The following is a 288,358-nucleotide window of genomic DNA, read 5'->3' as shown; positions in this document are numbered from 1 at the left end:
ACGAATTAGAGAAATTAAATTGTTCATCACTTTAGTAATCAAGTATATGAATGTGACGTAAAATTAAAAATGTAACTTCTTTTAAAAGTGGAAAAACATTTCATTTAACACATCATTCCACACTGTTTATATCCTGATCATCTTACAAATTAACTTTGGACTTACTTAAAACATCATGTCATATCGCTCATTTTAAACCATGATTTAACAAAAATATAATTGTAGATGAAAAAAAGGTGGTTCTTTTTTATCTTGAACTTCTCAGTAATTTCAAAGGCTCCGTATCTCATGTTTATTAAGAAAGGCATAGAAACTAAAATACGAAGTTTGACATTTTATTCCTACTTCTTATTTTATATTTTTAAAACCTAGAATTAAAAAATACATATAACACTTTACACATTTTAAATACTGGGGATTTAGAGACGGATTTGAAAATGGAAGTTCGAAGCTCGTGTCTCATTCGCCTCCGTAAACATCAAGCCCTGTTATGCATTGACAAAAATGAGAAAAATCCATTATCTCCTAAAGAGATAAAATCGCATTTTGTAAACTTTTATGTCCTGGAGAGTCCTAAGTTATCATATTCATTCTTCTATTTGCAAAATTGTATAGAAGTCATTTATAAAATAACTTGAGACCTTTGTTGGGACTTAAAATTTTGACATTCCTAACTCTCTTGCTTAGAAGCAAAAATGTTTTGGGGCTGAAGAAGCGGGACCTATGTCAGGCGTCATGAAAATTAATAGAGATGATAATGGAATTAATATCAGTCCTTAATGTCAAGCAATACAAAAAAAAAATATATATCCTTTTTCTTCCCGGAAAAAAAATTTACTTTTGAAGAAAAGAGTATTACGTCGGATGCCTTTGAAAGTAAAATTTTATATAAAATCTGTATCAATTTAAGAGGTTTCCTCGTTAGTTTTACATTTCATGCTGGAATGTAACAGTCGTTGCACCTGAAATAGTACCCATTTGAAATTAGTTGCAGAACTTTCCTATGATGAAACAACTTCTCCTGAAGTTCAATCAAACTGTTATGAAATATATTCACTACTAACTTTAAAGAGTATAAGCAATTTTTTAAATTTAAAAATAATCTCTCCTAAATTATAAAAATTAGAATGCAGATAGAAGGAATTACTTTGTATCGTTATAGTTTGTAGATTAAAAGGGAATTAAAAAGTGAAACTTCTCCGTTAAATTTATGTTAATATTCCTTTTTTTGTCAGCGCCAGTAAAGGTAATTTAATCCTTATCCGATAAAAAAACAATTAAGAGAATATCTCTGAAGTCTTGTGCGTAAGGAGCTTGTATTACAGAACCAAGATCCAGATAAAAAACAAAGCATATATTTAAAGTACAAAATAATAAGAAAACATAAAGAACAGATGTAAAAACTATAGTCACGATTTTCATACGTATTTTTTTAATGATTAATAAATTCTCCGGAGAAGCGTTAGCAACACTGAAATAGATACTATCATTACGTAACGCAAGAAATATAAAAAATTATCTTTTATTGGCATTGGCAAAAATCTTTTTTAAAAGTTTGCTAATAATTACAACATAGGTTATCACATTAACCATTAACTCCTTGCTTTCTAATGGTACAGAAATTGCTTATACAAAGACATTACTTTGGCCACAGTAGCATAGTAACTCGTTTCGTCAATAAAAAAATAATTAAATTCTGTTAAGAAATAAAATAAAGAGGTGTAATTTTACAAAATTTCCTTTTATATTATTCATTTTATTTCATGTTACCACTTTATTTTTATGTCAAAAATGTTTTCAAGAGAGATTTTCAGAGATTTTTAGACCTTTTACTTCATATCATTTTACGCTACTATGCTGTTATCATTCACGCTATTTGGAAGTGTGTAATTACTTGAGACATTATACCTTTAATATATCTTCTACGCAGTTTCTTAAAGTTCCGGTTTTTAGGTTGTTCATATTCTTCAGTTTTTATTTTTCAGATTTAACCGCTCCATAATCGCTTAATAAACTTAGCAATTTGAAAGCAATAAATGCACTTCTTAATGCAGTTAGTCCAATAATCTGGCATGTTTGGGGGTCTAGCGATTACAGATTATCGATCAGAAATTGTATATTGCAGCAAAATGATTTTTGTTCGAGTCATTGAACATGGTTATTGAATTTTAGTTCACTTGAAATGCGTAATTTACAGATACCATGCTTTCTTTAAAATTACGAAGCTTTCGATACGAAAACAAACAACTTTCTTTTGCCAAATTAATTTCTTGATGAAACTGTTTAGCTTTTTGTTATTTTAATAAGTTCTGTTATAGGGCTCCTTTCCCATCTCTATGCATTGAATCATTTACAAAATAACTATCCAAACTGCCGAACTTAGTTTCTTTATCTCCCGAATCCTCCCTTTTTAAAAGAAATACTGTCGAGTATTGTTATTTTAAGTAGCAAACTGAAGAAATTTTGTAGTTTGTCTTTCTACTTTTTGATAATAAATAATGTAAGAGCTAATACCACATCATTCCATTACAATACTCCCATTCTCATCATTTTCTAGTCGATTTATATTGCACACCCCTAATTTTTGATGAGGCCATCTTAAATTCGCGTATTAACAAAAGGTACCAAAATTATTAATGTTTTCAAGTTGTATACTGCGTAAAAATTACTCAAGTCATAAGTTTCTATTTTATTCCGTTAACAATATATTTATCAAAATTTGAAAATGATTGAAGTAAAAAAAAGAAAGCAAACACACAAGCATGAAATTTTTAACAAGAAAACTAATCGAAGATGTCAAAATGATGCAAAACAGCTTCAACACTTATAGAATGAAATGCTAATAGATCTTGCGATCTTTTACAGCAAGAATATCGGTGAAATGGGTGATATATGTACTTTTACTGTGATATAAATTTTATTTTATTTTTGATAATAAAGCTATTTGCTGTAATTTAAAATGTATTTAATTTGTAATATGTCGAAATGATAATTTTTATGAATATTTGCATCATAACTTCTAAAAGATGTTTCTTAAGCAAGGTATTACGAACTTTATTAGAGAATTGTTTGACAGACATTCATTTATCACAGAGTTCCCATTGGAGTCTGTAATGGAACCTTGAGAGGTTGATGAAATTCTATAGGAGGGCAGAGATGATGAAAAGGTCAATTTGGGGTCGGATAGCCAAACATGCACCGGCAATTCATAAGCACATAATCAAGCTCCCATTTAGTGAGGAAAAAAATCATATAAAGTATACATAAGACAAAATTTGCACTAAAATTATTTAATACATTTTAAAAATAAGTACACTTTTTTAAAAAAAATATATACATTTTTTATGCAACGTAAGTGCAATATGAAAAAGTAAAACACAAGAGCACAAGAAAACACAATCGTAAAAATACAAAGAACGCAAGAGTGGTAAACAAGAAACAGACTGAATATTTTTAAACAAGGTGATTTAAAAATTAAATAAAACAATTGTATTCCAAATATGAAAAAAAAAATCGCATCACTACATCAAGCGTAGCCCTCACATTAATTGAAATCGAACTTTTACGCAATTAGAATCTATGATTTTGTTTCTCTTATATTTATAAAGCTAAAAATAATAATACAAGACATAATTAAACATATATTTAGTAAGCCGTTTTTTCAAACCTTATGTTCATAGTCTTAATCTAAGTATTATTATCTAATTGTTATTGTTATGATTATTTATCTAAGTTATTTATGTGCAATTATTTATCATCATATTATTATAATATTGTATATTATAGAGAAAAATCTAAAAGTCTCAATGAAGAAAATCATTTCTTTAAAAGGGTAATTATTTTGCATTTTATTGCCCCAATTTATTGCTTTCATTCGTGACGAAAACCTTTCAAGGCATTCGTTTTATAACAAATGACTGACAACAAACGATACAAATCGAGAATGTTGGAAACATTGGTAGCGTTATTATTAATAATCAACAACTGAATTTTAACAAGCTAAATAATCAATTAAAATTATATCTGTTTTATATCTCCTATTATTTTTTATAAAAAACGGCTGATAACAAACAATACAAATCGAGAATGCTGGAAATATCAGTAGCGTTATCACAAATAATAAACAACTAAATTTTAACAAGCAATCAACTAAAATGATGTTTGTTTCATTTCTCCTTTATTTAAAAAAATTAAACGCTATATTACGACCATCCGAAAACTTAAAGCTCCCGATAATACAGATAATGCCAAAGGGACGAAACATTGCCAACTATGGTTCATACAGCTTGCAGCTGTATCCGTCCGGGAACCGTCGACTCAACAACGGGGAAGCACTGTCATAGTAATTGATGAGGTTTTTTTATATACATATAATAAGTTTAAGGCCACGTCATGTAATTAAAGGGGGGTGACCAAGCTTTACAGAATTCCCCAGTACTTATGGTACCATTTGGCCTGAATATTAATTATCCGTTTATATCGTACACCAGTCGTCAATTTTGGATCAAATGAGATCATTTTTGGCAGGATCGAAGTATTTTACAACTGCCAGTAGAAATAACTATATAAACAATAAGAGTGACTAACATTCCTTATAGTTTCGTAAAAATTCAGGTTGGTAAAAGTTGGTCCTCCGACTGGTAAGAGTTTTACTACTTACTAACTTGGGAAGTGATTCACTCACGAGGAAATGTCAAGAATTAAAGAAATTTTTCTCATGTGTCTTTCGTGATGTAGTAGTGAGTATATCCAGCTAGTAAAATGGAAGATCTTGGCTCATTTCCAGGTGAGTACACAGCTGATTTTTAAAATTAAAAAAAGTTAAAACTTTTTGTTCGTAGTCATTGAAGCTGCGCTTTAGCGACCAAGGTCAAATACTACCCGTTTTCAGAGATACTATCATGTCACATGGCATGAGTTCTAAAATTTGTCTTTTAAGTTAAATCTGTGCATTACTAAATCAAACTTTGATTTAAAACAAATGATTTAAAAACAATATATGCCCTGATTAATAATTTATTGTTTGGTTTAAATTTTTTAATAATATCTCTAATTGATGCAATTCAAAATGCATCTAATTTTCTGATTCGTTTTACATCTAACCTGATAAATTTTATAAACATATGCTCTAGTTCTGTAATTAATAAAATATATTTTAACCGTATATATATTATGTACCTTAGTGAAGAATAATCGTTTTAGCTCCACCTGAAAGATACTTCCTCCCTTCTTACCGCGCGTCTTCGTGGTGAAATTGGAAAGCAAGCCCGGCTATCTGAGCCCGGCTGTATAAAATCCGGAGTTCGAATTCCGACGAGGCTAGTGCGCATTTTTTCATAGTTACCTCACCGAAATAAAATTCTTAAAAGTCTCTACATATCTAGCAACAAATGTTTTACTAAACCACGAAGGAAATGCTTCTTTTTTTTTTTTTTTTTTTTTTTCATTTTGTAAAGTATTTTCTCCCTCCTTCCAGCAAATCTTCGTGGTGTCACGGTAGCATACTCAGCGTTTACTACAATTTATACTCATATGTTTACTACAAGTAATGTAGGTATAGTTTCACTGCATTTCAATCTAGAGAAAACTAGACCCATGAACCTCGCTTAGACGACGCGACGTTATAGCTCCTGATTCACCCCACACCACCAAGCCTGACACCTCCTGCGGGCGCTAGGACTTCTAACCAAGTCTCCGGGTATTTTTTAAATTTTGAATAATATTTACATTGAAAATAAACATTTACATTTCCCAGATGACGCCTTCTTACATTCTTACATTCTTTGGAAACATTTCCAGTATGTTTGTAATACAAAATTTCTGATAACAGGTAAGTAGTAAAATTTAAAATTGTGTATAACATAATAAATATAAACAACATTCTAATATAAGAACAGTTAAACATAATAGTATTTTGAAGAGAAAGTTACCAGTAATATAAATTTTAAAAATAGGCTATATTGTCTTTAGAAGTCTTGTAAAAAAAATATAGTTCCTTACTTCTATAGTTCATACATAGATAATTGATTCTTAAAATAAAATAAATAATTTGATATAATAAAGTTTATTCATTTAATAGTTCACTTATAAGCAAAATGTTAAATGTTTCATCAAATGATGTTTAGTTAGTTTCAAAGATGTTTAACGCAACAAAATTAACATAGGTTACAAATATAAATTATTTATCATATGTTATGTAAAATTTACTTCATAGTATAAAATAGATAAATTTAAATTATTACGTAATTATACATGAACTTCATAATAGATTATGTTCTTCATAGTAATTCAATCATATTAGATTAAATATCTGTCATAGTATTCCATTTATAGTAGTTTTCATGGCATTTTAGTGAAATTAGTTTCTTTACTATAGTTCTTCATAATGTTTTATTTATAATAGTTCATTATAATATACTGAGATAATCTCTTACATGGATTTGTACTTATTTTATTTATTAGGATATAAAATATATTTATTTGCATAAAGATCTTCTCTTATAGATGATATATAGTTTTTTCTCTTATAGATGATGTGTAGATGATATATAGTATAGTATTTTCTATTTTCGTTTTCAAACGCTTATTTTTTACTTCCTTGTACGAAGTAAAAAGGAAGTATTGTAATCGCGAAAAGTTTCAGGCAGCATATTTCAACGAAAATATCCATTTTGACCGCTTCTGAATGCAATTTAACGATATATTTGTGTGATATCTGTACGTAAGGACAGAATAAAATACTCTTTTTCTCCAAAAAAATTATAAAATTGCTTTAAAATGAATTCTGAAGAGAATTTTTCGTGGCGTCTGTACGAACGTCTGAACGTATGTATGCGAGACGCATAACTCAAAAAAGTTTACCCCCAGAACGTTGAAATTTTGTATATAGGACTGTTATAACATGTAGATGTGCACCTCGTATTTTGGCTGCAATCGGCCGCACCAAAGTATATAAATATATTTATATATATATCCACTCTGTTACCCGGCTCAGTGATCTCAGTGTCTTTACTCTTGTATGTTTGTAAATTGTACATTTTATGCTTTAAAAATGATTGAATTATGTTGTTCTTATCTTCCAGTCGAGGTTTTTATGCCTTTAGTAAATCTGTATGCAATTTTTTAGAATTATCAATAATTTTAAAGTTGTTTAAGTGCCGCGTGCCTAATAATTTTTCTGATGGCGGCCATTGCTTGTTTACATTTGAAACAGCAGAGTAGTGGATTTGTTGCCAATCGAGAGAAACGTAGCTTAGCAACAACAAAGATAACGCCTTAATATATTATTGCGAATTAAATCATGCTTAATCCTTTCTGGAATTTTTTCGAGGAAATAAGTGTTTAAGATTTACTTCGTAATTTTTAATACAGATATTTTGAGTTTTTATGCATTTTTGCCTTGTCGTGAAATGAGAACTGAATTAATTGAATGAGAAATACTCAATCGTCTGTGAAAAACGGTTTCTTTTATGTTTTGTTTACTTAATTTCTTTTATACATCGTTCTAGCTTGATTATAGTATTTGAATAGAACATATGGCAACGATTAGATAATTCTTTAAATGATATAAATGTTGTACATTCTGAGTTATAATATGAACGAAATATAATACTGTTAAGTGAACCTAGCGCCAGAGTGTCGCTATGGTAAACAAATAAAGTGAATTTTAGAGAATGCATTTATTTTATTGTGGTTTATGCACTGTCGGCGAAGTAGGTTTAATTCAATCCAATAAGTTTAAACGAAATGCAAGAAAAAATGCGTATAGTTTAATATTTCGTACAAGGAAGTCATGTGGTGTACACATCAGATTTTTTTTAATTGCAAATCTGAGAAAGGCTTTGGTATTTAAAGTAGGAAATTTCATATAGGTGGATATCGTTAACGAACATTTAACAATATAATGATTAGGCTCACCTTTATCCCCCCCCATACACACTAATCAGCGTTTGAGATGTTTCTGCTTAAGAAGTATGTGGGGAATGGGCCGTGACCTGTAAGAAAGCAATTTATGCAGTGATCCTCCTCCTGGATTCCGGATAATTCAAACCTGGATAAAACGATACGATAGCCACCGTTTTATCCCTTATTATTTAATTTTTGTATGGCTAACTGCTGTGTCGATCATATGGGCCCATTCTTTTTCAAAAAAGCTTTGACAAACAATTTAAAGATATCCAATTCCATACGAAAATGAGGTGAAAAAATTTTCCTCGTTTGACCACTGAGACATAACAAAACCAAATAAAACAGTGTTTCAATCAATCTCAGCGTGTCCACTGAGATTTCCCTACGATTTTTTTCTCCCTCTCGCCAGCGTATATCCCAGGGAAGGGTGGTAATGTTTTCGGTACAAAAATTCGACAGTGAGTTTTCGGTGAATAAATGCAAATTAAGGTCAAGGTCCCCACAACATATTTTTACAATCATATCTGTCTGTCTGCGTGTGTATTTGTGTGCGACTTTTTTTTTTTTTTTTTTTTCGTCCACGATTACTCTTATATCAAACTTCCAAAAATTTCTCTTTTCCGTTATTAAGCTTCCTGCTTTCATAAAAGAGTTGATTAGATTTTGGGTAAAATTGGGCAACCAGAAGTGATACTTTACATAAAGCCCATATCAGTTCTTAAAGGACAACCGTAAGTGGTACTTCACTTGAAGCCCACAATAGGTTTTATAAGAAAAGTTTTAAATATAATGTAAAACTTTTCTGTTTTAGTATATAAGATTTTTATATCAACCGGAACAACATATTAGATTTTGATCAAAACTTGTAGAGACATTAAGATTTTTTTGGAAGCAAGCAAGATGAAAAATTAGCAAACGCCTTCGCCAGGAATCGAACGACGGACCTCTGGAATACCGGTCCAGCGTGCAGAGCCACTACACCACGAAGGCACGCTAGGAAGGAGGGAAAAATATCTTATAAACTGATAAAAAAGAAGATCTGAAATTATTTTCCTGAAAAAATATGTATGATATAATACAAAACTTCTCATTTTTGGTATTTAAAACTAGCATATGCATATAAAATCATGAAAGATTTTGATTATATTCACTCGTGCTCAAAAAATAAGCAACAAACGCTAAAAAAGACGCGAACGTAGAAAGGGGAATTAAAGCGTCTAATTTACACATGAGGTAGAGGTTGCATTGCCCAATGCAAATTTGGCAACTAAAATTAGCATCATAAAACGCAATCCCGCAGTCACACCACAACGCCATGAAAAGGAGCATCAAAACTGGTGTAGAAGACGTGGGTCTAGACTCCGGAGGATTACCACAACGGCAGATGATCGCTTCCTGTTGCTATGTGCAAGTCGCCTTAGATCACTAACAACACGAGAGCTAGCTCCGCATCTTTCTGCTGCTGCAGGATGGCCTAAATCCGTCAAGCTGTGACGCGTCGACTGAAGGTAAACTGTACGCTCGACAATCTGTGGTTTGTGTTGCTTTGTCCCCATCGCATGCCAGAGTGTAGTTTAATTAAGCCCGTGAACATCGCAGTTGGATACCACAGCAATGGGGCACGTACTTTACGATGAGTACTTTACGGATGAGTCTCGATTCAACATCCAGAACGATTCCTGAAGGGTAATGATATGGGAAGAGGCAGGGACACGCTATCGGGCAGCAAACATCGTCAAAAGAAACCTTTACAGAGGAGGAGGCTTTCTTGTATGGGTTGAAATAGAAAAAGCTACAACAGCCTCTATGATAATTCTTGATGGTTCCATCACAGCCGTCTGATATCAGGACGAAATTCTACACCCTCTTGTGCGTCTCTTTATCGCTGTAATGGTTATCGATACGATATTATTGGACGATAACGCGCCCCCGGCATTGAACTCCAGCAGCATAGGTCACCTGCTATCTCACCTGACCTAAATCCTATACAGCATTTGTGGGATGTGTTGAGATGACAGATAGCAGTTCGCAGCATAACGTCAGACACCCTCCAAGAACTTCGACATGCATTACTACAGGAATGGGCGCTACTGTCACAACAAACGATTAACGACACTATAACCAGCTTGCCTCGCCGTTGTCAAGCATGTACTTAAGTTAGAGAGTATTATACCCGTTATTAGCGTGATATTTCCATTACACATTTTTCAGATCCATTTGGTCTTTCGCGATGTGATGGTTGTACTACGTATGTTTTTGTACGTCTTTGCTTTATTATTTGCTATGTGGACTAATCACACCAACTTCTTGGATCGATTTCATGCATATCCATTAAATAGTTTTGTTTTATTCCGTGTTTTGCTTTGTTCCTCATTTTTTAAACAGGAGTATGTATGATAAGCCGGAATACTTGGAACTCTTAATAGATTATCGTGGGAAAACATAGAGTTAGTATAATAAGAATTTAATTTAAAATAATGCAGTGCATAATAAGGCTCTTCTGTTATATATCGAAGTGATATTTATTTCTATCAACATATAAAAGAGAGAGGTTTCTAAAACAACGTTTTATTAGCTGAATTTCAAAACTTTTGTAATGCAGGCATGGTACCAAAAATTGCATCTGTTATTCTATAGCACTTTTACTTTTACGCTGCAGAAGACTGCTGACCCTACGGCTATAAAAAATTGCCTCACAGCATTATTGTCCTCCTTGCAGAAGCGATCTAATGCTGCTGCAACCCTCCGCAGAAAAGCCGGCAGAACAGATTGCTACAGACATATGAAGAATAAGAAGTTCACAAGGCTATTTACAGCAATGCATAAATCCTTGGAGGCTTACACGGTCTTGTCCTAATCACCGACTAAGTGAGATCACTGATGGTCCTGTGTTCAGATAGAGATTAAATTTAGGACTTAACAAGAACAGTTACAATATTACAATCTAAGATGCATGAGGCTGCATTACAGATATATGATTTAACATTTAGAATACTTATCATATATTATACAACTTTCAGGCTAACTTCACAGAGCGCTATTGAACAAGATTTAGAATTACTTGCTCTGTTGAATGAAGCAATTATGATTTTAGAATTGAACAAGGTAATAATCATAATACAAATGAAGCAAAGATCGAATTCCGTTTTTACAATAAGCAGCAAAACGAAACAAGGATTATACATAGATGCAATGTATATATAAATGCAGTACAATTGAACACACACAAAAAACAGCATGTATGCAGGTACTATTGAAGGAGGTGTTCATACTGCTAATGAAACTTTGTGTAATGAGGCCTACTGTTGTGCTTCTGCTTTGCAAAGTGTCATTACATAGTATTACAACTCATAACGACTTAGGTTGTTCTGAGAAAAAGGTGTGCATAGCTATTGGTTAATTTCTGATCGAGCAAGATGCCAAGTGCTAGGTTGCCCTGTTGTGTCCACTTACAGCTGAGTTCTTTGTTGCACAGTACATAGTAAGTTTTCTCAGCTTTACTCTGGCTATGATGTTCTTAAATAAAACTTAAATAAAATTTTCCACCCCATTGGGGTTGATTATGACGAGGCACAACAGCAAATATGAAATTCGAAAACACCTTTTTTTTTTTTTTTACTGACACCGGAACGCATAGTAGGCAGTATTCAGCTGTAAATCCAATAACTAACGAGCATTATTTACTACTAAAATATATCTGGGATATACGCGTAAATCAAATTATATTTAAATCTGATGCTATTATAAAAATAGCATAGTAGGAAATTAAATTATGGCATTTGTTCAAAATTATTCATTTTAAATTTATCATAAACACTTAACTTTATTTAATTAAAAACCACTTAAATTATATGTTATTCAACCTCCCAATAAAATATGATTTTTAATAAAAATAAATAAAGGGGCAAACCTTTGATTACATTGTAGAATCTCTCACAGTGTAATTCTGAGTTTAAGCGAATAATCACTTGAGTTCGTGTGACAGGAAACAAGAAGATAGAAGGGTAAACTAACCCTTTATTATTCCAACTAAAGTTTAACAAACTCCGTCTTGGAGTGTACAATAAAATCGACACTCGGGCTTTGAACTTCAAAGACTAAGAATACTACTAAACTAATCTAAAATAAAGAGGTATAGCCGAAGCTATCAAGATTCTAACCGAGTTGGCGCCTTAACGTTAATAGACTGCGAAGCTATCAAGGGCCTAAAGTACGGCCGAGCGTAATAATAGCTTACGAGAGAGTAGCCTAAAAAGGTGGGACACGTGCAGAGAAAAGAGAATACCTGGTATCTCTCTCACTAAGACCGAAGAACTTTGCGGTTAAATACCGCTCTTCCTCATTATGTATTCAGACGTGATTCTAAAACTACGTTCTGGCCGGAAGTGGTAAGTTGAAGTTAAGAATCGAATGGAAAGGAACTTTAACTTAAAATTTAACTGCTAATAAAATTTAAATAATTCTTACAACATTGAAATAAATTTTAAAAAAACAAACAGTTTTTACACATGACCAGTTCTGTCTAATAAAATATAATCAAAAATTTTTATTACAGATCTTTCTGTTTTATTGGAATAACAACTTAGAAAGTTTTGATTAATGATCAACCGGAAGTGATACTTAAAGCTTGTTGCTGCTTTAAACATGGAACTGGCTGGAGGTCCTGTGCTGGCCACATCAGATTTTTTAATATTATTATGGAAAGTGTTCTCTATGATGTTCGTATGACGAATTATAATATTATATTTTAACTAACTTATGATAAAAACTTTTACTTCAACAGTAGTGCTCTTTCTGCTTGAAAATGTTAAGAATACCATGCTCTTAAAAATGTTCATTTCTCAAAACATAATGAATGATGCAGCACTTTTATCGTGTGGTCTAGGTTATACATAATGCCCATCAGCTTCATAGAGAAGACGGAGCAATGTAATTATCTGAAAAGACGCGTAACAGTTAACGTACGAGTTATGCATCAAAATGAGTAACATTTAGATAAGTAACACTGCTATTGTCTAACGATTCCCAGCCACAAAGTCAAATTTAGGCATCTTTTGCTGAAATAAACTTCTGAAAATAAACTGGTTGCGTTTTATTGTAACAGTTGCATATTTACTTAAAATATAAATATAGTTTTTGAAGTTAAATTACATCATGTTAGTAATAATATTATATCGTTTCAAACATAGTGCAATTATATTATATAGTTGTATACGGGTAGCTGCAGTTGGTATGTTTGCCGGAAAATTATTTGGAATGTTAATTATTTGGACTCGGATTCGAATCTCGATCAAGGCTGTGGTACCTTTGTCAGTAAATAAAAATCTCCACCCCACACTTTGGAAGAGGAAGGCATTCTGGGAAATTTTTCGTAAGTCGAAGAAGCAATTATGATTACTTTAACATGAGGAAACATTTTGAAGTTTTTTTCGGTGTAGGTGGGGTTAGAACATCAGAAGAAATAACACATAAATTCCAAAACAACTTTAGAAAGCAATAAGGATGTGATAAATTTGCATCTCAAATAAGTGAGAATACAGTATGCAGTGTTATTATACCTTTCAAATTTGGGAAGCAGCGATCATAGTATTTGAAGCCTTGGAATGTGGCGATGGCAGGTTAAGCTAAGTTGTCGGAGACTGGGTAGTGAGAGGTACAGAAGAGTATCGAAGAAAGAGAATCAATCATCTTCTGCATCCTTTAGGTCTACAGTTTCTCTCTTTGTTTTTAATGTCTTGAAAGTGGAGGTTCATAGTACCTTGGCTGCTGCAAGTTGAATGCGGTTTGACTGCTTCGATTGATATCGTTTTATTTACTATATAATTCCTTGAAAGTAATCAAACCGTCTTGTAAAATGCTTTAAGCCTGCGGGAAATTTCATGATTAAATTCACACAACGTCAATCGCTGCACAAAGCATTAAATGTTTCCTCCCCCCCCCCAATTAATGAAAGTGATATTATTTCCCTTACATTATTTCACGCCCATAATATAAGTGAAAATTCTTTCCAGAATGTTTTTCGTAAACAGAAAAAGACATTAAATTTGTAAAATATGATAGGTTTAGGTATAGGAGATGCAATTCCATCTTTATTTCCATGAAGTGCTTATTAAAAACATGGGAGGATTTATATGCGTAATGTGCACCTAAAAATCCCTTTCCAACAGAGAAGAATATTTTTAAAATTTGATAATAGCAAGACTAGAATAAATAATAATTCGTGTTAGCCTAATTAATAGAACACCGTTGAACATTAGGATTCAGTTTCTAGGTCTTTAACTTATGGCAAATGCATGAAGCATATACGAATACGTTGAATGCTCCTCTGAATTGATCGCTTACCCTTGCCTCAAATATGTGCATATTTATTGGTTTTTTCGAATAGAGCAGTATTTTTTCACAAGTGGTTTTCGAAAACCGAATATATAGTATAAAATCTTGCGAAACTCCACTTTTGTTTTAGGAATAATGCTGTAGGGTTTATATTTATTTTAACTAACATTTATTTTAAGTTTAAACTATCTTTCCTGTCAAGCCTTACTTTCCCCTGGAACTACCAATGCCAGAAAATGTAAATTTGAGTAGAACGCGCAAGCATTCAAATTATCAGCGGAAGTATTCTGATTTAAATAGAAGGAAACAAGTTCGGTGTGAGAGATTCTCTTACTTAGCGAGCGCGGAGGTAGTTAGCGAGAATTGAAGAACCCCGCGTTGCGGCCTATATGCTTGGCGGGAAGTAGTGGTCATCGTTCCAGTGAGCTTCAAGTCTGGTGAATTAGCAGCGGTATTGTAAAACGCGGTGAGTTAGTTATTTTAGAGAGCCTCGTAGTTAGAATCTTGTCTTTATTTTCTTTTCAGGTTATTATTTTTATTTGACTGCCAAGTTGGCACCGTCTGTAAGCGTCAAGAGAACGCAATTGTAATTTATTACGTTGAATAAAAAGGGACTTAAACCCTTCACAAGCTTCTATCTTTTATACAAGTTTTCACAGTCACCTCTTGGTTGCGTGCAAGTTGGAGGCGAGCAACGTTATAATGCAATGGATGATTTATCGATATTTCAATACGTCAAGAAAACTACTAACTCCTTTCATAGTGCCATTTTAGTTTAGATTAATCCCTTCGGAGGGGAAAAACAAATTTCTTATCGATTTCTAACGATATTTATATGCATCTATAAAACTTGTAATCGATTTTCCTTCCGAAGAATGTATTGCTGTGCTCCTTGGAAATGTTATTTATTATTCTTATAATAATTTCTAACACTTTAGGTACTATTCGTGCCACTGCACAAACTGAAAAAGTTGCATTTTTTTTTTTTTTGAGAAAAAACTGTTGAATTTTGATTTCTCAAGCGGTCACTGTATGGGCTGATTGTAGTTTATTATTGTTTTTAAAGTAAAACCATTAGAATTAGGCTTTCCGTATTTCGAATGCAGTGACTGCCAAGTTGGCAGACAGAATTTCAGAACACAAAAGGGCATTATTTTTATTATGACATCCGAAGAATGACAGCAAAAGACTTTTATGATATTTTTATTTCATCCACCTCTTTTCCTGTTAATTTTGTTACAATTTTTGGCAAATAAAAAATTTTATTTAAAAAAAGGACAAATTAAAAACATTTTTGTGTGTTGCTTTCACTTTATTTTTTAAATTAGAAAGAATGATATAACTTCTCCTTTTATTTCTATTAAATAAGCAAAGTACATCCTCATATATTCATCGTAAGTTAAAATACAGATAAATACAGTCGTGCGCAAAATGAAGAGAATTTGCTCATTGTGTCAAACAGGTGGAAAACTAATGGAAAAATTTTAGTCAAATTTTATATGACTATAACATTTATAACAGAGAAAGAGATGAACCATTCAAAATTTCTTTTATGTACGCATGATTATCAGTGAAGTTCATAGTGTATGGATGTGCAAAATCCATGGGCGTTTTCGTGGTTCTTGACGTGTGTAACGTGTATACAAGAAAATTTCCCCTAGAAAGTCCTCCATGAAGGCATCCCCCCATAGGAAGATAGCTTTTGAGGCTTTGCCATAATGACATAGAGCAAACCAAACAAAAACCTTTGTATCGTCAAAAGTGTTGAGTAGCCCCAGTTGTTTACTGAATATTGTACGAAAGCGAAAAATATTATGGTTTTCTAAATACTCCTCATAATGTACACAGCTTAAAAATACATTACGTCTAAAGCATATTTAAGACCTTGAACTTAATTGTCAGATGACAAGAATGCTAATGTAAACAATTTCATTCTTTTTCAGATCTATTTCATTCTTTTCTACTAAAGCTCGAGATAGCTGACAGATGGGACTAAACTACTGACAGGCATGCCAGGTAACATGACGACGCCGAAAATATACATATATTCTTGCATTAAAAACGCACAATAGTTTATGTACTAAAAATATATATGTATATCTTCAGAAACATCTCCGTAGGCATAGACTCTTCAGGAAGATGGATCAGTTTTGATTATACTTTTTGTTTCCTCCTTTAATTGCGCAAAGCCTCAAGGGCTCTGCCTAAGAGGAGGGATGCCTTCGTGGAAGACTTTTTAAGCGAAACTAGCTCGTATACACTTTACACATGGGAAAAACCACGAAAACGCCAATGCAGCCAGCCCGTTGGCGAGATTCAAACCTCAGACTGAACTACCAGTGTTCAGCGACTTTACCGCTCGGGCGCTGGTGGGCCAGGGCTGAGTTCGAAATGAATTAGCACTGTCCACCTCTTTTAGCTACGCGGCGCTTGTTATATAACAAAGGAGAAATTTAGGAAGTGCTAATTATGCGAAACGAATAATTTCGAGATGAAATGAACCTCTAACAGGCGGTTCCACCGGCTTCATTCGGCCTCAAAGCAATTTCACATAGCCAGCGAATACATTTTAATTATGCATTTACTGTTAATACTGTGCTTTTAGTTTTAGAGACATAGAAATATGGACTGAGTTAATGTGTTCACCTGTTTCTGAAGGAAAAAGAGACAGAATGAATAGGTTCACTCTTTGTTACGGTATTGCACACAGCGTATGCTTGTTGTTTACCAGTGCACGTGACTGGGGTATGACGGAAGAACCTTCCACGTAGGTACATTCAGTAAATTTAATTCGCCAACACATAGTTAGTGGCGCTTGTTCCCCCACCCCCTTATTGAGTTAATATCACTATTATATACTTTCATTCACTAAGCTGTAGCTGCTCAGTTCATGTGGATTTGGTTTGGTTTATTTAATTACGGCAAAGCACGCTAGGTCTATCTGCCTAGGGGGAGGGATGCCTTCGTGGAGGACTTTCTAAGAGAAACTGGCTCGTATACACGTTACACATGGGGAAAACCACGAAAACGCCCACGCAGCAAGCCCGTTCGCGGGATTCGAACCTCGGACCGAACTAACAGTGTTCAGCGACTTTACCGCTCGGCCGCTGGTGGGCCAGTTCATGTGGATATATAGATTTTACATAGATGAACTAATGTGTATCTTACAAAACCAGTTTGTTAAGCTTATATCGATACCTGTCATTTAGAACTGTGCCTAACTTTTGAGTATTGTTTATGAACAAAAATTCTTCTTGTTGAATTTAAGTTGTAAATAAAATTATTACAGTTATAATGTTAATATTATTATTTTACATAAATAGTTATTTTGTGTTTTAGACCTTTAATGTCGCTTCTCCTTTCCGCTTGCCTACCAGAACGCAAATTTAGTTTGAGGAGCATTTATGCCTAGGTTGTCGGACTGTAAGACAAAGCGTGTTTCTGCCTCTTGAGGCCCGTTACCAGGTTTCGCTAACTCAGATAAGACTGCATTTTCAACTCTGCATTACAGTTGCCGAAATTTAAATTGTTACGCCGGTGAGAAGTTTGAGCCAAATTCGCATTAATTCAATTGGATTTCAAACTTAGTTTTAAATCTGGGATTTGACTCTTACTTAAAGTTTGCACATTTTCAGTTTATTTTCATAAACGATGCGTAAGCAATACGAACCAGTGTATCTGCGGTAGCACGGGAATTCCCGAACACTACCTGACGAACTGTCCACTGACATCCATCCACCAACCTCAGATTTCCGGACGATACAGACGACAGAATCCCGTACCAAAGCATAAACATCATCATCAAACAAAAGGCACTCATCACAATAATCAAGGCTATCTTGGATATCCTGGCAGCACACGGGCTGGATCCGTATGATGTGACTTAATAGTTCCTTTCGCGCAGTCGCACAATGCATTCCCATAGCAATTTGCGATTTTTTTTTACAACGCTCTTACTATCACTTCTGTGCATTCCTTGCCAAACCACAGTTTGAAACGGATTCTAGTAGAGCGGGGAGCATGAGACTACATATATCTTTAACTGTCAAATATGACAACAGAGTACTGGTGTCCTCGTCTTCCGTTACTTTAAGTAACCTCGCCACAAGTTGTGGCTTAGCTTGTCAAGCTTGAGTCGTGCATTTATGATGAAGTTCTGATTTAATAAAAAGGTTGTTTCAAATCTTTTCAAGACTCTGTTGTTAACTTCAGACTAAGCGATAATTCATATTCAGACAAAGCGATAATTCATATTCAGACTAAGCGATAATTCACATATATATACACAAAGTTTGGATTTAGTTTATGCTATCAAAGAACACCCACATGCCGCCCAGACTCTGACTGCCGCAGCGATTTTCCCGGGTTTGAATCCCGGAAAAAGCATGGTTGTAGCTGTCCATCCCCTCACAGGAGGAAGCGGTGGCCACCTATTAAGTGTTGTCATAATGAAATGGCCACCACTTTCGGTTTAATGACTATTAAATAAAGCGCCTTGCCATTTAAAAAGAAGAGGAACACCCGAGGGTTATCTACGTAAGTGAAAGGATGCCTTCGTGGAGGAAGTTTCAAGGGAAACTGGCTCGTATCCACGTTACACATTCGGAAAATCGCAGCCATCCCATCCGCCTGGAATCGAAACCAGATCAAACTTCCAGTATTCGACGACTTTACCGTTCGGACGCTGAAAGATCTTTATTTGTACTTGTCAAAATATAAATACCCTCAGTTACGAATATTTGCAACGAAAATAATCGCTTTGTTTGGATTTACACGTGAAAAATATTTTTCGCACATTAAAATTAATGAGTCGTTATCAAGGGACAAGTTGTAGTAAGAAATAAAGAAGTTCACAATTATATTCCTACAAACATGTGAAATTTTTTTTCCATATATGCAGATAAGAATTTAATAAATAAAAGAAAGACAATAAGCTGCCATTATTTATTCTCATGTTTTGTCTTACATGGAATGTTTTCTATAAAAAGGTAGGAATCTTTTTTAATTTGTTTAGTTCTAGTTTAAGTAAGTTATTTTGTGGTTGATTGAGCATATTAGAATTATTTAAAATAAATGTCAGTCTCAAAATTTAATATTTAGCTGTCAATGCATTTTAATTACACAGGATAACCAGCAAACATTTCTTGCAGAATCATTAGATTTGAGATAGAAAATAAATATATATTTGTACATTTTCTTTGAATTATTATTATTGCTGTTTATATTAGTTTTGATAAATATTTATTTAGTAAATAAAATTCTTAATTTAGTTAAAAAATTTTCAATAAAAAATTCTGTCCCGTCAGCTGCTTTCAGATCATGCATTCAGCACGCATACAGTCTGAGTCTGAGACCACTGTTTTAAAGAATATTGTAGCACAGCAAACGAAAACAAATCCTCAGATAAGATAAAGGCATAGCAATAAACAAAAATTATGCTTAAATTATCGTTAACATTTTTATTATTATTCTCCACTATCATCACATTCAAATGCGCATGTAAGATTCTACAACATCTTCATTCCGTGAGTTGAGTTTAGGAAAAAAAGAAAATATTTACTTTTCTTTTCTACAAAAGAAATGTCAGCAAAGAAGAAAGTCAGTTTAAGCTGCTAATTGGCATGCGCTCATTGCTTCAGATATGCTAATTTACCAACCACCTCAATCGGCAGTGTCAACAGATTAATGAAGACTTTCTAATATCTTTACACAGTTTTTCAAACTAAGAATAAAGGCTTTTCCAAATTGAATTTTTAGAATTCTAGCAAAAGAATGGGCTTAAAATCTTGAAATCTGCCTGGAAAACATTTGTCTGAGAATGCTTCCATAATTAATTCTTAGACTATGTTTTGAAAATTTCAGTTTTCCATTGTTAGCATATTTGTTAGCATACACGTTACTTTCTGAGAAGACTAAATATATAACTTTTATTGCCTAATCCAGCATAACAATTGTGGAAGATATACAAATTTCATCCCCCCATAAATTCTTTTCGCAAGATTGCAAACTTCTTGCCTTTCTTCAAGACTAATAAACCCCCGATTCTCTAAAGAATGGAATAAGCGAACACGTGAATCTCGCTACGATGAGAATTGCATGGGAATGAGAATGGGAGAATTTTTTTTTTTTTTTTTTTTTTTTTTTTTTAAATTTCCAATAGCGGGTACTAATCATTATAGGCGTTGGTCACTAATAAGGCCGAAAGTTGTGGTCACTTTATTATGGGGGCACCTAATAGGTGAGTCACAGTTGCCTCCTGTGAAGGGAGAGGCAATTTACATCCATGCCTTTTCTGGGGTTTGAACCCAGGCTTTTTGGTACGGCAGTCAGAATCACTAACCACTTTCCCGACTGGGCGGCAGAATGGGCAAATTAAAAAGTAGAGAATAAATTCAACTTCAAATCTGTACAAACAGTTTGAGACTTGGCGATAAGATTAAACGAAATTAAATAATAACTAAAATATGCTTAATAAAGATTAATCGAAGGTTGATCAGTTGTTTTATTATACAACAAAGCTCAAACTTCGCGCAACAATTAGTAGTAAAGTTAACAAAATACACTGATGAGCCAAAACATTTCGAGTACCTATTCAATAACGCATTGCGCGACCCTTGGCTTGCAAAACTGTTATAACTCGCCTTGTCATGGATGCCACAAGTTCTTGGTAGATGGCTGGAAATAGGTTGCACCAAAGGTCTACGCAGCGGTCATGCAAAGTCGAGATATTCCGACATGATGGTGCTTGAGCTCTGAGATGTCGCTCTATGAAATCATCGTAAGTATGCTCTATCGGGTTAAGATCCGGCGAGTTAGGTGGCCAAGATATTAAATGGAATTCATCCTTATGCTCCTCGAACCACTCCAACACAGTTCGAGCCTTGTGGCATGGAACATTGTCCTGCTGGAAGATTCCATTTCCAGTAGGGAAAACAAACGCCATATAAGAATGCAACTGATCCGCAGTTATGTTTAGACAGTCAGCAGCTTACATGGTCTGTTCTAGCACAACTAAGTGTCCCACAGCTGCCCATGAGAACGTCTCCCAAGGCATAATACTAGCCTGTGTGTGACCTGCTGTACAGGAAAGGAGCAACTGTATGCCTGGAAGACGGTGTACCCTGACACGATCATTGACGTGATGAATGAGAAATTGTGATTCATCCGACTACACGCTACCGTCTTCCACGCTTGGTCAACAGAGGCACACAAGTGAGACGTCTGCTACACAGCCCCATATCCAACACTGTCCGCTGAACTGTGTATTCCGAAACACTTGCACTTAGACATAATTGTATTGGGCTGTCAGGTGAGCGCCGATTTTTTTGTCTGGAGCCGATTTTGCCAAGCGAAACAGTTTCCGACGTCCTTTTTCTTTGATGACGCGCCGACATCCAACACCTTGGCGTCTACTGCTGGTTTCACCTTCATTTATACATTTTGCATAAATATTAACAATGGCAGATCATGAACAACCTACCAGTTATGTAGTTTTGGAGATACTCATTCCGAGACTTCGGGCCATTACTATCTGCCCTCTATCAAATTCGGTTAGATTAGCAGCCTTTACTATCACTCACAAAAGTAAGTGAATGAATAATTCCTTAAATTTTCCATCAGCAGTTAAATACCATTCTCACTTAATCACATGCTTTCCACGGCATCCAGACGAGTTCGGATGATGTCATCCGAAAAGTGTGGAGATGGTCATGATGTTTTGGTTCGTCATTGTAAATCAACTGATGAAATTAATCAAAAACTTCACTGTATACAATGTTCCGCGTAAAAACATTATTAAATTTTAATAATAATGCCTAAAACATAATAATAAATTGCACCAGGTGCTAAACAGTGCACTTCCATCTAATGCAATAAATGCGCCGTATACATAAAAGGAAAAATTTGGCCGCCTTTTTACCGTTGTGGGAAGACAAGGGGGAAAAGATTTTTGCACTTGACCTTGTAAGATCAGCTCAGTGCGTTCATGCTACGCACTTCTTTTCTCTCTTTGCTTTTTCTAATACAAGATTCGGCTTTTTGGTGTGGTAAACGTAAAAAATCAACTGTGCTGTTGGATTTGAATCCGCAAATATTTTAATTTTTATTTCGATGTGTTGTACTCCAAGATTACGCTTTGGAAAATGGCATAATTTCTCACATTCTCCTCCATTTAAAGAAGGCACGATATTCATTCGACCAAATTCAGGTTGTGAAGAATGAAGGTCCAGCAAATTTTTAGTTCGTTTCGATGCTGATGTTTCGATGTCCAAGCGTTTCGATGCTGTAAACGTGAAAATTCAGCTCTATCGGCGCATAGATTCGGAACACTTCATAATTTCTCTAGCCGCTCAGATGTTATAGTGGTTACTGAGGCTGACTGCTATACTGATGGGTCCGGGTTCAAATCTTCGAGAAGGTAGAGATGTTTGTAAGTGTAGAGTATCTGGGTAGCAAGGAAGAACTCAAAATACATTGCGAGCCGAAAGTACTCTCAGGTGGTTGATGATGAGGGCAGAGGGGCGTGCGACTCTCGGATCAGTCCCCGGGTGCTGTCGTTCAAAATTAGGGCGAAGTTTAGCAATTAGCAAGGCCTGGCGACAGCTAATATACCTTTGAGAATACACAGCTGCCAGCCAGTACCTGTAGGTATTTCTCTTTAAATATAAATTTCAAATCATGAAAATAACGCGATGATATGAAAATAACGCGTTTGAGATGTAAAATAAGATTGCTGCCCAAATTATAGAAGATACATTTTTTATTCTTTCCGATATTTTTAGGCTCACCAGCGCTGTGTGGTAAAATTGCTGAACACTAGTAGTTCGGTCCAAGGTTCGAATCCCGCAAATAGGCTGTCTGCATGATCGTTTCCGTGAGTTTTCTTATGTGCAACGTGTAAACGAGCCAGCTTCTCTTAGAAAGTCCTCCTTGAAGGCATTCCTCATGTTAGGCAGATAACCCACAAGTGCTTTGCCATAATCAAAGAAACCAAAACCATACTTTTTCCTATAGTTACGTCTTTGCGGTTGATGGTGTTCCTACTAATTATAGTCATCAGATTATATTTTTTGATTGCCACATTACAGCATAGTGTGTTCATATTTATCATACAATTATATGGCCCACCAGCGGCAAAGCAGTAAAATCGCTGAACGCTGGTAGTTCCGACCTGAGTTCGATTCCACGCGAACGGGCTGGCTGCATGGGCGTTTTCGTAGTTTTCCCCATGTGTAACGTGGATATGAGCCACTTTCCATTAGAAAAGACCTCCACGAAGGTATCTTTCCCCTTAGGCAGATAGCTCTAATGTGCTTTGCCGTAATTAGTTAAACCGAAATACAATTATAAGCATCTCAAATATTATGTATATTAATATACGTATTTATATTATGTATTTTGTATGTATATGTATTATTCTTGCTTTCAAGACCCAAAGGACAAAATGATACGCATATATGAATAACCTAATTTATTTTCACAGAATGGGACTGTGCGTCTTTGAAACATAAATCATTATAAATAATTTATTACTTGTATAAAGCTTTTGTGAGCTTTGAAAATCCTTTGAAATCCAAAGCTTTGAAATCCTTGCTTTGAAATCCAAAGCATAACCTACTTTCTTTAATTTTAAGAAATGAAAACAAAAATGTAAAGAAAGTAAAAATAGTACACTTTAAATAACGTTTTGTCATGTTTGAATATTCAATACAAAATGCACCTTCTTCCTTCTGAAAATATTATTAAATATTTAACAAAATTTGAAGAAAATTATAAAGCAAAACTCAGGAAAACATTATTTTAAGTGAAGTGATCTTGAAGAGCTCGAATAAGCATCAAGGTAATGAAGCGAAAAATTTTATACAAAAGTATATATACTAGAGTAGTTCTGAGAATAAGAATACTGAGAAGCTACAGGCAGAAAGATAAGAGTGGTAATTTAAAGGAAAAGTACAATAGTATAAAAAAGATTCAAATTCTGTTTAAAAATACTCCTTTGTTCCGAAAGTTCGCTGAAAAGTCACGTCACATGCATTAAACTTATAGTAACTGAATTCAGTTGACACAAGGCATTAGTGCCTTTTCTGGTAAAGATATGTATGAAAAGATATCACCCAAGACAACTAGTTCGTGTGGTTGTTAAAACAAAATTGAAGCATCTTTAAATCATTCAGTAAAATTACAGTTTTAATGAAAAAAAAATATGGCACAACAAATCTTTTGCTGGATTTCTCATCCTCTAATCCCGCCATTTTCTCTCATCAACATGGTTCTCCAGACGTCAACGTTTCAATACAAGCTATTCAAAATAATAAGATGGCCTATCGATGACAGATATCAATATAGAAATCCCCTAGTCCTTTCAGGAATGTCAGGAGAGCTGAAGTACGCTTATGAATGCCGGTGAATGGTACTTCCAAGGTAATAAGGGAATAATGATTTACGTTTTTAACAAAGCTGCCCTATGAGCATTTTTCTAATTTATTACTCCAAATAAAGTTCCCTATAAGCATTTTCTTTTACGCTTTTAATGCCCTATAAGCATTCCATTCATAAGGTTTGGAACACAGAAATATATTATCTCATTGTCCTTTGCACACCATTTCTAGCTGAACAGATAAGATATCAGAATTAAGCCCAAATTTTTCTGACTACATTATTTGCAATTATAACCTCAATTCTGTCATTCTTTTTGAGATAAAGCATATTTTATTACGTCACTTTAAACCTCTAACTGAAAGCATACATTCAAATCTAAAAATTTAGCGAAGTACTGCAGCATTTTGACGTGCTTCAACATGACCTAAAACAGGTATTTTTTTTTCTGCACTGTACCTCTCTTAACTCTGTTTAATACACTACGGTCAGAAATTAAATTTAAATACACTCATGTCCATAAATTAAGGATAATTCGGAGTCACGCGGAAATCGAACTCTAAAATAAATATATCACCTTTAAAATCACTACACACATCTTCAAGAATCATATGCAAATTTCAGGAAGTAACCAGATGACACCGATGGTACGTCACAATGACGAGAGTGTAGGAGAGTGATATATAAAGAATACAGGCAAAGAAGTAAAATTGTTCGCAGGCCCTTTATAAGCATTTCAGTGCAATAACCGAATAGTTATGACGCGAAAAAAGGACGCATTTGGATGATTTTTTACGTGGTAGAATTATCGGCCGTCTGGAATGTGAGCGTACCCAACTGGAAGTATCAGACGAACTTGGAGTTGCCCAGAGTGTCATCTCCAGGCTTTGGAAACGATTCCAAGATGATGGTAATGTGAGTAGACGTTACAGCATAAGTCGCCGCAGAGTTACAACGCCGAATGAGGACCGGTATTTGGCAGTTACTGCCAAAAGAAACAGGCGGAGCACGGCCTCAGACCTGTCTCGTCAGCTCTCTTCAGCCACTGGTACGACAATCTCAAAGCAGACCGTGTACAGACGCTTAGGGCAGATTGGTCTATATGCTCGTAGACCTGTCAGATGCGTTCCACTTACTGCAACTCACTGTCGCCTGCGGTTAGCCTGGAGTAGAGAGCATGCATTGTGGACACCGCAACAGTGGGCTTGTGTGATGTTTTCCGATGAGTCCAGATTTAGCTTGCAGTCTGATTCTCGCCGGACTTTCATGTTCAGAGCTCCAGGTACCCGTTACCACCAAGAAAACATCATTGAACGACACCGTTACGGTGGTGCATGAGTGTTCGTTTGGGGTGGAATTATTCTGGGTTCCAGAACTGACCTGCATGTTCAAATTGGAACCATGACAAGCCGAATCTATCGGGACGTCATTATGGAACAACATGTACGTTTGTTTCGGGGTACCATGGGCGCACAATTTGGGTTTATGGATGACAACGGCCGTCCTCACCGTGCAAACATCGCAAGCGAATGCCTTCAATCGGAGGATATCACCCGTATGGACTGGCCAGCATTCTCACCGGACTTGAATCCAGTAAAGCACGTGTGGGACATGCTTGGCCGACGAGTTGCAGCCCGTCAACCTCCTCCTACATGTCTACCGGAACTTCGGAGAGCATTGCTTTTTGAGTGGTGTAATATCCCCCAAGATCAGATCGATAATTTGATACTCAGCATACCTAGGCGTTGTACGGACTGTATTGCATCGTCTGGGAGACATACAATGTATTAACAATCATACCAACCATGTAATATTGGTTTTTTGTAAATAGGGTTTTTTTGTAATTTGCTCCAGAGAGAAAAAATCGCTAATTTTTTTAATAATATCAAACATATAGCATCTTTTTTTGCTCTTTACCTTTTGTTTAATAAATGAGCTTTACAAATGAGTCAAATTTGTTTTGCTTCTAACTCTTCCTTTGCCTGATTTTGCATTATCCTTAATTTATGGACATGAGTGTAAATGAATAAAAAGTAAACTATGAAGAGTTTCTCTGGGGGGAAAAAACTAAATCTGAGCATTTTTTGGAGAAAGTGACTAATTCTCAACTGAAAACGTTTCCAGAATTATCTACTTGTTGCTAAAGCATATACATTAAGCTTATACCTCAGCTAACCGTAAAATGAACTATCTATATAAATTCTTTCTTTCAATGAAGACTAGATACATAAATTGACATTTAATTTCCAACAGAATAGTGGTCACTAATCACTTCGAATATTCTTTAAGCAGGAAGATTAAAGAATACTGAATCAACCTGAAACTGAAGTAACCATATTTATGAATATCTCTTAAAGTAACCCAACGGCTCTACGTTTCTGGTCAGCTCCAATTTATAGGAACGTATTTCTATAACAATTCCAGGAAACAAGAAAAATTATAATAAAATCAGCGCAAGAAAGATGAAGAATCGTGAAATTTTGAAAAGTCTATTACTTGGCTTTATCTGCTGTGCTTAAAGCTGACTAAAGCTCTCTCCACTTCTTTTGGAACTTCGATATCAAGATTGAGGATTTGACAGAAGAATATACTCCAGAGAACTTTATACAGAAAAGCCAATTTTCTGCCACACTCATTCCACTCATCCCATCTTACAACGCATTTTGTCTAAATTTGTTCAGGTTCAAACAACATCAGACGTGAATTCAAGATCGTGGCTTAGGTGCTTCATTAATGAATTAATAATTTGGCTTCAAATCTGATTCTCGACACATAGTCATTTGGAAAGACCTAGAGAACCCACAATTTCCTGCCTAATGACCTATCCTTTACTGATGTTTAAGGCCCGTAACCTTCCTTCTACGTATTTTAACGTTCTATGCCATGACTACTGCAATAAGGATGGATTCATGAGATAGAACAGTTATACAGACGTAAATCACTTTACGTATATTTGTAGAAAACCAAACTATCTTAAATGTTAAAGTCTGGCTTCGTAAAGATAGCAAGGCGGCTTATCGCCTCGTTCTAAATCTTCCAATAAAGTGACACTAACTCAACATAAGGTTTAAACAAACCTTTTAATCAGATCATCAGCTTATCAACACATACAGCATGTGTAATAAAACAAGGGTCCACCACTTGCGGGATCAACAGAACTGAAATGTTAAAGTTGTGCGACTGTAAGTTTTGACACAGGTCCTCGACGCTTGAGAAAAATACAGCGGTACTTTTGTGGCAGCCTTCAGTCATATGTGTTGCTTCAATAGGACAATGCTCGGCCACACATATGAACGGTGTCACAGAAATGCCTCCGCCACATTAGCGCCCTTCCCTGGCCTGCCCACTCCCCAGATCGAGCATATCTGCAATCGCTTGGGAGCCAAGTTTGTAACCTATCGAACTGGAGGTGCGCTTACAGCAACTGCGGAATGAGATGATGTAGGACACCGTATGCCTCAATGCCTGCTAGTATCGCTTCCTGTATTCACGCTAGAAGTAGCTCAAGTGGGTATCACAATCTCCGTTCATTTTTAAGTTTCCAGGTAATAAATTATCTTTTTACTTTGTAATTACTTATTTATGATAACGTTGCATTTAGGTATGTTTTTGTACGATTATAAAATTATAAAAATTTGTACGATTCTCACAACTCTTCTTTGGTGCGCAAATTATACGGCAATCTGAAAGTTTTCTCTCACAAAGTCTTTTACGAAGGCATTTTTATTGCGTACTTAAAAGATTTGTATTTTATTGCGCACTTAAAACAACTAATCACATAAAGAGTAAAAAATATAAATGCTTATTCTAAATCTTATCTAAAACGAATCTTCCCTTCTGTGTCACTATTATGAAACTACATTACAAATTATTCAAGCAACAGATCTTCACACGACGTGAGATCTGTCATAAACTACAGGTGGTGTGCAATAAAAAAGTTAACATATGCTGTTTCATTTTACTTTTCAACTCAACACAAATACAACCTAGCTCGGTCATGACAAACCTAAAGGAACCCACAATATTTTCTTGAAATAAGCATTTACTTGTTGTACCCGTCATGAGTTAATTGTTAATTGACTATGTGTAAATTAAAACCAAAAACGTTTTGCCGTTAAGTTATGATCTCATCCCCATCAAATTCTGCATATAGCATACAGTATACCTTCCCTTTTCTGAAAATAATTTTAATATATCCTATTTTCAATATAATTTAAAACGAACTTTAGCTTAACGACATCACATGAGAGTTTACAAGTAAATACCAACGTTTCTTCTTTTACAATTATCCGAGCGGAAGTATTTGAGCAGCATTTAACAAAGAATGGTCATTCTTTTTATTCTCCTTCCCACAGAGAAGGCTCTTTATTCACGAGATTTTGTTAGTGACATATGATGTGTCATTCAAATAATACCATAAGCAATCGTTCTAGAGATATCCAAGAGCTTTTCTATTAATATGACATTAAATCAAAATAATGTCCACTATAGAATCACAATGGAAACAGAAGCATATGATACAAGGAATGATGATTTATAAAACTGCACATCTAACACAGTGCTATGGAATTGAAATAAATGGCTAGTATTAGGCATTTTACTATCTGTTGACATACAAGTGATCACGTGAATTAATCTGAAGCATTTGAAGAAGTGAATAATCTCTGCATGGAAGTTCGCAGGGAGTGTATTGAATTACTCGCTTCTGAATTTTTTCTTTACAGAAGTCGTTTTGAAGATTTATTGCTTCATTCTCCCTTCCCACCACGTGTCAAAATGTCATTCTACTGCTCAAGTGTTTTATTTATATGCTATTTAAATTTAAGCAGTATATTTCAAATAATATGCTAAGCTTCAAATTGAACTGCAGTGTACTTTTAAGGGACATATTATGACGATATAATTAAATTAAATATTTATTATGTTTAATGGAAACCTGCATTAACATTATGTTTATTGTTATACTTAATTAATGTAAGTTAGGAAATGTATGTGTTGATTTTCGCTGCACACATATCACGCCAAAATTTAGCCTTTGAGGCAAGTGATTCCAACCACTTCATTCGCTTTTTTTGGGCGGGGGGGATGTTATGGACTCTGAAATTCACCTTTAGGAGGGACTTTCCCATCAGTTGAGAATTGCTGATACAGATTGGATGAACATTCTACAGAAACTTTGCATTTTTATGCTTGTAAACATAACGGGCCTTAAAAAAATAGTTCTTTTCTTACTTAACATAACGCTTTCCCCTTCTTTTCTCTGTTTTGCTATTAGTCTATGAATACCTCTTCCGAAATACTTCCTAATTATGTTAATATTTGGTGTATGAATATTTACTTCAGACATCGTTGTGTTTATACCCATTTTTCGGTTGTAAGCGGTTCTAAACAAAAATTACCTGAAAATCTTAACTCTGAGCTCAGTATTAACTTACTTAATTCGTTCTGAGATTTAACATTTGCATAAAACAATTCTCTTATAGTTAACGATGCATTCTAAATTAACATGATAAACGTTTTTAAAGCAGTTTATTCCTTTATTCATAATTTAGTATGTTTCTTTAATATGTTTAAGCTTAGAGAAGAATTTTATTTTTCGGCTAGTAACATATTTTTCAATTTCTGTGTCTGTACATAACCATGAATCTTGGAAAGACCAATTGAAAGGCTAAACTGAAAAACGGATTATTTTGTTACCAACCCATTCTGATTGAGAAAGCCCCAGATGTTGGGATCTGAGGGTATTATAACCATCTTTTCGTTACACTCAGTCTCTCGAGTGAATTTTTTTGGATCGAGAGATCGAAGCGAAACAATATTTTTGATGTAATGTGAGAATACTAAGCAGAGAATCTCATAAATAAATAGCTCATTTTTCATTTTAATGTAAAGATATAAATTGGATATTTTCAAGATACTGGTAAATTGGGTATACAAGGGCAATTTCTGCAAGCTTCTGTTAAATGCCCCATACACTGAGTGTGATCAAGAGTTTTATTACCATCTAAAGCAGGAACTGCATCTGTAAAATTTATGTAATTCAGAGGACGAAGTTCTCTGTCTCATATGCTCAACGGGCATTTATTTCACATCACTTCTTTTAATAATTTTTCTGGTTATCAAGCAGCAACTAAGAAAACACTGCCTATGAAATACAAATGAATGAATTTATGTAACAGAACTATTTAGGACCTTTCAAAATTTTCACTTTAACTTCCTTAACGAAGACATATACAGCTAAATACACTGATTGACCAAAATGCGAGTAACACTCTTTGACCAAAATGCGAGTAGCATTCTTTGGTAAAGTATCGGTGCACCTTTAGCTTTGATCACAAACGATATTCTGGGGATTAAAAAGGTGCTGATATCTTTCCTGAAGAATATTAATCTATGTTAGCATAGTGGGAGCTCTAATTTCGTTCAATCTGGCTAGCCGCGCTTCCAAGCTTTAAAGTGGTCTTTCCATTTCATTTCACAAATGCCGAATAGGACTCAGATATCCATGAAAACAATTTGAACTCCGAATTATGCTATTCAAACCAGTTTGAGATCAATCTTGTATGGGGACAAGGAGTATTTTCTTATTGAAAATAACTACTTATATTGCGGAACATTGCAGCCATAAAAACAGAATATGATTGGCAAAGATACTGAGGTAAGTTGTGGTGCTTAGTGCTGCTTACAGGCGTATCAAAGAACCCACTGTATGTTAAAAAGCATTTTCATGTTAAAAACAATCCATTTTCATCTTGAAAGCAATCACAGAAATCTGACTACAAGACAATTTATTAAAACATTTCTCGGATTCATACTTCAGTTTACAAGCTATTGCCTCTTCTGTCAATAAATTTCGCTTGCTTTGTCCTTAAAGATCCTGATTCAAACTTAATTACATTATTCATCAATGTGATTCAATTTTAATGAAGTTCAGATAATATTCAAATATCCTATTAAGGGGCACTTATATTATGCCAGAAAAAGAGAGACATTTACACTCAAGAGCCAAAACATAATGACCACCTGTCAATAATGAGTTGGGTCCCCTTTGGCGCGCAACACAGCTTCAACCCGCCTTGGCATGGATGCCACAAGTCCTTGATAGATGGCCGGAGACAGATTGTACCAGATGTTGTAGCAACGGTCCCGCAAATCCGAGATATTGCGAATTGGTGGTCTTTGACCTCTGAGCTGCCGTTCCATGACATCCCAAATGTGTTCTATCGGATTGAGATCCGGTGAGTTAGGCGGCCAGGACATTAACTGCAAATCAGCATTATGTTCCTGGAACCACTTCAACACAATCGTAGCCTTGTGACACTGGGCGTTGTCCTGTTGGAACATTCCATTTCCAGCTGGAAAAACAGAGGCCATGTAAGGGTGCAGCTGGCCCGCAATGATGTTCAGATTCCCTGTAGCATTCATGGTGTCCTCTACCACAACCACAGGTCCCAGAGACGCCCAAGAGAACGTCCCCCAGAGCCTAATACCGCCACCACCGGCCTGTGTATGACCTACTGTGCATTGAGGGAGCAACTGTTCGCCTGGAAGACGGCGTATCCTGACACGGCTATCGGCGTGATGAATGACAAACCGTGATTCATCTGACCAGGCAACTCTCTCCCACTACCAGTCGCCATGTTCCCGGGCCCAGCGCAGGCGCAGTTGGCGATGACGCTTGGTCAGCAAAGGCACGCCAATGGGACGTTTGCTGCCTAGCCCCATATCCAACAGTGTCCGCTGAACAGTGTGCTCCGATACTTTTCTACTTGGCCCTGCATTGTATTCGGCTGTCAGCTGAGCCACTGTCTGGCTCCGGTTTTGCTTCACCATGCGAGATAGTCTCCGACGACCTTTTTCTTTGAAAGCGTGTGGACGTCCAACACCATGTCGTCTACTGCTGGTTTCACAGTCATTCATCCGCTTTTCATACGTACTAACAACTGTAGATCGCGAACAACCCACGAGTCGTGCAGTTTCAGAAATACTTGTTCCGAGCCTTCGAGCCATTACAACGTGCCCTCTATCAAAGTCGCTTAGATCCGCAGGCTTTCCCATCACACACAGAAATAAGTGAAAGAATGATTCTTCAGACTCTCCACCAGCAGTTAAATACCACTTTCACCTTCCACGTCATCCAGGCGCGTTCATCGCAAAATGTAGGGCTGGTCATAATGTTTTGGCTCTTGAGTGTATTTCTATGATAAAAAAAAAGGTCGTAAAAACGCTTGTAGGTCAATTCTGCTTGAAAGTTAAAACATAATTGTCCAGTCACCTTCATAGGAACATCCATCGCAACACATACACTTGCTTCAGCGCTTCCGACATTTCTAGAAGTATTAGATGCCTGTTTTGTTATTTATCATAAACTGACCGTTTCATTGTTTTGAACAGATTCAATTTCTAAAAACCTTGATCGCGTAGAATAATGACGATAGGAAGGAACAGTGGGACTTGAGGATCAGAAATCTGGCAAATAAAGTGTTGTGACATGATAGGGTTTTGTTTCTAACCAAAGGAAGCCAAACTTCTTTACTCAAAATGCTACACTGCGTTGACTAATCGGAAAAGGCTTCAGTTCCATTTTAATTACAACACGATCTTCGCTATCCCAGAATAATGTGAATTCATACATTTCTTCTACAGATAGTATACTAACGCCCTCTAATAGCCAAATTAAAATACTGCAACTTCCACGCACGTGAAATTGCTTTTCTTTTGAACAGAGGATATAAATCTATCATGGCTGATCATTATTGGTCCTTTAACCACACTTTCAAATTTAGTTCTGGTAAAGATAAGTCTTCATCAGTTACTCAATTAGCTTTCCTTTTAAATCTATCATATTGATCTAAATCCGTCAACTTTAGTGAGAAGCTTGATCTTATAGTTTCTTAGACATTTTCTTTATTCAGTAGATGGCACTAAGAGTGCTGCTATCTTTTATTCTTAATTAGTATTTTTTTCCTCCTGTTCACGCGACCCATTCAAGTGGTACAGAATATTTATGCTCCAGTGTCAAGCTCCTATAATATGCATAATTCCTCCCCCTTTATAGAACCAAAATAAAGGTTAAATTTTGCCTGGTTTTAAGTTCCGAATTAACGTGTTTCTCTTTCATCTACCATATATTATTTGGAACTGGTGTTCAAAATATTAAATGATATGCATAATTTTCCCCTTTTTCTGTGAGCCTTTTTCCCATCCCCCTTACCTTCACTATCAGCCTAAGAGATGAAATTTGCCTGGTGTTAAATTTCAAATTCACATTTTCCTCTTGCAAGTACCACATATTATCTGGCACCGGTGTTCAAAATATTAAGGACAAAGGCTTAGCCATAATGTTACATATCTAGTTCGAAATACTTTCGTGTACTTATCGTTTGTAAAACATCCATTACGCAACCCGTATCACTAAATTGTAGTATTTAAACGGATAGGAATAGTTTGTACATTATTATAACACACGCAAGCAGCGAACAGTGCGAAGCTTTAACTGAAATATTTGCTGGACTTTTGCCAAACTGCGTTTGTTTAACTAGTTAATACGTCTGCTGTGGTTGTGTCAGACAAGATGAAAAGCACTAAGACCAACATTTTGAAAATGCCATTTGCTAGCAGCCGTCCGTACTGCCATTTGTTTTAGAAGAAAGATAAAAGAATAAGATAATCAAAGGAAATCTCCAAGCGTTCAGTGAAAAATTAAAAAAGAAGATGCAGGGGGCAGATTCATTTTCGATTCCTCCTCCGAATACTCCAGAATTAATTAAAAAGTGAATCCACGTTTTCTGAAAGCAGAAAGGAGAATTTCATTCTCAGTTATGAGTCACCACACAGCATTTTTTCCTCAGACTTTTATGCTCCCTTTAAAAAGGAATTCAAGGAAGAAATGAAGAAAATGTGTATTTAAGACGTTCTAGAAGACATTTCTATTGCAAACGACTAAGTAAATAATTTAAGTACGACTTTCCGTCAAACATTTCTTGAAATATATAGTTAACTAATATTAATTTAATAACTTATTTATTTTATTTATTGATTTTACTACTGTATTTTTCAGTTTTAAGAGTCCCTTTTTACCTTCATATAAGTGCCGCTAAAAAGTGAATCGATGGCATCTGAACTGTCAGATTTTTCCTCATTACCAATAATTCCGAAAATAATATTTTTCCAAATAAGTAATTTAAATGGAAATTCTGTTGACGTTAATGAAAGTCGATTATTAAAAAGTATTGTTGTATTATTTTAGAATTTTATTTCGTTTATTTTCTTAGAGTCAAAGTCTGTTTCTGAAGGTGACATTGAAAATGAAGAGTGCATCTAGCTATCGAAAGGAATCAGAATTAAAGAAATATAATGTGAAATATAGTAAATGTAAAAGGCACTAATTAACTTATTAAGCTTCTTAAGATTACCATAAGGTGAGTGAGTCTATAGGTTGTTGATAAACTTAAAGACTGTATAGAGGGTTTGTAGTGTAATAATTTTTAATAAAATGCACAAGAATCCGGAATCAGCACAATCATTTAAAAGTAAGGAAATACGGGTAGAACTTATATGCAGTGTGCCGAAAAGGCACTAGGCTGAATTTTAGGCTGAACTAACTACAACCCTGAACTTGTAGAGGCACTATAAAATTTTTCCGAAGCCAGGAATCATGAAGAATTTCCTCCCCGGGATTCGAACTCCGTATCTCCCGACTGCTAGCTGGTAGTGCTTCCAGTGTAACAAGAATTTAAGTCAGTTTCCCTCAGAAAGTCCTTCCCTATGGCAATCCTCCACTTAGGTAGGTAGCCTTCGTGTGCTTTGTTATATTCAAATAGTCATCTTCTTCGTCCAGTACGCTTACTTTTATACTGTTTTTTATAATTAAGTGATTTGCATTGATTCAGAATTATTTTCGTGAATAGGTGTTCATATTCGGAAGCTACTACATTCTAGCCACTGTACAAGTTCTTTAAGTTTGCGGATAACCTTTCGATTCCTCCTGTATATACATATCAGAATCATTTCGAATGACTTGTTATTTTCATAGGTGAAGAAACGTTAGTCAGTAATGTATTCACCGTCATACACTACACCATTTTCCCATCTGGAAACCTGGTTGTAGATACCATTTTTGAAAAACTTGAATTTCTTAAAAAACCTGCTTACTGATCGACAAAGTGTTGGACAACATTAGATATTGTGAAATTTCTATCATCAGTTAGGCAGTGTTGCATTGTTTGAAACTAACGGTATTCAGATGGTGTTATGTTTGTTCTATAAGACTGATAACGCAGAAGGTTCCAACCAATTTTCTGAGATTTTTTATTGCACGCTTTGTGAAGAATAAAGCCGTATATTATCAGGGAGTAGCAAGATTCTTTTTCTGTTTGCTGCCGACGGCAGGTTTGTTGCAATTTTTGCATGCACGCAAGTGAAATGAGCATAATAGAATTAGAGCAAAACACAATACACAATTTGATGGGTTAATAGTGAATAACACCTCCGTATTCCCAACAAATGCATCAAAATGCTTCCCCCCACACACAGAATTCATGCCTTACTACGCTTACTAGAGTATAACCGACTGATAATAATTGTTGCTTACATCTAAAACGCTCATTAAAACAGCTAACTAGCATGCAGAAAATTTAATAGTAAGCTGCTATTATACTCCCACATACTGCCGCTCTAGGACAAAGCACTAATTGATGGATTGTATTTCTATTGGGATTCTTACAAATGCATCATCATATTTAATCTCTTTTCGATTCTACCTCTGGGAAATAAGTTACTGCAATATGGAAACTGAACTTTGATAGAGGGTACTGTATGCTCATAATTTGTTATGCCCATTTGCAGTCAGCATAGGTTCAATGCACAGAAATATGTTGTTATTATTATATTTATTACTGTTCATTTTACTTACTAAGTTGCAAGCTATTTTCTCTCTCTTTACTACATGCCTCCGTAATGTAACCGGAAACACACCCGGCTAGCTGTCAGGAGTTTCGAAGTTCGAATCTTGACGAGGCTATTGCACGTTTTTCATGTTTCTTGCTTCGACAAACCCAATGACTCTATAAAGTTACGAATACGATACTTAATGTTATACATAGCGAAAAGCGTGCAAATGCAACACTATATATATTGGTCCTCGCTGTAAGCAATTCAGCTTAAGAAAGCGCAAAAATTTATACCAGTCACATAATGTCATAATGTAAGTGTTTCAGAGATCTTTTAAAGAAAGCATTCGGCGATCATGAGTATACTTTGCGTAGCTTTTTTTTATTGCTGAGCAGATCAGAACTGCAAGGAATGCGTCAGGATATGATAGATTTGATAGCTATTTGATTAACGACAATGAGTGACAAAGTTCAGTATTACAGGATGGAAGAAGAGCCATTATTTTATTTATTTCGCAATTCATTTGCTTGAATTTTAAGAGCTACAACTTGAAAGCTAATAAATTTGTCTCTGGGACCTTGTTGTGATGTGCAATCGTCAAGGGACGTTTAAAAATATAATACAGTGAAACCTTGGTTCACGAACTTAATTCGTTCCTGAAGATAGTTCATCAACTGAAATATTCGTAAACCGAAACAGTTTTCCCCATTTTCTCCAAAGAAATTACTGGAAAATGAATTAATCTGTTCCCGGATCCTAAATGATTGCTCAGAAAATATTATTTTGAATGTAAATTCGTAATGCAGAATTGATGGAATTCATTAAATCTAACGCATAGACAATATTAACATATGCACAATATTTAACACGATACTAAACATAAATAATTATAAAACTTGACTTAAATTTTATCATATCTCTGCGAAGAAAAGTTGATGGCATGTCACTGCTTGAAAGGGAAATCTCATTCCCTAAGAGTATCAGATAAACTATGCTCTTTCGTTCTTTTTTTTTTTTTTTTCTCCTCTTAACATTGCTCGCCTCTATTTCAGAATCGCGAGGCCCTTTTCCCATTAAAAATTGGTTCAGTGTGATTTGTTTCTACGTTTTAAAACATTCTTAAAGGAAGACGTGGCATTGCTACTGCAAACATTTATATTACGGCTTACTACTGTGTTATTAGGCTGAAAATGTTCTATATGAACCTTTGCATTTTATCTTATTTTGCACAAATTCCGTAGATCAAATAACCAGGAATATCCTCCTTTCTGTCGTCTTCTGAAGATACTTTCCTCCAGTGCATTGACTGTATTTAGAAGTATCATTTGTTGGCGGCTTACTTGTTTTATTTCGATATATTATTCGTCAACCAAGATATTTTTCGTTTAGAAAATGTGTTCTTGATCTAACGCTCCACTGTAATTTATATCTCCTTTCTCCCCGCATATGCAGTTATCATTTAGGGAGAGATTTCGTTTATAAAAATATGTTGGGAAAGGACCATGCCCAGTCAAGTATTCACTTAGGAAGTAATTATTTCTCCACCTGAATCTTTTTTTTTTTTTTTTTTTTACTTGTGGCCAAAATTCGCGGAGTCTTTTACCTTGAGGAACATTATCAAATCAGTTTACCACTGTTTATTCTTATTTCCTTCATATGGTGAATGAACTATGATCTTGACATTTTATTAGACATGAAATACGTCTAATAAAATATTCACAGAACAACCCCTTTACATCATCATAATTTTCTTATCCAAGGATTATTTTGGTACCTAGAACACAAAAGCAAAACAAATGGCAATGTGTTACAGTTTCTGCATTTCGGATAACGACACAAAATACCAATTTTCTAGCTTTATTTGTCTCATTCAAGGACTAGTTAATATCTACAGGATAATATAATAGGAAGTCTGATGCTCTTGCGATTTCGTTTAGTGTCTGCTAGGGATTTTCTTTAGCTAGAAAATATACTTCATCAATATGTGACGGTTTTCAAGCTTGAAGAGTCGAGTAAAAAAAAAAAAAAAAAAAAAAACTGCCTGCCACTTCGAAATTTCAGAATCCTCCTCTGACATGTCATCACATCCATTACTTTCCGACACACCTCGTTAAAACACTATCTTTTGCAGTCTTTGTCGCTTTTCTATTACAGAGTTTGTATGATATGTAATACATATATTGCATCTGGTTGACCATTTGTCTTTTGCTTACAACTGATTCAAAGAACAAATTAATGCCAAAAAACAACAAAACTATAATAGCGTGAACTGACAGTGACCCTCCATTGATGGCTATGAACTTCGGTTCTCTTAATGATAAAATGCTAACAAAATTCCTAAATTTCATTTTTTTCTCGATTTGAAAATTAATTTAATCTGAGTATTGAATTTATTACTTTTTCCCCTTCGCTTCCTGGTTTTATGATTCAGAATTTTATATGTTTGCATTTATTGCTTCAATGAAATTCTTACGACCCATTTTTTTTTTTCGATGTTTTAATTTACAGTTTGCTGCATTAAGAATTTCTGAGCTTTCGAACTAAGACGACTAGAGAGTTTCATTATATTTATTGTTAAAACTCTGCTTTGTGTTTTACTTTTATCTGCTTTGCATTCTGTTTCTGGCTTGCACTGCTTTATGGTTTAAGTTTTAGCATTTTTTAAAGGTTGTAAGAAACCAGTTATCGTAGCACACCATTTTGAATTTTAAATTTTTAATTTAGCGTTAAGTACGCATATATATAAAAGAATTCACAACTCTTTTTCACACTTCAGAAGGCATCTTTCATAATCAAGAAGCCGAAAGACTAGCGCAGTCGAAATTTTCACATTAGGATGCATAAAGGAAATACCCGAACAGCATCAAAGATACTTGAAACCCTGCGCCTCATGAATGAATATTAATGCTCAGTTGTTTGAACTAAATGACCAGCCCCCAAACGACGTTTTATGTTTCGCAGCACTGTTGAATCATTTTTAGATACCAGTGCAGGGCATGACTGATTATGATCTTTCAAGTCACTTAAAGCAACATAGTACAGTCTTAACTTCCCATATCGTCTTTTCCTCGAATACATTCTCCTTCTGATGCCTTAAATGTTCAGAGGTAGAGATTCAAAACTAGAGGTAGGACAATTTCGTAAATATATATTTTAGCTTTTTATATGGTCCCCGTGCAACAAAAAATCCAATGAATGTCGTTGTTGTCTTGTCCATGAATTTCATGGAAGAATGGTTGCCAGAGCATCAAGGAGGTTGGACTTCTACTTCCAGCCCAATTTTGAGGTTTTGAGGAAAAGCACCTCGGGGAAAGGTCCGAAGGCCTCCCTCTCCTCACCCCTATTACCAAACCAAACGAGAGGACTTTCGGCTCGCCATATATTTAGAGTGTCCCCATGCCGCAAAGACACTATTCATTTACAAACATCCATGCCTTCTCCGGGATTCGAATAAGGGGCCTTCCGTCCCGCAGTAGGCTCCTATAACCATTATACCGTCTGGGCGGCAATCCAATTAATAAAATGTTCATTTCAATAATGAGCACTTTACTAATTGGATATTTTGCTTTCTTTAATAAGTTTGTAAGGTTTGTTTTAATTAATATGTTATATTAAAATTTTCCCCTTACTTCTACTCTTTCACCTACTTCATAGTCGGATAAATGTGGGCAGCCCATTCGCCTGGATTCGAACTCCTGGTATTCAACGTGTTAATCATTTGAATGATATGCCATTCAGAATTAAGCTCAAACAAAAAGATTTAAATCACTATGGACCACATATTAACATTTCCCCATACCTGGAAAGCTCTGGTGATGTGGTGGCATTTGAAATTTAAAGATCATATTTTTAAATTCTTTCTTGTTCTTATTTCAAAACATTCTCTCAAATTATTTTCTGTTACATTTCAAGCTCTCCCGATCGTAACCCGGCAAGTTAAGACTTACTTTATCTTTAATTGAATCAAAAATTTCTTTCAAGTGCAAACTTACGGGAATTGCGCCCACGGATATTGTGTATGGTGATTTATGATTAATAAAACCAAAACTGATGAAAAACCGTAATCGACATATTCCGTAATCAAACCAAAATTCTGCAAGAATGATAGGCGCCACAAAAAGTTAGTCAATTGAAAATGGTAAAAGCACATGACGGCTATCTGCCAAAGGAAAGGAATGTTTTTGTGGATGACCTTTCTAGGGAAAACTGGCTCGCGTTTACGTTACACATGGGAAAAACCAACCATGCAGCCAGCCGAACCACCTGGGATCAAACCCGAGCCGAGTTCCCAATATTCACTACTTAGTACTCTAAGTCAAAAAAATGGGTACTAGATCATAATGTATCACGCCTTTTTAACCCTTCTCTTTAGTTTTATTCACTTCTGTCCTCCTTACTCCCCTTTTTTTTTTTTTTTTTAATCGTAAAAGAAACACAGATTTTTCATGTTCCCTTTCGGGGGGGGGGAGGACAGATATGCATATCTCACATTTTTAATTATACATTCTGGTCATAAAAGAAGCACTCCCTAAAAAAATACTTCACAACATTATTCATGGCAATTAATGGACAAAATATGATGACAGATAAAATAAATCGCACCTAACTTGCGCTTCAAGACCTCACGCAATTTTCCACTCGTCTTATCTAAAGCGGCTCTGAAAACACATTTTCCTTTCATATCATGACGTACAGAAGCGTACTAGGTATACAAAGTGAAACACAATATTTGCTTCTTGATGTATTTTTACATTCACAACCCGAAGGAATTAGAAAATAAATAAGCAAGGCAGAATCATTCTTCTACTCGTAGTGCTACGGACACTTCCAACCCGACTGTACAGTATGAGGGTTTCTGGAGTGATTATATTTATTTTCTTACGAAACAACTAGACGAGATAAATGATGCATTAAGTATTTTTAAACACCTTCGGTTGCTGAATTGTAGATTTAATTCACGACTCCAACCGAATCAAATCGATTCTTTTTGTTGTTGCATAAATTATTAACTTAAGCACTAATGATTTAATTGAATTCTTCCCAAATGGAGGTTGTTGAGATTGTTCACTGGGTAGTACAAAACTGCTGAATATACAAAAACAATCAAACAAATATACAGAGTGAGTAAAAAAAACAATCCCTTAAGATTTCATATAATTATTAGTTACTGGAATATTTTGTTCAGAGCTCAGTTAACTCAAAATATTTTCAGAATAATCAAAATATTCTTTTTAAAAAATCTCTAAATCTGACCAGTGCAACTAGAGGGCAATGACATCGAAAGCACTGTTTGTCCGCAACACAGAAGCTGGTGCGTTCTAGAGCTTGACAAAAACAAGTGCTGTGATCTGTAAGCAGGTTTCTCAATGGTAGTCTCCTAAACCGAAGACTAGGACGAGCTGACCAACAGCCATGATGCCCTTTAACTGAAATGCTCGCTCGACAACGACAATTCATGTCGTTGTTGCTTGCTTGCTGTGGCATTAATGCACATTCTCGAAGTACATTATCGGAACTCCTAGAACTCCTATACTTCATGGGATACTGCAACCTGAAATCAGTCTTCTTGACGTATTCCACACATGCTCCATCAGATTAGGTACCTTGAAGACCAAAGGCCCATATCACACATGTATTAGTTTCATACCAACAACTGTTTCGGACAATTTTTCTGCCTGGTTTACTACTGAAAGAAAGAAGGGCGATTTTTTCCTTCCTTTCGAAGAAAATCACAAGTTGTTCATTTCCAACAAATCAGCTATCAGCTTGTTTGTAATAGAGAACCAGTTGCCCCTTTACATGTTAACCCCAAAGTGATCTGTGGTGATAAAGCAAAAAAAATTGTTCCAAACAATTGTTCTTTCGAAGCAAACGGATGTGTGATATCAGCCTAAGAATTATTTTACTCTCCATGTACCTCTGAACTTAAGCTCCATGCAATCATGCGTTATCGACCATAAATATCGCGTCAGTACTCACCGTAGAAGTAAATGGGCGAAAGACAGAGGCAAAACTTTGTTGTACTTTTTAATAAACCACAAGACAAAAAAATAAACAAATAAAGAGAGAGAGAGAGAGATCTGTGTGGCACGCGTTTTCTGGTCACAATTGGCATATCGCTCCTTTTGTAATGGCTTCTGTCTCCGATATAAGTACTTCTTTATATCAAAAGCCTTCGATTATCATTCTAAAGGTTAAATCGAAATTCAAGAGTTAAGATTATTCAGTTTTAATGAATGACCTTGGTTCCATCTCACATTTTCATGGAGCCAGTTTAACACTAGATTGCCCAAGGAAGTCATTTTGACTGCTTTTTAATTTCAATTAGAAAAACAATTATGTATATAATGACACAATTTCTTAGAATTTTGTGACCTTTTTTTACAACACGTAAATGCGTTTATTAATTATTGTAGTTAACCCCCTCCCTTCTTTCATTTCCGGTATATGTATAGGTAAAATTTGGGAAATTTTAAATAATCAAATGACTCTTATTATTGAACTGAGTAAATTTTTTTATATGACCAGTTCGGATCTGTATTGAAATAAGTTTTAATTTTTTTTTCGATTACCGTCACATGATAACATACAAGTACGTGATAAATTGTTGATTTGGGCGTATACTTGATAAGTTGCAGTGTCTCAATAAGCTAAATTAGTACTTGTTATTCGAATCTCAGTGAACACGTTGTTCTGAAACTTGTCGAGCCATATACAAGCTGTGGAAGAAATATCACAACCGATAACGTTTTCACTAGCATGTCACTCGCGATAAAATTGTTGGCCAAAAAACAACTCTAGTTGGAACTATTAGAGGAAACAAAAGAGAACTACCCCAAATCAGCCAAACAAACGAAGGGTAACATGCCTCGTTTTTCCACTCTGCTTATATAAATCAGAGAATTGTGTTCTTACAATATATAAAAGCAAACCAAATAAAAGAGTAGCTATTCTAAGTTCTAAGCATAAATTTGTGAAAATGAATAAAAGTAATAAAAGAATGTTACCGGAATCTATTCAATTTTATAACGACACAAAATTTGGAGTTGATATGACGGATCAAATGGCCAGAAAATATACAGTTAAAGCTAGCTCTCTTAGATAACCCCTCCAAATATTTTTCAATATTTTAGATTTGGTTGCTATAAATGCTTGAATCCTTTACAAAGAAACGACAGGAATACAAATAAAACGAAAAGAGTTCTTGCTTCAATTAGCAGAACAGCTTTCCACCGAATACAGAGCTGCAAGACAGAAAAAGTCATCAGAACATGAAGACCCACAAAGATCAACTGCAACATTATCAAATGCAACCCATTCTAACAAACGCAAAATTTGTCAAGTACGACTTTGCCGCACTTGACAAATGAAATGAATGTGAAAAATGATAAAAGTATGTTTGCGGAAGATGTACACATAAAAAGATTTCCATTTTCATTTGCAAAAAATGTGCAAATAATAATGCATAAATTATTTTTTTCCCAAGTGAAGTAATTTTTTTATTGTTAATATTTACTAATAACCTGTTATATAACTGTAAATAATATAAAATATTAAAAACTAATTTTAAATAAATTTCTTTACACATTAGTTATTCTTTCACAATGCAGTCATTTTGACTGCTTTTGAGCAATATAGGTATATACTAAGTTTCAGTCTTTCTAGTATTAATTGGGGTTTAATACGGAAAGGTGCAGATGCCAACAGTTCACTCTCATGAAGCGTAAGAGAATGAGTTTGTAGAGATACAGTGAATCCTTTCTGTACATCATTAATACTTTGTGGACACGGCAAAATCGCATTCCGCAAGGTTTCCGTTCGTATAGGAAAAATGTGTTAGGTATAATTCAGATTAAGAAAGTATGCATGATTTAAACAAACCTAAATATAGAATTAAAGGGAAAAACCAAAACAAATGTTAATTGAAAGGGGTTTTATTACTGCTTCAAAAGTACGCGATAAGATTTTTAAAAAGCTGTTGATTTTTTGCTTGGGACCGCTTTCAAAGTTTCGCAGTAAAGAGCGCAATGTTTCTCATGAAGTGTCCGCTGCTTTCTTCATTTTAGTAAATCTTCATTGCAAAGTTAGACAGTTCCTGTGCCTTTTTGAATAATTCGTTTAACTTTCTTGTAAACTACAGGCGCTTTATCTTCTCCATTATTACTGCTTTCACTGTCTGCTGGCGTTACAGCATCATCCACTTCTTCATTCATCATTTCTCAATTATTTCTTTGCCTTCTCTTTCTTCCATATCTGAAAATTCTTCGCCGCCAATTGCTTCTGCAATCTGTACGATTTCTTTGACTTCATTTTCAGTCGAAGATTGTTATAACTTTTAGCCAAAGCTGATGCCAGAGAGCATGCAGTGTTGATGAATGAACGTTAAACAGCGTATAAATGAAATTCTAACGTTGGGCACATTAAATGGAAACAATTAAGATAACAGAAGTTACTTATTAGCAGCAGGGGCTTACTGTATAGCCTTCCTGTACTAGCGGAGAAATCTGAAGCAGCTGTTATGTTATTACTATTTACTATGGCGTCTCGCCCTTTAGCACAAAAAGCAATCATCTACCACTGAAGTAATCCCAGGGTTCAAACTCCAGATCTTCCAGAGATGGTCTGGCCACTTTGTTAATTATTTCACAGTCATCATATGGCGTTATGAAGAATTTAAGCTCTACTGCAACACCAGATTATTTTGCATTAGCTTACTCGATTCCTATACGTTCCAACTCAATTCATGCAGTCAAAAATATTTCAAATAGTTTACCCCTTTTTTTTTCACTCATTTTTTGTAAATTCTAATTTTACATTTCTCCAAACATACTCAGATTGCAATTGAAAGTAAAGTATTTATTTTTGAATAGCATTTTATGCATTTGTACATTTAAAATTAAAGCTGAAATCTAGGCCAAACATGTAAATTTTAGGCGTTAATTCCAAATAACAGATTTGATATGATTACCTTTATATTTGTTAATCTTCTGAGAAGCAAAATATGAGCGTAGTCAAAGTCCGAAGATTGATAAAATTTTAGAATTTATCTATATATTGCACTGCTGGCCACCCAAATTGCAACACCAAAAAAGACAAGAGATATCACAACAAAATTTATTTAGTAGATAACATGTTGACCAAGTATCATATGATTAAATTTATAGAATTCTGTGAAGTGTGGTTCCTTCCAGGATCAGTAACCAGAGTTGCCGCCATTGTTGGAGATCACCGCTGAAACACGCCTCCGCATTGATTCAAAGAGACTTTGGATGTGTTCTTAAGGTACATCAGAGCAGTTTCTACACATTGCTAAAGTTGATCTGGTGTGGCAGCTTGGAATGTAATCTGGGTCAATCGTTCAGCAACATTGGACCACATGTTTTCTATCGGCGAAAGATCCGGAGAGCGTGCAGGCCAGGGAAGCAGTTCAATCTGGCGATTGACGAAGAACCCTTGGACAATGCGTGCCACGTGTGGTCGCGCATTGTCCTGTTGAAATATGACTGTGGGCAAGCCCTGAAGGTAAAGAAAAACTACTGGCTCCAACACCTCGGAGATGTAGCGCTGGCTGTTTAAAGTACCGGCAATGCGTATTAGAGGAGTGCAAGAGTGATATCTAATACCGCCCCATACCATATCCGGTGCAGGACCAGTGTGGTGGTGCATAGCGCAGCTGTTCAGCATCCTCTCTCCACGGTGTCTCGAATCCGACCATCGTGGTGTTGCAGACAGAAGCGTGACTCGTCAGTAAAGACAATTTCATTCCATTCTGCCGCCCACATCCTTCTTTCATCGCACCATTGGCGGCGGAGACGTCTGTGGTTCTGCGTCAAGGGTAGACGAAGCAATGGACGTCTTGCGGACAGACCACTCTGCTGTAAACGGCGTCGAATGGTACGCGCAGACACTGGATGATGCGTTACAGACTGCATGTGCTGTGCTATGGTTCGTGATGTGACTGAGCGATCCGTCACTGCCATGCGCACAGTGTTCCTGTCATCACGTGAAGTGGTGCACTGAGGTGGATGCGATCGAACACGTCGGTCCGTCGTACCCTCCTGCATCCAACGGTCACATACCCGCATTACAGTTGTTTGGTTTCGTCCAACACGACTACCGATTTCCTTGAAAGATAATCCACACTCTCGGTAGGCCACTATCCTTCCTCTGTCGAACTCGGATGCTTGATCAAACGATGATCGCTGTTTACTACGAGGCATAATTGATTTTTTTTTTTTTTTTTTTTAAAGAACCATAAGAAAAACACAATTGCTGAACTTGAAATCGTCGAAAACTCCAAGCCTTAAATAGCGCTTTGAAGTGGCGCTAAAGACGCGCGTGATGTTCGTCTGCACTGAAATTCTAATCATTTGCATATCTCACCTCCTCTAATGCATGTTGTAAATTTCATGTTATTTGCACGTTTCCTTCAGGGTGTTGCATTTACGGTGGCTATTTGCACGTTTCCTTCAGGGTGTTGCATTTACAGCTGTGTATTTATTACATTTAGCACCATCGTAAAATACAAGATCACTGTGCCTAGAAAAACATTTCTATTTTGAGCTTTAAATATATAGGGTCTGGCTTTCTTAGGTAGCATACATTTAGACCAGAATTGAACTGGTGAATTTTCACTGTATTATTATTAATAACACAGAGAGAGGGAAAGGGTTTAAAGGACCCTTTATTGATCCAAATCAACACCAACTCGTGCTTACAGAAGCCAAAAGCTTTGGCTTTAAATTAAAGATAATGAATGAACTAAATGAAATTAATTTAAATATGTAGTTTAATGTTAAATATGTAGGCTTTGCAGTTTTAAGTAGCGTGCAAGATGGCTCTGAGAGAAAGCGGCGTAACAAGCCTTATGAAAGGAACCACTCAACGCCGCAGAATATTGATAGCTAGAGAATCAGATTTAGTAACGTGGTTTCAAGCAGGCAGAACATGCTCTGATTTGATCCCTCCAAAACCTTCACCTAAATAGCATATCGTGCGAGCTAGAAATTTACATTCTGGGAGGGAAATGGGAACAAGGCTGATAGAAAAAGAAATGAACATAAAACAAGGGTTAGAAACTTAAATGATACTTTATAAGTAAAAGATGCAATTAAAATTAGATAAATTATCAGGATTTACGAATCAACCCCTATAAAAATAATTGCATGCACTATTTTACAAGAAAGGCAGTAAATTAAAGAAACAAAAGTATATTTAAAAAAATGCCTGTAAAATTATCATTCAAATTATATTTAAATAGACTTTGATTATAAATATGTTATATTATATATGTTATTTAGATATGGCAACCCACACGAAGGTTATCTCCGAAAGGGAGATTTGCGGAAGACTTGAAGACTTTTTACGGAAAACTGTCTAGTATTCACATTACACATGGGGCAAACCAACCGTGCCGCCAGCCCATTCGCCTAGGATCAAAAACGGGTGGAGCTACCAGGTTTCAGCGTTTTATCAGTTCCAGCACTAGTGGCGTTTGATTATAAACACGTACTACGCTAAAAACAGAAAAAGAAAGAGCATTTTACCCATTCAACAAATTATATTTTTATTAGTTAAATAAAAACTACTGATCCTTATATTTATTTACGTTTACAACAGCTCATATAACCTTTTCACCAGCAACACCACTTATCAAAGTCAAACCTTTTAACACAACTTGAAAGCAGGATAATTTATTGTGAACATTAAAAAAGACTTAAATTAAGAGGATCACACTAAAGTCAGTTTCATTTAAAGTTTTTACCAATCCACATCAGTAGATTTAAATAATTGCCACCATCCTTTAGTAAATGCTCAAAGTTTAAATATATTGCCACATATTTCGAAATTTCATTATTTGATAGTGATAAATATTAGCATATACTGCTAAATCTTACACCCATGAATTCAGAAAAGGGTAGCTACAGTTTTTTTTATTTCTGAAAATATTAGTCCTAGCTGTATATTTCTAAATACAGATAGCTCAAAATTACAAAATTTTATGAAAACAGTTTTGACACAATTGGAAAAGCACACTAAATATAAATTGTTTGTAACAAATGGAGTACACAAATGTACATTGTACAAGTATACAAATGGAGATACCATTACTGTAGTACACAGGGATAGATTGAATAAGTTCATACAGAAAACATCAAATGCTATAGAAGACTTACCTCAGAATAGAATTATCCCTCATGCCCCCCCCCCGCAGCAATGAATTTTAATTGGACTTTGGTTTTTATTTTGCTGTGAACGTCAGTGTTTCAGAGTAAATTAATTGTTATTTCGGTTTATGGAATTTATTGCTAAGTATTTGAAATCTGAAGCTATTTCTCTTACTTAATTTATCCTTTTATTATTAATAAAAAGATAAATAACTTATACTAAAAAAAATTGTAATTTATCCTTTTATTACTAATGTATTAGGTTTCAGATCTTAAACGTTTTATGCATACTTCAGAATTTTTTATCGATATTCATATGGTCATTTTTGCATACAGTTAACAATACAAAAAATAAGCAAAATTAACAAAAATCTTGCCTTTTATTCAACACTATTTTCATAATTGATAACAAGATTTTTTCCAAGAAAATAAATACTAGTCATTGTGTCCAAGATTGATTATCGAAGGCAAGTGAGTGTTTTCATGACTTTGCCTAACATAAACTATTTTCTCCTAAATTGTCCTCCAGGCAGTATAAAAATTGATGCCCTATAGGACAACTCCTTCCAGTGCTAATGGATAATTTTCCAGTTTTTATAAAATCTTTTAACTTCAATTCTGAACGCCTTTACTCTATTTCTCATTCATCTTTCTGTAATGGTCTTTGTCGCTTTTGTTTAATGAGTGCAATAACATAACAGGGAAAATGGACTTACTTGACTACAGATGCTTCGCGAAGTCAACATAAATTACTGCTACCTCAAAGTTGTTTATTTCCCTTTCCTTGTCAAAATAAACAAATTCCTATGGCAGATATTCCTTTTCATGTAAACTTTTCATTATGATTAATTTTGTGTAAACACTGACATTCAAGTAATATTAAACATTTTAATGGAATCTGCATTCCAGAGAATGAGTTCATCTGAAAACAGTATACTCGACTGGCCATACAATATTATACAAGGATATACTTTTTATACATAATATGTACACAGCACAAAGCGGGAAAACAAAACAAAAAAAAAAAGTAGTTTTGTATCTCCCGTTCTACTGGGCCCACTAACGAAATTCAAATTGCGTTTTTCATGTCTCGAAAGCGCGAATTATTATATATATTAGATTTATATATAGCACTGTTTTAATGTAGGTATTTTGACACAAAGTCGGACTTTTTCTGAAATGACATGCTGTAACAGTATTTTATAAGACTGTAATGTATTTTGCAGTAATTGACAAAATAACAGATAATCTTCTTAGTAAAACATAAATTTTAGTTTTAGTTTACGGAGATAGATAATTTGAATACAGTCTTTTAGTTACAAATTTTTCATGCCTCTCCTAGCTGGTAAAACTTCAGAATTATAATTTTAAACAATTTATTACGTTACTGAGCAACGGTTACATCATACAAATATGGTGTTGCCACTTCAATAATAAATACAGTTACTTGTTAAATAACAAGATATTACAACGTCTCCCCCTCCAGATAAACTTTAATTTATATTTTTATAAATTAAAGTTTACAATTTTTTTTTTCAAAACAACAGAACATCAACACAATATATAATTGAAATGCTACATATAATATAATAATATACAGTACGGAAGAGAGAACAAAATATTTTTTTTATCTATATATAGGAAAATAAATTATTTAGTCAGGCCAGGGAGTACGACTTAATGCGTCTACATGCTTATGGGTTTTACCACTTCGATGAACGACTCTGTAATTGTAGGGTTGTAGTACTAGTGCCCATCTCATAAGTCGTGGATTTAGACTCGCATTATATTTGAGCCAAACTAGGGGATTATGATCGGTCATGATGAGGAATTTAGTATGCCCGTCTAAATAACAGTGAAGTTTCTTTACAGCAAATATTATGGCGGCGCATTCCTTTACTGTGGTAGAGTACTTTTTTTCAGTTTCTGTAAATGTCTTACTGAGGTATAGTACCGGATGTTCATTGTCTCGTTAATCTCTTTGAGCTAAAATGACACCCATACCAGAGTTTGAAGCATCAGTTTGCAAAATAAACTTCTTATTGAAATCCTGCGCATGTAAGTACAGGTCTTTGAGACAGTTTCTCCTTTAGCTCTTCAAATGCTTTTGTGCACTCTCTGTCCAATTTATTTTCACTTTCTTTAAATTTCCTTTCAAAGCTTCGGTTAAAGGTGCTGCTATAGATGAGAACATGGGAATGTAATGATTATAATATCCCGCTAATACTAAAAATGCTCTGACTTGATTTTTTGTGGATGGCACTGGAAAATCAAGAATAGCTTTTACTTTCACTTCACTTTGCATTCTTATTTCACCTAAAATATGTCCTAGATATTTTACTCTATCTTGAGCAAATTTACATTTTATAGGTTTAATAGTTAAACCAGCGTCCTTTATTTTTGTCAAAACGGCTTTCAGGTGACTTAGATGTTCTTCCCAGGTGTTTGAAAAGATTGCCACCACATCTAAATATGGAACAGCAAAGTTTTCACGACCGTGAAGGATTCGGCCATCATTTTACTAAATGAAAATGGTGCATTTTTTAGTCCGAAAGGCATCCGTAGAGGTCTAAATGTGCCAAAACTTGTAAAAAAGTGGCTAATTTTTTAGCATTAGGTGTTAAAGGTATTTGCCAGTGTCCCTTTTGTTAAATCCAAAAGTTATATATTTTGCGCCTGCTACCGTTTCTACTCGTTGCTCGATGTTAGGCAAAGGGAAGAACTGTGTTTTAGTCAACTTATTCAATTTTCTATAGTCGATACAAGGTCTTGGATCCCTCCCTGCTACTTCCACTAAAACTATAGAAGTGTAATCTGAATCTCCCATTTCAATTATTTTATGCTGAAGCGTATTATCAATTTCTGTGCTTAATATATCCGTTTGTCTAGGAGACATTCTGTATGGTTTACAGTGGATTGGGGTGTTTTCTGTCAATTAAATATCATGCGTTATTAAATGAATTTTTCCAGGCTTATTAGAAAAGATTTTTTAAAACTTCAGCAGCATATCATGCAATTCTTGAATCTGTTGTTCATTTAGCTTATCATTTAAGGAACTGTTTTGTTTAATGTCCTCAAAAGCGAACAATGTTGGTTCAGAGTCAATTGTTGGGAAATTTTCCTCCATATCATCAATTTCAGACTGATCTTCTGTAATCATAAGGTTAACCGATTCTGCTCGCCTATGATAAGGTTTTAGCATGTTAACATGGTAGACTTGATTAAAGTCTTTTTTTCCTTCGAAACTCACAACATAATTAGTTACGGATAATTTCTTCTCAACCTTCCCATTCAACTGCTAGTCTGTTTGGTTTATTCGTTGATACAACTAATACTAAATCTCCTTCAGAGAATTCTCTTTTGATAGCTTTAGGATCGTACCACACTTTTCTTTTGGTTTGCATTTCCAGTATTTTATCTGCAGCCAGCTCTTTGCATCTTTTTAACAGATTTATCAATTGAAAACCGTATTCAACAACATTATTTCCTTCGTCATCAGGATTCATCCATTGTTCATATAATATTGTTACAGATTCTCTAAGATTTCGGCCATATACTAATTCTGCAGGTGTAAATCCCGTACTCTCGTGCGTTATTGTTCTCAAAGCAAATAGAGCTGCGGGAACTTGCTTCTCCCACTCAGGGGCTGCTTCGATACATAAGACTTTTAAAATTGGTTTGATTGTTTGGTGAAATCTTTCAACAGGGTTGCTTTGCGGATGGTGTACTGAGCTTCTAGTTGCTTTTATTTCAAATTTTTCTACAAATTCAATGGCTAGATTGCTCATAAAGGAGGTACCTTGATCAGTTTGTATTTCTTTCGGGAAAACCATTCTACTAAATATTTGTAAAATGGCTTCAATTACTGACGTTGTGCCAATATTAGGAACAGGTACAGCATCCGGATATTTTGAAGCTAAACAAATAGCTGTAGTTAAATATCTATTGCCATTTGGTGTTATTGGTAAAGGACCGCATGCTTCAAAGTTAATTTTTGAAAATACTTCTGCAATAATTGGTACTAAAGTCAAAGGTGCTTTGGCTTTATCATTAGATTTTCGCACTCTTTTACATGGATCGCAAGTTTTAACATACTCTTCTATTTCTTTATAGCAATTAGGCCAGTAAAAGTATCTTGTTAATCTATCTTTATTTTTGACGACGCCTAAATGTCCAGATGTGCTATCATGACATAATGAATTTATTTGATCTCTATATTTTTCAGGAATAACAAGTAATTCCCTTTCATTTCCATGTTTATCTAATTTCTTTTTCACCAACAACCCGTTCCCCTTTATTTTGAAATCATTTGTCTTGCTGAAATTTTCATTTTTAGCTTCGCTAAGCAATGAGGCTAGATCTCTGATGAGATTCAGTTAATTCCTTAGAATTAACATTAATCACTTTCTTAATTTCCTTGTCTTCCTCATCAGCTTGCGGTAAAATATCTTCGTCAGTCTCAATAAACGTCAGTTCTAGTTTCTTCATTTCGGTTTCTCTACTTCGATCTTCATAAGATTTTTTTACTTGAGATCGTGTAAAAACCGCATTTATTTTTTCTAAATTTAAGCATGATTTATCTTTGAACAATTGGGCAGTTTTGTTACCCAATACATATCTGCCGGGAATCATTTGTAACAACAGCTGCCTTTGTCTTTATATGACCAAGTTCGCAATTAATTTCAACTTTCGCTAACGGTAGACACACTAAATGGTCATTTAAAAGAATATTGTACCCATACATGTTCTTCAGTCATTTTTACGTTATCTATGTATTTTCGAGAAATAACATCAACAGTGGCTCCTGTGTCTCGAAGAATAGGCATTTCATACCCATTAACTAAACCGTTAATTGTATATGTCTCTAACAAATCATCATTCGAAGATACGCAATTTACCTTTTCATTTGGTTTTAAGCGAGGGCACTGAGGCTTAAAATGTTCGTATGACCCACACTCGAAACAACGTGGTCGATATCTTTTGTCATATAAATTTTCTTGGTTTTTGTTTTGGAACTGATTCCTTTGTCGATGATCTTTCTGGTATTTTAAATCATCCCATCTATCAGAATGCTTAAAATGAGGCGGATGCTCTATTTTTTTTTTTTCACAAAATTATCATAACGAGGTTTAAATGATCCTTTGTTCATTTTCTCAGTCTGATTGGCAGAAAATTTCGGTTTTATTGTTTTTCTCACATCTTCAAAATCTCCAATTTTTTTAACCATTTCAGTAGGTGAAATGATGGTAGTCCATTCATCCATAAAATGTTCTTTGAAATCAGAAGAAGTACACTTTTTAATTTGATCAACCAGCATGAGATCTTTTAGTTCTTCAAAAGTTTTAATGTTTAATCCGTTAAGCCATCCTTCTAAATAATTCTTTAATTTATAGTAAAAATCATACCAAGTACTTTCAGTATATTTTTGGTGTTTATTAAATAATTGTCGAAATTTTTCTACGCTCAATTTAAATCTTTGTAACAGTAAAGTTTTTACATATTCATACTTTTTCGCGTCCTCTTCTGGTTCTCTAGCAATAAGCTGAACAATACCAGGAGGCAGCAATGAAATAAGTTGAGTCACTTGATTTTCAGCAGATATATTCATAATTTTAGCTTGACGCTCAAATAACACCAGAAACAAACTTATTTAATCTTCTTTAGGGTTGAAGCGTGGCATGACATGAATTCTGATTTTTAAAGGCTGCTCAGGTAACTGCGTAGTTTTTCCGGCTGTGCTCTTGCAGCCATAGCTTCCAAATGAAGTTTCTCTAACTCAAACGCTCTTTCGCGTTCCTTTTCTCTTTCTTCTCTTTTGCATTCTTCCTTTCTTTTTCTTTCTTCTCTAATTGCAGCCAGTAGTTCTCGAGTAAATTCCTCATTCTGGGACTTTCAGTAATCAATTTATGCAACTAAGCAATCTTAAATTCAGGTTTCACAGTTATACCTAACTCTTCTGCTAGTACTTTTAAATCCTGTTTTTTACTCCTAATTAAGAATGACATGTTGAATAAGTTACCTTTAATAAGCTTTCTTTTAAAATTGAATCTTATAAATCGTACTTGTATTAAATATATATATAAAATTTTGGCAAGACAAATTGTCAAATACAAAACTAACACTAGCCAATTGGGGAGAATTATTTAAACAACTTTGCCAGGTTGGCACAAAATAAAATAATACTACGCCGGGTTGACGTTTTAACTCACTATTCACAAGCCTCGTTGGCAATAACTATATAAACACCTATGCCAGTTAGGCAATACAATGGAATTTTACCTACGTCAATTTGACAATTTTACTATCTCCACGCCTGGTTGGCCAAAAGTAATTTTTGCCAGTTTGGCAATACAATTTTTACAATATACAATCTGTAATACGTCGGGATGACGTTACTATCTACCACACACCCGGATGGCGAGAGCTAAAAAAAGACTTTTGCCAATTTTGCAGTCTAATCAAATTATACTACGTCAGTTTGACGTTACTACTTATTTTCACGCACCTGCTTGGCAACAATTTCAAACACTCAGCTAGCAGTTCTTTTTTTTTTTTTTTATTATTTATTATTATTATTACATATAAATGCGGGATGGCTTACACATATCAATTATCAACATAAAAATTCAATATAAATAACAGTAAAGCCTAAATAATTATTTTAAAATACTTTTTAACCACAAATACCAATTATAATTTATGCCTACATTTTTAGTATGAGTTATTTTACACAAAAACTTACACTATTTAAATATAATTCTAAAATGAAATACTTAAATTCAATAAACACTTTTTTATGAAACCAAAAGTTAATCTTTCCTTTGGACATCAGCAGTATCCTGTTCTGAGATTTCTTTGCTCGAACACAAGTTATAGAAATACAGAAGATAACCTTTGAATCATCCGCTTCAAAATCTGGCTTTAAAACGGCAGACATCTGACATCCGTTTTTCCTTGAAATAACAAACTCGGCAATCGGCATTAGCAAACCTGTTATCAAAATTTCAGCAACTTCTAGGGATTAGAAGACCAGCACCATCGAAATTGATAATTGCACTCCTAATTTACAGTATCTCGGTGGAACCTCCAATTTTATACGACTGTAATGTATTTTGCAGTAACTGGCAAAATAACAGATAATCTTCTTAGTAAAACAAATTTTATTTTTAGTTTGTGGAGATAAATAATTTGAATAGTCTTTTAGTTACAAATGTTTTATGCCTCTCCTAGCTGATAAAACTTCAAAATTCTAATTTTAAACAATTTATTACAATGCTGAGCAACGGTTACATCATACAAATATGGCCTTGCCACTTCAATAATAAATATAGTTATTTGTTAAATAACAAGATAATACAACGCCAATTTTTTTTCCCATATTTCGATTCTCCGAGTCAAATTACACCAAACTCTTAAGTTTTGTAAAAATCGCAAGAGCAGTTTTTAAAAAATTAGCTCTCAAACTTTTAGCTCTTCAATGTTAATTCAATTTGGTATGTATTTATTAATATCTCTTTTTTATGAAACTTATTTTATTCCTTCTTACACAGTTCGAAATTTAGGTTTATTCCAAATAAAATTCACCCACTTTTTATGATTTATTTTTAAATAATTTTTCGAAAAACTTTTTTAATTATGACTTATAAAATTTTTACAATCATCTTAAAGTAGATGTAATTCTAAGCATACCTGCAAAAAATTATAGCTGTTTGTTCAAAACTTCCGAAGATATACGTGAATTTATGTATATTGGCGCACACTGAAATTTGGCATATTTGTTGAAAGCGATAGTAACGAAAATATGGTTTACACACTTTGTTAAAATTACTTGAAAATAGGAACGATGTATTCTTTTCCGCTCATCCTCAGTGTAAAAAGGTAGGAACGATGTCACGTTTCTTCCGCTCCTGCGCAATGGAAGGGAAAGGAAAATAGATTGCCATATATTAAGAAGTTCGCTAAATTCTTGGCTCAAACTGAAAAAAATGCGCCAAGTTACATTTTTGAATTTCTCCGTAAATTTCGCACCAAATTTTACAAAATTTAACATTAAGGTATAATTTGAGTCGTAGAATCGAAATATGAAAAAAAATGGTATGTTATTTCAGAAATAGTCCCATTTTGCGTCAAAATGCCTATATTAAAACAAAGCTATGTATAAATCTAATATATATTCTAAGTCAGGCTTTTGAGACATGGAAAACGCGATTTGAATTTCGTTAATCGGCCCAGTAGAACGGGAGATATAGAACTGCCCTTTTTGTGCTTGTGTGTGCAGTGTACATGAAGCTTACTAGATGATTCATAATATTTTGTTTCAACATTGCTCCTTGAAGAAATTAAACTTTTCAGGTTCTCTCAAATTACTTCGAGTATGGCTCCAAAATTAAGCACAAATTTAAGGCAAATATAATGGATAAGCTCAGATGAAAAACTTTGTTACTCAAACCAAATGCTCCAGTAAATTTTTTAAGTATCTGGAAAAATAAAATTAAAAAAAAAAAAAAAAAATTTTCCAACATATTGCTAACATGTTAGTCATAATTTACTACTTTAGATTTACTTTTTGTAAAATTTTTATTATTTAAACGTGGGCAAAAGAGCATGATCTTCTTATATACATTACCAGAAGGCTGAAAAATGAAAATTATTATTTAAAAAATTTAATAACACAGAAAAATATCAATACACAGTCAAAATTTTAAGAAATATATGTACATATTTTCACATTCTTGAACAGAAATTGTCAACATCTTAATTTTTAAATTATGTAACAAATCCTTGCATTATTGTGCCACTGGTTGCATTTCTTCAATTTCATGCTCATAACTTTGATTCACATGTGCAAGTAATTTTTCCTCCATACTGTATCCCATTAAATCTTTCCTAGTGATAATTCCAACAACTTGATTTCTTTCATCAATAACAACCAAATGTCGTAATCCCAAAGAACGAAATATAATGTAGGCACGATGAAGTGAAAATGACTTATTCACACAAACTGCTGATCTATTTGCATATGGGACCTAAAGAAGAAAATGCTACTGTTGTACAGAAAAAATATGATTTAAAAATATTTGAATGAGTTTTCAAGCAAAATATAGGAAGGCCATAAAATAACATTCTCTATATATGAGCCTCTAAAATCTGCATAGTTAGCAAATCAGAATGAAACCCAAGATGCAAAGAGTTGCAAGATTTGCACTTCAAACTGATGAGAATAACAACACTCAAACTCTCATGGTAATAACAACACAAAAATTTTTAAACTTTAATGCCAGTATCTGCTTTTTGGGGGGGGGGGCACTACAGTGTGACCAGCACAGACAAACACCATAAACAGCATTAGAATGGTACCTGTAGCTTGAAATAAATTGGTGTAAGATCATAGGCAAAGAGAAATGAGAACAACAAGTGGGGGAGGAGAACATTCAGTTATATGAATGCACAGAATAGAAGAGTGCCAATTACACAATACAAGTGCAGCAACAATCATGATATGATATTTAGATGCTATTTAGACATCATATACATCACACAAGAGTTAAGTTACTTGGGTTGCACAGTTAATGTGTGCGATTTTCTACACCATCTCATGGCCATGATACAAACTACATACATTCATATGGCTGCACATCGGATATAATTTTTTAATATACAGGGGTTGGGCAAAAATATGGAAACACTGAAATAAAAACATATCGCTGTAACTAAGGCAGTGTAGGAAAACCGTTGGTATTCAAAACAGCTTGCAGTCTTCTCGGAATGGATAAAGAGAGGTCTTGCAATCTTGTGCCCATTCTTCCTATAAAATGTCAGCAAGTTCAGTTAATGAAGATGGAGATCGATAGTGCTCATGCGGATTTCTCTCCAAAAACAGCCCACAAAGGTTCAATAATATTGATATCTTTTGGCTGTGGTGGCCATGGTAGATGTGAAAGCTGACTCACATGCTCAGAAAACTAGTCCTGGATGATTTGAGCTGAGTGAACATGACCTCTGCCATCTTGGAATACAGCATCACTATTTGGGAACAAATTTTAACACAGGATGGACGTGATCAACCAAACTGGTCACATAATCCTTGGCAGTAATGTGACCTTTCACAATAACGATGTGTCTCATGGAGTGCCCCATTATGGCTGCCCAAACCATAACTGAATCCTCGCCATGTTTCACTCTCAGCAGCAGTCTCCATCACATGCTTGGAAGGGCATTCGCCAAATGTAAACTTACTCAGAAGTCAGACCCAGTGTGAAGCAAGACTGAACCGACAAAATGACAGTCTTCCATTGCTCTACACTCCACATGTTATGACTTTGGTACCACTTTCTCCTCTTACAAACATTTTGATCACTGATAAGTGGCTTTTGAATTGCAGCTCATGCAGAAAAACCCTGCTTGTGCAGCTCTATATTATTTTGGAGCTGCCAGGGTTTGCGTGTGCGACATAAAGTTCAGCAGTCTGTCATTATCACTCAACACACATTTTCATCTGCACTGTGATTTAGAGAATATGGTTTTTCCAGTTTTCCTGTATCAGGTTAAAATCTTAAATATTGTGCGTCTTCAAACACCAAACACTTCAGCTACATTGGTTATGGAAGCAACCACCATCCCAGCCCCATGAATTTGCCTACATTTGAATTCACTTAGCTCCATGATGAACTCACAACTGCACAGAATACCGTCTCAGTAACAAATGGCACTTGCAGCATATTGAGGATGTTGTACAGGTGGCACTAGTGAGCAAACACATCAGCGCCACCACCAGCTTTTGCAAGAATAAGCACTTCAGTTTGAACATGCATTTTACAAGATGTTTCCATATATTTGTCCAACCCCAATACAGCTTCCTCATTTTGCCATGAGCTATATTCCAATACCATTTGATTTTTCACTATGCTGATTGTATCATGGAGCAGAAAATCGTTCTTATTACTATATACTTTGTTAATCTGTTTGTTGTAACCGCAACCATGAGAACTTGACTTTCGTTATTCATATCATTCTCAAGCATATGCCTTAAGTTTCATTTTCATTTGCTGGATTGTAATGACACTAGAGGCTAGCACACAGAAAGTTATTTTATGGCTACCTGCTTTACATAACATTTAAGTCTCTCAAAAAATTTACAAGTTTTATAAAAAAAAACATACATTTTATAAATGCATAGTTCAAAACTATCTTTCAAAGTACATGAAAGAAAAATAAAGGAAACCAAAGTAAAGATTTACAATAGGCATCAAAAATGGTAATAACTTACCATCAACTACTTTCCTCTATTCCAACCACATTCCTGTTGTAACTACGTTATTAATAGTTGGAATGTTATTTTAAGCACATACTAAGTTTTCTGTTAAAGCCAAGTCACACTAAAAACTGCATGGGCAACATTTCCTAAAAACATACTCTTCTAGAACCAACTTAAATGCAGCCTTTGCTCTGAGACCCAAAATATTGACTACAGTAATTACTCGTCTTCCAACCTAATACAGATGTTGGATCCTTCAGCACATTAATTTTTCTCACTGATGCCTAGGATTTGTGAAACAGTGAAATGGAATTTATTAGCTTTGCACAGAATTACAGAAGGCAGTACCCACTAGTAGTAAATAAGTCAGAAATATATGCCATAGTTAACTCAGAACTGGAATGGAGGTAATCAGTTCAAAATGGCACCAAACCCAGCTCAGAACTATTATAGCTTCCAGTTCCAAAAAAACCTCAAATACAGAAATTTTGTTTTCTACATATGTATAAAAAATAAGAAACCAATCACTTTATACAAAATCAATATAAATAAAGTCTATAAAAAGATTAAGAGTCTGAGACATAATATTTATTTAATAATTTTTTGGATGTGAAAATTGTATTATGCAAATATCTATATTCACAAATCATATTTTCTAGAAATGCACACTGCATAAAATAATAATAATAATAAAAAGAGAAAGACAGTTCTATATCTCCTGTTCTACTGGCCCTATTAACAAAATTCAAATTGCGTTTTTCTTATCTCGAAAGCGCGACTTAGGATATATAAAAGATTTGTATATAGCATTGTTCTCGCATAGATATTTTGACATAAAATCGCACTTTTTCTGAAATGAGATGCCAATTTTTTCCCATATTTCAAGTTTACCACTCAAATCATGCATAAATATTAAATTTTGTATAATTTGGTGAGAAATTTATGGAGAAATTACATCAAGAATAATTCACTTGGCGAACTTCTTAACATAAGGTAACCTATTTTCCTTTCCCTTTTTATACCATGCACGAGCGGATAAAATTCACCTCGTTCCTACTTTCAAATAATTTTAACAAAGTCTCTAAACCTCATTGATGTTATTATCGCTCTCAACAAATATGACGAATTTCAAAACGTGCCAGTATATAAATTCCTTCAGAAATTTTGAATAAAAAACTAATTTTTTTGCAAGTATGCTTAGAAATATATCTACCTTAAGACGATGGTAAAAATTTATAAAAATTATTTAAAAATACAAATTTTAAAAATAACACATAAAAATGGGCGAATTTTACTTGGAATAAACCTAAATTTCGAAACATGAAAAGAAGAATCAAGTAAGTTTAATAAAAAAAATGAGATATTAATAAATATATATCAAATTTAATTAACACTGAGGAGCTAAAATTTTGAGGGCTAATTTTTTAAAAACTACACGTGCGATTTTTAATAAACTTGGCAATTTGGCATAATTTCAATCGTAGAATCGAAATATGGGAAAAAATTGGCATGACATTTTAGAAAAAGTCCGATTTTGTGTCAAAATACCTATATTAGAACAATGCTGTATATAATTATAATACATATCCTAAGTCGAGCTTTCGAGACATAAAAAACACAAGTTCAATTTTTGTTAATCGGGAAATTGAACAAAAGATATAGAACTGTCCCCCCTCTTTTTGTGCAGTGTACCTATTTATAGAATAACATATTTTTATCATAGAATGTTGATTATTTTATGAAATAAACAAAGATAACTCTGTTCATCTAGATATGTACCTAAACCAGTATAGCGCTAGACAGTTAAAAACGCAGCAATACATAAGTATATTTTGGCTACATAATGATATTTTGCAACTTTCCAAACTATTAAAATCATTCTTCATTAGTTCTCACATGACTGATTTTCAGACGAAAATACTTGAAGATATAAAAATCAAAATATATACTCTTGCTGCCGATACATACTAGATATTAAAAAGCTAAACTGAACTGAAAGAAATCTAACTTTTGAATAATGTAGCCAGAACACCAAGAATTTCAAAAATCATTTTACAATGGACAAATACATTGTACTGAAATCAAGTTCACATGCATAAATATTATTAATAAAAATTTCACATCATAATCAGTATGCTGATTACTGCACAAATGTATACAGCCAAGAAGATGCCATATAAATGCATCAAACTACTAATGTGCTTTACACTCAATACACATTTTTTATCTATGCAACACAAGAAAGCATTATGAAGACTTAAAATGGTAAAATATTCGGAGGATAAATGACATGATTTTACTTACCAAATTTATGTATTTTTGAGAATATTCTTCTGAAGCCAGTTTTGTAAGCAAGTTTAAAAAACTAGGAGATCTACCAAGTTTTTCAACATCATCATCACAAAACTGAAAAATTATAAAGGAAAAATGCATCCTTAAAATAAAACTAAATTGAAAATACCAAAATAACAAGCTATAAGAGCAACAAAAAGGAACTAATTTGATATCCTAAATATTATCTCACTCCCATTTCTCATCAGAAGAAAGGCAGAAACACAGTGTTCAGTATACAACCATTTTTAAATGCTTTTAAAATGCAAAGGAAATAAGGAACATCAGAATTTTTCCCCTTACTACAAACATATGTATCGTTCAAATCACATTCACAAAAATTTATGCAGTTGTTTATTTGCACACATTTTCTACTTATTTGGTTAACTTTTGGAATATGCACAGTTTATGTCACTAACAAGGGTATAAAGCACTCTTTGTTCACTAAACACACTTTGTTTGTGCTAGACGTTTTGGTAATCAATGAGTAGGAGATTTTAATGTTTGATCATTGTTAGCTTCAAACTTCTTTATGAATACTGAATTATTACATTATTTTTTTAAAATTAAACTTGAAATATTTTCATGGTAGATTAAACTACAAAGAAAAAAGCACACTTTACATGCACAAAGAAAACCTTTTTATGTTTCCTTGCATGAACACTAGCACAATCGAATTACAAAAAAGCCCACTTCAAAACCACCTAGATTTTGCACATGAAAAATAAAAGAAAGAATAATCAAACAATTTTTTTTAAATGAGTAGTCTGCATGAATTTTTCAACTTTTAAAATACTTTTAAAAAGCTTTTTCAAACTAAAAATCATGAGGCATTGTTTATAAAATCATGTAATTTGACTTTTGTTGCCTGAAAGTTCATACTATGGAACATATAGAACTAATCATAAATAATTTTGTTTTACTACCAAAAATTATCTTATTCTCAAAAATTATCTTAGTCTCAGAATAAACACAGTACCAAAGCAAAATACACATTTATGATTAATGTAAAAAATAAATATTGTGCATGCTTTAAAGAGATATCAATGATTAAAAGGGAAAATAGCAAAATTTGTAATATACCTGATCATAATCCACACCTAATACTGGCACTGTTCCATCGGAATTAAATATATCTTCATGACACAGCAAAACACTTAGCTCAGTCCTACAATAAAAGGTTTGCAAACATATAAGGATATACACTATACATTTTAATCAGGAGGAATGTTACAAATTAACAAGCTTAAAATTAACAATTTATATATATATATGCAAACAGAAATACAGCCAGGTCTATCTACAAATGAGAAGCTGCATTATTTCTGTCTTCATGAACAATTTTCTGCAGAAAATTGGCTCATATTCATGTAAAACATGAGGAATACTACAAAAACCTCACATGCCAAAGGAATGCAAACATAGGTCATCTACCAGAGTTTTGGGGCTTTAGTCACTCAAGTTGTCCAAGCATGCACAAATTTAAGTTTTCTTCATTTATTTTCAGTGATGAGGGACACTTTAAGACATCAAATAAGCTTCAAAAATTAAAGAGTAAACCTAAAAATCCAGATGACAGGATAAGATCAAAGAACTAGTTATTCCTCTGTAACTCACAGCATTTAACATGCTTGTTATGACTAGTGAGTTAATTATTAATTTGAAAGTGAGACTAGTGAGTTAATTACTAATTTGAAAATGCTGAAAGGAAGAGTTAACAATATCTTTATTATTTAATTCATTACACATTTCTGAAATTATGTATTTGGCTCTTGAATAAATACACTGTAAACTAGGATCTCCTTAGTTTTCTTTCTTCATGTTAACCTTACACAATATACATTTTTATCAGTTAAGCACATATCAGATGAGTATCTTTATGACTTCAAGACATATCTGAAATGAAAGCAAAAGCTAAATATTATTTCTATATTCAATATTTATAGTGATTTGAAAATCATATTTAAGCAGCATTTCCTAAAATAATAACTTTACATTTCTAATTACAAATAGAAATAAGACTCAGCAATTAATAGACCTTCTGTTTAAATACACTCATTGAAAAATGCTTATACTTGCATCAGTTGTAATAAATTTGAACATAAACTTATGAAATATGTAACAAGTCACTAATTACATAGTTCTTAAAAATGCATAATACTTAAAAAAAATTGGAAGCTTGATTCTTTTAAGCACTATTTGGATATGTGTTAAATCCATGTTTATACACGTTCTTTTGCTGATTCAATGAATAGTGCTGAATAGCTTTCAAGCTATTCTGTTCTAAGTATGTTAACAGCATTTTTGAGTTCAAGAATGAACTTGCATAAATTTTAAACAGCTAACAGTATTAAATGAAGAATATTAGAAAAACATTCTGCATTTTATGACACAAATCATTTTATTTTTTTATTTTTTCCTAATGTTGCTATACATACACATACAGTATTATTATAACTGAACAGGGAACAAAAATTTTGTTGATAAATAATCTACTCATAAGCATGATTTCTAGAATAAAATTAAGCAATGACTTTCCATCAGTATATTATTACAATATATCAGTTTAATAAAGCTTCATAATGTATCAATTGAACATTGATCCCAGATATAAATAATAATCATATTCATTATCGAAAGAACTACTGTGGTATGTTCTCAAATGCAACTGACAAACTGAAAACATACAGTTCACTCTCTCAAATTCAAACAAGGCTTGGTTTGGAAAATACTGGTACTGGAAATGTTGGTACCAACAACTTGAAATTAGACTTTGGTGCCTGCTAAAAACGTTTTTCATGACAGCTGGCATAACAATTGTAATACGACAGAATCTGATCTGAAAAACATGGAGGGGTAGAATATAATTACAGATAATTTGGAAAGGGAAAAAAATATATATGTAACTCAGTCACAGTATTGTTATTATTCTTCTGATTGCATTAAGCTATGGCCATTTTCACATAGCTTTTAAGGTGGTATGATTCCATGTTGTTTAAAGCAATTTCACAGCATTTTCCTCAAATTTTCATTAATTGTCATGAACTCACCGACAGTGTAATATTTCCGGCATTTAATCACAAGATCTTCAAAAAAACTCTCTTATAGGTGCAAGTTTATCTGATTCTTTCTTGATGACGCAAGGTTCCTATGTCATCAAAACGCAAGCGTCTTGATAAAAAAAGAAAGTATTTATAGAACATAGTTTTGTGGAAAATTTCCAAGCCAGTTCCGTCTGTTGCCCGCAGATCCTGCACATTTACATTAGATGACTTCTGTCAAAAAAAATATAAAAGACCTATAAAAGTGTGAATTTCACTTAGAATTGTGTTATCAGCATCTCTCTCTCTCTTTGAATGCTGTCAGAAATAAATACAATATAAATATTTGTATAACTGATGACTTTCAGCAACATTTGTTCACTTAGTAAAAGTTCCAACGATTCATTTGGAGTCTACACATATTTTCCCTTACCGATGCTTCCAGGCAATTTAGTAATAATATTATGAGCAGAAGTTCTGACATCAGCTTTAGGTTTTATTTACCATTGGGTTTTATTGTCTTTTCCAATAAAGCAATAAATGTCATTCTCATTTTTGTTTTCAGAATGCATCTCGATTTCTGAATCAGTATCATAAGAACTAAAAAATTCATTATAACTTTCATCAGTTTCTCAAAGGAGTCTTCAACAGTTGATACATCTAATAATTTTTGCAAACGTAACATTTCTTCGTTATATTAAATTATATATGTTTGCAGCTTTTTGTGCTACCACAAATTAACTACCTTACAGCAATGTGAATAGGTGCGCTGGGTCTGAAACACCCAATCCGATTAAAACAAAACTTTGAATAAAATTTCCGGCGAAAACCTTTGGAAAGATAAAGAAAGAGGAGGGCTTTGGAGCAGACTCCACTGAACCACAACCACTTGAAAATAGGGGCATTTTCAGAAAGGTTTCTTTAATCGGGCAAGTCTATTGGGCCCAGCGCACACGCTCACGGGTTAAAAAATGTATTCACATCTTGACGATAGCACACTGTGATGAATATGTTGAAATGGCCAATTTTGATGAAAAATCATGTTTTTATTTTATTACTTTATTTGATAGAGCACATTTTTAGCTTTCCATTACTGAGTTAAGTAGATGGAAAGATATTGAAGTGAGTGTTTATATCCTGGAGAGTGTCCTGTCAAAGGGTTAGAATTCTGTCAAAAGCTAATTTTTAAAAGACAATTTTTTAAAATATATTTTCAGTATGGATGTGCGATAATAATAATTTAGGAAACATGTAATTACGTATGAATATACTGGACACATTCAGAAGGTCTGAGGGTGGGAAAATTGTGGAAAATTAACATTTTTATCGATTAGCTATAAAATTAGTATTTTGACACTGCACAGCAGATGCCAATAATTTTAAAATTATGCAGTATTCCAAAATTGCAGCAATGTTTTAGTGCTGTTCAAGGTGTAAAACACAAGATATATGGTTAGTGTCCTGTCAGCCACAACAGTTATAGTCTTCAAGAACATAGCAACCTTCGCTCATTTATGATCACAATGCAACTTATTTATGAACTTCATCACTGGGCAAAGGGGATCAGAAGAATTTAGTAAATTAGAAGACTTGACTATCTTTTGAAGTAATTGTTACTGTAATCATAATGCAATTCAGAAGAGAGAAATGACCTTGAAGGGGCTAAAGTCAGAATCAAGTGTCAAATTTTAACAAACTGTATCATACACTGCAAAATATAGGAAGAAGTCCAGAAGATGGCCAAAGATGATAGTGAACATAATTAAACAGATGTTTATGGATCTGTGTCAACAAAATTTAATACTAAAATGCTCATGTGGGAGAACGCAGAATGCAAACAAGAGTTTCAAAGTTAATCCTATGAAAACTCATTCAGTAAAACACTTTTGTTGAAGAACAAATACTAAATTAAAAGGCAGATTGTTTTATAATTCAACAGAGGTTCAATAAAATTTCTAGACATTCTTGAAATTGTTGATATTCATCCTGATGTGTACAAACTGAAAGGATAGTTCACAGCTGGATGGAGAATGAATTACTGAATCCAGACATTTACTGCCGATATAAAAACTATCAGTGACATGCATGATGAAGAGGAATGTATGTAATAAGAAGGATATATTAATCTTAAAATATTGTGAATATGTTAGCACACCTTTTAGTATAAATACTAAAAACTACTTAAAATGTCTTGTTCTCAAAAGTGATCTTTTAACATTTGAAAAATAAAAGTTCAAAATATTATTCTCATTTTTATGAAACTCTGCATGCTTTGGATTTATGTTGTCTTCTAAAGCCTGTACTAAAAGGAAGCCGGTAATATTAGTTCTTTCCTAATAATAGTAGAAGCACAAGCCCTACAGCAATAGTTCTCAACCTTTTTTGCTTCATTTACCCCTTTCACCATTGCTACATCATTACCCCTTCCTTTCCAAACTTGAAAAATACATACATAGTTATTTAAATTATTTTCTATATTTCTATATTATATTTTAAAAAAATCTCTGAACATAAAGACATATCACACATAATTTCATGTTGGCAATAATGTTGTTAATCACAGTTTGGGGAATTAAGTTCATTAAGTTGGATATTCATTGAATAATTATTTTTGAGTATGTAAAGATAAATTTGGACAAGAGTGTACTTTAATATTTAATTAGATATTTTAAATTTTACACTTTTGGATTAATTTTACTTCATTTTATAATTTTCTTAAATTTTTAGACTGACAAAAATCCTGCACATTGAAGGAAAGCTTTCATTTACCACAGCACTTTTAAATATCATAAAAGTAAACTTAACAGTTCATGCCAAATAACGAAATAAAGTAGTTAACAACTAACTGCAAATTTAAAACACTACGGCATGAGCAGATGAATGCTGAAAAACTCTTCCTATCACTTAGGTTATAATTCTTTCAACTCACTCCTGACTTCAGCAGTGTACAGATTCGTTATAAGAAACCTGTTTATGTGCACTTCCTTGTCTAATGTCTCATAATCACATTGGCCATTCAGGTTCATTCTGCAGTATGATGAATTAAAAAATGAGTAGTCAGTAGCAGAAAAATAAAAGGCTAAACATTAAAAAATTGGGAGATTCTATGATCTACTGCAGCAGGTGCAGCAAAATAGGAGCCTAAAAATTAAAAACTAGGAAATGTGAAGAAAACCTGGGAGAATTGGCAGTTATGTAACATGCCAATTCAGAACTTTGCGTTTTAGGTAAGGTTATCCACTTAAAAATAACAAAAACAGTTAACATGACCTGTTCGCAACAGAGTACAAAACAGATATGAAATTCATTCTTACACATCTATTCGTTATCTAGTACCACTGTACAACAAAGGTCCATATGGTCTTTCTGGGCTATTGGTAAGACTTTTGTAATCAAGAGTAAATTGATTTGCATTTATGTTAACGTAAAGGAAGCCATTCAACTATTATGAGAGCTTTCATGTTAAATTTCTCTTAAAAGGTCTCCAAAATTGTAAAATTATAAAATGTATTTTGCACCTAAATGAAGTTTCAGAGAAGTGTTTGACAGTTATGAGAAATTGATACTTACCTAGTAATTAAACCACAAAATGTTTCAACACCATGACTTAATTTTACAACAGGAAAACCACAATGTTTTGACTCCAACAGCAGTTTTGCTAGGGCATCAACAGCAATGACAGTTTCCAAAGTAATTACTGGACTTGACATTATATGGCACACTTCAAACAGTTCAAGATTTAAACTAAATAGATAAATAAGACAAAATTACCTTTAAATTTTAGAGTATACACTCTCTTTTGATACTTTTAACATAAAATTAAGTCTGAATAAATGAAAGCAATAATACTTTGTAGCAAAAATTAAGTTTTCATATTAAAATAAACACTTTTCTTAAAATTATAATTTAAAGTATTTTGTATCACAAAGATTTCTTAGATTTAATACAGATCTATTTATGATGCAAGAAAAATTATAATAAGAGGCCTAAAACTTAGATGTAAAGTTTTGACCATTTGGGGGGGAGAAGTAAAATTAAAACTGATGGACGTTTAAGGACAAATTTATTGATTTAAAGCAATAAGATGCATTATAATAGTTCTACAGTTATGCAATTGGTATTTATGAAACACTTGCTCTTATACCTTGTAAAAACCTTATTTTGTACTAATCAATTCTCTTTTATTTTAAGATATTTTCCTTTCTCTTCTGATTTCAGTTTCCTGCCCGAACGCAAATTTAGACTATGTATATGAAAACACATTCGGAAATAATAATTAAGTAGCAGAATTTAAGAGTTTGCAGCAGAAGAGTTAGTTAAGAGTTTATGCCACATGTTTTGCAAGTAGTTCTGTTGATGAATATTTTGTGCCAGTCACTTAATTTATATTGATATCCTAGACTCAGCTTTGCTGTGTGCAGCCAATAAAGTGAATTTAGATTAAAGTAGGAGATAGTCGTGTAGTAAAATTTAATTAATTCTGTGCATATACACAGAATGAATAATTCATTCTGAATTCCATAATTCATTCTCTGTATATACAATTTTGTGTTAAGTTACTTAGCCACAAGTGGGGGTTACATTGTTAGCACTGAGTGCATGTTCTGTTCCATTGAGTTAAAATAAAAGAGGTTGTTACAACCTTTGTCAGCAGTCATCTGTTCTTTTCAAGACATAGTGAGAATTCACTATATCATCTTCAATAGGGTCTACAATTTTTGCTCCCCAAAAGAATAAGACTCTACAACTTTAATCCCTTACACTAGTTTTCCCGTGATTTTGATAAAACCAAGACAATCATTTACATATCAGAAAACTTGCTGTCACCACTTAATAGCCAGCAGCATAGTTAGGGGAGCAACCTACCCTGGTTGGCACGCTTTTATGAGCAATATTTTTCATGTGAAATATACTATACAGGTTTGTCATTTCCACATTCAGAGCAGATACCAAGAATAGGATTTATTGGATCATATCGAAGTTGACTATAGACTATTTAAGGTGACTGTTAGTCTTAAAAGTTGCAACTTTATCATATTTAAGTTATGAAGTTGGCATAAGCTGGTATTTACGTCAAGCATGCAAGAATACCCTATGTTACTCATGAGAAAAAAAAAGTAAACCATGAAAATGCTCATGAGGCCAGCCTTCATTGGGATTTGACCCCAGGTCAAAATTCCAGGACTCAGCCATTTTATTCACTCAGTGATCAGAGAGGCAAAGAATCTTAACTTCATGAATTTTCTTATGAAACTGAATTGAAGGGAAAATTCTTTTTACACTGGAAAATTATGTAATGAAAATGGACAGATTTCAAAAGCTTCATGCTTTTACCCTGACATCCTCACTCCATCTTCCTGACTTTTTAATGAAAAATATGAAAGTTGAAATATAATCCCAATAGTATAAAGAGTTGCTCACACTGAGAGAAATATTTCATGACTTTTATTTCTGTTATTGCTTGGGAAGATTAAACAGTCAGATGGTAGAACAGTCACTTTGAATTTCTTCAGTTTATTTTAATATAGTTTCCGGAATGCAGTTCTAAATATTGTACCAATTACTGTAAATTTTCCAGATAAATACTGTATCACTTACTGTGAGAAGAGTTTTCTAAATAAACATTGGTTAAGGAGCACTATAGGCCTAAAAGCAATTAATTACCATACATTTAACAAATCATACTGCATTCTTTATGAAAGAGCAAATGAAATAATGAAACAAATGTCTGTATGATGATCATTTTGCAAGGAAAGTAAACACTTTAGAATTTTGGAATTAAATTTTACTTCGCAATAAACACAAAGTTTTTATTTATTTTCCTATATGCCATTTTGATACTTTAAAGATATTTTGGAGAGCATCAAGGAAAACAGGCAACAGATCATCCCAGGTAGCAAATGGCTATACTACTGCTTACATCTTGTAGCTTATTGGAATTTTAAGTCAAAACTTTGTGCTACAGTTTTTGAAAATGCTCGTCACTGCTGAAGATGCCAACATAAAACTTATTAAATTAAAGTTAGCTATAACAAATCTCTGCATCTCAGATGCTCACTGACGCATTGTTCAGAAAGGCAGGATGAAACTCATGTTCTGTTTGAAACAGGGGTTCTTCACCCTTTATTTGGTTCATTTGCACTTAGCAGCTGAAGAAGGTAGTTCAAAAACTATCGAAACTAACACTGCAAAATTTTTTTTTTAATTTACGCTGATTCTTAATGTTGGACTTTGTTTTTGAAATATTAAGAGTTCTGAACCAGAATCTCGCAGAACGCAGATACCAGTTAGAAAAACGAAAAGGGTGTGATTAAGAATCAGTACTTACATAATGATCAGGAGTGTGATAATCCACTTTAGCATCAAGCGAAGCCCTTGAAATAGATTAAAATCTTTGATATTAAAGAAATGTTAAACCTACTTTATGAATTCTGAAACGCTAAGAATACAATTGACATTTTCTTGGTTCTATATTGAATTGAAACTTTGAATGTGTAAGGACTAGTAATGGGGACAAAAAAATAGCTCAGTTTTATCCTACTTAAAATTCACATTGCAGAAACAATTCATGATTCAGCTTGAAATGATGTTGAACTTAGCAAGAATATCAGTGCATTCCTATTAATGAAATCTATCCTCACACTGGAAAATAAAAGAAAAATCATGAATTTCTACTGCATTAGATCAAGATGGCAGAACTGATATTTGTTCACAGCATTCCATTAAAGAACACTATTGATACTTTATGCATCAACAGTGCAAGAGAATAACAAGTGAATTTTTTGCTAACATGCCTGAATTAGAAAAATTTTGAAATTCTGCTAAAGAAATGCTGTTTTAGAAATCTTTCTCTTCTGTGTGTTGATATAAATAAATATCATGTTGAGATACAGTAGAACAATCTTAATATAAACTGTATTATTTTAAATTAAATGCTTATTTCACTAATTCCATATTTTTCCACAAAAATCTGTTAAAACTTCCAAGTAAAGTACCACTTCTGTTTTATCATATATATAGTCAAAGATCTTGTCTTCAATCATCATTGTATATGATTATGCCATTTTTAAATACCAAGTACGAGAAATTTAGTTCTGGATTATACCATAGTATATTTTTTCAGGAAAATCTGTTCAGAGCTTCAAGTATCCCTTCTTGTTTATCAATTTTAGCCAAAATCTAATATCTCATTCTTATTGATATAAACGTCCTAAATATAAAAACAGAAAAGTTTTAGATTATATTTTAATATAGTTTTTCATTAAAAACTGTTATGGGCTTCACGTAAGTACACTTCCAGTTGTCTGTTAAAAACTATTATGTGCTTAATGTAAAGTATAACTTCCATTTGTTCAATTTCGCCACAAATCTAATTGACTGCTTTATGAATGCAGGAAGTTTAAACATGGAAAAAAGAAATTTTTGGAAGTTCAATATATGAGTTACTGCAGACAAAAAAAAATCTGTTGTGGATATACTAATTCATGCTTATTCACTGAAAACTCATTAATGAATGTCAAGACCGAAAATATTACCTCCCGTATATATGTGTATAGGTTGGTGGGATGTTAAAAAAGGAACTCCTCGTAAAACATGCAGCTATGTATATATATTTTTTCATTAACATTAGTATTATAAATGCTCATTTTCTGAAGATATTTTACCTATTAGTAAAATCTGTAAACAAGTGTTCTATAAATTTCCTTTAGCATATGACACAGTTGTTTGCCTATATTAAATCTTTTTTCATATATGAAAGTTAAAATACCATGACTCTTTTTATTAACTTTTTGTAGAATCAACCAAATTAAATGTGCTTTTCAATAGAATATTTTAGAAGATACAGCAGTAAGACTGCATTAAATTCAAATTCAAAAATAACTCAAAAACAAGAAATATTTTGAAATATGCTCATCTCTCTGTTATGCAAGAGAGGCAAGCCTTCTAAATCTTATGTAGTAACATTTTACAAATTTGTTAAGTTAGATTACGATCCATGTCATATCCAGATTAAAGAAAATTAATTACATTCCAACCATAAAATAATTTTGTCAATTCTTTAAAAACTCAGTCATGACAGTCAATAAACATACAATGACACTAGAACAGGATTATTATTCAGTAAGCTACCAAAATCGAAAGTATTTCCAAAACTTGGAATTGGACATTTCCTCTTAGTTAGTTTTTATTAGAAATTAATTCTTTATTAGTAATTTTACCACTGTATACAATTTTTAAATTTTTCACTTTTCAATTAAAAACGTGTATATTGTATATTCATTAAATGAAAAAAAAAAAGCGTACATATACAGTACAAAGACTGAAATCCGGATTCGTCGGGACCTCGGCGATTCAGTTCCGGATTTGGGACATTTACGGATATTAGATCATTAGTTTAAATCTAGTTCTTTCTATCTAGAAATTATAAAATTAAAAATAAGAAATCGTGATTTATGAAATAAAGAAGCATTTATGATCTAAAGGGTATCAACATTTTCAAAAAACTGCTTAATATTTATTTTTTTACTTTATTAAACTTTTCTTTTAATGTAAGTTGTTTAAGTTGCTTTGATTTTGGGCTAATACTTTCTCTTTAATTCTGCAGACACTCATAATCTCTTGTTCAGTTACATTGCTGAAGTCCCGTAACTGCTGTCTGGAGAATTTCGACTAACTTGTCAATCAAAATTTTTTCGTTTTCAGCAACTTCTCAATCACGTTTTTCACTATTGGAACTAGAACCATACTGCAGATTTCGTTATTCATTAATTGATTGATGATTGAGAAGCATTGTCATCACAATGAAAAACTTCTTTTATATCATCTTCTCATTTATTACCGCTCCTCCACATTTCTTTACAAAACCCGTTAATTGGAAAATTTTACCTTTGTTTTGCGATATCGGAAAACCTTTAAAATTCGCGGCTATCATCATCAAATTTAGCTATCATTCAGTATACATATTTGGCTATGCATCATGAGCTAGGCGACTAACGGCAAGTTGTTCCGTTAAATTTTATCTTACTGCTATCGTGCAGAGACAATTAAGCTTGAAATGTATTACTTTATTTATTTAACTTATGTCTATTTCTTGTACATGCTTAAGGCTTATCAGAGTTCTGAATAAATAAATTTCCACATATACTTAAGCCTTATTGATGGCCGGCACTAGATATCTTACCACCTGATGCAGTTTCTGTAGGTCCTAAATTCTGCGAACCGGTGCCGCCTTACGAGCCCTGGCGCTGGTTCTAGGTTTATGTGAATAACAAATCAGTTATTCTTAATTCAAATAAGAATGAATGGAATCTTTTGACCTATAAGTATCATCAATAAAATCTATTTTTAGTATATGGAAAGATTTTTGTTGAATTTTTCTTTGTCAACATTTTTTATCGCATTTAACTTGAATCTGTAATCATCGACAAGTGTAATGTCAACATAAAAGGTTACCATACTCCTTTCTTATTCAATTACTAAAAAAAATGTTTAGGCATTGCTAAATGAGTCATTACTCAAGTTGTCATGTGTTCATAAACATGCGATGATGAAAGGAAAGTATAATAAATAATTATTCGCCAGGTCAGCGTTAGATCAACGATGTATCTATGTGGAATGTTTTGGTTTGAGATGTGTGGCAAGCAGATAGGCAGCAACAGAGCCAAATTACTGATCGTACAAATTTATGCCAAAATGATTGTTTCTTCAACAACAACGTATTTTATTTAGTGTCGAAGTGAAATTAAGAATCGCAACTCTACAGATTTTTGCGCGGAGGGGGGAATCAAATGCGCATGCATAAAGCCGAGAAAAACGTTGTTGATGGTTTTGAGGTACGGATTTTAAATCATTCCGGATAATGGACGTCCGAATTTCGGACTTTGCACTGTAATTAAAATACTTACTTTCTTTTTCCATCATACAAAATTACTGGCTCTGAATCCAAAAATGGAATGCACTTTAATTCTAGTTGAGCATGGTAAAAAGGATGTGTTACATAGTCACCAACCCACTTTGAGACCATGATAGCAATCATAATCAACAGAAGAAACTGGACATCATTTGTTAATTCAACCTGAAACAAAACAGTTGTGTATTCTATCGTAATTGTTTTTAGCACAGAAGATGCAATAAATGATATCTTCAAACTATTAAAACTTACTAAATAAAATTTTAAAGTGTAAAAATAAAAATTATTTTGCTTAACTCCCATGTCACATGAAATCATTGCATAGAACTTTCAGCTATTGACAAAATTTTTCAAAAGCAGTCAGTTCTCCTCATCAGAGGAAAGCAGGAACCGATAGCAATCAGTCAGTCAACTAAACAGCATATCACCCACCAGAAGTTGAACAGATAAGAGTGCTGAGCAACTTAGCTAAGCTTTGGCTAAGATCTCAGCAAAGAGGCTAGTAGCGTGGGCATTTTCTTGATTTCTCCATGTGTACTGAAAAAATGAGCCCATTCCCTTTGAAAGCAATTCATTAAGGTATCTCAACCCTTGGGCAGGTACTCCTAGCATTATTTAGCATGATCTAATAAATCCAAAATAGCATATCTGTATAAATAAATAATAGTTCTAGGCAAGTTTTTTTTTTTTTTCATATTTTACCTAAGAATAGATAGCTTTCATTCACATTAGTTATTTAACAGCAATACTAAAATCCTATAAAAATCAATAGAGTTTTGAATGATATAATCAAGTTGCCACTGAAAGCAAATGGTAAAATCATGCATAATCAAATTACTACAAAAGGCAAACATATTAAAATCAATCTCAGTTGAAGATCTTCTAATAAATGACAAGTAGCATTTTTAGATTTTTTCCATAAAAAAATTTAAAAAAAAAAATTATCATCAAAAGTTATGTTAAAAATCTTTAAGTATAGCAAAAGATGTGGTGAACCGATTTCTTTTGCAGATTTACAAGTTAGCTATAATTTTTTCAATATTAAAAAAAATCACTCAAGCTGAAATTTAAATAACATTTCTGCAATAATACAATCCCCAGAATATAAAGCAGAGAAAGATAAAATTGTCATTCAAGAAACAAATATATGAAATGGAACATTCATTATATTCTGCTAAGAAGCTGATGTCTAGAAGAAGCATCAGCAAAAGTAAAAACTTACTTTATTATAATGCAGTTCAAATTAAGCAACTTTCATCACAGTTTAAATATTTGAGTATGTGTACGATATTCAAAAAGTACTACATGCATCTGTGTGGATTATTAAAAAATTACAGATTTAAAAAAAATGTCTTTATTTCATAGTAAAACAAATCTGCATTTTTTGGGAGCTCTTCTCCTCCTTCCTATTTTCTGCAATTACACTTTTTACAAAAACCACACAGATGCATTTTAACTATTTTGCAAATATTTAATTTTCTAAAATCAGTTAAACAGTTTGTTATTATTTATTTAAGTCTTTCCCATTTAAAGAATGTTGAAAATGTTCTAATTTGATGAAAAAGAATCAAATTTTAAATATTTCCTCAATTTTTTTCAATATTAGCTTTTGCAACACAGTAATATCAAGCTAACTGACATTCCCCCTTTGCAAGTCCTCAAACAAGATCCCAAATTTAACCTGGGTTTCTTCTCAACATCGTAAATGCATAAATTAAAAATAACATGCACAGCTTGCTGTAGTTGTAAAAAATCATTACTTTGATGTCTTCATTGCTAAAAGATATGGATACATTTTCATGCAAAAGATTTATAAAGCAGTTTAAAAACAAATGTTAAAAAATCTACTCATTAACCATTTTCATTATTTCAATTAAAATCACAACTCTACATTACTTTATTTCAACTTTTACTTTTTTCCATCTCAAGGCATCTTCACTTTCCACATAATTTTTACATGGCACTCCCACTTCTATATTTTCGAATTCATACATATTCATTATAAAAAAACTGTATTTCAGTAGTTCCAATAAAAGAGTTTCTCAAATATTTTATTTGGTTCTGAAGCTTAATTATATTTTGCATATGCTCTCTTTTGTCTCTAGTTCTTCACAGAAACTGATAAGACCATTTAGATACTGCACAGAAAATTTTTCTTTATGTTTTTAATTAATTACAAAGAAATATTATATTAAAGGAAATTGGTTTAATTAAATACACATACAAAATACTGAAATTTGTCCACATATTTCTTACATCTTCTTTTATGTTTCTTTTTAACAATTTAAATGTGCACAAAAGAAACGTTTCTTTATTAGTATTATTATTAGTCTTGTGGCAAAATTTAATGTATGCTTTTTCTGACAAAAGACATCAAAGGCATAATGAACAAGCTGTAATTTATTTATTGTCAGAAGTATTAATCACTTTTGGAGACAATCATGTTAGGCGGTGGCCACCATCAGAAAGTTTCTTGCAGTTTAAACCCTTTCTCTTCATACATTTCCTACAGTAGCTCATTTCATTATTAATCATATGATAAATATGAATTATGTGAAACACTTTTTTGAAACTTTTCACTTGCAAAATGGTTTCTTCATCAGTAAAACTGTCATTATCACATTGCATGCTCACTGCTCATCGATGTTAATGAGATCACCATTGCTCATTCTTTCTTCATGCAAGTCCAACAATTTCTCCAGATTTGCAAAGTCGACTTGATAAAAGCCTAATTTTTGTCCAATGGCTATGATTAACATAAAACTTACAAAAATGTTCTTTCCATCCAGCTGTAATATTCATTGATGTCACTCATTTCTACGATTTTTCAACTGCATTTTATGTGAAATTTGTACCACAGCTACACTAAAGAAATTGAATTATCACTTGTGGTATCTTGAATAGTTTTTTGAAAAGTCAGTTTTAAATAATTACCTTAAAGTTGGAAAAGATCAGGGCACTAGTACATCTTCATGCTCTCGGTGCAAAAGTAGCAGTGTAAGATTAAGCACACAAGCCAGAAAATATATACTATTCAACTGTGACTTCCATAGAAATACCATCTGGGCCATATTCTACAAAATTCATTCCATATGAAATAAAAACAACTTGCAAATGATAAACCATAATTAAAAAATGTGTTAATTTAAACTGTGTGAAATGAGGGAGTTCTGCACTTCTCTTCGGATGTTTCACATTGCTCTTCGAACACTTATATTTAGAAAAAAGGTACAGCTAAAACCCAACTGATGAGGATTCCTCTATTTAACAAAAGGATCCAATGCCAGTCTCCTAATTTGAAATTTTACCTTAATATTAAATTGGTTTACCTACTTTAAATTTTAAATTGGAATGCCTCTCTTCTACATAAAGGACATTTACTAGGAAAGATTTTGGTTAAATTTGTGATATTATTTTATACTGTATCTACTTAACTAAAACATTTTCTAGCTCATGTTTCATTCAGACAATAAAAACATAAAATTTTACGATAGCAGAGCTTCATTCCAGTTGCCTTAAAAGTTTTTTTTTAAAAGATGTTAAAAAAAATGAGGTAGTGTTAAGAAAACAGTTATACTAACTTTTTTAACTGAATTTGAAATAATACTGCTATATAACTAACCATTATAACTGTAAGTGACATGGTGAGTCGTGATACTCCTCCAAAGAAAGCAGCTGCACCTATTAAAGCAAAAGCACCAGGGTCCATCCATGCCCAGTATTGATCAGAATGAATACCAAACGCTTCTACCATAACTCTACCAACAATACGCCCCACCAGACCACCAATAAACCTACAATGGAAATAAAAATAAATTATTGCTTAGCAATATATTTAGAAGTTCCAAAAGCAGTAATAGGAAGAAAATATTTTAAACAAAATATTTTAGGTTTTATTTTCTCTACATATTTGAATTTTCTTAATTAGCATTCTTTATCAGTTATTTCTTCATTTGAAATTTTAATACTGAATACACCCATGCACCAAAGAAAAAAAAAAAGGATAATAATATTCTCCCCAACAGAATTAAGACTTATATCAAATATTTTATCGGAAAACAATATGTTATAAATAAAAGTACATTTAAAGGAAAAAGTTTTTAAAAAAATTTACAAAATTGATATAAAAAACGGTTATTTATATTTACATTTTTGGAATAACAACACCACTGGAAATTGCAGTGCCAGCAGCCCAACATGCTAGAACAAAATATATAGGCAAAATGACAAACAAAGATATGAAATTAAACTCCAGATGTGTTTCCCGGGAGAAAAGATGATGAATAGCTTTTTCTCCAGTTAGAAACAATAAAGTTGCAGCTAAAAAAATAAAAACAACTTTTAACTTCTCCCAGAATTAAGAGGAAGCTTTACATCAAATTAATTATCACACAAGTTTACAAAATTATGTAATTACTAAGGCTATGTATAACATTGGTACTTTTCAGCAGTTTGTACTAATCGGCAAATGTATGCACCTATTCATCACATCAAGGATATCTGATGCACATCTGATCTTATTTGTGCAATATCAGATGTGCATAGTGCCAAACTGCACAATTCTCTGATGTGTTTATGTACAATACTCCAACAAGTCTGATGTGATTCTTTGAGCGAGTTCTTAACACACAGGGATCAGTTTTTCACACTCGTGCACAGCTTTTGCACTGTGAACATTAAACATTACATATATTACAAATTATATGAAACATCCTGTTATTATACATTCATTTTTATCATGAAACTTTTTGTATCATTAGAAATGTTGCTGTCTGGTTAGATTTCATGCTAACATTTATATTAGTGCTAAATGGTTTCCTGTTAACAGAAAAGTACCAAAACATTACTGTGATGAAGGATCATGCAAAATTTCTTCATCTGCTGGAATTTTACTTTTTTAAATATATTTAGTAGTTGCATTTTAAGTATTTTTTGCTAAACTAAGAAACTAAGTAAGAATTCTTAATGAATTTAATTTAGAAATTCATATAATAAAATATTAACATGAAACTCAAAATTCTTTATTATTTTATACAAAACAAACTTCTTTTGCCAGCATCAAGTTACTTTACATTGATGTCTTTATACAATTTTACATTCTAGTTTAGAATACTAAGAACACATCAAAAAACAAAAATTTATAATGCACTTCACACTAAAATTAATAAATTTAGCAGACGTTTTAAACATCTGGACAGAAAACTCGATTAAAAAATCAACAAATACTTTTTAAGGATGCATTTTTATTCCTTTATTATTTCAATTCAAAACAATTCAGCATTTTCAAAGACTGAAACGGAAATATCAAAGCTCTTATATAATCAGTTTGGCCAATTAAAGTATATAATGTAGACATTTGAACTATTATCTTAAAAATAGTCCTTTGAATAGTATAAATTGAATATGATTCATAGTTTGTGCAATCAGAATTAATAAAACTGGATTTTTTAATTTTTGAAAAGCATACTAAACGATTTGATTAACAAAAGGATGCCCTAGTGGTGAGCTTTTTAAGTGAAACTAGTCAATATTTATGCTATATGTAGAAAATTATTAGGAACCCCATGCAACCATTATGTTTGTATGCTACAGAACAAAGCTAGGATAAACTTGATAGGGTTGGTAGTGAACAAAGCCAGGGTATTTCACATATTTGACAGCTACTGCTGGGTGTTCCAAGAATGTACTGCATACAGCATGAAAGTATTGTGGGGATTTACCCAGCAGAGCACGTTCTCTTTTGCAGGAGTTCTCAACCTTAAGGTGGAAATTTCATAGCTTCGGGGGGTTATGCAGTCAGCATTTTATTCAGCTGTTAAGCATTTAGTTTTTTTTTTTATGAACATAAAAAAGTATTCAAGTTCAGGTATTTGTCAACATTTCTATTGTTGGAAAAGGAGACGGGGAAAATGATGAATGAGGAGAAAGGGATGAATGAGATAAACCAGGTTGAGAACCACTGCTTTGTTGCATGTAATGAAGAATGTGTGCAACATGATTATGTAGATCTAAGCCAATGAAAAGTGAGCTGTAAATATGTTATAAGCCTATAAATATTTCCCTAAAATAGTCATCATCTATCATTTTCCCATTAAAAGTGTTTACATGTATATCAAATTCAGCCTGTTAGCTTTCTATAACATTTGATATAAAATCTATTATTTTAGTGAAACCAAAACTATTTCAGGAAACAAATATCATAATAATAAGAAATTAGTATTTTAGCCTTTTTCTTAAATCTTAAAATAGCTTTAACAGAATCCGTACAAACATTTACCTTCATTATAGCTAATATTATATCCTGACCGAACTGCCGTTATGTTCTCTCTGTGAGGACAGCTATAATGCTCCACATTATGCTCTACAAGGATTTGATTACTGGTATTGCATTCTGATTTTTTACTAGCCAGTGAACAAAAGAATGTTGTGCAAGGAAACAAAGCTGGCAAGAAAACAGAGACTGTTCCCATGACGACCTAAAAATTCACATAACAACTCATGTACGAGAAACTTACCGTTCATAATAATTACAAATATCCTGAATAAAATACAAATACTAAAAATCACCCACTAGAGATTCCTATCAACATTTAAATATTATATGAATTTTAATAACAACACATTTTTTTTTCTCTGAATTCACTTCATCTTCATTCTTTTAACAAATAATGCCTTAAAACAAAATTATATTCTTTCATAAACTAAAGATGGTAAATATTGATTCTAGAACCTATAAGCAATTGTAACTATATCACAATATTATACAGTGGTAATCAACTTCTATACAAGTAAGGACTGATTAAGAAGTTTGTTCAAAGTGCTAACAGGACAACTATATTTCAGCATGATGCAATTTTTAACACTTATTTTCATCAGGAATATTTAAGGGAAAATAATATTGAAGTATTGTTTAAACAAACAATAGAAATAAGATATGTAACAGACATTCATCAAAATAAAGAAATGAATCCATGAAAGTTGAATGAAATGAAGCTTGTCTGCAAAGAATGAAAGAAATATACCTAAGATTCCTCTTGGCTTAGCTTCAATCTAACAGCCATTTGATATCTCAATCTTTAAAAGAATGAAATTTAAAGATTTTATGCAAAGTTTGGTTTTAAGTAACTATAGGTTGATGTCTAAGGGTAAAATACAATGACTGAGTTTGAATTAGACATTGCATATGGATAATGAAAATAAATTTAACCAACAGTAATTGAGAAAAGTTTTTTTAAATGATTCTCAGTGCTCTGGATGTTTCCAATTATTATTTAATAATGCAAGAAGCTGAAAATGACAACATATGAATCCACAGTGCTGGGCAGAGAAAGCAAATGCGACCAAGAAATTAAGAATTCATAAATATTTTGATTAATATAGCAAACAGTAAAGTTAATTATCTTATTTAATAATTTACATTCAATACTTAAGAGATATTAGTAGTCAGTTAACACTCAATTTTCTATTTAAAGTACTCACACCAAAAAAAAAAGTGCTAATTATGCATTGTTTAATGAGGAATTTTGAAATAGTTCAGAACATAACTTTTCATTTGTATATTCAACTAGCCAAGAAATAGCAAAAAATGTTTGAAAAATACATGCAGAAATACAAAATACTTTTTTAGCTTTTGTGTAAAGTTTTACAGATACAGTAACACCGAGATAAAATCCAACATTACACTTCCACACATTAAAAATCAAAATGCAATTTTGAATGCATTTGTCATAAAAAGGTAAATACCCTTAAAGTCTTAAAACGCAATACAAGTTAAAAACACAACTGGCACTTATTTGAAGCACCAGAGTCAATTTTAAATTAAATGCTATTAGAAATTTTCACAAAAATGAGAAAAGAATGAAATCATACATGCATCAGAAATGTGTAGCGATTAATAATAATTTTTGCTAAATCATACTACAGGTGCGGAAAACAAGCTAGCATGGAGCTTACAAGCCACCAATATTGTACACAGTACCAATAGCACATAAAGGGTTACTCACTTGAAAGTTTAAATAAAAGATAAAAAAACAATATAAATAAATAAACTGCTATAAATACCTTAAATAACATTCCATAAATTCAAAAAGGCAACAATACATGAAAATAAAAATTACCCTAAGTTTTAACTTCAATATTATAAATAAATGTTTCTGAACCAACCAACAATAACTGAATTAAACAGGATCCAGCTATGGAGTTCCATTTATCAAGAAAAGCTTTAATTAATAACAATTCTTGTTTTGATACTGTTCTTAACTGTTCTATACTGTATGTAACAACTTAACTGTTCTATACTGTATATAACATGTTATGGTCAACTTCTTAAAACTGCCCTACAGTTGCAAACATTATTTATAAACAACATAACTCAAAACAATTACCAATTTTTGTTAATTTCATTCTGCCAATTTACTGAACTTTGAAAATATCCAATCACATGTAAATGAACACCTGTAATATTATCTCATTTATCTTCAATGAAAATGTATTTCTGATAAAAATTTAATTCATAAATAATAATTAACATACACCATATATTTCCGCAGATAAGACAGCAGCTGAATCATTAAAAAAAAGCCCTAGAATCCAGGGTCATCTTATAGGTCAGATAAAAAAAAATAGATTCAAATTTGGAACTACTCTTATATGCGCCCTCAGGTCGCCGAATTTCTCGCCAAACATTTTTGGCGAGAAACTCCATGCCACCATATTACTACCTAAATTTTTTGTCTACATTTTGAATTTTAATCCTATAAAATGTCTCCAAAAACGCGGTTTTTGCACATGCAAAAACCACTTTCTGAAGACACAATTTAAGCTAAAAATCCAAAACAAAAAATTTAGATAGCGAAAACGTAAAGTTTCTAACCAAAAATATTTGACAAGAATCCATGTACACAGCGATACGTTTTAACTTCAAAAACATTTACAAATTGCACATTCTAAGCAGCGAAGGAATCTACGAATTACACACACCTCACTTCAAATAAAACAAATAAATTTCAAAATAAAACAAATCACTCATCAATGTATTGAAAGTCCTGCAATATTTTCACATTCATCATCTGAGGCAAATTAGCTTCTCAATTACATCCTCACTTTCATTGTTGACAAGCTCATCATTATGTGTCCCATTCTATACCTAGCAAGTTGATTTCTGCTTCATAATCAGTATCCCATAATAAATCCTCCTAACTGCCATCCATAGCATTAGAAATCCCTTACTTTTTGAAGGATTTTATCACTGCTTCCACTTTTCTTTTTTCCCACAATTTGACCATAAAATCAAAAAGCACATCAAGTTACACAGCTCACATAGCTCCACCTTTCGTATACGACATTTCACCACTCAATATCCAGTTATTCCATTATTCAAACATGTGACCTCTGAATGGTTTGTTCAGAGAGGCGTCTAATGGGTGTATCATTGAAAATGACACCAGGTGTAACAGCACTCTTGGTATTGTTCTGTGCTAAGGGATTTTCAGTGTTCACAGTTACATGACTACAAAACATATACCACAACAAACAGTGTTCATTTCATACAGCACTTGGTCACGTCTGCCACACATTTTCCATCCACACTTTTACACCATTCCTGCCATTTCCACACCTTTTTATGAAAATGTGCAAAAATGCCTGGTGGGAATTTCATTTTACGACCTTACGACTTATTAAAAATGAAGATGAATTTTAACTGTTCCATCTGCTACGTATGTTAATACTACCATAAACTTGGTCTTTTCATGGCCTGTACTCCTGAATTTAACAATTTTCATGGCTTTTGTTTCCACAGTTCTATTGTTTATCAAGTTGAAGGTCATCAGTGTTTCATTCATATTTCCAATATTAGATAATGGAAAGTTGTATTTTGCCTCATACCAATAACAAACTTGTGAAAAACTCATAATTTTATGGTATAGATCTTGTGGTAATTTCTGCATAATTTTTGTTTCCTGGCATATTACCAGAAAGTTTCTGTTTCTGAAATGGTTGCATCAACCAACTGTTGCTTAAATTTTTTCTCTTTTCTGGATTGGCTTGCACCCACTTCAATGCATAAGGCCTAATCAGAACATTCTTTCATTTAGATTTTTTATAGCATCTTCATACTTTTTCTAATCTCTTACCATCTTCTCTATTATATCAAAAGTCCTTGCTGCAACACAGTTCTTTGATTCTTCGACCTGTTTTATGACTTTTAACTTGAAGCTTGCTTCATATTTCCTTCCTTTTATCAGAGCCAAACTTTACAAATTTTACACTGATTAAACTTAGAATACAAATTATCTTAACACATGGCACAACCTACATGAAAACTGCTAGAGGCACATGTGAGTTCATGGTTTGGCACATGCTTCTACAGGGAGTGCTACCAGATGCAAGAAAATAACATTTGTTCCAGATGATGATTGATCTAAACTAAATTCATAGGCTACTGATAGTTTGAGGGTTGCCTTACAGAATAGATAAATACTAAAACTATAAAAATTTGAGAAAAATTTATACCTTTATCTGTGGAAATATACAGTAAATAAAAGAGCAAAAATTTCCAAGGGCTCCACGGCATACTGTAAAATTTGGCAGTTTTAATAGTTCAATTTCAAATAATTCACAAGAATTCAAACATCACACTAATAAATAATTTACTTACCAAATAATTCTTCAATAACTGTAAAACTTCAGCCAATTACAGAAGATAGTAAGTGGGAAACAAGGTTACAACAGCAGAAGAAAAATAGTGAGAGCTCAATAATCAAATTACTGCTACATGAATGTCATTTATAATAATTTTATACCAGAAGAATTACAAGAGTATCTTCAGTGATATTTCTGTACTATGCCTTCCCTGAAAGCAATGCTGTTAAGAAATAGCAGATAGAGAAAGCCAGTAAAGAAAGAGAAGACAAGTAAACGTATAATGAAAGTAGCACATGTTTAAACATGTAATGGAGAAAATGAAATAAAACAATAGCATTTATGCAAATTGAATACCAAACATTATAAAAAAATTTTAACTATATAATATGAGCCAGAGAAACAGTATTTCATCATGTACTTCCTCATTATACACCCTTTTTTCATCTGTAATTACACACATACATATGCACAAAAAGTATCTTTGGCTCCACCTGCCGAAATATAATTCACAAAGGAATACAAAACTTCATTATACAGTATAAACAAATTTACAGTAAAATCTGTACTATGACTTATTGGAGAATATCAAACACATGAACAGTAATAACAAGATTGCTATAAATGCCAAGAATAAATGGCTCAATTGCATTCATATGAAATATCTCTTTAATAAACACGGTATTTCATTTCAGCTCACTGTGCTTTACAAAAAATGGCAGTATACAACTAGCAGGCATTCAGTCCATTGTATGGTATATGCTGCCCTTAACCCCTTCGCGCCGGGTAGCGCAAACACACGCTTATCGCGGAGGCCGGCAATGTCTTACGCGAGCGTCTGTCCAGGGCCGGGGGCCTTTTTTGCTATTAAGCCTAAATCCATGAAATTTCCGATTTATTGTTTAATAATGCTCTATAGAGTATTTAAACGGCTTATGCTTTATAAATATTTTATATATACTTTAATTACCTTATTTCTTGTTTAAATGGATATTTTACACATTTTATTTCCATTACTCATCATTTTATGACTTTTAACATTATACATCTGAAAACTAAATATATTACTTAACATTCTCTTTTCGTATGAAAAATTTGAAAACAGGGATCTACACACAGTCCTACGTTACATTCCTTGCACTCGTAATAACGACATTGATGATGAGGGCATTAATTAATTAAGGATTAATGATGATGAGGACATTTCGGACATCTGTATGCCGATGTCATCATTAGATTCGCCGGATTCTTTATGATCAGAATATATCATAGTATCACTATCACTACTATCAGAATCTGTTTCAGAATCAATATCTGAAATATTTTGCATCATTTCTGCTATTTCAAGCTCTGTAAAACATTTTCGACTCTTTGACATTGCAACGGTAAAAACAGAAAGAATTCACGTCTAACAAAATTTCATTATTTTCTAAAAACTGAACTGCAAACCGAAATACCCAACGCTTTAGCGAAAATAAAACTTTTCTACTTACAATAAACAACAATAGCATTTATACAAATTGAATACCAAACATTATAAAAAAAATTTTAACTATATAATATGAGTCAGAGAAACAGTATTTCATCATGTACTTCCTCATTATACACCCTTTTTCATCTGTAATTACACACAACTACCACGTGCGAATTTAAAGAGACGTCATAAATCATGCCATTCGGAAACATTTATTTCTCCTTTTGTTTATATAATCGAAAACACGTGTATGTGAGTCATGCTTCTCTCATTTCGAGTAGAAGGTCTAATGTACATGTATCTGAAACCATATGGACATACAGTGCCATCTTGTGGCAGAAATTATAGTTTTTAAAACATTCCAGAACACTGGCACAAATACGTGACAGTCGGGCTGAACGGGAAAATGCTCTGGCACGCCTGCGTGTCGGCCGGGAAGTGAGTGTGTTTGTTGCTGGCACGTAGATGTGACAGTCGGCGCGAAGGGGTTAAGTAAGTGCTACTCAAAATTAAATACTATTTTAGAAACAACTTCACACATTTTTAAAACAAACATACTATTTCAGTTATAATAACATAATAAATATAAAGGAGTTCAGATTAACATGTTAAAATGCTGCAAACCATTATACAAAGTTTGACAAATTGGAATTAAATTCAATTATTTGTATTAAATAAATTCTAAAACTTACTAAAATATTTATACCTATATGTATGTACAAGTATTTGAAAACAGAATAATACACAACTACATATATCAATATCAAGAGTTAAAGACAACTTTTCTCACTTTTTACATGGCAAAACGAAACACTGACATTTCTATAAACTAAGAATAAGCAATATAATTTTCTACCTGGAACTGCTTGTGCTAATAAAGGCAATATTAGCACACTGAAACTGTTCTGATTTATTGTTTTCTCAAAGAATTTTTAATTCCTTACATCTTAGTTGTAATGTAAACAAGTAATTAAAGTTAAAATTAACATACATTGAAATTTATTTCCATACAGTTTATTGAACTTTCATAACATGTGTAAACAAGCATAGAAAAGTAGAATATAAAATAACATACATTAGTTTACCATTATTAACAGAGGTTCAGATATTTGGGCTGTTTTCTGGAGATATGTAGATTTTATGGAAGATAACACTTTTCTCCTTGCACGGGCAATTTTTAGGTTTAGAAAAGTAAATACTGCACCTAGCATGCCACCTAAGGCTCCAACTAAAACTGCTGGGATAACAGCTAAAATATTCAAATCAATTCGTTTCACAACCTGAAATAAAAATATCCAAAACAAAATAAATATGCAGATTAAGCTGAAATTAGTTATACCATAATGACAGTATTTCATTCATCAATGACAGTATTTCATTGAATATCATAAAGTATACATTCAATTTATTGCATACTAATAGTTTTATTACAGAAAACTACCAAATCTGCTAATTATATAATTACACAATTGAACTATCAATTTAAAATTTTAAAATTCATTATTACAAAGTGTAATAAATTTTTACAGTCTTTATGAAACTATAAAAATCTCTGCAATAAATAGAGTATGGGAAAGGTATATGTTAACATTTCCTCCCCCCCCCAATGTTTTAGTTACTTTAATGGAAGAATTCTTTCTTAATTACTGAAATATGCAAAATCAAAAAGTAACAAAATGTGCAATGAGAGCACTTTATCAATTTCAAAATAATGCATGTTCCTAACATAAAATGTTTTGAAAGATTTAAAGACTGGTAACATTAAAAAACTTTCTTAAAAAAGTTACCTCAAATAATATGTACTTCTCTGTTTTAAATAATCCAAAATTTCCTTGATAATAAAATGCAGTAAATGCAGAATTTAGAAGATCTGTTGTAAAAGTAGAAACCATACAACAGAAAAACGTCTGCCATGACAGCTTCATATTCCAAAACGAAGACACTTCCTCCATAGAGAACAGAAGACCACCAACAGGCGATCCAAATGCAGACGCAACACCAGCAGCAGCTCCAGCAGATATGAAGTTTCGCCTAGATTCAGTTTTGAAAATAAATTATAATACATTTATCAATCTCAAATAACATGAGTTTTTAGTAATTATGACAAAATAACAACTAAGTTACAACAATAAAAAAAATGAAATAAAAACTATTTCATTTGGAAGAATTAGACTTCAGTGTGTCATCTCTTGAATACATAAAAGTTTAAATATATATTTTTAAATCAACAGTTGCTTCATGTTCAGTGTTAACTACAGAACACAATACAGTGTAATTATATAACACATATCTGGATTACGAATGAGTTATTCTTCTGATCAATTGACAAAAGATTAACAGGAGGGATGTAAAGCTTGTTCACTACATTGAAAAACTCGATTAATTTAACCTTTATAAATATTTTAACCCTCTGAGTGGCACAGGATTTTAGATCCGTCATGAAGACCAGTAGTTAAACAGCATTTATTAATTTAGTTTGTATAATTACTTATTTTAGTCTACATTTTCATAAACTAAATTCATTAAGATGATATTTACATTATTAAAGAAAGTAAGAAAGTATACAAAATATCTTAAATTATAAGCTAATATACACCAAGTAACCAAACTTCTGATGACTGGAAAATCCCAGTCATAACGCTCAAAGGGTTAAAAAGTAATACGATGTAATTCTGGATGAAGATACTTTGAAAAATTTCAGAGAACTCGAAAATTTCATTAAACAGCACACCAACGCAGACAGTACAATGGTTATAAGAGCCTAACTACAATGTCAATGAGCTGAGGTTCAAGTCCCGGACAGACTGAGGCCAACCATATTTTCATGAAACAAAACCATGCCATCAGAATTGCACAAATGAGACAACATTTAATCATGGCAAAGACAGAGAAAAATTTTGATACAAACATGTTGAGTTCATAGTTCTTTAAGAAAGGTAATACATGTTTTAAGTTACACTTTAGATGTGAATAGCATTTCACCAGAATCATACAATGAATCTGATGAAATAAGGTTAAGGTTAATAATCTGATGAAGTAAAGTTACGGTTACAGAGAAAAAATTTCAAAATTTTTAATTGGCAATACCCACTTTTTCCTGTGCAAATTGATCATCAGATTGAAAAACCACAAATGGCACTGGACTGATATATGCATAGCAAAAATTGCACATTTAAAACATTTGCAAAAAGCAGCATTGCAAAGGGCCAGTGACAATACAGAGAGGAAGGAAAAAAACTTTTATTGGAATTATAAGTTTTCAATGTGTGCAAGGTTTCAATCTCCCGCAGTTTCATGGCTAGTGTACCCCCCCCAACTTGCTCGAGTGAAATCCTGTTTCTGGGGTTAATCTGAAGTCCAAGGTGTACACACCAAATTCATGAAATTTGTCAGACTTGAAAGATGCCATAAAACGTGAAGTTAGACAGATACCTCTTGCAATGTTACATTTGTTACAGTTATTAACAATATCTGGTTTACAATGTATTATTATCTGCGAAGGTGGGCACATTGAGAACTTGTAATTCCACTAAAAGATCTTTTTACTGGCTCTTTATTTTTCAACAGTCCAAGCCTTCAACAGTTGTTTGGAGAAACTTGAAAAAAGCTCCCTTTAACTGGCAGGAAGACTTCCCATTAAAACCATTGTACAATATTTATGCAAGAGGAAGGCTTGTCAGCACGCAGTATATATTATTTTGGACAATCAGTTTGACTTCTGTCATTCACCATCAATCTTCAGAATGTTTTCAGCACAGAGTAATGTGGCTCCCAAAAGCCCTAATATCAACCCACACAGATTCTTGCAAGATTAAGAAAAGATGCATCTACAGAAACTTGCAAATAGACAATAAATGCAAGTCAACATTACTGTATTCTAAACAGACTAAATAAAAAAGCATATTATCAACTTGTCAATAACAAGGGGGTCTATCTGGAAAAGGTATACAATAAATAAATAAATAAGGATTATATTATATACATTCTTACAAACTGCCTAGACATTTTTATAGTAAGTATGTTTACCTCTATTTCTTTATAATATATTGCATGATAAATAAGTATGTCCCTTTGTAGTGGTGACATTTTATGCTCCACTCTGAATCTATATATCAATTATCTTAAAACTCAAGCTAAGCAATGTGGTTAATCACGCAAAATAAATCTGCATGCCAATATTAATATGCATTTACATGAAAATAAGTGACAATAATTAATTTGTGAATTATATTCAAGCTCTAAATACATACTATGGCCCAGTGGCATAGCTAAGGTGGGGCAAGGGGGGACATCCATCTCCTGGCGCAGCATCCAAGGGGCGCCAAATTGACGATACACATTTCAGAGTGAAATGTTTTCCGTTCTTGGAACACAGAAAGAGGCGCAAAATCTTTAGGTGTCTCCGGGTACTTAAAACCTTAGCTACGCCTCTGCTATGGCCTCTGAAATTGCAACACCATGAAGAAATCTGTAAATTGACATGAAAATTGCATAAAAAGTAGAGTAGAGTAGGGCATAAAAATTATTAGCAAGTCAATGTATGTACCAATAGTCAGTGCTTGCAAGGCTATCTAGAATCAGTGTAACAGAGAAGGAAGAATTTTCCATTCTAGAATCGGGTTTCATTTTTGTTTAATTAGATATGAAGAGTATGCCTTAAGTCAAGTCAGAAGACAGAATGTACAGCAGCATATATCTGAATTCGGTTCTCAGAGAATAAGAGTATATCCATGACTATGTATTATTACACTGCCAAATTGGTGTGTATACTATACTGAAATCTAACCACTATCATGTGAACAGAAAACTGATGGCTCCAGGTTAGGCTTATTGGTTAAGGAAAAGCAACTTGTGGGTTATCTGCTTATAGGGAGGGATGCATTCCTGGAGGATGTTTTAAGGCAAATGGCCTTGCATCTCAATTACGCACTATCTAACCATAAAATCCAAACATGCAGCCAGCCCATTCACCAGGATTTGATCCCAGATCAAGCTACCAGTGTTCAGCGACTTAATAGCTCAGGCTGCTGGTTGGCAATAATAAAAAAGTGATATAGAAACTTACAGCAGCATGAACACACCAATGTTTAGAACTGCATACATGTAGGAATAGTCTATAGAGCCACATAATACATCTTTACATAGGAAATATGTGTGGCAAGCAGTGCATGCATGTATGACAAGCTATTCTTCTGAGAGTCATAGACTGTGTAGAGGGCATTCCTACTTTTAATGGCACAGAACAGGTATCTGGAGCTACAGTGATGTATCAAAAAAGGCATAAGATGCACAAATGGTCTGACTTCAGAGTAATCAAAACCTTGTTTGGTGTATATATAGAGCATTCTGACTAGACATTCTATTCTTCTATTTCACATTCTATTCTTCTGTTTGACATTATATTACACTAATATTAGGACCTGTGATTGTCCCATAACTTCAATTTACAGCCACTCTCCAGCAGGACCAAGGATCACCATAAACTGTACTCAGTCTGTCTTCATCACACAGCAGGTTACTGTTCTGTCTCGGTCAATGCATTCACCAGATTTTTCCCCCAACTCAGGACACCTGAGCTTACTCAAAACTTGAGACATAGCACCAATAATTACAACAGACTAATAATTAATTACAGCTTCATGGACTGCAACATCTCAAATTCTCATCCAAAATCGCATTAACTCTATGCCTTGAAATATAGCAAATGGTTATTTTTACTCATGGTGGCCTCATTCCCGAATGATCGTAGCATATTATATTTGTGCAATATACCTGAAATTTTACTGATTCCATCTTTATATTATAAGGAATCTTTAAAACAGTTGCATTACCTTTTGCCTATATTGATGTTGCAATTTTAATGGCCATCAGTATATATGAGTCATTTTGATACAAGTCACAACACTCATGCTCTACAACAATAAAAATTCATAAAACCCATGTCTGTTAAATTAAATTCAACACTTTCAACAGTAATTCAACAGTAATTTGACCTGCAAAATGTACCATGCATTATCAAAACTTTTAGTACTGTTGAGATTCAGTTGCAACTGTGATGAAATCTGCTGAGATATTATGCCCATTTCTACACAGAAACTTGCACAACATGCATCATCAACTATCGCCAGGATTCCACTATAGCTTTAGATGCTTTGAGACTGTAAAATAGCACACACTCAGAAGGCAATCTGTAAAGCCATTTTACACAAGATGACACCGATTGTATGAAAACTTAAAGTCTGGTTTTAATAAAGCAGTTTCTAATTTACAATTGATGCATATGATGCAGTGAATACAACCCACATTGACTTTATATCTTCACCTTGATTTTATGATTCTTTAAGGTTAGAACAGGCTTCTAGCAAGAAACATTAGCGTAGCGGAGAAAAAATTTTTTTAAGATTTCTGTATCTACGTTTTTTAAACATTCATTTCACATAGTCTTTTTTTCTTCCTACTTCTGTTATTTAAAAAAAAAAAAAAAAAAAAGTTTAGTTAATTTTCAAAGATGAGGTTTACAACAAATAAATCCAAAAAATACAATCAAAGTGTAAGGACTAAAGATTTGAAGAAATGGATATATGCACGATATACACATTCAGTCAGTTATACATAGTTAATTCAGTTATCATTCATACAGTCTAAAAAATAAAGTATATCTAAACATAAAATATATATAACTCTGTTTATATAGGTATACATTTATAACTGTTTTGATCTGAAAAGACATAAATTGTGTTCATTTTAACATACCTAAACTGAACTGATTTTAATACATAAACCACACTGATTTCAGCACATACAACTTTATTGTTATAATTCAAATATCTTAACACTTTTCTGACTCTATATAAGTAAAAGCTAATTCGATTGCTTTATTTTCAAGAGATAACAATTTCATTCAACAAAGAGAAAAAGAATGACATAATACCTATCTTCAGAATTACGAAATCGTTTGAAAAATGGCAATTTAATTCCTAAAGTAGACGACTTCAGTTGACTACAACCTGCACCAATTAATGATCTGAAATTAAGAAAAAGTCGTTCCACATGAAACATAATTTTATATTTTAAGAAAAAAACATACATTGTAAAATTCTATTACATTTCTTTATATTCTAAGATGTTTCTTCATGTTTTAATACATTTTCAAAAAAAACAAAAAAACTACTGCATAAAGCTTAGAATTCTGATTTGACAAATCTACAGAGTTAAATTGTTTTGAAATTTACTTTATCACTGAATCTATTAAAACTTTGAAAAAAAAAGAGTGTGTTAATTTTTAATCTTCTACCCTGATCACTTCAAAATCTTAATAATAACAAATTTTAGGTATGACTGTTTTGAAATAATTGCAAGATTTCAAAAGAAACATCAACAGGAATTAGCAACTTCTAGGAAAGTATGATTCTCCTTTTTCTCAAACTCAAATATAAATTCATTTCATATCCATATCTATTAAAATGCTTGTTTCATTCTGCCCTAATTACATAGAATATTGAGACAGGAAACTGATCACTCATACCAAATCTTGCATTGGTTTTCAAAGATTAGATATCTAATATTTCTCCTTACATAATGCATTTTTTCAACATACAGTTTCATTCACACAAAAATGTTATCAAATCTTAAATTATTTACACCATGAAAAATCAATTATAAAATGGCAAACTAAAACATTTCAAGTTTGTATATAATAGACGCACAGTAAAGAACCACTTATACATCTTTCATCGTGACTTTTAAAAAGGACATAGAAATCAAAATTTTAATTAAGATGTAATATTTTAATGTATGTAAGTAATGTATATAAGTATATGTCTTTAATAAGTAATATTTTAATGCTGCTACAACACAACTGCTGCTATTGGAATTTAATTTCCTCATCCAACATTTAGTTTGTTAAAATACTTATAGATATTTTCAAAAAGTTAAAATAATAAGAATTTAGAATAGATAAGATTTAACTTAAAAAATTTAAATAACCGTATCCTTTCAACTTCCATATACTACTATAGTACATACAAACTGATTTGTCAATAATGTTTATTGACTTATTAATGTGTTATAACTTAGATGTTAATTCACTATGTTTTGTGAAATAACACTTTTAATTAACAATTGTTTAGTTACATTATACAACTGCTCTTCATATTAAAAGATCAGCAGTAAAGAAAAATGTAACTAATACACAAACACACTCTATTGCCACATTATGAAAATATTTTTGAATCTTAAGTCTATTAGTTTTAGCATCAGAATTGCATATATCTAGTATAAGTATTAATGCAAGTTCATGTCTCCATTTTTAATACAATAAGTTTTTATGCACTTCATTTTCGATATTTTCTCTTTATCCACTTAAAACTTAAATTCTTCATGATCTCCTTCACTAATCAGGCTTACAAACAAAAACTTTTAAACAAAAGCTCGTACATTTCACCATGTGCCTACTGTAGGAGCATAGTGCTTAAACTGATTATGAATTACCAATATGTCGGCATAACTACAAAAGGTTGGCATAAAATTGCAATATGTTTGTTGTCATATAATTCTACTCTACAGCAGTGCAAATGTAGCACAATTTCTATTGTGGCCAACTGCTCCCTTTTTTAATATGTGTGTGTGCTTAAGTATGCGAAACCCACTTTTCTCCATACGTGAATAAAATTAAAATACTTTAGAGATTATTAACTTCTTAAATTTTATTTTATTCAGCATATGGTGCACAATATTAACAGTAATAGTGCACAAGATTCTTCTCTTTTTTAAATACAGAATTGGGTAAAAATGCACAACGAATTTACAAGAAAGAACAGAGATTTCACAGGAATATTTAATTTGCTGACATTTTGCCCATTTAACTTAGTTTATTGATTAATTCTGTCATGGTTTTGCTATATTTATCATTACTAATTAAAATTGTGTTCAGTACCTTTCTCTTGTAATTTGCTAGTTTAATTTACTCACAAATTCAGAAAAACATTCTGCAAGTGATATGAATAATTAATAATTCAACAATCATGAGATACTGACAGTAACAAAAGTTATGAGTTCAGTATCACTTTGCTTTCTTAAAGATTTAATAAAAGTTTTAAAATGCATTTTTCTGAAAAGTGCACAGCATGTTTTAATTCTGAAATACATATAAATTACAAACAGATGAATTTTTAAGCTATATTAATCTGAAAAGCTTCACAGTTAGAGGGTCAAAACACAGTTGCTTAATGTTTAAAATTTAGCATCAGAATATTTTACCCAAGATGAACCATTGGACCTTCAGGACCAACAGGCATTCCACTTGCTACTGCAAATACACATGATAAAAACTTAACTCCCAGTGTTTTCACATTAAATATATGCCGCACAATTGTACCATTCAAGTAAGCAATGATTTCAGGCAAACCAGATCCACCAGCACTTGGACGTAAAATCTGAAATGAATACATATTGCACCTACTACCTGATCATAAAGAAAATAAATATTTCACTCTGAAAGAACATTTATAACCTCATGAATACTTTAAAACTGACAGAAATTAAAATATATAGCACTATTTTTGCATTTAAAACTCTACATTTTAAGCAAAACCATACTACAGCAGAATTGTTGTCTAACATCAGGGAAGAAATTAGACCATGACATTAAAATATTCCAAAATTATTCTCAATTATTAATGGTTGGTGAAAATATGTACAGAAAAGCATTTTAAAAATTTTCAATATAAAAATTTTACTTACAACAACTGATGAAGAGCTTATAAGAACAAACAATGTGCTGATTGCTAAAACCCATAGCCATGCAAAGAAAATGTTTTCATTCTAAGGCAAAAGATAAAAATATTATACAACTGAAATCTTAACTATTTTTATCATTTATTGCCATAATAAATTTCAAAAGCTTGGCTGAAAATATGTTATTTTTGTAACAAATACTTTCTGATATTTCAAAAATGATAAAAAGTATTATATATCTCAATATTATATTCGTAATTTTTATAGTTAGACAGAAAAAGTACAAAAATTACCACTACTAGAATACATATATTATATATAATACTACAATTTTGGCAGTCAGACGGTAACTTCTTAAGTTGCGAGTCCAAAAACGAGAAACAAACGTGAATGAACAAATATGTAATAATGAGAAACATATGTGTGAATACAGATGATTCATTTAAGGAGTTCTTAGCATGGAAACATCTAATGTTACTTACTCCAAAAAGGGTGAATCAGAAACAATTGAAGAATCAAGTGTTTCAAGGCTAATGGTTAAGAAGTTAGAATATGGATGATTAACTAAACAAAAGTTTATGATTTTGACAGAACTTCAAGAAATCTACTTCATCAACTGAAGTGGTTTGAATAATTTTACGAACAGAGAATTGGGAAAGTAATTTTCCATATAAAAAATTATGCAAAATGACTGAACTTTTTGTTAGGAGAAGTTTCATGCTCTTCATGCATGTGGAATTTAATAGCTTACTTTTGCAATGGCTTACCTTTGCAATGCTTACAATGGCAAGGAACACTAGATATCTGAAGAGTTCACACCTAGAAGAGGGTATATAAGAGACAAACTATGAATTTTATTCAGGACATAATAATTGTACCTATGTAAATGGCAGGGGGTAGTTGTACTTCCTTGAAGTTGGAAAGGATTGGATTTCAGGAACCACCCAATTTTATGGGAGGAGACCTGGGTTTGATCTGGACCTTCTGAGAGTGGGTGCAGCTGCCAGGATAGTGACACTCTACCTTACAGCCTCTCCTCTCCAGTCTGACACAGACCACCTCATCCCTGCTGGTAACCAGATTCGCCTGAGCTAATCACCTGGTCAGACACCATATCTGGTGTTCGACTGGGTTGGTATTTCTGGAAACCAACATTTTATGGGAGGAGACCCTGAGTTCTATCCAGTAAACTGGCCAGAAAAATGTCTAGACAGCCTTTAACCCTGGGGCAAATAATCAGTCTTCACAGGACTAGAGCCAGCATTCATTCGGTGGTAGGTTAAGGCTTGGCAGGGACCATAGTGATATTGTCTTGCTGCCCCTTGGATGTGGGGACGATACATGGTTAGATATCATTGGTTGTTTCGGTGGTGGCAGCCTTTGGTCAGCACTTAGGGATGGACGATGTCTGACATGTAAAGCCCCCTGGGTTGGCGGAGGGGAGTGATGCCCTCTCGGATGGCCACTAGAGGTTGGGGCACACTAATAAACTATGTAAGGTGACCTTGCAGCTGCCAGGTGTGGAAGCCCCTCCTCTGTAATGTACCTATGTAAAATTCATGCAATTCAGTAACTAACTGAAGAAAAGAGTGGAATAACTGCTCAATTTATATGATCACACAGAATGGAAAATTTTTTGTTGTTACAAGCTGAAATTTTTTTAACCATTTGGTTAATAATATGGGCCAAGAAAACTTTTGTCAGTTACAATCACTCCTAAATACAGGGTGATTTATAATTAAAGTTGCGATTTGAAAACTCTCTAACTTTAAAATTACAGATCAGAATGACTTGATATTTTACCAGAACAATCCCTAAATAATGGAATTTTGTTTGGTGAAGGAAAAAAAATAGTTCCGAAAGTTTTTGATAGATGGCACTGTTGGTGTCCACATTGCTGTTGTGGATGAGTAGCCGAAAGGAAACAATAGACTAAGGGTTTACAACAATTTTATTAGCGAAAAGACAAGAATATGTATTTACAGAGAAAACAGTGATAGTGAGAAGAGAAGCTTCACAAAACAAACACCTTATGGATGATTAACGCATAAGTTGTTCGATATGCTCTCCTCCTTGTTCCGTTGCTAACTGGAAGCACAAAACTGCATGCTCCACAACAGATCGGAGGATCTCTGTGCTGATGCTATGAATATGGTGCATGATGCTTGCCTTCAGATCCACCAGATTCACAATCCGCCCATTTAAACAACATTCTTCAGGCATCCCCAAAGCTAAAAGTCCCACGGGTTTAAGTCTGGAGAGCTAGGCGGCCACACCATTTGAAAATGCTAGCTTATGATTATATCATCTCCAAAATGAGTGATCAGGAGCTGCTTCACACAAGTAGCAATGTGCAGAGGAGCTCCCTTTTGCATGAGTATTGTGTGGTCCACACATTGACGTTGCTGAAGTGCCAGAAGGACATGGTTACATTTCATAACTCAAAAGTGTTTCATAACGCTTGCCAGTAATGGCGCAGGTAACAGGGCCCGCAGGTGTGATCTCCTTGAAGAAGAATGAACCGACGACAAACACTGACGGTATTCCGCACCATACAGTGACCTTTTCAGAGTAAAGAGGTAATGGCTGCAGTGGGAATGGATTCTCAGTCACCCATATCCTGCAATTTTGGACATTTAGAGAACCTTGCAAATGCAAATGAGTTTCGTCAGATCACAGAATGTTCTAAGGTTGTTCATTATCCACTTCCATCCGGGCAAGAAACTGTAGTGCAAACAATTCACATGTTTCCAGGTCACCAGGTAGCAACTGTGGCCCATGAGGCATATTCAACATTCTACCAGTTCCCCGTGCACTGCTGATTTCTGCATCACTATTTGTTCTTGTAATGTAGTAGCCACATTTTCTACTAAGGCCGCTAAAACTGGTTTTCGTCCTTTACCTCATTTCATGTCAAATGACTCGGTCTCTTCGAATTTGTCTATCATTTTCTGCAGTTCATATGTGATTATTGTGTGTGGCTGGATTTTATGCCTTTTAACATCCAGAACTTCCTGATAGCTGTTACCACACAGTCACTATTCTCATAGAAAAGCTTCACCAGAAGAGCACTATCCTTCATCATCAGAGTCATGATGAAGCACTCAAGCAAAATGTTATGTGTGTCATCAGTGCTCTGAATTTGTATCTTAGCCATGCCTGCATTGCACATGGTATGTCTTAGTATTTGCATACCAACTGCAATGTGAACCCTGACAGCGCCATCTATTGGCATATTTTAGAAACTATTTCGTTCCTTCCCCAAACGAAATTCCATTGCCTCAGGATTATTCTATTAAAATATCAAGTCATTATGATAAGTAGTTTTTAAGTTACAGCGTTTTTAAATCACAACTTTAATTATAATCACCCTGTAGTTCAACTTCTGACCATGAGCTGACTTGGCCAAACATTCATGGATTGCATATAATAGGAAATGAAAGAATAAAATTAGCTAACTTTCATTTAGCAGAATGACAAGATTTAGCATCAGTGGGAAGCCTAAACAGATAGGTTTTAACTGCTTCCCTTACAATTTTTTTTGAAAAAAATTGCAAAAAATCATCACTTTTTTTTATTTTATTACTAAATTCAACAAAACGAAACAAATTAAAATATGTAGGTTTTAAGTTGAATTTTTAATTTTTTGAAGGTGTAAAAGCATTTATTTTTAATATTAGTTTACTATCCCGAGTTATCTCGGGCAAACGGAAAAAAGTTAAATATTAATCTTTGTATGATAGTTTTTGAAACAAGGGACAGCACAGAGTGATGCCCGACATTCTACACTGGTATCTGGTCTCTTTTCTTAGTGGCTTACCACTGGAATCTCTTTCACGGGAGCAAAGAGTACACTGTCTCGTTGGATTTGATTTTTTTCCCCCGCCTCTTCACAATTATTATCTGAAAAATCGCTTTCACTATCTTGCATCATCGCCATCATTTTATTTTTTTTCAATGCATGTGTCCTTTATACATTACTAATCCACAAGCCAACGTATACAATACAATAGGGAAACACGTGACCAGTTCCTCCAAAAGAATCGTGCAACCAACAAAATTTGGCAACTTGCCAATCAAAGCTAAATATTTCCTTTCATTTCCTCCAGACCGAATAAAAACGTGATAAAAGAAATCGTACTAACAAATTCTGCTTCGCCCGAGTTTTGTCAGGATAATAATTAACTGCAATATATACGAACCCGAGATAACTGGGGATAATCAGGCAAGCGGTTAATCAAATAGTAGTGCTGAAATCTTCTTCAAAGCCATCAGTTAAAGCAAATGTATTGTCAACGTAATAGACATAAAATAAGACGCTTTTTAAACAACATGAGAAAACATCTTTCTATTCTTAATGATCATAAAAATTTTTGTAGCTATTCCATTCTTTGCTTCGGTTAACTACAAAATTGAACACATTATGCACAAGTGGAACTTTCATGTGTTTTGCCAACAGACAAAATTCATAGATCAGTGCTTATTGAAAGTATTCCATACATAAACTCATGAGGTAGCTATAGTATTCCATTGAAACTGCAATGCTGCCAGATCATGCAATTTTTGAAAAATTTGCTACTTCAAACAAACCTGTGCTACATTTTATGATCATGCCATTTGTGAATTTTCTGCTACTCCATCATTTCCTTGTACTATGTTTTGTGACTTAACATTTTCTTTTTTTTTTTTTTTTTATATACATCACAAAATTCATACATACTAATTCAGAAGTTAAACAACAAAAAATTAATTAATTAATTAAAATAAATTGTCTTAAAATTCATACATGTTAATATAATTACTGAAATTAATTTGCAATTAAATTTTATTTATTGCAAATTAACTTCAGTTTAAATTTTATTTAATTAACAAGTTTTATTATTTATTTAAATAATTTTATTTAGGTTTATATAAAAGCAGATAATTGGCAATTCTATGACCATAGCTCATGAGTGCATATTCATCCAGTACCAGCATTAGTAGCTGGCATTTTCATGTGCTTCATTGGTTACTTTGTTTAATACTCAATTCATTCTGGCCCATGAGGTTGAATTTAGATTCACCCAAGAATATAATAGTTTTCAACCAATCAAAAGTCGAATTTGCCTGTTGTCAAGTCAGACTATATGTTTTGTAACTAAAATGGAAATTATGAGAAACATGAAAAAAAATTAGCATCCCCTTTCAAAATGCTTGGCTTAAAATGCTCATGTTTGAAAATTAGCTATAAGAAATGAAAACCAACAATATAAAAGCTTATTGCAAGTTCGGCTAATGTGAATTGAGGGAACATAAAATTGATTTGATAAAGCATAGTAATTCTAAAAGCATAAACAAAATTTTATGTTTAAAAATGGATGGGTATCTTTGCGTGTGTTCGATGCATTTATTCTATAATATATTTTTAGAATGAAAATTTTTTAGAGTAAATGATATATGCAATCTAAACAAAAAGCAGAGCCAACAATTTTAAAAACTAAGATAGAATGTGGGTTCATAATTGATATCATTATCTCATTGTATCTATGAAACTCCAAGACATCACTTTTTAATGCTTTTTACTTTGCAGAAAATTCCATAAAAAAATGCAATATTCAGTGGCTCACACTTGTATTTTTTTAATTTATTTGAATAGATCTTGTACTAAATATTGCAACACAGATTTCACAAATTTTTAAACATATTTTCCTCTGTTTTAAACTTTGTTTGTGGTAAATTAAATATTATCAAAATATTCCTTGAAATAATAATTTATTCAAAAAGCGATTATCAGTAACTCGCATAATAATTCAAACAAACCAAATTTTTGTTGAAATATTTCTTGTTATAATTTCTTGTTTTAAAAGAAAATAGATCACAAGAACTATTGTTTGCATTTGGAAATATTCACTTGTTTAGCAAAATGTGTCAACACTTCCACATCTGAAGTGAACATAGAAAGATGCTGCAAAAATTAACCAGTTCTTTTAGAAATTTAAAAGTTCATCTATTTAAAAAGCATTTGAAATATTGAAACAATCGTTGATGCAAAGCGTTTAACTATGTTTGATCTACTAAAATTAGGGAAATTGCATGGAACTGCTTAAAGTACACTGAAGCCTGGACCACATTCCAAGCTAACACCAAAGGATCGCAGATTTAGTCTTTGAAAAATCAAACAAGATTCAAAATTTAGAACTGCAAAACATCAAGCAAATTCAGAAGGGTTTGCAATAAAATGTTAACCCTTAAGCTTTTAGAAGAATCATTTAGGGCACATGAATATAATGGGAGATCAGCAAGGATACTTTTTGTCTACAAGGAAGGAAGGAAAATGTATTGCATTTGCAAAATCTACAGTAAGCAAAAGCTTTATCATACTGAAGCAATATTACATATGCAGAAAAGTGAAAATTTTATATATTTGAGTCTGATAGATGAATTAATATAAGGCAATGTTCAAATTAAGAACTGAATTTGAAAAGCCTGTTGCCTAATGTTATGCATGGGGATAGAGGCATAATGGTTTTGGAATGTTTTGCTTCCTTTGGAATAAGAAATTTAAAGTTTATAAAAAATAATATGGATTAGTATAAATATATTGATATTCTTAATCGAAACCTGAAACTTGAAGTGCAAAATACATTCAATTTCTATCAGGATAACCATCCTAAAAATATATCCCTAAATTCTTGCTTGTGGTTATATACAACTGTCCTAAAGCTGTCCAAACTTTTCCAAAATATATGCAGAGGTAAATCTATGGAGAATATATGAAACGAGTTGAAGAAAAGAATCAGGAAACATGATATTTATTCTAAAGCCCTATTAAAAGAATTCTTACATGAAGAAAATTAATTGATTCCATGCCAAAGTGCATGAAAAATGTAATTTTAGTTAAAGGATGTCCATTCAGATGTCTATTTACTGAATGTCTCATTATTTGCATGTTTTTATTAAATATAAATTGTTTATTCAAAATGTCTAAATACTTATGCAAACTCATTTTCAGAACATTTTCAATATTTTTAGGCCAAAAACATATTTAATAACTGTTTTGAAAACAAGCAGGTTTTAAAATAGATGATTAATAGTATATGTGAAAGAAAAATAAAGTCACTGCTAATATTTAGTACCTGATATTTCCAAATAAAACTGAGATGCAAGTGTCTGTGTGTTGCATACCAATATTCATTGTTATTGGTTTTAGAATTGGCTTTTATTTTGTATGTATCTATAACAATGAGGCATGTTTTAATATAGAGAAAATATTTTATAACTTCTGATAATAAAAAATGTCTAAGCATTCTAAGTTATTAAAAGTGTTTTAATACAAAACAAAATATTTAGTTCATGACTATAATATGTTTCTGTGTTCCTTCTCTTAAGGAGTTACAATATATTAATTCCCGTCCACAACAGAAATTCGTATAACTACAAAATAAGCAAGGTCAGATTTGAATTTAAACATTAAAAAAAAGATCATTAAAAAAAAGATAAAAAAAAGATCAAGTTAAGGATTTCAGCTAAGCTGAAAATTACAGAGAATAATGCTTTTCTTTTAAGTTAAAGGCTGAACATGTTGAAATAATTTCTGATGATAGATCAATTCAGTCACTATGTAATCAAAAGTCACCATTGTCAAAATTGAAAATTCAGAGATTTAATGGAGATATGAAATCCTTTTTGGGATACTGAAGTCAGTTTTCCAGAATTCATGAGGATGAAGACATACCGGCTGAAGATAGATTCCAGTGTTTGATTCAGGCAATTATTTCTGGGTCTCAAGCTGCTAGTTTAACAGAGAGCCCCAAACCCGTGGCTCAGAATGACCCCAAAGTGATTGAGTATTTGAAAAAAAGATTTGGCAGAGAATTGCTAGTATAAGTGTATGCCCATGAATTACTCACAATGGTAACGAAAAATGCCATAAGTGGTAGGAAATATATACTTTTAATTACTTTATATGATCAACCTGAATCAATTTAAAAGCTTTAGATACATTAGGAAGGTATAAAGTTTGTAGATTTCTTGTCTCTTCCTGTCGAGTCTCGTCTTCCTGAAGATGCTTTGAGAGCTTGGGAAAGATACTGAGTGTCCAACCTTCCTCATGGTAGCAATGAGGTTGCTGAAAGTGGTCAAGGATTCCTTAAGGAGCTCATACAATTTTAAATCAGGAAGTTAATAATGGGGAAATGATAAATTTGGCTTGATTATGTTTCAGAATTCAAACTAAGTTAATATTGGGGAAATGATAAATTTGGCTTGATTACATTTCAGAATTCAAACTAAGTTTAAAAAGGGAATTGATACTTCAAAATATAATATCCCTTCTGCTTCAGCTCTTATTTCATCCATGCATGAAAAGGCTAAACGTATTTTTTGTGATCGTCTACATTTCAGAAAATATTGAGGAAAGCTTCCATGAGACAAGATGAGAGAAAATCTGAAGTTATATGCAAAAGATGTTGCTTAGTTTGTCTTAAGCTATGATACATTGCAAAAATAAGTAAAAGTAACATTCGGTGCATAATATGTGGACAATAACAACACCTGTTCCTATTTTTTTTACTAGTTTGTCTTAAATCCACTAGTGGAAATTACTTCTAATACTTATGGTCAATTTTTTTAAAAAAAGTTTGTCTCAAATCCTCTAGTGGCATTCACGTCTAGTTTTTATGGCCAGTATTCACTAGTATACACAATCAATTTAAGTGTTAATCAGGTCACTATGCTAAAAGAATATATCAGAACAATCAGATCTCATAAAACAAATCCCAATAAAAAAGTCTGTAAGCTTTTAGATTTTATACTATATCCACAGAGGAGTTTTTTCCATTTATACACAAATATAAGTTTAACAGCACTTTAGCTAATGTCCCTTTGGACTAAATATATTTCAAAACAGCATATCTTTAGAATTTCCAATAGACAGGACAATAAATTTGGGCTAAAAATGAAAAAATTTCTTTGCTTATTTAAATCATCCAGTAATTTGAAATGATAGTCACTGGATCAGCTTTATTAATCTTTCAGCACTTAGAAAAATGATAAACTTTCAAGATAGTAAGCTAACATTAATGGTATGTCTATGTAGAATAAAAAAATGAAAATTTAAGTTTTCATTTTCACAAAGCAAATACTTATACACTCCACAAAAAATATGCGCTACTGCCATTTAAAATAGAAACCACAGCTCATCTTTCTTATGATAATAATAACTTAGAATAAAAAAATTAAGGATTAAAAACCATGCTCAGTGCAGGAAATGCATTACTAAAAGCATTTTGCCTAATAACTGTAGAATTTTCAATTCTACTAATGTTCACATCTTGCAGAGTTCTACCTGTCTCTTGTCAAGTATTGCATACCAGAATATAAAATATTATTGCTTTCATTTTATAAAAAAGTTATGTTCAAATCATAAAGTCATCCCTCGCAGACTACTATGCAATATGCGCTACAATTTTTCATAAATAATCTTTCTGTTTAAAAAGTATTAGACAACCTATGATGTCAGTTAATAACTGAACAAGTAACAGACTACTGGACATCAAAGAATATATTTGAGTTGATGTAGAAATTCTGTATATATAATATCTATAAGGCTGATGATATGAATAGGCATATATACTGGATATGGATCTTTATACTGCAATCAGATAAATGTATCAGATTCTAAGAAAGCAAAACTGTTCTTCAATACAAAATGTGATCAGCCTGGAAGGGTTGAGATTTGCCAATCAACTAATACTGTGATAAGAATACACAGATGACAGTCATTATTAGCTGAAACTTTGCCAGTTAATAAACCAGTACGGATATAATACACAGATGACTTCCAAACATTTTGAGACTTAAAATTAATTAAGTGAGATGTAAAGTTGCTATAAAGTACAAGAAGAAATCTATTTCACTATAACTATGCAGCATACTGTAAGCATCTGGTGTGCTTGAAGTGTCTGGGCTGATGCATCTGGTGTACTATCTCGAAATTTTACTTTGAAACTTAATCCAAGCACTGAATATTGTAATTATAAAATAACGTCAAGCTTATTTGTAGCAAAAAGTTGTTGAAATGCATTTTAATTGCATCATTTTTAATGTTTTCTGTAGCCAACAAACTAATTAAGAATGGGAGAGCTTTCTCAAATGACACGAAATGCAGCAAAACAGTGAAGAACTACATTTCTTAAAGCTATATAAAATTATCTCATCAAAATGCTAAGCATATAAACACATTTCAGACCTGCAATGAAGGGACTAATACTAATGTAAAATGCCACAAATTGCTTAGTATCAACATCAGCACATACATATATTTACACAATTATAAACTATGATAAAGCACACATACACATGTAAGAAATTTGTACATAACAGGAGACATAAAAATAGTCAATACATTACATAAAGCAATATTATACCTCTATAAATTTTCTAGCTCTTTCCCATTTTATTTCTGCAAATATATCAATGAACTGATGGAGTAAAAATCCAAGAGTACCAACAAGAAATCCAATAAGACCCATCATCACCCAGTAATCCCAATCTAACCTGAAAAGATAGTAAATATTTACTAAACCCAAATGCAATTTAGAAGTTTTTAAACTCCAAACTAGGTTACACATCAGGTTAATGTAAAGAGACAAAATAAGCAAAAAGTGTAAAATCAAGGTTATTTAGTATGCTGAAAACACACTACATATAATGTTTGATAACATTTAATTTCATCTTTCCATCTCAGTTTTTACTCTTTCTTGCAGTGATATGAACACCTAAAATGATTTTAAGAAAAACTAATATTTGTAAGCTTGTAATATGAGTAATTTCAGGCTAAAAAATATAATCCTGAAGAACAAATGCAAAAAAAGAAGTTCATAATGGTAAATGATATTTCTCATTTAAAACACATACAAAATAGACTATTAAACTATTAAATAAACATGGTTTACAAATACCAATAAATTGTTCTTTTCTCGATAAATTTTTTATACACTTTCACCACCCCCAATCTATAACTTACCAATAATACTACTAGTAAAAAATACACTATCACATTCTTCTAAAACATATATGCAATAGATAGGTGCCTGTATTATAATGGCAAATATAATCTGGGACCTACTGAGGCTACATGAATTCATGGATAACATAGAACACTGCACATAAATTATCATATTCATATAACACACATATATACAATAAGGTTTAATTTATAAAATTCACAGAGTAAGATATCATGAGAGATAAATAGAGTATACTGTATGCTACAATGTAGATTAAAAGTATATTTTCTTTGACAAGTAAAAATAAAGAATTCTAACATTTTAAAGCCTAACTCAAACTTTCATCAATGAGCTCAGCTTACATTCCCGTTACGCACTGTAGTAGGTGCAAACAAACACAGCATCCATTACAAATTTACGACTGACAGACATCACTTATATTTGAGAAGAACGAATTGCTTAATCTGTCAAAGGATTAAAAGATAATGCAGCAATGAAAAATTTTAACTGTAGAGTACCAAGTACAGTTTTATTGGATAATAAAATAATTAAAATCATGTTTTCCATACAAGTACTGCATATGCATTAAAACTTTGGTAGGTTTGGTTTGGTTATAAACAAATGTTTGTATCAAAATTGTCACGGCAAGGTAGCTCAAGGCAAATTTGGCTTGCTGTATTTCACTGTATTATAAACTACTATTGATTGGAAATAGTTTTATAATTTAGACACTTTTTCTGGTCATCAAAAATGTTTTAAAACCAATGTCAACAGTGCATCACTGAGTACAGCTACTGGGATATGATTGTTACAATGATAAAACTCTCTTGCAAAATAAATACGGGCGGGGGATGCGAGATCTTTTTCATTATAGGAAAACATGCACTAAACAATTATGTGTAGAAAGATATATGCAAAAACTTTATATTTTCCAGCTATAAAACATACTTTTGGCATCAGCTCATTCTGGCTTAGGTAAAAGTTTTCTAGCCATAAGAAATATAACCCTTTGGTTAGTTATTTCAGTAAACAAAGAACAGAATAGAGTGACAAATTTTAAAACAATTTTTTAATAATACCAACTTTGAAAACAAGAATGCTATTATAAGAGATAACAACAAAAAACTTAGTATCACAATTTTCCATAGGCAGTTTGCAACATTAGCACATATAGCTTTCTGCAGTATACTGCCCATTATTCTATAATAGAAAAATCCAAAGTGTGTTTATAAATATTAATATCAAAATACAAAATGTCTGAATAAAAATGTATAATACACTATTACTACTAATGCAAAATAAATTTATTTACAAACATTACCTTGATGGCTGCTTAGCTATCCAATCCCTATATGCCTTACTGTGAGGAGGCAAATAATCCAAACTTTCATAATGGCCTAAGACTTTTTTCTCAGCTTCTGTGTATTTATGATTTATGAAAGCACTTTCTAAATCTCTTCCCTAATCAAAAGAAATAAAACAGGATCACATGTCTAAGTTCAACTTATAGAAAAGGCAAATAAATAAATAAAGTGTGTTATGAATTTATAAATTATACTACAATACTATGCAATGAAAAGAGTAATATTTGATTTAATGTACAACAATGTTACATATGAAAAATGAATTAACAGCAAAACATTCATAGAAAATTTTTATCAATATTTAGTACTTGCACATAAGATAAAATATGTCATATGATGGACTTTAGTATTAAATATAAGCTACAGCAATGACATATAAAATCTAAAACTAATTTATTAGGAGCTTGTTTATCCAAAAATACTGGTACCATAAACTAAGAATAAAATATACCCCCATTAATTACATTAAAAAAAAGTTTGTTAATATTTAAAAAAAATTCTCTACAGTTCTGAAGTGACAGCTTGTAAAGCTTAAGATTCAGGTAATTCAATTAGGGCTAGCATGCAAGTGCTGCCAGCGTATGCTGTTTAAATTTTTCTAATAGAAGCTGACTTATTTGTCTCATACATGCAGAAAATAATAAAAACTTCATGCAGTTGATCAGCAGGAATAACCTGGGCCAAATTTTCAAAATTTTGTTGCATTAGCCACTTGACTACTTGTCAGTTTTCTAAAGCCTAATGCTGAATTAATAAAAATATTTAAAGGTTATGAGACTCGCCACAAACAAATGATATATTATTATTTTGTCACTCGTTAAGGTTGTCATAAATACCAGTGTTTAAAAAATAATGTTGAGCAAAGCAGAAAGATTTACTGTTGCAAAGTGACACAATGACCTTTCAATGGAAAATTAATGGATGAGTTTATATTTTAAAAATAGTAGTATTTAAGCAATCATATATATGAATAAATGATTACTTAAATACTGCCAGTGAATCACTGAATACAACTAATTTTTAGAAGCCTCTGAGAAAGATTCCACTGCAATGAGGAATTAAATCTTATAGTTTCTTAAAACTTATCAAATATCATTCATAAATCTGGTCTTTCTCATAACCCCCAAAAACAGCAGTCAGATCTAACAAACAGGCAGACAATTTTTCTTCAAATCACCCATCACAGAACACACCTTTTTGCCAACTAATATGAAAGCATCTGTGGCATGTGCTATTGCTCTAATCAGTTAAAACCATAGCCTTTGAATAAAGATTAATCTAGTGTCTTAGAAATTTCTGCAACATGATTATGTAGTGCTACAACTATTATAGGCTTGCCTTTCTCATCTTCAGAGAAATAAGATATAACAATTTCTCAAATGAAGCAGCCCAACACACTTTTGGGCTGTGCACATTTCGTTCATGTAACCTGAGTAGATTATTTTTGGTACTTTCCCTTTATCCATATAGTGCTTCTGTAAAGTCACCACTTGTTGATGGCTACTTTTTCACCAGTTTAACACACGAAAAAAAAAAAAATAGCCATTTTAAAAAGATGGTGGCACACTGAAAACTATGCTAAACATCCAAAATTCCAAAATGGTACCCATTATGTGCTGGCACATGTGAGATAAACTACATGTTATATTTTGGGTTGCCTACTTTGGTAACAAAGTGCTTTGTCCAGTGACTTTTCTCACCACTGGGTGGATAACGCAAAAGCACCTTTTTTTTTTTTCAGTCCCAAATCAAAAGTTCTACTTGTGTATAAATAGGATTAAGCTTGTCTATAAATAGGACACATCTGACATGAGTAATTCATGCATTAAATTTTCATCTTCTCTCATCACTTCCACAAAGCCTTTACAAAACAACAATCAGCATTTGTCTTATGCATTTAACTTTAGAATAACTGCAATCTGCAGGTGACAGAGGATGTATTGGTATGAGATTCCATACACACAATATTCAAAGTACCCATGGCAATTGATTACCTTTAAGTTGACAAGCAAGAGCTGTGCATGATGTCATTTCATACATGATTCACATTTCTTGCAGTTTGTAGCAAACAAAGATGTCCTAAAGGTTTATTTCTTCTTAAATTTTCCTCATTACAGCATTTTTATAAAACCAGTAATAGTGTATTGTGATTAAGAGTCATTGTATCGTGAATTGTATTGAGAGAGATTGTATTGTGAATAAATTGCTCTTGGAAAGTGTGCTTTGTACTTTTAATTGACTTCATAAATGTTAGAATATAATATAAATATAATGGTAGGATTAAACAAGTGAATTAAAATTTCAGTTTTAATATTTGTAAAGTATTTATGACCTACCTTTTATGTCAAACAAAGCAAATTTATAGTCAATGCAAGCAATAGAATAGATTTACAAGAATGTTAGCCAAATGGGAAATACTTTCTCATATTTGCATTCACTTTCCATTTTCCCAACTGTATAAGTTTTACAGAGGAACAGATAGTGTTACTTTCTGATAAATTATACTTATTTCAGATATAGACAATGGACAAATTACAAAAACAGTGACAATGCATAATATGTACAAAGGGGAAAAATAGCTTTGAATTAAGTTTAATGTTTCAGAAATGCTAATTAATGAATTAAAACAACAACTTATAAAGTATAACAAGCACAAAAACATAATATAATCAAGAATATAAAAGTTTGGCAGAAGTGACTATTGCATTTAAAGATATTTATACATTATCCTAATGAGCATGAAAGTTGGTGGAGATCCCAAAAAAGTTGTGCCAATAATTCCTGCATAATTCTGAAGGAACTGATGCCTCTTTGTTTAATAAACAATCAATACTTGATGCATTTTATTTTGGTGTTTTATAAAAAGGCTTTCGTCTATTTCAACTATTTTGTTAGCCCTTCCAGTTTTACTAGAAGCTCCCTCTAGAGCACTATGAATATGAATTTCCCACAGGTAATTGTTCCAGTCTATTAATGTTTTGTTGATTACATTCAGCTGATAATATCATATCCATTAATGGATATTTTTTATACTAGTATCACATTATAACTTTGAAAATAATCCACTGTTTTCTGTTCTGCAGATGGCAGATAACAAATTTTATTTTTTTAATGAAAAAATACAGCAATAATAGTTAATTTATCCTTGTTCATAAAACAAAAGCAGACTTATGAAGGATTACTTGGGGTTACATCAAAGGAGAGGGCACATCAAGCTGCTTGGCGACAGTTCTCAAGTTGATGGGATAATATGTAAGTACCCCATTTAAATATATTGCAATTAAATGCATTTAATCGTATCACTATTAAAATATTTTCAACTGCAGTTAAGTGATCTTAATTACATCTGAACACTTTACTACAATAAAATGTTTTCTTGATGACAAATAATTTCAAAAGCAACATTTTTTTAGCTACAAAAACCTGCAATGTGAAAACAATGGCGAGAACAAGTTAATTTATATCAGCAAATAATCATCTAAGATTTTCAGTGATCAAGAATGAAATAATTGTAAATTTTTCATAAGGTACTATAACTAATCAATGATAAAGTGTTTACCTCATGATAATCATTCTTGTTTATACAGTGTGTCTGTGCTTTTGTAGAGTTTTTGGTACTGTTCTGTTATCAGGGGGGGACAGGATCCGGAAATATATGTATGGATGGATGGATGTGTTCATATATACATGTACATATGTAAGCATGGATGTATATGTGTGTGTATACATATACACATACATATATGTTCATACATTTTTAATCCACTCGCGATAACAGAACAGTACCAAGTTTTTTAATTATCATATCATTATATATGTATATTCACATTATAAATATATACAGTGTAAATTTTTTTAAAAAAATCATTTTAAGAGGAAACATAAATAAATTTAAGAATTTGTCTAATTTCTAAATGCAAGAAGAAAAAAAAAAAAAATAACATGCCTTTGCAAAAAAATCATGCTTTGTACTATCATTTTCCACAGCAGGTGAACCTGAATCACCAGGAATGTTTTCAACAAACTGCAAAATTCGTTGGCTACCAGCATCAATAACTTTAGCATCAAAATTCACATCCATCTCCCTTGTTTCATCAGTGTCAGCAGCCATAATGAATATTAAATGTCTAAAAGTAAAAATTTACTTGAAATGTTTACTACTAAGATTGCACAAAAAATTTTGTGTTTTCAAAAATTAAGGAAGAATATGGCTTCATGAAACTATCAAAACAGTCAACATCTTGTTTTGTGTAAATTTAAAAAGCAGAATTTGTTTTTCAAAATAAAATTAATCCATCCCCACCCAAATACTACACTCATACAATTAATGCAAATTAATTGTAACAGCTACTAATGGTTAACATGTCAAGGCATATGGAAAACGAATCTTAACAATGTTACAGTAAACAGCTATGGATACACAAGAATAAAGAAAAGTTTAAAAAAGTGATACTGTCACATAAGACAATATATTTTAAAATTCTTTCAGAATGTATCATCTGCATAACACAAATATCTAATTCCAGAAAATTCAAGGATATGATTAAGTTCATTAGATACGAAACAACCGAAAACATCTACTTTACACATTTGCTTAATAACCACTTTGTATTAATTTAACTGCAGTTATTCTATCACTGTTGTCTGTTGCATAACAAAGCTAAAAATTTAATTTCCAAATGTAAAAAATATACCCCACCAATAACAAAAGTGCTACCTATATCAAGATTTAAAAATCTTAGAAGGGTAACCTGAAATGCAGTTAATTTTCAGAAATTAAAATCATTTTTAGCATTTTGTCATTAATTTTTTTAACAGAATACAGATTATTTAATAATAAAAAATAGAAAAAGCTTAACAATACACAAAATGGATTTTAATGAGTTTCAGTTACTGTAGGAGATATCACTCAAAAGCTATTCTCAGAAACTAGCTTTCGTAACAACCGCCTCAGTTGCCATTAGCCAATTATCAGTTCTGTGTACTTACTTACTTGAGCTTTCATATCATGAAACACAGTTATTGATTTTGAGAAGAAATTAATTACCGCTTACTTAAAATTAGTATGTCCCTTTATGGTCTGCAATAAAAATTTGTCGGTAAAAGTTTACAATTGGGTGCCTCTTGTTTTTTGGCAATCCTTTTTTGACGGCAAGATCGGCACAATTTCAAGATGGTCACTACAAAATAAGAAGTCAAAGAATTGCAGAAACGCGATGTTCACGTACACATCGATCTATTTTCACTTTAAAAAAAAAAATCAGAGAGTTGCACAAACTCCGCACTGACCCGACTTTGTTCATACTCACATAGATCTATTTTCACTTAAAAAAATCAGGAAAATGATGTTGTCACATAAGGTTAAAACAAAGTTATGGTAACCCTAACGTGATGGCACTGGAAGCTAAAAACTAAGTTAAAACTATCATGGTAACCAAAAATGTGATTTCATCGCCAAAATTGAACAAAATTTATTGTCAATCAAAGGGGCACCCAATTCTACACTAGAGCCATTTTGTCCACATAATATGTGTGTGTGTATATATATACACACACATATACAATGACATATATATGTCATTGTTGTGACTTATCTCACTTGTCTGACAGCAACATCAGCACAAGCCCATGAAAATCATCGTGAATAGGAGTGCAAGATTGCACCTGTTATTGGCAAGCACTACACAGGTGACAGTACAACTTTGCTCAGTTCTGCGCCCAATTTTGAGGCACAGCCCCCCAGGGGGCTTACTCCATGTTTAGAGTGCCCCCATGCTGCACATATATATACATATATATGTATGTACTCTTGTTACATATAAATATATATGTAATAAGAGTTTTAATTTCAATCTTATAAAATTACATACAACTCATTTGTTAATCTCTAAACTAAAAAATGCTCAAGGCTGTATATTATTAAAATTTTAAATAACTTTTTACACAGTTTATTAACTCAAATCCAGAAAATATGTGTAAAATATGAAAAACCATATTTTAATTCAGATTTAAAAAATTATAAAGAAACTGTTATTTTTCTTACTAATGTTAACTCAAAGTGCTAAATGCATTTTGAGAATGGCAAATATTCTGCTACCTAGTTTTTTTAATCAAGTATCTTTTTTCTTGCCTTGCCAATAACCAAGATAATTCAACACCTCATATTAAATGAAACAATATTTTTGACAATATTTACAACTACTGCTTTTACTAACCTTTGATTAATTAATTTCTTCAATAAATATTTTTAATGATCTAGAAAGCTTCATTAAAATGTTAATAAATAAAGTCACAACTTGCACAACAGTAGTAAAATCATGACATGGTAAGAAAAGTCTGCAACATAGCTATTTTACATAATGATTTTATTCACAGAAACACATATTCTTAGCTAAACTAAGATTTCTTTACATCTTACAAAAATATGAATGAAAGACTAACAAAAAAGTTATGTAATCTAATTTATTATGCTATAAACACTGCATAAATTTACATTTAACAGCAATATAAATTTTAAAAACTTAACATAAACACTAACGGCAATGCCAAAAAAATTCTGAAGTCAAAGAAGTTATGAATACTTAACAGACGTCTTCAGTGTTAAGAGACTGAATATTAACAGAAGGCTATTATTTTACTTTACTCAACATTATGTACTTAGTATGAGAATAATATTAAATTTACATCATTTTAAATGCATTTATATTTATTGGAGAAGTCAAAACAACAATAATCAGTGTTATATTTGTAAATTTTCCAGGACTAGTTTCGATGGTTTGACTACAGAACTATCTTCCTTAGCTACCAAAGTGAAAACATACATTGCATTTACATTTGTTTACAAACAGATCATAAATATTTGGGCTCAGCGGACGAATGATTTTGCTCAAATATCAGTTACCTGAGAAGCATTTCTAAGGATTAAAATTAAAGAAAGCGATAACACGATTGATTACAATCTAATCAAAAGCGATTTTAAAAAGTAATAATGGAGTAATTAAATTATGCAATACTTTTGCATTTAATGTTAAATGATACGGAATTCGAATTAAAATTTACTGTAAGAATACACATAAAAAACAAAGGCATGTTCTTATCAAAGAGATCATAATTACATAGGAAATAAAATATCATTTCTTGCTAAAAGCGCAGCAAACACTTGCACATAACTTCACCATCGCGTACTTTCAAAATATTTAAAACTAGAGTATTGCCACGCCCCCCTAGCCAATTCGAGTTGTTTCTATCCTGATAAACTACCTTCGTGAAAATACGAGTGCTCTCCGACGCCACAAGATATAACTTTCCAAAATTGAGAAGAGCGAAGGAAACAAAATTACTTATTATAAGGAAAAGCTAAGGAATAAGGAACGGAAATAAGGAAATAAAATTAAATATTATATTATATAAACAAAAGTTCCTCAGATATGTAGTTTTTTCGTAAAGTCTTCGGAAAGGATTGTTTTTCATGGCGTTTGGCTCCTAGTATTCGTCCAGCAGAGGTATTTTTTCTTTTTTTTTTAACGACGGGCACTAGCCATTGTTGGCTTTCGCCACTACTAAGGCCAGAAGTGGTGGTCAATTTATTATAAAACTGCCTGATAGGCGGCCACCATTACCTTCTACGAGGGAACAGACAGTTTACATCCATCAAAATCGTAAAAACAACCTTGTATTTAGCGTAAGTATATTGAAACACTCAATCGATTTTGAGGGCAGCTAAAGGTCCTTCCTCATCAGGAGAAAGAAATACCTAGAAAGAAGAAAAATAAAGGGGTAGGTGTCTTAGAAACACGTGGTCCTTATCAGCACTGCACGTGGTTATAAGCGGATTTTTAATCAGAGTTACACTGGCCGCCTACTTTTACTGAGCCAGGCTATCTGATCAAACATGTAACACAAAGAACAAGAAAATTAGCGAAGTTAAAAATAGGGAGCGAGGGGCAACTGCACCTTCACGCTCGAAATCTGAATTTCGAATAATGAAAAGTAACCATTGAACGGATTTTTATACCCTCTGGTAGTACCAAACGCGAGGAGGTAACGCCATCCATCGGCAAAAATAGTAACTGAATTAAATTGTAGAATTTTAAAGGCATTTGGAAGGACAGGATTGGACTTAAAATCATTAACTAAACATGCTAAATCTTTGTGAATATGAAAAGCCTCAAGAAAATCCAGTTCACCTATGGAAGAAGCCTTTTGGATAATTTTTGCAGACCCAAGTCAAAATTATGGTTAAATGTCCAACTATGATACGCTATTGAAGACTTGTTAATTTCACCTTTTCTGACATAAGATTCATGTTCCTTAATACGAAACTTCAACGCTCTTTTTGTTTGGCCAATACATCTTAAACCACACTGACACGATATACTATAAATTCCCCAAGAATTCAAGACAGAAACGCAATCTTTTAGAATCGAAGGGTGAATTTTATTAATAGGGGAGAAACCGACTTAAAAATTGATTTTCTGGAGAATCCGTGCAATTTTATAGCTAACAGAAGGATAAAATGGAAGCACGACAAGGTCATTAATATTATTTCTAACAGTGGAATGTCTTCTTTGATGGGAATCTGAAAATTTTTTAACGGCTTTATCAATAATCACGGGCGAAAATCCACGGTCAATCGCAACTGCTCTCAAATAATTAAGTTCATTGGTAAGCAAAGATTCAGAGGAACAAATTTTAAGCGCGCGGAATACATAATAGTAAAAAGAAGCCATTTTTTGCTTAACAGGGTGGAATGACTTGGCATGGGGTGGTAAACAAACTACAAAGGGTTTACGGTACACAGTAGTGTTAAAATCAGTTTCATTGCGGATTATAAAAATATCAAGGAAGGGGAGGGAATTGTTGGATTCAATTTCAAGAGTGAATTGGATGGCTGGATCAATTGAATTCATAATAGATAGAATCTCGGATAAATCCTCTTTATAACTCTTATATAATTTATTCAAACTGCTAGTGAGCATATGAAAGACAGGAACAAAGCAGCTTACAGATATTTTACTGTAGACCATAAATTTCATTTTCTTGAGCTAACAACAGCTTCTCATACCTAACATATAGAATAATTATAGAGCTCTAGTAAGTGGTAGAATAAAAATTGAAGAGGCACGTTTCACTGTCATCATGAATCTTACAGTGTTCATGTGGTGAAAATCTTTGACACCTTGGAATACTTCTTATGCCGTATTAAAAACAATTGAGGAAACATGGCAGCTACAAAGTGTGCATAAAAAGTAAACTTGAACTTGACAATAGTACTTATGTCAACTTGACGTTTCAAAAAATGGAAGCTGCAGTACTAAAGAAGTGCCATAACATTTTTAAAACCAAGGTTAAACTAAAGAAGTGCCATAACTAAAGAAGTGCCATAACATTTTTAAAACTAAGGTTCCATTTATATTTCAGTTGGTTTGGTTGCCATATCGATATGCTTTGATTTTGATGTCCCCCAATTATGAATGTATTTTAATTTCTTTTTTTAAATTTAGAAGTGTACAACATATGTTTGATTTAATTTCATAAAACTCTACATTATGTAGCGAAGACTTTGACAATTTATAGTACTTCAATTATAAGCCATGAGAATATAATGGTGAAGCAACACACCAGGTCATGAAAATGCATTTACGTAGCAACTTCTCCGGGCATTTTCACCAGCGTGATTGCACATTATGATCCCCCCTATATGGAATTTTAATATTTTAGCCTAGTGATGGACAGCATAGTGCAGTTTTCATTGTTTTCGGCAAAATCTCAGATTTAGCTTTCTGCACGCATAGAGTGTAATGTGGCTTGCTTTAAAGATATCATGTGCCTCTTTCTTCTTTCTGATTTTGGAATTTTGATACAGAGTTTATGCTAATCTCTGATTTTTCCTTAAATGAAAACAAATGACTGTGTACATAGAAAGAGCAAAAGCACAAAAACTTATAAGTATAAGGAGTCTTATGTAGACTATAGAGAAACAGGTGGCAATGGATGGATCATTGAAATAGATATAATGTTTCTTTCCATTGATGCAAATGAGTTAATGCAGTTACTACTGTCAAAGACCAAATGACCATATACTGTATGGATATCTAGGAACACAAAACAATTAATAAACACGTATTACAGATAATGAGTACTAATTCAGAAGTCAAACAACAAAAATCAGCGTTATATTTACAAAATTTTCACAGGACTAGTTTCGATGGTTTTACCGAACCACCATCTTCAGCTGCAAAACCGCAAATGAACAAGATGGGAAATAATGATTAGATAAGATAAGAAAGCCTGGACAAGAATAAGCAAGTGGCGCCATCTGTTGGCGAAACCAGAACTAAAACATAATTTCTCTAAAAGCCGAAGGCAAATTTGGATTGGAATTAGGATCGTTAACTAGAACAGAAAGATTTTTATGAATGTGAAATGCCTCTAGAAAATCCAGTTCTCCAATGAAAGATGTTTTTTTGAATAATTTTGGCAGCAGAAAAATTGAAAATGTGATTTTCAGACCAACAATGTTGAGCAACAGAAGACTTCTGTGTTTCCTTTTTTCTAACATATGCCTCATGTTCTTTGACGCGAAATTTTAAGGCTCTCTTAGTTTGGCCAATGTAAATTAAACCACACTGGCAAGGAATCCTACAAATACCCCAGGAATTCATATCTGGAATGGGGTCCTTGAGTATAGAAGTCGGAATTTTATTGATGGGAGAATAAACAACCCGAAAGTTAAATTTCTGCAAAATATGTGCAACTTTATAGCTAATTGATGGAAAGAAGGGAATGACAACAGAATTTTTATAATCTCCTAAAATAAGAGTGTGGCTTTTAGTGTGTTGAGATGAGAATTTTTTAACTGCTTCATTAATAATGTTGGGTGAAAAGCCCCTGTCAATACCTATTGCTTTTAAATAATTTAGTTCTTCATCAAGGGCTAGTTTGGAAGAGCAAACTTGAAGAGCACGGAAAACATAGGAATAAAATGAAGCTAACTTTTGTTTAGTCGGATGACATGATTTAAAGTGTGGTGGAAGGCAAACCGATGAAGGTTTACGGTAAACTGTAGTACTGAAGTTGGATGTGTTACGTGTGACCAGAATGTCGAGAAACGGAAGAGAATTGCAAGTCTCAAGTTCAAAAGTGAACTGAATAGCAGGATCAATAGAATTCATTGTTGAAAGAACTTTATTTAAATCATCTTTATTACTTTCAAACAGGGTAAATGTATCGTCTACGTAGCGGAACCATGCCGGGAAGTTTAAAGTTTCAAACAATTTTGATTCATAATAATGCATGTAGATATCAGCCAGGATGGGACTGAGGGGGGCTTCCCATGGCTAATCCCTCAGTTTGCTTGTAATATTTATTTTGGAAAACAAAATGTGTTTGTTTCAAACAGAGTTGAGTGAGAGAAATTAGCTCATCAATTTCGATGCAAGAGAAAGGAAATTCGTGAAGTCTGGTTTCTAGACATCTTAATGCACCCTCCACTGGGACATTGGTGAATAATGATTTTACATCAAAAGAAACCATGAATAAATTACTAGGAGAAATGTTTTTAACCTTTTTTACAAACTCTATTGAATTTTTATAGTGTAAATGTTATTGTCTAATAGAGTGGAAAATCTAGAAACTAAATATTTAGCTAATGGATACGAGGCAGTACCTAAATTTGATACAATAGGGCGGAAAGGAATACCACGTTTATGAATTTTGGGAAGAGCATATAATCTGGCACAATTCGCAACAGATGGGATAAGCGAATGTTTTTTAAGTTGCTTGAAATGATTTGCGAAGATTTGATCGCAGTTTTTATTTTGGACAAATCCGAAGGTGAAGGATCTTTAGGGATCGGATTATATGGTCCTTCGTTTAAGAGTTTAGTGACACCATCGATGTAAGTGTTCTTATCCATGACGACTATCTGGCCACCTTTGTCGGCCTTTAAAATGATAATATCCGGGTTAGAATGAATTTCGCGCATTGTAGCTCTTTCTCTCGCAGTTAGATTTGGTTTCAAAGGTTTATTATTGAATTTCACATTATGAGCGATAAGATGCCTAATCATTTCTTTCTGTGAATCTGAAACTTCACTGAACTTGAAAGCTTTTTCGATAGGAGTCAAAATCTTTGGAATCGAGGGTTTACAGGTTTGTGAGAAGTTAAAATTATATTTTAGAATTATCTCTTGTTCTTCTGAAAGACTAACATTAGAAATATTAACTATTGGCTTGATGTTTACAATGGGAAAATTTTTTGAGCTACTTGAACTGGAAGATTGTAAAAGAAGTTTTTCGAATTTAACTGCAAGGGTGTTTTTATGACGGTTAACTGCATTCTCCGTTCTAGACCAAGACTTTTGTTCAAGGGCAGTGAATTTTGGATATGATTTAGCGAGTTCCAGATGAAGCTTATAGAGTTCATGTTCAATTTTGGACAATTGTTGACGTGTATCCCTTATCACGGACCGAAGTAAAGCAAGCTTGCAATTTAACAGAATTCTTGAAACGCGACTCGAAGGTTTTTGATTAGATTTGATTTGAATAAAATTGGGGATCAATTTTTTACATTTACATTTAAGTAAAAAGTCAAGATGATTCAGGAATTTTTGCCGTTTCATGTGTTAGATAATGAGTAATTTTCTCTATAGTTCAATAAAATAAAAAAAAAACACCTTATAATGTTTGATTTACCATAACTGTGAACATTACATTCAAATTTAAGATCAGGTTAGGTTATTTGAATATGGCAAAGTACACAAGGGCTATATGCCTAAAGGGAAGGATACCTTCATTGAGAACTTCCTAAGGGAAACTATCTCATATTCGTGTTTCATGGAGAAAACCAACTATGCAGCTAGCCTATTCGAGTTAGTTCAAACCTGGGTTGAACTACCAGCGTTCAGTGGTTACAACCAGCCCACTGGTGAGGACACGTATTTAATGTGTATAAACAATATATTCCTGTCACGGAAGTGGCTCACAATAGGCAGTTGATAAAATTCAAGAATGTTGGTAGTTCAACCTAATTTCAAATCTAGCAAGTAGACTCATTGATTGCAGGAGAGTTTTTGTGGTTTTTCGCATGTGTAACATGAAAGCGAGGAATTTTTCGTATAATAAGTCTTCCACAAAGGCATTCCCCCTCTTAGGCAAATAGCTTTTCAGTCCTTTGTTATAACCTATTTAATACAGAATTAATTTGTAAGAATAATTATATTCCAACAGGAGAACGAAATTACTAGAAAGGGGAAAAAGAAGAAAATAAAGCAACGGCAAGGGAGTCGCAGAAACACGTGGTCGTTATAAGCACTGCACGTAGTCGTAACCGGATTTTGAAGTAGGCGGCTAAAGAATCTCTAAGGAGAGATTCTTTGGTGTAACTCTGATTCAAAATCCGGTTACGGGCAGAGTGGAAAGACCACTGAATAGTGGTAGGTTGCACTGCTCGAATCTGAATACCAGCGAACAGGCTGTTTGCATAAATGTGTTCGTGGTTTACCTTACGTATAACCTAAATACGAACATAGTCAGGCAGACTACGAAATTCTTCCACAGTTTTCGTCCACTTAACTTCAGATAAACATCTTATGTTGTTGCCTTGTTAAATTAAGGAAACAAATATAACACTGCGGAAGCGATCTTTCAGATCTTTTCATCCTACTGAACGGCAGGGTATTATTCTGTTCCAGGAAATATTCTCGCCATTAACTAACACTTTGAAATTTTGCATCAGTGTCTACATATTTAATTGCATTATGCAAAATATTTTCACCATTCTTTCACATTTCGCTTTCCTTGCAAAAGTTGTTGGATTTTAATTTTAGTAATTTACATTCGTTCGTTTGTTTGCTTGAGGGGACTTTTTAAATTTGGAATTTGCTGTTAATAGCGACAACGCCCAACATCACGTTACTACTAAACAAAATCGTACTATTAGAAAAGGTTTAAAGAAACGGCCGTTTTGTGATAAAATCGTAAATAAATAAAATCGTAAATAAATAAAAACAATGCAGCATTTCTCATTGAAAGAAGCGAAACAAAGGAGGCACAGATCCATTCGAAAAACTGAGAATCTGGATTGTTTCAAAATTTTAAACAGCAGATTCTGTTGAATTAGCAGTCAAATTGAATAGCTATCCAAATCCATTAAAAACTTTAGTCTGACGTCCATATTAGATAGCCTATCGATGGCTCCGAAATTTTTATGGACAGAAACGCAATTAAATATCAAAAATTGTTCCTGGATCATTGATTCAGTTCTTAACTTACTTCCAAAACGTCATAGTTCGTTTTTCCGGATAAAATTTCAGCAAGTCAGTACTTAATTTCTAAAATTAGAAATACCAGATCCCTATAGATGACCATCAGGAAAGAAGAACAAAAATAAATTAATAAGAAAACTAATAAAATAGTAAAGAAATTTTTCTTAAAATTATTAATAATTAAAATAATTAACTAGTTATAATTAAAATAATAATAGTTAACATAATAATTAACTAGCAAATAGTTAAAACAATTAATTATTTAAAATAAAATTTAATAAATGTTAAAAAGATAAATAGTAATTTAATAAATTATTAAATTAACGGTAAGTAGTTAAACAGTAAAATACTGGACTTCGTCTTATTTGGGGCTCCGACTAGAATTATAATTTCAGCCAAAAAGTAAGAAATGGCTCAGCCTGGCTTCGGCTGACTTTAAGTAATAAATGTACAATATAGTGTGTTTGAAGCATTGATAGAAACAGAGACGATTTCTTTTTCAGCACATCAATGAAAAAAAAAAAGTTAACACTGTTAAAGCGTCACTACTGAAAATACAGAAAATGCTAGAATCAGAGTATGGGAGAAATTTTAGTGAAGGATAGTATACACACAAAATCAGGAAAATCCAACACTTTCTAATCACAACCCCTGCCAATATACACTGCTCGACATTGAAAATGCAACACCAAGAAGGAGTGGTCAGAAATTTATGCAAATTTTAGAGTAGACGCATGTCACTGAGTTATGCGAATGATGTGAAATGCGCAGCTCTCCGACGCAGGTGAAGTAAGATATAAGGGAAGGAACGTACAGAATGGGCAATATTCGAGTCGTTATTTCTGCCGGATGAATTATCGACGAAAGTTGATTTTTGTCCCGGAGGATACGTGTAATAGGGGAGAATGCTATGCCGCCGTCAACGAAGCCATTTCCAGCAGATAGACAATTTTACGAGGGGTATGGTGATCGGACTGAGAAGGGCGGTTGGTCCTTACGTCAAATCGCAGCTGATACCCACATGGATGCGAACACGGTGCATCGGCTATGGCGAACGTGGTTGGAACAAGGAAAAGTGAGAAGAAGGAGGAGTGCAGGTGCAGCCAGAGTGACATCAGCACGCGTGGATCGACGCATCCGCCGACAAGCTGTGGCGGTCCCGCAAGTCACGTGTCCACGATTCTGCAGCATGTGCAAGATACCCTGGATGTACCCGTGTCTACCAGAACCATTTCCCGTCGATTGGTTAAACGTGGCCTGCACCCACGGCGTCCGGTATGAAGACTGCCATTGACCCCACAGCATAGACGCCAATGTTTAGAATGGTACCGGACTGGAGCGATGTTGATGACAGAATGGCGAAACGTCGTGTTCTCAGATGAGTCACGCTTCTGTTTATCCAGTGACAGTCGCTGCATACGTGTGTGGCGTCGACGTGGAGACAGATATAATCCGCAGTAACTGTGGAACGCCCCACCGCGCGACAACCTGGCATAATGGTTTGGGGCTCTATTGTCTACGATTCCAGGTTACCTCTAATTCGTATCCAACGATACTTGGATAATATGCTGCGGCCGGTGGCAGTCCCCAACCTTCAGGGGCTGCCTAATGCAATTTTTCAGCAGGATAACGCCCGACCACACAGTGCTCGCATCTGCCAACATGCTCTGCAAGGTATGCAGATGCTTTCCTGGCCACCATACTCTCCTGACCTGTCACCAATCGAACATGTCTGGGATGTGATTGGACGCCGTTTGCAGACTCGGCCCCTGCCTCGTTCAGAAGACGAACTGAGGCAAATGGTTGAAAGGGAATGGGAGCCATTCCTCAGGACACCATCCGCACTATTATTGACTCAATTTCTTCTGTGTTATTTTGGGCAGGAAGACAGTATGGTTGAAAAGAAAAAATTACCCGCTAATCACAAATTCATTGCACTTTCCGGAGAATTAGCCTTTCATTCATTGCACTTTCCGGAGACCTAACATACGGTCGAGGTTTTTCTTTGCTTATAAGTCTCAAACTCTTCCAATGGTTTGTTTCCAAGGGAAAGAAATGTATATATTCAAGAGTTAGAATAGATTTTTTAATCTAATTTTATTATTAAAATAAAATTTTCCCGATGAAAGAATTTTCTGCCGAAATTGTGGCTTAGTTGTATAAAAGAAACACCACAGCCCTCTTATTTAGGGCACCAGTGCGCTCCGACTAGAATTACGATTTATCTCAAAAATTAAGAAGTACCGAAACCGGATTCCGGCGCAATTTAAGCTCTATAGCAAGTGGGAAAGTTCTATTAACTTTATATTTTATCCGAGCGCTGAAATAATTTCTTGTTTCCTGTACTGAATGTTTGTAGCATTAAATCAAGCCCCGAAAGAGGAGAACCCCCTTAGATTGTAGATTTTTGTACTAATTCTATTGATTTTGAGGGTGACTCACATATTACTAGAATAATCAATAGGATAAGTCTTTGTTCTTCAGAAGTATATTCAGGAGCACTACTGCAGGTTTCACTTTTCTTAGATAATCGTTTCTTTGTAAAAGCGTACAGAAATTATTAATGTTATTTGACTCATTCTATGTATCAGCGAGAAAGAATACGTAATCTGCACCCTTTGCGTCAGTGCAAATAGCTCTATCAGCTGAGGATAAAGCATTCAGGAAGTTTTAGATTGCAGTAGTATGTGATAGGTAATACAGAAGATAAGCTGTTTTTTCGAAGAAGAAATGTGCAGCAATGACACTAAAATTATGCCATAAATTTGAAATATTTTAACGCAGCGCGGAATGCTTTCTGTTTTATTAATCGGCCTAAGTAGTTTAGGCTGCGTGGTAGGGACAGCTGCTTTTGCTTACTTTGCATTTTTCGCTGGGAATATTAATGCTGCTGCGTGGGGTATGATTTCTGGTAAGTATATATTTATTACATTATATTAATTTATATGAATGTTTCAAAGCTAAAATAACCAAACGAAGCACAATAATTGGTTTCTGTCATGCATTTTTTTTTTTTTTTTTTTTTTAGCCCAAAGGGGCTTTGTCCCTAAAGGACTATAGTTTTCGTTTTGCCATTTTTCGTTGAATCACTATAAATGTCTGGTTCACTTTTCAAGCTGTTGCCACCAAATGTTAGAGTCCTGCATTATGTTTGAAGAAATTGAATAATGAAAAATCTGCATAAATGTATGTATATTTCTCGCATTGTGATAAAATAACGGTACATAGAGCCATCGAATTTTGAATGACGTAATCCTCCTATGAAGATGGGCATGTGGAAGATCAAATTTGAAATTTGGAATTTGTTTTTATGATCGATTTTTTTTGTAAGACTTTCCTATGATGCAAAGCAATTAGCCGTCGTCTTTACTTATCAACTGCACAATCAGTTACTGTTTGCAGAGAAAATTGCCAAATTTTAATATTTCTGCATCAGATGCGATTGTGTTAAAAACACACGCTAAGAAATTGTTTAAAATTTTATATCGTGTTAATACTTGTATTAATCGTCCTTTTTAGAAGACATTCATTAAATTTAAGTATTAATCGGTATTACCAATTGAAATAAATAAACTAAAATGCTCTTTTGTATAATATGCAAAGATCGAGCAAATAAAGTTTTATTTTTATTTTTTTATTTATTTTTTCATTCGACTAATCTTTGAATATTAAGCAAATGTGAAAATAATTGCTGAACATAACAAAAATAATTTCGAGAAACACTTTTTACTTCAACCTTTCATTTGAGATAAAAAATATTTCCCAAAAATATTTCAACTTTTTATTATACACAGTACTGTTTTCCTCCTTTGAAAATACCTTTTCGTGTAGTTATTATGAAGAAAAATTGCTTTATTTACTGAGTTATTAGTGATAAGCTTTGCAGGATCAGAAAATATTGTCAGTTCAGAAAATACTTTGAGTACTGTAAATTTTTTGGTGTTTCAAATCACAATTAAGAAAGTACTTCGTATTATCAATATCAAGAAAATATTTGTGTTTAATTTTATGATTCATGCACTAATTTTTATTAGAAGAACTGAGTATTAGATTTCACATTGCTTAATTTGGCCAAAAAGTCATTTAAACCAAAGAAGATACACATGCATTTACTTCAAAGGTTTTTCAAAACTGATTTTTTTCAGAAATTCTTTTCTCGTTTCCGTCATTTAAAGCATGGAAATTGATGCAATATTAATTAGTTCCAAAAATATCCACCAATATTGTTATTATGCTTGCTGTACTGATTTGCTGCACTGTAAAAATATTTTTTTCAATGTTTCATTTACTATTGAAAGACTTCTGAACGAAATAGAGAGATACAGCCATCGAAAAAGAGGACGAGTGTATAAGCTGTGGTCACATAATGTAGGTATATCTGTGTTCCCCAAGCTAAGAAACGTTACAAGGATGAGGAGGCATAAAGATGGAGAACACATATGAAGATCAGCCTTTTAACTTCAAAAAGCGCTGCGGACATGCTTACGCAAGGATAAATTTTGTTTGCCAAATTAATCAAATTTATCTTGATGAAACTATTGGAGAAATGAAATCAAGATGAAAGTGAACCCGTCCACCAAATTGATAAAATTTATTTTCTCAAAAGAAACGCTTTACAGTTCTGTAACTATGGAAGTTCTGAACTTTAGTCGAATTAACGAAGAAAACGTTACAGCTCTGAAACACTCAATGCTTATTGGGAAAATAAGCAATCTCGAGACCGCTGAATAAGAGTATTATCATTATTATGCAAGTCAGGCAACGCTCGGTAAGATAAAATCCTTGGCAAAGGTCTCCTGGTACAAAGATGGCGACATCTTCATAAAGATAAGGTTTCAACTTGAAAAGACAAACTTCATATAGATTTTGGAATTCTTATGTCAGTGCACACTTATGCACGTATAGAACAGCTTTAGTATTGGTCGTTTTGGCGATTTTTTATTTGGCGACAAACTTCGGTCGCCAAGGTAGACCCGGTTTTGAAGATCGGAAAAAATGGCGGATTGTCAACAAATCCCGATCTAGACTAAATAACAATCCTAAAAAATAAGCTCTTAATCAGAATAAACAGTCTTTCTCTAATATTCAATATTTCTAGTACTGCTATGATAAATTCTTGAAACACTACTGTAAATGAATTTATGACAATTATTATGTTATGAGTAATGAAATTTACAAAATGTTAATATTTTTAATTACAAAATATAATGTATTAAACATTAATATTTTAAGTAGTTAGTTCATATTTATATTTTATTATATTAGTACTTAGCTAATATTTTAAATTTACAAAAGGTTAGTTTTTATGTTTATGAATAATGAAATTTACAAAAGGTTAATAAATGCATTTCAAACTAGTATATGTTACTTTAGTTTCTTAGATTCTGTTATTAAAAGAAAATAAAAAAATATTTCAAAGTGAAGGAAATCAAATTCAATTATAATGGGCAAGTTTTGTACCAGTGTTAGAAATATTTTTTATGATTAAATATTGTAAATGGTAAAAATATTAAGAAGTGTGTATTTTTTAATCCCTCAATTTATTACAAGTAATTTATGATTATAATTTAAAAGCTAAAATTAAATTATCATAATGAGAAAATTTTGTACCAATGGTAATAATACAACAATCATCGTAAATGATGATTTCTGTGAAAAATTCGAACAGTCATTGGAATCCACTAGTGGTGGAGTGATAGCCAGGCTGGCTATCACTCCACCACTAGTGGTAGTTCAGGCTGGCTATATGGGAGTTTTAGTAGTTTTCTGTAGATGTAATGTGAATCTGAGCCAGTTTCTCTTAAAAAGTACTTTATGAAGGCATCCTTCTTCTGCTAGCCAGCATATGTATTTATTTTCTATTCATGATTCTCTCTTATTTTCTTATTTCTTAATTCTAAATCTTACTTCTGAAGAGAAGAAGTGTTGCATTTATAGGTCGAAAAATATGGTCAATATGTTTGCAAAATCCTGTCAGTTTTGGAAAGCATTTAAATAAACTAAATAATTTGCATGTGATGCAAACAAAAATGCATTACACTATTTCATGTACTGAATAATTAATCAGGGAACAAAGTACTATATTGTAACGTTCCTTTATTTTGTAACCAGAATTATTTTATGCTTGGGATCTTTACTGTCAATTTCCTCCATCCGTTTTCTCACCAGAATCCAAATGAAGTTTTTATTTTGTAAAACAAACCGTGTTTTGAGGCCACATTAATAGGTTGCTAGATAAGAAAAGATTTGTAGTCTTCAGCCTTGCATTGTAATTGCTGATAGTTGAATTCCATGCCAGTTAAATTTCTAACCAACTTTGCATTAAATTGATTTGTGCAGCCTTTGGGCTACAAATTTATTTGAATTTAAATTTTACATTTGAACTTAATCGTTACAGTCAAAAGTCGTTAATTCAGACACCCATACTCCGGAATGATCTATAATCCGGACCTCAAAGCTAAAAACTTTCTGCGCATGCGCCGCGTTGACACATGCGCATAGGCGTTTACGCATGCGCGTAAGACCTTTACGACTGCGCATATGCGTGTGCGCAAGTGCAGAATACGTTTTCGCGTGCGCGTTTAATGTATAACGGACGGTATAAGCTAAAATTATCTAATTATCTATTTCAGTTAATGTTGATGATTGCGTTGTTCCTTAATCTTCGAACTAGATCCGGCTTATTACTTTTTTCAGACTGTAAGAGCAATATTATAAAAGTAAACTTGAACTTTCGATTATGTCAAATAGAATTTCCGATGCTGCAGCTCCCAAAGGATCTACAAAACGAAAGTATGTTTCGATGTCCATCAAACAAAAAGTGGAATTGCTGCAAAAAATGGATAAAGACATGAAGAAGGTGACAGAGAGGTTAGTGAAAACGAAAAAATTTCGATTGACAAGCTAGTCGGTATTCTCGGCACAGCAATTATGGGACTTGAACAGCGGAACTTTGTAACTGAACAAGAAATTATGTCTGTTTATAGAATTAAAGAGAAATTATTATCACATAAAACGAAGCGACTTAAACAACTTACATTGAAAGAAATGTTTAATAAAGTAAACAAATAAATATTAAGCTTTTTTTTGTAAATTTTGATACCCATTAGATCATAATTGTTCTTTATTTGATAAATTACGGTTACGAGATTTAAACTGATGATCTATAATCCGGAAAAATCGATAATCCGGAATCGCCGAAGTCCCGACGAGTCCGGATTAACGACTTTTGACTGTATAAGTTATCTTGTCACAAGTGGTTGACTGAGTCGTAAGCACAAAGTGTGCCTTCTGTTCTGTACATCTAAACTTTATAATAGAATAAAAGTATATCTTAACTTAATAAGAATATATCTAAACTTTATGATAATAACATTTAAAGACATTGAAATCAGTGTCTAAGTGCTTGCCATGTAGTCAAATTTTTATATATAAATTGTACTCTTATTTTTATTATAGAGTTTTTATTACAAAAAATTCAGATTTCTGTTAGATAAAATGTTTAAGTAATGTAGAAAATTTGCATAAAATTTAAAATAAAAAGTCAACTGTTATGTCAACAATAATTAATAAAGGTAATAATACTCAATGAAGGTTATTCATATACAGCTGTTAGGTTGTAAGATTTACAAAATTTTAGAACTCTAAATTGTAAGCAATATATTACATAATCTAAGCAACATTATATTTTTTATAGTCAGACAAATTATGAAAATGTTATAAAAGCAATAATGAAACCTGATTTTGGTCCTGATTTGAACCTATGAATTCATGCAATTACACATCCCTATAGTTCTAATATGAGGTAAATAAGTATTTTTAGACCATGGTAATTTTGATCTCCTTAGCAAAGGAAACACCAAGAGTTTACCTCATGCTACTGAAAATGTGTTTTTTTCCCCCTTGGGGGGTTGGAGTTTATAATAATATGCAGAGTTGACATATAAAAAAGTGTCAAGACTCATGTGATGTAATATTAAAAGCACCAGTTTTAACTATCAAAAATTTGGCTTTTTAAAAAATATTTTAAATGTTGTGCTTTCCTAACACAAAAGTAACTTTAAGAAAAACACACAATTTATCCCTCCTGCCATCAAAGCTCTGATACCTATCAAATTCGTTAAAGTTACGTGGACAGAAATGGCGGCATGTTTGAAGCTCAGTATTTAGGGTTACCAAGGTTATCATAATTTTTCATTTATCGCTCCAAAATGTCGCCAAACAAATTTCTCGCCGAAAAGGACTAATACTAAAGCTGTGCCCACGTATGATTTTCATTTAACTTGTAAATAAAAGTAGCAAACAAGGAATATGCTTGCATAAGGGTTGCTTTCTAATCCTCAACCAGGAGGACCATTCTGAAAGGCAAGCGCTTGGTACCGAAAGTTACTGTAGGATATGCTAGTGTATAGTAAAATAATCCAGTATTAAAACATCAGCGAAGTGTATTGGTTGCCATCACCACGTGTACAGAAAATTTTTAATAGGAAACGAGCTCATCTATATTATCTGATACTCATACAGGATTTAATTGATGGTGGCTCTGAAACATACATTGAATTTTATAGTTTTGATTTAAACATCTTAAATAAAATATATTCTTTTTTTTTTTTTTTTTTTTTTTTGTATGAAATCGTTTTGGACGATTAAAGAACATGCTTTGAAGGTACAGAATCATCAGTAAAAGAAATGCTAATTATTGTATTATTTTAAGAATTCACTCGCCAAATAATTCAGCAAATATAAATTTTCTTGGCCATTAAGTAAGTAATGCGATAAATAAAGGCCATTTGTTCTTGGAGCTAAATTTTATGAGGATGCACTGACTGGAGACAAATACCATGATTTTTGAGACGGTTTAGTACCTGAATTTTCTGATGGTGTTTTTCGGACAAAATTTACTCATATATGGTATACTTACGTGATAGCTATACTTTGTGAACAAAATATATTTGTGATTTTCTTGGAAATACACTTTTGTGGTAATGAGATATCATGGAATGGCTTCCTGGTTCTTCATATTTAACACTCGTAGATTTCTTCCTTTGGTCTAGAAGTTGGTTTATACGATGCACAGCCAGCAAGTACACAAAATGAAAAAAATCTCATCTATGGGAACTGTGGAGACGTAATCATTTCCAGTGTTAGTCGTATCAACAAATCTTCAAAGTTCAAGAAACCTTCTTTTTCGTCTTTACCATTCAAGTTTTTTTTGCATTTGCAAGTAGTGTAGGCATTATGAAAATGAGATATTTCTTAATATCGTATACTCTTGATTACACCCAGCTAATGCCGGAAAGAAGTAGGTCACGGATAATGGAAAAAACACGGATGATCCAACTGTCAATTCTCATGCATATTGTATGTGTTTATTCCTTAAAAAAATAAAAAAAAACTTTGTTTTTAAGAACGTTTAAATATTTGTCGAACTTCACTTTATATTATTCGAAATGCTACTTTATCATTGCATTTAAATCCCCTTTGGTCGAAGATGTCAGATAGAGCTTCAATAGAAGTCATTGCTCTCTCGGGATTATATAATTGTCAGTATCTACACTGGTTATCATAAATTAAGGAAAAATCACAAAAATCACGATTACTGAAAAAGTTACATGTAGAATTTAATGAAACTTACTCACAATGTACAACACATAGTAAGGTATCAAATAACATAAAAAGAAATTACCAGACAAATATGGTAGTATAGAAATTAGCACATGTATAAAATGAACAAATCGAAGGTGTCAGTTTGCTATAGGAAAAGTACCTTCAATATGTAATATGATCGCCTCTAGAAGCAATACAGCACATACAGCGATGTGTGATGCTTTCAATTATGCGGTCTATCAGTTCCATAGGAAGAAAGAGCCATTGCTCTTGCAAAGCAGTTGCAAGTGCAACAGGGTTCCGAGGGCGGATTGAGAGCAGCTAGACGTCTCCCTAACGCATCCCAAACGTGCTCGATAGGATTCAAGTCCGGGGATCGAGCTGGCGACTCCATGCGCATAATTGTTTCGTGTTGAAGATAATCATCTACGATGCGAGCCCTGCGTGGTCTTGCGTTGTCGTCCTGTAACAGGAAAGCATCACCTATTGCCCCGGCATATGGGCGCACATAAACATCAAGGATGTCATCTCTATAAATCTGAGCATTCACGGTTCACCTTGGAAAGACATGGAGGTCAGTGCGCCCACCCAAAGAGATGCCACCCCAAACACAGACACTGCCCCTTCAGTATGCATCTCTTTCACGGATGTTTGATGGATGATAACGGGTTCTAGGTTCTCTCCATATCAAATAACGCCTACTATCGCTTTTTAGACTAAACGTGGACTCATCCGTAAAGAGAACCGCCCTCTACTGATCAGGCGTCTAGTGGACATGTTGTCGCTCCCAGTGAAAACGGTCCCTCCTACGGCGTGACGAGAGCGGCACACAAATGGCTGGTCGCCTCACATACAGACCACCTTCGTGAAGCCTTCTACGCACAATTGGCATTGACACGAACCTTCTGGTGGCTGCAGCAAGGGAGGATCTAAGAAGAGTCGGAGTAGCGGTTCTATTCCTGCGTGCACATAATGTCAAATATCGGTCATCGGCGCTCGTCATAGCAGTTGGCCGTCTTTGGCTGAACCTCCTAGATGCCGAATCTGTGGTTTGAAATTGCCTCCAAAGTCTATGAACCACAGAAGGACTCACATTTATCCATCTGGCCACTTCTGTTTGACTTTGTCCTGCCTGTATTCTCCCAAATGTTCTCCATCGCAGTTCTGAAGGCAAATGATGCCTATAGGTCATTGTTACGAGTTGGCTATCTCAGATATCTGATGTCACTGTCAGAGTGAAATATGTGGGCTTGCTCTGAAACATGGACTTTTATGCTCCTCTCAGATGACTTATTCCGAAAGCAGCGCCACTAATTTGCATATCGCAGTTTTACTCAGCCACTCTTAACTTGGCAACATATTCAAATTTTACACTGTTTGGCTCATTTTTGAGGGAGTTATCGCTATTTTTGTGTTTTTCCTTAATTTATGATAACCAGTGTACTTCGCTTCTAATTTCATGATCACTCTCTGCCTGTTCTGTGACATTCGAAACGCTCAGTACTTGCAGAGTGTTCTTTATTCGTTATTTAGTTTCAAATTTTAAATCAATTTTTAAAAAACTAAGAAGAAAATATGCGCAAATATACGTCAGAAGAAAAAACTGAATGATCAACTAAAACAGTGCCTTCGACTATGCATATGTAGAACAAAACCTTCAAAATAATCTTTGAAACTAAACCTAAAGACCCAGTTCAGCGGTGTTCATAGCATGCTCAGCTTTGCGTGTGTTGGTTTTTGTATTCTCTCGCACACGTGTACGTACGTGGGCACCGTCAAGTACGGGTAATCCACAAACCAGATAATCCGCATCCGGATAATCGAGAATACACTCTAATAGATTTCTGGAAAATTTCTGACTTTTCCATTTTCCGATAACGAATAAGATGCTTGTATCGTTATTACTTCTACTGACATTATACATTTTATTATCCTCTGTAGACGTGCTATGAGACAGTATCGCATATTTTGATATCAAATTGAAAACTTTCTAAAATTTTGCAATTTAAAAATTCTCCTTTTGCTGCTCTGCGTTTGGTATACAAGTTATAGCATTTTCATTTTGTCATTAGGAAAGTAGCAAAGTTTTTGAACTGATATCTCATGAACTTACTTTCATCGTTAGAACACTTCAGTCGAAAATTATAAAGATGCATAAGAATCTGCGGAAAACATGTATCCTACTCTCTGACTTGGAAACCCGTTTTCTGGCGTGAAACGTGAAATATGTTAACTAATATGAAAACGTATTTCTAACAGGAAAATGTTTGTGGGCTTGACAAAATCCTGCCAGAATGGAAGAACGATATCCGAATATATCCTTTGAGCTGAAGCTCCATTTCCGTCCGCAGCTTCATGTATATCAGCGATCATATCAGCGTGCTCCACGTTCGAGTAGTGACGCACACCGCTCGAAAATCGCGTGGGGGATCATGATTTAAGCCAGAAGAACGCTTTCTTTAACTGCTCAGGGCTGTGTATTATCTCAACGCTTCTTTTCCCAAAACATATTCCATTGCTAAACCTGCTTATTTCGGTCCCTTCTACCTGCCTTTACATTTTTATTAGATATTTCTGAATCACTTTGTATATGTATATATATTTTCTAATAAATTTGTCTTTTATACATAAATTCTTTACACACTTTAATCTTAATTATTGCATTGAACAGATAAGATTTGCATATTACTGCATAATTATTTAAGATATTACATCAACTATCAGATTAATTCAATGATGTACACATTTTGAGAGCTTAGCTTATGAATATTTCTTCATACTAAGAAATTAGCCTGGGCATTTACAAATAGGGATTTATAATACTTTCTCACTGGTTTTAATAAATATAAGATTATTTTCCTAAGATTTTGGCAAATTTTAAAGAATTATGCTTCATAAACGGTAGTTGATTTAGTAACACGCCATTAAGAAGCACTTAATAAAGAGTGAACTTAAGGAAAGTACTATATGATATCGAAAATCACACATTTTTTCTTTCTTTGTACACACACGGGCCAATGAATTAGAAACCCAAGATCAATATTTTACTGGAGCACTTTTTATACGGATAACTGTTCTGATTCGTTTGAGCATCGAGTCTATATGCTTCTGGAGTGCATTTACGTCCAGAGAATACCATACATCGGCTATGCAACCTTTTAGATCTTGTAAATTAGATGGAAGAGGAGAGTGCTGTCGAATGCGTCTTTGCACCATATCCCACGCGTTTTCTATGGGGTTAAGGTCCGGGCTATGCGGTGGCCAGGGAAAATGTTGGAAGTCAGACTGGTGTTCAGCGAAACAATTTTGAACACTTCTGGTACGCTCCATAGTTGCATTGTAGAGACATTAGGTATTTTTGGAAGCAAGCAAGATTAAAAATTAGCAAACGCCTTTGCCGGGAATCGAAACACGGACCTCTGGAATACCGGCCCAGCGTGCAGAACCACTACACCACGAAGGCACACTAGGAAGGCGGGAGAAACCCCTTATATAAACCCCCTTATAAAGGGCGACTGGGGTTTTTTTTTAGGGGACACAATCGTCAAATCCTGGGTGAGAAGAATCATCATCCAACACCCTTTTAGTTCGGGCGCCTCTGTAGACACATCAGGTATTTTTATGAAGCAAGAGAGATGAAAAATTAGCAAACTGGAATCGAACCACAGATCTCTGGAATACCAGACCAGCGTGCAGAACCACTACACCACGAAGGCACGCTAGGAAGTGCGGGAGAAATACCTTATAGCATTATCGTCCATGAAGTATTCGCAGCCATCAGGGTAGAAATGCAACATTGCAGGTGCACTTGGTCTGCAAGTATATCTAGGTATCTCATGGCCGTTTGTTTACCCTCAAAGAACTCCAGGGAACCACTTCCATGCTAGCAGAACATGCCGCATATCATGATACTCCCACCAGACCCTTGTACAGTGCGAGTAACGCAAGATGGCTTCATGGCTTCATGAGATTCTCGCCAAATTCGACGTCTTCCATCAGTGGGAAATAAGGTGTAATGTGATTCATCGGACCACATTATCCATTTCCAAGCCTCAGATGTCCAGTATCTTTTTTCCCGACACCACTGCAAACTAATTCTTGCGTGTCTGGCAGAAAGGAGTGGTTTCTCTCACAGGCACTCAACTATGCATTCTTATCCTCTTAAATTCTTTGCGCATGGTTCGAACTGAAATGTGTTGGAAAGAACCTTGGTTGACGATCTGTGTCAGTTTGAAGCACAGTAGAGTTCCAGTTCTGCCGTACAATGTGCCAGAGCCGACGCTCATCATTCTCTTGAAAACCTGTGCTCGAACCGCAGTTATGCTTTCTACACTGACTACCAATAAGTATTTGGACACCTATGCAAATGACGATATCAGCGGTCCTAAGGTATTTCACGGACTCCGCCGGTATATATCGTGTAGGAAACAGCATCGGCTTTAGTCGCATGCAAGATGCCTCCCAGTTCGGAGCTCTCTGATTTCGAGAAAGGTATAATTATAGAGTATCACATATCTAGCGATTGAAGTACCCAAAATCGACAGTGGCCTATGTGTTTAAGAAGTGGAAGGTGAGCGGTGATTGTCGGAATGTGCCCCGAGTCGGCAGACCAGCGAAACTGGGAGATAGAGACCGACGAGTGCTGTCCAGAGAAATTCGGAAGAACCGCACCCAACAGATGGCCCTCATCCACGAGGAGTTTCAACAGGCATCCGGGAGTATTGTTTCAATGAATACCATCAGTAAGGAAACACATCTGCTTGGTTTTCATGGTCGTGCTGCTGCCCATAAGCCTTTGATCACAAAGTCCAACCACGCTGCTCGGTTAATGTGGTGCAAAGCACATCGAAATTGGACCGTAGTCAGTGGAAACGGATTCTTTGGAGTGACGAATCAAGGTTCACCCTTTACCGTTTGGATGACAGGGTCTGGGTCTGGCGTCAACCTGGAGAACGTCTCCTGCCAGAATGCATTGTGCCAACAGTCATGTTCGGCGGAGGTGGAATTATGGTCTGGGGGTGTTTCTCCTGGTGTGGGCTGGGACCCTTGGTCCCCATTCATGGTAAGCTCCACTCCGATGCCTACTGCACTATTTTGGATGACAATGTGCTTCCTACGTTGTGGCAGTTTTACGGGTTGGACCCCTGTTTCTTTCAGGACGACAATGCCAGTTGTCATGTTTCGCCGTTAACCAAGGCTTGGTATGGTGCCAATGGAGTTCATCGAATGGACTGGCCTGCCCAGAGTCCAGACCTGAACCCTATCGAGAACCTCTGGGACGAGTTGCATCGCCGAATTCAGGGGTGCACTACCCGTGCAAAATCGGTGAAGGAACTTCTATGTTTTCTCCAAGCCGAGTGGAAGAAATACCACTAGCTGTCATACAAAGACTTGTGGAAAGTATGCCCCGGAGGGTCCACGCTGTAATTACCTCTCGTGGAGGCTCTACCAACTATTGATTTTGAATAAAGTTAGTTTTTCTTTTCTATCGCAGGTGTCCAAATACTTATTGGTAGTCAGTGTAGAGGACTGTGGGTTTTGATTGCAACTAAAAACCTTTGATATAGCTACTTTTGAGAATCAAGTGAAATTTATTGTCTTCGAAATCGAGGCTTCTGCTAAACGGGCACCAACAATAAGTTCTTTTTCAAATGGTGAAAGATCTGTCGTTTTTTCCCATTTTACTTCATTCATCGTGAAAAGCACTCTTACACCTTACTTATACTAGCATTCTAACCACGTGCAACCCTCGTCATAAAAAAGTTGCATACTTTATCCTTAGCACGCATTCAGATGAAAATGCCAAAGGTTTCTAATTCATTGGCCAGTGTGTGTAATTGCTTCATGTTACTTGCATTCTGATTTTAAAACGAATCAAATTCAATTTCAGCTGTTTTCGCAGCCGCAACTTTACATGTTCACATGCTGAAATTGAAACGAACCCTAGAAGAATGGTATGGTCCAGAAGAACTAAGGGATATAATAGTTCTAGGGCAGGGAGCTTGCCTTGTTTCATTAGCTGCAGTAGTTACATATATTTTTCTTGCAGTCGATGCTAAAGAGGGTAATTGATTTTTTTATAATTTTTATTGGTTTTTATGCAGAAGCTATTGTTATGAATTCAAAAATTTCTTATTGATGTGACTGAACTTTTTAATGTACACGTTAGTGCCAATAAATTTCATTGTAGAGTAAATTTACTGAGGTGTGTTTTATTATATGTGTATGAAATGAAAAAGTCTTCCATTGTTAAATACCAACTTTAGTGTGTAGTAATAGGTTAGTACAAAATAAATGTTTTGATTTTGATAAAATAATCTTCAAAGATTCAACAGATTCTTGCAGTAAAAGGGAATGATGAGTAGTAAGGAATTTATCTAGGCTTGGTATGCAGCAGCATATTCTGCAGCATTTACTGTAAGCATGGCATTTGAAACATTTGAAATAATATTAAAATGCAGTGCGAGTTGCAGTATGATAAATAGGGTATAATTTCGCAAGGAATTTTTCAGTAAAATTTACAGCTCTAAAAATTTTAATATTTCAACCTATTGTGCATAAGAAGATGGAAGGGACAAAAATTAAAATTTTATTTATTTCTTGATGAGCTTCATTTGTTTAAATCAGGGATAAAACTAAAATTAAAAATAAATTAAGTTAATGCATACTTATTGATTGTTACATATGTTTTAAGACATGCTGGTAATTCATACTGAATTGAAAAGCATTTAATTTTAATTATTAAAGGCACATCTTTTGGACATAATATACACAAGCTCCTATCTGAAACTAGGTGACACTAGTACTAATTTAGAGCCAGAATTAAGGATACTTCAATTCATTTTCTGTTTCAGTTTACCAAAAAATTCGCAATACTGAATCTGGCGATTGCGCTGCCTTTTGCAATTCCCATACTTATTTAGAAGTAAGAAACTGCTTATTACGCAGGCCAGACGAAAAAACGCATTATTGTCACGGAAAATATGAAATCATTCTTCCCAAAAATAACCATAGAATAGTATTTTCCTTTAAAGTACAGATTTAATTGGGAATCAATTATTCTGTGTAATATAGTCTACCCACTCTCTATGCTGAGATGCAACAAAGATTTATAACAGCAGTATGATGCTTTGTGCTTCGAACAATATATTAGGATTTGAACTATCTCCACTTGTTCGTATACGCTACATATGTTTGTTCGTATATTTATATATATTTTGTATATATGGTTCTTCACTGGGTGTCAAAGAGAATGCTATTTTATAATTTCAGGGTGTTTTACACAGCTGATTAAACAAACCAACCACCATCATCGCGCCCATAAGGCGGCTGTTTCTTTCTTCTTGGGTTCTTATTACTAAAATATTTCGGGGGCTCACTAAGCTAATTTACTTCAGTCTGCAATTTATAATTCACTAGTAAACAACACCTGTAACATGTAGCTCCCAACTAAAATCACAGTGTATCACAATTACCTTCTAAGTTGAGCCGAATAAAAACTGTGGTCACTTCGCGTAGTAATTTTCATAATTTGTGACGATATTTTAAATTGTTAGTCAGGCTTGAAAGAACTAATCTGACAGTACATGTTTATACACGCATGGCGTAGTACAGGGAGCGGCTAACGGGCTTCCCATCATGTGGGTCTTGAGTAGATCTTGGTGGTTCACTTAGCACCACATTCACAAAGCAGTACTGGTTAGTGGGTACCCGGTCCAGGCTGGCGATGGTCGTCATGGGGGTCATCTTGTAGGGACAAGTCTGGGTAAATAGGAGCAGGAGGGTTACATACCAAGTGAGAAGACGTACCTAGTCTTGGAACCGGTTAATTCCAAAAGGTGTATATGTTCATCCATGTATTTCAAGTGCTAACACTGACGTATTGAAAATCTCATTTATGCTAATCTGGCGGCAGAAAAGTGATAGTAGCATTCACATGAGTAAGAACTGAATTTACAGGAAACTTTAAAACTTTAAAAAAAGAAAAGAAAAAAAATAAAAAGAAAGGGAAACAAAACTTCAGAACTGTAAGGCAGCCTACATGCATGAGTGTTAACTGAAGGCTGTGAAATTAACGATTACTGCCATTAATAAATAATTAGTTTCTATTATCAGTATCTACCGGTAATAAATCTATTGAAATTCACCGATAAATTTATCATATCTGTATTTACCGGTATAAAAATTTATATTATTACTAGTATATTAATACTAGTATTTAGCGATAATTCCTCACTGTTAATTCCTTTTTATCGATAAATACCGATAATAAAAGAATATTTTTGAAGAAAAACCACTGTAATAAAAATAAGATAAAATTTTCCTTTAATACAGTTTTTAGAGAAACAATAGCTAAATGACAAATAGGCACTGGGAATACGGTCCTTAGAAAATTGATAAAAAATTATTATTATTATTTGGCAGCTTAGAGCTATTTAAATTTAATATCAGATAAAAAAGTAAAAATTGCCCATTTTATGTCATTTTCAACTCTTTACATTTGGTTAAATTTCATATAAGTAAACAAACTATATTTTACAAAATTCAGAAGTCAAACAACAAAAATCTGCGTTATATTTTCAAAATTTTCACAGGACTGTGAAAATATAACGCTGATTTTTGTTGTTTGACTTCTGAATTAGTATTTATTCGGCGTGTTATTGTGTCTTAAACTGTATTTTATTTAGTTTTGAATTTTTTTGCTCAATAAACTATATCTGAAGAATTTTGGGACATTAATTTACGTCTGAAAATTATTTAATGTTACTTCGTCTAATCTGGACTAAATTTCGATAAAAAATAAACTTGCAATAGAAAGTGCTTTAGGTGAAGAAAAGCAATTTTTCATCAAAGTATTATAAACAAGTCCACTTATGTTCTTAATATGAAATGCTTTTATATAGTTTCGCACCTCTTTTGGAATAAACTGCAACTTGGGTATTAATTTTGCTCGAACGCGAAGAGAAATGTGGGAAGAAGCCCACCAGCGGCCGAGCCGTAAAGTCGCTGAACGTTGGAAGATTGGCTTGAGTTTAACTCTTAGGTGAACGGACTGGCTGCATGGTCGTTTTCCTGTTTTTCCCCATGTACTATAACGGGGATACGAGCCAGTTTCCCTTAGAAAGTCCTCCATGAAGGCACCCTTATTCTTAGACAGATAGCTCTGGAATGCTTTGCTATAGTCAAACGAACCACACTAAAAAACTACTTCAGGAAGATGTTCTTCAATTAAGCACATTCATTGAAATTTCTCTTATGAGCTAGTGACAATATCTTTGTCATTACAGCCTTGATGAAGGCGTTTCAATTTTCTGTTGTTGAATTTCATTTGTTTTGTGCGTCTCTCAATTATTTCTCTAATTAAATGATTAAAGTAGTCTTGTTATTATAATAAATAAGATATATTCTTTATTTTTAAAGATTTTTTCTCAGTTATGAAAAACTAGTAGCAAGTCTGAATAATTAGGTTGCCTTTTTTATTCCTTTCACTTTTTTTACTTTTAATATCTAATTTATCTTATCATTTTGCTCTAACAGTTCTTCTAGCATAAGTTGTAACGTAAAACCTGCTGTAAATAAATTAACATAATCGGAATCAATTATTTTCACTGCAGATTTTACAACTTGTAATGCAGATATTTCATGCAGTAAATTTACGTCCTAGTATCGATTTTCAAGCCAGTTGAGCCCTTTCTTAGAAATTATCTCAAAAAGAAGGCTCAAATACCCAGTAAATTGATCCAGCTCGGTTTTGAATTAATTGCTAATGACTTTTCCATTTCAGAATTCTTTGATAGTTACTTTTTGAATATTTGTTTTTAGTTGCGGATTTTCTGGGTATTTTAATAAGTGATTCATCATATTGATTAGCTGACACGTTTTTGTAATAATGTTACAATAGCTTTAACCAGTAATAAAAATTTAATTTTTTATATGACGATAACGAAGAAAAAGATAACGGAATCCTTTATTTTAACTACAACAATCGCATGTGACAAGCTCCCGTCTGAGTTGATACATATCCATTTTATTTCGCAAGATTCCTACTTATTAACTTTTAAAATAATGCTAATATTTAAATCTGTAAAAAGAACTGAATTTCTAGCGAGGTTTTTTAACATTAAGTTCTGCTAAAAAACTGTGTTTGGAAATGGTGGGATAATTTAAATGGGTCCTAGCAAAATATATATTTACATGAGAATATACATTTACATGAGATGAATCAGGAATTTTGCTAAAAGATATACAGTGGGTAAAAAAAGTATTTGCACACCTACATTTTTGTTTGCAATTCATAAAAAGAAGCATTAAGAAATAAAAAAATTGGTATTGCCAAATCAGAATAAGTTTAATCATCCAAAACAAAGAGAAAAATTACAATAATATAAATAACAATGCTTTTTTGTAACAAAATTAAAATATCTCGTATCAAAAAAGTATTTGCACGCCTGCATGAATACAAAAGAAATAAAATATATAAGCAAATTTAAAATAACTAATATTTAGTATGCATGCCTTTAGCATCTATTACTGCTTGTAATTTTGCTGGCATTGATTTAATTAAATTTTCTGTAACAGTAGGCTCAGTATTCGGTCACCCTTCAATAAGGGCTTGTTTAAGGGCAGATTTGCTTGAAATCTTCCTTTTTCTTATTTTTAAATCCAAAGAATTCCACAGATTTTCCAAAGGATTTAAGTCTGGTGATTGTGGTGGAGCGGCAAGTTTTCTGGGTACATTATAAAGCAACCATATACGAGTTATACCGGCAGTGTGCTTGGGATCATTGTCTTGCTGAAAATAGTACGAATTACTGATACCCAATTTTATTGCACTTTGTGGCAAGTTATCTCGCAACACATCAATATAGGTTCGAGCTGTCATATTCCCATCAATGAAACACAAATTACCAATTCCTTTGCTAGCCATGCACCCCCAAATCATAACAGAACCTCCTCCATGCTTAACTGTAGGTAACACATTTTTGGTATGAAAAGCAGCACAAGGTTTTTTCCAAACTAATTTTCTGCCATCTGATTTAAAGATATTGAACTCACTCTCGTCGGAGAATATGACATTTTTCCAGAAATCGATTGGCTTATTGATATATTCCTTAGCGAATTCAAGTCTCTTCAGTCTGTTTCGTTCAGTTAGGAGAGGTTTTTTCCTTGGTGATCTCCCATAAATGTGTGCATCGTGCAGGACATTTCGAACACTTTGGGCACAGATTTGAACTCCAGATGTTGAAGCGACATCATTGGCTAAAGTAATTGCACTAACAAATGGATTTTTTTATGCTTCTCTTATGATTTTTCGCTTCATTCGCAGTGAAAGTTTCTTTGGGCGTCCAGAGCGCAAGTTATTTGATGTAGATCCTCTTTCTTTATAACATACCAAATAGTAGAGAAGCAAACATTTACTTTTTTACCTATTTCTTGATAACTTAGGCAATTTTCACGTAGAGAAAAAAAAAACTTTCTCGCAATGAAATCGACAATTCAGATTTCTTAGGTGCCATTACAATTTGAATCGGCAATCAACTGATAACGTTTCGACAACACCTCCTTTTATAGTCGTCTTACATATATTATTTACTGCGGGATGACTGTCAAATAATAGCATGAAATGCAAATTTGCTAGAGTTGAGTTGAGTGTGCAAATACTTTTTTGACATAAGCTATTTTAATATTGTTGCAAAAAAGTTTTTTATTAATATTATTGTATTTTTTGTAATTAATTTAAATGAATAGGCTTATTCTATTTTTTAAATGCCAATTTTTGTATTTATTGATGCATTTTCTTATAAATTGTGAACAAAAATGTATGTGTGCAAATACTTTTTGTACCCACTGTACATACCCAAACAAATTTGCGTAGTTTAAGGGCATCAGGATATTATGTATAGGGGCGAGCCAAAAAGATAGCTAATCATTCAATAGTGTCGTAATGATATAATGGTGTTCTTGAAGTAAAAAAAAAGGACCATTGGACAGTCAAATCGTCAAACTGAAGAACAACACACAAAAGAAGAACAATACAAAGTAGACTCACCTTTAGTGCCTGAAAGTGCTTGTCGTTTCTAACGCTGCCATAGTCTCACCAGTACCCGAATGGTTCAAACCACTGAATACTGGTATTTCGACCTAGGTTCGAACCCATGCAGATGAGTTGGCTGCATGATTGGTTTTTATCATTTTCCCCATTTGTAACATGAATAAAAGTCGGTCTTCCTTATAAAGTCTTCTATGAAGGCATCTCTTCTCTCAGGCAAATAACCATTCTGCTTTGCTAAATTTCAATAACGAACGCTGCCATAATATTTACTTCATCGGCCTTATTGCAGGAGGTTTTCTTTTCTGAAATCTTTCGAAAGTATTCCTGTTTTCATTTCTACGTGAAAGGACAGAGAACGACTGTTTTACAGCGGAAGTCAATTGCCTTACAGTGGATGTCTTTCAATGTAAAGCAGTCTGCAATTTGACGCAGTTAACGGCTGCGCTACAACTATAACTTGCTAGTGCATGTTCACCGCTATCTTGGCTAATGTTCGGTATGTAACTGGAATTTAAAATGGAAAGTTTTTTTTAAAGAGAATGTTTTCAGTTTAATATTCCATTTACCATTTCCATTTCTCTCTAAGCCCTACAGTGAGTAAAAAATTATTACTTCAAACATGTAACCATACTTCTGGTTCAACAACTACATATATAGTTCAGGTATAACTTCAATGAAAACTTTAAACTCGTTAAAAATATAAATTTTCTTAAAGTTTCAAATCGCTAAATTTACGAAAAAAATAGTCTTTTTTATTTAAAGAGTCATTTTTACTTTAACAAATCTTCTTTTTTTCCAAACGGTTTTCGTGTGATACACATTTTAAGGTTTCCATAATAGTGTATCATAACAGATAAACGGCAGTTCAATACACTAATTTAATTTATTTCTTAATAATTTTAGCTATTAGTATGAAATTAATTTTTTGAACTTACTTTAAATCAATATTTGGTATTGCATGAATGTCTTGTGTGATACTTGAAATAAATTCAAAGATTTCTTTTTTCCGATTTTTCAGGTTTTACTTTTCAGGGTACCACATTCTACCCAGTTGTAGTATTTTCAGTCCTTTCAGTAATTTGGTCTTTGCTGTTGTTTATCTCAACGAGATCGTTTCGAAGAAGAATGGTATTGTATCCGGCGCTTCTGAATGAGAATTGGGACTCCTAAATATGCACATGGTTACTATCAAGCACATACTACCAAAGTTTCATATTATATTACAGAAGATCTGTTAAAAGCATATCTGTTCTTTTATTTGATTTTATTAATTATGTAAAGCTAAGATATATCAAACAAATAAACTAAATATAATATTTAGAACCATCAAACAATAATAGATAAAAAAAAACACTTAAACTTCTAACACTACTTTTTTAATACTCCGCTGTGCATTAACATTTGTATATATTAATCAGAACTGAGAAGCATGATTGCTGAACATGTATGTGTGTTTGACAAAGTATATGTTTATAAAACAAAACGCTTGTAAAAATATGCAAAATGTAAACAACTGGTATTACTGATAAATTCATATTTATGTATATTCTTATCATGTCATCGTATTTTATTAACAGGTTATTGTTTTAGTTTGTTTATAAATGAAAAGTATTATGTACGAATTTTTTTAAAAATATTTATATTAAAGTATATTTTTAAGCGAACTTCTAGTTTTTTTTTATTTCATTTAAACAGCAGAATATTACTGCCCAATTCCTTGTTTTTATATGTAAATTTGAAGGGTACTGCTTATATAGAAGTTTAAATGTTCTTCAGACCTTACTAGACCGACAAGCGGGTAGTTATTGCTCCAGCTTGAATTCAGATGACAAAGTTTTTAAAAGATTAAAATAATATTTTTAATGAGCTCTTTAAATTAACAGAAGGTGCTACTTGTGCTACAGACGAACCTTTGATAATTGATAATTGCAGGTATTTAAAACAACATAAGATGAAGTTAAATTCACATTCAAATAACGTGGTCTGAGATTATTTACAAAATAGAGTACAGCTTGCTCAAATAATTAGTGGCGGGTATTTAAACGTCGGTTAGCAAGATGGCTAAAGCCGGAATAAAACTTTGGCAGAGCTGACGACGGTACGCAGCTGCAATGCGAGACCGAGAGGAGCTCTCACTCCAAAACATTCAAGCCTTCGGCTTAAATACACAACTACTATTTTGAATTATGGTGAGGACTACGTAAGGAAGAAGCTAAAGTACAGTTTTAAATCATAATAACTAGTTAATTATGATTTAAAACTTTATTTTAGCTCATTAATTATCATAAAATCCTAGAAATTAAAAATATGCGAGACAGAGAATCTAGAACAAAGTAGTTTGAGTAAACATGAAGCAGTTCTTATTTGGTCGAAATATATGAAACAGATTCAGTCTATCATCAAACAAAACTTAAGCAAAAATCAACCTTAGGTTATTTTCAGTTTTGACTGTCAGCTTGGACAATGGAGACAGATAAGAGGACTTTCTTCTTCAAGATAAGATCATATAGAAGAATAAGATAGATCATAATATTTAAGTCCTCAGTTCATCTTTCAAATTAAATATATTGCTTATCAGTGCTCATTGATAAATGGCACTCTGGGAAATTAAATTCCAGCTATGCTTCTGCACGAACTCGTGTATCTGTGCAAAGAAATGTTTTTCATAATAGTCGTTAGTTTTTATTCTTTCATATTTTGTTGCTAGCTTTATAAAATAAAACGAGCCAGTCCATTATAAAATAAATTATGTGCTCACATACGCAAGAGTTGCTAACGAGTTTATAAATGAAGTACAAGATTGCAGAATTGTATATCTTTAATGGCAAAAAAAGAAAATGGCTCAAGTATGACATTTACACATGACTATTTGTTGATTACCATACTTGAAATCACATCCATAATATTTTCAGCTATGTTCTGACAATGTTATACAATTATTCATGAAGATACAATAAAAAGTACATGATTATCCAAAGTTGTTTTTTTACACTGTGTAATGTGATTAATGATTGGCGATTCATTTTGCAGTTTCTTTACCTTTCTTTTGATATGCTGACATACATCAAAGCAACGTTTATTATTGCCTGCAATAAAGTTCGCTTAAGGGTATTTCTTATGATTTATGGAATTTTCAAAACTTCATTATTGCTTTATGTATAAAAGACAAGTCACCAGATTTTCTTCCCTTCAATACAAATTTGTAGAAATCCAGTCAGATGTACTGCTGACTCTATGATAGATTCCTGGTTGGAACTGTTTGGCACAGGAGTAACCTGCTGATACTATACCAACCAAATACCAAATACCGAAGTGGTTTATCATTAGAGGACCACCTGAATCCCCCTGGAAGAAAGAAAAAAAAATCAAATTAGATATTCCCTTCAGTATTATTTTATGATAGTACATTAGATACTGCCACAAGCACTAATGAGGAACAAACTCATATCAAACTCTCAAACGGCGAAAGTAACAGTTTTGGTAATGCATTGTCTCGTGAAATATGAGTACTGAAACACAGTTAGTACCAAGAACATGGAGAAGGAAAAGCCGTTTTAATCGCAGATGTTTATATGAAATAATGTTTGATATTTACAAGAAGTGTTCAAATGTGTTACCACAAGCTGTAACAAATGCACCACAATAACGACGGAGTGTTTGGAGTCCTCTTAGAGTGCATGTATTGCAGATGCTGGCCTTTCATTCTAACAATTTTTTTAAATACCAATCACTATTGTTTGTAAGTATCGGTAATTAAAATTACTTTTCGATTTCCATGTTTTTCGTTGATACTGTGTTTCAATCAATTCTGTTACCTTCCGTAGAAAAGAAAATAATTCATAATTTTTTTTAATTAAATAAATGTTTACTTTTAAATTAAAAATATAATACATTTTTATAATAAATTTATCGCTTGGCTTTCTCCAGTTTTATAATTTACAAATAATAGAGCATTTCACAACAAATAAAAAATGAAAGAACTAAACAATAAAACTGCATTTATTTCTTGAATGGTATGCCCGCTAAAATAAAGTACTTAATCATTAAGGCGTATTTACTAAATCCTTCTCTAGTTTTTTTAAAATTTTATCTGAGCAGATTCATTCAGAATTTTCATAGTTACTCTGTGTCTCATACTACAACTCCCTTTGTGTAAATCCCTGGAAATAACTATGAACCTGATTCTTCACCGAAAATTTTGCATTAACGTTGGTGACACAACAATATTTTCGACCCCTCGAGTATCTCTCAAACATGATACTCAGTCGAAGAATGGTAAACACTTAGAACTAATTTTCCACTAGGTATCATCAGTTGTACTATGTTTGTTGTACGGGTGATCTTGACCACCATATATAATTATAATGCTTTACTTGTTCTTCCCAATTAAAGGCACTACACTTGCTCACCCCTTTAAATCTGTATTAGGCGGAAGGGGTGTATGTATCAAAAGCGACCCAGAGAAGATTCTTGCCGTAAGGCCCCGGGTTCTCCAATCCACAAGACGGTGGGCTTGAGCTCTCTCTAAAGCACCACTTCGCTACACAGGTTCTCAAAGGTCACTAGACGCGGGGACACGGATACCATGAAGTGTGGGGAAGCATGTTGAAACCTTTCATCTGGCCATCCTGTTAACCGCTTGGATGGCATATGCTACTATCTTCCGGGATAGCATAGACTGCCCTTTCAAATAGAATGAACCGAATCCATGTATTTTATACCCATGAGCAGAGATTAAGAAAATGCATATAATATTACTAAGCCAGCATATACAGCCCTGGGTGGAAATGACCACAATATATAAATAAATGAGCATTTTAGTTTCACCCGTTTTTGCATTATACAGCATTTTCAACGACGGCAGTAATTTCATGCTGAATAAAATGAAAAAAAAATCCTAAAATATCCTCAGAAAAACACTCTTAGGTAAATAGCCTTTGCTTGCTTTGCCATAATCTAAACAATCGAATCCTACTGAAAGTTGATTAGGTTTATTTTCTTACGTGCTTAATTAGATTTATTTTCACACGTCATTTAGATTATAGCCAATTACGTTCAGTCACGTGCTTGACTATAAGCTAAATAACAAAATTCGGCTGTAAGTTAATTTATATTTATTTTTAAAGTAATATGCTTTACTCGAATCTAAATAATCCAATCCAAATGCAAGTTGATTTATTTCGAAAGTCATATGCCTTGCTTATTGTATTGTGGCTTACATAACTCGAAAGAATTTGAAAAATTTTATTCACCAGGAGGATTGGTGCTCAGCGGAGTTGATTCCTGTAGGTCCTAAACCCTTCAGATTTCTTTTTATGGGGGTTTGAGACACAAAGAGTGCATTGAACGCTTATGTGCTGGTGTAGCAGATTCTGCGTGCCCGAATAATGGAGGCGATAGAAAAACAGAACTGCTTATACCAGTGATGCTTTCGAACATGTGGAATCAGATATCGTGCCTAGTATGCCTAGACGTAGACCGAGCTACAAAGGAAAGTCAATAAGTAAGTCACAAGAGGCAACTGCGAAACAATCTAATGAGATACTCATTTGGAAACTATATTTCTCATAATAATGCTTATAATTATTTACACAACCGTTCCACTGTTTTATTAATACTCCAATGCTAGCTGCATAAAATTCTCTGGATTGCTGTCTCAGACATATTCGGTCTTTCTTGAACATCATCATGTGCTAAGTTTTTGCCTCTAAGATGGTTTCTTTAGTGAACCAAACAGGCACTGCTGCTGTTATAGCGTACAGTCCATTTTTTTGAATCAGCCCTCCACCCTCAACGCTGTTAAGTCTGCCTCAATCTAAATCTGGCGCGCACTTGGGTTTTCATCGCAAACCTTGGAGCTGCCTTGAAAAAATTTCTCGACCCACTTCGTGCACGGCTTTAATCGACAAATCCTTTTTTTCCATAAACAGGAAATATTCATTTATGAATATGTTTCGCACGAAGTTCTTTTACCTCGCTTCCAAAGAAAAAAAAACAACCGAAAAAGGATTACAGTATGCTGCTTTTCTCTTGTCGATTCATCGCGTTCCTATTGGCATTTTCAAAGTGAACTCTGTATGTGAAACTGATACTTAGTTAACAAAATGAATAATATGAGCTCACACGGTTTACCTGTCGGCATACATGAAAAATACTAATAGCTATTTTCAAATAAATAATGCAAGTCTGATTTACTTCATGACTTCACCGTATAAATGACGCTCATGTGGAGGTGTACTAAAATTTTTGTGTAATTCTTTCTAGCTATATAAACCACAGGGAAATAAACACATTAATTTTGGTTTATGCTCCATTCTTTTTCATTTTCTTCCCGTACGCATAAGATTATAATTTTACATAGAATACGTGAAACTAGTGTGTTTGAATAAGAATCTCGAGCAAGTATTTCCTTAAAACTTTATTCACATTTTACGTTAGAGCACTCTTCGCATTTAACATAACATAAAATAGAGTTTCACATGACCTTAAATTAAAAAGAAAAGGATATGCTTATTTGTAGATTAGAAAAATACGTTACTTGGCAAGAATCGCGGCCTCCGAATTCATATCCTGCGCACACCATTTCGTCATAAATAACAATATTTATCCCACGTCTCCTGTGCCATCCTTCGCACATTTTATTGTTGATTATGGGTACAGGAACATATTGAAGAATCTTCGGTCTAAGTTTAGAACCTGGAAAGAAATACAAACTTATTAATCGTACACTGTAGAAACAGACTTTAATCAATAAGAGATAGCTTAATGCATAGTAGTAGCTTAATGCATATATCTTTGTTGTAAATGATTTCCATAATTATTTACATAAAACTACTAAAAAGAGAAAGATGTTAATATAAGAGATACTACATTATTCTAATATACAATTTTCGTAATCTTTATTGGTGTTAAGCCTTAAAGGAAAACATTTATACTGTGAAACCTTGGCTCACGAACATAATTCGCTCCTGAGCGTAGTTCGTCACCCGAAATATTCGTAAACCGAAACAGTTTTTCTCATATGAATTAGTGTAAAATGAATTCATCTGTTCCCATATCCCAAATGATTGCTCAAAAAAAGAATACTTTGAATGCAAGTTATTAATGCAAAACTGACGGAATTCATTAAATATAACATACACACACTATTAACATATGCGCAACATGTAATATAATACTACACATATAAAATTAGGAAACTTGAATTAAATTTTATCGTACTTGTATGTAGGAAAGTTGACGGAGTAAGTGGAAAACGCTGAAGAAGTGAAAGGCGCAAAGTGTTATTGTTTGATAGAGAAATCATATTCCGTAAAAATGTCAGACAGCTATGACGCCTCTCCCTCTTAACACCTCTCATCTCTCCTTCAGAATCGCTAGGCTCTTTTCCCATTAATTTTTTTTTAATGTGATTTGTTTCTGTCTACGTTTTGAAATGTTCCTAAAGGAAGACGCGACATAGTCATTGCACAAATTTATGCTACAGCTTGGTGCTGCTTTATCAGGATGATAATATTCTATTAGCCTTTGCACTTTATCCCATTTTGCACAAATTTCACTGAACAACTAATTAGGAATATTCTCAGTTCCGTCGTTTTCAGAAGATATTTCTCTTCACTTAATGAGTTGCACTTAGGAGGCATCATTTATTGCCAGCTTACTTGTTCGTATCTAGCGACATCGTTCGTCATCGAAAACATTTTCCATTTGAAAAATGTGTTTGATTCAAGACTTTCGTAATCCAAAGCTCCATTGTACTATGTTTCTGATAAGTTGCGCACAGTTATAAATGTAGTTAGAGTTGAAAACATATCTTTCAAATAATGCACTGGATGGCAATTCTTTAAAAACACTTTAAGTACATAGCTAGCAAAAACATTATTTTATAAATAAACTTTACTTTCGATTCGTTGGCGACCAGGTTCATGGAGCTTCTTCGGCAAAACGGAGAAAATTTTGACTTTCATATTTCTCTGTTCAAAATACTCACTTTAAACAGTTAGTTGTAGGGGCTATTTCTAATTACTAACAATTAAAAATCTAATTCTCACTCCACAATGTTACCTCAAAGATATGACTGCGAGTTATCAATATTAGCCATTTGAAATATTGAAAGCATATTTTTTTTTCCGGTTGAAACCGTATGGTCTGAAGAAAGAAATGCGGCCCGCTAGAGCCCACAAAGCACGCAACGTTGTGTATAGGAAAAGCGCTCTTACAGGCTTGCGTGTTATTTTGAAATTTACATATTTACTGATTTATTCGCATGTAATTTTGCTATAAGTAAACATTTTACTATAATATGATAGAAATAATTGGTATATATATAAATACAAAATAAGATATACAATACAATGCAAGATTATGAATACATAAATAAAAGTATAAAAATCATTTAGAATTACAATAAATTAAAAGCTTACATTAAGTTAAAAGGTAAATTTTGCAGCTTAGAAAATAATTGGTATGTTTCTGTTAACCGGACAGGACTCAGGAATGTATGTACGTGTGCATGTGCATATATATGTGTGCGTATATACACGCATAACGTATTACGTACATATATACACGCATACTTGAACACATACATCTATACATGCATGCATCCGTACATAAATTTTTGAATCCGGTCCATATAGCAGAAGAATACCAAATATTTAAGCTTTTAAAATTTTTCTAAATTTCTAATATTTTATATTTATATAGTTACAGTTACAATTAGAAAGCTGGAAAAAATATTAAAAATTTTGAAGGGCATAGCCGTTATTTTGTATAAAATTTTGAAGCATGTTACTCCTTTTTTTTTTTGCATGCAAAGCTCAACATTGCACGTTTTGCACACTGTTCCAATTTTAACTGATAAGTGCAGAACTACCCTAGTGGGGCGCCGGTTGCATTGTGCACACGGACGAAAAAAATGCCCAGTTCACAGTTTTACTTCATTTTAAAAATTTACAAACAAGTCTAAAACGTGTATAAAGATAAAAATGATAATATTTCTTCATGATGAGGTTTTTCTATTCTGAAAAACCAAAAATTACTTAGGCCTTAGAAAGTCACGCATTTCAACTCTATTTTAGAAAGAGTTCTATAATTTTCAGTGGCACTGCCATTTATTAAATAAAAATATTAAAGAAATCTGAAAATTACGCCCAAAGAAGCTTTTATTAATGTTTTGTGCGTTACCCTTTATTTATTAAATATCCTGTTTTTAGCACTTAAAACATAAAATTCAATTCAACAACTATATCACAAAATAATTTAAAAAGAGCATACCTTTAGCATTTCCGATACACAGTCTCTGCGCTGGAGATAAAAATGTCCCCCCCCCCACAGTACAGTGTTGCCACTGCTCGCTTTGGAATCGATGAATTTCTTAATCAAAAACTCATAAATGCTTTATAAAATATGAAATAAATAATAAAACAAATTTCAAATTTGGGCTTCCAGATGACCATATTCGGGTGGAGACGTACGTTATTCAACATTTGATGGCTCTAGGTACCGTTGTTTTATCGCAATGAGAGAAACATACATACATTTATGCAGATTCTTCATTATTTAATTTCTTTAACCCTCTGAGCGTTACAGGTTTAGCCTTGAAATTTCAAAGTTTCTCAAAATGTCATGAATAAGTGATATTTTCTTGATTTTAATTAAAAAATGACTCTTTCATTTTGTATCTTGATTCCTTTTCTTCCAATATACATCCAAACTGAAATCAGATGCATTAAAAGCTAGCAGAAATTTTCATGTATAATGAATGTGGAGTCCCTTTAGAACATTCAGCAGGATGCTGCAATTTTGTTTGTACAGAAGTAGCTTGGGTCTCTGCGCAGAAGCAGATCTCTCTTATGCCCCAAACATATTATTTGCCAGATTTATCATTTTTTGATTCAACTGTTCTCTTTTGTCATGATGATATGAAATCAACATTTTCAGAAAATTCATGGTGTTCGAAGCGGCACGATGCCACTCCATGCCAAGTATAAAAAAAGACCTTTTAGTAACATGTAAGAAAATGTCAGGAGCACTAGAGAAGGTGTGTATGTTCTGATGAATGATACTCCGTAAGTTCCTAGAAAAGAATGATTTACGTATAACAAATAGTACTTGCCCTACAAGCATTTTCCACAAAACCTTTGAACACAGGAGTATTTGAAAACGACTTATTAATTACTCTCTTAAAATTAAAAAATGGTTTTCTTGCTAAAATAAGGTAGTTATAATTAATTTAAATGATTAACTGCTAAGTAATTGCTAAAGAACAATTGGCAATAACTAAAAATAATAAAATACGCTTAAAATTAATGAACCACAGATATTACAAATGATCTGCAGTACTTTTCAAAACTCCAAACTCTCCGGTACATCTCAGAACTTCAAAAATAAATGCTGAAATTATATAACTGAATTCTTGAGTGTGGTTTTAGATGATAATTTTCTAAGAAAAATGCCTGACATTTCCCTATTAAATCCAAGTTCATAAATTCTTGAATACTTTAAATTTTATGTTTTTTATGTGGTTTAAAGTTACTGTTTCCTTGACCAATATTACTAAAATATAGTGTTTTAAGAAATTTCCATTATAAGAGTTTTTACAGTGATAAGCTTAAAATTACTCAAACACGTACTAATATTGCTTAAAATTTACTTAAAATTATCTAAAAGTTATTAAAAATGTACTTAAATCTATTCAAAATGTACTTATTTATTTAAAAGTTAATTATTAATTAACAAAAATTTACATAAGACTTAAAATTATTTGACATTTAGGATGTTTTCATAAAAGTATAAATATTATTATTTCTTTTACCTGGTTCTAAGGCTCCCCAACCAGCGGCGTAACCGACAGAGCCTAGAAAATCTGTTCCTTTCTCAGGTAAACAAATAGGTTTCATGTTGAATCGATATCCGACCGGTCTATCCAGTAGCAACACAGCAACATCGAAACGATCAGCTTGAGGAGTGAAACGGAATTTAGGATGAACTTTCACTTCATCGACACCGAAAGTTTCGCTAGGCAAACCTTCCAAATCTGAATTCAGGATATAGTCACCCAGAGTTACTTTAATGTTTCCAGGATTATGCTGCGTTCTGAAAAGATACTGGTTTAAGAAAACCGGCAGATACGATGGCTAACTAAAACTTCAAAGATTTTATTTATAAGGACAAATAGAGTAATTGCGCATTTAGAAATAATATAAATAATTGATGAAAATTAAAAATTATCAGTTATTTAAAATTAGCTAACAAATAAATTAAGAAGTTAATTAACAAATGACATCTGATTAAACATTATAGAAATACATGACCGTTATTTGTTGTCAATAATAATTTGTAATTTATTTCTAAAAATGCTTGTTGCGGTTATGATTTGGAGCAAATTTCCAGAACCAAAGTGAATTAAAGGGTTTTAACATACCACTATGTTTTACACATTTGCGATCATTATTTTCCTTCTTTTAAATACCGACATAACAAGTTTCCTTGTTAAAATAATAAAGGTAAATGGAATACATCTAGCAGAACATCTTGCTCAGGGTGCTGGTCTTTATATTTTTTTATTTATCATTTTCGCGCTTATCTAGTGTATATGGTGCCCACCAGCGGCCGAGCGGTAAAGTCGCTGAACACTGGTAGTTCGGTCCGAGGTTCGAATCCCGCGAACGGGCTGGCTGCATGGGCGTTTTCGTGGTTTTCCCCATGTGTAACGAGCCAGTTTCCTTTAGAAAGTCCTCCACGAAAGGCATCCCTCCCCTTAGGCAGATAGCCCTAGTGTGCTTTGCCATAATTAAATACACACTAGTGTATATGGTAATTTTGTACCAATTCGTTATTTGCACAACGTTAGTTTGTTTGGAAATTTTAGAATAGCTCTGATTTACTAATTATTATTATTTTTTTTGCATTAGCATTGGGCCATGTTATTCGAATTTACTTTAATTACGTTTCAAATTTATTAAATATTATAATTGTAAACTGCATTGAATTAATGCAGTGCATAATTTAAGTTTTACTTTTTAACTTTATTTGCACTTTGTTTAAATTATTTAAGTGTATATATATAATTTTAGAAGTTTGCATTTAATATTGCAGCAAAAATTGATTAAAAATTTTAAATAAAACCTTTGATGATGATTTGTCATAAGCCTTTGATTAAAAGCGACAGTTTTTAGAAAAAAATCAGAAAATTATTAAATTTTGCTAAAAAGTATATAAGGTATTTCTCTCGCCTTCTTGGCATGCCTTCCTGGTGCGACGGTCTGCACGCTGGACGCGTATTCCAGAGGTCCGTGGTTCGATTCCCGGCGAAAGCATTGCATATTTTTCATCTTTACTGCTTCCAAAATACCTAATGTCTTTATAAGTAAATAAATTAAAAATTCTGATTTATTATTATCAGACTGAACCTTCATCAGGAGGCGGTTAAATCTGAAATTACTTCAGCTAGCAACTGGTGCTCCAAAATACGTTTCTGTTCAAATTAATTAATCGAACTCAACCATTCTTTTATTAATAATTAATCTGTGATTCTGACACTTGAGGTGTTATATAACTGAAAAATTAATGCTTTGTTAAAATTTCTCGTGGCACTTGAAGTGGTGTTGCTAGAAATGTAATACTTCATTTTTGCCTTTGATTTCTTTCGGTTGATTTTTTTTATACTTTTCTTTTGATTTTTTCCCTTTAACAGTATTAAACTTTTACGTAGCTATTACGAATTGATTCATTATATAAACTTTAATGTAGATCGAAATTATATAAAAGAAGGGAAATAAAACAAACAGTTCAAATTGCAAGAGATTTTTGTATCGCTCGAAGCATGCATACATAGATTTACAATAAAATAGCCATCAGAATATGAGAACAAAGGAGAAGGTCTGGTGAAACGAAAAACGCAAAAAGTGAAAAAAAAATGATAAAATTATGTGAAAAAAGAAATCCGTTCATAGAAGAATTTGTCTGTCATGAGCCTTCTCATAGGGATAAGGGCAACGCATGACATACAGTTAACGATTATCAGGCAAGTTTCTGAATTTATAGCTTGAAACTTATATAAATGGTAAGTCTAAGGTACATTCTTTACTTCATTTTGACGTACACTAAAGTTTATTTATGTACTGAGGCTTTTAGCATGTATCGTTTTCTTCTCCTTCACTTAATTAAAATTTCAGTTTTATTTATATATGTACATATTAGATACAAATAAGGTTGGTTGAATAAGACAAAGCACTCGAGGCCTATCTGCCTACGGTGAGGAATGCTTTAATAAAGTAACTTCTAAGAAGAACTGTTCGTATTTTTTTGCTTTACACATCGAGAAAATGCCGAAAATATCCATGCAGCCAGTTCATTCGTCACGATTCGAGCCCAGATGGAACTAGCACTGTTCACCAATATTATCTTCTCGGGCACTAGTGGTTCTATATTTTATATTAATAAATAACATATTTTATTAGTATATAACTTTTATTAAATTTATAATCTTTTTTTAGAGGTCTACAATAAGGTATTTTGAGTTTTATATATAATACATCGTTTGAATCGAAGTTATAGGATATTACATTCTGATACATAATGGAAAAGTTCAGAACCACCACTTACATTCACATGTTATATCAACAATCCTACAAAGTAACTTTGGTAGCAAAGTAAAGTCACTGCTGTAAAAAACTGCTCATAAACTTTTAATCACTTCAGAAAGCAAAAAGGTAGTTCATGGAAAGAAAATGCTAACCATTGCTTATCAGATAAAACATACTGACCGACAAAAGTTATATCACAGAATAAATAAGGCGTTTTTAAGCATATGCTGATCTCAGATATGACCTCAGATGTTTGTTGTTGCTTATAGGTTTTACGTGACAATATTTGATAAATCATAAATGTTTCGCAAGAGCGTAAAGATACATAAAAAATTTATATATGCAAGCGCATTGAAGTTTAAATTTTGAAAAAAGATTTTATTTTAGAACAGATTTTATTTTATTCTGAAAACATATTTATATAAGAAACACTCACAAATATGTGAGTGTTTTTTACATTATTATTGGTTTTTATATGCCTCCTTAGGTTTTCAGTTAAATTCAACAACAAAACGAAGTGCTAGTAAAGAGAATTTAGTACATTTTATTGTACAATGAGACCTCAGTTGTGTTAGATTTCCTGTATTAATATACCATTGAATTTAGTGTACTATTGCTTATTCTAAAGACCAGGTATAATGATTAGAAAGGATTTTAAACTACTGTTTGTTTTTTTAGATAAAAGTAAGATTGGTTTGTTTATTCTCTCTGCTTTATTTGAAGTAGTCATTACCACAGCAACTGCAGATCTTGAAAAATATACCTTCTTTCTTTAAACTTTGAAGCATATCTCCTTTTTATACACGTTAAATTAGAATTTATAAAAACTTTAATATATATAGAAAAAGGTATATTTCAAACTAAATTTCATAAAAAACGTAGTAGGGTTCTGCTATATCCAGAGGTTTGTGTTAATGTCCTGCAGAACCTACTAGACTGGAAAAGAGCTTTTGCTTTAGCCTGAAACAAATGAGCAAGATAGGAAGGTTAAAATAACCTGTTTTTTATTTAACTCATAAATGAACAGAAGGCAATACTTGGGCGACAGACGAACCTTCCGTACTTGCCGGTATTTGAATTGACATAAAATAAAGTCAAATTAAAACTTAGGTAATGCAGTCTGAGACTACATACTATACAAGAGACTGACTACCTAAGTTGGTTCTAGCAAGATGTTAAAGCCAGAAAAACTTGGCAGAGCTGGCGAGAGTAAGTAACAGCAAGGCGAGACTACCAGGAGCTCTAACCCTAAAACTCTCTGCTTAAGTGCGCAACAACTAACTTGCATCCTGACGAGTACAAAGGAAGGAAGGTATTTTGTATGTAATTATGGCAAAGCACACTAGGGCTATCTGCTAAGGGGAGGGATGCCTTCGTGGCGGACTTTCTAAGGCAAACTGACTCGTATACATGTTACACATGGGGAAAACCACGAAAACACCCATGCAGCCAGCCTGTTCTCGGGATTCGAACCTCGGACCGAGCTACCAGTGTTCAGCGACTTTACCGCTCGTCCGCTGGTGGGCTACAAGGAAAGGAAGAAGTTAAAGTAAAAGTTCAACTCAAAATAACTACTTAAGTGACATACTATCTTACTTTTTTAAAACAATAGACACTTATGGGCTGGGATCTGCATAACTAAAAACTAACATAAATGATAGCAAAATGAAAAGCAAGGTATTTTCGATGGGCTGTAAATTTGGGAATTATTTCTGAATCGAACCTTTTATCAGTGGTTGAAAGCAGTAAAAAATTGCATCGCCATTTTTCAATAATGTTTTACCTTAAAACTTTTGGCTCACCAGCGGCCGAGGGGTAAATCTGGTAATTCTGACCTAGGTTCAATTCCAGGGGAACAGGCTAGCTTCACGGACATTTCCGTGGTTTTCCCCGTGTGTAACGTGTATACAAGCCAGTTTCTCTTCCTCCAAGAAAGCCTCCCTCCCCTTAGGCAAATAGTCCTAATGTGCTTTGTCAAAATTAACTGAACCAAACCATAAATGTTGTAGGGAACCATCGATAACCATAAAAAGTAATTGACAAGATACTTAAATTAAGCCACGAGATGCAGTATATGTCTTTAAAATTTCACATTTTACCCTTCTATTTAGATGACTTCTTTCCTGATCTTAAAAAAGAGCGCAATAAGCTGGTGGGTATTTTCATTAGGGCATTTCTGATATTAAGAAATGTCATTATGGCTATTGAAGTCTCAGTTTACTAGTTGACTTCTGCTGGGCCTTAATTTAAATGTTTAATTTAATAATTTAAATGTTTTTAGTAACAGTAATATTCATATCGTCAAGAGCAGCAGAAAGTCGTATACTTCTATCTATTAGTAATGTTTTCTTCGAGGCACAAATAAATTTACATATACTAATGTAAATTTCGACTATCCTACTTCAACAGGCATTTCCTCTGCCTTTTGCTACATTTTTTTTAAATCGAAAATCTAAGCTCTGAAAAAAACTCTAAGATATGCCTATAGTGCTTAACATGAGAAGCCCTGCTTTAAAAATAAGACAGATTTGAAATTTAACCTATTGTATTCCGAACAGTTTGAAATTTTTGTTAATAAACATGCAAGTGTTTCATATAAGTCTCAAAGTTCCCAATTTCTGCAACATGTAAGTATTCCAGTGCCATTTGTGTTCAAGTGGGCTGGCTGCTCTCCACAAACAAACATGTAAGTACTCTAAAACTAAAAAGAAAATTACATTAATGATTGACTGGTGGTATCTTTTAGAATCAAACAGAAACCGTTAAATGGAATAAGCCATTCTGATGTTCGCTATATGAAATCAGGAGAGCAATGAATTCTTTATTTTCTTGGGCTGAGGCAACACTACTTTAGAACAGCGTGTTTGTAGACGTCGGCATTATCAGAAACTTGCCAATAAAATACTTAAACGGAAAATTCCATGGAATTCGAATAGAAACTATTAAATAGAATAATGAGCTCTGATATTCGCTATATGAAATCAAAATATTATTAAAATCTCAGTTTTTTTTTGGAGTGATGTATCAATTCATAGGCATAGCGCATTCATAGACGTTAGCATTTTCAGCCTCTTGTTAAGTAAATCACATTAAAAAATTTCTATATTTCCGAATACGTGGACTTCTGCTCTGTTTTTGGTTCTATTAATTTCCGTAACTCCGTGATTCATTTAAGCATCTTTTTACGAACCCGGTAGTTTTATCTTTTTTCTGCGGTCTCAATTCGTCGTTTCCTCCAGCTACTTTATGTAAAACCACCAAAGCTAATTTTATGTTTGAAAGATTTATTAACTGAGACATCAAAAAGTTAAAGGCTCAAGTTACTCTTGCACTTTCTATTCTTAAAATACACAGATCCTGCATTTGTATAAAAATATCTCTCGAAACGAAATGCACTAAAAATAAGAGTGGTGTCATAAATACTATAAGTGGCACAAAATCGGATACTGGAATTTACCGTTAGTGATATGAATCGCATGATAAATGCATTCCTGTTACAATCTGGAATCAAAAACAGAAATATTATCATGTCATACATTATCATTCGTGGGACAAAGAAAAATTAAAAATTTGAAGTTCAACCGCATCAAAGTAATATACTTTAAAACTTTCAGACAGCATTAAAAGATTTTTCAGTATGTTTTCTATGAAAGTAAAGCTATGAGAAAATTGTATATACCAAGTGAACGGTAATCACATTAAAAATTTTAATCACTATGATCCTTTTTGAAACCTTTTATAATTTTGCTTGTCACCTATTCTCGAGGTTGGAAATAATTCTTAAATTGAAGTAACGGTTAGCGATGAAATCGCAATTGAAAGCAAATTTTTCATTGAGAATTTAACCCGGAATCAGCGAAAAATATTGGGTGTGGATGAAGCAAAGGAAGAAAAATAAGATATACAGTTCTGGATAATTTCATCCTGTGTTCTGTTTCTAATGAAACAATTTTAAATATTAGTATTCTAGATTTAGAGTATAATCAAGCAACTATTGCAATTATTCAGAAAATAAATTTTATCAGGTTTCTTAATATTTGTTTAAATTGCAAAAACATAAGAGTTCTAGACAATCATGTGTAGACATACATTTCACTCGCAGCCGGTCCTGAAAATTTAAGCATTTCCTACGTAAAAACACTATCATATATCTAAGCCACTGCCGAACGAATCCTAAAAGCTTTTAACTGACTTGTAGGTATTCTTTGAAATATTATCTCTTCCCTTCCTTCTCATGTTCCCTTTGAACATTCTGACATTTTTAATCGTTAAGAAACGGAATGCATCTAAGAAGGCAAACTATAGTTCGGATACTGTACTGCTCGTCAAAATTAATATAGGGAAAAAAATCTGTTGACGGATTAAAAGTTTCGCCAATGACCAATGGTGTAATTATTTACGTCAATTAGCTGCAACTAAATTGCATAAACGGACTTCTAAGACATAGGTTGGAGCCGCTTAAGCAATGAATTCGTAGACAGCCTGGTTAAAAAGTGGCCAAGAGCAACAACTGTGTCCTAAGACCGTTTTCTGTCATTGTTGCTCGAAGAATCTATACATGACTACAATTAAGTTGGTTTCAGAATGCCAAAAGAATTTAAATCAGTTATTCTACTGCCGCACAAAGACTTCATGAGGTTAGACTCCATGCGAGAAAACCAGCGATTTGGGTCCCAGTCACTTTATCTTCCACCAGGCATTGCTTAAGGTGGGGCCGTCATCATGTTTAATCGAGCCAAGAGAAATGGAACAGTGAAACGTTTGCTGACGAGTCTAGATAAAGCCTAAACAGTGATTCTAGGCATGTTTTGAATTACAGAAAGCGAGAACAGGTAACTGGTTTTCCCTGATACATGAAAGACACCCCTTGCGGAAGGCAGTTCCATGCTTTGGAGTAGAATCATTATAAATGGGAGGCCCACCAGCGGCCGAGCGGTAAAGTCGCTGAACACTGGTAGTTCGGTCCGAGGTTCGAATCCCGCGAACGGACTGGCTGCATAGGTATTTTCCTCATGTGTAACGTGTATACGAGCCAGTTTCCCTTAGAAAATCCTCCACGAAGGCATCCCTCCCCTTAGGCAGATAGCCCTCGAGGCTTTGCCGTAATTAAAATAACCTAACCTAAACCATTATAAATGGCTTGTCGAGCAGCATATCTCTACGGAGGTTTTGTAACCGGTTATAGATACATGAACGAGATTTTAGAGTTCCATGCAAGGCCTTTTAGGAGTGCTGTTGGCCTAGACGTTTTGCTAACGGACTAAGATGATGCCGTTCCGCATCAATCACCTCTAGTGGCAGAATACTTGGAAACAGTAGATATAAATCAAAGGACTGGCGAGCTTACTTACCGGAATTTTGATTTCCGATTTATTTGACTATGGCAGAGCACTCGAGGGCTATCTGCCTAACGGGTGGAATCCCTTCTTGGACAATTTTCTAAGGTAAACTGATTCGTATACATGTTAAAAATGGGAAAAACTACGAAAACGCCCATGCAGCCGGCATTTGAGCTCAGGACCGAACTTCTAGTTTACTTTGAGACTTTGTTGGTTATTCTGGCATGCAGCGGGATATGCACTACTTCTGCTCTCTCCGGATTCCTAAATGAGTCCCTTTAGGTTCCTGACGTATGTAAAAGTCCAAAGATTAAACTTCTCCAGGTGAGATAGCCTTGTAAAAGAAAAGACACTAGTTTTCAGCGAATTTACCGCTCAGCCGTTGGTGAGCTTATCGGTATTGAAACGGATTGAATATGTATGGGATGTCTTAAACCGTCGAATATGAAAGAGCCAAATGCTTCGCAGGATTTTTCAAGTTCTGAAAAGTGTATTTTCAGAGGAATGATGGGCAGTTTCATAAGAGTCGATCAGCAGTTTTGTAAGTTCTTTCCAAGATACTTGTTGCTTTTGTATCACTTTTAATAATTTTTCAATAAGAATTAAGTTTTATTCTAGTAATATGATTTAATTTGGCAAGCAGAGTATGTTTACTTCTGAGTCATTTCTCAAATGAAGAGATTTATTAACAGTTGGCGAATGGGCAGTAATTGAGGAGAAGAAAGACGAAGATAATTTATTACACCATTGCCTATAGTAGAAGAGCTTTTCCACTGCAGCAAAGAAATACTTATCTTCGCATTAAATAAATTTTTAAATCTTCATGGCTACTGTATAAATATTTTTCATAACTGTAATTTTGTTTTTGGCATTTAATATATTTATTCGTTTAATTGCTTATTGCAAAGCACACGAGGGCTAATTGCTTGAGAAGGTGCAGCCAGCTCGTTCTCCGAAACTGAACGCAGCTCGAGTTTATCGTAATTCAATAGTCTTATCTACTTAGTTTCTGCTAAGCCTTGTTGTTTAGGTTTAGTTTAGTATAAATTATCATGGAATACTTTCTTTCGAATTAAACCTATTTAATTTCATAAGGATTTGGAAATATGAAACCCGAACATGTGTCTAGAGAAACCAGTAAGGAATTGAAGATTTCCATTCTGAAGATTTACAAAGCCTTCTTTCTTGTCTCCAAATATTACGGATTTTATGCAACTAACCGTGACTGTGGGAAAATAAGCAAGTTTGATCTAACAAAGCTCAAGTTAAGAATTTTTTATCCATTTTTCATTTTCAGTCCTTTTGATAAGTAAAATGAAACGAAAGTTAAAACTCATTTTAGACCGATTTTTTTCATGTTTTAAAGGTAGGCGTTTGTTAATTTTACCATAATCATTAAAACACATGTTATTTAGCTTTAATATGCATTTGGAGGCAATATGAAGTGCGCCATTCATTTTTCGTAATCAAGCAATAATTATTAAAAAAAAAGACTTGATTCACATTTGGACGATTTCTGGTTCTTCAACAGTACGCTAATCTATTAGCTGTAGAATAAACCAAGCATGTACCTTAAGTGTAAGGAAAAAAAGGTTGATGGACTGGATTGTAGTAGAAGCGCTTTCAAAGATTCAACAGTATCGCCTTTTTCGGCAGCATTCACTTTCTGCTTTAGGTTGCAGCTGAAGAAAGGGTTACTGTTGAATCGCTGAAAGCTAAAATGTAATTTATTTCAATCAATGTTGTTTTTCTTTTCCTCAGTTTTTAGCTACCATGCAAGTCTTTCCTATTTACTGTAATCAGAGGTAGCAACAATTTTGTTTTTAGTTTCTCCTTGAAGCTAGAGTTTAATCTCTTTAGTGAGTAAATAAAGAAAGGCAGAGAAAAAAAATCAAATTTATAATTGTTTTCTTTTTTTTTTTCCATTAGTCTCCTGAGGCTCTAGGTTAAAGACTGAGATAAAGCCCTGAGAAGAACCTTTATGCTTTGCCTTAATTAAATAAACATTTCTTTCAATATGAATCAATGGTACTTACATATTATTCCGTGGGCATTGAGACTCTCCCCGGGCAGTATAATTTAGAGTCAGCTATGGATATGCGTGACGTCATAATTCATTCAGAATGTCTGGGCTTTCGTTTGATGTAAATGCGATTGATTCTCGATAGGCAACCTTTTGTTTTTATGAACAAGGGTGTAAAGTAGCTGCTATTTTTATTTGCATAAAACGAGTTCGAGGGCTGTGAAATCACATTTCTGACTGCACTCCGCTTCATTTAGAGCAAGTTGAGATAATTAACATCTGTTGAATGAGGGGGAAAAACAGCTGAATATAGCTAACAAAACAGAAATAGATTGAAACAATCAAGGAAGTGGGTACTCATAGTATTCTAAACAGAGCTGCCCACCAGTGGCCGAGCGTTAAGGTCGCTTAACACTGGTAGTTCGGTCCGAGGTTCGAATCCCTCGAACGGGCTCGCTGCATGGGCGTTTTCGTGGTTTTCCCCATGTGTAACGTGTATACGAGCCAATTTCCCTTAGAAATTCCTCCACGAAGGCATCCCTTAGGCAGATAGCCCTAGTGTGCTTTGACGTAATATCAATAAACCAAAACAAACTAAACAGAGCTTCCGGTAAAATCGTAGGGCCTAACAAAATATAGAAACCGACAAAAACCTTTTTACTAAGTGCGAAACGTAGCGGGGCGAGTGGAGTTTGCAGAGATAGTGATGAAGTTTTTATTGTTAGATTTACAGATAGAACTGCAGCTCAGAATTCCGCAAGCTTTCATGGTTCTATAGTTACTAACTTTCACGGTCGACGGGATAAGACGTATGTACCAAATGAATTTTATGATAGTAAATGGATAATTAATCTTCGTAAATGGATAATATTAAATGAAATATGCGCTTAAAAAGTTTTTTTAGAGTTAGTAAAAATCCGCCTAATAATATTGTGTTAAAATGATATAACAGACTAATCAACGTTCAATCTTCACTTAATATATTTTAATTACGCCGTGTTTATTATTAACTGAAATATACAAAGAAGCACTATTCCAACTTATCTGTAATAATCTATTCTTTTGCAGGTACATTAAGTGCTGCATCAAAAGATATAAACTACCTCAGTGAGCAGTCAAGCCCAACTAATATGTATATATTTAAAGAGCCTTTTAGATATAGCATGCAATGCAACATAATTTTGTCTGCTTCACGTATTTGGATATCAGAAACAATCAGTTGTTCAGAAACACTCTCGTACAAAAATAAGACATACAGTGGTCAAAATAAAAGGAAATATTCTACGGTTCAGTACACTTACTTCGCAACACAGTGTCCTGCGGTCACGACATGTCTCCAGGCTACCAGAGCTCCGCCGCATCGACTGCCGCCCACTTGGATAAAAGCCTGAAAATTTAAGCAGATGTTAAAAGCACAATTTTAATTTAACCAAAACCAGCGGACCTCTCTTCGTTTTTGATATTGTCGGTATTACCGAAGATAAGCGATTAATCACCAAATTATACAGTAAACCCAAACCATAAGGAAGACTAAGTTATAAGAATTGTCAAAAATCACATATTTTTTGTTCTTTAGTTAGACATAGTTTCATTCAGATTTAAAATTACGACAATTTAAAATTTACTATCAAGTCAAAATGAAGCTATTGCATTATTTATTTTACTTTCCAGCTGAATTTGGGAAAATGGGAATGGAATGAAGTTACATAATTCCGTAGTAGCCATAAGGAGATGCAGTGTGGAAAGTTGCCAGAAAAAGAAATACTTTCACATTGGCAACTGGTTCGCTGCTTCAAAAATCATATCTCTCAAAGAGAAAAGATATATCTACTAATGGTCAGAAATGTTTTATGGCCACTTGAAAAATAAAACATAATTCTTTTTTAACCCTTTGTTGCATCATGTCCACTCTAGTAGACAAAAGTTTAAATTTGTTTATTCTTCTGTAAATGCCTTAACAGATTCCATTCCTGTGTTTATTCAGTTTATATTATTAGAACTTTCAACTGTCGATCATAGATGGCTGTATAGCATCACTAAGTAAAGCACTGCTATTTGGAAAATGGCTGCTACTTCTGTTTCCAAGTTAGTACAATTTTTCATAGTAAACATTATATAATAGTGCTTACATTTTCTTATACTGCCATTTTTTATTCATAATTAGTAATTTTAGACATTTTGTAAATGTCAGTTTGAGAAAATTTCGGAGTGGGTAGATAAAGATTTACCGAAAAGAGTGAATTGAAACTCAAATGTAGTGCTTATCAAGTCAAAACACCACTGGAAATGTTTATGTTTGGCAAGGAATTTCTAGAACATTTGACATTTGAATCCAATAGGTACAGGTTACAAAACCGTAGCAAAATGAATTCAATCACAGTCGACGAAATGAAGTTATTTTGGAAGATCTGTATGTACATGTCAGTTGTAGATTTACCATTTAGAAGATGGTAATGATCACTGCAAACAAGGCAGGAAATGATTTCAAATGTAATGACCGTAAATAGTTGGGAAGAGATTTGTATGCATGTACGTATATTCATGTTGTCCACTGTAGTGAACAAACTGTAGCAATTATTTAAAACGAAATTTGAATAAAATAATTTTTTTTTATTGCTAAGGTTATTTTAAGTAGAAAACATACAAACATTTTAGTTTAACTTCTCTAGATTATTTGTATGCAACAAAGGGTTAAAAAGGAATTTGTATTTTTGGAAATAAAATTTTTCCCTGTATTTCCGTTAAAATTGCATTATTAAAAGATCCTTTTTTATTTTTGTTTTAATTTTTTATAATTAATTTTTTATTTTTTACATGGGGTACTGAAATCATTCGTCGCCAGTGCAAAAACCAAGCATGTACCTTATTTTTTCTCTGTCTAGATAATAAACAGTCTCTAGCACCTGGTGGTCCCAGAACTATTGTGATAATACAATTTATCTTGAAAAAAATAAGCAATATACAACCTTCAATAAAACATTTACTATCTTTTTACTTATAACTTACTTATGTGCCTATATGAAGTGTTCGGAAAAAGGTAGCAACAAGCTTTATTTTTTAAATAATTATCCTAAACAATATTCATCGTTGATACTTATCGGTTATCATATTTTCTTGGCGACAAAATATTTCCAGTGAGATTTTGGTCAAGATTATCTAATTTTTAGTTTTTTGTCTATAAGAGGTATATTCGTGGTGACGATCGCCCGCCAGTGCCTAAACACTTGTGATACGACCAGGTTCGAATCCTGGAGAACGCGCTGGCTACATGGGAATTTCCATGTGTAATTTGGATACGAGCAAGCTTCCCTAAAATGCCTTCACAAAAGCATCCTTCCTTACAGGCAAATAGCCCACCAGCGGCCGAGCGGTAACGTCGCTGAACACTGGTAGTTCGGTCTGAGGTTCGAATCCCGCGAACGGGCTGGCTGCATGGGTGTTTTCGAGGTTTTCCCCATGTGTAACGTGTATACGAGCCAGTTTCCCTTAAAAAGTCCTCCACGAAGGCATCCCTCCCTTAAGGTAGATAGCCCTCGAGTGCTTTGCCATAATCTAATAAACTAAAAACCAAACCTTACAGGCAAATAGTCCTCAAATTGCTTTGCCTTAAGTAATTAACGTGACTTCACCTGGTGACAGTCATTTGCAATTTTTCGTCTCACGTTTCAGTATATCAATTTCGCTCGTTACTTTTCTTTCACTTTAGTAGCAACACATTAATTAATAATATCAAGCAAATACAGTTTATAGAACTTTCCTTCAATGAAACTAAATGCTTGCAGCTGTCTTTCAAGAGATTGGTGTTCACCTTTGGTCGATAGCTAGACCACTGAGAGCTCTATTTTTGTTATTACGTGCTTCGTCATTAGGCACTACACGGAAAGAAAGGATGCTCCGTATAAGATTTTTTAAGGGAAATTCGCTCGTATCCTAATCACACACGGGAAAAAACACCAAAACACCCACACAGCTTTACCATCCCTGGACCGAACCACCAGTGTTCAGCGGCTTTTACAGCTGCGCTCGGGCTCGAATTCCTGCAAAGGGGCTGGCTGCGTGAGCGTTTTGGCATTTTTTTTCTCCTTGCGTAAAGTGAGTAAGAGACTGTTCAGCTTAAAATGTCTTCCGTGAAGGCCTTAGGATGATAGCTCTAGCGTTACGATACCATAATTCGAGTAATTGAACCGAAATGTTTTTTAGAATTACTAAAATATCACTAGAGAAATCTTGTAGTTAAAATATCATGTGCAGGAGAATGTGGTATAACCAATAAGTTTATCATTCGACTCTAGGCAAGTTTCTCAAAGTACGAAAAATATTTTTTATAAGAATAATTTTTAACACCTAGGGTGGAAAAGTTCCTTAAGCAAAAAAATGTAATTGATTTCACTAGCTCAATGCCAGTTAGTAAGATATTCAAAAGGCTTCAGCAGAGGGAAAAACAGTTGCATTTGTAAAATTTAGAAATATGTATCTTTTAACATGCTTTTTATGTAAATATAACAACGGATAAATTAAAGAAAAGAAAGATTCCGAGATTTGTAAATTCATAAGACTATATCTTCAGAAAAATAACAATGTATTTTTTCATGTTCCTATTGTAAGCATTTCCTTAACTGTCAGAAATGACAAATTAGCAAACGTAGAATTCTATTAAAAGGAAAGTTTAAGACTAATATAAGCGAGATTTTAAGTTTGATGCATATATCTTTTATTGTAACATCGTTCATTTCATAATCAGTCATTTAATAAACAATGGATAAAAGTTTATTCCAGACTGATAGAATTGGGGAAGTAAATTGTGCATTTCGCATATAAACTAGTCCAGTATGAATATCTGATATTGTTTGTCCTTTTTCTCTCTTTGAATTCCATAAAGTAATTCATAAAAAAGAAAAGAGTATTTAAATCATAACTAAATTTATCCCTAACGCAGTCTTTGATTAACAATTGAAGAAATTTACAGTATGGAATTTTCGGTGCCGTATTCTTTGCATCAAAAATCTAAGCAAGGCCAAATAAAAAAGCATTGGAATTACCTTGTTTCCGGAAAATGCCTTACCTGAACAACTTTCTATTTTTAATGCGTATTGCCTTTTCCTACCTGATCACCGGTATATTTTTCTACGTAATAAAGATACATATAATTTACTTACCTATGCTTGCTGGAACAGCCCCAACAAGTAGCAAGTACTTGCAGCAAATATTTGGGTTTTATTTACTCAGAGAATATGCAAATTGAACATGTTTGTTACAACTTGTTGCTGAAGAGCATTCTGGTTATGTGAATCGAATTTTGAAAGTAATTGTAGATTAGAAATTAAGCAAATTCCTCAAAGCCGCTGGTACAGAATGCCTGTAAATTGTAGGATGGGTATGATGGTAAAGGAAGATTATTGCATTGGTGGAAAATGAAATAAATGGCAAGACCAAGAAGCAGTTATAAGTATACAAAATTTGATGCTTTGATTGCATAGTCTGGTTTACAGCGGGAATTAGTTCCACTCTTACCAGAGCTTATCACGGAATATCACGAGGGGCCTCACACATAAGGGCTCATCAAATTGTTCCACCATAAAAGTGTAAACCTTAAGATATGATACAATAAAAATAAGAAAATAATGAGACGCATTGTCTCTGAAATCTCACTGGCGAGCCAGGATGCGATAACAAAAGACTATCATTGGCCTATTAGGGGTGTGGCGGTAGTTCTGGGATTCCTGCTGAGCTACTGAAAGTTTTTAAGTCCAAATTTGCAATAAAATTAATTTAAAGGTTATACATTTTTGTCTTGTCTCTGGGTGTTTGCGCTATCTAAGAGAAAAGCTGCAAATGGCCTATTATTCCCGTCTTCTTCAAGTATTTCGTAAGCGAAAATATCTGCAAAGACAAAATTTGAGAAACATGTCTGCACATTTAAAATATGGCGTTTGATCAAATTTCGCACCAGACGGGTAAGTGTGGCGCTAACAGCGCCACTATGAACATACAAATTACGTTTGCTTTAAATACGCGATGTAAATTTCATGTGCTTTATTTATCTCCTATACTGGGCTTTGTGAGCGAGATTTGAGCCAAGAATGCCTTTAAGGAGACAAAGAAGGCAGTATCAGCAGCTTAACTGGGTTTGAATGAGGCCATCTAATAGGGCTGAATTCCACCGACATGGCACCCGACCTAAGGAGTGTCAATCCAAGCGGTATATGTACCATGACAGCAGGCAAATTAATTAAAGAATTTTCAAAAGAGTATGTATATACAACATAGGTTTTACATTAAATTACTACATGCTGCACTGTATACTAACTAATGACTAATAATAATTACAGTAATGAAACTTCATGTTGATTACAATAAGGAAAGGAGGGCGTGGAATAGGGCTACGAGAAGGTGGGATTCCTTTTTGTGATAGTAGTAATGTGAATGCAGAAAAACTTGGCAAGAATGCATCCATTGCATACGTGTGGGCAGCAATGGTCACGGGAAGGTATTATCTCAAGAAGGCCAAGGTCCGGTTGCACACATGCCAGCATTCAAAGGGTGCCGCTGTATTTGTTTCATGTATGTGGCGCATCACGCTGCAGCTACAGCAGATATTCTAGTTTTATTGGCACTAGAATGACACAGCGAATTGTAACAAATCGTAGGTACAGCTCCGATCCAGACGCCCTGAAGCAGCCATACCATTAACTCCAAATACTGAAGCGACCATACCACTAACTCCGAATTCCGCCATCTGCGATTTCGGTGGTGTCAAGTTAGAGCTCATTGTTGTGTTCTCAGATGAGAGCAGTTTCTGTCTTGGTGCCGATGATGGCCTATGTTGGTTAGAAGAAGGCTAAATGAGCGCTTAGATCCAAGCTGTCTGGCGGCTTAGACAGACACATTGGACCTACATTAAAATATATGGTCTGGAGAGCAATTTCCTAAGACAGCAGGAGCACTCTCGTCTTATTCCCCACTCTTGGACAGCAAATTTGTTCATCAGACTGGTGACTGTACCAACTGTACTTCTGTTCTTGAGCCAATATTCCAGGGTAGGGAACATTTACAATTGAATTACGTTCGTCCCCATACCCCTACTATCACCCAACGTGCTCTACAGAGTGTTGACATGTTGTCTTGGCCTGCAAGATTACACGATCTCATTGAGCACATATGGAACATGATTGCAAGACAGATCCAAAACCATCCACAACCAGCTGGGATCATTGTTAATTTGACTGACCAAATGCATCAAAAATGGAACTCCATTGCACAAAATGATATACGGCACCTGTAAGACATAATGCATGCACGTTTGCATGCTTGAGTTTTTAACATCGTGGTGAATGAATCGGATATTAATTTAGCAGCATTTAAAATTTGAAATGGCTCTTCTCGCCCATACTTTGACTTGTGAGTTTGAAACATTAATCAAATAAATTTGTTTCCTAGACAAAATTCTTTGCATTTCATTTCTCTAAACTAATTTCTTCTTGGTGTTGAGATTTCAAATTCCATCAGTGTATATGCATTGGAACTGCTTAGTAGTAGTAATCTTACCATATATATGTTAACTGAACCGCAGTTTAGCTGCATGATTAATACTTTGTATGTACCTAATAATGCCATTTTCTTTCTCTATCTATTAATGTAACCGAATATTAAAAAGCACATCGTTAGTGAAGAGCTAACTACTGGAGTGGAAAGTGATATCCTACTGGAAGAGCTAGTGGGTAGTGGAAGAGCTAACTACTGGAGCGAATCTTATTATAAACTGCGTATTTATTTATTTGTTAATATTTTGCTATAGCAATACTTATTAATAATTTTAGCTTTTTGCAAGTCATGCTAGCTAGAAAAATCTTTCTTTCCTACAAACTTTAAGGAAAGGAAATCTGTTCTTTTCCCACCTCAGAGATCATTAAACATTACAAGAGCTACTAAAAGTTTGAACATAAAAACGATAAAATTTAACAGAATGGAATATTTTGCATAATTATATTTAAAGCAATTAAGCATTCGACTAACCGAACATGGCATTCATACTAGCACAGATCATATAATCTGAAATTTTTGTATGCTGAGAAATGCTTTAATGGAGGATTTTCTAAGGAAAATTGACCCATATTTATGTTCCACACGAGGGAAAAAACGGAAATCTAATACAGAAAATCCATTCAACCGGCAGAATAGAATCTGAGACGAACTGCCAATGTTTCGCAGTTTTAGCAATTCGGGAACTGCTCAGCTAGAAAGATTGGTTCGGACTGTATAGGCTTGGCGACATTTCAGAGGAAGGGAAAGCTCATAGTGACGTTACAAGTCCGAAAAATTATATAATTCCTATGCAGTCAACAGGTTTGCGGAGTTTGAATCCGGGTCAAACTATCAGTGTGTCTTTTCATTCTGCATACCTGTATGCTGTATTTATTTTCTTTCTCGAATCACTGAAATATTTAAATTCTTTAAAAATTAGTGCCTAAATTTTTTTTGTTTGAACACAAACTCGTTTTCTTGCGCCCTCTTTTTTTAAACCTAGAAAACTACATTTTCTTATTTATTTATAAGAGAGCTAAAGTTTTCCAGCATCTTTAAATAAATATGAGAAATCTTCTCACATCACTGAGCAGATGTTTTAGTTGCATGGGGACAGGGACCGGCTCGTGGACATCATGTTTACGAAATACGTATCAAATGAAATCTTTGCTTTATAAATGGCATCCGATAGCATATACTAAGAAAATCACGTAAGCATTTTCTGCGTTTCGTTTGAAATCTTTCTTATTACAGGAAATGTTAAAACTATAATGCATAACATAATACATGCACTACATTAATGATCATGAGCTAACGCTTATGAGTTAGAAGTCTTCTGGAATTGAGAAATCAGAATGGTAACAGAACTGAATTCTGAGAGGTTTGTTTGTGGTTGCTTAAAGTAGTTAGAAATTGAATTTTTCTAATGACTTGAAGTCTGATGTTTGATAATCCTGATGTTTGCTTGAGGCATACTCCGGCCCACCAACGGCCGAGCGGTAAAGTCGCTGAACACTGGTAGTTCGGTCCGAGGTTCGAATCCCGTGAACGGGCAGGCTGCATGGGTGTTTTCGTGGTTTTCCCCATGTGTAACGTGTATACAAGCCAGTTTCCCTTAGAAAGTCCTCCACGAAAGCATCCCTTCCCTTAGGAAGATAGCCCTAGTGTGCTTTGCATTAATTAAATACATCACATCACGCTTGAGGCATACTCCAGTAAGTGAGGTAGTATCAGTGTCATATGATTTTAAACTTCATCTTAATATCTGTAACAAATAAAATTTAATAAAATTATAACCGCAATCATTATAATACCTATATTTATTATTTGCAGCATGCTTTGGGAAGACATGAATTTATTTTTATGATTATTCTTTTAAACGTTTCAGACAACAATTCGGGAATAGAGTTCATTATTTTTTCTACGGTCATTTTAAAGCCTTAGGTTTCAAACATTTTCGAAAATCTTAGGTACAGTTACTTTTAAACGACTCTTCGAACTCAACGACAATGGCCCATGTTCTTTTTATTTTCATCGTGCAATTGCAAAATTTGTAAACATGCATTATTTTTTTAGTTGATTATGGCAAAGCGTATTATCTACTTTATTGGAAAGGTACCTTTGTGGAGGACTTTCAATACTTACGTATTATACCGTTGACAGTAAAATTTGGCTACCATCGAACCACGAAAACTGGCAGAGATCCCACCAGAGTTGCGCTAATCGCTCCTGTGAAATTCTGAACAGCATTTCTATCTGCCAGCTCTTACAATAAAGCATTCATCACTCTCTGGACAATCCACCAAATAGCCACCGCTGCGAAAGTATTCGACCCGTTCGTTTTTGCGATTCTCGTAAAATAGCTTTCCTCGATTTCTACTACTGTTATACTAGTTCTTCCGGTTTTATCGAAATGCACTGCTTAGAATGTTACGAGTACAAAATTCCTGCGATAACTACTTCAGTCTATTACTATTTTGTCGGCCTTATTCAGCTGTTCTTTTCACCATTCAACAGTTGTTAATTTTCTCAAACAGCTGTATATGAACTGGAGTGCAGTTACAAATCTGGCAGCCTTCGGACCATGTTCATTTTCGAATTCATATTCTTTTGTTACGATTTTTCATTTTCCAGTTATTTATCCGTGGTTATGTAAAACTAAAACTCAAATGCTATGAACGTGTTGTGATATTACTTTTATCCATAATCGGGGCTAAATTACGTTGTTTGGTGATCGTCTACGGGAAAATACGTTCGATGGGATGTCAGACTTTGTGATTGTTGGCTCATATTTACGTTACATGAAGAAAAAAATCACGATACTCCCTCATTCGTCTGGATTGGAGCCTTGTTTGCATATCAGTGTTCAGATGTCTCATTTTCTATATCACTGGTAAGCGAAACGGCATTAAGAATGCTCTGTTTAATGTTTGCTGCTTATGGTTACTTGATATGAAATTGTGAACTACCCGTTTAACATTTTCAAACAATTGCTTTTTAAATAATACTTTTTGATGATCCCGAGATCTTTAAAATTTTACATTATTTTAAAATCACAGCCGGTGCCCTTTTAAAAGCATTTTTTGGTATTTGTTTATTTTCTGTTTTATCCTTTGTTAGCAATAAATTAGATGACATAGAATTGCCGTTAGATCGTTTTACGCTAGTAAGAAATGTTATCTTCATTGGCATGTTTCACTTTACAACTGCCGGAAAATTTTTCATATTCGGAAATGATATGCAAATATGAGTTTTATATTAGGACTCAGGTTACAAATGCTAGTATGGCTGTAGCTGGATATGCCTGTTTTTAGTTTTGGTGATGTTAACTATTATTGTTATTAGTGCTTCTTATTTTGGTTTGGAGATATTAATTCGTGAGTGTTAAAGGAATGGTTTTGGTTTGGTTTATTTGATTATGGCAAAGTGCTCGAGGGCTAACTGCCTAAAGAGAGGAATGCCTTTGTAGAGGCCTTGCTAAGAGGAACCGTCTCGTATACGCGTTACTCACCGGGAAAACCACGAAAGTGCACATGCAGCCAGCCCGTTAGCGGGATTCGAACCTCAGACCGAACTACCAGTGTTCATCATTTTTACCGTTCGGCCGCTGGTGGCCCCGTTAAAAGAATGAAGTCAACAATAATATTAATAGATGATTAGAGGCACTTATGTTTTTCCTACAGTAACAAAATCCCAGTGTAATGAACTTGGCTGAGTAAAATTAACTAAAAAGAACTATTTGCATTTTATAAATTTAATTTTTGTAATTTTTTAATATTTTAATATATATATATATATATATATATAACATATATATATATATATATATATATATGTTTCTGTTTTTCAACATTCTGTTTATTAATTAACAACTGAGCTGCGTTACTAGCAGTAATTGTGAGATAAATAACTTATTTCTTACCAATATATTAAAATCGACTTTATTTATATTATCAAAAAAGAAATAAACTATGCTGCGCGCGCATTTGAATAATTTTTTTTTAAAGTTGCAAAATAATAATAATAATAATAATAATAATAATAATAATAATAATAATAATAAAAAATAAAGGTGAATTAACTAATTAAACACGCAAATCTCTCTGAGAAGTGCTAAGAGCAAAGGAGTTTTAAATTACTCACTGAGTTTGTTATTTGAATGTAGTGTTTCAGGTTTGACAATGAGTATAAAAATAAAATATAAAACGGTTAGATTAGATTATCTGAATATAGATAGCCTACTAAGGAAAATGCTTTCCCTGAGAACCTTCGTAAGAAAAACTGACTTGTATTCAAGTTACATGGGAGAAAAACCACGAAAACAAGCAATATAGCCACTCGATTAGCCTAGGCTCGAACCCGGATGGAACACCAAGCATTCAGCGGTCTTAACCACTAGGGCACTGGTAGGGGTATAAATACAAAGAACTACTGGATTTTACTCGTGTTCGGATACTCACAGTAACAGACTAATTGTCTGAGTTCCTATGTGACTTTCTGTATAAATTATATTGTACACAAATATGAACAATTTTCCTTAGAAATTCCTATGCTTAAAGGCCATTTTCAAGCTTTTGTTTATTTGACTTTTTCCTCTTTGACGTAACTGCTGAATTAGTTACCTACTTATCTCAAGATCGGCGTATATTAACTTAAAAATACGAAGTTTTGTAGCATATGCAATGAATAAAATTTACATTTTTAACGGTTTTGCATGCTACGAAGTCATACATAAACCATGATGGTTCATACATAAACTTTTGCACAAACATTACAATTTTGTAATTGAAATATTAGTAAGGTTAAAAAAAGTGGCCTCGAAGTTTTTGTTTTGAGTTATAACCTTTATAAATAGAATTATAATGAAAGTAATTTAATTACTTTAAATTGAAATTAATTTTACAATGAAACAATAAAATATTAATTGTTAGAGAATGTTAAAAGAAGTAAAGTGCTTATAGTGTGTATCGAATGTTAGTGTGAAACGTTAATCATTAAAAATCAAATGTTAGCCGTTGAGTAAATAATATTACCAGCCAAGGGAACTGTCCAAAAGCAGCATCTTCTCCTCCTACAATGCGACTTGTTGTGGTTGAACTTCTACCGCACACTGCAAAGAAGAAACAAATTTCAAACAGTACAAACCTTTCAAACAGGTAGTGGCTGATACAGTCAGTAAAACTTTCTTATGGCAAGGACAAAGGCCAGTTCTTTGCAATCAAATGCAAGCGAAGGTAACTAACTATAAATTTTAAATGAAATTAGCATTGTGAAATTTATGACATGAATTTTATAAATTAGAACTGAGATATCTGATTGAAAAGCAAAAAACAATCACTCCTTAAGTTTCTGTAAATCTTTGTTGTTTTAATGACAATATATTAATTTTACTGACAATTATAGTTATAAAAAACAACTTGTACTTTTTCAGGGTACATGAAGTTCATGTCTAGAAATGCAATGATTATTAACTTTCTTTAAGTTTTTCAGAAACAAGGATAATGTGTATAGAATCTAGCTAAAATGTATATTTAGATTCTTTTTTTAAGTTTCTCGGAATAAAGATCTTATTAGACTCATGCTAAGACAATCAACTGTATCTTGTGATCTTGTTTTGGGCAAGAAAGATGTGTATTTATGCGCAACAGTTCCAAAAACTAAGGATACTGAAAAGTTTCTTAGAATAAATTCAGGTTTTGAAAAACAAAATCTCAATTAAATTAACTTTTCATGGCCGTAGCAGATAATCCCGTTTGATTCAATCATGCAGAAATCTCAAAATAACAAATTAAAACCGAAAATACATGAAATTTTATAAACAAGGATTTCTAGCTTCAGAACTAAAAATCTAAGGTTAGATTAGGTTACGTTATTTAATTACGGCAAAGCCTCGAGGGCTATCCGCCTAAGGGGAGGGATGCCTTCGTGTAGGACTTTCTAGGGGAAACTGGCTCGTATACAAGTTACACATGGGGAAAACCACGAAAACACCCATGCAGCTAGCCGGTTCGCGGGATTCAAACCTCGGACCGAACTACCAGTGTTCAGTGATTTTACCGCTCGGCCGCTGGTGGGCTAAAAAACGAAGGAAGAAGCATAAGTCTACAGCAAGCCGATTTTGATATTTAACCTCACTGAACACCGAGGGAGTGAAACTTTGCAGGCACATCCTTATAAGGTAAAATTTTATGTCTCAGCAAATGAAAACTAATTAAAAATTTACCTACTGTATTATTGTTATAAACCAGTACTTATAACAGATTAAAGAGAAATTACTTTCAGATTTATGTTGTCATTTTTCTTCGCATCAGTGGCTAAATTGAGGTATCATTAAAAAGTCATAGAATAAAGTGATGTTACAAAGTTTAATTACATCAAATATTTCCTTCCCATCCTCTCTCTTACACCAGAAGCGCTTCCTTTCTTTAACAGAAAACAGTAAAATCAAATTTTAAATAAATTAAGCTACTGTATAATAAAAATTTATAGTGATGTATAGTAATATTTCGATTCAAATAAGTTAGGAAACTCTTGCTGAGGGCACTTTTGACGCTCCTTGTCGATTGATATCAAGAATAACGTCAAAATACAGAATAACAGAAGTTTCTTAGTGACACAGTTATTAAATTTTTATTGTATTCACACTTACCAAAGCTTAATAAGAAAGTGTGCTTATAAAATACATTTCAAGGATTCTTTTTGCTTTCTGAAAATTTTGCTTAACCGTTTTTAAACCCTTTTAGAACTTCCATTCCAATTTTACAACACTTTCACATCATACCAAAATGACGTGACTCAATTTTTAAAATCACTGGTCTAGAGTTTTAATTGTCTACGAGTTTCTGTTATAATTTTAAACAGTGAGAAGTCTTTTGTTTTAAGTTATTAGCCCAAAAAGCCTAATAGTCTCTAAACACGATTTTGCTTTTAATGTAAATTCTTTTATTCACTTTAAATACTGTCTTTTGTTAACGTATTTTTTCACTTTTCATTCACGTCTGCTGCCATACGAGAAAAGGTAAGATATTTATCTCATACTTAATCTGGCTGTTACTGATTAACATAATAGGCTATTTAAAAAGGATAGTTGCAATTCTTAAGAATATTATTTCTCTTACATTTTCTTCTGGTTGATTTAAATAAAAATGCTTTTAATTTACAACAATAGAATGATATAATTAAAAACATTCAATATTTTTTTATAAGAATATTATACATTTTTTCACTTTTCAAATGTACAGAAGAATATAACGTTCTTATGTTAGTCTAAATGTACATTCAACTAGTATCCTGTAAAACGTTTCGTTATACCCCCTGAGTCGTCTCTACTGATAATTTCTACTGATACACCATATTAAAAATTAGGCAACCGTTAAAATCTAAAAGTTTTTCAAATTTTTATCGTTTACTTATTTTATCTTTAGTTTTGAAAATATAAGTTTGGGCTACTTATGTATAGGTCTTACATAAATTGCTTTTAAACTTATAAATTAGGAAGATGTAAAGTTGTATATCATTGTTATATATTAATGCAGGAAAGGGAAAAATATGCAGAACTTCGCACACCGGACCTCCCAAATAAACACTGAGGGGGGGCTTCCAGTTACACTACGAAGTCATGCGAGAAAGTGGAAGAAAAATACCTTATAAAGTGATGTTTTCATACTTATTTCTAGCAGTGTTTTCCTTTTATAATCAAGGAATGTGACAAAATATTCATAATTTATAGAGCGTTCTCATTAAAATTATTCTGTCTCGCGAAGGAAGTAGAGATTTTGGAGAACTTTTATGACTTATTTCCTAACCTTTCCCAAGTAGCACACGACGTTGCAAACTGGTCCGAGAGGTTGCAAAGTGGTCGTGGTAACTTTTACGAAGTCTTTACAACGTTGCGAAGACGCAAAATATTTGCCGTTGCATCTTGGCAATTTGTCGACGTCGTTGAAACGTCATGATATGACCGCTTTTAGACGTGGTCGTGTTAGCATCTTTTTCATAGTTCATCAGCGTTACTTTTAGAATGAAAAGAGACTAAATCTGCCTTTTCAAGAATCTGAAGTCGGCATAAGATTTATTTTGTGATGTTTCATTACTTTATTTCATCTAAATATATTAATCTAAAGTAGATTCATTTAATGAAATATAAATTTAATATATATATACTTGAATTATTAAATTTAATTAGTACTAAAATACGTGCTAAATTATTGTTTAAAATTTTGAAAAATAATTAATACTTAAAATATTTTTTATAAATATTATAACAAAGTATTTAAAAATGAAACTAATCTATAAAGTAAGTTGCATTTTATGTTCTATAAGAAGTTATGCATTTTATATATTAAAAAAATTATATTTCCGAAATCAATGCAAATCACATGTTAGCAATTATTTCACTGCTAAAATATGACTTTATTTATTATTTTTGAAGTAAGGAAGAATTTATTTGAATTAATATGCTGACATAATATGAAACATTTTACCGCATACAGAGCAAAAAGTACAATTTTCGCGAAGATGTATACACGGATAAAGATAGGACGATTTTAAGACTTCCGAGAAAATGTCCAATGTTAAAAGACGATGCATATCCATGCATTTTCAAGTCTGTCCGATATATATAACGAAAAACTCATCGACGGTCAGGACAAGTAGAAAGGAAAAATTAATGGAAAAGGAGAAAGAAATATTAACAATTAATGGAAAACGACAAAATTAATGGCTTTGATAAATTACTAATAAATGTTGACATCAAAATTAGAGAAACTGTGAACAAAATTACGAAATTCATTACCTAAAAAAATTCTGATAAACTGTTTGTTATGTTTTTACGTTTTCCCCGTGCATTCAAAAATGCTTGGTTTAATCCTATTATTACGGTACACTCGGGATTTGGCGACATTGACATTACAAATGTTTTAGCGAACCCGGTAAATATTTTTTTTTGTAAATTTCGTATTTTGTGAACATAGTTCGTAATTCTATTCAGTTGAAATAATTCTTCTAGACCATTTTAAAAAGATTCTATTAAATTATCAGAAAAACCGTCGAAAGGTTTAATGCAATCGAATAAATCGCTGAAACGTTGCACTGAATTGCTGTTCGACATTCCATGTATATTATTTACTGGATGATTATATAAACGAACATATGAGCTCAAGGCTTGCGCACTTTGGCTAGCTACCAAATTCGAATAAGTTAGTAACGGAACAAGTTAGTAACTGCGCGATAATTTGACTCCATCTTATTTTCAGGAATATTTTCTTCACGCTTTTGTAATTCACCGTCGGAATTAAATACTGGAGAGCTTCAATACAGAAAGAGAACAACGTACAAAAATATAATGATGGCAGTTTATTTTGAATTGAGGAGAATTGAGGAATTTTTTGTGAATATCTGCTTGCAACGTGCTAAAATCGTCTATACAGTTAAATAGTGTTCTGTTTTGATGTTTTATGACTTTCCGGTGATTAAAATTATATTGCGGTTTTTCAATCTTCAGTGGCTCCAGCGGTGCAATATTTGGATACACGGATTATCGTTATATTTGGATACACGGATTCGGTTATAACGTCCTAAGTGCTATAGCGTATATCATTCATATTAATCGATTATTGTGTTCATGATACAGGTTGGTGCTCAGACTATGCGCATATGATCGAAAAATAGTGTTAAGGAAACATTAGCATTACTATGAAATATGGTAATCTATAACTATGCCATACTTAATAGTGTAGTATTGAAAAACACTAAATATTTTTTTATTGATTGCAAATTGCAGTTTTATTACTTGTCGTTTGGTAGCTTTCTTCCAAACACTTTGTAATTCGAGTTTTTTTTAAACTAATAGACATACACAACGGCAATATTTATCTCAATAAATGAATGCTGGAAATTAGGTTTAGTTCTTGATTAAATTTAAGTGTATTCATTATACTTAAATAATTATATTAAGTAAGTCATTTAAGTATAGTATATTCATAATTTAAGTATATTCTTCGCTTACATTTTATGTGCTCGTTATTTATGTAACGAAGAAATTCATAATAAATAGGAACAAAATGTTTTATCGTGTGCTATTTAACGAAGAGCTTACTTTAACGTACTTAGCTTACTATCGTATACTGTATTATTTAAATTATTTCTGTACAGTATCAAAAGGAAAGTTATTGATTATAAAAAGTGCCTGAAATGATCATTGTAATCTAGCACTATTTTAAAATGTAGAAACTAAAAATAAATAAATACATTAACATATGATCAAAAGAAATGGTGCTAAAACATAAGCATTATTAGTAAATACTGCAATCCATAATTATTGCACTTTTAGTTGCTTACTATTTAAAAAACACGAATAATTTTTTATTAATTAGTAATTTTAGTTCTGTTACCTTCCTTCTGCTTATTTATACTTTCAAACACTGCTAGTTCATGTTTTTTCCTTAAATAGTGCTGTCATGTATGTTGTTTGTTAGGTTATTATGTTATTTTAGATATGCATATGAAGTTTTTTATTAGATTTAGATATATTTTTGTATGAAATACTTTTGATCACATTTATTAACTATTTTATACAGCGTTTCATTTGGATATCTTGGAGATATAGAAGTTAATGGTTATATTTTTTACTATAAAAAGCGAATAAATTTATACTTCAATAATTCAGGTAAAATACTGATTATGCTGCCTTATGAACCACTTTCTAATTTATCATGACGGGGGCAATTTTCAATGTCTCTGAGATTTAACAGAAATAAATGTGATAATGCTGTTATAATCAGAAACGCTCTTTTTTTACCCATATATATATCTTTACTTTTATTTATGTCTAATTGAGTTTTAGTTACTTAAAAACTACTATTTATGCTATATATTTATAATAAACACTTTAATAATTACTCTCACTTAAGGAAAAAAATGACGAAATCTTAAAAAATCGTAACTTAAAATTTTAGTTATTTAAAAAATATAGTTTAAAATACTGAAAATAATTAAGGCTATTATTAATTATGTATATTTAGTCTAAAAAGAAATTTAAAAACTATAGTTTAAAGTACTGAAAATAATTGAAGCTATTATTAATTATGCATATTTAGTCTAAAGAGAAAAAATTGTATTATCTTCTGGTTTTCAGGAAATGATAAAATATTTAAGCTTTAGATAAATACAAGGAACACAAAATTTAAAAAAAGAAGAAAAATATATTAATTATTAAGCTTATTTTTCTGCACAAATCAATATGTAACATAAGGACAATATGTAACGACATTTTCACAACTGTTGCAAAAAGGGTGGAATTTTGCGAACATTTAGGCGTCGTGATACGATGCTTTCACAACCAAAATATCACCTGCGAAAGACGCAATAACGACGTCTATGCGACAAAAACCTCATCTGCAAAGACGTAATAAAGACGTCCTTGCAACGAGTGGATGTTCGCGGACAGCTGGGCGTCTTAAAGACGACATATTGCAACGTTTTTGCAACGAGATCCGCGACGAGTTTGCAACGTCGTTACGACGTTGCTGTGCTACTTGGGTTCCTTACTTATAAAACTCTGAAGTGGTCAAACAACGCGTGAACACTATCATGAAAAACGTAATAAAAAATGATACTGAATATCAATGATCTGACACCAGTGCGTTTTCTTGAACACTATAAACCACTGTGATTCATTAAAAATACGAAGTTTTCATAGTGCTTGACAAACTAAGTACTTTTAAAACTTAATATGAAGAAGGTAGAGGCACTGTTAAGTTTAAATGGTAACAGATGAATTAGGTTAAACAAAAAAACTCCGAAAGTTAACCTGCTTTAATAACCTATCCAGAAAAACTATGTACTGCTGCCAGGCAAAGTGATTTTGCTTTGTTATCGAAGAGTGTGAAGCTAAAAATAAACATCTGGGAAGCTGCGGTCTTCAATTCTTATATTTCTGTATAGTCGTATTGACCTTTTTTCTCATTTATGTCCAAGTAACACTTGCCCACCAGCGGCCGAGCGGTAAAGTCGCTCAACACTGGTAGTTCGGTTCGAGGTTCGAATCCCGCGAACGGGCTGGCTGCATGGGCGTTTTCGTGGTTTTCCCCATGTGTAACGTATATACGAGCCAGTTTTCCTTAGAAAGTCCTCCACGAAGGCATCCTTTCCCTTAGGCAGATAGCCCTAGTGTGCTTTGCCATAATTAAAATACCACATACCAAGTAACACTTAATAACGATAAAAAAATTATGATCATCAAAGACATGATCAGATTGTATTACGCATTACAAAAATCTTTATTATTTCTTAAATTAAATTTATTCCAGACTGTTTAAAATTAAGTAACATGCTTTATAAATATATCTCCTTAATATTAAAGCGAAATTATTAAATAAAATTTGAATTCTCCCCCTCATTTTTCTAGCTGTTATGAAATTCCTAATGATTTAAAATACATCATTAAATTGACCGAATTCAGCGAACCGTGACATCATTTCATTGTAATCAATCATGCATCAGTAAAAATGTTTGTCATTTGTCTTCGTCATCGGAAATAATTTCAATGTAAACAACAATACAGCAGAAACATTATTTCTCATCTAGCCTTGCTGTCCGTTACTAGAGATTATGGACTCGCTTACTTCCTGAAAACAAACGTCAGCAATATACAGGTTTTTCTACTTAATACCTGATACTAGACATAACATGTCGATTTACTGTAACAAATGCTTCTGTTATTTTAAAATTTATTTGGGTTAAATGAAATCTTCAGTTACAATCTATTTACATTAAAATCTTTTGAGGAGAAAACAGGAAATGATAAAGCGATAATTTTTCTTTTTAAATTCTTAGCATAAATTGAATATGATAAAAACCTGGTTTATCGGAATTATTCGGGGTGTAGATATTTCAAATAACAGTTTATTATTTTCGGGAGAAGGGAAGGGAGGATAACCTATAGGTAACTATTTTCAGTAGCTAAAAATTTAGCAGCAAGTACACAGAGCATCATGAAATATATATATTTATTTATTACAATAGCGATATCGTGAAGTATATATTACAATGAATGTATTTACATATGAAATATATATTACAATGGACGTATATCTGTTTAATATGTACACGCAGTATCGCGAAGCACGGATTAGAAATGCAAGCCTGCATCGTGGAGTATGTCTTCCAATGGATGTGCATGTGTGAATCAGTGAATCATAAAGTATGTATTACAATGCTTGCATGTATCAGTATTGCGAAGCATGTATTGTAGTGCATATCTGTATCTATATTACTTAAAGTACAATAAATATACAGCTATACAGTCTCTTTTTAACCACTGTATTTTCGTCAGCATTTTTTTTTTCTTTTTGGAATCCGATTTCGGTTGCAGATTCTAGAACGAACAATGCACTCTAATCAGGACAGTGTATTTCTTCCCAATAATATGTAGACTTTAAAAACAGCACTCCTAAGCATAGTTTAGAAAGTATCAGAGATTAGTTAATTAGTTTTCAATTTCTTGTTTCTTGTGTCATTTTAATCACAATAGTTTTGCCAATGCGCGAAGTTTAGCAAGTGAAAAGCATTGATTTTTCTAAATAAGAGTTTATGAAATTTTTATGCGTAAAATTTGTGCATATTTTCAGTAGCTGATATACAATTTGTGTTTATATATATATATATATATATAAGTTTTCAGATTAACCAGTCATTCGTTATTTCAGACCGGTTATTGGAAGTTTACTATAATGTGCGATCATCTTTTAAATTTCTCTATGCAAAGCTTATCAAAAGTTGTAGCGAATTTCTTATTGATCAATAATACATAAGCTAGTGCAGATTCATCTCTTTATTCACGAAATATAACTTCTTTCATTATTTTCGTTATTTTACCTACAGCAATGTAATAACGCGTTTTCCATTTAAAATAGACAGCATTTAAACAAAATATTACCATAAAGAGTTTCTTTAAGCAATATCATTTTATGTTTCTTCTATATTTTAAAGTTTTCGCTTGAGGTTGATAACGATGTTTCTGCCATTGGTTAAAAGTTTTAAAGTAAGTTTGGGTTTTACGGAAGTAACTCTTTGGATTTACTATCATATTGATGACGTCACTTTAAGCCAGAGTACGATAGTTTGGCAAATATAGATACCAGATTATCTTAAGAAAACACCAAAATGAGTAAAACTTATTTAAGGATATAGTATTTGCAGTAGATAAAAAAACACTGAAGCAAATAAAGTTTCTGTGTTTCCCACGTGACACGATAAGTCTTATTGTTGAGTCATAAAGTATTATCATAAATGTTTTGCAGTGATATTTTGACTACAGATGTCGCTAACAGAAAGTTGTTCAAGTTAAGTTTTATTCAAATAAAATTTGTGTATAATGCTTGAAATTCTGAGTAGAATTCTGGGTCACTAAGTGACCGATATGTATTGGCCATTGCCGATAGATGCAGTAACTTGCAAGTACACAGGCAAGTGGAAAAACAACAAAGTATTTTAAATTCAGTTTAAGTTAGCCTTATGGTAACTCACGTATCTCTAAAATAAATAACATCTACTATGTAAGACAGGAATTAAAAATATATGATTATAACAATAATATATAATTACAATAATTATAGCATAAACTTTTAATTAAAGAAAATGATTCTATGCATCAGTCGTTTTATATAATCTCTTGATTTTAAATAAAATTCAAATATAGATAATATCTGAATAATATAACTAATACTTAATAATTAACACAGTATGTTAAGTATCGCGTAAAATTAAGTTTGCATTTGTACCATAATTAATACTATTTAAAAATCAATAGCATTATAATCACTTTAAGGAATGCTAAGGAAGTATAATTATCAGCGTCAATAGTCTATTGATATTTTTTGATTGAAAACAGTTTAATCATAATGAGTTATGATCTAAGTTTTTAAAATTAATTATTTGTTAGTTCAGTAGGTTATCTATTAACAAAAGATACGGAGTACTTCAACTACTTTTCTACTATTGTGTGCAGCACATTTTACTGTGTTTAATTCCTCGTATTTTATTCTCCGAATGCTAGCGTTTAATTTTTTTGATGATAGTCATCAGAAAGACTTTTCGAAAAAAAATTTTGGATAAGATATTAAGGAAAGGTAGTGTAATAAAACTGTATGGCGATAATATACGGCTTGCAAACTATTCGTAGGAATTAGTTATGAAAATAAATGTTATTTGTGCAACAATTTAGTTAACATTGAAAATATTTAAATTTAATTTATGCAAGAATAGTTAAGTCATTACATTTTTATTCAAGAACAAAAAAGTTACTTTTCAACGTAACTTATTCATTCTGGGAAGCAGGAATCATCAGATGTATTACGTACTGTTGAGTAAAAAAAGTAGAGATTGAAAAGAAAGGAAAAACACCATCCTGAATCATTTAGATTTAAAGAGGTAAAAGACATTTCTTTCACCATAATATGAGCAAATTCATAAAAATGCTTCCTCGGTCATACAGCAACATTATTCAGAGTCAATTACTTCATTTTAAAGCTCCTGTTACATATTTTATTACAGTTTGAGTGTAAAATTTGTTTATTAGAATATGAGTTTTTGTTGGCGAATTATATTCAGAAAATTCTACATTTATGAAATTGGAGTTAAATTATTTTCGCAGTATATTATATGAATTTCATACACATAAGAAGATTTCACACACATAATTTCATACACATAAAAAGGAAATAATAAGTTAGAATATAATATATTAAACATACGCGGATCATTTCTAACTGGACCATAGTATAACTGATGAACATGTTGATCATCTCTGCTGTCTTGACTTCCGCAACAGAAGAAAAAAGGCCCGCAAGATGTGCCTACAGAATCCCCGGTCCACCAGCAGGATAAAATGAAGGAACATTGCGTATTTTCAGGGCATCCAGAAAAGAGATTTACTTTCTTTGGTTTCAGGAAATTCCGGAGGAGAGATGAAGGTCGAAGGCGAGATAATTTCTCATCGGCTTGCGAAAATCCTAAGAAAAGAACGACAATCAGTTTTTATTCCAGTTGAAATAATTCATTTCAGTTACATTTTGACTTTGCAAATGGCTATAGTCTTAATCGTTTTCCGAATCTAGTTAGGTTACGTGACGTCATTTATCAAGCTCATAGCGTAGAAAATATTGTCTTACTGTGACATATATGGTCTTCAATTTATCATTGACACGACCTGGCAGATTACTGCTTCTTAGAGTCTATCCAGCATAACATACGATATTTAATTTGCATTTCGAATTATTTGCATATTTATTAAAACGGTATAAAAGCAACACACGTATTTCCCAATGATCTAAATATTTATTCATTTCTGAGCTATACACTGGTGTGCAAAAATTAAGGACGAAGTCGAAAAATTAGCATATCAGCTGAACGAAGAGGCAGAGCGGACAGAAAGACCAATCAGGAGATTAAGTAAGGTGATGTACGGTAGCACATGCACAGATATGCAGGTAGACGTAATGGGGGAGTGTCTCAGTAGTATAAAGCATGTTGTCGGTGTAAGATCAGTATTTTTGGCAAAGAGATTGCACGCCGTATAGCAGTTAAAATCACACCGAGTTGCTGCCTCAGCGAGAAATGGCGAATAATCAATCTGTTAGACGACATCTGGATGCTTTTACCCGAGGTCGAATCATTGGGAAGTTGGAGGAAGGCCGCAGTGTGACAAGTGTGGCTGCAGAGTTCGAAATTGCTCACAGCATCGTTTCACGACTTTGGAGACAATTTCAAACTACAGGAACAGCTATCCGGGGGTTTAGTAGTGGTCGTCCACGAGGAACCACACCCGCAGATGACCGGTATATTGCCTTACAGGCCAGAAGAAACAGGCGGCAGACAGCGGGAGAAATCGCTAGACACACGACACAGGCGACTGGACGACCAATATCGCGTTTTACCGTGGCCAGAAGACTGCACGGTGGTGGTCTGTTTGCACGACGCCCTGTACGGTGTGTACCTCTAACGCCTGCCCATCGGAAAGGCGTTTTCTGTGGTGCCGGGAACACCGGCAATGAATGAGGACGAGTACTCTTTACAGATGAGAGCAGATTCAGTCTGAGTAGCGATTCTCATCGCATACTCATCTGGAGAGAGCGGGGAAGCCGCAATCATCCCTCGAACATCATTGAAAGGGGACAGGTATGGAGGTGGTGGTGTTCTCGTTTGGGTAGGCATCATGCTTGGTAGTCATACAGACCTTCACATCTTCGACGCAGGTTCAGTCAACGGGACCCGTTATTGTAACGAGATTCTTCTTCCATATGTGCGTCCTTTTAGAGGCGCTATGGGTCCGCAGTTCCTTTTCATGGACGACAATGCACCATGTCATCGCACAGTAGCTGCCGAACAGCTCTTAGAGAGTGAGGATATTGAACGTATGGATTGGCCGGCACGATCTCCGGATCTCAATCCCATCGAGTATGTATGGGATTTTCTAGGCAGACGCTTGGAAGCTCGTACCTTACCACCAGTAACGATTCCGGAGCTTCGATTGGCGCTGCAAGACCAATGGGCAGCAATGCCTCAACAACTCATTGACACCCTCATTCTCAGCATGGGCAGACGCTGTGAAACCTGCCTAGCAGTCAGGGGAGATCATATCCCCTATTAAAGATCGGATGTTTCTTGCTGGACACCCATCACAGGGATGTTTCGGCCTTCAGACGCATTGCGCTCCATGCTACTTTTTCAATAAAGCTTCTTTTCATCCCTCTGATTTCTCTTTTAGTAAGTGTTCCTTACATTACTCATGTCCTTACGTATTGGGGATCTTACGGTATTAAATGTGTTGATTTGGAAAGCTTTTGTACAAAGTTATATTGAAAAAACCGTCTCGTCCTTAATTTTTGGACACCAGTGTAGTTTTAATTAACATCATTTATAATACCACCAGTTCTTATACAACGTACGGAATTTTGTTATATTTTTAAAGGTTTGCACAATTACTGTTATTAATAAAAGATTTTTCTAACGTCATGTATTATGCACTCGGAGCAGAGTAATCGCTTATGTGCTACTTAACAGTCACATATTTTTAACGATTTAGCAAGATATGTAGAAACATTATAAAATAATATAAAAACTTAGTTTAAAAAAGGAAAAAATATGGGAAATTGTGTATGGTTATCGAATCGTTATCAGAAAAGGGGCACACAACTCTCAAGTACTTCACTTTAGCTGATAAGTACCGTTACAGTTTAGAAACCTGAATAAAAGATCTTAGGTTTTATTTTACTTTAGTAAGGTTTCATGTACCTCCCAGAGTGAAAGATCACTTTCTTCTTTCGGGAATAATGCAGATAAGTTCTGAGAAAGTAAATAGCATACATATCTTTTTCCTTTAAAAATAGAGCATTTTTGTCAGCAGAAATACCACATTAAGTTTAAAAAATCCGATTTAAGGCAAGTTTGCAATATAGTTCACGCATTATTTGTTATTCCATGCATTACAAATTTACATTATTGACCCTATTTTTTACAAGCACAAGATTCTTTGTGAGGGTTAAGAGACTACTTTTCTTCAAAACTTGCACTTTATTCTCTTTGCACTATAACTCTCATTATATTAATTCTTTTTATGTTGATGGATCAAATTATTTAAAAATTAATTGATTTCTTTTAAATAGTATAATATTTTTGATCCGATATTGACAATTAATTTCAGGTAGGGTCATAAAATATGGGCAGAATTAGGAATTAACTTTTTTCATACAGATTTCTTAAATTAATTTCAATAACTTTATGGTTATTGAACATTTCAAAACTGAGTATTGAAACTAAAGTAAACATGTAACTTCAAATAAAGATGTAACTTCAAACTTCAAATAATAAACTTCTATGTAACTTCAAATAAATTCGTGTTTATAATTTTTCATAGTTAATGCTTATGTTGCAGTAGAACCTGGTTTATTTGAACTAATGATAGCATAACTATATTAGATAACACGGTTTTGAAAAATTACAAGAGGCCGAAGGTAGAACTAAATATGCATGGCATAGTTAAAAAAATATGCGAATAACAAAATATTGCACATGCCATAAGTCACTGATCATATATTTTTAATCAAGTTCCTGTATGTTGAACACTTATGCTTGCCAGATCGCTTAGCAACCCTACATTTTCTCAGAAGATACCGTGCATAAAATATTAAAATGAAAATAAAGCTAAGTTTACCATACTTAGCTCTTCAAAGTAGTTCGTTACTGCTTGAAGATATTACTCTATTGCTGGTCATAACTTTTCAATAATTTAATACTTTCATAGGACGAATTATCATGCAGCTCACTGGAAATTTGAACACTCTTCTAAAAATTTCCCCACTTGCTCATAACATCTATAAAATTACTACGTTTCTGGCTCTAACAACTTGAATATGGTTTGTGTGTAACGTTCGGATATTAATCTGTTTAAAGAAAGCAATTACTAAATGGAATTCATGCTTGAGCAAATGAGGCTGCTAATACTTCATTCATTTATATCAGGGCACTCAGGGAAGCTAATTACAGAAATTTACACCTGAATTGATAAGTGACAAAGAAGTCTCCTGCAGTATTCTGAATAAATGGCTCTATCAGTTTTTGTTAGAAGACTGCACTCTCAATCTGGACTTTCGGCTTTTAGTTTGAAATTATCATCGCCTTCAGAGATTCAACATCATCGCTTTCAACCTGTAGTTGCAGAAGAAGATTGTTATCTTTATTTGATGGTGTATTTAATTACGGCAAAGCACACTAGGGCTATCTGCCAAAGGGGAGGGATGCCTTTCATGGAGGACTTTCTAAGGGAAACTGGCTCGTATACACGTTACACATAGGAAAAACCACGAAAACACCCATGCAGCCAGCCCGTTCGCTGGATTCGAACCTCGGACCGAACTACCAGTGTTCAGCGGCTTTACCGCTCGGCCGCTGGTGGGCCCATCTTTGTTTGAATAAGTCAAAGCACATGAGAGTTACTTACGTAAGGGAAGGGATACATTAGGGAAGGCCATTTTAAAGGAAAAGTGGCTTGTACACTTCAAAATCAAATATTAAAATTAATGCACACTCTAAAATGCTCACACATTAATATTAAAATTAATTTACAAGTGTCATGTATCTCTCCGCGGCCAGTCATTCAGCTTCCTCTTTATTACCATTGAAGAACCAGCAAAAGAGACGGACAGTTATTGGAAGTTTAGGGTATTCTGCGATAACTTCAATAGGGTTTCGCACCTGAGTTTGAACTTAGGTTTTAGTCGGTGTGGCTGGTATATTTTATAGGGTATTGACACAGCACGTGAGTTAAAACATTGACACTTATGGTTGTTTCGTTTTAACTATATTGGATTCATGTTGCATGTATATACATATAACTCGTGTAAATATGCAATAAAATGTTTAGAATAAATTTATTTTGGATATGTTTATTTTATCACTGTATCAAGCAAGACACACAAGTATTAAAATTACTTCACAGGGAATAAAACGACAAACGCCAGTGCAATCAGCTCATCCACTTAGGTTCGAACCACCAGTATTCAGTGCTCTTTGATCAGATGGGTATTATAGATGAAGAAGGCAGTGGAGTTAAATTGCTGAAATCACTTCTAATAATATATAATGTACGTCATTTGAGCCTTGTTTGTATTACCGCAACATTTCATACTTTAGATTTAAACCAAATTTTACCTTTGTTTTGCCCATGCCAACACCTTTTTATCGACAACGTTTTCAACACTTATTCTGTGGCATTCTTCCACTCAGTATTGCTAATTTCACGAAGTTTGCTATAATAAACGGAAAAATACAAGTCAACTCTCTTCGTTTCTTATAAACGATTAATGTTGGCCTCTTTTATAAGCAATTTTCTCACTGAGAGAGATTTCAATCAGGCACCTGTTTGCGTTATTCGCAGTCAAAGGAAAAAATGGAGAGTTTTATTTACTTTACACAACTGAGAATAGAAATAGGACACTAAGAAATTATTAATGCATATAATCTTCAGGAGACAGGGGATATTATTCTATTCATGGGCAACTATTAATGTTGGACGAAGCTTTATTCATATCGATCTGATTGATATTTAGAAAGATCATTCAGATCAATATGAATAGAACCCCATGTTCTAACAATAGTACAGAGATAGCTCAAAGTTAACTATTGTAAATAATATGCGTAATTGCATTTATAAATTATAAATTTCAGAGTTATAGAATGATTTTACCTTTTATTTTCATACCGAGTAAATAAATCATAGAAACACCAAGACAATAAGCTATGAGCACATTCCTTTACTGATGATCAAAGAAAGTTGATAATAATTTTTTAAAGCATTTTATAATATCAATCGATTTAAATAATATTTTTTTGTATTTTAGTAAATTCTGATTTTGAAAAGAAGTAATATCCAGATTTTGAATAGCTAATAATTCAGAGAGATTGATATCAATAAAAATCGTATGTAGTTCGAAGAATACTGCTGTGCGAAAACAATAAGAGGTAGCTGGAAAATAAAGGTATTCGCATAGTTTAAGGTAAGTAAAGATAAAAGATCAGAGATCAAAGACAGAGAACGTAGTGCGTGGTAATAAACAAATGAAACTAAATTTTACCTTCAGTGTCACTTTTATTTATTATTTTTTTACCATCGAGGAGTATGAAAGAAATCTCCAAAATACGGAAGAGAGAAAAATAGGAGTTATCCTCCAGTTAATTCTAATTATTACGATATCTTCACTGTAAGGGAAAAGGTTTGCTTTCTACCTTTAGTTAAAACGAAACATTACGTTACAGAAGCAGACAAACTGACTAAAAACTCTGTAATAAAATATTACATTATAAAGGTATGAAAACTGTCATAGGAATCCTGACTGCTTTGCTGTTATTGATTAACCGAACAGTAAACACTAGAAATCTGAGTCACCCATAAATATTCTGAAGGTGCGTGGAAAATAAGCTTTACCAGTGTAAATGAATGCGTAAAATAAAAGTAAAATTTTGACAATTATATGTTATAGAAGACAGAATAGCACCAAATGAAAGACAGTGGTACACTATATTATCCGAAAGATGGGTGTTCTGAAACTTTAAGAAGCTTTTTGGTTGTCTTGCCCGACAAAGAAGCGTTAAGGCAGTTCTGCCCAATGAAAACATGCTAGGGGGTCGCATATAGAACTAAAACAATTAATAAAGGTATCAATATTAATATTACGTGTGATAAATTTCATTTGCTTTTAATCCAAAAGGCCTTAGTAGAAAAAATATACTGAATATTTTTTACGTGAATATTCAACTTGTATTTTGAACACTAATGCAACTCTGGAGTATAACAGGAAAGAAGGTCACAAATTAAAGTAGTGACAAAGCAAATTAACGACAGCCAATTGACTTGTAATATTATAAGTGTTAAATTATTTAATATAGTTAAACGAATTTCCTTTACAAATTTATTAGTGTTAAAAAAATTTCCACTTAAATGAATAACGTTATTTAATCCATTTTAATTTATTTTCTTTATGATACGCATCAGACAGGAATTCTATACATTCCGTTTTCAAATTTGCAGATAAAACTGATGCCATAGGAGAACAAGAATAATCAAAATGCGTCATTTAGTTTTTTATTCTTATTTTACTTTCTATGTGTTTCATATGGATAAAATTTGTTCACAAATATGACGCTTTTCAAGAATCATGAATAGGGAATTTTCATTAAGTGCTAATTATTTTCTATAGGTAATAAGTTACATACTCAAATAAATACTATTTAATTTAAAAGGAAATATATAGTAGAAATTTTATGAGTTTTTAGGAATTTTCCACTTAAATTAATAACATTATTTAATCCATTTAAAGATCCATTTAAAGGAATTTCCTTTACCCTGCGCGTCTGATAGCAATTTTATACATCACGTTCGTAATTTCACAGGTAAATTTAATGCCAAAGAAAAATGCAGCAGTATTAGTATCGAATTTCGGCGTATTACCGAAATACAATTGATGTTTACTGAAATCTTGAAATCTGTTCTCAAGCACAATTAAAATAGAAACCAAAGCCGTACATTTTTCATTTCTTACCGGACTTTACCTAGGCAAGTTTCCAAAATGAATTAAATTATTTATCTTAATGTAAGACTGCCTCAAATTTAATTCGATTTAGAATGATGTTTGTCTTCGTAACACTATTAGCGTTGCTGCTTCGTAATGCAAGGCATGATGGAACAAGAACAGTGAACGTGGTAATGGCGTCAAGATGTTTAGTATGCGTAAATGTTGAATATGATGGAAGTAATAATTTTCGTAATGCGGAAACACAGTGCTTACGAAAAACATGGAAAGACGTTTTTCTATTAAGGATGTTTACGAGACATAATGTTTGATATTTACAAGAATTGTTCAAGCGAAAGTCACCAATTGCAATGTATTATTGCGCGCGTAAGTTTCGTAATTTATTAAATGCATAAATTATGTAAAAGTTTAATAAAATTTATTCTTATCAAAAGAAATATAACAGATCGCTGGAATTTTCCTTAGAGATATTCGTACAAGTGTTTACAATATCACGCAATATAATCAATAGTTATACTTCAAACTATTATAAACATTAGAATGCAACGCAATGCAAAGAGAAAGCTAATCCGCTCTCACGCTGAACCTCGCAACAATAACAACAGCAGCTAGCTAAACAACTCGCAAAAACTGACTCAAACGCTCTGTCTCCGGCCTTTTATAGATTTCAACCTGTCGCTTGAGAAATTTTTAGTAGTTTCTGTTTCTCAAGGTTTCTGGAAAACAATAAAAGTATGGAATTATGGTTACAGCTAACATAGTGATCAATTACATTTATTCAATTTCAATACAAATTACTGAGATATCCATTTATTCAAAGTTAAGTACACGTGCTCCTATATTTTTACTATTCCCGCGTAGCTTTCTCTTAAAATTTGTCTCGCGCTTCATTCCACTGGAAAATGCAACTGTAAATCACCAGCATTAAATTACTTTACATTTTAAGTTAACTTTTGTGTTATTTGAAATCCCGAAAGTAGTGGAGATTAAAAAACAAGAATAAAAATAATAGCATTTTATTTAGTACAAAATGAAATATTGCCGAGAAATGTTTTTTGTTAGAAAAGAGAACTTTGGCATTGCGTTACGATGCTTCTTAATCTACTTTTAGGTTGTATAACTAAGGCAAAGAAAAAAAGCACAGCTATTACAAGTCAAAGCTCATGAGGGCTATTTGTCTCCATTTTTGACGGATAGAAGGCCGGTGAATGAAATCTAACTGTCTCGTTTTCCTTCTTATTTGCCACTTATCTCACAAAAGATTAATCTAATCTCAAAAACGATACACATAGTGGATATAAATATAAGAGAAAAGTTAAAAGGCCAACACTTGATTATAGAAACATTACAAACACGTATCTTAACGAGAATCATAGCATATTATGTTAGACAGCCCCTTTCACATTAGTTGCTTCAAGGTGCATATAGTTCCATTTTTTCTATTCCAAGGGGTCAGAACTTTCAAATTAACGGTCTGATATTTCAAAAGACTGATCGCACTTGCACTGATGCCCAGTACGTCACAAATCTGTGCCTACAGTGATGTCCGTTTCGCCACAAATTTATAGGTACAGTGATGGTCCGTGCGCTAAAATCCAATTATAGTAATAAACCCGCAAGGCGTGCACAGAGGTCTGTACCCTGCTAAAAATGCCCCGTACAGATCAATAAAAATTTTAATTGGGATTTGTCTTACGAGTACTCATAGGAAACCAATAGACCTATATGGGTACCCGTAGGTTAAATCCACGTAAAAAACAGTAGACAAAAACTCGTCAACCTGTACGGGTACCCGTAGGCCAAATCTCTATAAAAGCCAGTGGATAAAAATCCGTAGACCTGTGTGAGTACTCGTACGCCCCAGTGCAGAAAACGTCATAGACCCATATGAGTACCCGTAGGCCAAATCTGTATAAAATATTAAAAAAACATACTGCTTTAAGCGTACTGGATATCACTATAAATACGAATTTGGGGAGTAGTAAATACCACGGCAAGTGTCTTAAGAAATCTTTTGTCATTAGCATTCTACTTCCGGTTTGTATGATGGATTGTAGTTAATAATTTTATGCAAGGCAAATGAATAACTATCTAAAAATATTTCATGTGCTATATAAATATCTAAAAATATTTCATGTGCTATAGGTAGGTATAGCCATAGGCTATAAGTAGATGGTGACAGACAAAACAGAAGAGAGCAGTCATCCAAAAAAATTTGGGAAACTATGAGCTAATCTAATTTCTTAAATTAAACAGCTTGTTCATTTGTTACTACGTTATCTTCTTGTGTTGATACATCAGCGAGGAAAATAAATTAATAGCAAAATTTAATTTACTGGGCCTAGAAAAACAAAAAAATAATTCTGATAATTAAATTCATAGACATCTGAGTACGAATACCGGAAGTCTACGGCACATTTGAAGGGAGTTCAATAAATGAAAGGAAAATATTGCACCACAGCTTAAAAGTGAAAAAGTGTACTTACTTTTCTGGAAAAACGTATTGTTCCCTCTTCTGATAACTGAAGTTGCCGAAACATGTGAAACTGCTATAATTAGAAGCAGCAATGGAAGGTCGAATTGCATTATGCAACCAACTCATGTGGAATGCTGCATCTGCAAAAAAAAAAAAAAAAAAAAAAAAAAAAAAGCACAATTTTAGATAACATTAAATTAAATCTCAATGCAAATAAAGAGAAATCATTAATTAGTCTACAAAAATAGATATTTTAAATAAAAATAACTAAGAAGTTGCTATTTTTAAATATCCAAAACTAATGAATTTTCTTTTTCTGAGAAATTAAAATGTACATTCTTTAATATTTTAACACAGTTTATCGCCCTCTTAAGTTGTCTTTCTCGAAAAGACATTTATTTGACTTTGTAGTACTTGTGAATCTAACTGATAAAATTTTGCTCTTCTTGTTTAAATTTTTCCTTTTTGGGAGATTATCTTAAACGGGTGCGACCGTTCCTTTTTTATTACATTCTACTAAAACTTTCTTCATGTGGCTTAAGAATGTAACAAAAAGTGAAGTAAATTTTTCTATTACGCACATAGCAAATTTTGAGAACTTTTTCTACAAATTTCCTTCTTAACCCTCCAGCCGGCTAAGAGTAAAGAGACTCCAAATTTCCCAAAACTGCCATAAGGGGAGGTATTTTTTATTTTAAAGCCAAAATGACATTTTATACCTGGATTTATATGCTTTTAATATATTTTCTTAATTTCTTGAACATTTCAAGATGGAAGTATATATATTTTTACTTAAAGATGTCACAAAAATTATTTTAGGCTGTATATATACAAACTGGCTAGTCAGAGGGTAGTACCTCTAGAACAGGGAAGTTTGTGATATTTTTCTGCACGAACCAGTAATTTTATTTTAGACTATATATATGTGTAAGATAAGAAATATGAAAGCAAATTTCTAAATTTAATTGGCTAAACCTCTTTTGGTTTTTATTTAATTTGGGGACTTCCTCTCTCTCTCTTAAAAATAGCGATATAAGTCTAAACTGCGTCATTTAAATTAAACATGCGATCCTACGTAAAGCTTAATGCAGATACCTCTTGCCCAATCAAATAATTGTTAACCAAAACTGATTAAACTCGGAAATGAAACTTTTTGACTTCCTCCCTTCTTCCTCTGAATCGCTACGTCCTTTTCCCTTACGCTTTCCTCCTGACAGGACGCTTCTCATCCACACTGTTGCTTGCTTGCCTGGGAGGAAGTCGTACTTTAAAACACGTGTACATGGAAATTATTGGATTCAACTATGATTGAAAAATATCTTAGCTACAGAAAGATGTTCTGATGTCAATTATCCTGCAATAAAATTCTGTTTCGAAACAGCCACATCTAGAAGTTTTTTGGTTTATGCATCCATCGTTCTAACTACGCAATCAAGTTGTCTTCAAGTTATGATGCAGAAAACCACTGCCAATCCGCTGCAACTTACTTCTACCAAGTCAACTTATTTCAATAATAACGCAGTCTTATTACAATAATGGAGCAGTTATATTACATATATATATTTCTAAGCAATAATCCAAAGCTATATTTTTAAAAGGCATCAAAGCTGAATTAAGTTTATGCAGATAGAAGAAGCTAACATTAGTTAAAAGTTATATTATTAACTTATATAATATAGATAGCAACTTTGCCTACAATAAGATTAATTTTCAGTTTGAGTACAATTCTTCTTCACATTACAATAGTCTTTTATTTTTATAAAGTTTTATATACTTAACAAATCCTTTTTGACTATAAATTGAATTGCATCTGTTACACTAATATATTAAAATTTATGTTACAGTATTTGTAACATCTGCTTAATTTCCAAATTATCCATGATGTTTATTTCTTAAGTAAACATCGTAAATAAATATGTGCTAAATTAGTATACAATTTCTTAAAACTTTATACTATTTTAAATAACAGCAAAAGTAAATAAAATAATTTTAGTTCTTAGGAATAAAACATAAGGAATGAAAATAAATTACTGTTTTTCTCTTCTCATGATGTTACGTTGCGAATGCAGCATCTTCTTAGATATTCAGTTTTTTTTCCAGGATAAAGATTTCTTCGAATGAGTGGATTAATGATACACATTAATTCTGCTTACTATACAATATTGGGAAATTTTAAGATAACTTTCGGTTAAGATAAAAGTGCTCTAGGCTCCATTACGTGCATTTCTAATCATTTCAATATATTATCCATTATGCAGTCCATACTCAACTAGAAAAAAAATACGATTATTTGAAACGTATGACGAATATTACGCAAGAATTAGAAGAATTTCCTTTCCTTGATGCTAAAATTCAATTTACTTTCTGTAAACAATTTCTCATTCTTGCACCAGTTACTCTTTAATTGAACCTGTTTCTGTTTAATAACACCATCACTCTTTCATTGCTTGGATTCTTATTCCTTTTCTGCGACTAAAAATTTAGGGTATCATTAGCTTGTGCTATTAAATGGGGATTAAACTCGATAAAGCATTATTGGATTTAATTGCTCTTTCTCATCCTATTCCTTGTTGCAAAACTTAATATTGTTCTCGGCAAATAATATTCTCTCAGTCAAATCCCCATCTCGAGTTTACTCGAACATTCTAAACCAAAAACATGTTTGCACGTACTTCAGTTGCCAGTGGCCAGCTGACTGCCACTGAAGCATTTGCTCAATTATTTTCGGCAATGAGTTGAATGTGGCCTGCATCAGAAAATATGTCCCGAGGCAAGATGCGTGCTTCGCAAGGTCGTCTCTCAGTCTTGCTCGTGAACTGGTTGTAATGTTTTTCATAGAGGGTGAGGTTGTGTCAATGAAAACAAGTCTCCCAGTTATTTCCCCTCCCTTCGTTCTGGCAGTGATTATTTATTTCTGAACAGCAGTATTCAGAAAAAATCAACATTTTTATCCAACACGAAGAATTAAAAAAATTAAAAGCATATATTGCAAAGAAATAAGATGATCTACAAATATGTGGCTTCCAGATTATTTTCATTGTGCTCCTTCAATGAGATAATATACATCGTTTAATAAAGTAACATTTAAATAAAACGTATAAATTATTTACAAGTTGAAGCCACAATTATACTCACAAAAAGATCTATTAATTAAAATCTTCCGTTCTAAAACATTTTTATTCCAGGAGCCAATAATAAAAATTAGGCATTAATTATGCAGAAATTGAAGGACAAAAATGTGTTTTCAGAGTGAGCAGTTTGATCTCGCCACCAACTATCGTTGAGAATTGATGATACATTTCCCCCCTCAATTTTTCAATTAAATTTATATTATCTCTTGCTTTTAATGAATATCATAACTGGAAAAGAACCTTAGATGAGTACTTAGACCTAAATGTTTCGTTGTACACAGTTGCAAATTAATTTACACAGTAAAATTAAAAAGCATAGTGATGGCTTTTTAATTTTACCTTCCAGATATACTTTAGTTTTCGATTTTGAAGCGTTAAGTTGCAATGATTATTGATCCACTTTTAATGAGTAATTTAGTTACTCGAAAAATATAAATACTCGTTTTAGTAATTAAAATAAATGCACTGCGCATATTAAAATGCTCTCACAATTTTAGGACATACTAATTTTTAATGTAAAACCCGCCTAGCATTTCATAATGCAATGGGGCAGAGAATATACTTTCATCGGTCGAGTCATTTGGGTGCATGCTTTGGATAGGACTAAAACTTTCACTGATTTGAATTACCTGTCACAAAATTTGAATTTACCTATTTTTTAGTAATTTTACTTTTTGAAGGTGATTATAATGGAAACTACGGTTTCATAAAATGACTGTCTTTGAGTTCACTAATTTCATCAGCACTATAAAATCAGTACTATTTAGTATTACTACAAAATTTATAAACTCAGTTTAATAATAAAGACGATTAAATCTTAATTCAAAAATGAAGAGAAAAGAAAAAGCATGACCAGACCAATAAAACAGAAACGGAATCAAAAACTTTGTTCAAAATTCAATTTAATTTTATGGTGTTCTTCCTTTATGTAACTCCATAGCTAAATCTCCATGTGTGAAGGTAAGAGAACCTTTAAAACAGAACTAAACATTTGAAACAAGAAGATGTAAAATTACTGATCATAATATCAGTGTCCCCTTCCCTTTTTCCAGAGAAAATATATAAAAATACTTCATATGATTATCAATTAGTTTAGGAAAACTGTCCTTGTAAACTTTTCCTCATCACTGCATATTTTGATGCTTCATAAATTTCCGAAAATCATAGGAAACGCAATCTCAGTCATAGATTACATACGTCGAATATGCTAGACTTCTTGAACAAGCCTTGAATACACATTTCGTTACGGAATCATTAAAAAACTGACATTTCGGAACTCCAAACAGTTTAGAGATGGGACTGGAAAAATCAAGTAGATTCAAGATGAGACAACTAACTTGATGTTGGAAAGATCATACAAGTAACTTGAAGATCAGACATTTCAGAACCCAAAGTAACTTCAAGATTAGGCTGGATATTCCTTTGGCACGGAAATAATAAACAGTTAAAATATAATTTAAGAGGGAGACTGATAATTTCTAAACTCTTAAAATAATAGAGTAAGGAATTAAAAGATATTGTCTCCAAATTTAAAAATGTAAAATGCGTAATGTCTTTACTAATAGTACTATTTATCAAACTAGATCTTAAGATTTTTATTCAGAACGTATGCAAAGTGTGAAGAAATTAATTTTACAGCTGCGACAGTAGATATTCTTGAGTAGCTAACAAAATAATTCTTTGTACTCCATAATTTTTTCACACTCTAAAATCATAATTACATACCAATGCCTCAACATTTAGGACACAACATCTCAAGAAAATTGCTTTCTGCAAGCTCAAACTTGGTCTTATGGGGCATCTTTATGAAACAGTCTCGCTGTAGTTGCGTTAGTGGAGTTGTGGTGCAGGATGCTGTAACATATTAAGTGGGATTTTGCAATGTGTATCTTTCCCGACCGATAGTAAAATTTAGGAACGGAAAAGAAGAATTTCAGGATGGTTGGAAGATAAACTATAATTATAAGTAATAAGCCTTCAACAAAATTTCGTTAAATTAATGTTTTTAAACAGGTTAACAAAACAGAATTTTGAATAAAAATCTTTAATATTACTTTGAACCTTAGAAAATTATAAAATCTTAGCACTCTTAAGATGCACATCTTTGAAAATTCCATTTTATAGAAATTACGATTAAATATGATTGAAAATATCGAACATACGAGTCGCCTATATTAAAAACCATTGGATTTCTGTAACAAATAAAATTTTATCTTACGCTATTTAAATAAAAGTTGCTTTTACTTAGTTATAAAATATGTTGCATTTTTAATGCGACCTGCCGCGCCTTAAGAAAAAGGTCATATTTTATCCATTGAGCATTTAGCATTATTTGAAGTACATGAAGTATACGTGCTTTAAATTCTTGCATCAAAGAAGTTTTTATCATGTTATAGCTCAAAAGATAGATGGGAGTTTCTTCCTTAATGGCTAAGCTGTTAAAAGAAAAGCAAAGTTTGAGCAAAGCATCAGGTGAATTAAGGTAATTGCAGCTTCTAAAATCAGTTCCGGACATCGAGTTGGTTGACCTCTGGGAAGAGAAGGTTTATTAAACAGGTTTAGATAAGTGACTCTATCAAAGAAAGAAAATAAAAACAGAGGTAAGCTACGTAATGAAGCTGCGATGCGTTAAGAGAGGAGAAAGCAGGCTTTTTATCCAACAAAGATTCGACGATAATGTTAACAATGATACATCCTTGCTAAACGCGCAAATGCCAGTACATATATTTCTTCATCGATATATTTTGTTGTTCAAAGTTTTGTTTACTAATGGACATTTCAAAGCAAGGCTTGAATTGAAATCTAGATTAAAATGCATACATTTATTGTTGGAAGGAAGAACAGTACTATGCATTTATTGATGATATTTTTAAAGAACATAGATATCTAACAGAATGTTATTGAAACACTTGTTAAAGATATATATTCTCAAGTGAGAACATCTTTTCATGTAATTGAATGAAAAGAGTCCAAACAAAGAAATTTCATACCATGTGTGGCATAGAATAATTAAACGTTTTCATAAATTCCCACTTTCATAAAAAAAGTGTACCGGAAAATTATTAAGAACAGCAGCCATAGAATCTGTGGTCACTTAAAATTCTAAATAACACTTATGATTATGATTATATATTTACTAGTTCTTTATAGCTATATAATATATCTAAGCCTAATCTTACATATAATGTAGAACTATACAACACGTAATTTCGTTTCCAATACATATGGATGGCTTATGATATATTTTATATTTCTTATATGCATGACTAAAACTACTGCTTATAGTGTTCACATGCTTATTACACAGAATGCTGTGTAATTAATTTGTCCTCCAGGATGGTATGGTGGTTTTTGGACGCCAAAGTTCATGCCGTTAGGTCATTGCTTGAACCCCGGAGAAAGTATAAACTTCGAAGCCTAATCTTTGTAAAATGAGGGTACTTAAAAACTATTGATACGAAGTCCTCTCGAGGGGTAGGGTGTTAAATAAAGAGGGGTTATATGTGAACTCCGGATTCCATCTATTCAGGTATTTTTGGTCAGAAGTGGATGAAGCTCGGCAAAGAGCTCTAATGTAGTAATTGTCATTTTCATAATTCTACATTTCATAACATTTCTTGGGTAAAATTTCATTATTTAACACATTGAACAAGATTCTTAATTTTGTAGTTTATCTTTCATGCCATTGATATAAAAAGGAAAAATTTTGCTTCTAAAATCTTAGCACTTTATTGTTATTTTTCATGCTTGAAAAATAGTAGTATTTATTCATAATAGAAGGATAGTCATTTGAAATTTTCATATTTGTAAATCATATATTTCACAAGATTTAGCAAAAAAATAGTTTTTTAAATTTGAATAACTCTGGTAAAGTAATTTTATAAATTTTAAGGATTCTGTAGTACGACTAGGAAAGTAAATATTTTTCTTTCAAAGCCAAGCAACACTGCAGTGGGTTCTAGTTGTTGGAACAATCATTTAGATGTAATTGACTAATAACGACATTTTGAGGGATATAAATAAAACTGATGGTATAATTTAAAAAAAATAAATATCGAATTATGAATTTTGAAGAGCAGTCTTTACAATTTTTTGGACATTACCCTTTCGTAGAGAATATTTTACATTTAAAGGAATTATTGCCTACACTGTGTGTTTCTCCTCGTGTAACATGGTGCTCCTCCATCAACACGTCCAGATGGCAACTGGAAGCTCTGTGGTCAGAATCCCTGCGAGAATCCAGTTGATAGTCACTATAATACTATGCTACAATGGCTGTTTACATCCATGCGACCTGCTGAGTATTGTCTTTACAAGAGATATAAGATCTTTAATTCACTTTCCACGAGGTATGGCTAATAGCCAGTTTCCAGATTGTTGTCATTTGATCCGAGTACGATCTTTAAATTCATCTTCCAAACTATAAATGTGCAGTTGCTTAACAAGTTGAATCATTTCGCAGTTCGTAATAATTTATATCTTTATTTTATCTTTCTAATGCGCCTAAATTAAAAAAACATATTTAATTTATACTTTAAGCAACTGAAAGTCTTATGAATATTTGCAGCATTTCTCTAATTAATAAAAATTGTTTCAACTTCTTACATAACATACCATGGCACAACATCGCACTGGTTTTATTTTTTTATAAGTGCTTTAAAGAATGACATATTTGTTTATGCTTTTCAAGTAATAAGTACAAAGGAAATAACTAAGTAAGAAATTAATATGAAATAAAAATGTTTGGTAAACATATCAACTCATGAAGTTCTAAATAAAATAATTTTAAAATTAGGAGCATGATTTATTTATTTAAAAACTAAAGAATATATAGGTAATATCAATGATAAATAAAAGGAAGAAATATCATTTTCGTTCATCTCACAATTGCTTTATACAAGTTTGTATTAACAGAATCCCCAAATCTTAAACTAGAATAACTTTAAAGAAGCAGCTTAAGTTAGAATAATCCCATACGATCAATAAGGCTTCGTGATTTTTAATATGACATTTTACTCCTGCTTTTTTGAGCTCGCTTGTTAAATCTTAGCAGATCATTACAGAAATTATCTTTACTGCTTTACTGCAGAAAAATTTTGTAAACGAAAAAAAAAAAAAAAAAAAAAGGTGCAGAAAAATTTTGGTCAGCTTTTAAATTAGAAAAATTAGTTATTAGTTATGCTCGTTAAAAGTTTATGTCCATCTTCTTTTTGGATAATGACTAACATCCAGAGTCTGATTTTATAGATGTATCCTACAACAATAAGGTATCATAAAATGTTGTTATTATTTTAAATATTGCTGGTTATTTATTAGTTAGCCATAATTACTATTGTTTAAGATTATCTCGATTCAAACTCTAGTGTTCGAAATAACACGTGGAATTAAGCCTTGCATTAAACTAGTATCGCATATTGACAGAATAATTTTAACTAGAAATATCAAGTAAAAAGCAAGTACTGATCTTTGAGCACTCTCGCATATGCTAGTCAATTTATGGCGTTTATTATATTGTTATTTCTCTTCAAAGTTAACAAAGAGTCTTTGTAGAGTCATTAGGTTTATTTCAGAGCTAACAATCTGAGAAATCAACTTCGTCCATGTTGGGACCTCTTGACTGCCACCCGGATATGCTTTCAATTAACATCATACTGGCATTCGTTAAGGAAGGAGAAAATTCCAAGGGAATCGAAGACACAAAGGGTTTAGGTAATAGTTGCTTTTGAGCTGACTATGAAACAGTGACGTCACAGAAGAGCAAACCTTGTAGTATAGCAACCTTGGTTTCTACTACTGTGAGTAGCGAGCTAGCGTATCGCTTTCAGTGAATAGTTTGTTAGCATCTGATGAATGTGTAAATGTATACTGTATAGACTTGAAGACACAGTATGCATGTATCTCCTCTACCTATCCTTCCGGTTAGCCTAGAAATTTAGGTAGCATATGAGCAGCTCCCAGTGGAAAGGTACCATTTTGTACAGAAATGGTGTTTTATAATTTGTCGCCACTCGGTATATAACCAACAGTTCATGCGGCTGTTATTCAGAGAAATAAATAGATATTTCCCATAACTCAGTAAAATAATGCAAGGAATAGGTTAACCGGCTGAGATAGGACAGAAGACAGGATATGCATAGAATAGAACTCAACCTTGGAATAAACCCATATGATAAATGGCAAAGAGCTTTCATTTTAAGTTAACACAATAATGTTGATAGCACACGGAACAATAATATGATTAGCTGACGCTGTATCTGATGAATATTATCGAAGGCACGCGACATTTATGTGCTTGAACAGTTCAAACATGAACAAGCAATCATCACTGAATGTGGCACCGTCTTTCAATGCAATTAGCTCTTCTGTTATCGCAACACACTTCGCTCAATAATTAATCATCTATTATTGTGCTGTTGTGAATCGGGGCTTAGGAAATTGCTGTGTACTGGTTTCGGGCAACGACACTGTTACAAAGAACAATGGCGAAAGCACAACCATTCTATCATATTTCTTTGCTCATACACAAATAGTGAACATGCTCATCTACGTAGTAAGAGACAATGATGAAACTTGATGAATAATACGCGATGCGTTAAATCTGTGGTAATACAATCAGCAAGAGATGGATGATCTAAATTTAGAAACATTTAATAATATAAATTTAGAAATATTTATTAATATTTATATTCTTTTTCCCTCACTATGAAGAACAGTCTTTTACAAAGAGTTGTTATCAAAATTCCTTTGCGCTTCTGATTGAGAAGACAGCATTATAATAAGTTGATATAAATAAGCGAAAGGAGTAAGTTTCAGGTTTTAAAGTTCATTGAAGCCAAGAACCTTTTATCAGATAAATAAAAATGATGCGAGGACTCGATGAAGGCAGCGGCGAAGCGTTAATTAGATAGAAGCTCAAAATGAAACACATCGAGAGAATATACTAATCAGCTGCCATTTCATTCGAATGCCGATTGTAGATGACAAGGGTTTCGTTTTGTTTATGAAATGAAACTTTTCGCCCGTAACCAGAAAACTCTTCACCTTTTAACTGAACAATAACTAATATGCGTATTCTACTTACTGCATACATGAAATAATAACTATAAAACTATTTCTGAATTTATTTTAGCGGGAGCAAAACTTAAAATTTTGATAAATAAAAGTTACATTATGGCTGTTCTTATTAATATTTAGGATATTAGTATAGTACTTTTGATAACATTTATCCTTATTAACAGATTATTATAATTTTTGCAAATAAAGAACATTCTACTTTTTCTTCTTTTCTTGTACAATAATAATCTTTCACTTCCACTTTGATACTTATTTTGCGTTTAATAAGAATGGATCCATGAATCATTTACGTTCTTTCGAAACGTCTTCTCAGATAAATCTTTAGAATTTTAAGATGTATTGTTGACGTATCTCTTTTTAAGATATTTCAAAATTTTATGATTCTTGCGGAATTCTAGTATAAATTCCATCGTGGTATTTATGCCACATTCCTCAAAGGATTTTAACGAGGAATTAATTTATCATCATTATCATAGCCTTTATTATAGCAATCGCCACTACCTACTGAAATATATATTACAATAATGATGCAGAATGAGCGTCAGTCATTACAGTGTCATTAATATCATTATAATCGCAGTTCATGCAACTGTTAGAATACTCTGAAAAATGATAAAAGCAAAATTATTTAATTTCGTCACCAACATTTATTTCACGAGGAAAAAAAGTTAATTTTTTACGTTTTACATTGCAAAGAAAAATAAAATTCATACGTAAATACAGACACGTACCGGTTATTAGGAATTCTAACAATAAAAAAATGCGAAGAACGTAAAGCAGACTGGTTAATTAGCTTCTGGATCACGTTATTTCATTAAGTTAATAGCAGATGTATCTGTACGTTAAAAAAAAATTCTAAAATTTGCTTGCCTTTTGAAATAGCAGCAGATTTTAGCATAAAATGTAGTCATTTTAATTATGGTGAATAAATAATGCACAAAAATTTCAAGGAAAATTCAATATTGTAACAGATGTCAAATCAAAGTAAAGTTTCCAAAGTGCAATAAGAATGTGTTAATTTTAAATTATAAGTATTACAATTAAATTTAGCAAGTTTATTACGCAATTTGCCGTTCTATACTAAAAAAGAAAAACTAGGGAGATGTTTAAATTTTTATTGAAATAAAAGTATAAATAGTTGTTTAAAAAAGTAGGCTTTCTTTGCGATAAAAGAAATTGCAATGATCCATCCAATAGAAAATATTTGCACCTTTTTTTATTTTCCTATGTTTTATTGTAAATTATCTGTTTGTTTACTTTCGTAATACATTTAATTTTTAATTTTCAAAGTATATGAATTTATTTTAATCTTTTGTTATATATATATTTTCATTATTATTTTTTCATCAACATCAATCAGTAATTGTTTTCATTAGGGATTGAGAAATTGCAATAATATTTTTAATTGAACGAGATGAGTTAGAACTGCTTTGTCTACACTCGATTTAAAATATTCAAACTATATAATTTCGTGCAGAAGACAGTAAGATTATTTTTTTGATTTCACATGCTGCCATCTGTCGTACAAAATGAGAAGAAAAAGGTTTATTGCACTCTCGTCTCCCGTTATACCAAGCATAGAAAATTAAGTTTTTTAAAAAATAAACTTTAGATCATGTTCCATTATGAACTCTTTAAATATTTTTTCCAGAATATTAAAAAATTTCCTCACGTTTAGTAAACTCACTGCATACTGCAAAATTTAGGAGGAAATTAAAACATATAACTTATGAATAATTTAAAACTTTTATTCGAATTAAAAGGATATATGTTTTTTCATTCTAATGATCTTTTGTAAAATAAGCATATATTTCTTTTAAATTGCTGATTCTTTTAACGTCAAAACATCTTAATGATGGTTTGATGGTTGTATACATCAAAATCCGAAACCATCAAATAATAATCCGAAAATTCGAAACCATCAAATAAATGTATAACCATCAAAATCCAAAATTCTTTCGTACAAGTATAAAACAACCATTGTGAAATTGTGACAGAAGTAAAAACATGCTGATTGATTTTGAAAGAAAAGTTTCAGAAGTACAGTTTGGAAATATTTGTCTTAATATGCTGCAATTTCGTAGAGCTTCTTATTTTACTAAAGCAGGTTATTCTGGGATATAGTTGTATAGTTAAATGTTCTTTTCCTTTTAATAAAAATGTTATTTATAAGCGTAACTTAGTTAAACAGTTATATTTTTAGTTTACCAGTTTAATTTTGAATTCAAGGCAGTCTAATAATCTAAACTAATTTTTCTTACTATTCAAATTAGCCACATTGTTCTTTATATACGCTAAAATGTGTTGCAAATTTAAGTTTTGCTTTCAGTTTACATACTTATTATAGGAAGTTAAAAGTGTAATAGGTAGCTTAAAATTACACGCTGCTATCACTACATACGAAAGGAGTATGTTTATAATTAGAGAGAGGGAGGTAATTATGAATGTATTTCCATTAGAAAGTTGATCCTGAACACATGTTTCCCTGTGATCAACAGCTTTAGTTTGCTTTCCGATAATTAAATAATCCAGATGAATTATCAATACAGAATTTTAAACAACTGCATTTTAATTAATTAATCAACATTAATTAAAAAATAATAGAAAGTTATATGGATTAATGTATATTCATTATATCCATCTCCATGGCAACAATTAATATTTGAAATTTTTTAGTTTTTCCTCCTTCAGAGAGTTAGTTACCTTAACATCATAAAGTTGCACCTTAATTATACCTAATCAAAACACTGGGAGCCTCCTTAAACTGTCTGACGAATTTTTGTCCCCTTGCTGATTTAGAATCCAATAAAACGGAGCAATTACAAGCGTAAAATCAACACTTGCTTAAAGTTACACGAATTTAAATCTCTTTAAATAAAATTTAACATCCATTTCTCTCCGCCTGAAAACACAAGTAGTTGTTCAATTGCTTACAAAGCCAGTATTAAACTGAAGATAAATTCTCGGCTCTTATATTAACGCACTTTCTAGCGAGCCTACAAATGAAACTTAACTTCATCAACAATTAGCATAATGTTTCAACCTGTGGAACCCCAGAGTAATCGATCTCCTGGTATAAGTTGCCAGTACTCTCTCCCTTAACTTAGATTACGGCTATATATTTAAAACAACTTCTTTCACATTTCTGGTGGAGGTAACTTAAAAGATGGAGTAAAATAGCAAGAAAGATTTAACTTAAGAAATCATGCTTTAATTGAAATAAACCTTACAACATAACGTATGGTATAGTAAATATTCTAGGCCAGTTTGCAACATAAAGGTCAATTCTAGGTCAATTTGCAATTCGTTTAACTAAAAGACGACTAGTATTTATAAGTCAAAAATCAGTCGTCTCTGCGGAAAAATTATACTTAGGTCCTGAATCAATATGCTACAGCAATGTAACAGCAATTGTAAGAGATGAAAGATGAGAATGCGAATTTGACATTTATGATTTGATTACCATTAGTTGCCATTGATTTCATAAAATGCTTTACGTTTGTACCTGAGGCAAACTAGGTGTTCAAGTTAAACAATAATTTATGCTTGTTCTTTAAATCAAAATATAATTAATGTTGAATTTTAAGTTGTATTATCGATCTGAACTTTATATATATAATTTTCACTTAATTACGATGCATTCAAACTTTATTTTTTCCCCATCCATCTACCTGCACACTTAAACTGATATTCATTCATTTCTCGCTAATTTTTCTGGCTTATTCGTTTTAAACATGTATGATTTTAACTTTCTTTTAAAGAATTTATAGTTTAAACAAAAATGTTGTCTTTTGTTATTATTTATAAAGGGCAAAACAAAGTATAGAATAAAACTTCCACACTTCCAATATCTTCTGTAATCATCCAAAAACAAAGTTCCGTGCCTCATTCAGGTATTTGATTAAAATTACCAAGCAAACTGCCTTTGTCTAGCAAATCTAAGTGCAAAAATTATACTAATAAGTTCTATTTTAATTTAGGAAAGAGATTTATAATGAAATAATGTCGTAAAATAACCGAATATCTTTTTCTGAAATGGTGTACGTCGACATCATACCTGAAGCTTAGAATCAACTTTGAAATAAGTATCCAATTTTTCCTATTCTAGTAAAATAAATTTGTTTCTTATGTAGAAAATGAGAAAAAACTTTTATTTATTTATTTATTTCTACAGAAAGAGGGGAAAGAGGTCGAATTGCTTTCATGATCACAAATATTGTATCTAACAATTAACTAAAAGTGAAAGAAACTGATAACAGCGAGGCTGTTGACAGTTACGAAGACAGATTTAATCTCCCTCCCCCGGCCCCCCAAGAAAGCAGAATTCGAGGTAGGCAGAAACCGTGAAGCATTCATTCGAATCCATTGTTAACTGACTACATTTCCTAGACATAAAACAAACATAATCAATTCAAATTACTAATTTAACATTTTACTTATATCCTAATTAGAGGCGTTTTGCGCGTGATACTGTCTATATATACCATATGAATCGTTAGATTTTGTTGACAGAATGATAATTTGGACGAATGGGATGGGTTGCTTTGTACTTATCGTGGTGACGTCGCGAGAGAGAACCTTGTTTATTGAAGGTCACGGTTATAATCACTTGAAGAATAAACCGAACTGTTAGAATCGCTTATGACGGAAAGAGATAAATGAGTTACCGTAAAAAAAGTATACTGCAACTGGACAGTGCAACATACACTTCACTTTACGCAGTACATCTTTAAAGTTTATAGGAACTTTTGAGTTATTCCCAATGGATCGTCCAAAAAATAACTAGTGGCAATGATTATTGATTATGCCTGAACTTTCTTTTTACATTAAAATCTCGTCGTTTGACAAAATACAGTTTAAATGCAATTCTTTGTTTGAATTAAAGGCTGGAAAAAAAGAAACTGTAGGATTCGATGGAATGGCAGAGAACTTTTCAATAAATAAATTATTATTATCGAAAAATTGGTGTTTTCATAACTCAGAAGTAAACCAACAACTATCTTCTTGGGTATCGGAAAATCCGCCTCGGCCAGAGAGCTTTCGTTTTCAGATGCTTTGAGTAAGCTCATGTTAGTGACTTTTTTGGTTGGCTGAGACATCTTTTCAATGTAAGAAACGTGAAACGATGTCTTAAAGACCCTCGTTTAAATCAATTCATATCTGGATGTGGATCCTTCCCCAGTTATTACTACAAAAGAAATATCCCTTTCTCAGACAACTGTGTTTGCAGAGAAAGAGCACCTCTAGAACACTGCCTCTTCTCATGCTGTTTAACACAAGCACATTACAACATTACACCAACTACAAACGAACTCAAGTTTCGAAGGTAATCATAAATAATTCAAAATTTCATCACAAAATCAACAATATTGTCAAATACCTTTCGGGAATCAGGTCAAGATATTTATGAGCAGTAGCTGTTACGAAATGTCTTTATCATTAGTATACGCATCCTCCTAAATAACAACTGCGTGAAAATGCTTTGCAAACTCTGCTCGGAGCGATTGGGAATCATACTTTAATTGAAGTTTGCAATCTTAAGTTCCTACCGATGCCTATTGAGGCATCACTAGACAGTACCTGTATCACCGTCTCGTATGCTTGTTCTTGCCCTGCCCTGTCCTGATCTGCCTGAAGGAACGCAAGACTCAGTTCTTATCACCGTGTTAATCCCACATACAAAGTGCTCAAAAGCTGGGAATAGTAGTTTGCAGACAGCAAACCGTCGAATGAGAATTACGTATTAACCTTGGTATCATTTTGACTAGTAATAACAAGCTGGTCATTTCTACCATTAGTACATGATTTTAAATAATACGTAAATTCCATATGCATCTAGAGAGTACGCAGTATATTTGAATTGGAAGGATAATAGTATAATGGCAATGCAAAGTCTCTTGCAAATTAAAAATAGAAACAAAATAAAATCTTACAACTTTTTAATGCATAGTTTCTTTTTAATAAAACTAGATTGGCTTAGATTCTCTAAGTATATGCTGAAAAACATCTTATCCAATGAATAAATTAATAGTATTCCTTGCTGATTTTTGATATTTTGGACATTTTGAAACTTTTGAAGCCAATTATTTTGCGCCTGCATAGAACACCTTTTCTGACAAGCTATATATTCAGTCCCATAATCGCAGTCCAAAACTTAGTAGAATATAAGAAATTATCTAAAAACGTTATTTGTTTTCACTATTAGAACATTCATATTATAGGACATTAGCTTAACATTTTCAAAACCTTATCAGTTTAATATTTTTAAAAGATGTCTTATTGCTTTCAGTTAGTGATAAGATCTTATCTGTAACAAATTCAGATCGGCATACTGTTGCCGATCAATGAAGTGAAAAATCTTTCATTTATCATTCATGTGATAAATGATTTATCACTGAGTGGTTCTTCATCAGCTGAAGAAATGGAAACACTTAAAAGTTATTATTATCTATAAATCTTATTAACACTTTGCTACAAATATTTATTTATCCAAATAAGAATAAATTCGTTGAATAAAGTACGTTTCTAATAACATGTAAGTGGTGCCACGGGAGGAAAAATCCGGACTCCTCGGGAAGTCGGGAAGACCATGGGATGTGATATCTACGAGAATATTTATTGGGGATTTCTTTAACCACGGGCATGGATATGTAGAATGTATGCCACGTAGTACAACTCTGTAGCAAATAGATCTCGGCATAGCCTTCAAGTTCTTGCAACTCTATCCAACGTCTTTCACGTTTTTTCAGTTTTGCGAAGGCATGGTCGTCCTGTTTGTTTCACAGTTAAGGTGGAGTCAGTTTGTTCAAATTTCTTTGACCCATGATTTAGTTAAATTAGCACTGCAGCACTGACTAATACCTTGTAAATCATAATTTAATAGATATAGGAGCCATACATTATCCAAGTTGACTAAAATTCCCAAAACTCACGTAATGATAGCCACCACCCTAGCGCCTCTCTTCCGAACGGTTTCTAAAAAAAAACGAGATTACTCTTTGCAAAGCTTTACCGCCGATTCTGATAAGCAAAAGAGATAATTCTTGTTACTCTTGCTTGTAAGGTTTTGTATTGATTAACCCATTACCTTTATGATTATTTTGTCTCTACTATCAATTCTACAACCGTCGGATCCGACCAGGTTGAAAATTAGTTAATTTTGGTACCGACAACGTATGAAACTTCGGCATTCTATGGAGCCCATACGCATTTTATAGAGCTCCTGGAATTTTTAATCAAAGCGTGAAATATGAGAATTATTAGATACTTTCCCTAAGCATTGCACAAAATACCTAGGCTTTCTATAGAATGATAAATGTTATTTAAGCAAAGTAAGAAAAGTTTCATAAGGTATTATTTAAAAGACTTGCATTCCCCAAAAGTACAAATGTTATTTTGAAAAAATAATGAAAGAGTGCCATTAAAAACTTTTAGTCAAAATTCGTAAGGAAAAATGAAAGATGCACAAAACAAACTTTATGCCTTTTTTATTAAAGAAAACAGAGTATGAAAAATTTATGAAATCTACAAAATTATGGAATGAATGTATTAAATCTCTTGCTATTCGGCATTAATTGTAGATATATTTCATACTTTGCTGGCTTAGGATTCTATAGAATGCCTAGGAAGTGTAAGAAATGCTAATCTTTTCATACATTGCCAATAACATTTATAAGAATAGAGTTATTTAAGTTAGGAGTGAGCTTTCGGTAGCGACAGCTGACCGCTCAACTATTATTTTCTTCCGGCTTATTATGATTATTTTTTTTTCGATGACGGGTTCTAGCCGTTTATAGGAGTTGGGCACTACTAAAGCCGGAAGCGGTAGTCTCTTTATTACGGAGGCACCTAACGGGTGGAGCACCGTTGCCTCCTATGAAATTACATCCATGCTTTTGTACAGCGATTAGGTTTTTTTGAAGCAGAAGTTAAATATTGAGCTGCCAAATCTTGGTGGTGGTTATTGTCCACCACCCTTTTAGTTCGAGAGCCACTTATCCTCGCCGGGAATACGCCCCGAGTGTGCTACCGTTGCACAACGAAGGCATGCTGGAAAGAGGAAGAAAATAACTTATACCTGCTCTGGGATTCGAACCCGAGCCCTTTCTAACGGCGGTCAGAAACACTAACCACTTTCCTTTCTGGGCGGCTCGCCCGGCTTATTGACATAAATCCACTTCATTTTATATTCACTTTCTTCTTCTAGATTGACTTGAATCACTAGTGAGACGAGGGCCTCAACCAAGATATACGTGCACAGTCTGCTTATGAATTTTTACATTTTAAAATATTTAACTTTCAATTTACGTTTGTTTTCCGTTAAACCAGCAAGCAGCAGAATTTTCTGTTGTTTTAATAGTTATGTAAAGTTCTTTAAACGGAGATAAAATGCAAAAGGTTTGTTAAACCTTCTCCGAAGTTAGTGTTACTTTCCTGGAAGATATGGGAAGGGGAGATATGCCGTCTGTCTGTCTTTATGGAGCCAGAATTTAACATTTAAGTAGGCTTAAGATTTAAGTATGTTTAGCATTTAAGTAAGGTTCATTACAATCTTTGCGTTTAGGAAAGTGTTTTCCAAAGATTTAAACTTTTAAGCATTTCTACCATTCACTAAACAGTCGTTTTGCAGATAGAAAATCATGCATTTTCCACTGGTTTCTACTTTTTCCATCTTAAGTTGTTTACTGATTTAATCAAAGTAAACTGAAAACAAACGGAATTTTAAAGATGTTTACATTAATTTGAAAATTTTAATTCGAGCAAAGAATAACGTAGTAATTAGAGAAATGGAACTCAGAACAGTGATTTTTGTTTTATTCTTAACTTTCTGCTATATGAAAATTTAATTTTGAAATATTTAATTTTATTGGTCCCTCTATTATATAACCTATTGTAATGAAAATATTATGCTTACATTGTAGGGTCCTACAGCTGAAATTCATTGTGGAATATTAAACTGAAACTCCCAGAAAAGCAAGAAAATTTTAAATTAGGTATAATTAAAAAGTTTTCAAGTGTATGATAACATTTCAGTAGGTGCAGAGGTATTTATGGATTGTTTTACGTTGCCAGGAGTCTTACGTTTGATTTAATTCTCGTAGCACACACGTCAACTTTAAATATGTTTTCGTTTCTTCTCAGTCGCAGAAATATGTTCTGGAAAGTGTCCCTCCCTAGCTTCCGATCTTTAACCCAGTTCACTCTGCGAAGGACATTCACGAGTTTTATAAATCTGGTATGATAATCTTCTTTAGACTTTTGCCTCTGCTATGTTCATTCGAAAGAACCAATCTGCTTTTTGTTTGGTATTTTTGATTTTGATATATGATACTTATGAATTGCAAAGTGCAGTGTCAAATACTGTAAAGGCCCTTATTTCCGCGGGCCGTAATTTTCGCGAAAATGAATATATCGGTGATTTCGAGAGCTGAAAATTTCGCAAATTTTATATGAAGAAAAATTTCTGATTTTTTTATTATTATTTGAGGTGGAAAAATAAAAGTATTTCTCGAGGCTTAAATTTTCGCGATTACGACGGGCTCGCGAAAATAACGGCTTTACAGTATATAAAAAGTATTTTTCTCTGTCATTTCACACATTTCGCATAACCGAAGAATATGCCAACTGTTGATCATGTTGATCGACGCTTCTCATTTCCTCATCATATTCAATCACACAACATATTTTTAAATAAAAATATAATTGACAAATGTTTAGGCTCATTATAATTACAGCCTAATAACTATTATTCCATTGTATTCCTATTTAGTAACTGTACAAGTTTTGGTCATGTAAAAAACAGGTTAATTTCAACTTTAGTTGCACGACGAGTGTAATTTGTCATTGTGCTCTTTCAACATGAAAAAGTGGTCAGAAGAACTACTCGTCGTTTTACAGGAAAAGGTTAATAAATACGTATTCCTGAGTTAAAGAATAAAATGGTACTTACGGTAGTATCTTTTTGACCGTGAAAGTTGGTTACCAACATACCATGGCGGAGATCCTTTGACGAAAAAAACTGGCGCCTCTTTATTTAACCCGCTTCGTTCGTACACACACACACATATATAGATATATATATCTAAAGAACATTTTTAATGTATAGTGTGGCAGCAGTAGATATAGTTTTGATTTAAAAAGATAAACGAATTTTTTTTTATACTTTTTTATTTCTTAGTTTATATATATATATATTTGCTTATTTTATTATTAACTTGCATACGCTTAAAACATATTCAGTTATAACGACATTGCAATCTGGAAATTTTATATTATTAAAGTTTTTAGACTGAAAGTTTACCCCTTTTAAAATTCAAACAAAAATGCACTCGATACTCGTAAACCAAATCTCATCAGTTAGTGAGAATTAGGTCATTAAAAGGTGCTTGGGAAGATAGTGATTTATGAGCTTTCGGTTAGTAAGTGTTACCTGACAAAATTCGATTAAGAGATTACAGGAAGATGAAGTGGTAATAGAGAAGATATGTGAGATCTGTCAGATAAATTAGGCACAATCAATTTTTCTTGTCTTAGAATGTAACCATTTTTTAGATCGCTGTTTGTACAGGATAATTAAACGCATCATAAGATTTTATGCTATTTATTTATACTTTAACATAAATAAATCATTTCTGACAGCGAGCTAAAAGAGTAATTTGTTTAGCAGTTAGGACGTTATTTTATTTGCTTTAATTTTGCAAACACATGTGAATATTATTTCATTTTGAGTAAAACGAGAGCTATTGTAGGACAAGCTATACTCAAACCAACAAAATATACAAGTTTTTCAAACAAAATTAATTTTTAGCCAATATATTTTTTATTTAAAAAATATCAAATTTTGTAAATTTTATTGCGTTTGAGAGTATAACTTTATTTTACTATCTCACCCTTTACCCGTTTAGTAGCAGAAAATAATGTCATTTGATAAGACAAGAAAAATTTTCTTTAAAAAAGGAAACTTCCTTTGTTAAAGAACTTTATGAGTAATTCTGTGAAAATGCACCATTGCCATTCCACACATGGCATAATCTACCAATAATTAATTCTCAGTCAGGTATACTTTTTCTTCCCATACAAATATTACTGAAAATTTCGATACTAGTCTAGCTAGTTTCAGCGACATAGAAATATAAAAAAACGCGTTAAAATTAAAGTATGATTAATATATATATGCATGTACACTGCACAAAAAAGGGGGAGGGACAGTTTTATATCTTCCGTTCAACTGGGCCCATTGACGAAATTCAACTTGCGTTTTTCATGTCTCGAAGGCGCGACTTAGGATATGTATTAGATTATATATAGCAATTATTCTAGCATAGGTAGTTTGACACAAAATTGGTCTTTTTCTGAAATGACATACCGATGTTTTTCCATATTTCGATTCTACGACTCAAATTATGCCAAACTGCCTAGTTTTGTAAAAATCGCACGAGTAGTTTTTAAAAAATTAGTTCTCAAAATTGTAGCTCATCAATGTTAATTTAATTTGATATATATTTATTAATATATCTTTTTATATTAAACTTAATTGATTCCTTCTTCCAGAATTCGAAATTTAGGCTTAATCCAAATATAATTCGCACATTTTTCATGATTTATTTTTTAAATTTGTATTTTTAAATATTTTTATAAATTTTTCAAAAAAAATTGCATTATAACCTATAAAACTTTTAACATCCTCCTAAAGTAGATATATTTCTAGGCATACATGCAAAAAATTAGTTTTTTATTCAAAATTTTCTAAGATATACATGAAATTACATACTATTAGCGAGTTTTAAAATTTGGCGTCTTTTTTGAGCGATAATAAGGTCAATGTGGTTTACGCACCTTGTTAAAATTATTTGAAAGTATGAACGCTGATTTTTTTCCCGTTCGTGTGCAATGTAAAAAAGCAATGGAAAATTAGGTTGCAATAAGTTCGCCAAGTAAATTATTCTTGGTGCAAACTGAAAAAAAATATGCCAAAATGACTATGTGAGTTCCTCCTTAAATTTCGCATCACATTTTATAAAATTTAAAATTTAGTCATAATTTGAGTCGTAGAATCGAAATATGGAAAAAAAAACTGGCATGTCATTTCAAAAAAAGTACAAGTTTGTGTCAAAATACCTATGTTAGAATAATGCTATATATAAATCTAATATATATCCTAAGTCGGGCTTTCGAGACATGAAAAACCCAATTTGAATTTCGTCAATTGGACCAGTAGAACGGGAGATATAGAACTGTCACTTTTTTTCCCCGCAGTGTACATATGAGGAAAGGATTATACACTATTTCAAAGTACCTCTGCTATCCGAGGGAAGGAATGGGAAAGGGGTGTAACTGGCATTCTTTTTTAAGAGACTGAGCAATCGAACTGTAAATATATGCACAGCTTTCCGTAACTTGAATGATATAGCAGGTTTTAGCACACCAAAGTTCCTTTCCTTAACCTTGCATCTTACTATAATGAAAAGTAAATAAGTAAATGATTTCTATAAAATTAAGAATAAGTAGATAATTATTATTTACGCAATTTTAAATTTCGAATAAACTTAAAAAAAAAATCATAAAATATCTCGAATTTTCATCACTATTAAAAGTGTAGGAAACCACATTTTATCACAGAAACCCGCTCCGATTTCTCATTCGGTTGCTTAACTTCTAAAATATAGCAACGGGTTAAGCATTTTTAACACGCTAAAGGCCAGCGTCCCTCTTTTGGGGCGCATATTTCGGTGTCTTTAAAAGTATGGCGTTTGTAAGTAAGTTATTATTCTTTTACTTAGAGATTATTTATTATGTATTCTAAACACAAAGTGAAAATAGATGCAAAGCGTTAACAAATTTTAACGCTAGAGAGCCTCAAACATGTATAATTTCAGAGTGACTCCGTATGATTCATGTGATCTCCTTCAGTATCAATTTGGAAGCTAAAATTTATGCTAGCGAATTATCTTCAAAAATTATCAGCAGATATAAAGAAAAGTCAGACGAATCGGCAGATATAAAGGAGTGTCAATAATCAGTAGAGATAACGAAAAGTCAAATACGACTAAGCTTTAAATTCATATAGTACCATTCAGGTGATTGGAAAAGATGGAAAGAATAAGTAATTTTAAAATGAGCATCATGTTTGAATTCTGGTTTCATTTGGTTAATTTCATCTCATAACGGTGCTACAGGCACTGAGTAATTTTATCTCTTTGAGTTAATAGTTTTTTCCCCCAATGGTGGGCACTAGCCGTTATAGGCTTTGGCCATTTCTAAGGTCGGAAGCGGAGGTCAGTTTATTACGGAGGCACCTAAGAGGGACACCTACACTTCAAAAGAGGCAAAGTGGGCCGCCGTTTTGCCTCTTATGAAGTAAGAGACAATTTAGATCCTTGCCTTCGCCGGGATTTGAACCCGGGCAGGCAGGCAGAATCACTAACCACTTTCCCGTCTGGACGACATTGAGTTCATATGTGGATTAGCCAAAACAGGATGCTCCGTTTTAAAGATATTTTACTTATAATAATTCTTAGTTTGCGCAGAATTTCGAAAATACTTGCTTACATTTAGTACCTTCAGCATATTATGAAGATAATTTTATTTAAATTCAGGTGTTAGAAAACTGTGGTTAGGTTGATTGATTGCGGCAAATTAACACGAATTCTATCTGCCTGTGGATGTCTCCATGGATGACTTTTTAAAGGAAACTTAAAAAGGATATCTTTATGGAAGACCTTTCTAAGGGAAACTAGATCGTATCCATGTTACCAATGGGAAAAACCACGAAAACTACCATGCAGCCATTCCGTTCGTCTAGATAGGAATCCCGATCAAATTACCAGTGTTCAGAGATTTTACCATTCGGTCGCTAGTAGGTCCCATTTCAGTGCAAGAAAATGCGTGCTGTGGTTGTTTCCGTGCTGCATTCATAGGACGCAGGCGGTAGATGCTATGAAAACAGATTATTCATATCATGCATCAACCTGCATGCGATTAGGGCCTGTGAGCTAGGCAACTTTAGTGCGATTTTTGTTGTTAATTTTTTACCGTTTACCCTGCAACTTAAGAAGTGTTCTTGCTCTTAGAAGTTTTGATTTACAGCATGGAGTTTGAAATTTTTTTTAATTATGCCTGCTTTTTTTGGACGATTTTCTAGCGATGTCTTTAGCTATGCTGGAGCTATCATCTACACTTCTATTTGCTATTGAGTTCAAAGTTTCAATAAAGTTCAAGCGTTTCCTATTTTTGGAGAATAAGTTAAACAAGCGCAAAGTTCACGAAAATGCTAAAAATTGATTTTTATAAATAAAGTAAGCATTTATCAAAATTTTACCATTTAAAAGAATATGGCGAAAGCATTAATTTGAAAGCATGACTTAGTAATACAAGGAATTTTGCGAAACGACTGCTACTGGATGTTGAGGAAAGGGAGCTCTTATTTCGAAACAGACAACTTAGAATTGATCTCAGATGACAGATATTTTGGGAAAAAATATTCTTCTTTGTCTGCAACATCTCACAGCTGTTTTGGATGTTAGAAAGAATACACAATAATTATGCAAGCTTTAATACATAACGGCATCTAAATATTTTAATGTAAAAATTGTCACAGCAGCAATATATTCGTTTTGTTCCGAATACTTAAAATCTCCTTTTCTGCTCACAAATATGAATTTTCATTTTAGAAAACAGGTAGGTTATCGTAAAATTACTGTGGGAATGAAGAAAAAGTTTTATAGGTTCTCATTCAAGATGCTAGCTTTGAATTGAAATGACGAAACAAGTTGTAGTCTGGGTGACGCCAATATTTATCTTATCAATGAGTTAAAATAATGCGTGACAGCAATTTGAGACTAATTAAAAGACATCATTTATGACATTTCAATTGGATATTCAGCTACTGTTTCTTCTTTAAACAATACCTTTTACACCGTGGGAAGCTCATCATGAACCACTGATGAGATAGCTATCTCCATTTATGACATTACGAATAGGATTGCTCTAAAATTTGAACATCTAAGATAAAACACCCAATCATATATTAATATGATAGGCCCTTGTTAAAATGATCCGTTCAGCAAGACCGAGGAATCCCATGTATTGTATTACTTCTCTTTGGCTAAGATAAGCTATACATTGACACTAAAGGAAAACCGATTCCCTCCCGTGACTTTTATGACAAGTTAAGATACTAAGATAATTTTGTATTGCTCAGTGATAAATTTTATTAATTAGAAGCGTGTGATAAATTATGTTTCTCAGCTGCCGGAAGCAGTTCTTAAGTAGAGAGTTCATCCTGAAATCCAAAAAATGGCCCATTACATAAGATAATAGTTTTACCTTATCATAGTGATCTTTGAAGCTCTTCGTTAAAAGAGATTAAGTCTACTCCGATAAAGTGAAATGCTTCGGTTAGCTTACCCCGATTGAGACAATTAAAGGATAGTTCTGATTCTTCTTATCATTTTAGAAGTCGGGAAGGTAGAACGACAACAGTTGATCTGTATCAGTGTAATCCCCATGGGGCCGATAACTGTAATTAGTAACTTCTTGCTCTCTTGAGTACTCAGATATCTTGTCGCGAAAGGAATACAGTTGCACAGTTTCTTTTTTCATTGAGTTCTTATACTTGCCGTGTCACAGTCGTAAGCCATAAATTGTTTTCCTTATCACAAAGATGCTACTTTTTAAATCGTTGTTTGATAATTCATATTATTGATAAATTTTTCTTGTCATACACAAACAGCGTAGATCCTGATTATCCGAGATAACGTGGACCGATGCTATTTTGTTTAATCCTTTTCTTGCCAAGTATAGAAATTTTTGTGGAAGCTGCATAATGTTTTGAAATTATACCTTTTTCAAGTGTAATTTAGGTTTTATATAACTTTCAATTAATTATATGAATACGATTATTTTATTAAAAATTCTTAACTGGTTTTGTCTTCTCACCTTTGCGGAAACGGATAATAAAATGACCATTTTTAAAACAAGAATAAGATAAACATAAAATTAGCAAAGCAACAAGCTTGTATTTGGCGTAGATTTATTCAAGAACTCAATTAATTTCGAAGGCAAACAGGTACAGACCCCTCTTCATCAGGAGCAAAGAAATCTGCAGTCTTGAAATCTACAAGACTGTCTTCGAAATAGATCGAGTTCTTGAATAAATCTACGCCAAATCCAAGATTGTTGCTTTGCTAGTTTTATGTTTCACTTTGGTGTGTTTCTATTTTGTTTGGAGAACAAAGAAATTAAAAAAATAATTTTTAAGGAATATTTTTATTTTTTATTTAGCAGTCTAATACATGATCTAACTATGTAAAATTTGAAATGTTTATCAGTTCTTGTATTGTCACAAAAATGAAGATTACGTTTAATATTTCGATATGTATGTTTTAACATACAATTTTTAACAAGTGAATTTTGTATACGTATCACTAAATATCAATACATTGTTTCTTGAGGTTAGGTGTGATATTCTGTGAGCAAAACTGTACAGTTAAAAAACTAATATTCCTGTAAAATAATAAAAAATCATGTAAATTATTTAGTTGACTATAAAAGGAAGTCTGATCAACAGAATAAAAAGGATCTCTTGAAATTTAATATAGCAAAACAAACAAAAGCTGTCTGCCTAAAAGGGGGTGATGCCTTCGGGGAGGATTTTATAAAGAAAACTGGCTCGTATTCACCGTAAACCAACTTGCAACCAGCCCGCTGGCTTGAACTACTAGTATTCAGGGGTCTTAATCACCTAGCCGGTGAACGGGAAAGGGGAAGGAATAAGGGAAAAATCCAAGTACACCAGCTAAAATATTTACGATTTAACTTACCTTTTCTTTCAATTATAATCGCTTACTGCTCGAAAAATGTAACCAATAATTTACGAAAATATTTATTTCTACAGCTTGTAAAGAAACAACGATAAAACTATATAATGATAAATATATAATGATAATTAAACAATGATAACCTATATAATAAACTACTAATAAATTTATCATAAAAATCTTAAAAGGCAAACCGTTTTCTCGACATCCTGTTTAATGATATTTTGCTTTCAGTCCTAACACCGTTATGGATAATTTTACTCGGTAATGATACCTAAATATCAGGCATATGAGAGGACAGTCTTTTTTTTTTTTTTTATTTCCATCTGTTTCGTGTTTAATGAGCTTAAATTAGCATCGTTTTTCAACGGCCCTTTTTTCACACCTAAGATAGTTCTATGCATCAAATAAAAACACCAAAGACACCATATTTTGAAACGGTAATTTCATCCGTTAATAAGCAGGTTTGAATAATTCAACTGTGTTAAATCAGGTCCTAGGAAGGTTATGTGCTCTTTTATTTGACAATTCGTGAATTATTTGTTTTCCTCCAATATTCATTACTTATACTTGTTAGTTCCGAAAAATGCTTGTTTAGAAGTTCCGGACGAAGAAACAAGGTTTTGAAAACAATAATCATTTTCCAAAATTTTTATAAAGTAAAATTACAATTATTGGGACTTCAAATAGCCTAATTCTATCAGTTCTCTAATTTTCCGAATTCCAGACATACAGAAATCCTATTCCGGATTGCTTGTTCTGTGTTTTTATAAACATAAGGTTAAATTACTTGTATACTTTTATTTATTTTGTTTTACTTTATTTAAGCATTTAATTAATAACGTAAATTTATTATAAACTGCAACCGCAAAATGGAAGTGCATTATATTAGTTTAGTGTCTATTTTACTGTTTATTTTACTGTCTGATGTCTGCCAAACGGGATTTATTTTATATTTAGTTGGGAAGACATAATTTATCATACAAGTGTTTTTCTTTTTTAAACAAAACGTAATTTATTAATTTTACCACAGAACAAAATTAAAACAAAGTTATGAGCTTAGTAATAGGCCTGTGTAAAAATTAATTCATTTTATTTAACTTAAAATAGATCTGGATTGCAGGTTAAAGAGGAAAACAAGTATGTTTTATTTAGTAGAAATTTGTTTTAGATTTTGCTTGCGAGAAATAAAGGCATTTTTATAATTTTTATTTGCATGATGTTTATTGAAATAAAATAGGACAAACAAGAAATAAAATTCATTCATTTTCAGTGCAGTAAACACGTAACTGGCTTTACAGTTATCTACACCTTTTTGAGCTAGGAGTTTTTATTAATTAATTAATTTGTTTTTGTTTAGCTGGTAAACTTTTGGAGTATAAGAAGTGATGGAGTACTTTAAACATAAAAAGTCCGATGTGAATATCACATAACTTCCTTGTATTGCCTATTAAATAATATACATTTTTTTCCTGCAACAATAAACAGATATTAATTTTATGTTACTACAATCATAAAGTGATAGTAAATATAGTTAGACATTTATTGTTTGATTAGCTACATTTATAAACTGTTATTATGTATGCAGTTAGGTTTCGTTATTTGCCGAAAATTAATTTTTCAAAAATTTCACTTTGTCAAAACATAAATATGTTCGTCATTAACTAAACTTTTCAATCGACTCTTGAATGCTTAAAACTTAAATTCAGAATAAAACAAAATAAAATAAAGTAAAAAAGAAAAGCAATTCTTATCCTACAATTTATCGTCTAAAGTTATAATTTATCCTTAGTCCATTTATTGTCATTGTCCAGCTTCAGAGACGAATCCTTCCATAATCATATCTATTTAAGTAACTTCTATTTATGTGCAAGCTTTTCAGTTAAGTTCAAATGCGGCATTTACGAAGAGGATTAATCTACAAGCATAACTTAGCCTCGAGACTTGATTTTAAGCGTCTAGAGCTTTTCGAAATATCTTTCCTGCTTTAATTGGAGAAATGCCCCATTTCCTTTAACCAATGATGCATTTGAAAGCAGAATTACTTGAGATGGATGAGTGAAATGGGTAATTTAATTAACAATGCAGATCATAGTGATAGATTCGTATTTCCCAGTGTAAAGGATTTAAGCGATTTACTTCTCATGAGAAAAATCTGTCAACCTATTTTACACAGCGTGCCTTTTTGGGCACGCTGTGTAAAATAGGCTGTGTAGGCTACAGGCTTTCTTCTTTTAAATATGAATCCAAGACAAGTCCAGTTTGATAGTTTGTAAGGTATTTTTAGCTAACACGTTATTTCTTATATGAAATCTTTCCTATAATGCTACTGTTTTGTCCATTCCAATAGAATAAATAAATAAAATGAGTTTTAAGTATTAACGAGAAGCTAAGTAAGAGACAACAGGCAACCTCAGCCTGTCGTAGTGAAAATACTTTGAACTGCCTGTATTTAGAGCTGTTACTACAAGCTGGTAAGGTTGTCTTTCATTAGAATAACTTTAGAAATCGCAGCGAAACGAAGCTGTTAGGCTTTAAGGGAACTCGTACACCTTAAAACCCTTAAGATCTTCGAATATGTGACTTGCAAGAATTGGGATATTTTATTTATTTTAAAAGCAATTACTTCTAACTTTTTACAGCTGACTACATAGTACAGCTGCTTTGGAAACCAGAAAGTTTGTGCTGCCTCAAATACTTTTATAATTTAATCTGCTTTGTGACAAAAATTGTTAAATTGTTATGCGTTCACGTCATGTTTCCACCTTGTGCGCACAGTCTTATTAAGATTCTGTTGCATAATTTAATTCCATATTTAATACGTAGCTTTTATAAAATTTGAAAACTGCTGTGAACCAAAAATACTAAGAATTTCATGTTAAATTTTTATTTTATTTGGAGTCGAGTTTATAAAATATATTTTGTTAAAAAAATCTGTAATGTTTTCGTGAATAAAATTTTTTAATATTAAAATATTCATCAGATTTTTGATTCAGATAGAATACAGTACCCATATAAAGAATTTCATCAAATTTCAAGTACGTATCATTAGTCATTTTTAAAATATCATGCGCGCAAGGTGGAAACATTACATGAACGCATAAAAATTTTTGTCACAAAGCAGTTTAAATTATAAAACTATTTGTGGCAACACAAACTTACTGGTTACTAGTTCTCAAAACAGCTATATTATGTAGTCAGCTGTAAAACATTGGAAGCAATTGCTTTAAAAATAAATAAAATATTCCAATACTTGCAACAGTCACATATTCGAAGGTCTTAAGGATTTTAAGGTATATGAGTCCCCTTAAAATTTGAGTTGTAAATACTTCGAAATGTTGTTATCCGTCCGGCCTTAAGAAGCGAAAGGGAATTTTGTCAATGTTTTAGTTTCTGTAATTTCTAGCTGAAATATAAAATAAATCTTTTAGTTGTTTTATTTAGTGTTTTAACAGTAAAAGGCAAAGACGGCGCGAGATTTGGAGCAAAGTGCTGTCTGTAGTCTAGCTGTCTGAGGAGGTTAGATTAGAATTTATCTTAAGACAAACTGAGTTTTAAACTGATAAGTTTCGCAAAGGAACAGGAATTCTAGGAAAACAATATTCGCACTACAGAGAGCTTATAAATATTAAATATATATTTTTATATGGTTAGACTAGGGTCTAGCTCAAGCCAGACTGAGTTTAACCTAATACATTTCGCAAAATGAAGATGATAATTTTATGAAAACAATTTTGATATCTTGAGGGAGTTGTAAATATAAAATATAATATTTCATATGGTTGAATTACAGTTTAGTTTAAACCAAATTGAGTTTAACTTGATAAGCTTCACAAAATAAAGGAGAGAATTTTATGAAACTATTTAGGGAATGTAAAAATAAAAAAAATCTTATTTTTTTTATATGGCCTCCCTAGAGCAAAAATTTCAATAATTCAAATAATAAATATAAGTTATATGACTTTATGCACAAGTCGTGGACAAATACGGAGTAGTATTTTTCATGGCGCAGGATGAAAATATTAATCATGTGAATTGTTCACCCCATACGGAATCATAAATCGTTAGAATGTAATGTAGGTGCAGATTTTGACTACGAATGACGAGCGGTGTATCGTAGGTTCAGCACAATGCCAAATGGTTTATTGCAGGTTCAATATTTTGGTTACGTATGCCGATTTTGAATCCATTGATCCATAAAAGACATTGAAAAGCTAGTTGGGTCAGTGCATTCATTCTCAAATACTTCCACGAAGCCTTCGAGGTATGGAAGTTTGTAAAGGTATGGAAAGGTTCGTACCTCAGAATTAAAGCATAATGAGTATTTTTCTAATTAAAACGTCTGCTATAAGAGGAGCTCAAAAAACTTGATGGAATTTTTCGTTTTGGGACCATACGTTCCAACAACTTGTAAGGTTCACGTTAATTTTATAACAGTTATTTTTAATTTTGAAGTTTCAAATCTTTCAAATCTTGTTTCTCACTTACAACTACCTACCACAATGAGTTTTTAGAATCGCGTTGAATGCAAATGAGTTAAAAGTAGTATTAAAGGAAGTTCAACTTACTTCGAAAGATAGTGCTCAGGAGTCCTTAATGGCACGTGTGTGCCTTCTGGCTACTTCGTTTTTGAATCTAATTACGCTCGGCCGTATTTTACACGCCGGTTGATAATCGCACGCTAGTTTAAATTAAGGGCCAACTACGTTAGATATTTGTGCCTAGATTCGGCTAGGTCTATTTTAGTTAGTATTAGATTAGTTTCTTATTTCCTTATCCTGATTTAAAAGCCCGAGCGGAGGCTTCCTTGTAAGCCCTGGCCATTTGTTATTATTTCTTTGAGTGAATAAAAGGGCAGTTTAACCCTTCTCGAGTCTACGTTGTAAGTACTTGAACTCAGCGGTAAATCGCTACTTGGTTCACTAAGTTCCACGTCGTTACTGCTAGATGAAGTATTCAGGAATAATACAAACTTTTTTTCAGAAAGTTACATGCGCAACCTCTGCTGCCGGCTACCGTTAAATTAAATATGCTGTAATCTTTCATCTTATGTCTTATAATAGTACTTATGTTTCTAAAGTAAATATTGTCATTTAAAAAGATTTTAAACTATTTCATTCTATGTTTACTGAAATAACTAATTTAAGATAAATATTTCTTACATTTTACTGCAGTACAAATGAGCACTAGTATTACGCTAGTATGTTTTCTGGTTCGAAGTATCAAGCTGTGCATATATCTTTCCAAAGAAAACTGAAATATAGTTAGATTTTTATGTTTAGAGAGCCATTTTATCCACAGAGTTAAAACTGTTTCCGTAAAACCATCCACCTTGCTTCGAGAAACTTTATAACTGTAAGTACATCTTTAGGATTAATATTTAATAAAAACAGAGCCTGTAATCACCATTTTTGAATCCCTTGTGTAAAGTAACTTAAAAATAATTATAAGTAACAAGATCGCATAACAGACAAATATAGAAATTTTTATTAACTTATCCTCTTATTGCACAGCAATGCACGGGTTTTTTCTTCATATTTGGAAGCATTCAGTTTTTCTTTATCACCTTTTAGTATAAACTGCAGTTCAGGATAGACTATTGCTCTACACTAGGAATGACCAAACTTCACATCAGGTAAGGATCCACATATTAGAGCTCATAAAAACTGAAGAGCCACGAGTAACTTTACCAAGATTCACAAGTAGATATTTAAAAGCAGTAAAGCAGTTCTTTACAAAGCTTGTCGTAGCACAATTTCTGTTCATGCTTCAAAACTGAACTATTGTTTGTTACGGTGGGAACCACACTGAAGGGACCAAAGAGCTGCAGTTTGAATATAAGTGCTTGAGAACAAAAGTACAATAAACAACTGCTTCCAAGACAATCTATTGTAGTTGCATAAACCAAAGCTGGCTTTTCTATGTAATATTATATTAATACAGTGTGAAATCTCAAACTAACAGTCATCTAAATATTTGACCAAAATAATCTAAAAATAAAGTAAAATAAAATTACAAATAAATAATAATAATAAAATACATACCTATTGTTTTTTCTAAAGGTATCGTTTCTGGTATTGGTTGCCATGAACTAGTTTTGTATCATCAGCACTTTGTGGCTCTCAGAACCTTTAAAAATAATAGAAGAAGAAATTTAACTCAATGCAGTTTAATAGCAAAAGCACACACACACACACACACATATATATATACACACAATTTACTTACAGCATGCAGCAATTAAGAAGTTTCTTAATAATTATTCGATCAATTTAAAAGAAACTTTACTTGTTACCTAAATATTTAAATCCTAGTAACTGACATTATAGCAGTTTACCAAACATAGCTTTTTATATATCCAGGCATACAAATATATCTTGAACTTTCTTAACACAGAATTATTATGCCCATTAATATTTTGCGGATTGTCATTTATTTGCTTTCGTTTAATTTTTGCCTCTTTTTCACAGTATAGGTTCCCTTTTCTGCATTAAGTTACAAAAAACAGAAAAAAGAGTCGGTCGTTTTTCGATATTTGAGGATTTTATAAAACCAAAATTCTATTGCATTAAACAATTTCTTTTTTGCTACGTGTTTTTCTGTGATCCTTAAAAGTGAGTATCTAACTTAGTACGAAAGTCTCCACTATCACTACTGGAATGATGCTTGTGAATTTCTACTAGACATACTGAAGATGCACACACACAAAAGTCTCATAGGAGAACAATTTACGTTATTCAAAATGGAAATGGAGTCCTTTTATATACGGATTGTAAGGAGCACTGCTGTCGCCCATGGTATGTGCTGACGCTGAAATCATAATCATTTGTATATTCCATCGCGGTATGCATATGATGCAAGTGTCATGCTGTTTGGATGCTTCCTTCATGCATTTTGGATGGCCATCAGTTTAATTGCTCTCTCTTCGACATACGAGTAACTGTCTGTTGAACTGATTACAGAGAAGTACACGACAAGGAGGATTTCTACTGGAAGCTGATTCGTATTCATGTTATACATGTGAAAAAACACGAAAATGCCCTTACAGTCTGCCTTTCCGCTGGGATTAGAGTACATGTTCATTGGAGTAAACCCGCTGGGCCATTGATAGATCTCTTTTGTTTTAGTGGGGTGACTACTGACGTTGAGTTTCAGTTAAGAAATATTCTACATGTAAGAGCTTTCTAGGTAACCATCGCTTTTCAGAAGCCGAAATGCTACTTTTATTAAAATGTAGATTAGTCGTCCAATGGCTAAGCGGCAAACAGCTAAGAGCTGGTGGCTAGACGTGGTTTCAAATTTCGGGCGAAGTGCCCGATCTTATCGGCTTTTTCGTAGATTTTTCTGCGTGTAATATGAACACCAGATAGCTTCTTTTAAAATTTCCATGAAGGTATCCCTTCCCTTAGACATACTGTAGAGACATTAGGTATTTTTGGAAGTAGGCCGGATGAAAAATTAGCAACACCTTCGCAGGGAATCGAACCACGGATCTTCGGAACACCGGTCCAGCGTACAGACCACCACACCACGAAGGTATGCTAGGAAAGCGGGAGAAATACCTTATATACTCCCCCTTATAAAGGGCGACTGAGGTTTTTAGGGGACCCAATTGCCAAATCCTAGGTGGGGAGAATCATCGTCCACCACACTTTTAGTTCGGGCGCCAATGTAGAGACATTAAGTATTTTTTGGAAGCAGAGGAAATGAAAAATTAGCAACACCTTCGCTGGGAATCGAACCACGGACCTCTGGAATACAGGATCAGCGGGCAGACCGCCACACTACGAAGGCACGCTAGGAAGGCGGGAGAAATACGTTATAATATAAACTTCATATACTTTAATTCATATACTTTACTTCATATACTTCATATACTTCATATACTTTAATTCATATACTTTACTTCATATACTTCATATACTTCATATACTTTCATATACTATGATTCAAATAATCCAATTCTATTTAAACTAGTCTTCAAAACAATTTGTAAAATGATACATAAAAATTTATTTACCTGACATTTTGAAATATTTTTATATCATTTAACCTATCTCCAACTAATTTATCTGTTTTTAACTATATATTTAAAATTAAAAGTCAAATATTTCACACATTTTCAAGCACGATAACAATAAAATTTTTTTATTTTCTACCGATTTTTAGGGAATAACTAAATTTCGTTTGTGTTTAATGACATGGAAAACCACTTAATTGCGTTTTTTAAAATTAGAAATACATTCACTGGAATTTGGTTATAAAGTTTATTTTAAAAAGTAATACTCTTCCTAGGGATAGGAAACCAGATTTGTCATATCGAGCAACACTATTAAAAGTAAAAATCTTCTCAGGGTCGAAAATCATAATTTACTCCTCAGAATACCAAAATCGCAGTTTTCCTATTTTTATTTTATAAGGTATTTCTCCCGCCTTCTTAGCATGTCTTCGTGATGTAATGGTCAGCACGTTCGGCGCGTATTCGAGAGGTCCGTAGTTCGAGGTCCCGGCGAGGGCATTGTTCATTTTTTATGTACTCCTTCTTCAAAAATCTTAATGACTCCACAATTTATCCAGGCAAAAAGGGTTTGTTAGATCAGCAGATATTATAATTCTTTAACGCAGAATTTCTACTGTTTACAGATTTACTCAAGTTTTCGTCTTAAAGATATGCAATAAGTAATATTGTAAAACCATAAGCTTATCTGCTTGAGCATATCCTACGTGTACATGAGCAACAACTGTATAAGTAATTCAGTTTCTATCCATTCTCAATATAGAAAACGATTTAAGTTTATTTTTATTTTTATTTTTATTTTTTTTTTTTTTTACATATAAAATGAGCGTCTAACTTACTACCCAAATCTGCACCACCATTGGCCAAGCGGTTAAGATCGCTGAATACTACTAGTTCGACCTGGGTTCGAACTTAGGTGAATGGGATCAATGCATGCTTGTTTATTTTGTAATTTTCTCCATCTGTGATGTGAATGCGAGCCAGTTTTTCCTTAGAAAGTCTTCCACGAATGCGCCCCTCCTTTCAGGAAAATATCTCTTTTGTGTTTCGCCATATAAAAACTGGACTAACTGAACAATCTACTCGAATAAAATGTTTTCATAATGTATTTTCAATTCTAAGATTTAGTATTATTTCCCTGACTCATAATGAATAGCTGATTTTCATTTTTTTCCAGCAACAACTAGAAAAAGATTAAAAAAAGTTTCTATCTTAGTTTTCTTTTCAGCAAATCATGAAACGTTCGCTTGAAAACTTTCAAATTCAATGGGATTCATTTTCCTTTTTATAGTACACGTTTCATACTCCAAGAATATAATTTTTGAGAAGTTTTATGTCTTAAATTGGATGCTGAAGAAACAGATTTCACGTTAGCGATTTTTATTTCTTATTACAATACAAAAACACTTTCTGCTTGAAGTTATACCTATGAGGTTTTAACTTCACTCTGAAAACTCGCGTTTCTGTCAAGAATAATATTACGTAAAAGGAATTTGTTTTCTAATTACAGGGAAAAACCTTTCAATCTATGTGCATTTTATACTCATTATAACGAACTTAAACATACAATGTAAAAGATCAGTTGTTAAAAAGCAAGGTTAGATCGAAATGGGCGATAAAGAATCATAAAGCTGCATAAATGGCTTTGGATCGTAAAACTGATAAATGAGTTGCAAAGAAAATAAAGATGGATGATGTTCACTTTAGTGTAAAAGTTATTGTAATAGGTGGTAATTATATGAAACTTAGGGGCTCTATCAAAGAAAAATCTCTCGAATAAGAACACATATTTATAATACCGCATAATATCAGAGAAGGAGAGGAAAGATTCGAAGAATTAGATCATGTCATAATTTCCGATTGGAGAATTGGAGTTACATTTAATTTTAAACTTTAGTTACAAATCATTTTATACTGTAATACTAATAAATCCTTGGGAATATCGATTTTTTATTCTGTTTTCTGCAAACAAGCTTCTGTATTCTTTTGAGTTAAACACACAGCGGAAAAGTAATGATTTTAAACTTCGCTTGATTGACATTGTAAAATAAATGCAATAAATGAATGGATTATAAATTAATTAATTGTTACATTATAATGTAAACATGTTATCAAGATATTTTTGATATTATATTTATATATCTACGTGAATGGGGTCGCTCAGTTGCAAAACGGAATGGGCTTTTAGGATAAGCCTTTCGATCCAATTAAGCTGTTTTTCTGTTTTGCTGTTTCAACTGTTTTCAAGACATAATCAAACTTTCCACTAGGTTAGATAAACTTCGAACCAAGAATCTTTCTCCTTGTAATCCTATAGATAAATAACATGTAATTTCGTTAATACAGTATTTAAAGCTTAAAGTTCGCTCCAACTTATGATCTTCTACATTCATTTTGAAGAGATAAAAATCTTTAAGGGTCTTTAAAACAAACCCAAACGAAAGATTTTTGAATAAATAAGTGCACACAATTAGAACTGGCAAACGTGTTTTAGATAGTCCACTTTTAAATTTCGGAAATGCTTGGAAATTGAAATTTTCAGCATCTGGACCTCTGATGCTGTCAAAAGCCTGATGAAGGAAGTTACATTCGTAGAGTTTATTTGGCTTTTTCGAAGCAGGTAACAAGCAAAATTAGCAAAGCCTGGCCAGGATTCGAATTCCTGACTGTTCTATTGCTAGTCAGACGTGCTTGCACCATGAATTATCCTGTACTTAAGGAGAGAGCGAAAAGGAGGAGGGGTCAGTCGCCAAATCCAGGTGGTGGACGAATTATCGTCCACCGCATTTTAATCGGTCATCAGTGCCATTATGTAAATTTATTATAGACTGAAAAATACGCTCATGTCATGTCAAAAAATAGTGAAGGCTACCATTAAGGCTGGAAATGAATATGATAATTATGCATTTTTATACAAATTAAATTTTTATGCATGTTAAATAGTTCACCAAAAGCAAGTTACTTTCCTAATAATAGAAAAAGGACCTTTTTAAGTAATTAATGTATTTAAGTAATAATTTTAAGTAATTAATTAATGTTTAAGTAATAATTTTAAGTAATTAATAAATGTTTAAGTAATTTTAAGTAATCACAATGGGTTTATTGCGAATTAAATATACACATCACGGGGAACAATCCCGTATTTTAATATCGTATCCGGCTTCAGCAAAATTTTGTGAATAAATACATGATGAATATTGCTAGGCAGCTCCTTACGGCCATGAAGATATTTTCTGATATTAAAAATACTTTCAGTAATTATATAATAGGCCTCTTTAAATAAGAGTTTTAGGGAATTTGAAAAAGATTGTCTTGTGAAAGAACATCTGGATTTTTATTCCAGCTGCATTTCGTATTTGAAAAATAGACAATGAAATTAGACCATTTGTCGCGTTTTAAAGGAATCTCTTCTTGGAAATTTTATAGGATGCACACACGTGGAGGAATGCTTAACTTCTGAAAGAAATTATTTTGGAAAAGGATAGTTAACAAATTTTCCAGTGAAATATTGTATTTGGAAAGATATGAAATATTAGTTAAACAATTGTTCGCGAAAACAATTTTCCCATTATCAGAACAATCAGATTTATTCAAATCAATAACTGAACGTTAGTATCTGAAATCCGTTTACTAGAAACAGTTTCAGCAGAAGAACGTATATTTCGATAATAAATACAGGAAGGGGCACTTTTAAAAGTGGACTTTATTAAGAACATGAATAAATATTGATATTAAATGTAATCAGTAATCAAGTTCTCTAAGGCGACCATCTACATACTCTAGAAGGAAAAAAAATCATTAGGAACCACGAATTCTGTTTCGGCGACTTTACTGTAGCGTGTAAGTCATTAAAAATCTCACCTAAATGTATTCTTTGCTTGAAATGATAAAATTGTGTTACAAATAAAAGTTTTCTTTTTTTAGTTGCGGAATTGTTATGCCCTACATTTGCTTCGGAAAAGTCTGGTCACTGAATTCAGAGTTCCAAGAAATCCAAAGAATCAAAAAACTACTTTAGTTACTCATACTAAATTGCCCTTCCCAAAACAAAAGTCTCATTTTATTTCCATTTAGATAACTCAAAGGTAAAAAGTTACAGGATGACAATCGTTTTTATATTTAATACGTTACAAACACAGTACTAGCCTTCGTGAAAGCGATTATCACACTTTGAAATGCATTAAAACATGTTTTATTGACGATAACAATATTGCAAACGTTGATAAAAAATTAACAGATACATACAATGTAAATTATGTCAGTTAGATATATTACTCAGATGTATGGACGAATAATATCAATTAAATATATTATTAAAAATAAAATAAAGATATAAATTACAATGAATTCGCAGATAGCTTTTAAATCGCTGAGATTATTAAGCAATGTAAAATTTTAATTTCATAGATAAATTAAAGATTTTATTGTATATAGAACGGCAATATCTCTTACAACTGGCACTTTGTCTGCGCACGTAGATGATAAATTATTATTGCTACGTTCCTTGAGACCGCAATTTCATTTAGAAGTGACTAACTACCAGACCACCTGGTCGATACTTGTCTTGACAACGTTATATGTATATCGTAGCGTGATGTGAAAAACGGAAGGACAGAGCTAGAAATATTTCCAAGTCCAACTAGGGGCACAACGGTAAAACTGCTGAGCACTGGTAGCTTGATCCGAGCTCATGTCCCGGCGAATGTGCTAGCTGCATAGGAACTTTCGTGGTTTTCCCCTGGAGTAACGTGAATAAGATCCCAGTTTCCATTAAAAAGTTATCCGCCAAGGTATTTTTGCTCTTAGGTAGTTAGTCTTTGCCATGCTATAAATAGCGCTTTAAATCTTAGACCGTTTCTAATATTATTATAACGAAAATCATATCTCGCACTGGTGTCAAAAAATAATTTTTGAGCGCATTTGTATCCTTCTGCTAAATATTTATTTACATCCTGTAAGTATTTTTAAAAGTTAATTTTTATTTTAAATACACCAAGTTATTTTCATTTGAAGCCACATTAGCCACGCCTCGTTAGCATGCGGATGTAGGAAATCTGTGTTAGGTAAAACACAGCGCGCTTTATCATTTCCCGCTGCACGTAAATCGAAACCACAGAAATGAAAATAAAAAAAGGTAACATTTCTTTTACTGGGAGAAATACGAACGAACGAAGCCGAAAGAAAGCAAGCGTCCAACACATCTGTTGTGGTGATGTAACAGGATTTACACTCTCGTTGACATTCTGCCTTTGACCTGGATCGTAAGGCCTTGATTTTGGTTAGTGACCTTTGGTAGACTCCTTTTTCCTTTCTTTTTAGGCCAATAGCCGGAAGACGTCAACTATTATTCAATGAGCTTTTACTTGTCGTCTCTAATCCATTTATTATGACGCAGAATCTCAGGCGCCTATTCAGATTTCTTTCTTATTACTCATTTTGAGGATCGAGAGTTTTTTATTTAACCCCAGGCGATATTCCGGAAGAGGAAAATTTCGTTTTCTTTCCTCGGAGAATTAATTATTTTACTGGGGAGAAACCATCGCTAATGTCTTTTCTTTCTTTTTGTTTCTTTTGCGAAGAGAGTAACTTGATGTCTTTTGGTTGATACGTCTTTATTTATTTATTTATTTTGCAACAGAGTGCCGTTTCGCAGCGCGGCTTTTATTTTTCCTTTTAATTGCTTAGCAAAGTGTGTTGGTTTACAAACTCGCACGTATGATGCGACAGCAATATCGACGCTGTTTGAAAATATATTGAACCCTCTCACGGTGTCATCTTTCCTAACACGACCAACTCTGGGAATCATCATTATTGAGGGGAATATAAACAAACGTCAGTACTGAACCATTTCCAGAGAAAAATAAAACTATGCAGAACTGTGGGGTAACCAGCTTGGAGGAGCGATTCTCAACCTGTGGCACAGCCAGAGGTATGCTAATTAGTATAGTAATGTGTGCTATTGTGATTTATCTCACTTGTCTGACGTGCAGCTGTCCTTGGCAAGAATCTTGAAGGCTATACAGGTGACAGTACGACTTTGCTCGGTTCCGCCCCCAGTTTTGATGGAGAACACCCCAGGGGGATGGGTTCGAGGGTATCCCATCCCTCTTCCCCTACCACCAACCTTTCGAGAGGACTTTCAGCTCGCCGCATATTTAGAGTGCCCCGATGCCACACAGACACTATCCATTTACAAACACCCATGTCTTTTTTTCAGGATTCGAGCCCAGGCTCTTCTCTATGGCAGTCAGCGTCGTTAAACACTATCCCGGTTTGGCGGCAGCAATTAGTAATGGTGAAAAGTAGCACAATGTGATAATAAATGATAAATGATGTTAAAAAGAAAAATACTCAGGATGTTTAAATTTGTCGTAAAAAAAAGGAAGCAACTGATACGATTTCCGGAGTGATCCTTATTGCAGAAATATGTACAAAAATAATGTTATGCATAGTAACTAATACATTCATTTTCCCCCTGTGACACTGCGCATCGTGTAACAAACCACAATTTCAATAATAATTTCACTTTAGCAGCAAATTTTAACATTTAATTTCATTTTAGCAACAAACCATATTTTCACTAATAATTTCCTTTTGGCAACAAGTTTTAACATTTAATTTCATTTTGTCAACAAACATTTGTCATTTTCATTTGTCGAAAAACGTATTTTCAGTATTAATTTAACAGCAAATTTTAACATTTAACTTCATTTTAGCAAAAAGTTTTAGTATTTAATTTCATTCTAGCAACAAACCATATTGTCAGTACTAAGCAAATCATCAAAGCAATTATAAAGTTCTCTTTCTGAATAACTTTGGCATTTGAGTGTGGAGTTTTGCTTAAAATTAGCTTTTTTTTTTTCTTTTAAATTTGTTAAGCGTAAAGTTGTTTATATAAAAGTGAATACCTAGCTGAAAATCAGATCTTCGCACAGAACTGACACTATTTTGAATAACTCTGATTTAATGTCTACGCCAAGCATTTATTTGAACACCACCCATAAGCTTGAAATTTTACAATGATCAATGGCTTCAGAGATTTATAGAACTATCCGGTAGTTTTCAAATATAAATAAACTCAATTTAGAGTTACAGAACAGTTTTATTTCATTACAACATAGTAAACTGTTTTCAAGTGTCTAACAAAACTGAAGATCTGTGATAAAAAAAGTTAGATTATTTGGGTTGAAGTATTGAAATTAATTCGGAGAGAAATATTTGAGACACGTAACAACTTTGTATCAAATTATGAGCTTCAGTTAACAAACAAAATGGATTGCAAGAGTCATTCAAACGTTACTATTTCAAACGAAGTAAAGAAGCCAGCTGGTATTATTGCGTGACTGTATTAATGTATTTATTTTATGCATTGTATTAAACTGTGTTAAAAAGACAAAATAGTAAGATATATTGCTGGAATATTAGAGGGAGTAGGGATTCATAGGTTCTGACGGGAGAAGTTATAGAAACTTAAAATGTTAAAGGATACGCGGAAGAATATTTGGTTGTGAACATCTGGTCTTAGAGCTGGGCTATTTCATATATTCAAATTACTTCGGAAGAACAACTCTTGAGTGCAATTTTCTTATTTTGTCACATATTATAAAACAATCACCATGGATCAGCTTGCTGTTACCTTGTAAAGGGGAAACTAGTTCTCCATTGCAAACACAGAGACTACCAACAACGAACTCCCTTTCAAATTCCTTATGCTAATTGGCTGAAAACGTATAATCAACACTTTTCTGTGGGAGATAGAGGAAAAAAACTGTGCGTCTCTCTTTCATTGATAAAGCCGTTAAAAATTGTTTGAAACAGTCGCTCCTTCGAAACAGAAAGATGTGTGACAGTGCACTTGTTTTGGGGAAGCATACCTTAATTATAAGGATAGAAAACAGGAAGCACTAGGACTTCTTAATTAATTGCATTCCATATTTAGTTGATCCAGACTCAATTGCGACCTCAGACACTACGAAAATGTAATTTAAGAAGAGGGAAATGCAAGCTGCTCAATGAAAAGCAGTACAACTTTTCCACATTTTACGAATGAGAAACAATCATATGTTTAAATGAAGTAAAATGGAGTAAAAATTACCATTAATTTACATAGGAAAAGCCTTTGAGTTCTTAAGGCTTTTCAACATAAAGCTTTCAAATCATGCCAAACGTCCCTTAAAGTCTAAAATGAAGGAATAATGATGTGATAAACACATACGCCAAGTAAATGGAAATAATGTATGAGCGATATAGTTTTGGTCTATAAAATTCAAACGATAGCGAGTATGGTGGAACACTACTCATGATGGTGACGATGTTGAGCTATGCTAAGTCATCAAAGACTTTGTGGTAAGGCTGCTTGTGAAAACTAAGTGGCATAAAGCAAATATTCGTAAAGTAGATATAATTTTGGCTTTTATTTAAAATGTTATTTTTTTCCTTCACAATGTTAATTATTTTTAAAATTTCTATTTTAAGATGTTTTTTTTTTACATTTTTTTCCTTATATTAAAAATAACTGTTTAACTTTTTAATCTGAATATACATAAAATGTTTTTGCATGTTAGACTAATTAGGTCTTATTTCGTACCAGGATACTTAAAAGATCAGCAGTGTCCTAGTTGGGATTCGAACTGTGGATCTATTGACTGCTAGCAGGACATTCTTTCAAGTGCACCACGAAGGCACGAGGTAAAGAAGGAGAACATTTCTTACATTCCCCCCTCTTAAAAGATGACTGAGGAGGAGTAAAAGACCCAGTCGACAAATCCTCGTGGCGACTAATTATTGTTCCCCACATTTTAGTTCGGGCGAAACATAAAAAGACTTTTATCTTTTTAAAAAGTCTTCTAAGTCCAGAAACGTAACGAAACAAGAATACCTTAGCCGCAATTCGATTCGAAATTTGGATCTTCCAGTTACCAGCCGGACGTGCTCCCAGTTACACTACGAAGGCATACGGCGAGGAAGGGGAAAACTCTTTACAGCATCAACAAGAAAAATGTTGTTATTTGTAACACCCTAAGAAAAGTAAATACTTTTTAAAAATTTGACGATTTTTTTCATTTTTAATCAATATCACGAAAATGCTAGTATGATAACACTGATTTAAGATGAAAAGACTATAAAACAGACCGAGCTTTATCTTCAAAATTACTCCAAATGTAATTGTTGTGGTTTTAGTTTTTCATGTGCTCTTAAAGAAGAAATAAAGCATTTGTGATTGCAATCAGTAAAAACACTCGAAATTCCAATTTTTTTTTTTACTTGGAAAGTATCACAGACTATTAATTCAGCTGAATAAAACACGGGAATCTATCAAAAAATCCATACCAACTTTAGTATTTTTAAATTATGAGAAATACTTTCTCTCACATATTATAATACCTAATTAATTAATAAAGCGTATTATTCGCGTGTTTCATGATTTAGTTAAAGTATAACACTTTGAGATTTATACAAATATGGCAGCCAAAACTATTATAACACCTCTCTGAAACGAAGAACTTGACACACATGTATTTATTGAAAAACTAAGATCTGCATCAAAGCTATTCTAAGATTACTTTAAAACGAAGAAAAGTGCATATATATGCACGGAGAAACTTGCATTTGAATCAAATCTGTAGTAAGATCACTTTGAAATGAAGAAAAATTCACGCAATTATATATGAGGAAACTAAAATATGAAGAAGGAGCGAAGATCTTGGCGTATTTGGCGTAATGTTATTTACTCAAGTAATAGCATCCAACACAGCAAAATGAATGAACATTGGAACACAACTAAATATAATTCAGTTTCTTTTAGGGAGTTTTTCATCAAAACTTTAAAAAAAATGAAATAGCCTTCTTGGACGTGGCAGCCATGCGTTGTTCCTATCATATAGATATATCTACAGTAAAATATATATAACATTTTTATCGATATGTGCCGCAAGTGCAAAAATTACGGATTTTTATTTAAAAAAATTATATTAATAAATATATATTTATTCACAGATAGACAGGAAACTGAATTAGAGTTGCTTTTTTTTTCGAGATTTGTGTAAAAAATAAAAGCAGATTAGCCTTTTAAATAATTATACCGAAAATATCCAGACAGAAGAATTAACACCACTCATTAACTCAAGAAACATGCTCAGAATAGCACAGGGAATGTTATAAAGCAGGGGTTCTCAACCGATGGTACGCAATATAGGCAAAGTACTTTTAACTATTAAGTTCAAAAATTAAAACCCCAACATCCTGATTGCGTATTTTTCTCTAACACTCGTATATTTTTGCCGACCTGAAAAGCTTTGTTCAAGAGTGGTGTTGTAGTAGTACTTTATAGTGGTGGTACTAAAGGTTTTCATTTTTTGTTTAGATGGTACGCGTTAGTCAAAAGCTTAAGGACTGCTGTTCTAAAGACTAGTAATATCGTTTTCTATGTTATAATTACATAGTTCGTTTAATTTCTGATAACAACATTCAGTGATACTTTTCCGTTTTGCCGGCGCAGGAGATAAAGTCGCCAATAGTGGTCGGATGCCAAACGGAATATCCTCTCTGGTAACCTTTTACGCCTTTTCAAAACAAGTCGAAGCCATTTCTTATCAGATCGATTTTTTCTTTCAACACTGGCATACAATTACATAGAATTTTTACAAGATAGTTAAATTTTATATACCCTAAGACCATTCGCGGTAATTAATTAGGATGCAATCACACCACTCACCCGAAGGTGAAAATATAGGAAAGGCAAAATCAAGGATTAAATTCGTCAAATCTAATGAGAATGCACTAGCGAAGTAAATCACTGCGGTTTTACATAATTTCTGAGTAAGCTATTCGTACGAATTAAAATAATTCTTGCATTTCAACTTGTATTCCTAAGATTTAATTTAAGATTTAACTTGAAATTAATGTAGATAATTACCGAGACAATTAGATTTTTGTAGCGTGGTTTACGTGAGATAAGATCACATGGGGTCACGTGTTACAAACCGGCGAATCAGGATGTTGAACCATGAAAGCATCGTAAATTCTTAAATTAATGTCCTTTTACAAATTTATTGTCTTTATTTATTGGCTTTTTACAAAATTTTAAACCATATTAAAATGTTTATGCTTTCAAAACAAAAAATTCTTAGAAGTAACATTTGTTAACATTTTTTGTGTGTATACTGTATGCTGTCGCCAACAAAGTCTGCTTGGCGAGATTTGCGGCGGCGAAACGGAGTACCCATTTAGTTTAAAAGTTATGGTAACTAACCTTTTTTTATCGTTCGATTATTGTAAAAACTTTGACTCTATCATTGAAAAGGAGTTTATGTAATGTCATGTTTCATAATAAATGTTTAATAATACTTATTTTGCATTCTTTCTTAATGGTATAATTTTATCCTTCTGTTTAATTAATCGATTACTTTAGAGTTGCTTTTATTTTATGCAGTGAAAAGTAATTATTTGTACAAATAACAATGTCGTGTTTATGCAATTTTTCTCATGAATTCTAATCAAGCAAGTACTGCATTGTAGATTATCTATATTAATGATCCATTTGAAACGGTAAATAAAAAATTTACTGCGCACGATTAAGGGACAAGCTATTTTCTTTGTTATTCACATACCTTATAATATCTAATATACTCATTAGCACTGATATGTCTGTAAGAATAATTGGTTCTCCATACTGGATTTCTGATTAACGATATCTTTATGAACATATTTATAAACAGATAATAGATAATTAAAACTGCTGTCTAATTTTTTTATCCGATAAAGAGTAGGTGATTTCAAGTATCATGTAAAACGCTTTATTGTAAATGCGTTTTGAAGGCACTCGAAATAAATCATATTTGGCATTATAATCATAAGAGGTAAGAGTTGCATTATTTCCATTTCGTGTGGAGTTTGTTTTTTAATTGGCCTCAAAAATATTTCTTTTGTTTATGTTCTGAAGTCTAATGAATATTTCCATTCGATTTTACTCATTTGTAGAAGGAATTTAATAACACATATGCTGTCGGAATTGGAAGAAACTGGTTTCGTTTTAAATACTTATCAGTTTGCTATATGATAGCAATGTGACTGACCTGCATGTTCCTTCCAATTAATAATATTAAAGGTAATTTGCGTTGTAAGGTATTAAAGGTATTTCTCCCATATTCTCGTGGTCTCCCTAAATTCTATTGGAAAGTGCGTGTGTTAAATTCTAAATATTTTTCAATCATTGAATTTTGTTACTCCATACTTAATTTAAGTCTAAAATTTTTGCCTTCCCTAAATTCTGCCACCCGGTGGAGTCGCACCCGTTGCACCGGCGCTGGAGTCGGCGATGTCCCTTACACAACTGTCGGAAACATTCGACAGTAAATTTTTCAGTTCTTTCCATTAAAGTTAATCTGTATATAGGAATTGCGATCATAAGACATTAAGTCCTTTGAGTTTTTTTAAAATAATTCTTAGGGGGTAGAGTTTGACGGTGCGAGGTCATATCATTTTGTGCATAAATATGGTTGCATTTTAACTGTAATTAAAGTAAAAATTGCCACAATCGCAGAGTACGCTTTATGTATGCACAAGGGAAAAAGGCTCCTTGACATTCAACTAACACAGCTGTCAGATTCAGATTTACAGCTTCATTGAACATTTTATCATTCTTCCTCCTGTAATTTACTCCGTTATTGTCAAGTGGTATAGCATTGGGATAAGCAATTTTCTATTGCTGCAAACACAGTTAATTTTGTCCATTATTCCATTCATTTCTTTACAGGATAGCAAAGCACAAAGGCCTTATTGGAGGGCTATATAAGAGAAGACTGATTAATATTACACACGGGGAAATCCATGGGTAACCAATACAACTAGCTCGTAGAGTCACCAACAACTTAACCCAAAACTAATTACCAGTGTTAAAGTTTTTATCCCCTGAGCCACTCTTGCGGCTAAACCCCCAAGAATTTTATTCTGAAATTAGGTATGCAGAGAAAGTTTACTTATAAGTAAGAAAATTCCGAAAGACATCTTTTTTGGAAAGTTCAAGTAGTTTGTAATTTGCATTAAGGAAAATGAAAATTATAATTTTGCAGTTAATGGAATGGAAAGGTATAGTGATACAATTTTTAGGAGGAAATATTAGCTAATGTACTAAGAAAAACTTTTTTGACAACTTATTAAGCATAGGGGAAATACTTGAAATCAAATAGTTTAAACATTTAAATAATCAAGCCTTAGAATTATTACTAAGGACAAACAGTGAACGCTTGAAAGGAAAAATTATAAGTAATCAGTCTATCAAAGAGGATGATAAACTGCAGAGAAAATATCTATTTTTAGCAATAATGCATACCAAACCACATTTTCAATTTGCAATTATTTTATGGGATTTTAAAGTTTGATGAATGACGATTTTAAGCTAACTTAAAATATCATTGTTCGAAATCGAGTTACAGGGCAACAATGAATGAAGAACTGCAAATGTAGATTAATTATAATCAAAATATATCTGCAATAACTCTGAAATAACTTGCCGGATTCTGCTATCTGTAATGTTGTGCTAATGTTCTGCAGATCTTAAGTGACTGGAAGCGAGTAATCGCTTTCGTCTGATACAACCACGAGTCTTAGAAAGGTTAATATAACCCTTTTATTTAACTCTTAAATGAATGGAAGGCACTACTTGTGCTACAGAGGAACCTCCAATACTTGCGGGCATTAAATAAACATAAGATAAATTCAAATTCTGAGTCTATACACACAAAAGGCTACTTAAATTGGCTCAAGGTAATTTACAGCGAGTATATAAAAGTTGGCAGCAAGACAGCTTAAAGTTGGAATAAAACTTAGCAGAGCTGGCGATAGTATATAACTGCAGCTTGAAGCTGCCAGAAGATCTAACTCTAAAACATTCAAACCCTCGTTTAAATACAAAGCAACTTCGCGTTTTAGTAAGGAATACGGAAAGAAGAAGTCATAGTCAAGTTCAAATCAACTGTTAATTCATATAATATTACAAAGTGCATTTGTTAATTTAAAACATATGTAATGATAAAAAAAAGATTTTTAAGCTCTTTTTGTTTCATAGCTTATTAGTAATAGTATCTTTCTGTTAAATCGCATCTGGTTAAATCGCATCTTTAATGTAAAGTTGGACTGCATATTTAAGAACCAAATACGCAACCCAATTCGCATTACGTTTAAAGAATTTTCTTCACATCAGTACCTCTGTTTCTTAATACTAGAAAATTTAACGATTTCTCTGAGAAATACACTCTAATGTTTTCTTTCGCTTCAATAAACACTAGAATGTGAGGAAGTATGTGCTGCCAAATATATGAGAATTTGCCTTAGGGTGAAAATTTCAAGGTTGTGCCGAGGATGACAACTTAATTTAGCGTGGTACAGAATTTACGAGCTTATGATTTATGTTTCATTATCGATGTGTAATTTTCCTCAGTACTTAATAAAACCATGTATCAAAATGCCATCAGGAACCATTTTCTGCACTGAATCTTCCAAAATGAAAATCATTTGAGAAATGTCATTTTTTGCGTAGCGCCTTGGGGTTTAAAGTACAGCAAAAGGCTTCGGTGCACAACCTCTTCCCTGAAAGTATTGATAGTTTTTTATAGAGCTAATATGTATTGATAGTTTTTTATAGAGCTAATATGTATTGATAGTTTTTTATAGAGCTAATATGTGCAAACGTGTAGTTTTTAGAATTACCCTCAAATTTCATTTGCATTTTGTCTCATAGCAATTCCCATATCTAGATGCTGGGTTGGCCCACAAGTCCTGGCGGTCTTCAAGCGAAAATTTTACGGGAAAAAGTAAAATGTTTTGACAATGCGTTTTATATTATTCTATAGAGAATTATATGAAAGAGATAAATAGTGCGCATAGTTTTTTATACTAACATACTTTTTGTTCTTTTCATGTCATTAAAATAAGTTTCAAGTCTATATAAAAAGCACACCTTCTGCTTTTTGCGTTTAATCAAGGTGCCAAAGCCACGGAAGCTGCTCGAAAGATTTGTGAAGTGTATGGTGAAGAAGCGATGCTTCATAGGAGGGCTCAAAATTGTTTTAAGCTATTCAAAGATGGTGATTTTTTACCTTCGAGGCATCGAACAACTTGTTGAAGGTTGAGAAGAAGTTGTAAAGGCTAACGAAGAATACATTATTGATTGAATTCTTGCTCATTTAATGTTTATTTTATTGGAAACATAAACTTTAACAAAAAAAAAAAAAATGCCACAAAATTTGTGCCAACTCCGATAGATTCCTCATACGAATACTGAAATAACTGGAATATACAAACAAGCTTCAAACCACTCTTAGGCACTTCTGTCAGGATCGTAGGATAGACAAGGACAAGAAGGCCGTGATCACTTATGGAATTCATTAGATCCTTTTAATAGCGTTAATAGTTCAGTTTAAATTATTGAAATGCACATCGTCTTTCAAAATCGATAGGCAACCAAGGACAAGAAGGCCCTGATCACTTTCAAAATTCATTACATCCTTTTAAGATCTTTAATAGTTAGTTTAAACCATTCCAATGTACATCATATATCAGGCTCGACGGACAGACAAGGATAAGAAGGACATCACTTTTTGGATTAATTACAGCCTTTTAAGAGACTTTATTCATATTTATGAAACCTTTTTACATATGTTCTCATCATATAACCAATAAGTCTTAGATCAGAGGAAAACAGGGTAAATAAATAAAATCATAAGTTCACTAAATTTTTGATGACCGTAAAGCTATGGAGTGACGAGTTACAAGAAATGCATTGAAAAAAGGAAGTCATGTAAATTAACTAGTTCAATATTTAATAAAAAATGCTATATAAATAAAAATTTATTAACTTATTCAACTACAAGACATTAAGTTTCATATTAATAACATTTCATATGTCTTCATATTTTTAATATACTATACAAATTAATTTCATACTTTACCGTGCTATAACAGGGTAAGGTGTGAAGGGAATTGGATACGAACTGTGAAATAAATCATAAATCAGGGCAAGTACAAAAGAGGTGCATTTAAAAAATGCTGTGTATTTAAAGGGTGTCCAAAATTAACGCAAGATTTGAATTGTGCGCCATTTTTGCATTAAGTTGTTGGCAACCCTAAAAAATGAACAGTTTGAAAGCCGAGAGTTTAGGGTTAGTGAAAATGGAGCGTTATACGATACAATAACTTGTCTTCATTATTGAACAATATTTTAAAAATAATGAAAGTTCGGTGGCCGCAGTTCGAAAATTTTATACAAATTATGGTAAAAATAGTGTTTTAACGTCGTCATCTGTGTAAAGATTAATTGAAAAATTCGTGGAGACTGGATCAGTTGGAGACGCTAAACACACCAGTCGTCCAAAACCAAGCCGTTCAAATGTCAATATTGAAGCAGTGCGTGAGAGTGTTAGTGAAAACCCAGGAACATCAATTCGGCGTCGTGGACAAGAATTGCAAATTTCAAGAAGCTCTCTACAGCGTATACTCACAAAAGATCTGTGTCTTCATGCTTACAAAATTCAATTAACACAACAACTGAAGCCTAATGACCATGAACAGAGAAGGGAGTTTGTGGAATGGATTACTATTCATCAAAAAGTGGATGCTAGTTTTTCGAGCAAAATAATCCTAAGAGATGAAGCACATTTTCACCTCGATGGCTTTGTTAATCGCCAAAATTGTCGTGTTTGGGGTTCGGAGAACAGACGTGTGATTAGCGAAAAACAAAAGCACCTACAACGTGTCACTGTATGTTGCGAAATTTGGGCAGGAGGGCATCATCGGACCATACATTTTTGAGAATGAGGCTGGTCAAGCAGCAACTGTTAATGATGCTCGATATCGCGACATAACACAGTTCTTTCTGTCGAAATTGGATGACATTGTGGCCAATATGTGGTTTCAACAAGACGGTGCCACATGCCATGCAGCCAATGAAACAATTCAATTACTGCATAAGACATTTTCTGATCGTGTAATCTCTCGTTTCGGTGATCAGAATTGATCCCCTAGATCATGGGATTTAACACCATTAGATTTCTTCTTATGGGGTTATTTGAAGTCAAAGGTCTATGTCAGCAATCTCACAACCATACGTGCATTACAAGAGGAAATTAAATGCTGAATCAATGAAATTCAGCAACAATTATGCAGAAAGGTCATGAAAAATTTCGACGAAAGGGTGCGTATGTGCCAGCAAAGCCTTGGAGGCCATTTGCCCGATGTGTTATTCCATAAATAACCCTATCCTATGTACTTCAATATTCACTTAAAAAATAAATATCTAAAGACTAAAAACTCTCTTTTATATTGAATTCAAATCTTGCGTTAATTTTGGGACACCCTTTACAATAGGATCAATGATAAAATTTATTTGTAAAGCGTATTAATAATCACGAAGACATGTAAAAAATTATTATTATGAAATTTATTATTTTGAAATTAAATACAGTATTATTTAAATAACATCCTTTATTAAGTAATGAATTGGTTTATTTTATACATTCTTTCAACGTATATCTTCCAAAAAATTTTAAGGAATTATCACATTCCTCTACGCATGCTTTAATGATGTAAGTATGTAGAGACATTAGGAATTTTTTGGGAGGCCGGAGAGATGAAAAATTAGCAACGTTTTCGCCGGGAATCGAACAAAGGTACTCTGGAATACCAGCCCAGTGTGCAGAACCACTAAACCGCGAAAGCACGCTAGGAAGGCGGGAGAAATTCCTTATGTACTCCCCATTTGATAGGGCGACTGGGGTTTTTAGGGGACTCAATCGCCAAATCCTGGGTGAGGAGAATCATCATCCAACACCCTTTTAGTTCGAGTGCCACTATAGAGACATTAGGTATTTTTTGGGAGCAGGAGAAATGAAAAATTAACAACGCCTTCGCCGGGAATTAAACTGCGGACCTCTGGAATACCGGCCCAGTTGTGCAGACCACCGCACCACGAAGGCACGCCAAGAAGGTGGGAGAAATACCTTATAAGTATTTAGAAAGTCCAGCGATCAAAGATCCGTGGTCCAAATCCTAGCAAAGACAGAGTTTATTTCTCGGCTTAAAAATGCTAATGTCCTCTACAAAATAATGGCTATTTAATGAAATCTCTGCAGTGATATGAAAATGAAAATTTACTAAAATTCAATTAAAATTATTCCTTAAAAGGGTCATGTTTTGTCTCATTCTGCCCTTATAAAAACATATACAACATTGAGCGTAAAAAAATACATTTGATATTTTTCTTCTGTTTGACTTATTTCATACTGAGGAATTTTTCCCTTTCTTTTTTCTTCCCAGTCGCGGGAACTAACCATTATAGTCATTCGCCACAACTAAAGCCGTAAGAGGTGGTCACTTTATTATGGAGCCACCTAGTAAGCGGGGCTACCGTTGCCTCCATATGAACAGACAGTATACATCTATGCCTTTTTCTCCGGGATTACAACTTGAACCCTTCGGTACGGCAGTCGTAGTTACTAATCACTTTCCCCTTTGGCACTTTACTAAATTTAATTATTTTACATTAAACTGATTTACTGATTTAAAGCATTTAAATACATCTATCCGACTCTGCGACTCTGTAACTGCTTACGTTTTGCAAGATGCATCATTTAAATTAACCAGTTATTTATAATTTCAGCCTTTACTATAACTTCTCTTTTCGTTTCCTCATCAGAATGTAAATTGAGTTAGAGAGTCTTTGAGCTGAAGTTTTTGGATTTGAAGACATAGCGTGTTTCTGCGCCTCGTGGCCACCTTGTGTAGTTCCTATCAGCTCTGATGAGTTTGTAATTATTCGGCTTCGCGTTATTGCTGCCGACATTTAAATCTTATACACCGGTTAGAGTTTTTGAACTAGTATAGATTTAAATTAATAATTTAAATTTGAATTTGATTGTTATTTTAGTTACAACGCCATAAGTGGGGAGTTGATTTTATTAGCACAAGAAGTGCATTTATATTCAAATTTCCATTTTAATGAAAAGGTTGTTTAAACTTTTTCAAGTCTCTGTAATTACTTCGGACACAGTGATAATTCGCTTTACGTTTTTTTATGAGTTTGGAACTAATTTATGCTTCCAAAGCTCCAACCCCTGCATTTAGAATGTCATTTGCCAATTTATAGAACATTGTGTTATGGGGAGAAAAGAGGTGTTACTGAGTTCTGTCTTATTTCATTTTGTTTTAAGACTAGCTTCGTTTCATGGTTCAAGATGGGCTTCTCTATTTCACGAAGAAAAAAATATTCAAAATGTTTTATAGAACACTTTTGCTTTTTAATCCATGTCAATTTTTTTTTTCAAATTACACAAAATTTGTTAATAAAAACAATGTCAATGAACTGTGCTAAACTTTAATTATTTAACACATTTTAAGAGTTAATTACAATTATCTTTAAATACGTCTTTTGCATCTGATCTCCCATTTCTGGTAAAGTAACAATGCTCCTCGAGCCAGTGAGACCATTTGCAGATTTATATCCGAGAAAACTCACATGAAAATACAATTAAAGAAATAAAAGGTAAGTCTAACGAAAGCTAATAGAACTAAAGACAAAAGTTCAAATATCGTGAGGAAATAAAAATCAAATAAACACGTAAAATTAATTTGTCAGAACTAAGGATGAGAAAATACAAGAGGCCATCTCAAAATTATACGGATCATATACTGAAACGATTTTAAACAAAGATATGCGTAAAATAATTCTGAAAATCGTATCGGAAACGCAAGGAATTTTCTCTGTGAAAAAGGAAATAAAACTTTTTGAAATTTATTTGCTGAATTTCAGCTTTGTTCGTTCTCACATAAATCAGTTCTATTACTTTAAGAAACAATACCATTATGTGCTAATTGAACAAATCTCTGTGCAGCAATTCCTTTTACGCTTATCATGACTTGACAGGAGCTAGACATATGTATATAATTGAGTGGAAGAAACGCATTAATTGTTGTAGATTTTATTTTAGCATACATCCTTTCAGCGATTCAGCACTATCGTCCTCATCAACTCCAATGAAGCTGAAGAGGGTCATCGTGTTAAATCGCTGAAGTACTTTTGTTAAATGAAAATCAACGTTGTTTTTCTTACACTCAGATGGAAACTGTATTTAATTTATCCCATTGCCAGAGGCAGCTCTTTTGTTCTGGATTAGTCATTAAATTTATAAAAGGTGCATTATCACTATTAGTAGCAATCTTCTTAGTAAATATTTTTGATTTTATACAGTCCAATGATGCCTCATTTTTTAATTATCTAATTAGCAAAGCAAACTATCTAACTAAAGAAGTTTCAGTTTAAATTAAATTAGACAATTGATTTATCGTGTTTCTAACTCTGAAAATTCGTCCTTAATCTAGCGCCCGAACTAAAGTATGATGGATGATAACTTCTCCCTCATCTGCACTTGACTGACTGGGTTTTGTGCCTTCCCTTAGTCGCCCGTGGAGAGGGGGGAATGGAAAGAATTATCGCCCTTTCCCGTGCGGCCTGTCATGGTGTAAGTGCTTAGTATGTCCAACTATCAGCTGGAAGGTCCGTGGGAAGGCAGTATAGAATTTTCGTTTCCTAAACAAAAATGTCTAATATTTTCTACAATGAAGCCCGAATTAAAAATATCGTGGATGATACCCTCGTCACCACTTCGATTTGTGTGATTGAGTCTTTTACCTCTCTATAGTCGCCCTCTGAGAGGGGGAAGAATGTAAGAAACTATCGCATCTACTTTTGTGTGCTCTGTTAGTGTGAGTGGTTAGCAGGTTCAATTAGCAAGTGGAAGATACGTGGTTTGAATTCCACTGCGGGCTGATTTGATTTTTCATATTTCTTTCACCCTAAAGTCTAATAACTATGCACAACTATAAAATACGAACTGAAATTGTTTAAGTTTTGAAAGCTGTATAATCTTTTTTAAAAACTCTAGCGGCACTCGTTTCCGATACAGATAAGGTAATAGTTATCTCTGATATTTGTGTTAAACTGTAATAAAACAGACTTTCAAATCCAGATCTGCATTGTAGAATCTAAAAGCCCTTTTGTGCTGCAGTAACGTTATTTCTTTCTTAATAGCCACTTTGTTCGCGAATCACGTTTCGCCTTCCTTTGTCACATTTTCTTCATTCGGGAAGAACCGAATGTGCACTGACTGAGACATCATGTTCCTATGTTTGAAGGAACAAAAAAAACTCTTGTTACTTCAGCGCTTTTCATAAGAGGTTTTAGTCTTAGCGTATGCTTCCTTTCGGTACAAGTTGAATATTAAGTATCTGTTTCAGAGCAGATGGTCACTGATAAGGCCTTTAGAAAAATGCATAACTCCCAGAAAAAGCTTTGAGAATGTAATTTAATTTTAACGGTTGTTGAGAGTGGACGATACAATGCAGTTGAAATTCGTGATTAAATTGTATGCTCGATAAAAACTTTACATATCTCTGGAATCAGGAACAGCTAGTTATGAATAAATAGCGTTTACGAATAGATAAGTTATACTTGAAACGAGTGTTACATCTATTAAGATCCTAGTAAGAAGACGACATGATAGTGATAATTCTTGGTGAACAAAAGAAAAAAAATATTTCGAATACGACCCTTTTCAATCCCTCCCTAACAAAATGTGTAATAAATGACAATAATGAGCAGTTTGTATGTCAGTGATGTATAGCACTTCCTACATGGAGAATATCACAGGAGATGTTTTTGTAATAGCATGTTTTATACAATGGTTTCCATTCGCATATGCTACGTTGAATTAAAACGTAATTTCTGCAGCATAAAATAACCACACACACTATAGTCGAGAATCGAAGCCATGACCTTTAATTTGGTAACTGATTGTTTTGGCTACTACATCAACAGGACTCATGGAAGAAACAAATACGCTACTGGCCATCCAAAATGCAATACGAAGAAGGACAAGAGATAGCAAAGCAAATTATTTTCGGAGAATACACGTAGCATCAACGTTAATTGATTAGAAATACAGTCTTCTTTGAAACGAGGAAGCCGAGAAAATCAACAGTGAGTGTTGTCTCTACGTTCATCAATAACCGCTACTACACGCCACAGCAATGACTGAAAGAAGGTTTGAATGTGTTGCTGGGGAATATTAGCCCATGCTGCATTCACACTTAGCCAAAGTTCATCTAGTGGAAGCGGCATGCCGGGCTAGGTGTTCTGCAATCATTGACTAGATATTCTAATTGGAAGATAGATACGGAGAAAGGGCAAGCCAGGGTAGCAAGTGAAATATGGTGCGCTAAGAAGAAAACTTGAACATTGCGTGCAAGGTGCGGGCGCGCATTGTCCTGTTGAAATGTGGTCGCAGGCAAACCCTGAAGGTAAGGAAGGGAAAAAGACAGCAAAACTTCAGAGATGTGGCAATTAGCTGGTAAGTGTACGGATAATGCGTTCTATGGGAGTGCAGGAGTGGAATCATATACCACCATCTCACACCATATTATAGGGTGAAGGACCAGCCTGACGACGCCATAACCCAACAGTCGAGCAGCCTCTATCCACGGCTTTTCCTAATTCTAATCCGACTATCGTAGTACTGCAGGCAAAAGCATGATTGGTTCGAAAACGCAATGTAATAATTTTAGGATGTCCATCTCCCCCGTTCAGTGCACCATTGCAAATGCAAACGCATGTGGTTTTAAGTTAAACGTAAGCGAAGCAATTAACGCATAGTAGATAGTCCATCGTACTGTAAACGATGTCGAATTGTTCGTGCAGACACCGATTGTTGCTTTACTGACTGCATTTGTTGTGATATTATTGTGGATGTGGTAGTGCGCTTCATCAGTGCCATGCGCATAGTATGCAAATCTTCCCATGAAGTGGTGTGACGAGGTGTCACTATTGCTCCTGTCCGTCAGCCGTTTCTTTCCTGCATCCGTCAATTCCATAATCGCATGATTGTTGCTTTACTTCGTCCGACACAATGACCGATTTCCCGGAAAGATAATCCGCAATCTCTGTGTGAAACGATTCTGCCTCGGTCAAATTCAGAAACATGCTTGAAAGATGCATATTGAAGCTGCACACGCAAAAAAAATCTCACGAGAGAAAAACTCCCGCTATTCAAAATAACAATATTTCTTCCCTATATATACCGACCGTAAGAAGCGCTGCAGTAGCCCGTGATGTGCTCGGGAGCTGAAATTGCATTCATATATTTCATCGCGTTATACACATTATGCAAGTTTCATGCTGTTTGAATGCTTTCTTCATGCTGCTGCATTTTGGATGATCTTCAATTCCCTACAAATTAACATAAAGTTTAATTCATAAATATAATTATTTATTTATTGGTATCATAGATTTTTAGTACAGGTTTTCTACTCACAGCCCAATCGTTATAATTCTGAGAAATTCCCTGTATACCAAGACCTCTTACCCAAAGTGAAAAACTAAGCAAAACAAAAGACATTTATCTATAGATTTCAAAAATTAACAAAACTACAGTATTTTCCTATTATAACTATGAGAAGTATGATTTTTAAGAGTGTAAGTAACTGTATTGCTTAGTAACGTAGAAACTAATTTTTTCCCTTCACCATTGCTGATCACTATAAAAAAGAAAGGTAGTGAAATATCTTTATTACATGCAGATGTCAGTATTTTCGCTTGTGCGCATTTTATTGTCAGATATTCAAAAAATTTGTTACTTAGAATTTTTTCTTTTTTCAAATTGCAGAATTTTTTCAAAATGCATAAACTTCTTTCTTGAATTTTATGCTTTTCCCGAGAAAGGATTATCACTAAGAAATCTGGATTTCAAGTGTTCAGTCAAGTTTATGCCTTTCTGAATGCTCTTTAGAGCAAAATTTGGAATTTGATTTGCTTCAAGTAATTCATTGGATACTTGGAATTTTAAATTTGTTTGTGTGAAATTATGCCCAATATTTTTATAAGCTTTCCAAAGTAATTGTTTTTTGATCAATTATTGTGGAAAACTTATAAATGTGGAAACATTTTATTTGATATAAATATCAATATATATGTTAATGTCATATATATATATATACTAGAATTCGCTTAGCATTTAAAAGCCAACCTATTACTACACTGGTTTCCGAAAGTTAACCAACAAACGGAAGACTAATGATAGCTCGGAAAAAATTGGATGAAACTTGGTGATAATATTTATTACACCATAAACACAAAAAATCTAAGATTTTATAATAATATGAATTTCCTACACTTAATGTTTAATACATTTTTTAAACTGATAGAGAGGGCATTAATGGCTTTCTTACAGAAGCGTTCCCAGGAAGCGAGTTAATACTCACAAACAAACTTTTGTGACTGATTATGGCGAAGGGTGAGAGAGCTATCTGTCTTACTGATATTTTTTTTGATGATCTTTATGAGTGAAATTGTCTAATATCACTTTACACGCGAGAAAAACCTGACGCAGCCAGCTCGTTCATTGTAAACAGATCCCGAGACGAACTACTAGGGTAAAGCTGTCTTATCCACTCAACCACTGACAAGACCAAATATTCCTCTATAATGTGTTGCAACTCTAGCGTATGTGCAATGTGTACAGTTTGTTCCTGTTCTGTGAAATAATTGGACTTAAAAGGCCGTACTGAAATTTAAATATGCAGAAGTCTTTTGAAACCAGTTAATGACCCAGCGACCTATTAGTTTAAAAGCTCGTTTCCAGAATAACTACAGCAGAGTTTAAAGCAGCCTAAAACAATCCTAGCAGCTATGCTTTCTGCTTTATGAGGTAATTAACTCTATGACTGCTAAACAATGCCCAACATATTTTAGCATTACGAAGTGACATACTTAACACATCTCAAACTTGCTGGAAAACAATAGGAGGGATGTTTAGCTGCTTAATTTTCTCCTTAATCTAATGAAAACATTTTTCCTTTTTAATCCCTGAAAAGACAACATTACGCAGTTTAGCTAGAAAGGATTTGTCGGTTTTGCCTCTTTTGTATGTAATGTTACCAGAAATATATACTGTAATAAAGTAAAAATAATACCGAATTTCTTTCTTATTGATGCAATTCCTTCTGGAATGACTCAGCTAGAAGACTTATTTAAAGTATATGCGTCCTTTTGAAAAATTTATTATGAAACGAATTTAATTATTAAATCGAATATGTTGATTAAGAGTACAAATTTTAAAAGTCGTAAATTCATTTAATAAAATTAGAATAAAATTATATTTCTCAAATTTGCGCAGTAATGTACAATCAGAAAGTTTTAACGGAGCAGAAAGCATAAATAATTAGAAATAGTACTCTCTAGGTTTAGAATTCCATATTTACCGATTTCTAGACGGATGTGCTTCCAATCACCCCTCTTAGACCCGTGATTAGGGAAGAGAAATTTCCTTACAATGTGAAGGATTTTTAATGTGATACTAAGCTTATGTGTCCCTCAGCTGGTATAGTGGTTAGTGACACTAACTGACGTAGCGATGGGCCCCAGTTGGAGCCCCGGAGAAGGCACGGTTGCAACTGTCTGTCCCTTCATAGGTGCTTCCATAATGAAATGACCACCACTTTCGGTCTGTGTAATGGCGCAAGGCTAATGGTTATTAAATAAAGCGCTCGACTATTAAAAAAAACAAAACTTAACTACCTACTTGATACACATTGTAGAATATTCTAATGAACACTAGTTAAGATGTACAAAAATATACTTTGGTTAATATTTTGCAAAATATTTTGAAAAATTCCTAATTTAGTACCTGGCTTTTAAAACTAATCATCCTGTTAGTATGTAAATAAGCTCAAAATATAGTTTTCGCAGCTGTGAAGAATTACATTTTACCTAATTTTCACCCGAATAACCAGTAATACTAGTAATAACCAGTAAAAAGCACAACTGCGGTACCTTCTATCATTTCTTATATTAATACAGATACAAGAAACAGTTGTTTTACATTACAAATTTCTATATTCCATTGCATAAAAGAGCTTTTCTATATTCCATTGCATAAAAGTCATTTTACTCGAAATCTAATCTACTTGTTATATAAATGCAGAACGCATACGGAAAATAGGAATTTTTTGACTTTATAGTGGCGTTTTAGAAGTTATATAAAAATTATAGTGGACGAAAACATTTTCACACACATACACACAGACAGAGATCTTTATAAAAATGGTAAAAACATGTTGTAAGGACCTCATGACAACTCTGTATCAAATTTTTGGACTGAAAACATTACCTCCCTTATCTATATATCTATCTATCTGTTGGCGGAACGTAAAAAATTTTCATATTACACTTTTCTGTGTATCAGTATGGTATAACTATATGGAAGTTAAGAATTAAGTAACAACTCTAAACATAAAGAATCAAAGGACTATATGTATCTTTAAATGCAATGATTTCTATGCACCATTATCTGGAGAAAATGAGTTCTAAAGCATCTAGCCTGTTTATTGGGATACTGGAGATAACAAAGTTTAATCGTCGATGACATATAAACAATTGAACAGAAGTGATATCATGACAGGTGTTGTTCTCAACTCTTTTAAAATTTAAAACAGATTGTTATGATGTTTTATTGATAAGGGTTCAGAAACCTGCCTTGAGCTCTTAGAAAAACTTCTCGAAATACTTAGAAGACATAGAATACTAATAAATGCAGATTCTTATCTTCAAGGATGTTCAAATTTCTTGTTCCGCATAGCATACACAAAGTATTCTATTCAGTATTATGATATAAAGATTTAAGTTAATTATAATCTCGGTATATATGTTTGAACAGAGATGAGATATAGCAAAATGTATCATTTCAGACTATTTTCTGTAATGACACTGCATGACATCTGACATATTTATTCCGCCAAAAATGCATATTATTAATGGAAACTTAAAATTTAATAATTAATTAATTATTTTATTTTTTAAATCACTTAACATTTAAATATTTTGTAGTTCTGCATTTAATTTTACACAATTACGTACTTGTTAACATTTCACATAGTTTCCATAAGTGTTTATATGAGTATGTTCTTCGCATACGCGTGCATTAAATCAGTAATTTAACAATATCTACAGCTGCCTCAAATTTAAATAATAATTTTCACCAGCTGGTCCTAGGAATGTGCTTTTGAACACTGCAGTTGCACTTTTAAGCAGAATTTGTTTTCCTTAAAATGCAGATTATGGTAGAACTCTCAGCGTCTTTCTCCCGCCTTCTACGCTGGGCGCGTATTGCAGAGGTCCGTGGTTCAATTCCCGGCGAAGGCGTTGCTCATTTTTTCATCTAGCCTGCTTCCAAAACTACCTAATGTCTCTACAGTGGCGCCCGAACTAAAAGGGTGGTGGATGATGATTCTCCACACCCAGAAATCGGCGATTGGATCCCCTAAAAACCTCAGTCGCCCTTTAAAAGGGGAAGTATGTAAGGTAGTTCTCCCGCCTTCCTAGAATGCCTTCGTGGTGTTGTGGTCTGCAAGCTGGGCTGGTATTTCAGAGGTCCGTGGTTCGATTCCCGGCGAAGGCATTGCTCATTTTTCATCCTGCCTGCTTCTAAAAATACCTCTGATGTCTCTACACGCTTAACTAATTATTATATTATTAACTAACTATTATTAAAAATAAATACATTATGATACAATATATATTACCATTATATTATAATTATTATCATTAACCAATTACATTAACTAATTATTATTAATGCACTCGGTAATCTTTCTAGATTTCCAGAAGAATTCTCGTTCGGCTTGAAATTACAGACTCAGTAAGATGTTTAACTTAAACTTAACGTTCTCCTAAGATGTTTAACTAAGATGTTTAACTTAAACTTAACGTTCTTCTGCTGAGAATACATTAACAGTTCAGCTGTATACAACCAAATATCAAACTGAATGCTAAAAACTTGGTCTTTGCGGTTAAGGCGCCCTTTAAAACAACCACAGGTGAATCTAAAACTCACTAACCATCAGCACAACCCTTCGGCAGGTAGAAACAGCTTTTCTAGTGTTTAACACTAAGTTCCCAGTACACTCTCACTTAAAGTACGTCCTTGCTCTTTATTTTAGCTCAATTAACTTGCATTTCTGGTAAAGCTAACGGAATGTAGAACAGCAGGAAAGATAAATAGCATAAGAAAATAAAGCGTTCGGCACCATAGTAGACCAATAGCTTTTATTTCTCCATAACAGTCACCAATAGTGTGCAAAATTTTATGGATAATTATTCATGTTTAGTAAAGCAGAAAATGCCTATTTAGCTCCAGCAACATCCCGTGAATATAATTCGAGAATCTCGTATTCGTTCCTGTCAAAAATTGGTTGTTAGTTGTTAAATTTGCGAAAGAATTCAAAGCTCGGTAGTACATCGGTACCAGCAGGGAAGGTCAACTCCTCTAACCTCCACTGCATACGGGAATGTTTAAGGCACCTAAGCTATTTTAATCTATAATTATTTATTAAGAATTATTAATTAGTATTGTTATTAATTATTTATTAATTATTAATTTGAATCATTAAAGATAAAAATTTAATACTTGCAAATGTTTGAGTTACAATGATTAATAGATTTTACAAATACTCTGTCTTAAAATAAATCGTTGCAAATCTTTTATTGAAATTCTGTGTTAAGGCATAACACGTCAAGGAGTTAATTACATCATTAAAAGAAAATATCCGAAGCCGATTGCCAGCTTCGGTATTGTTAGTGAGACAGAGCAGCTCCAGAGAGCAGAACAAATAGGCTTCGGTGTATTTGGAACCGATGTACCTAGTCTTTGGAAGTATTCGTGAATAATCAGTAGCATATTTAATTAAGCAAGGATATGTGCGACAAATTGAAAAAATAAAATAGTAGAAAAAAATTAAGTTGTCATAAATAATTTATTTCCCATTTTTTATTGCTCATTCAAATTCAATAAACGGTTTCTGAAAATGTGCCTATTAATGACCGACTGGATAAAAACGTGAAACAGTGGTATTTTCTAGGTTTGTTTTGTTGTTCCTGTTGCATGTATTCCCTGGCTACATGCGGCTATCGTGTTATTTTTTCTGTCATGTGTGATGTGAATACGAGTCTTTACTTAGAAAAAGTCCTTTGCAAAGATGTTTCTCCCATTAGATGTACTGACTTTTCATATTTTGCCATTTTCAAACAAACCAATAAAGAACATTGAAATTATTAACTGCACATTGAAGTATAAGTGATGTGAAACTTTGCAGTAAAAGTGCGATACGTTTTTAGTTTTCATCACAAAAGTTGTAGAGACATTAGGATTTTTTGGGAGCATGAAAGATGAAAAATGAACAACGTCTTCGCCGGGAATCGAATCACGGACCTCTGGAACACGCGCCCAGCTTGCAGACCACTACACTACGAAGGCATACTAAGAAGGCGGGAGAAATACCTTATGAAGTAAGCTAGAAAAAATGTAATATGAGCGCTTGTTCTAATAGAGTATTCATATTATAAATTCTCTATACCTGTGTTTATATGACCTGTGTTTATATATCCATTGCTTAGCATCTTTAGCATAAGAACTCAAATTGAACCCTTATGTAAGTTTCTAGATGATCGAGATTCTTTCTTTTTCATAGCTGAAATAAGCACTAAATATTTTTGCTTCTGTATTGTCAAAACAAATTGTTTTACTGTTCCAATTATCTTTTGGCTAAATCTTTAAACTGATCTGTTTTAAGAGAAGATCGCTCCGTGCTTGCAAAATATTTCCTTTCCTTATTGTTTGAGAAATTTCTTAGATTTTTAGATATTTTCAGGAGATAGATATTTTTTGGCAGCCTGTTAGAAATCCCATATCTTGCACATCATTTTCCTTTATTATTTTTATCTTATTGTGAAGATTCGAAACTTAAATTAATATAAAAAGAATTTAGAAACCTATATTTTGCCTTTTGTAATGCAAAAATAATCTTTCGCTTCTTCCCAGTTATTTGCAGAATATTTTTATTTTCCTCATTTAGCTATTTGCACATTTCACCTAAAATATAGCTTTTCCTTCTTCGATTATTTTCAACAATACCAGAGCAAAGGAAGACTCATTATTTAAAAGAAAAAATTAACTAAGCAAAGTATATAATTTTATTTAAATACGTTTCCAAAAATTAAAAAAAAAAAAAACCCACTAAACTCTACTTATTTTTGGCATTTTTATTTACTACTCAAAATGTTGCCAAAAATAACATTATTTTATATGAAAAACAGATAAAATTAAAACAATTTAACTGAGAAAAATTTCCGTAAAAAGAAATTTTCATTGCAACATTTAGAACATAAAGTAGAATAAGCTTTGGAAAAAGAAATTTAATAAGATTCAAAAGTATTTGCAACCAAATGGCTGAGGACTTTCAAGTGTGACGTCACACAAATAGTCGACTTAACCTCAATTCTTTGCAAAATTTATGATCACTTGGTTTTAATGAGGGAATGAATAAACTTGTTTCTTTCATTCATTAGCAACAAATATCATCCAATACGAATTGTTACTATTTGGCAGTGTATTGCAAACATATTTAAAAAGAAAGGTGTACATGAACTTTACTTAAGTTGCAAAACAATAGAATATAAGATAGCTGAGCCTGTTTGTCTATTAAAGATGCTCACGTACCTAGTCAAATTCAATAAATTATTTACAGCGGAGTGAAATATAGCCTCGGAGACTGACTCATCCATGTGGGTAAGTGAAGCTCATGAAGCATTTGGAGAATGTTATGAGATTTTGTTTGTCACTTTTTCCCATTACTTTCTGTATGCATTAACTTATACGTTATCACTTATGATAGCTATGATATTTTCGCAACTCAATTTAAACTTTCTTACCTTTTTTACTTCCTTGTACGAAGTAAAAAGGAAGTATTGTAATCGCGAAAAGTTTCAGGCAGCATATTTCAGCGAAAATATCCATTTTGACCGCTATCGAATGCAATTTAACGATGTCTTTGCGTGATACCTGTACGTAAGGAAAGAATAAAATACTCTTTTCCTCAAAAAAAATTATAAAACTGCTTTAAAAGGAATTCTGAAGAGAATTTTTCGTGGCGTCTGTACGAACGTATGTACGTACGTATCTCGCATAACTCAAAAAAGCGTAGCATCAGAACGTTGAAATTTTGTATATAGGACTGCTATAACATGCAAATGTGCACCTCGTATTTTGGTTGCAATCGGCCGCAGTATATAAATATATTTATATATATATCCACTCTGTTACCCGGCTCAGTGATCTCAGTTTCTTTACTCTTATATGTTTGTAAATTGTACATTTTTTGCTTTAAAAATGATTGAATTATGTTGTTCTTATCTTCCGGTTAAGGTTTTTATGCCTTTAGTAAATCTGTATGATATATTTTTAGAACTATCAACAATTTTAAAGTTGTTTAAGTGCCGCTAAGCCTAATAATTTTTTTGATGGCGGCCATTGCTTGTTTACATTTGAAACAGCAGGATAGTGGATTTGTTGTCAATCTAGAGAAACTTAGCTTCGCAACAACAAAGATAACGCCTTCATTTATTATTGCGGATTAAATCATGCTTAATCCTTTCTGGAATTTTTTCGAGGAAATAAGTGTTTAAAATTTACTTCGTAATTTTTAATACAGATATTTTGAGTTTTTATGTATTTTTGCCTTGTCGCGAAGTGAGAACTGAATTAATTGGATGAGAAATACTCAATCGTCTGTGAAAAACTGTTTCATTTTTGTTTTGTTTACTTAATTTCTTTTATACATCGTTCTAGCTTTATTATAGTATTTGAATAGAACATGTGGCAACGATTAGATAATTCTTTAAATGATATCAATTTTGTGCATTCTGAGTTATAATATGAACGAATTATAATACTGTTAAGTGAACCTAGAGCCACAGTGTCGCTATGGTAAACAAATAGAGTGAATTTTAAAGAATGCATTTATTCTGTTGTGGTTTATGCGCTGTCGGCGAAGTAGATTTAATTCAATCCAATAAGTTTTAATGAAATGCAAGAAAAAATGCGTATAATTTAATATTCCGTACAAGGAAGTCATGTGGTGTACACATCAGATTTTTTAAATTCGGCGAGCATAAAAAGCAATAGCAAAAGAAAGCTTTAATTAAAGTTTATAACTGTCTATGTAAATAGTATGAACATACACGGTGACTCAATTTGGCTATATGCTTGAGGTAGATGTAGTATGCTATTCTATACTGTAAAAAAGAAAATAGTGAATAGTAAATCCCACTTAAAACTTATTTCCTTTCAAGTAACAGTCAAGTGCTCGAGCTTTTATGCATTAGATAAGATAGCACTGAATACGCAGCAATAAGCTACATAGGCAGAGCAGGTTACTTCAGGTAAGAATGATCATGAGGCAGTGAGGTTAGACAGATGAGATTGGGATGTCAATGTGACAATTTTGCCGGGTAAATATAGAAGACGATTGTTTGTGATTGAAACATCAGAAGAGAAAACCATTTGGTATTACTCACAGTCGTATTGATATTGTAGCATTGATAAGTGTTCGCATAGCCCATACAAAAAAAATCAGTAGGTGAGTTTTGTCTGTATTGCTCTTAATTTGAAAAACAGATTTTCCAAATAGATAGCCATATTTCTGTCTCACTCTGCATTTAAAATTAAGCAGGAAGCAGGGAAAGAAAATTGGAATTTCGAAACAGTCTTTCATGTAGAACAAAACGCATGAACAATACATACGGCATGAAAAAACTTTCTGCTTTTAATATGCTTATTTAGTTAACAAGAATGATATTCGCGGGAAAAACGAGAAATATATTTATGTAAATTAAACTGTTAAGTGAAAACATGACTAGAACTTTAAAAAAAATCTTACTTCCGATCTTCAAATTACGAATGTAGAAACTACTTTTCTCTGCACCTTTATTACTAGATAGTTTAATTGCCTTACACTATTTTAAATAATATTTCTCTTAGCATTTTCTAATAGCCTTATCAGTTAGCCTTTTTAAATATTATCGTAAAGAGTGGTGAATCCGCTTTTAATTCTATGCATTAAATTCCAAGCCATGTGAATCTAATCAGATATACATCAGGTAATTAAATATTCTTTAATAAAGGTTATCTTTAATATGTGTTTAATTAGCATGGTATTTTTCGAAACATTTCTGTGCTGTAATTTCAGTATACTCGCCAAGACTAGCAAGACAGTATTCCAAATTTAAGACCTCGGTAATCGAACTTTCTCCTGAAAACTGTCTTCAGTCACAACTTTATCACAAAAGAAGCATCTTTAAAATTCCTTCCAACATCAGTGACGTTGAGTGTCATCTGCTTCGGATGAAGTATATTTGACCTAAATCAGATTCAGAAAAGAGCAGCTGTATGTTAAGTAGATTAAGGAATTTTTGTTAATTACGTCGTCTACCAAAAATAAGAAATTCCGAGCAAATAATTCCATATCTAGAATAATAAATAATTTTTTATAATATGTGAAATGGGTATTTCAAAGTTATTTTAGAAGAATTTGCGACCCTTCTATGACATTTTACTTTTCTTAAAAGTTGCAGGGTAATTATTATGTTTAGTAACCAGTTATTTATAATTTCAGCTTTACTATCACGTCTCTTTCCCGTTTACGTACCAGAATGCAAATCAGTTGACCAGTATTTAAGTTGAGGGTTTTGGTCTGTAGGGCAAAGCGTGTTTCTCCCTCTCGAGGCCACATTACTAGGTTCCATTAGCTCAGATAAGATTGCAGTTCTTCGACCTGCATTATTGCAGCCGATATTTAAATTGTTGCGCCAGTGAGAAGCTTTGAACCAACTTGGCCTTAAATCAGTTGTGCAGTTTTTGACTACTAGGTTTGGGTTTGGTTCAGCTCATAATGGCAAAGCACACTAGGGCTACCTACCTAAGAGGAAGGGATGCTTTTATTGAGAACTTTCTGAGGGAAACTGGCTCGTATACACTTGATGCATGGAGAAAACCTCGAAAACGGCCATATAGTCAGGTTGTTCGCCTGAAATCGTATCCAGGTCGAAACTACCGGTGTTAAATGACTTTACCGCTCAGCCGCTGTTGGGCCCTTTCGCTATACTTGGCTTAATTGAATTTGGCTGTTACTTTAAGTTTCATCGTCAGAAGTTGTGGTTGATATTTGTAAGCGCAAACGTACATTTTATGTTCAAGTTGTGATTCAACAGAAAGGTTATTTTAAACCTTTTTAAGATTTGTTACTTCAGACCAAGCGATAATTTGCTCCAAGTCTGTAGCAGTTTGAGTCTGGCTTATGCTGTCCAAGAATATGAAACTGAGTAGTGTTAATAAGGAATAAAGACTTCACGAGAAATATCAGAAAAAAATAATAAAGGGTGAGATGAAGGGAAACTTTAAACACAGGTATAATTCCCATTAAATAAAAAGCTTGTACATTTAACAGAAAGCTGAGAAGGATATCTCATTAAATCAACATTTTATACTGAAACTTACACAATAAAAATACGAATTAACTAGAAATCATATACAGCAGATCTTTTCAAAAAAAAAAAAAAAAAAAAAAAAAAAAAAAAGAGTATGATCTGTTGGAGATTTTTAAGTTTTAAAAAGTTTTATAGTTTGGAAATTGGGAAAGGAAACGTATATCTGTGAAAGATTATACTTTAACAAAGAAACTTTTAAAAATACGAAGAAAAATAAAACTAAAGCACTAGATGTAACTATAAAATCTCATAAATGATCTTTAAATAATACACTGATAAAAGAATCCTACAGAACAAGATAGAGCGATAAAAGAATCCTATAGTAAATATAGAGAGATAGAAGAATCTTATAGAACAAGAGCTCGCTTTGAGACAGCTCAGTATCTGATTGTAATATCTGCAGCGAAACAAATTATTAACATATATTAAAAAGCGAAAAAATGTATGAAATTCTTATTACCGCGATATCATTTCTACAATCTGTATGCATTAAATTAAGTGTCAAATTAATATTTTTTGAATAGCAAATAATTTTTATATTATTGTCTTTTAATAACAGATTTTGAATGCAAATTAAGTTTTCAAAAAATTTTAAATCTTTCAGTTTAATCACAGAATATTCGTAATTTCAGTACTACACAAAAATACCGCTCGTTAGAATATTTCAATTTACTTCTATTGCGATATTAATTTTGAATGTTATAAAAACCTTTTTAATATTAATTCCCTAAAGAGTCCTTTCAGTTTTTCCATTGCCTCTTTTTACTATTTTACTTTGTCCTAATAAATAGAAAAATTACTAGATAATAAAAATATAAATTTCAACTAATCAGAACTGTTAGAATTGCATTTGCGAATTTTGTCATACGTATTAAACGATTATTGAGGCCCCTTGGCACAGTGGCTAGCGCATCGCGCAGCAGCAACACAGGTTCGGGGTTCGAACCCCGGGCTGTACAAGGTCGACTCAGCCTTTCCTCCCTTGATTTCCATCACTTGGGTCGATAAGATGAGTACCAAGCTCTCTTGGGAACTAACCACTGGGGGTCCTGCGACAAGCTGATCATTTGTTCAGGGCATATGCTTACGCACCCCAGGGCCCACGGTCAAGAAAGCAGATTTCAGGGCACTGCAGGCCTTGGCCCATTTAGGGCTGTTTGCGCCACTGAGTTCAGTTTAGGTTTTTTTTAGTTTTATTAAACAATTATTAATGCATGTAATTTTGACTACATAACAATGCTTGCATTTCTATATAAGCTTTGAATTTGCATTTTTGCGTTTTATATACACTTTGAGTTTGGCATTGGAAGTTGTTTACTACTATCTAAATAACTAATGCAAAAGTTTGAAGCTTGCTTTACTATAGGAGAAAGGTGAAGATTTCAATGTTCTGCATATCAACACGTTACGTTAGGTTAGATTATTTTAATATAGAAAAGTATATGAGGACTATCTGCCTAACAATAAGGATGTTTTTGTGGAAGATGTTCTAAACGAAAGTGGCTCGTATTCTCATTACAGATAGGAAAAACCATGAAAACCAACCATGCAACCAGTCCATTCGCTAGAGTTCGAACCCGAGTGAAACTGCTAGTATTCTGCGGTTCTGCATCTGAACCACTTATAAGGTCATCAGTATAACCAATATCAGAACATCTATTACAGCTACTTGCCAACTATAATGTTGATCAAGAGGATCAAGGATGCAATGTCTGTGCTCTATCCCTCAGTCAAGCCAGAAGAAATCTTCTGTTACTTGTAACTCAAATTTTATGCAGAAATCTCGCAAGAAATGTGACATCCGACAGCAGTTGAGTAGACGAAGAATGTGTGAAATATATGAGGCACACCAGTTCGTTACGTATTCGATTGAGTCTTCACGTGTAATACGCAATGTAAAAACCAAACTCTAATCGTACAAGTACCAAAAACAGACAACCAGTTCAAGTAAACAATTTATCATGCTATCATTTCTTATTGATATGAAACCGCAACGAAAAACAAAAACTGTTTATACACCAAAAAAGATGTGTATTTCAAACTTTGTAATGTAGCCAAATAAGACAGGAATCTGCCACGTACTGTGCACTAATGATCTATATGATCACGTCCCATAAGGTGACCAATAAGATGACAGAGCTCATTAAGTTCTTGTGAATTTATTAAAACTATGTATACAACAGGAAGTAAGCTCGCAACTTTATTTTCATTTATAGTATTCTTATAACGCGCCTTGAATTACGTAAGCAGTAATAGGATAAGACATGGCTCTGATAACCAATAGTATAGTCCAACTATTCTGCATATTTTTCTTTGCCCTATCACTAGGCTTTGCAGTAGATTTATATGGTATAATAGCGCAGTAGGACTATATATGTATCGCGAACGGCGAAGTCTTGTTGCTCTGTACACTTACTTCTCAGTAGTGTAAACAAAAAGTTTTCGAGAACTTCCATTTATATTTAAAATTATCAAATACATTTCTTTATTGTATCTGCTGTTCAATTTCAGAATACTTGGCAAAAAAAAGTATTTAGTTTGGGCTGAATTTACAAAATTAATACTTAATATATCGTGCAAAATATTGCCTTAAAGCAAGACACGTTTACCTTGGTTTCAGAAATTTACAGTGATTTCAAATATATAGGAAAAACCGTGTATGTATTGAATTTTATAAAATAGAAGGCCCTATGTGTACTTAATATTGCATGCTCAAACTGGATGTCCTTATCTCGCTAATTTCAAAATGCATGCTAGATCAGGACATTACGTAACAGTACCGACAGGTTGTTTACTGAATAAAGGCATTCTATCTGAGTATGGGCTGAATGCATGAAGTTGCGGTATCATAAGGTTTAGTTTGGTTTATTTAATTATGGCGAAGCTCACGAGAGCTCTCTGCTTAAAGGAAGAGATGCCGTCATGGCGGACTTTCTAAGAGAACTCGGATCATGTACACGTTACCCAAAGGGAAAACCATGAAAGCGCCCATGCAGCCAGCCTTTTCGTTGAAATTCGAGCCCCAGATTGAATTAAGAATTTTCAGGCACTTTTCGGATCGGCTGCTGGAGGGACGATAACATGAGGACATTATGTTATAGTTAAGGAAGTCAAAATGCTGATTCTCCCATGTAGATGATAGGGACGATACTTTTGGAGAAACCTAGTCAACTATTGTTTTTATTCTACAAATTTACTTATAATTTACAGATAAGCATTTCACGCAGAGAATCAATTTGACTATGTTCTGAGTTAAATAGCATACATATTTATTGGATCTTTGAAATTATTGCCTCAATAAGAAACGCAAGAACCTCTTTTGAGTGTGTACCTAAGTTTTATGAACTTCAGATAACTATAAGATGAAAACAAATATGCTGTAAATTTTCTGAAATAGAATAAAAATTCTTATCAAATAAACGAAACTGAAATTCCAAATGCTGCCAATTATAGAAGGTATTATACTAGGTAAGGATAGTTTGTTTGAGTCGAGCTTAAAGAATTCAAGACAGATGAAAGCTGCATACTTCTTAGATAAGTAAATAAACTCCGTATGGTGTTGTGTTGAAAACTTCATAACAGTAAAAGCACGTAAGGTTTACGTAGCTACAGATTTCATAGACTGGATTCGCTTAGTCAAATGTCCTGCAGAAAAGTCTATGATACAGTTGTGGTGCCTTGATAAATGTATGAAAGCACCCGCTAAAAAGTTAAAACTTTTAAATAAAAATTCTTATTATTAAATTCCTTTCCGTAGGAGATAATCTTTCAAAAGTAAAACGCCGTATAGTGTACTTAACTTAGATCTCATAATCAATAACTGTCAAAGTCCCGCTTTGTTATTATTTATTCATTCTCTAAATAACAAACTTATTAAAAATTACTCCTGAAAACATAAATATAAAATAGTTATGCTGTGTAAAAATATTGTCGTACACTTACCAGAGCAACCACTTCCGTAAGAGCGCAGTGAAAAATCGAAACTATTCAAAATTATCGTCTCTCACCGTCGAAGGTAAAACTGAAATCCTATGACATAACAGCCTGTGAGGGAACGAGAATAAGTGGGCCAAGTTCACTTCTCGAAACCCCAACTTCTTCCACGCTTCACGATCCTGCCGAACGAAGCGTCAATTCTCTCGCCGCCTGACCTCGATCCTCTTGCGGCAAACTCACTCCTTCTTCTCGCGGTCCGAGAGAAATGATGATGCGGAGTTCGGTCCGAAGACGAGATATGTGTTAGTGGAGCCTACAGGTAAAAAGGAGGTTGTTGATTGGGGGAGTTGCAAGACAGATTCGAGACCTACTTTTGCTAGCCTATGGGACGTTGCGAGTTTTGTTGAAATTGTGAGTGATTCTGGCTTTGGCGCCGGGGGTATTGTACGTCAATCGGGTGACACAAAAAAGTAAAAAATGAAAGATAGGGAGAAAAAAAAATAAATGAAAAAAAAACTTTAGAAGGGTGATTTTTAAATCGCAAGTAAAGTTGAAGCATCTTTCCGAGATGAGGATTATCGAAAGCCCGAAGGGAAAAACAGACAAAACATTTTGTTCAGTCTAGTTATTTATGCCTGCTCAAACTGTTTCATAATATTCGGTGGAGGCCAGCGGATTACTAAAAGATAAATACTTTTTTCTTCTTTTTCCCCAATTTCGAGGCTATCTTTTTAATCCCTATCTAGACTTCTATTGTTTCAGCATCTTGTTTTAGGGTCATGTTCAAATTCTAAAAATTTCGTGACAATATTGATAGAATAACATTAAAATAAATTTTAAAATGCTTTATAAGCTAAGCTTTCAGATTTCAGTTTATTTTCTGAAAGCTCATCTACTGATATAGTTCCAGTGAAAAAGTTCGAATCCATTGGAAAATCTGTTATTATCGTTATTTATCTTTTTATTATAACTGCTTTCTCATAATAAAAAATGCACTACATACATATAAGCAAATTAAAAGCCTGACTTTTTTTAATTTTCAAATTAAACTGAATACAAATTACTTGTTCCACGAATCAGACATTTCTAAAGGTTAAAGTTAAGTTTGCCAAAGAAGAGGGATGCCTTCGTGGAAGACTTTCTAAAGGAAACTGACTAGGTTTCCCATTACACATGAGCAAAACCACGAAAACCATTCAAGCAGCCAGCTCGTTGCCTGTTTAAGCCGAATGACCAGTATTCGCCAATCTTAACCACTCGGCCACTGGTGGAGCCGAACGTCGCTAAAATACAAACGAGTTGGAAATCCTCAAAATAGTTCCTTAATGACTTTATAAAAAATATTATGTACAGTTGTTATTCAATAAAATAACGTTTTCCCAATTTAAATCAAATTGAAGAAGGTAGACACCATGGAACATATAAGGCATATGAAATCTATATAATTTTATTATCCTCAGGTTTTATCTTTTATGCAAATGATGGTTCTAAAAAATTTTAAAACTGAAGTGCATAGTGCAAACCATTAGATGCATTTTTAATTAATTTCTTTAATGTTAAAATTTGCTTGGTATTTTTCTGTTAACGGGGCGCTAGTTGCTAAATGTGCTCGAAAGCTCCAAATGTGATAGCCTATTCACACACACACACATATATACATATATATATATATATATATACACACACATATATATATACATATATATATATATATATACATACATATATATTTACACACACACACATATATATATATATATGTAAAACATAAAAAATAGGACGGCTTTGCTCTATGCGAACAAGCAACCTCTAATTAACTTTCCGCAATTTCAGGATATTTCCTGAAACCAGTACCTAGACCAGTACTTTCTAGAACATTCGAGCCTATTACGTAACCGCTTCTATAAATATAGAACTCGCGCCATTTTGCGTGGGAGACCGCTTCTGCCTCTACTGCTGTTAGGATCTATGCTCTCATCTGCCTCCCTTTGTTAGAATACTATGACGCAGTGAATTTAATCTTATTTAGTAAAGAATGATAATATGCCTTTTGAATTGAATAAAGATATGGAGCTATAAATTTAAATTCTTCTGTGTCATTTCATGCCAAGCTTCATTCATGTGCCCGACTGCCAAAATATTACACACACACACACACACACACATATATATATATATATATATATATTTAAGATATGCAATGCCTAATTTATGCAACTCTTGGATGTTTTTAAGCAAAAACAGATCGCCGTATACATGGGGAGAACGAAGCTGTTGTTTTCCCTATATACACAGCGAGTTGTTTTTCTTAAGGATCCAGAGAATTGCACAAATTCGGCATCGCACACGGTCTTCGCTTTGAGCACATTAAACATGATATATATTACATTCATTATGCTATAAAATAGTCACTTTTCATAAAGTTTCATGAACCATTAGGTTCCTGATTAAAAGGCTGAGAAAGTACTTATTTATATTTTCTACTTATATTTATATTAAATTAGTTGAATTCGACAGCTGTTTAGAAGGATATGCTTTCTAATCTTTAAACGTTACCAATCCATTAATATCAAAAACGCCGTAGACAGACGGGATCACATTAAACGGTGTCTACTGTATGGCACAGTAGTAACCAACAGCAAAAGGAAAGACGAAGGTTCCTCATTAATACAATTCTTCTCTATATTCAGAATTAATTGAATCTGTATGGGGTTAGGTGTTTACTATAACCAGAAACCTGATTATGATTGTTCTTGCTACAACTGAATCCAACGTATGCTATATTTACATGCACTAATTATTCAAACTGCAGATTTGAATATGAGTAGCAGGTAAAATCATTATTTACTTAGCTTTAGTTGTATCTGAGAGATTTAATTCATTTTAAGCTTAACCGATTAGTTGCTTAGTAGCTAAAGCGGCAAATTTTCTCATTCGTCTTATAGTCGAATACTCATCCTGTGGCTGAGCGGGCTATGTGCATGAAGGTTTCGTCGGTTATTTTCACGTGTAACGGAAATATTAACCACTTTCCTTTACATAGGTCATCCGCGAAGGTATCCCTCCCATAGACAGACAGCGTCAATCTGCTTTATTATAGCTTTCAATCTATTTCAAGTAGTAAATGAGCTGCTCATTTTGAGTAAATATATTTATTACCTCCCCTTGTGCCCATAAGCAAAGTTAGACAAACTAATAAAGTGCGCGAATTCCTGAAATATTTGATAAACACTTCAAAACATCATCATAAGATCAACAAAACTGTCAAGTGGATTTCGAAACAAGGCCAAGATACTATATGAAGCAATAACTGCCACGAAAATAGTCTTTGCTTTAATGTATGTACACATTAAAAGTAATAACTTTATATAAAAGTTTTATGAAAATTCGCTACCCCAAATGGGCCTAGTTGCCATCATTTTACAATAGTGCGGGACCAAAAAAAAAAAAAAAAAAAAAAAAAAAAAAAAAAGAGCCATTTTCATACTTAATGATGTATTGAGTCAAGTGAGTAAATACAGGGAAACTTGCCTAATAGTACTTTAAAAAATAGAATGAGTGTAAGGACATCCTGATATTAAAATACACTTATTTTTTCTTTCCCGATACCTGCTATCTTTTTTATTGCAACCAGCTTTCAGATGTCTGGAGACATGTTGCTCATTCTAACGATTTTCAGGGGTCAAATGAATGCTTGTTCATTTAGCTCTCGTCAGGAATTTGTTCCCTTTCATAAACGAGAAAGGCTGATATATATACCGAACATGGAAATCACGTACAAAGCTCGCAAGCAGGTATTTGTAAAAGTTGAGGATACCCACTTCTCCAAATTTTTTCTTCACAGTTGAGTCGCACTGAATATCTGTTAAAGTCATCTCTAAATGGACTGGCAGTTTCTCAACACCAGTTAACCCTTTTGTGGTGCAGTGTGTCCGGTCTGGACACACCTAAAATTTATTTCTGTACGCACAGAGAAATTGAATGAAAAAGGATTTAATAGGTTACTATAGTGCTGTGAACCTTCTTTATTTATAGTAGATGGTATCTCAGTACAAACCAGTCCATATATTTTAGCCATGTTTAGTTTTTTAAGACCCTCATTTTTCAAAGAAATCTTCCAAATTATTTTAGGGTATAAAAGGAATTGTTTGAAAATAAATTTCTATGTTATTTTTTTGGCTGTATGCTAATCTCCTTATTCTATATTAGTTTTAAATTTTTACCTTGAAATCTTGCCTAAAATCAAACGGCGAACCCTAGGAACCCTAGGGCTCACCGATAATCTAGGACTACTGAGAGTCTTTACTCTTTGTTTCTCCGCATCTTATCGGTCAGTTCATTGACAACAATGCTCGGTTCAGCACTCCTTTCGAAGCTCTATTCAATCAGTGTGCCCACTTTGAGCACACCCACAGAATTAACATGATAAGTACTATCTTCACAAAATTTTGCTTGTGTGCTCTTCTAGGCCTAGACTGCCTACCCCTTTTCTTTATTAAAACTCCGACTTTAAAAGGTAGCGTGCCAGAAAGGGTTAAGAAGGTTTTTTTGCATGCTTTACAGTTGAGTCGCATTGAATACCTGTTAAAGCCATCTATAAATGGGCTGGCACGTTCTCAATGTCAATTAAGGGCTTTTTTTTTTTTTTTTTTTTTTTTTTTTTTTTTTTTTTTTTGCAAAGAGATTATCTCAAGGGTTCCTTTTAGCATCCGAGTTCGTATACTATATGTCTTGGTATAGGGTAGAATTCCAACTTTTAATTAACATATTATGATTATATACCTTTTGGTATTTTCTCGGGGCGAATCGAGGGCCACAAAAAATAATTTAAGGGTCGCATGCTGCCTGTGAGCTACCGTGTTAAATATACCTCCTGAAGGATGTTTCTTTGGATTATAGCGTCACTGGACAAAATGTATATATCACAATATGGCAAACTGCCAGTGATCTATTCTGCTTATTCCCATCTTATTTTAAGATTGTTTGTTGGTTAATTTATTCAAGCGCAGCATTCCATAGCTTACAGCCTCAAGTGGGTTTTGCCATTCAAGGGAGTTATCTAAAAGAAGCTGGTTAGCGTACATATGAGGAAATTCCTTGAAACCCCTACAGTCAGCCTTCTCGAGGTGCGAGTTTCAAACCACTGTTCTACATTCTTAGTTCTTTGATCATTAATCGACTTTTGTCTGTGAAAAGGAAGAGCTGTTTTGTGTATTGAAATTCATTGCGCACTTTTAATTGAAATAAATATCCTATTAAAACTGAATTTTGATATTTATTTATAAATTCTGAGCAAGAGACCTTGTCTCTACAATTACATCAGCATATTATTTATTATACGTGAAAACTATCACTTGAATAATATATTAATTAGTTTGACCATTATTTCAACCCATAAAATGGGGAATAGAAATTGATAGCACTGAAAACTGCATGTAGATCTTCTAACTCAGAGAGTCTGCATTCTTGCAGAATGAGTGATATTTCTTGAAAGGAATATATTATTATATTTCTGCTAGAACGAAATGTTTGCCTGGATCCGAAGTTCTCCCCATATACTATACCCACAGATTTGTTAAAACGTTTTGATTAAATACTAGAGTCCTTAAATTAATAGTTATGAAGAAGTTTTTAAATAAATGATGAAATCAATATCAAAGAAAAGCAAACAAATTGCTGTGCTTCACCTTCAAAAATTGTTTTATGGACTGCTATGTAGCCATACAGTGTTATAAAAGCCTACTGAATGTTTTATGCACTGGTTTGAGAGCTAGAGTGTTTTTCAGACTAATTCTCTCTGACATCAAACATCTTGACGTAAAAGTAAATAAATCCATCAGTCATAAAGTTAAGACAGCAGAAAGCAATTAGAGTGTCATCATAGATTCTATTTTGCTTATATTGAGCATTGTTTGGAAAGTCTTTAACCTTTTATGTTTTGTTCAAGAGGTTTTCTTCTTCTTTAGAGAAGAGGAAACGAACTTTAAGAAAAACGAAGTTTGAAAGAAAAAGAGAAATGGAATATCCAAACAAATATTACACTCTAATAATTCCCACTTAAGTGTTTTTGCATTATGCAAAGTCTTTTTATCACAGTAGATTTCTAAGCTTTCATTCACTTCTTTTAATTGCTGCTTCTGTTTTCTGCACTAGAAAACATAATTTTTACTAAGATCTTTTCAATTGCGAAGAACTTTTAAAAAATGAAAACAATACACAACATGTTTTACTACATGACAGTAATCTAGCACATCACGATTGGTATGTCTTATGTGGAATGTAAATCTGCGGAATTTTAGATTTAGATTTAGATTTTGGATGCGAATATGTTTGTATGTGCTACTTTCTTAAAACAAACATCCCTATAATATTTGCTTCCAAAACAAACAAAGAAAAAAGACCTTATTTTAGAAGTGAGAGTCTTCTTCAAAAATTACTCTGCATGATAGTTTTACTCGTTGGCGTAATTTTCTCAAATTTTAGATAGCAAGTAACACACACTTAAGTGCTTCAATGGAATATCGCCCTTGAAGCGCAACGTAAAACAATAAATCTAGATATAATTTCATTGTTTTGCATCGTGGGAAATTTAAAACGTTGGAGATGAAGGAGAACATGCCTAAAATGGACAGTAAAAGTGTCCCTTTTGGAAACAAGTACTGCTTTGGAGTTTAGCTCGGGAAGTCGCGCTTTTTGCTGACATAATGAAAATGTTTTTTTTTTAAATCAACGTATTCTATTCCATAACTGTTTGTTTAAATTATATCCAGAAATTCGGGAATTTACGCAAAATTTAATGGAAATTTGCTGTTATAAGGCCAACAGGTACAAAACAGTTTTCTGTAAAAAGCTCCAACGTCGCATAACTTCCATTCTTAAATTAAATGCTTATAGTTCTTGTCAAAAAACGTTTTTAGTTTTTAATGTAAGTATTGTTAGTAAACAGATTTTTATGTTTGTCGTTCTGTTTCGATGAGTGTAATGAAATAGCTAACCTAAGAGATATATTTCCCATGTTTAGAAAATTTGGTACTTTCCTGTTAAAGGGGCTTCAGTCGCATATGTGTAGCCTATGTTTTTCGTGTCATTAACAACTATGCAATATTTAATGAGCGAACTGGTAATGTTGTGAGTTCTGCCCATATACAGAGTAATCATTTTGGCTTAAAAAAAATCACAGAATAGCACAATAGCTCTAATTCGGCATTTCGCAAAGTAAATATTATATAAATTTTATTAAATAATCTAAATTATAAGAGCTTCATAAAAATGAATGTGAAATCATGATATAATATAAGTTATATTAAATAGTTAATTATCATCATTACACATTAATTTTTATGAAACACATATCTTTAAGGTTAACACCATCTAGTAAGATTTTGCGCCCACGTTTATGTATGGCACTAAGTGGCTTCTTTTTAAAAGAAAAGGCATAAATTTTACCCCAGTCGATATGAGGTAATGATCCGACTGATTCTTCACTGGAAATATCAAGTTCGCACGCAACTGTTTCGGTAAAAAATAGTACTTGGGGCGCAGTCATATATAGTTCCGTTAACTGCTCACTGTTATACGCGAAAAAAATAAAATATTTAATATAAATCTCAGTCTCTAGCAAAAACGCGATAAATATGAAAAAAATCTTTAATACAATTCCTCTGCACCGCTTCAGTTTTGTTCATTACTGTCGTATCATACGGACAGGGTTGAATTTCGCTGCTGGTTCATGAAGGTTAACAAATTATTCAATACATTTTTCATATATAACATCTGCTATTCTATTTTCTTTCTTTTGAGAGACTTAGGATTGTCTACTAATCTCTCCACTAGAAAGTGGTGTTTTTGGTAGAGAAAAAATTTTATATTTTTATTTGTCAGTGCAGTATTATACCGATTAATATAATATTTAGACGTTTATTGTAATCATGATAATAAAACAATCATATCATATTTAGTTTAAACAATGTGCAGTATTTTAAATTAAGATCTTCTTGGGAGAGCTGTTATCTGCATATCTGTTTCAGTTGCAGACAGATAACAGAAACTGACGATTAAAAGAGCGATGAGTGAATCAAACTTCTTCTGAAATTAATTTCAAAATATGTGTATTTTAAAGTTAACTTTTAGTTCCGTAACAAATATTCTAGAACGCATACATATATATATGTGATGTACCAGCTTTTGTCGTAGGTTAAATTATCAGACGATAAGTTTTAAAAAACAGGATCCATTTATTATATTTCAGGAGAAAATAGCAGTTACAAAATCAGATATCCGGAGTAAATAAAAAAGAATTACTAATAACTTTTTGTATGAAGTTTACTGCATCGTGACATTAAAGAAAAAGCCTCGATATTCCTTTTGCGAGTCCTTTTATAGCCTCTGGAAAGGCGGAGCTTCCAAGAAATGACGTCAGCCAATCCAGTTCGCTTTAAATATCTCCAGAACATTCTAAAACTGTACGTGTAGAAAAGGCTGGAAAAACAACTTGACAACGGGGCTGTGGATTTAATTCCACGTACTTTCAAATAAGAGAAGGTCGCCATTTAAAATGAAAAGAACATACAGTTAGAATTTTAAGTGTATTCTTGACTATGGAATTTTATTATTACATATATATATGTCCTAGAATATTTTTGTGGCCCCTTTAAGTATATGTATGTGCATCTTTTAAGCACGTCCAAACATACTGAGGAATTTTGATTTCGGATGGCCCAAGATAAACCGAATCTAAAGCAAGTGAAATGTCCCATGTCCGGTTTATTTTGGGCCCCGTTATATATATTATTTTACGATTTACGAATTCTTCAGTTGCTTTGGGTTCGGCTTATCTTGGGTCATCTTATATAATATCGCCTTACGATTCGTGTCTTCTTCAGTTATTCTGGTTTCGGTTTATCTCGGGCCACCCTGTATAATAATCAAGAAAATACTTCCTTCTCATCGCAGATTTTGGGAAATTTGGAGTTTGAGAGCCAACCCTTGTACCTGTTGGACAGTTTTAACGTCACAGTTTACAGCTGCATTTGAAATGACGCCAAATGAACGTTCATAACTAACAATGAAATATAAATGTAAAAATGTAAGCGTTTTTTTATCAGTAGTGTCAAATGTGTAATTAAAGAACCTAATTATTATGCTACTAAAGTACAAAATTAAACAATGTTACTGTAGAATAATTACTGTTAATAAGCCATAATGGAATAAATCGGTCACATTAAAATCTGTAATTGACAACAATAATCGCAGTCCCTCTTTACAGAATTTCACTGGCAATCAAGCAACTAGAGCCTGCAAATATTAAGAGCTACTTACTGCTTAACGTTCCAGCGGCTAAACTAGATTGATATGCATACACTTTCATAGTTTTTCCTACGTGTAACAAACATATTAACCAGGTACTTTCAGAAACATTTTCACAAAATCACTTTTTTTTTCAAAGATAGCCCTCAAGTGTCTTGTACTAATACAAATAAATACAAATTTCATTACCTGCATTGAAAGCAATGCAAGTATTGATTTTTGTTTTAAATATTTCTTCTTACAATGTAAAAGTATACATTTCCTTTCATTACATATCTTCTTTCATGTTTTCGAAACTTTATTCAATAGCTTTTATAAATTTCAAGCATTTTCGTTTCTTTATATGCGGTTAGTTATCACATTTTTAGCGATTTAGGATCTTAAGCTGAATTTTTATTTTCGTTAAATACTCGAATTTCGTTTATATTATTATTTTATTTTTCGTGCTTTCTTTTTTATGTTAAGCTTCTCGTTTTCTTATAGAGTTATCCCTACGTGTCATCCTGTAATTTACATATTAAGTACCTAGTCGATAATATCGAAAGACATTTCAACAGAAAAAGTTAATAATTTACATTTAACATTTAGTTCTTAAATTATAATTCAGTCTGTGATACAGGGCGTTTTCTAAGCACATGGAGTAAAAAATTATGAAGACGTTTCCGCTGTTAAATATGCTTAACGTTCGCGCAAACACGGGTGAATCAAAATTTGAGAACGAAAGGATTTTTTTTACTATCTCTAAAATGTTCTTAAAAGTCCATTGTTAGGTTATGTCACGCAGCACTGATCACAAATACCCCGAAATTAATCCAAGCATAAAAATTTCTCCCAACTTTTCTTCATCCTTTATGCTTTTTCAACGACATCTTCTTTTTAAATCTCTTTAAGTGTTTCAACGAAGAACTGACCAAACAACATAATACTAGATTATAATACATTGAACTTTGTACCATAAAAGTTTTTGGTTTACATATTTCTATTTATAAACACATATTGAAGTGGATTTAAAAAAGATTACTTTAATGTTGCATACAGTTTTAAGTTGCAAAGATTTATGTTTGAAAATAAAATATACATTACCTCAAAATACAGTATGGCTCTAAATATCGTATCTAAATGGAAACACAGTCCGTCTAGATGAACGGAAAATCCGGATATTTAGACTATCTTTTTTCTATGCCTTAATTAGGTTTTTAGTCAGAAAAGAAGCATGATTTTAATGCTTTTTATGATAAAAACATTCTCTAAGATGACCACTTACTTTTTCAGCTGTTTCTGAATATTTGTGGAGATCTTAAGAGGTATATGATTTCTAATCCCGATATTTCTTTATGTTGCTCAAATTTCAGTCTCTTTCAGAGGTGTTCTTTCGAAGGAGGCGATCATCATGCGGGTATTTTGTACATTCTTGAAAAGAGCGAAGACCATTGAGATTGTGTTTTTGCGCGTTGAAAGAGACATACGATTCGTAGCAAGTATTAATTTCAAAATTTTGTAAATAAACAGCAAAAAAGAATATTGCGAGAAGTTTTTGAAAAATTTTAGGCTAGATTAATTTATTAAGGCAAAGTAACTCGAGGGTTATCTCCCTATGGATAAGTATACCTTTGTGGAGGAATCTTTAGGGAAACTTGGCTCGTACCTATGTGACACTTAGAATAAACCATGAAAATTTTCATGCACCCAACGCCATGAAAATTTTCATACCCAGCATTCTCTGGGATTCGAACACTGCCCGAGCTACCAGTGTTCAGTGACTTTTCAGCGGCTCGTGCTGACCATCATACCAGAAGAAGGCACGAGAGAATTGTCTGAATTCCTAACAAATATAATAATCTCTGACATCTAATGACTTCAAAATATTAACCACGAACAGCTTTCCCGAGCAACTTAATGAAGCAAACTAAGCTAACAGGTATTATATTTCTTATAATTACCAACAGGTATTATAATTCCTATAATGCAATCAAACAGGAACTTTGTTTCCTGAGCAATATAAAATCTAAATAAAAAATATCAGTTTTGATAAATGCATATTCCTCTGTTCTGAAAATTTTGCTTTTCTCGAAAGGCATGATGTACATTATGTTCAGTAAAATTTTCTGAAAATTTTTCGAATAATAATAAGTGATTCTCACTGCACTGTAAGTATCAAAAACAGCGTACTGAACAGTCTCTTAGAAAGTTATTTCTATTACATCATCAGTCCATCCGTATCTTTCTTTCCTTTGAATTTTTTTCAAGATCCTCCTCCTCCTATCCTTGAAGGAAACGCAAATTAACTTTTGCCGTTCCACTCGAAGCGGCAAGTGTACTGGAGCGTTCTCTCTTGTCCCATTTTACGATATTTCACCCTGACCAACGAAAATGCGCAAAACGCTGGAGTTACCTTGGATGAGCAGAGGTACTCATTGATTCTTACGTCAGATGTCATTACACCGAATTGTAAGCAAGATACGTTTAGAGGTCTTATTAACGTAAACTAAGAATCTCTTTCTTTCTGTCTCTCTCTTTTTTATTTTTGGTTACCTAGCTTTAGTAAAAAAAACTTAACTGTTTCCAAAATTCTTAAAAGTGCAAGAAAACTTTTATTAATATATTAAAATAATATGCATATAATTTGTGCGTGTGTTTCTTGACAGTCAGTAAGTAAAATGCTTGTTTTCAGCATTGAAAGATACTTAAGGTGGAATCGTACATCTCAGCTGGTATAACTGAAAAGAATAATAAGTGTAAAAAGAGCCTGGCTTTAGCACCTAGATTTTACAGGAATCTTGCAACAAAATAATCGGGACATCAGTTAAACTGGTCGCCTTCATATTCTCATAAATCACAACAGTGTTTCAAAGATCTTTTGAACTTACAAATCACTTTTTCTCCGTTCAAAAACAAAATAAACCTACGTAGGACTCCTCAACTGGAAGATACCACTTGTGATTATTATTGCGACATATGATCCAAAATAAACATATGAGCATCAGAGATCAGTATTAGTAATTATATAGTATAAAAATAAGCATGTAAAATGTATTTGACATTCGCTTAAAAAAGACACAAACTGTTAAAAACAGAATCCTACGAAAACAAACAAACAAACAAAAAAAATCGCCTGTAAGTAATGAAAACAAACACTGGCAGCACGGTCAGCACAATATATTGAAATGTTAGGTTACTGCAGAACGAGGTGGTGAACGTTCTCACAACCGAAAATACTGGAAAAGTCGAAATAAGGCTACATTTAGAATTAAGATATTTAGTGAAACTATCTTAGGATCTATTGCCACATTAATCTGAAAGAGCTAAAGCAAGAGAACGCAATAATCCTATAATTCGAAAAGGTGCATCATTTAGAAGCATCACTGAGAATAACTCAAATTGGTTTATATTAATGCTTCACATCATAATAATACAAATGCCTTTAATCTTGTATGCAGAGGGGGCGTTGGAGGCGGGGCGAAGGTTCATTTTTGGGGCTGCATGTTTCATGTGAAACATTATTATATTGGTGCTACTCACGTGGACGTCGAGGCGGTTGAAGAATAATGAGCTTCGGATTTGCCCTATAGAACTAAGAAGAAAAGTACCTTTTTTTGAAACTCTAGATAAAATATTTAAGAAATAACCGCTAGATTACAAAAGCTGTATACTCTTGTTATACCTATTTTATTCCGTCGAAACTTTTTAACGAAAATTATGAAAATCAACTAAATTATGATCACGGTGACATTAATAAGGAAGGATTCTTATTTTCTTATTAAGTATTTCAGGATTTGATTTCCATTATCGCCAATGAAAACAAAACGAGTAGGTGAAAAATGGTTGTCTTGAATTTTTGTAGTTTATTTTAAAACACAACTTCCAGAACAAAGTTTCAAATTCCGTAATGCTATTGAAAACTTTCTTAACAACTACTATAACTGTTGTTGGTTGTGAGAAGAGTTTTCTAAATAAAAATCATTTAAGAAGTATTTAAAAAACTACTAATGTTTATTCCGCTTTTCACGAATCTTTCTGTACCATCTACACAACTGCAAATGGAGCAATCAAGTAGACATTTACAATGCCATAGATGGTGTTTAGTTAAAAAAAAAAAAAAAAAAAAAAAAAAAAAAAACCAAGGAAAGTAAAAATACACTCTTTTGAAAAAATCGAAGTATTATGAAGGAAGTGGTTGTTTTTAATGAAACTGAATATGTGTATAGCTCATATACAAATAATAAAATGATTAAAAAATCAAGGTCATAGTACCTGTTCACGGCTCACAATTACCCGTTGAGTGTTTAAATTAATAGTTGGTCGAACCGCCCCTGGCGGCAATGCATGCTTGAATTCGTCAAGGCACGGAGTGGTAGAGGTTCCTAATGTCATCCTGCTACACATTCTGCCAGGCTCCAGATCTGCGATATTTTGTGGTGCCCGAATCTTGCGGCCTACCATGTCCCAGACATTTTCGATTAGTGAAAGGTCTGGTGACCTTGCTGGCTAAGGACGAGTATCAACTGCTCGGAGAGAGTCCAAAGATATGCGAGCGGTTTGTGGCCTGGCATTATCTTGTTGGAAAATGGCCCAAGGATGACGTGCAATGAAGGGTAATGTTGTGGGGTCAAAGGCAAATGTCTCACAACATCAACAAAATGTCAATATCAAGCTTCAGCTTCAAATCCAAAGTGATGTCTTCTAGAAAAGGCCTTTGTGAGCATAACCTCGTCTCAGACAAGCGACGCGAGACGGTGGACGGCACCACGGGAGGTATAGACGTGGCTGCGTGGCTGTAATGCGTTGAAGGCTGCGTTCAGACGGCAGCGTAAAGCGCATAGAGGCATAGTCATAAGGACATAACATATGGGAGTTCCGTTCACACCTGCGAGAATGGGATGTAAGCCGTGGCCAATGAGAGAAGTTAGATTTGCGCATGCATGGATGTGTCTACAACTTTCCCGTGCTGTTCTTCTGCTCGATTGATTTCCCGCGTTCGCTCTGCTTGTTTTGTAACAGCGAAATCTTCTGTAGAAAGCGGCTTCGTTTTAGCTTCAGTCTGATTGGTCGACGCTTATCCCAAACTCGGCATGAAGTTGAAAACTTTGAACCCTATGCCACGAGCCCTAAATCCGATTTTGTGACGTAGCACAGGCTGGTTGCGAGTTCGGCTTTAACCACTTATGCCCTTTATGCCCCCGTCTGAACGCAGCTGGAATAGTCGACAATGATACCGTTGGGGCAATTTGGGCCTGGTGAACAATCATCCTATCTTGCCTCGCATTTGTGTTCCTAGGCCTTCCAGAGCATTCATTTCGTCAGCAATTTCCTTGTAGCAGCCATTGCTGCCAACATCTTTGCACAACAGTCTCTGTACGCTGCAGGTGGCGGCCTATTGCTCGGTATGACCACCCAGCTTCGCGCAATACTAGAATGCGACCACGTTCGAAGTCGTTTAGTTGCCTGTAAGGTCTTCGATATCGTCGTAATGGCATCTTTAGTTGCTTCTTTACGGAATTACAATGGCAGTAACAAAAATGATAAATTTCCCGCCTCTGTTACTGGTTTCATACTTTGCGAATTGCGCACTAGAAATGCGTGCTATGATCACATTTCCTGATCATTTGCCTTGAAGCTTTGATCATTTGCAGGTTCGATCAAGATGTTTCTGCATACCAAGTTTCGTAACGATCGCAAAAGTGCTTCTTGGTGCTTCAATTTTTTTTTTTTTTTTTTTTTTTTTTTTTTTTGCAAAAGAGTGTATAATTTTAAAATGTTGGAATTGAAGTTTTTCTTCAAACATAAAAATAGAGATCTAATTTATTTCTCTGTATGTCATTTTGACATTTTAAAATTTATTTATTTGTATAAAAAGAAAGGCTGCAAATTCAGAGATCGACCCAAGCTGCAAACTGATGTCCTCGCTAAGCAGCAAAAGTTTAGTTACGCCACTGCGTATGTATCTTTAATGAAGGTGTTTGAAACTTATACTGAATCTGCGGCAGACCACACAAAGATAAGAAATTATATGAGCTTCCCGTACAAGTCCTTGTCACGAGGTGTGAGACGATATGCTGTGATATTGCAAAAACAATAACTTGTTCTGTAATGTCACCACTTGACATTACATCACGACCAGTATCAAGAGATTTTAGCAATCAGTACACAGTGTTATAAGGTATTTTTCCCGTCTTCTTAGCATGCCTTCGTGGTCTACTGGTCAGCAAACTCGGCGCGCATTTGAGAGGTCCGAGGTTCGAGTCCGGGTGAGGGCATTCCTTATTTTGCACGACTCTCAGCATCAAAAATCTTA

At 33.1% G+C, this 288,358-nt stretch overlaps 3 protein-coding genes across 4 annotated transcripts; 1 reads left to right on the top strand and 2 right to left on the bottom strand.

The window, feature by feature from the left end:
• Positions 1–57,308: 57,308 nt before the first annotated feature.
• On the bottom strand, positions 57,309–116,626 carry LOC118199258 (chloride channel protein C-like). The gene is made up of 17 exons (XM_035371105.2): positions 116,528–116,626; positions 113,359–113,539; positions 109,370–109,509; positions 107,467–107,596; positions 97,067–97,147; positions 96,584–96,759; positions 94,257–94,349; positions 89,113–89,356; positions 88,411–88,605; positions 81,488–81,686; positions 79,359–79,530; positions 78,833–79,004; positions 75,206–75,375; positions 68,871–69,044; positions 63,343–63,427; positions 62,233–62,334; positions 57,309–57,700 (listed from the first exon to the last, which is right to left on the bottom strand). Exons 2-17 carry the CDS (start codon positions 113,521–113,523, stop codon positions 57,461–57,463), a joined length of 2,538 nt encoding a protein of 845 aa, XP_035226996.1. The 5' UTR covers positions 113,524–113,539; positions 116,528–116,626; the 3' UTR covers positions 57,309–57,460.
• Positions 116,627–126,356: 9,730 nt separating this feature from the next.
• LOC118199169 (uncharacterized) lies at positions 126,357–147,000 on the top strand. Its single transcript, XM_035371005.2, has 3 exons — positions 126,357–126,589; positions 139,175–139,348; positions 146,355–147,000. The coding sequence occupies exons 1-3, from the start codon at positions 126,469–126,471 to the stop codon at positions 146,504–146,506; spliced, it is 447 nt and encodes a 148-aa protein (XP_035226896.1). The 5' UTR covers positions 126,357–126,468; the 3' UTR covers positions 146,507–147,000.
• Positions 147,001–148,136: 1,136 nt separating this feature from the next.
• On the bottom strand, positions 148,137–273,066 carry LOC118199025 (trypsin-1-like). 2 transcript variants are annotated; one of them, XM_035370838.2, is made up of 9 exons: positions 272,767–273,066; positions 232,435–232,519; positions 199,379–199,508; positions 189,561–189,818; positions 178,842–178,918; positions 167,589–167,674; positions 156,153–156,433; positions 151,875–152,032; positions 148,137–148,681 (listed from the first exon to the last, which is right to left on the bottom strand). In XM_035370838.2, the coding sequence occupies exons 3-9, from the start codon at positions 199,476–199,478 to the stop codon at positions 148,526–148,528; spliced, it is 1,116 nt and encodes a 371-aa protein (XP_035226729.1). In that variant the 5' UTR covers positions 199,479–199,508; positions 232,435–232,519; positions 272,767–273,066; the 3' UTR covers positions 148,137–148,525. The 2 variants fall into 2 exon arrangements, with proteins under 2 accessions (XP_035226729.1, XP_035226797.1); XM_035370906.2 differs by lacking the exons at positions 232,435–232,519; positions 272,767–273,066 and adding an exon at positions 201,400–202,084.
• Positions 273,067–288,358: the final 15,292 nt, after the last annotated feature.

The sequence above is a fragment of the Stegodyphus dumicola genome, chromosome X2 (genome assembly GCF_044657685.1).
Source record: "Stegodyphus dumicola isolate Sdum_Otavi_A_Nest chromosome X2, ASM4465768v1".
NCBI classification, from domain to species: Eukaryota; Metazoa; Arthropoda; class Arachnida; order Araneae; family Eresidae; genus Stegodyphus; species Stegodyphus dumicola.
Note: the sequence above shows the minus strand (reverse complement) of the source record. Positions and strands in the feature narration are given on the sequence as shown.

What these genes read in the sequence shown, in the direction of transcription:
- LOC118199258 (XM_035371105.2), bottom strand. Translation starts at nt 113,523, where the DNA reads ATGGCTGCTGACACTGATGAAACAAGGGAGATGGATGTGAATTTTGAT. An exon ending in TAATATTAGCTATAATGAAG is followed by an intron (nt 79,531 to 81,487) that starts GTAAATGTTTGT and finishes TTATTTTTTTAG; the next exon opens with CTGCAACTTTATTGTTTCTA. An exon ending in CTCAAAAATACATAAATTTG is followed by an intron (nt 57,701 to 62,232) that starts GTAAGTAAAATC and finishes TTTCTTCTTTAG; the next exon opens with GTCCCATATGCAAATAGATC.
- LOC118199169 (XM_035371005.2), top strand. Translation starts at nt 126,469, where the DNA reads ATGCTTTCTGTTTTATTAATCGGCCTAAGTAGTTTAGGCTGCGTGGTA. An exon ending in TGCGTGGGGTATGATTTCTG is followed by an intron (nt 126,590 to 139,174) that starts GTAAGTATATAT and finishes ATTCAATTTCAG; the next exon opens with CTGTTTTCGCAGCCGCAACT. An exon ending in TGCAGTCGATGCTAAAGAGG is followed by an intron (nt 139,349 to 146,354) that starts GTAATTGATTTT and finishes CCGATTTTTCAG; the next exon opens with GTTTTACTTTTCAGGGTACC.
- LOC118199025 (XM_035370838.2), bottom strand. Translation starts at nt 199,478, where the DNA reads ATGCAATTCGACCTTCCATTGCTGCTTCTAATTATAGCAGTTTCACAT. An exon ending in TTGGGGAGCCTTAGAACCAG is followed by an intron (nt 152,033 to 156,152) that starts GTAAAAGAAATA and finishes ATTTCTTTCCAG; the next exon opens with GTTCTAAACTTAGACCGAAG. An exon ending in GAGGCCGCGATTCTTGCCAA is followed by an intron (nt 148,682 to 151,874) that starts GTAACGTATTTT and finishes TCTTTCTTCCAG; the next exon opens with GGGGATTCAGGTGGTCCTCT.